The 268618-nt window shown below is 44.3% G+C and overlaps 7 protein-coding genes and 1 pseudogene across 9 annotated transcripts; 4 read left to right on the top strand and 4 right to left on the bottom strand.

The window, feature by feature from the left end:
* Positions 1-8354: 8354 nt before the first annotated feature.
* On the bottom strand, positions 8355-17615 carry LOC129841111 (fibrinogen gamma chain-like). 2 transcript variants are annotated; one of them, XM_055909220.1, is made up of 9 exons: positions 17456-17615; positions 17277-17321; positions 16596-16779; positions 16045-16129; positions 13958-14088; positions 13191-13324; positions 12759-12943; positions 9805-10082; positions 8355-9518 (listed from the first exon to the last, which is right to left on the bottom strand). In XM_055909220.1, the coding sequence occupies exons 1-9, from the start codon at positions 17516-17518 to the stop codon at positions 9337-9339; spliced, it is 1287 nt and encodes a 428-aa protein (XP_055765195.1). In that variant the 5' UTR covers positions 17519-17615; the 3' UTR covers positions 8355-9336. The 2 variants fall into 2 exon arrangements, with proteins under 2 accessions (XP_055765195.1, XP_055765194.1); XM_055909219.1 differs by having other exon boundaries at positions 17277-17324; positions 17456-17612.
* Positions 17616-38368: 20753 nt separating this feature from the next.
* On the top strand, positions 38369-40359 carry LOC129841105 (lecithin retinol acyltransferase-like). Its single transcript, XM_055909212.1, has 2 exons — positions 38369-38969; positions 39585-40359. Exons 1-2 carry the CDS (start codon positions 38418-38420, stop codon positions 39735-39737), a joined length of 705 nt encoding a protein of 234 aa, XP_055765187.1. The 5' UTR covers positions 38369-38417; the 3' UTR covers positions 39738-40359.
* Positions 40360-41021: 662 nt separating this feature from the next.
* LOC129841515 (lecithin retinol acyltransferase-like) lies at positions 41022-44569 on the top strand. Its single transcript, XM_055909815.1, has 2 exons — positions 41022-41537; positions 44399-44569. The coding sequence occupies exons 1-2, from the start codon at positions 41022-41024 to the stop codon at positions 44552-44554; spliced, it is 672 nt and encodes a 223-aa protein (XP_055765790.1). The 3' UTR covers positions 44555-44569.
* Positions 44570-80004: 35435 nt separating this feature from the next.
* Positions 80005-81537, top strand: LOC129841345 (neuropeptide Y receptor type 2-like). Its single transcript, XM_055909577.1, has one exon. The coding sequence runs from the start codon at positions 80026-80028 to the stop codon at positions 81124-81126; it is 1101 nt and encodes a 366-aa protein (XP_055765552.1). The 5' UTR covers positions 80005-80025; the 3' UTR covers positions 81127-81537.
* Positions 81538-91440: 9903 nt separating this feature from the next.
* Positions 91441-94618, bottom strand: LOC129841327 (CAP-Gly domain-containing linker protein 1-like). Its single transcript, XM_055909549.1, has 2 exons — positions 93083-94618; positions 91441-92820 (listed from the first exon to the last, which is right to left on the bottom strand). The coding sequence occupies exons 1-2, from the start codon at positions 94572-94574 to the stop codon at positions 92729-92731; spliced, it is 1584 nt and encodes a 527-aa protein (XP_055765524.1). The 5' UTR covers positions 94575-94618; the 3' UTR covers positions 91441-92728.
* A 3691-nt stretch (positions 94619-98309) lies between these two features.
* LOC129841380 (PDZ and LIM domain protein 3-like) lies at positions 98310-127863 on the bottom strand. Its single transcript, XM_055909629.1, has 7 exons — positions 127237-127863; positions 120756-120907; positions 119790-119874; positions 119379-119566; positions 108545-108672; positions 99981-100092; positions 98310-98721 (listed from the first exon to the last, which is right to left on the bottom strand). The coding sequence occupies exons 1-7, from the start codon at positions 127501-127503 to the stop codon at positions 98532-98534; spliced, it is 1122 nt and encodes a 373-aa protein (XP_055765604.1). The 5' UTR covers positions 127504-127863; the 3' UTR covers positions 98310-98531.
* A 1252-nt stretch (positions 127864-129115) lies between these two features.
* LOC129841379 (sorbin and SH3 domain-containing protein 2-like) lies at positions 129116-214880 on the bottom strand. Of its 2 annotated transcripts, XM_055909628.1 has the most exons (26): positions 214257-214878; positions 198949-199057; positions 173609-173664; positions 171880-171969; positions 166090-166116; positions 165689-165810; positions 164370-164981; positions 162513-162642; positions 161264-161424; positions 160002-160068; positions 157948-158001; positions 157452-157662; positions 157068-157182; positions 150987-151070; positions 149156-149212; positions 147090-147142; positions 145776-145933; positions 142113-143912; positions 140756-140838; positions 140181-140278; positions 139277-139391; positions 138745-138873; positions 138391-138591; positions 134191-134228; positions 133649-133755; positions 129116-132122 (listed from the first exon to the last, which is right to left on the bottom strand). In XM_055909628.1, the coding sequence occupies exons 3-26, from the start codon at positions 173616-173618 to the stop codon at positions 132061-132063; spliced, it is 4584 nt and encodes a 1527-aa protein (XP_055765603.1). In that variant the 5' UTR covers positions 173619-173664; positions 198949-199057; positions 214257-214878; the 3' UTR covers positions 129116-132060. The 2 variants fall into 2 exon arrangements, with proteins under 2 accessions (XP_055765603.1, XP_055765602.1); XM_055909627.1 differs by lacking the exons at positions 129116-132122; positions 133649-133755; positions 134191-134228; positions 164370-164981 and adding an exon at positions 134244-137182 and having other exon boundaries at positions 214257-214880.
* A 45083-nt stretch (positions 214881-259963) lies between these two features.
* LOC129841085 (cytochrome P450 4V2-like) lies at positions 259964-267753 on the top strand (annotated as a pseudogene).
* Positions 267754-268618: the final 865 nt, after the last annotated feature.

The following is a 268618-nucleotide window of genomic DNA, read 5'->3' as shown; positions in this document are numbered from 1 at the left end:
ATGACAACAAGCTCAGTCCAATGATGCTATGACACACCACCCCAGACCATGACGGACCCTCCACCTCCAAATCGATCCCGCTCCAGAGTACAGGCCTCGGTGTAACGCTCATTCCTTTGACGATAAACGCGAATCCGACCATCACCCCTGATGAGACAAAACCGTCTCGTCAGTGAAGAGCATTTTTTGCCAGTCCTGTCTGTTCCAGCGACGGTGGGTTTGTGCCCATAGGTGACGTAGTTGCCGGTGATGTCTTGTGAGGACCTGCCTTACAACAGGCCGACAAGCCCTCAGTCCAGCCTCTCTCAGCCTATTGCGGACAGTCTGAGCACTGATGGAGAGATTGTGCGTTCCTGGTGTAACTCGGGCAGTTGTTGCCATCCTGTACCTGTCCCGCAAGTGTAATGTTCGGATGTACCGATCCTGTGCAAGTGTTGTTACACGTGGTCTGCCACTGCGAGGACGATCAGCTGTCCATCCTGGATTCCTGTAGCGCTGTCTTAGGTGTCTCACAATACAGACATTGCAATTTATTGCCCTGGCCACATCTCAGGTCCTCATGCCTCCTTGCAGAATGCCTAAGGCACGTTCACACAGATGAACAGGGTCCCTGGGCATATTTCTTTTGGTGTTTTTCAGAGTCAGTAGAAAGGCCTCTTTAGTGTCCTAAGTTTTCATAACTGTGACCTTAATTGCCTACCGTCTGTAAGCTGTTAGTGTCTTAACGAACGTTCCACAGGTGCATGTTCATTAATTGTTTATGGTTCATTGAACAAGCATGGGAAACAGTGTTTAAACACTTTATAATGAATATCTGTGAAGTTTTTGGATATTTACGAGTTATCTTTGAAAGACAGGGTCCTGAAAAAGGAAAGTTTATTTTTTTGCTGAGTTCTATATGATGACTTCTGCAGTGTTACTAATAACCATTCAGGCCTTATTTATAGTTAATAATATGCCCGCTTTTTATTCAAGATAGACAAGCTATGATGACTATCCTGGCAAAACTGCTATTTTCAAGATTAATTTAATTTCCCTAATCACATGTAAAGCCTAGGCCTGAGGCTTTTGGACAGTTCAAAGTGTCTATTTGGATTTCATCCTGACTTTATGTCCTGAATACGACAACACTGCGTTTTGAAAACCTTTGAAAGCTACGGCACTAGGACCATGCTTGTCAACTAAAGTACACTGATTAATATTGAACTACTATCAATTCTAAATTAGGGTTAGGGTTACCCCATTCAAGATGCACATCTACATTCTGCAATTTTAAATGAGTATTTCGATCACAATCAAGAACCAAACAAAATCTGTTCATATCTCCTGTAGATTCTAGCCTATTTCTGTTATTTCCCTGCATTTCTAATGCATCTTGGAAAACATGACTAAGCATATTTCCGCAATGAGTATTATCCATTTAGCTAACATATTTGACTCAATATGAGTAACTGCCATACAAATATGGAATGTCCGTCAGGGGACTTCTAATCAATCAACATCAATGCTACCATCCCAAAGTGAGGAATTCAAGTTTTCCCTGATCCTACTTTCTATCTACTGGATTGCAGTAGTACGTTATGAAATACATTAATTTACTCGTTTTGGCTTTTGGTTGACCCCATAAAAACACTGATAGGAAAATGTCGTGTATGTTGGGTAATATTGACATAAAGAGTGGTCACATAGGGGACCTGCACAATGTACAAACAAAGACAAATAATCACTCACACAGAGCATACATACCCGTCAGCGGAAACCCACGCATCAACCCACACAGACACACACGCCCACTCACACATGCAAACGTGCTCACACACAAGGCCTTTCTGAGATCGATTAGACGGGAGAAAGAGAGAGAGAGAGATCGGGAGAGAGAGAGTATTTTTGGTCATAGTGTCATATCTACCGAATGACATCCAAACATGGTTTTGTCCATGTACAGTCTAATAGATAATGTGACAACGATTACAAATGTTGTTTTCAAAACATGTATGGAGAACATTTGTCTTGATAAGGCCATGCACCAATGGGACAACAACAGTATGGGTTCTAATTCCTGTACTGTTGGTATTGTAGGAAATAAAGGATTGGCTGAGTTGTAGTCATGGCAGATAATATTCACATTTTTGGTGACTTTAATATTCACATGGAAAAGTCCACAGACCCACGCTTTCGGAGCCATCATCAGTGGGTTTTGTCCAACATGTCTCCGGACCTACTCACTGCCACAGTCATACTCTGGACATAGTTTTGTCCCGTTGTAACGGCTGTCAATGTCGTTCTCCTCCTCAGACGAGGAGGAGCATGGATCGGACCAAGATGCGGAGGGATAAGTGTTCATTATTTAATGACAAAACAACAAAGCACTTCAACATACAAAACAACAAACGTGACAAACCCGAAACAGTCCTGTGTGGCCCAAACGCTGACACAGGAACAAACACCCACAAAACACCAGTGAAACCCTGGCTGCCTTAGTATGACTCTCAATCAGAGACAAACGATACACACCTGTCTCTAATTGAGAATCATACCAGACCGAACACAAAACCCCACATAGAAATAGAAAACATAGACTGCCCACCCAACACTCACGCCCTGACCAATAAAGACATATAAAACAAGAGAAAACAGGTCAGGAACGTGACATAACCCCCCCCCTTAAGGTGCGAACTCCGGGCGCACCAGCACAAAGTCTAGGGGAGGGTCTGGGTGGGCATCTGACCACGGTGGTGGCTCAGGCTCTGGGCGAGGTCCCCACCCCACCATAGTCACTCCCCGCTTCCGTATCCCCCTCCCAATGACCACCCTCCAACTCAACCCACCTAAATGAAGGGGCAGCATCGGGATAAGGGGCAGCAGCTCCGGGATAAGGGGCGGCAGCTCCGGGATAAGGGGCGGCAGCTCCGGGATAAGGGGCGGCAGCTCCGGGCTGAGGGACTCCGGCAGGTCCGGGCTGAGGGACTCCGGCAGGTCCGGGCTGAGGGACTCCGGCAGGTCCGGGCTGAGGGACTCCGGCAGGTCCGGGCTGAGGGACTCCGGCAGGTCCGGGCTGAGGGACTCCGGCAGGTCCGGGCTGAGGGACTCCGGCAGGTCCGGGCTGAGGGACTCCGGCAGGTCCGGGCTGAGGGACTCCGGCAGGTCCGGGCTGAGGGACTCCGGCAGGTCCGGGCTGAGGGACTCCGGCAGGTCCTGGCTGAGGGACTCCGGCAGGTCCTGGCTGAGGGACTCCGGCAGGTCCTGGCTGAGGGACTCCGGCAGGTCCTGGCTGAGGGACTCCGGCAGGTCCTGGCTGAGGGACTCCGGCAGGTCCTGGCTGAGGGACTCCGGCAGGTCCTGGCTGAGGGACTCCGGCTGGTCCTGGCTGAGGGACTCCGGCTGGTCCTGGCTGGACGGCTCCGGCTGGTCCTGGCTGGACGGCTCCGGCTGGTCCTGGCTGGACGGCTCCGGCTGGTCCTGGCTGGACGGCTCCGGCAGGTCCTGGCTGGACGGCTCCGGCTGGTCCTGGCTGGACGGCTCCGGCTGGTCCTGGCTGGACGGCTCCGGCTGGTCCTGGCTGGACGGCTCTGGCTGGTCCTGACTGGACGGCTCTGAAGGCTCAGGACAGACGGGCAGCGCTGGGCAGGCAGACAGTGCAGGCGGCGTTGGGCAGACGGCCGACTCTGACCTGCTGAGGCGCACAGTAGGCCTGGTGCGTGGTGCCGGAACTGGAGGCCCTGGGCTGGAGACACGCACCTCAGGGCGAGTGCGCGGAGGAGGAACAGGGCTCTGGTGATGCACTGGAATCCTGGTGCGTGGAGTAGGCACTGGTGGTACTGAGCTGGGGTGGGAAGGTGGCGCCGGATATACCGGACCGTGAAGGAGGACACGTGCTCTTGAGCACCGAGCCTCCCCAACCCTACCAGGTTGAATGGTCCCCGTAGCCCTGCCAGTGCGGCGAGGTGGAATAGCCCGCACTGGGCTATGCAGGCGAACCGGGGACACCACCTGTAAGGCTGGTGCCATGTACGCCGGCCCGAGGAGACGTACTGGAGGCCAGATACGTTGGGCCGGCTTCATGACATCCGGCTCGATGCCCAACCTAGCCCTCCCAGTGCGGCAAGGTGGAATAGCCCGCACTGGGCTAAGCACGCGTACTGGGGACACCGTGCGCTTTACCGCATAACACGGTGTCTGACCAGTACGACGCCCTCTCACTCCACGGCAAGCCCGGGGAGTTGGCTCAGGTAACCAACCCGGCTTCGCCACACTCCCCTTTAGCCCCCCCCCCCCCAAGAAATGTTTGGGTGAGCCTCTCGGGCTTCCAGCCTCTCTTACGTGCTGCCTCCTCATACCAGCGCTCCTGGGCTGTGGCTGCCTCCTTCTCCTCCCGAGAGCGGCGATTCTCTCCCACCTTAGCCCAGGGTCCTTCTCCGTTGAATATTTGCTCCCATGTCCATTCCTCTTCTCTCCATTGCTTTTGTTCTTGCCGTCCTTCTCCAATCCGCTTGGTCCTGGTTTGGTGGGTGTTTCTGTAACGGCTGTCAATGTCGTTCTCCTCCTCAGACGAGGAGGAGCATGGATCGGACCAAGATGCGGAGGGATAAGTGTTCATTATTTAATGACAAAACAACAAAGCACTTCAACATACAAAACAACAAACGTGACAAACCCGAAACAGTCCTGTGTGGCCCAAACGCTGACACAGGAACAAACACCCACAAAACACCAGTGAAACCCTGGCTGCCTTAGTATGACTCTCAATCAGAGACAAACGATACACACCTGTCTCTAATTGAGAATCATACCAGACCGAACACAAAACCCCACATAGAAATAGAAAACATAGACTACCCACCCAACACTCACGCCCTGACCAATAAAGACATATAAAACAAGAGAAAACAGGTCAGGAACGTGACACCCGTAGAATAAATATTGTGGATCTTAATGTTTTCCCTCATAATCCTGGACTATCGGACCACCATTCTATTACGCTTGCAATCGCAACAAATAATCTGCTCAGACCCCAACCAAGGATCATCAAAAGCCGTGCTATAAATTCTCGGACAACCCAAAGATTCCTAGATGCCCTTCCAGACTCCCTCCACCTACCCAAGGACATCAGAGTACAAAAATCGGTTAACCACCTAACTGAGGAACTAAATTTAACCTTGCTTTTGCTTAGATGCAGTTGCACCCTCAAAAACAAAAAACATTTGTCATAAGAAACTAGCTCCCTGGTATACAGAAAATACCCGAGCCCTGAGCAAGCTTACAGAAAATTGGAGCGGAAATGGCGCTACACCAAACTAGGAGTCTTCCGACTAGCTTGGAAAGACTGTACCGTGCAGTATCGAAGAGCCCTCACTGCTGCTCGATCATCCTATTTTTCCAACTTAATTGAGGATTAACAACAATCCAAAATTTATTTTTGATACTGTTGCAAATCGAACTAAAAAGCAGCATTCCCCAAGAGAGGATGGGTTTCACTTCAGCAGTGATTAATTCATGAACTTCTTTGACGAAAAGATCATGATCATTAGAAAGCAAATTACGGACTCCTCTTTAAATCTGTGTATTTCTCCAAAGCTCAGTTGTCCTGAGTCGGCACAACACTGCCAGGACCAAAGATTAAGGGAGACACTCACGTTTTTTAATACTATATCTCTCGACACATTGATGAAAATAGTCTTGGCCTCTAAACCTTCAATCTGCATACTGGACACTATCCCAACTAAACTACTGAAAGAGCTGCTTCCTGTGCTTGGCCCTCCTATGTTGAATATAATAAACGGCACCCTATCCACCGGATGTTTACCAAACTCACTAAAAGATGCAGTAATAAAGCCTCTCTTGAAAAAGCCAAACCTTGACCCAGAAAATATAAAAGCTATCGGCCTATATCGAATCTCCCATTCCTCTCAAAATTGTTTAAAAAAGCTGTTGCGCAGCAACTCACTGCCTTTCTGAAGACAAACAATGTATACGAAATGCTTCAGTCTGGTTTTAGACCCCATCATAGCACTGAGACTGCACTTGTGGTAAATTACCTTTTAATGGCGTCAGACCAAGGCTCTGCATCTGTCCTCATGCTCCTAGACCTTAGTGGTGCTTTTGATACCATCGATCACCACATTGTTTTGGAGAGATTGGAAACCCAAATTGGTCTACACGGACACGTTCTGGCCTGCTTTAGATCTTATCTGTCGGAAAAAGATATCAGTTTGTCTCTGTAGATGGTTTGTCTTCTGACAAATCAACTGTACATTTCGGTGTTCCTCAAGGTTCTGTTTTAGGACGACTATTGTTTTCACCATGTATTTACCTCTTGGTGATGTCATTCGGAAACATAATGTTAACTTTCACTGCTAAGTGGACGATACACAGCTGTACATTTCGATGAAACATGGTGAAGCCCCAAAATTGTCCTCCCTGGAAGCCTGTGTTTCAGAAATAAGGAAGTGGATGGTGGTAAATGTTTTACTTTTAAACTCGGACAAAACAGAGATGCTAGTTCTATCTAGGTCCCAAGAAACAAAGAGATCTTCTGTTGGATCTGACAATTAATCTTGATTGTTGTACAGTCATCTCAAATAAAACTGAAGGACCTCGGCGTTACTCTGGACCCTGATCTCTCTTTTGACGAACATATCAAGAAGATTTCAAGGACAGCTTTTTTCCATCTTCATTTCATTGCAAAAATCAGAAGCTTTCTATCAAAAAATGATGCAGAAAAATGAATCCGTGCTTTTGTCACTTCTAGATTAGACTACTGCAATGCTCTACTTTCCGGCTACCCGGGTAAAGCACTAAATAAACTTCAGTTAGTGCTAAACACGGCTGCTAGAATCTTGACTAGAACCCCAAAATTTGATCATATTACTCCAGTGCTAGCCTCTCTACACTGGCTTCCTGTTAAGGCAAGGGCTGATTTCAAGGTTTTACTGCTAACCTACAAAGCATTACATTGGCTTGCTCCTACCTATCTTTCAGATTTGGTCCTGCCGTACATACCTACACGTACGCTACGGTCACAAGACGCAGGCCTCCTTACTGTCCCTAGAATTTCTAAGCAAACAGCTGGAGGCAGGGCTTTCTCCCATAGAGCTCGATTTTCATGGAATGGTCTGCCTATCCATGTGAGAGACGCAGACTCGCTCTCAACCTTTAAGTCTTTATTGAAGACTCATCTCTTCAGTAGGTCCTATGATTGAGTGTAGTCTGACCCAGGAGTCTGAAGGTGAACGGAAAGGCACTGGAGCGACGAATCGCCCTTGCTGTCTCTGCGTGGCCGGTTCCCCTCTCTCCACTGGAATTCTCTGCCTCTAACCCTATTACGGGGGCTGAGTCACTGGCTTACTGGTGCTCTTCCATGCCGTCCCTAGGAGGGGTGCGTCACTTGAGTGGGTTGAGTGACTGACATGATTTCCTGTCCGTGTTGGCGCCCCCCTCGGGTTCGTGCTGTGGGGGAGATCTTCGTGGGCTATACTCGGCCTTGTCTCAGGGTAGTAGGTTGGTGATTGAATATATCCCTCTAGTGGTGTGGGGGCTGTGCTTTGGCAAAGTGAGTGGGGTTATAGCCGGCCTGTTTGGCCCTGTCCGGGCATATCGTTGGACAGGGCAACAGTGTCTCCCGACCCCTTCTGTCTTAGCCTCCAGTATTTATGCTGCAATAGTTTATGTGTCGGGAGGCTAAGGTCAGTCTGTTATATCTGGAGTATTTCTCCTTTCTTATCCATATGCTCTCTCTAATTCTCTCTCTCTTTCTCTCTCTCTCTTTCTCGCTTTCTTCTCTCGGAGGACCTGAGCCCTAGGACAATGCCTCAGGACTACCTGGCCTGATGACTACTTGCTGTGCCCAGTCCACCTGGTCATGCTGCTGCTCCAGTTTCAACTGTTCTGCCTGCGGCTATGGAACCCTGACCTGTTCTCTGGACGTGCTACCTTGTCCTGGACCTGCTGTTTTGGACTCTCTCTCTACCGCACCTGCTGTCTCTACCTCTGAATGATCGGCTATGAAAAGCCAACTGACATTTACTCTTGAAGTGCCGACCTGTTGCACCCTCTTCAATCACTGTGATTATTATTATCTGACCCTGCTGGTCATCTATGAATGTTTGAACATCTTGGCCATGTTCTGTTATAATCTCCACCTGGCACAGCCAGAAGAGGACTGGCCACCCGTCAGAGCCTGGTTACTCTCTAGGTTTCTTCCCAGGTTCCGGCCTTCCTAGGGAGTTTTTCCTAGCCACCGTGCTTCTGCATCGCTTGTTTGGGGTTTTAGGCTGGGTTTCTGTACAGCACTTTGTGACATCGGCTGATGTGTAAAGGGCTTTATAAATACATTTGATTGATTGATTGACTAAGTCTTATGTTCAGGTAGGTATTTATTTTGTAATAGAGCAGCATATAGGACATATCAGACTTTTTGATAGTTACATTCTGTTTCAGAACATTTTCTCCATACTGAACATGAACCTGGCTTTGGTGGGCACTTTGGTCTTAGAGGGGGAAAAAACACACATACCCTCTTTAATACGGTAAATTCCTACTTCACATTCCTACCTAATAGCGTTACTTTCTTTCCCGTTGACATGCTGAGAGGATATTTGAATATTGGTTCAAATAACTTCCAATAGGTGATTTCCAAGACTTCCCAATACAGTGCCTTCTCTTTAAAAGTGTTTCAATGCCGCCACCAACTTGATACCCATATAAATGTGGGTATCATGTATCCTATTTAGCACAATTACAAGCGGTACCAGGAAAAGTACAATAAAGAAATGGGCATGGTCTTTTAAATGCAAGACCCTTGTGTAACCGAGGTGATTCAGTGCCTTGGCCTGAGACTTGAAGACTCGCGTTAGCTCCCGGAGCTATTGCCTAGGCTTTTAGCTCAGAGAGCTTACACAGTCTTATGGCCTTCAGACCACCCAGGTTCAAACCCTGTCTTAGATCATGTAGTCGGAGCAGGGGTATCTATATTTAGAAAAATACAACATTTATTCATTGGTTACACCAACCAGATCTAATAAAACTCCATAGACACTAGATAAAGTTTGTTCTAACAGAAGGTGCTAAGTAGAAGAAGTCAAACCAATCTTCCAAGGTCCAACAACAGCCATTTGATCATAGACAATATCTTAGGCAAGAGGACAAAAAACTACATTGATCGAACCAATAAAACAAAGATACAAGACAGAGGGCCATTTTTCCAGACACATTTTAGGCTGAAGGTTAGTCCTGGACTACATGTTTGATAGAATCTCTTATGTTATTATCTTCTTAGGATTTGGCTTAAACTGTGTCCGGGAAAGTTGTAGCAATATTGCAGTATTTGTTTCAGTAGTGTTACAGGCCTCCAAACTGTTTGACCCCTTCGATCTGCTGTCCGTCCCCCGCCGTGATCCTGTTGGTGGGGATGATCTTCATGGTAGTCTCCTTCATGGAGTACCAGCGGCTGTGCCACGTGGCCCAGATGATGCCATTGTCGTAGCCTGACTCGCCGGCATCCTTCTCCGTGTACTTCCCACCTAGGGATGGAAAGACAGAAGTGTCAATGAAAAGTTTGTTACAATTAAGAAAATCACAGTGTTGGACCGCCTCATAAATGTGGTCTTCTTGGAAAGGTAACAGTAAAAATGTCAGAGAACCCCTAAAACTAGCATTGGTATAGGTTGGTAGTGATTTGCATAAATGTATGACTGTAGTATGGTTCATGTTACTTGGAGAGTAGTATTCTTTAACAGAAAAATGCAAGAATGTGCATGTGTTTGTGTGTGAGAGTGTACACGTGTCTGTGTACGTGTGTGTCCTTACCCTGGTAATATTTCCCGTTGAGGTGGGCGGCGTGGCATCGGTTCATCCACCAACCGGAGCCGTCCTGCATAGCACAGTTACCCTGAAACTTGTCGTTGTCCTTGTCGCTGGTACTAAACTGCATGCCGTTGTGAGACGTGTAGAACTTGTCGCTGGGGTCATCTCCGAAGTCAAAGCCGTCGAACGCATCCCCCGCGTCACCGCCAAAGTAGTAGGCGTAGGTCAGGCGGTACATGTCGACTTCCGAACCCAATTTGAACATGGCGTAGTCGGCATGCCTAAAATAAAGAAAATGCATTTAATTATTAGCTATTTTTTACAGGTGTGGTTTTATTGAATAACTAAGACAGTGAGAAGAAGAAAACAAAGGTAGGAGAGGTGCAGGTCAGAAAGGCATTGGGTCGGATTTTAACCCATGCCTACTGTGGTGCAAATGCCTGTGTCCACGACACTAAGCACTAGACCACACAGGCGACAAGTATTCATATAAAATGGAAACCCAGCCGCAAGCTGCCCAGTGGCGCGAGCTTACTAGACGAGCTAAATGCCTTTTATGCTCGCTTCGATGCAAGTAACACTGAAGCATGCATGAGAGCACCCGCCATTCCGGATGACTGTGTGATCACACTCTCGTTAGCCGATGTGAGCAAGACCTTTAAACAGGTCAACATTCACAAAGTCGCGGGGCCAGATGTATTACCAGGACGTGTACTCAAAGCATGCGCGGACACACTGGCAAGTGTCTTCACTGACATTTTCAACCTCTCCCTGACCGAGTCTGTAATACCTACGTACATGTTTCAAGCAGACCATCATAGTCCCTGTGCCCAAGGAAGTGAAGGTAACCTGCCTAAATGATTACCGCCCCATAGCAATCACGTTGGTAGCCATGAAGTGCTTTGAAAGGCTGGTCATGGCTCACATCAACACCATCATCCCAGAAAGCCAAGACCCACTCCAATTCACATACCGCCCCAACATATCCACAGATGACTCAATCTCACCTATGTGAGTATGCTGTTCATTGACTACAGCTCAGCATTCAACACCATAGTGCCCACAAAGTTCTTCATTAAGCGAAGGAACCTGGGTCTAAACGTCTCCCTCTGCAACTGGATCCTGGACAACTGGACCGCCCCCAGGTGGTAAGGGTAGGCAACAACACATCTGCCACACGGATCCTCAACACTGGGGCCCCTTAGGGGTTCATGCTTAGTCCCCTCCTGTACTCCCTGTTCACCCACAACTGCGTGGCCAAACACGACTCCAACACCATCATTAAGTTTGCTGACGACACAACAGTGGTAGGCCTGATAACCGACAACGATGAGACAGCCTATAGGGAGGAGGTCAGAGACCTGGCAATGTGGTGCCAGGACAACAACCTCTCCCTCAATGTGAGCAAGACAAAGGAGCTGATCGTGGACTACAGGAAAAGGCGAGCCGAACAGGCCCCCATTAACATCAACGGGGCTGTAGTTGAGCGGGTTGAGAGTTTCAAGTTCCTTGGTGTCCGCATCACCAACGAACTATCATGGTCCAAACACACCAAGACAGTCGTGAAGAAGGCATGACAACACCTTTTCCCCCTCAGGAGACTGAAAAGATTTGGCATGGGTCCCCAGATCCTCAAAAAGTTCTACAGCTGCACCATCGAGAGTATCCTGACTGGTTGAATCACCGCCTGGTATGGCAACTGCTCAGCGTCTGACCATAAGGCGCTACAGATGGTAGTGCGTACGGCCCAGAACGTCACTGGGGCCAAGCTTCCTGCCATCCAGGACCTACGTATATAATAGGTGGTGTCAGAGGAAGGCCCAAAAAATTGTCAAAGACTCCAGTCACCCAAGCCATAGACTGTTCTCTTTGCTGCCGCATGGCAAGTGGTACCGGAGCACCAAGTCTAGGACCAAAAGGCTCCTTAACAGCTTCTACCCCCAAGCCATCAGACTGCTGAACAATTCATCAAATGGCCACCCGGACTATTTACATTGACCCCCCCCCCCCCCCCCTTTGTTTTTACACTGCTGCTACTTGCTGTTTATTATCTATGCATAGTCACTTTACCCCTACCTACATGTACAAAATAACTTGACTAACCTGTACCCCCACACATTGATTCGGTACCCCCTGTATATAGCCTCGTTATTGTTATTTTTATTGTGTTACTTTAAATTTAAATTGTACTATTTTTTACTTTAGTTTATTTAGTAAATATTTTCTTAACTCTTTCTTGAACTGCATTGTTGGTTATTAAGGGCTTGTAAGTAAGCATTTCACTTTAAGTTCTACACCTGTTGAAGCATGTGACCAATAAAATGTTATACATTTTGATTTGATGAGTGGAAAAACATACTATTTTGAAGTTAGTCACCTCACCAAGAAAAGGCTTACTGCTCATTTCCACAATTCCTCATAAAAAATGGCACTAAATTCCACTAAATATTTCAGCACTAAATATATTAAAGGGGCGAATCCTAACTTCGCCTTAAGTCAAATTTCAACTTCGTCTCCTATTGACATGAATGACTAAGTGAAAATTTGACTTGCTGAAGTTAAGATTTGCCCCTAAATATTTCATTAATTTTAGTGGAGAGAATTGCGCGAGTAAATGTGTCATATAGGCAAGACCAATGATGCCAAGCCCCCAATAACTTTGAGGGGGAATTGATAATAGCGAAATACAGTATTTATAGCATTTTTAAAGCGTGAAAACTAGACACCACAGAATTGGATTGGTAAGCACCCAGGTGGGTCAAGTTGGTTGCAATGATGTCATTATAACATCCTTACAACGGGTTGGAGTGACATCACTGGAACCAGTTTTACCTGCTGGGATAAGACTTTGAGCTGTTCCCACTACATTTTGAACACCATTTTCTATTCAGGAGGGGGAATGTAGGCCCTAAGCGTGCACTAGCAGTAGCCTTAGTAGAGAATTTAGTAGGACGTACTTCTTGTTGCCCACCCAGTCGGTGAGCTCGATCCTCAGCACGTATGGGATGGAGGACTGGGTGGAGAGCAGGTGCATCTTCTCATTGCCCAGCCAGAACTCGGTGGTGTCATCTGGGCTCAGGTAGCCGAAGCCCTCCTTATACTGGACCCAGTCCTTGTTGAAGTCCACGCTGCCATCACGTCTCTGTGGAGATGTTGGAGATGTTGGACGGTGGTTATGTTATTAATACAGTACGCGGTTACAACCAGGTTTGGGTCAATACCATTTCACTTTTGTCAATACGGAAACTGAAATCCCAATTAGAATGTTTACTTCCTGGAATAGAATTGTCCCCAACCCTGGTTCCAACTTCCAATGGCTCAGTGGGTTGGAGCATGGTGGGGTTGGGGGTTTGAATCCTGCATGAGCCAACCATAATGAACACACGTACCCTCTGCAGGACGGTAAAGCCGCGGCCGAAGCTGTCGATCTCGCAGTACACCAGGAACTGCTCTTTAGCCTTCAGTGGCTTCACGTAGTACAGACCGCTGGTTTTGGCACCCTTGTTGGCAATATCCTGGCAATCTAATACGAGAAAAACAAGATGATCATAATCATGTTGATGTGTGTTAATAACAAAGACTACTGTTCCCATAAGGCAATGCACAACGGTTTTGTAGTGTTTTGATTCTGGTTTTAGTCTGTTCCAGATGGAAATGAGCTCTGGCTCTATTACCTTGCTGATTGTGTTGATTATGTTCTTATGATCTTGCGCGTTGTTGATTATTGTCCCTTGTCCCTGGTAAAGATCCACTCTGTGGTATTTATTAACAGCCGTTTTTTGATCATTTAAATTAAAGCTAGACCTATTTATGGAAGAATCATTTATAAATGCCAATAAATTATAAAAACAAATTAATTGAACTAATCTAAAGTGCATCCGTAAAACTGGATTGATACCCCTTGCTTAAAGAATATCACTTATAAATGGCAACAAATGATATTAACAAATGAATTCATTAACCATTGCTAAAGTACATCCAAATAAATGGATTGGGACAAATCTGCTCAGCCTCTATTGATTGATGCCTTTGATTCGCTTCTGACTAAACACGCAACAAGGACAAATGACTGGTATGTAGAGTGAATTCTCCAGGAGCAGGGTTGAGCAACCTCTGATGAAATGGGGATCGACCTGCAGACTGCTGTTGATTTTACCTTTCCCTGTCGTGGGTTTGATTTCCACAGTATCCTTGCAGGGATCTTGGCATTTCTGATCCAGCTGAATGGACATCTGTTTGAGGTCTAACATCCTCTTCTTGTTGGATTCCAGTATCCCCTGGAGTTGACTGAGAAAGAGGGGAACAGATTGAAAATGTTTCTCAGGTGATTTGGATATAAACTTAGATTGTGGTTTATATTGTAGGTCAGTGGGTGCATGACTTGACTATCAATGTGTTTTAAGTACATAGCATTTGACACCTGTACCCTTAGTCCTGGTATTTCCAGGTAATTCGTCTCCAGCAGGCAAAACTGGTTGAAATGATTGTAATATCATTGACTGGTTTCAACCAGCTTTAGCCGCTGAGAGACATTCGAACATTGGGGTCAATTCCAATTAAATGGCAATCAATTCCAGAAGTCAATTGAGTTTGAGTTTATTTTTACAGTGACAGTGCAAATGAATCAACGTTTCAGTAAAAGTGCCGGTTTTAGCCAGCCGGCTAATTTTCAACCGCAGTCCCTGGGCAGGTTATTAAAAACAATTACAATATAGACAATCATTGAGCAGTGAGCACATGTAGAGCAACATAGGACAAGCAAGACATAGCATACAGACAGAGCAACATAGGACAAGCAAGACGTAGCATACAGACAGAGCAACATATAACAAAAAGCAGCAAGACAAAATTCATAAAAGCAACAAAGTGTTTCCACACCTCACAAGCTACAGACAACAGACAATATGGAAAGCGGCAATACACAGCTAGGGATTATGTTCACAAATCTGATTGACCTTCAGCCATGTCTTCATGCATTTTGTAAAAGTGTGATATGTGGTGCAGTTATGTGTGTCTGATGGCAGTGTATTCCAGACATGGGAAGCTCTCACAGAAAAAGCAGATTTGACTAAAGGTGCTTTTCCTTAAGGGAACTATACAGTCACCTTTCATGGCAGACCTTGTGGATCTTCTACCATATGTTTGGGTTTTCTGTTTAACAAAAATACTGAGTGGAGGGGGAGCCAGGACATTTAGGATCTTGAATACAAGACATGCGTTGGTACAGACAGAAAGCAGATCATTAATGTACATGCTGAACAGGAGGGGTCCCAGTATTGACCCTTGGGGCACGCCCACATCATAGCGTGGGCGACAGCTCATTGCTCACTCTGACACACTGAGTTCTGCTTTCAATTTATGATTTCATCCATCTCAAGGCATCGGGGGAAAAGTTGATATTGGACAATTTTGTGATGAAAATCTCATGGTTAATAGTATCAAAAGCGTTCCTTGGGTCCAGAAACACAGCCCCAACGCCACCTTTGTCCATCTTGGACTTCACATCTTCCAGAAGAAAGCAGTTGGCCGTTTCTGTGGAGTGTTTCGCTCTGAAGTCAAACTGCATGGAGTGTAATGTGAAGGGGCTGTTGTTGAGGTGGGCAATCAGTTGTTCTGCTATACACTTTTCAACAACCTTTGACACCGCAGGTAGTATACTAATGGGCCTGTAGTTACTCACGTCAGCAGGGTCCCCCGATTTAAAGATGGCCGTTATGACCGACTTCCATACCCTTGGAAACACCCCGAGACCAATAGATGTGTTGGTGACCTTAGTAATAGGGCCAATGAGTGACTCTTTGTAGTTTTTAAGAAAGGTAGAGTCCAGCCCAAACACATCTTTGGCTTTAGAGTTCTTTAGTGAGCTAATCACCTTGTTCACCTTTGACTCAGAAACCTCCCTTATGATGAAGACAGTTTGAGTGTCATTCACTAGCACTGAGCCCAAGAAACCAGTAGAGGGGTTCTGTGTCAGTACCCTGACAGAGTCAATAAAGTAAGAATTGAAGGCTATTGCTATTTCGACTGCATCCTGTGTTAGATTGTTATTCACCATGATTTCTAATCTTTTTGCAGTGTTATGGTCTTTCCCTGTTAACTTTTTTAGATTCTCCCAGATCAATTTAGAATGTCCCTTTGCTTCACCAATTGCTCTCCTAAGGAGAAGTTCCAAGTCCAATTCTAAGTGAATTGAGACCAAATTAGATTCTGATGTAAAAAAAGAAAAGAAAAAGTAGGACTTACTATATTTGCTCCTCCTGTGAGACGATGGTCTTCTCAAAGCGCAGGACATCATCCAGTATGCTCGCTGACCTTTTATAGTGGACGTCTGTGGAACAATCACAACACCTGCTTCAGTTACAGTAACCTACATGAATTACCAGAGTCTATACTTCTTTTCCAATTAGCTGAACACCTGGGTGTCTTCAGTAGGGCAAACTGTAGAAAAACATTTTTCAAAGGAAAACAAAAATATGTGTTCTTATTGGACACATGTGTTATATGTGTTCTTATTGGAGTTCAGACAGTATCTCCCGGATTCACTCGGTTTCAAAACGTTTTCTCCCTATTGAACACAACCCTGATAAAGGTTATAGACAAACTGTTTGTGAAGTGAAGTAAAATAAATCACATAGCAGTGAAAAGCGGAGTGTGCCTCATTGATATATTTCTTGAAAGTTTAGACTTTTCTGCTACTGACATCTCCACTTCTTAGCACCACATCTAATAGGGTTTATTTTGTGTTAGCTAGTTTAACACAGTCAAATAACCCAAGATGAAGAAAAGTCAAATACCTCCACCAGACTTCTGATGTTGTGTTGCCGAATCCTTCATATAGGTGACTTTCTCTGTGGCCCCCGTGGTAAGGTTGGTTATTCTATCCAGAATATCCTCCATTTCATCAAGGTCCTTGTCCACCACCGGCTTGTACTTGTTGAGGTAGTCAGCCACGCCACATGTCGTTGGGCAGTACTTGCCCTACAACAGGCACAGAACACACATGCTTACATTTTAACACTATGCGAGAGACGTGTCTGTGTCGCAAATGACACCCTATTCCCTTTATAGTGCACTGCCTTTTGACCAGGGCGCATTGATCTTTGGTCACAAGTAGAGCACTTTATATGGAATAGATTGCCATTTGTGACACATGTTTACAATATATTGTTATATTGTGACTGTGGATGTGTGAGTATTGGGACATTTTCATTGGAGTCAAAGAAACGACAAAATGTTTATTGACGTGTGTTCTTAAAGAGGCACCAACTAAATTGGTCGTAATACCTCAGAATTAACTACATATCATATGCGTGTGAGGACTATAATTTAGCAACAATTCCATCTAAATAACAATGTCAATAAGCATACAGTACAAAGAGGATGAAACAGTAAGATGGGGGATTTCTTCCTGTACACACACCACTTAATGAGTGGAGTAGAGTACATCGGTGCATCCCATCGACGATCATACTTACAAATCCGTCCCTTGGTGTGCAGTCCTCGGAATAGTCTCCCCTCGTCTGCTGTGGAACAGAAGCAAAACAGCGCAGTCTGTTATCTTAGTGGATGCTACTGTATCTCTTGTTTTTGCAGAACACTGTTTATGAGAGAACACATCTTCGTTGAAACAGGTTCTTTGACATTTGACACTTACTGCAGAGGAGAGGGAGAATAGCAAAAGAACGCCTGCGGCTGTGGACAAAAGTGAAGGAGCCATGTTGCTAGCCTTTGGTACACCAGTTGTGGTGTTGTCCAGTTGGAGAATGAAGAGCCTCTGGCCCCTGACGGTGTATTTATCCGATCAAGGTCCTCCTTTCTGCAGCAGATAAGGGGTCCGCGTGTAAACAGAACCGGGTCATCCAACTCATGTCCGAGTAGATGAGTCAATGATGGGACGACGTTGTGACTCAAATGTCCTGCTACTCATCATTTTCCAGATGTGACTGGGATTGATTGACAGGTTCGGTGTGGTTCCTTCCACAGCAGGCTTGTGTGGTGAACTTCGTTGGGGTCAAAACAACACTGGGTCAATCATGCCATGTCATTACCGTGCAAATTCCAATCAAACCAAACATTATCTTGCAAATTCCACTCAAACCAGGATAAAACAAGATACTACATTAGATATTATAGAGAGTGTTTTCTAAGTATAATTAGTGAGTCACTTTAAGGTTATTTTAGGACTGCAATCACTCCTCAAGTTACAGTCCTCTACCATTCGGCTGTTTCTGTGGCAAGAGTGATAAACCATATACACAAAAGTATGTGGACACCCCTTCAAATTAGTGGATTCGGCTATTTCAGACATACCTGTTGCTGACAGTTGAATAAAATCGAATACACAGCTATGCAATCTCCATAGACAAACATTGGCAGTAGAATGGCTTTACTGAAGAGCTCAGTGATTTTCAACGTGGCACTGTCATGGGACGCCACCTTTCCAATAAGTCAGTTCATCAAATTTCTGCCCTGCTGGAGCTGCTCCGGTCAACTGTAAGCATCTGCTTTTGTGAAGTGGAGACGTCTAGGAACAACAACTCGAAGTGGTAGGCCACACAAGCTCACAGAACAGGACCGCCGAGTGCTGATGCGCGTAGTGCGTAAAAATCAATGCCGGGCAATGCCAGACGAATCAGGGTTTGGCGGATGCCAGGAGAACGCTACCTGCCCCAATGCATAGCGCAAACTGTAACGTTTGGTGGATGAGGAATAATGGTCTGGGGCTGTTTTTCATACTTTGGGCTAGGCCCCTTAGTTCAAGTGAAGGGAAATATTAACGCTACAGCATACAATGACATTCTAGATGATTCTGTGCTTCCAACTGCATGACAACGCCCCCGTGCACAAAGCGAGGTCCGTACAGAAATGGTTTGTCGAGATCGATGTGATCGAAGAACTTGACTGGCCCCATCGAACACCTTTGGGATGAATTGGAACGCCGACTGCGAGCCAGGCCTAATCGCCCAACATCAGTGCCCGACCCCACTAATGTTCTTGTGCTGTTAGTTATGTTCCAACATTTAGTGGAAAGCCTCCCCAGAATAGTGGAGGCTGCTTAACAGCAAAGGGGAGGGACCAACTCCATATTAATGTCAATGATTTTGGAATTAGATGTTCGAGAACCAGGCGTCCACATACTTTTGGTTATGTAGTGTATAAGCTTTGTTTGTAAACAATGCGATTGTAAACAAAGGCTGTATAACCTTAAAACATTGTTAAAACTATAATTTGGATACCATGGATGGTCAGCCCTTTCATCCATAGCTCTGTCTATGAATTTGAAAGCGGTAACATTTCTTCATGCCCGTCCCTCGGCTCTTTACCAAAACGGTGACGACGACGGCTTTGTTGTTGTTTAAAGTGCAGATTGCCCCTTTAACCACAAATCCTTCCTTTAAACATTAGGAGAGAGAAAAAAAAGACCTCGCCCTGGATCAGCAGTTAGGAACAACTTGATCCATCCTCCCCCAAATACCAACAGAACTTGTGGACACAAGTTTCCCAAACATCGGAAGTAGTGCCTGACCGTTCCTCTCTTCAAACCTTCCGACAAGATGTGAAAATGAAACAGAAAAACAGCAACTTCATTTGAAGAGAGTTCTACTTATAGTAGTTTCACTAGTACGAGTAAGACAAACTCTGTAACTGCATTGTTACAACCCTCTTCTAACAGTGATTGTCGTAAAAGTGGTGTACATTTCAGACGTGCTCGTTTGTAACAGGCTGAAGTTGTTCTCTAGCGTTATGGAGACTCATTTGTGTTAATATTACTCGCCAAGTATAATCTGATAGGCAATGCTGAGCCAGACAGTTGGAGCAAAGTTGCTGATGCTATTTTGTTTCTTGCTGATGATTGCAGGAGACATTGGTTTGGATCAATGCTCTGGGTTTTGAGAAGGAGGATTATGCAATTGTGATCCTCCCCATGCCATTCAAGGTAGAAATTGCTATTAACCACAGTGTCACACCCTGATCTGTTTCACCTGTCTTTGTGATTGTCTCCAGCACCCTCCAGGTGTCGCCCATCTTCTGTCACGCCCTGGCCTTAGTATTCTTTGTTTTCTTTATTATTTTAGTTAGGTCAGGGTGTGACATGGGGAATGTTTGTGTTTTGTCTCGTTTTTGGTGGTTATATGGAAAAGGGGGTGTTGGGTTTAGTTATGGGGTTGTGTTGAGTGAATGTTTCTAGGTATGTCTATGGTTGAGTGAATGTTCTAGGTATGTCTATGGTTGCCTGAGTGGTTCCCAATTAGAGACAGATGTCTTTCATTTGTCTCTGATTGGGAGCCATATTTTAGGCGGCCATAGGCATTATGTTTTGTCGGGTCATTGTCTAGGTCTGTGTCTAGGTTGCATGTTTGCATTTTGTTCGGTTCTAGCTTCACGGTCGTCTAGTTGTTGTTTTGCTTCGTTCGTTCATCTCCTAAATAAAGAGAAGATGTATTTTTTACACGCTGCGCCTTGGTCCTCTCTCTCTCCCATGGTCGATCGTGACAGAATGACCCGACCACTCAGGACCAAGCAGCATGAAAGGAGGGAGCCAGAGCCCGTTGTGCAGATACTGGCGGTGAGCAATGGGAAGGATACAGAGACTGTTAAGGATTTATTGAGGAGAGTGAAAAGAGGGAGCTGCTGTGTTGGTGCGTGAGGCACAACATCCACCCGACAGAGCGGGTGCGGGATGTGATGTTACCTGAGTCAGCTCTTCATGCTCGTCCTGAGTTGCGTGCTAACCGTCTGGGAATGACAGTCCCACGAACCAGGTCTCCTGTGTGCATTCCTAGTCCTACACCTCCTGTAACACCTTCCCGCCCCAGCCCGGTACCACCAGTTCCGGCACCACGCCCCAGGATTCCAGGGTGTCTCCAGAGCCCTGTTCGCATTGTTGCTTCTCCCCGCACTCGCCCGGAGGTGCGTGTCCTCATCCCGGTACCACCTGTGCCGGTACCACGCACTAGGCCTATAGTGCGCTTTGAGAGCCAAGTGTGTCCTGTTGCTGCTCCCCGCACTAGCCCTGAGATGTGTGTCCCCAGCCCGGTACCACCAGTTCCGGCACCACGCACTAGGCCTAATGTGCGTATCCAGGGTCCAGTATGCCCTGTTCCTTCTCCCCGCACTAGCCTTCAGGTGCGTGTCCCCAGCCCGGTACCACCAGTTCCGGCACCACGCACCAGGCCTATAGTGCGCCTCAGCCGGCCAGAGCTGCCCGTCTACCCAGTGCCATCTGAGTCATCCGTCTACCCAGTGCCATCTGAGTCATCCGTCTACCCAGTGCCATCTGAGTCATCCGTCTACCCAGTGCCATCTGAGTCATCCGTCTACCCAGTGCCATCTGAGTCATCCGTCTACCCAGTGCCATCTGAGTCATCCGTCTACCCAGTGCCATCTGAGTCATCCGTCTACCCAGTGCCATCTGAGTCATCCGTCTACCCAGTGCCATCTGAGTCATCCGTCTACCCAGTGCCATCTGAGTCATCCGTCTACCCAGTGCCATCTGAGTCATCCGTCTACCCAGTGCCATCTGAGTCATCCGTCTACCCAGTGCCATCTGAGTCATCCGTCTACCCAGTGCCATCTGAGTCATCCGTCTACCCAGTGCCATCTGAGTCATCCGTCTACCCAGTGCCATCTGAGTCATCCGTCTACCCAGTGCCATCTGAGTCATCCGTCTACCCAGTGCCATCTGAGTCATCCGTCTACCCAGTGCCATCTGAGTCATCCGTCTACCCAGTGCCATCTGAGTCATCCGTCTACCCAGTGCCATCTGAGTCATCCGTCTACCCAGTGCCATCTGAGTCATCCGTCTACCCAGTGCCATCTGAGTCATCCGTCTACCCAGTGCCATCTGAGTCATCCGTCTACCCAGTGCCATCTGAGTCATCCGTCTACCCAGTGCCATCTGAGTCATCCGTCTACCCAGTGCCATCTGAGTCATCCGTCTACCCAGTGCCATCTGAGTCATCCGTCTACCCAGTGCCATCTGAGTCATCCGTCTACCCAGTGCCATCTGAGTCATCCGTCTACCCAGTGCCATCTGAGTCATCCGTCTACCCAGTGCCATCTGAGTCATCCGTCTACCCAGTGCCATCTGAGTCATCCGTCTACCCAGTGCCATCTGAGTCATCCGTCTACCCAGTGCCATCTGAGTCATCCGTCTACCCAGTGCCATCTGAGTCATCCGTCTACCCAGTGCCATCTGAGTCATCCGTCTACCCAGTGCCATCTGAGTCATCCGTCTACCCAGTGCCATCTGAGTCATCCGTCTACCCAGTGCCATCTGAGTCATCCGTCTACCCAGTGCCATCTGAGTCATCCGTCTACCCAGTGCCATCTGAGTCATCCGTCTACCCAGTGCCATCTGAGTCATCCGTCTACCCAGTGCCATCTGAGTCATCCGTCTACCCAGTGCCATCTGAGTCATCCGTCTACCCAGTGCCATCTGAGTCATCCGTCTACCCAGTGCCATCTGAGTCATCCGTCTACCCAGTGCCATCTGAGTCATCCGTCTACCCAGTGCCATCTGAGTCATCCGTCTACCCAGTGCCATCTGAGTCATCCGTCTACCCAGTGCCATCTGAGTCATCCGTCTACCCAGTGCCATCTGAGTCATCCGTCTACCCAGTGCCATCTGAGTCATCCGTCTACCCAGTGCCATCTGAGTCATCCGTCTACCCAGTGCCATCTGAGTCATCCGTCTACCCAGTGCCATCTGAGTCATCCGTCTACCCAGTGCCATCTGAGTCATCCGTCTACCCAGTGCCATCTGAGTCATCCGTCTACCCAGTGCCATCTGAGTCATCCGTCTACCCAGTGCCATCTGAGTCATCCGTCTACCCAGTGCCATCTGAGTCATCCGTCTACCCAGTGCCATCTGAGTCATCCGTCTACCCAGTGCCATCTGAGTCATCCGTCTACCCAGTGCCATCTGAGTCATCCGTCTACCCAGTGCCATCTGAGTCATCCGTCTACCCAGTGCCATCTGAGTCATCCGTCTACCCAGTGCCATCTGAGTCATCCGTCTACCCAGTGCCATCTGAGTCATCCGTCTACCCAGTGCCATCTGAGTCATCCGTCTACCCAGTGCCATCTGAGTCATCCGTCTACCCAGTGCCATCTGAGTCATCCGTCTACCCAGTGCCATCTGAGTCATCCGTCTACCCAGTGCCATCTGAGTCATCCGTCTACCCAGTGCCATCTGAGTCATCCGTCTACCCAGTGCCATCTGAGTCATCCGTCTACCCAGTGCCATCTGAGTCATCCGTCTACCCAGTGCCATCTGAGTCATCCGTCTACCCAGTGCCATCTGAGTCATCCGTCTACCCAGTGCCATCTGAGTCATCCGTCTACCCAGTGCCATCTGAGTCATCCGTCTACCCAGTGCCATCTGAGTCATCCGTCTACCCAGTGCCATCTGAGTCATCCGTCTACCCAGTGCCATCTGAGTCATCCGTCTACCCAGCCATGACCAGCCCGAGCCTTCCGCCAGACCGGATCGGCCGGAGCCTTCCGCCAGACCGGATCGGCCGGAGCCGTCCGCCAGACCGGATCGGCCGGAGCCGTCCGCCAGCCATGACCGGCCGGAGCCGTCCGCCAGCCATGACCGGCCGGAGCCGTCCGCCAGCCATGACCGGCCGGAGCCGTCCGCCAGCCATGACCGGCCGGAGCCGTCCGCCAGCCATGACCGGCCGGAGCCGTCATCCAGCCATGACCGGCCGGAGCCGTCATCCAGCCATGACCGGCCGGACCCGTCATCCAGCCATGAGCGGCCGGACCCGTCATCCAGCCATGAGCGGCCGGACCCGTCAGCCAACCATGAGTCATCCAGCCAGGATCCGTCCCTCAGTCCGGAGCTGCCGTCCCTCAGTCCGGAGCTGCCGTCCCTCAGTCCGGAGCTGCCGTCCCTCAGTCCGGAGCTGCCGTCCCTCAGTCCGGAGCTGCCGTCCCTCAGTCCGGTGCTGCCCCTCAGTCCGGTGCTGCTAAGGTGGAGGGTGGCCATTGGGAGGAGGCTACGGAGGCGGGTAGTGACTATGGTGGGGTGGGGACCACGACCAGTGCCGGAGCCGCCGCCGTGGACGGACGCCCACCCAGACCCTCCCCTAGACTTTGTGCTGGTGCGCCCGGAGTTCGCACCTTAAGGGGGGGGTTATGTCACGCCCTGGCCTTAGTATTCTTTGTTTTCTTTATTATTTTAGTTAGGTCAGGGTGTGACATGGGGAATGTTTGTGTTTTGTCTCGTTTTTGGTGGTTATATGGAAAAGGGGGTGTTGGGTTTAGTTATGGGGTTGTGTTGAGTGAATGTTTCTAGGTATGTCTATGGTTGAGTGAATGTTCTAGGTATGTCTATGGTTGCCTGAGTGGTTCCCAATTAGAGACAGATGTCTTTCATTTGGCTCTGATTGGGAGCCATATTTTAGGCGGCCATAGGCATCATGTTTTTGTCGGGTCATTGTCTAGGTCTGTGTCTGTGTCTAGGTTGCATGTTTGCATTTTGTTCGGTTCTAGCTTCACGGTCGTCTAGTTGTTGTTTTGCTTCGTTCGTTCATCTCCTAAATAAAGAGAAGATGTATTTTTTACACGCTGCGCCTTGGTCCTCTCTCTCTCCCATGGTCGATCGTGACATCTTCCCCATTATCCCCGGTGTATTTATACCTGTGATCTCTGTTTGTCTGTCGCCAATTCATCTTGTTTGTCAAGTCAACCAGTGTATTTGTGTTTCAGCTCCTGCTTTTCCCAGTCTCTCGTTTTCTCACCCTCCTGGTTATGACTTTGCCTGTCCTGACTCTGAGCCCACCTGCCTGACCACTCTGCCTGCCCTTGCCTGCCAACCTGTACCTTTGCCCCACTTCTGTATTATTGACATCCTACCCCGAGCCTGCCTACCATCCGGTACCGTTGCTCCACCTCTGGTTTACTGACCCCTGCCTGCATTGACCTGTCTATTGCCTGCCCCTGTTGGATTATTAAACATTGGTAATTTCAAAGTCAGACATTTTATTTCTACTTGTGTAAATATTCATTAAAGTAACAGTACTACCTAAGTAGGATATTTCAGCACTCTTTCCACCCCTGGTGAGTGAGTGAAAGAGGGACTTTGTGAGTGAAGGAGTGAAAGAGGGGAGTGAAAATGAGTGAGTGAATGTCAGCCGGTCACATGGACACATAACAAGTAACAGAGGTGAATGAGGGATTGAATGGGTGAAATAATTAGATGTTTATTTTTGAAGTATACTGGCAAATTAATTGTTTATGCACTTTATTTTGTATAGCTTTTTTATTTATCAATACATTTGAATTGCTTTGAATGTTTCAATTATTTTCAAACGTAATAGTATATTTTTGAAAAATCCTTAATCTTTTGCATACAGATGTGCCTGGTTGCAACTCATAAAATAAATCACCTTCGTTCCTGCTGTACATTCCGTTACTCTCTTCCTTTTTCAATTTAATGCATGGAAAATATGTGTAACAATCTTCAGGTAACCTTAACGAAATTAGCTAATTATCACGGTTAATGTTTCTATTTAAATAGTAACTCAATTACGTTTTACTTTTACTTAAGTAGCTTTTTTATAGTAGTAATTTTACTTCTACTTGAGTAAAATGTCATTAAAGTAACAGTACTTCTACTTGAGTAGAATATTTCAGTACTCTTTCCACCCTTTGTCAGTAGTAGGGCGGGCAAATTTGTCCTACTCCACCAATGGCTGCATTTCTTAGGATAACCACCAGTGGGAGTTCAGCTACCATGATCTGAGGAACACTGGAGAGGCCATACAATTCAGGTGTAGGGTGAAGGTCCCCTAGACACTTATCTGGGGGAATTTTAGAATTTTACACACTAATGGTAAAGGTTAGGATTGGGGGAGGCGAAGCAGATCCTAGACCTGTATCGAGGGGAAACTTCACCCAGGAGCTACAATTTAAGACAACTGTGTCTATATTATAACAGCCTCAGTTAGGGTCTCAGCTTCTTACAGACAGTTACAAAAAGAGGGAACATCCCTACAACCCTTCTTTCTACAGACATAGAAAAATAGGAAAAGTTACCACAAACATGCTTCTTACCGACGTTGAAAAATAGGAAACGTTTTCACAACCATTCTCCGCTTCTTACAGACAGTGGAAAATAGGAAACGTTCCCACAACCATTAACAGGCCTGTGAATCACAGCATGACAGAGAAATCTATTTTAACCGCTCCGTCTATCCGAATGAGCGTCGTTAAGCCTATAAAGTGAATCAAACTTAATGAACAAACACAAATAGTGTTTATGGTACTTCTGAAAAGGCTTTTATGTTCTGTTGAGACAGAACAACGCAGGCGAAGACGACCCTGTCGGTGGTGACGCATGTCAACACAATATTCCACGCCAATATCTCACTGTCCTGAAATGATTGTTTACGTGAGGGCCTTGAATTATAATGTGGGCATTAACTGTTAGTTTCGCGTCGGCCTGTTGGGCAAACACGTTTCCATGTGTTGATGTGGCGCAATAAACAAAGCAGCTTTTTTTTTTTTAAAGCGCTTAAAAGCTTTTATTTGTATTCTTGAGACGCTCTCACACCAACAATTAGGCTATTGGGACTTTGTGATTTGAATTGGAGCCTAGCAGAGCCTAGCAGAGCACGTAAGGGATAAATAGTTTAGAGAACAGTTAGAATGGAGGCTACTTTCATTGCTGTACCGCCCCAAAAAGACCTGCCTACGTACATTGCATGCAAATGTCCCCACTCGAAAGTCACAGGGACAATGCAGTATGTTCAAGTGTGCTTTTTTGACGTCAGTGAATTGTAGTTAAAGCATGCCTACTGGTAAGAGAGCGAAATGATGAGGTTTCTTTTGTTTCACAGTTAAGGTGAGCTACAGTCAGGACCAAAATTATTGGCACCCTTGATAAATATGAGCAAAAAGACTGTATAAAATAAATAATACAAATAGAGCTACGTATATCGCATGATCAACATTTTTGGAAAATAAAATTATTTTATACTAATACAATTGCTCAGATAAATATATATTTTTTTAAATAACAAGTAAAACTTTTCTCTCGAAAAAAGATAGGGGTCAAAATGATTGGCACCCCTGTTTTCAATACCTTTCAGTACCTTTTTCTAAAATAGTTAATTGACCACAAAATCAACATTTTTGCAAAGGCCATCTCAGTCTCCGGACATGGACCCCATTGAAAACCTGTGGTTTGAATTGAAGAGGGCAGTCCATTAGTGCACATGAAGGATATCAAGGATCTGGAAATATTCTGTATGGAGGACTGGTCTAAGATTCCCTAAAACATTTGAGAAAAAGGATCAGTGCCGTTATCCTCGGAAGGTGAGGTATTGCAAGATATTGAAAGCAGGAGAGCCAAATTATTTTGACCCCTATCTTTTTGAGACAAAAAATATTACTTGTTTAACAAAATTGTATTAGTTTAAAGGTGAAATCCTTAATGGTGAAAGAGCCATGTCTGTTTGCGATATTACAACACCAAAGAAGTTACTGCTGTCACGACTTCCGCCAAAGTCGGTTCCTCTCCTTGTTCGGGCGGCGCTCGGCGATCGACGTCGCCGGTCTTCTAGCCATCTCCACTTTTCATTTTGTTGTCATTTCTCAATTACTGGTCATGTATTTAACCTTCTTTTCCCCCATGTCTTTGTATGTGATTGTTTGTTGTTCAGGTCGGTACGTTTCCGGCTGTTTTTTTCCGGGTGCTTTGTGGCAACCGTTATTGTTTGCACATTGGTATTGTTACTGTGTGCTATTTCTTAAGTAAAGTTCGTTGTTCACTCATCTCTGCTCTCCTGCGCCTGACTTCATGCACCAGCTACACCCACCGCCTGACAACTGCAAACAACGAACACTGGGTTGTTTCTATCATAGCATGCGGTATAGATCACGAATGTGTTATTTCGTAGTCTTGATGACGTCACTCTTATTCTACAATGTAGAAAATAGTAAAAGAAGAGAAAAGAAAAACCTTTGAATGAGTAGGTGTGTCCAAACTTTTGACTGCTACTGTAGCTCAGTATATTATTTATTTTATACAGTCTTTTTTGCTAATCTTTATAAAGGGCAGGTGAGAATGACTGCCCCCTCTCATTGAAGCCATGGTAGTTCAAGGCCGACCTCGGTACTGCCGGCAATGTTAGCTGAAAACAGGATCCCCCATTTTAGTGAATGGGAAAATGGGAAAAGTCTTCGGGGTCAATCTTCATATAAATAAAGACAATTTTCGAAGTCAATCGTGGTACCAACATTTGTTTCTAATACACCAGATGTATGTCCTTCAACCATTTTTTTTTTTTAAATCGCAGACAGAATAACTCCTTATGGCTGCAGGGGGCGTTATTGAGTAGCCAGCTAAATCGTGCCCATTTCAAACGGCCTCGTACTCAATTCTTGCTCGTACAGTATGCATATTATTATTATTATTGGATAGAAAACACTCTCTAGTTTCTATAGCCGTTGGAATTATGTCTCTGAGTGAAACAGAACTCATTCTACAGCACTTTTCCTGACAGGGAGTGAGATTTCAGAAATCTTGGCCCCTGATCTGGGGTCAGTTTTAAGGTCCCTGTAAATGCTATGAGGATACAAACACTGCCTACGTCTTCTTCTGGATGTCAGTACGTGGTGACGCTTTGAATGGAGTCGATTGCGCAATCAGGGCCTGTATAAAAGAGCACAAGGTGGAAGTAGCTTCCTTTTCTTCCTGCGCCTGACGCACGATGGACGTCGGACTGGCTCTCTTTCCAAGCTGTTGTTTAGCCAGTAATATTTCTCCGGTCATGTTTTTACTCGTTATAGGTGTTAAAAACATCATAAGGTAGTTAATTTAAACCGTTTTATAGCAATTTATATCCGTTTAGTGCGATTTTGAGGCATTCCTTTGTGATGCACTTTGAACCGCTGGGCACGTTTCCAGTACATGCCGAACGTTAGTGGCCATTTCGACAGGGCAAGAGGACATCTTTCGACCAAAAGACGATTAGACCGGAGAAAGGATTCATTGCCCAAGATTCTGATGGAAGATCAGCTCATAGTAAGAACTATTTATGATGATAAATCGTTGTTCTGTAGAAAAATGTTAAACGCATATTCCGCCATTTTTTTTGTTGTAGCTTCACTTGGCGAACCCTGTATTGCACAGTAAGGATAATTTTAGAAATGTAATTCAGCGATTGCATTAAGAACTAATTTGTCTTTCGATTCCTGTCAACCCTGTATTTTTTAGTCAAGTTTATGATTAGTTATCGATTAGACTAGATCACTCTCAAAGATGGCGCCCGACATTTTCAGACCAGTTTGGCTACTATTCTCAATGTATAACCACGATTTTTCTGGCTAAATATGCACATTTTCGAACAAACTCTATATGTATGTTGTAATATGATGGTACAGGAGTGTCATCGGAAGAATTCTGAGAAGGTTAGTGAAAAAATTAATATATTTTGGCGATGATAACGATATCGCTCTCTTTGGCTTGAATCAATGGTCGGGTAACGTTTGCATATGTGGTATGCTAATATAACGATTTATTGTGTTTTCGCTGTAAAACACTTAGAAAATCTGAAATGTTGTCTGAATTCACAAGATCTGTGTCTTTCCATTGCTATGCGCTGTGTATTTTTAAGAAATATTTTATGATGAGTAAATTGGTAATACACGTTGCTCTCTGTAGTAATTCTAGTCGCTTTGGTGAGATTTGTGATGGTGGCTGCAATGGCAAACTATGATTTATACCTGAAATATGCACATTTTTCAAAAAAAAAACCTATGCTATACAATAAATATGTTATCAGACTGTCATCTGATGAGGTTTTTTCTTGGTTAGTGGCTATCAATATCTTTATTTGATCGAATTGGTGATAGCTACTGGTGGAGAGAAAAAATGGTGGACTAAGAAAAATGGTGTCTTTTGCTAACGTGGTTAGCTAATAGATTTACATATTTTGTCTTCCCTGTAAAACATTTTAAAAATCGGACATGTTGGCTTGATTCACAAGATGTGTACCTTTCATATGCTGTATTGGACTTGTTAATGTGTGAAAGTTAAATATTTAAAAAAAATAGATTTTGAATTTCGCGCCCTGCACTTTGAGCTGGATGTTGTCATAAGTGTACCGATGTCGGTACAGCCCGCCTAACAGGATAAGAATGATAATTTTGTTGCTAATCTCAGCCTGCAGTACAAACTGTTCCAACCTGAGACGTTATCTTAGCCGGCTTCATTTGGCTTCATTTGGCTTCATTGCGCTATTGAGTCTTCACATAGGAATGAATGGTGTCACGTGATCGATGGCTTTGTCCAGTCATATATACAGTCATTGATCAAGGGTGCCAATAATTTGGGACTTTACTTTATTTCAATGTATATACCCTACACATTGATTCAATTATAATTCCTTTTGAAAATAGAAAGACTTGTTTGTTGTGGAAAATTGGTAAAGCATTTAGCCCCCTGGATATATTACAAGAGAATATTCAGTATTTATATTCAGGAATATGCATGCATCTCCTGTCCTGTCTAAAAGAATAAGCATCACTGCAGCCAGTTGCTGACCTAAAGTGGCTTTAAACCTCCTGAGAGTTTTTCAGACATACTGACACACCAAGTTTTACTATGAGTCAGGATGTGAAAGCTATGACACATTTCATTGTCCAAAATCAATAATCGGTCTGTAATCAATTACATTAACCACCATTGTAAAAACAACCATTAAAAAATTAGCATTTAGCAGTCCTTTTCATTGTGGTCCTCCTGGGAAGAGAGTTGTTCCTGAGCTACACACATTGTTAGCCCTGAAGCTAACACTGAAGCTACACACATTGTGTGTAGTGTTGAGCTCCAACACTACACACATTATTAGCCACGAAGCCTATGAATAAAAACAAGGCTTCCAATGGGCAACTTTGCGCCTAATTGGCTGCGGTATCTGGTATGTATTCTATTTTTAAGGAACTTTTGGAGGATGGAAACAGATGGCAATTTGTTTCTGGCAGCGAGACTATAAACAACATATCAGTGTCCTCATATGTCCCAAGACTTGGAGAGTCTTGGTTCATTTGAGGCCATGGAAGAGACAATATTTCCTGTTTGTTTATTAAAGGCCTACTACTGAATATGAACCATCAGGGCGTTCTAGGTTATTGTTTTTTCAGTCGCCCGACACAGATGATCAGCCTTTACCCTAGCCTAAACAGCCTGGTCATAATCTCTAGAAGTGTCATTTAGCAGACACTTTTATCTAAAGTGACTTACAGTAGTGCCTCCATACATTTTCGCATGGGTACCCCAGCAGGAACTGAACCCGTGACCCTGGCGTTGCAAAAGATCCGCAAAGGGGCTTTTCACTATCACCGTTCGCTACATTTGGTGTCAGAAGTGGGATGCTGTCTGTGAGGTCATCGGAGAGTTGTGTTCATGTGAAGGACTTGGTATAATGAAGCGCAGTGTCAAGACCCTTGCCTGGGTAGGCTTTCGAACTGGGAGATCAGGGGTTCGAGACCCGCAAGGGACATTGCCCTGTCACTGTTTGTTACAATACGATACAGCAATGTACTGAGATGCCCAACTAAACTTCAATAAAGACGACTAGGAATGCAATCACAATGTTGTGGGGCTCACGTATGACCATGGGCACAAAAAAAAATCCAGAACGAGAGTTTGATTGGATTGAGCTCAGTGTTCTGGTACGTTGGGCATGAGATGTGAGGCATTAGCTTCATATAGGCCTATTAGGCCAGGAGTTCAATCACAGCAAAAATGCCCGACACCCCTCTACGCTGTCGTCCAACGGATTTCAAGCATTCGGGGGGGTTGAGAAATCTGAAGAATTGGGATCTCTGACTGGGCAGTGCCTCTCAATGCATTCAAAAGGTTTAAACGAAAGATAAACTGAGCCTGTGCAACCAAAATACTAATTTCCTGAGGGACAAACGGTCACATTTTTGTTTGTCTCAGACAGTAATGGTCGCTTATATCGTTTCCACAACGGACTGTGTTCAAAGGTTTAAATGAGGAAAAACTGCGCCGGTGCAGTCAAAACACCTCAAACTCATTTCAGATTTCTCTCTGTCTCAGACAGTAATCGGTTGCTTGGAGCATTTCCACGTGGAGCATGCTGGGAGGTAAGCCCGGCCATGCTCCTCTACTTCGTCCCACTTCCATCTACAATACATGGCGTTCTCATGGTATTCCTTTCTAGAAAATTTCAGGGAACTTGGCTATACTGTGGTAGCACTTGCCTGTACTCTAGTACCTACTACAAAACTAGGGCATTATAATATTTGTAGTCTGAAGAGCGCCTTGTAATTGTTTGTTATTTGTACAAATAGGTCTATACATATTCACCCAGGCTCCGGTATTTTCTTATTTCCACCTGGGTCTTCATTGATGGATCAATATATAATATGCTGTAAATGAACCATAACTGACACTTATAATAGCCTACTGTTTTCTTTTGGACACCCATGTATCACCATGCACACCACCATAAACACAATGCTAGTTGTATCTTATTTACTGGTAGCTAGGCGACATTTCTGGCAAGGGTGTCCAACATCTTCTTTCAGTTCTTTTTGGCTTTCCACGCCAAAGCAAACAGTTGGAGGAGTCATAACGATACCTAGTGGCTTATGAAGCTACATCTGTAGCCCCCGCTGTTGACATAGGTGAGAGAGAAAAAAATCACACCTCGGCTACCTCTCAGTAACCCACTTTTACTATGGGAAACAACATGCGAAACCCAGGCACCCAGACAGATAAGGCCTTGCTGACCTGGGAGTGAACTGTCGGGCCCCCAAACCTAAACAACGGTGGAGAGTTTTCGTTGAACTCCCCTCTTCCTCCTCCTTGAGACTGGAGAGAGACGCCAGATGGAAAGTGTTTCCTAATGCTCTCGTACTCGCTCAAGTGCCAGGAAGAAATACTTGGGACCAGCTGATAAGATAGGGCTTGGATGCTCTGTCCTATGTTGGTGTGACTGTCTGCTGAGGGGAATTTGTGTTGGAGAGTTTCCAGTCACGTATGCATTAACATGAGGAAACACCTCTTCTTGTTTATTAGTTAGCTACACTGAGGTAACTGCATGGACATTTGAACCTGCAATCTTCCTTTTTCCCAGTCTTGTATTTAGTCTGCTGCACCCACTGGTGTGTATAAACCGTGAATGACTATCAGGACCGCTGTATTGAAGCTACCACGCTGCCATTTTGGTGGTACGCCTTCACTTAATTTTTTTTGGGGGGGGGAGAAGCTATAAAAATGTATTTATTAACGTCAACGTTTGTTTTTTGCTAATTATATTCTATTACAGACACCTTAATAAATACTTTTAAATGAGATTATATGAACTAAACATCAACATTGAACATATAAAAACACATCCCTTGAAGCATATATTTTTTAGAGAGTACTAATGTTGCTGTCCTCACTACGACTAAGAAATACTTAAATACATGTCATTTTGTCCTGTCAAATTCCCATGATTCCTATGGAGGACTGCTCCTTCTGGGGGACACCAAAATGGCGGCCGACGGCATCAAAGCCTCTCATTGGCCATTACATTGGCTTGAACACTAAGAGATAGCTGTGTTTAATTTTTCATTACATATACAGTGCAGTTAGTTGTTAAGTCAGTTAGTCTCAGTATGGGGAAAATCCTAACTTCAACTTCAGTCAAATGTTTATTTAGTCTCCCATTGACATCAAAGCATGACCAAGTGGAAATTCTGCTTAAAGATAGAATCCGCAGTAGGGGGAAAGAGCATCACTGGCTGCCCCACCACCGTTATAGTTTTTGTTGACGAATTGAGGCGCTTCACGCAGCATATAACAAAAAATGTGCAGTACATATTGCGCTCTTCTATGACAAGTGCAATGTTGTCAGAGGGGATTTGCAGTAACTTCTTTGTTGTTGTATCGCAAACGGACCTGGCAGTTTGACCGTCAAGGATTCCAGCTTTAAGTGGTAGTTAATAAGCTTCACCCGTATTTGCCTTTGCAACCCTAAATGGTTAAATGAGTTATACAGTGTATATCGCAGATAGTTCAGTCAAAAGAAAGCAATATGCATAACGAGCAGTTCTTGTGTTATCCTCAAACTCGTGACTCTCACCTAGCGCCTAGCCAACCTGCTTCTCTCAGTAACAATCTCAAGTTTAGGAAGTCAAGAACAAAGCCGACGCTAACTATTGGTGGCCCTCACGGAATTACCTTTCAGGACCCTTGTTAAAAGTCCCCCAGTTGTGACTGCTATAACTGTGGGGCCATTTGACTGGGCAGTAAATCTCTGAGTTGGGGAGAGGCCAAAGGTTTGTTTGAATGCCACCCAGGAGTTCACGGACTGTAAGCTCATTCAGCTGAACGTGGTGTGACCACCAAAGGTGGAACATGAGAGCGCTGGTTGATATGTCGTTCACCATAATGTACTTCATTTTTAAACCACATTCTGCATATGGTAATTTCTTAAAATATGACATTTGGTTTATATAATACTATATACCCCCATGAATAAAAACAAGTAGGCCTATGTTTCATTTGTAAATCACAAAATGTCATGCACAATCTATGTAAATGGCATAATTTAACGTAAACTTCAAGATTTATGAATCACTCCAACCACGTTTCCATCTACAGTTTATATGCAAGTAAAGTCACACCGTTTTTTTTATGACAGCTGTGATGGAAACAGGAAGTTTCGGTACAATTTTATAAATGCTGACAGAATTTGTTTGTTCGACATGGGATCTTTTTGTGATGGTAAAATGTATTATGCAAGAAATGGTGGTGGAAACAGATATTGATATAACCAACATATCGAAGGAAACTTGGAGTCACGCGATGACATGGTGTGTGGTCCTCCCATTACGACTCGGGGAAACATGTCGTTTATTCGTTTACAGATGAAATAAATGATGATAAACTTCACAGGGTTGTGAGCGTGCACGGTGTTGAGCTTGATGCTCATTTCCAATAAATGAGGGTCTTATTCTGGTGACATGATGATCGATGCTTGACTGCCGTTTGGTAAATAAAAATATTATTGCTCTTATCCATAATAATCTCATCATGTAGGCTATTGTAGACTAACCTACCCACAGAGCCTGCCCGCACAGTGTCTGCAAGCTTTTGGCTAGACCAGATTAGGCAAATTTGCTATTTTATCTGCTATTGTCACATGTACTCCCTCTCCGCACATCGTTACAGCTATCTTAAGGATCTACGGGATCGGTGTCCCTATACCGGGATGTTTGCTGCGAACGTTCACTAATGTGACTAGAATGACATTGTAAGTAACGGCAAACTTTCCAAGACATAGACATGTCTTACATAAGCAGAAAGCTTAAATTCTTGTTAATCTAACTGCACTATCCAATTTACAGCAAGCTATTACAGTGAAAAAAATACCATGCTATTGTTTGAGGAGAGTGCACAACCAAAAACATATGGCAACTGGTGTGATACATTCACCTCTGAATTTAAATGTACTTAGAGTCAGCAATCATGCTCTGATTTGTCGTCCTGAGGGTCACAGAGATAAAATAAAGCATAGTTTTGTTAGATAAAATAAATGTTTATATTAAAATGTAGGAACTGGGTTCTACAGTTTGAACCCCTGCTGTCTTTGCACACACACTGCTGCCATCTGGTGTCCAAAATCTAAATTGCCTCTAAACTCCTATATAATACTATGGCCTTTCTCTTGCATTTCGAAGATGGAAAAAAACACACATATGAAAACTAATGTTTGTTTTTCTTTTTCTTTACCAGGTCTAATGTGTTATTCTCCTACATTAATTTCACATTTCCACACACTTCAAAATGTTTCCTTTCAAATGGTATCAAGAATATGCAGGTCCTGAGCTAAGGCAGTTAGATTTGGGTATGTCATTTTAGGTGAAAATTGAAAAAAAAGGGTCCGGTCCTTAACACAACAGTTTGTGACAAAACTATCAGTAGTTGAAAATGCGATAGAAACACATGGAACATTAGATTTGTATTTGGTCATGAAAACTTATGCGAAAAAGTAAATTGTGTGTAATATGTCATCACGCACTGATTTTCCTCCGCAACAAGTCAGTTTGGTATGCATATTTTCTTTATGCAGATTTTTGAACATTCAACATGAAAATCTGTCGCCAATTGGATGGAAACCTAGCAATTTTGATGTGGATTTCGTTATAAGGGCACAGGGCGAGACCCAGAGGCAGACACGGGAGGCAGATGGTTCGAGTCTCTGATATTTTTTGTAATCCAAGGGGCAGGCAAGAGAATGGTCGTGGACAGGCAAAATATCATAACAAGGTCAGAGTCCAGGATGTACAGAGTGGCAGGCAGGCTCGAGGTCAGGGCAGGCAGTACGGTCAGGCAGGCGGGTTCAGAGTCAAGGCAGGCAAGGGTCAAAACCGGGAGGACTAGCAAAAAAAAACGAGAAAAAGAAAAAGCAGGAGCATGGCGTAACACGCTGGTTGACTTGACTATACAAGACAAACTGGCAACAGACACACAGAGAACACAGGTATAAATACACTGGGGATAATGGGGAAGATGGTTGACACCTGGAGGGGGTGGAGACAAGCACAAGGACAGGTGAAACAGATCAGGATGTGACAGTCGTATGCACAATGTACGATCAAATCTGTTGGCCTCAACATTTTATAAATGAGGCACTTGGACTCTCATTTTTACCGTTACAAAATGTCACATTACTTTCTAACACAATGGGAGCAGGGTGCATTTATACCGGATCTGCGCATATGTTAGGATCGTTAGGCTATCTATCACTTCTCCAGGCACTGTCAAGATCTGATGAGCTGTCCAAATCAAATTAAATCAAATGTATTTATACAGCCCTTCTTACATCAGCTGATATCTCAAAGTGCTGTACAGAAACCCAGCCTAAAACCCCAAACAGCAAGCGATGCAGGTGTAGAAGCACGGACTTAGACCAGCGCTGAACTGCAAATCCTGTTGGATTGGATATCTTAAGACGCCAGTCAGTTAGGGTTGAGGGGAGTTTGATGTCAACAGTCTCTTGACTTGCCCTGGATGTGACCACAACACAACTATTTTCTGACTCCAACAAGACCACTTCACATCTGCAGTCTTGCAAAGGTCAATGACGGTCAGACCTCAACTTTTAACCCCAAATATGTTGGTTGATAAGAGGACGGTTAGAAGTTTGTGCAAGACACTTCGACTCCATCTTTGTTGACTTTTGAATTATACATCGACCCGCTTTGGAGCCTTTCATCTGTCCAGACTTAGAGAAACACAGGCACTGAACTGCAAATCATGTATTTTCTAACACCGACCCACTCTGGAGTCTTTGTTATGGACGCAGAACCTCAAGTTAATGTACAGTTTCAATGATAACATGATAAGCCACTAGTTTTGGGGTTGAGGGGAGTCGTTGGAGTAAGAGTGAAGGCAGACCGAATATGGACTGACAGTGATAACCCCGCTAAGGCAGCCCTACCAAGGCAGCCATCTTAACACTCTGTTAGCCTGTATTTTGAAGGCAATAAAACCCAGTTCTCCTGATGAACTTGGAATTGGAGCCAGTAGGATTTTATCAAGTAATCTGCTGGTCTATGGAATGCCACTTTGTTATCATATGCCAGTGTCAGGTAGCTAAATTGGATCACTGAATACAATATTTATATTCACGCTAAATGATCCTGGATTGGAGATAGTCCTAACAGACCAGCCACTATGAGTCAGCAAAGCAGGCCAAAAGCCTAAATAGCCTAATTAGAGAATCTCACATTTCACAAACCAAGACCAACTACAGTACAAACAAAAGTCAACCATTTGACTCCAGGTCATTGGCAATGAATGGGATGGGATAGGCTAACATTTTTGGGGATACTGTACCGGGAGATACTGTAAATGAGTTAAAAATGGCTTGCTATGGCTCTCGATCTTCGCCTCTCTGGAATCCATATGGGAGCTGCAGTGATGGGGCGGAGAAAATGGGGTACCCCCCCAAAAAGCAAAAAAACAAAGGGCTTGCTCCAAAAGTAACACAATGCTTTGCAGACAAGGTTAGTTTACTTAGAATACAACAACTGTAAAGATCCCTGAGGTAGATTAGATTAAAAGACAGTTTAGGCCTAATAGGCCAGACAAGGTGCTCTTAAAAATGTTGTCTTGATTGTCCCATAGGGCCTTACTGTATGTAATACAATAATTAAGGAAAACAATTTCAAGATTCTGGGCACAAGGTCATATTTTTTTTATTTAATAAATCTGCCTTTTTGATTATAAAATTGTAAATAAAAATATCACATGTATTCGTTCAATATGATTCCAATGAGCCTGTAATTATAATTTCTTTATCCTACAAATGTAATGGTTGTGAATTTAAATTACGCAAATCAACGTACATCTTCGGCATAAACAAATTATTAAAAGTATAGTAAACAATGTGCCAAATTATGTAGACTAAAGATAAAAGACATACGTGCCAAAAATACCATAGGAATGTCTTTTGTGGCCAATCGCGTCTTCGGGGTTTACCTTCGAGCTGCACTGTCCCCTCCTAGTGCACTTACGCATTTAAACCCACTTCTCCCAGACAACTCTCAGAAAACTTTGGACAGGAACTTTCAACATGCTCGACTCGTTGACATTTCTCGTCGAGAAGCTATCCCTTCTCTCCAACTTCAAACTTTTTGAGTTTAAATGGACGGATAGGAAACGCAATGAGGCGGGATGCAAAGGGCGCACGATGCACAGTCACGCGCCGTTGTCTCTCCTGAGAGGGGACCTTTTGGAGGTGCCGAGAACTTTGTTCACGCACTTCGGCATCTACTTGGGTGACAACAAAGTCGCTCACCTGATCCCAGATATCATGCCCGTGCTAACCAATGATAAGATGATCATCAAAACAGTTATCACAAATAAGAGACTCATCATGGGTTGCTTGTACAAGTGTGCCACGGTGCGCGTGGACACTTTGGAGGACTTTGTGTATGACTCAAACATATTGGTGAATCATATGGATAGAAAATGCAAGGCGCAACAACCGTTCCCAAATGAAGAGGTTGCAGAGAGGGCAGAAAAACTCGTCGGCGCCATCCCTTACAGTTTACTATGGAATAACTGTGAACATTTTGTTACATACTGCAGATACGGTTCAGCGAAAAGTCAACAAACGGAAATGGTCATTCATTTTCCTTGCATTATTTTATTTATTTATTTTCAATACAATTACGTTGTGCATAACGTTGTTCTGACCCCTTAACTTTTACGCTACAGGAGATAAATGTCTTCTTAAAATATTTTGCCTATGCATAACCTGTATCACAGTGAGGACTGTTATCTTTAGATTATGGCATAGATAATGTTTTCAGAGTTTCACATTTACATTAATATTATTACAAATGCATCGGATTGAATTGTTGACTTAGGTTAGACCTGGTTGTATTACTTATTGGGAACAGCATCTTCAACCTTTGATATTTACAATCCCATATTTTGTATTTATATTCATGATAATGCATATCAATTTTAAATTATATTATGCCATGGTTAATATAATAGGCAACTATATTCAGAAACATTGTGTTTTATTCAGTGTTACTGAAAATACATTTATTTGAGCTTTGGTTTGATGTTTTGGTGTTATTTCACCCAGGGTCTTCTCTCTTTTCTTCCATAATTCATAAAAGTTTAGATTTAGAACAAAAAGAAATTGAATGTGCCTAAAATGAATTGTTCATAAAAGTCCTATACATACATGTTTATTAATTGCATCATTTATCTAATTTCTTTGCAGTTTTGTGAGGGCCTGAAATCAATCATCCAAGACCAGAGGAGTGTCTTTCTCAGCGTTCTCCTGGGAATGATCTACATCGTCTGCTTTGGCCTTGCTCCTTCAACTACATTACCCACAATCCTCATCTCCTTCACTCTGTGGATGGCCGGCTGAGAGGCCAAAGTTCAAACCTTCAAACACTCCTATGGACATTTCAATAGAAACTATTTAGGATAGTGTCTTGTCATTGGTCCTTGTGATGACATTACTTGGCACCTCCCAACTCATATGCCTTTGATATAGGCCTATAATGGCATATCATATAACAGGCCATTGTTACCTGCAAGAGCTACCATCCATTCACTTTTGATTTGATACTTGCCAGCCAAAAGTAAACAGAGGGCAATGTGGTTGTAGGCCTAGCAATTTACACGTGAGTGTTCATGTCAACACTTACGGTATTGCATGTAGGCCATTAAGGCATTATAAAGGCCATATGATCCCTCTGTGACCAAACTATCATCCCTATTTCCCACAAAAGATTGGCCAAAGCGCATTTTCTACTTTTTAAAAATCTTACTGTGTAAGTCAATGTAGTCTAATCTGTAAATAATGAAATGTCTTCAATAATGATACTCTTGTGTAATATTTATATAGATACATTCAGTTTAAAACTCTAGGAGTACTACGCTGATTAATACAATACTTTTACGAATGTGTTTTCGGAGCAAATAATTTTGTTTTCAATCAAATACATTGTAAATATAAGAAATGTTAATAAAGATATTGGACGTCATCATTTGGTTTGTTTTGGTCTGGTTTCAAGAAAAATGTAAATAATTGCCATTTGAAGCATTTTCCCACACATTTTTCAATACAGTTCGGTACATGCAATCACAGTGCATCTCAATACCACCCACAGCATTTTCAAATGATCATGTTATTGGTGTAATATTGGCCACATCAAATCCCCAATATATCCCCATAGTATTTCCAAACCCAAATATTTAATCATATAAAGTAGATTTACGCAAGAGCCACATTAATAAAATATACACATTCTCTGGATAATATTTCTTAGTAATTACTATGCATTATTATTTTCTTTCTACTGTACCATATTCGCAGTTCCAGACACATCAAGAGTGAGTCAGCATTATACAGCTCAACCTGACTGTTTATTCAGGCTATAAAATATTTATGACCTTTTAAATTGGGGATTTGTTTTTCTGATTTGCCAATGAAAGCCACATAACCGGAACACTTCCCCCGATTAAACCCTCGGTTGTGAAATTAAGCCGCCCTCAAAACCACACGATTAGCAGAAAGCTCCTTTATTTCTGTCAAAATTGCACTGCAAAGTTGCGAAACCTCTAATCCCACGCGCGTGGCTCCTCCCAGACCCTTAGCCTCGATAAAACGGCCAGGGGTCGAACCGTTGGATATAGTTCTGCCACCATGATTACCTTCCTCCAACTCCTCAGCCTCTTCTTCATCGCTTCTAAAGTGGATGAAGAGGACAAGGACAAAGACTCGAAGTATGACCTGTCCTTGTACAAACGTGGCGACCTTTTGGAAGTTCCTAGAACTCTCTTCACTCATTTCGGCATCTACCTGGGCAACAACCGGGTGGCCCACTTCATCCCGGACATCCTTCCGGTATTCACCAAGAACAAGGCTGCCATCGGCAAGATGGTGACCAACAACCGGCTGATTCTAGGGGTGATCGCCAAGTCGGCGAGCGTCAGGGTGGACTCGTTGGTGGATTTTGCGTATGGCTCGGAGATCCTGGTCAACCACATGGACAAGCTGTGCAGCCAGCCCCCCCTGGAAGGGGACGAGGTGGCCAGGAGGGCAGAGAAGCTCATGGGCTCCATGACCTACAGTTTGCTGTGGTACAACTGTGAACACTACGTCATGTACTGCCGCTATGGCATGGCCATCAGCTACCAAACCTACCAGGTGGAGTATGGGGTTCTCCTTTGTCCTTTGTCTCCACTGTTCTTACACGTTTTGGGGGTAGTATGTGATCGGAAAATCGATGGTGATTTCCCAGACGACTAAGATCAGTCACTGCAAACTTCTTAGAGCGAAGCCATCACGTGACCCCCAGGGCACTGTCTTGATATTAAGTAAAGGAGGGGTTCAATTTAGACAATAGGGTTTACCAAACCTCCCCTCAACTGTCAGTCCACTGATTTGACCTATCCCAGTTTTAGCACACCTGATTCACCCTGTCAATCATCAAGCCCTATTATAGTTGTGTGCTGGACTAGTACTGGATTAGATCAGTGGAATGGCTGGGGGTACTGAAGGAGATGTTAAGAAAACAATGCTTTAGTTGAGACTGCAGGAATAACATTGTGAACCATGAGCCAATAGTACACTTGGTGTTACATAATGCTCAGGGCAATGAACCAATTGCGGGAGGATTTAATTATTTTTTTTTTTAACTAGGCAAGTCAAGAGTTATTGCTGGTTCAAATTACGGTCAGACAAAGTTTTGTAATACTATTTATATATTATTGAGTGAAGAAATATTAAAGTGATTCACTGCCGATAAATACGCTGGGGAAGCAAAAACTACATAAACGTATTGTTCAATGACCTGCATTAGTACATAGCTTTGCTGTTAGAGCGTTAGGCTACACACTAAACATTTATTGGAACGAATCAGCTTTAGCTCAGAGCATATAATCTCTCCAACCTTTTGGAAATGCCCCTTTTGGTACATGTGATTGTAGCCACAAAAGTACCTCTATTTATCCAGTCACCTATGTCATAGGATCAAAAGGTCACACGGGAGAGATATTTTCTGAAAGAAAAGAGTTTTAGCACGTGGGTTGCGTGGGAAATACGGCAGATATTTCAATGAATTTGACGGAACAAACACAGATTACGGGATAATAAAGTGTTGTCGTGAAGTTGACCTCGGTCACCTCGCATGCCAAAGTTATTAAGCGGAAACGTACATAAAAGGGAAATGAATAGGATGAAACCTTTCTTCAACCGTCAGATATGATTTGGTCTTCCAAGTAAAAGTGCTGTTTCACGCTGACATCGACTGACTATGTTGAAAACTATGGTGAAATAGCGGCTTAGTTGCTCAATTCCTTTTGTTTTGGGGATGGGATTTACAACGTCTCTTGTATACATCGGCCTACTTTGGAGTAATTTAGAAACTTAGTTCAGATGATGGCAGTTGGCATACACTAGAGGTGGCTAATTTGTTCCAGCCCAGCAGTAAAACGCCTGGTTCAACGGATCATGATTCATGGACATGCTCCTCAAAATCTCTAGAGCATAAAATGAGTGAGCGTCCTCAGGCCCCATATTTATAAAGCGTCTCAGACTAGGAGTTGTACTCTATAATTAGATACCTGCTCTCCATGCATTATAATCTAAAAGTCAAAGCTGGTATTAGATCAGCACACCTAATCACTCGAAGGAATACGTGCCCTGGTCTGAGTTCAGCAGGGCACGGTGTTGTGGAACGCTCAGAAATATATTGGGTAGAACAGACATGCAACCTCTCTGGCATGTAAGTAAGGAATCGGGTAAGCTCTAATCATGGCATTTCTATCTGAACTCGACACAGGTGTGCTGGTACCAACGTCTAGACTAGACATGCTGTGGTCACCCCTAGCAGAGACGATAGCCAATCAATGTGGGAATACTGCACACTGATGCAAAGTACTGTATGATGAGAGCAGTCGAAAGGGTGTACATTTCTCTGAAAAGGTCAGATGATTCTGTGTTGCGGTGGATAGATTGCTTTTAGGCCAATGAAAAGTGAACTACAAAGGCTACATCCTGATTCTCTACCCTTCTCCAAAAGTGTGCATTTGCACACTCCCCGTCACGGATTCAAAAGCATCTGATTGGTGTAAGCAGAGGCGGAGGGAGGGAGTTACTAACCTTGGTTGAATCCATGAGAGAAAGTGTGAAAGTGCACACTTTGGGAGAAGTGTGGAGAATTGGGACAAAATCACAGACTTGTTGAGTTGGACTGTAGTGCGCTGTTGAGCAGCACCATCTAGTGTTAATGCATTAAAGACCCTCCTTTTTTAACCTTTATTTAACTAGGCAAGCCAGTTAAGAACACATTCTTATTTTCAATGACGGCCTAGGAACAGTGGGTTAACTGCCTTGTTCAGGGGAGCAAGGACAGATTTTTATCTTGTCAGCTCGGAGATTTGATCTTGCAACCTTCCGGTTACTAGTCCAACCCTCTAACCTCTAAGCTACCTGCCGCTCGTGCATCGCTGTTTGGCTGCGGCTGTTTACCAAAACAGTGGAGGGGTACCACTGTTGTTTGAATCACAGTTTGCCCCTTTAATGTAGACACAAGAAGTCCTCAATTTAATTAATACATGCATTGTACTATAAATCAGTAGGTTCTAGTACCCCTGGATGGGAACCACTGTTACACAGTACTTTATTAAATAGAGGTACTGTATTTATGGTTGAATCACAATGTTCTGTCAAATTAAGACATGTCATGCTGTTTCATAAATTGCTGTATCTTCTTTGTATTTGCCTTTTGGCCAGAGCTCCTTTAAAAAGAGATTTGCATCTGAATGGTTACAAATGGATATGGATGAATAAATAAATAAAATTGACAATAATGATTAACCATTAGAATATCAGAGGCCCCAATTCAATCAAACAAAGACAACGGCTTTCGAAGATAAAGGCAAGGAGCACTCCTCTTTTTCACGCAACGTTAATAAGATTTTAAGTGTTGAAACACTCACACGCTTTTATTCATCTTGTGGATAAAAAAAAAAATCTGTAAAAGGATGCTTACTCTTGTTTCATCCTCTCTCCTGCAGTTCTGTACGACAGTGAGGAAAATCATCTGCAGCAGGATGAACGCCTACCTCACAGCTCTGTGTGGAACGGGCACCATGTTATACCTGGGCTCCCTAACGCTGCTAAACACAGTACCCACCCTGCTCGTCCCCTTCACCATCTGGATGGCATCGTAAAACGGCCACAGACACACAGAGAGGCTCATTGACATGACTGCGGAATATGGAATGCTTAAATGATGTCCCACTATCACTGTTCATGAAATAAAAAAAGCATTGTGGGAAATGTCACATTTTGTGGCGATAGTCATTTTATTAGACATATTATTATTAAACATATTATATTAGTTTAAAGTTTTTACAGTTTATAGAAGAGTGATCATCTTACACATCTGGTATTTACTGTGTATAACAGTCTATAAATGGACAGCAATATGTACAAAAAACAAGTTCATGATAAAGGCATCGTTTTGACAGTATATAATGGACATCATGGCCTTTATGGTCAAAATTATACAGACAATAATGACATTAGGACAGGATGGACAAGGTGCAATTTAACACTGCTATTGCCATACTCCGACAGGATGAATGTACTGAACTATGGTTTTCAACTAAATTCATATGGCTACTCTTCCTTGTGCAACTTTTCAATTAGCCTATTGTATCTGAATTTTTCTTCATTTAATACTAAATTGTGCAAATCTTCTCCTCCTGTTGTTGCCGTTACCTATACGCCCAGTAGATAACACTGTAAGTAACATTACCACGCTTCTGAATGAAATGATTTCTTTTGGAATACATGGGGAGACAAGTCTACCGCGAAATCCCAGGCTCTGAATATAGAAGTTCCAGAAATATCCTCAATTCTTGGCCATTATTGTTTGTGGTGGTTTCAGCATGGTTCAAGCATGGTTGAAAGTGTCTCTGCTACTGTAGTGATAAGAAGCAGTGTTTTCTCAGTCGGCGATATCCTTTCCATCCATTTCAGTCTCCCACTGGCCTATTGAGAAACAATAACAAACCAGTGCAAAAATGTGATTTCAGAAGTAATCTGATGCCAACAGTGTTGACATTTCTTTTCCTAATATGGCATATTGGATGGCAAATTGAACTAATGACTCCAGTAAACATAACGTACATGTAAACATTCGATTTTAAGGATGATTAAACATTCAATTATGAAAGTATTTGTGGATTCGGAGGAGACCAAAACATTGAGATTGCATTACATGGGTTTGTGGGTAAATTTCTTCTGCTGTTACTGAGGACACTAGACATTCACGTTTAAGCGTGCAAGACATGTGTTGTTAAGACAGTACTGGGACATACCGTGTGCCCAGAAACACTCATTTAAAAGAGCATTTTACAGAAAAAAATATTTATCATATATTAAAATTTTTAAATGCCTTCTATTCAGTTCACCTGAATGTTCTCAAATTATAATAATTTAGCACATACAAGCCCCATAGCTATACTAACAGCGGGCATGTGATTACTTGCTGTCAAAACACACAATTTTGCCTCCCGGGTGGCGCAGTGGTCTAGAGCACTGCATCGCAGTGCTAGCTGCGCCACCAGAGCCTCTGGGTTCGCGCCCAGGCTCTGTCGCAGCTGGCCGCGACCGGGAGGTCCGTGGGGCGACGCACAATTGGCTTAGCGTCGTCCGGGTTAGGGAGGGTTTGGCCGGTAGGGATATCCTTGTCTCATCGCGCTCCAGCGACTCCTGTGGCGGGCTGGGTGCAGTGCGAGCTAACCGAGGGGGGCGGGTGCACGGTGTTTCCTCCGACACATTGGTGCGGCTGGCTTCCGGGTTGGAGGCGCGTTGTGCTTCGGAGGACGCATGGCTTTTGACCTTCGTCTCTCCCGAGCCCGTACGGGAGTTGTAGCGATGAGACAAGATAGTAATTACTAGCGATTGGATACCACGAAAAGGGGATAAAAAAACAAAAAAAAACAACCACAAAAAAACACATAATTTAAATGACCCACCATTAGGTGAGCTCTGCAACAAGTACAGTATGTTCAAAATAATGATGTGTAAGAACATAATAATGGTGAACTAATGAGAAATATCTAGAACATTTGGGAAAAGCACCCTTTTTAAAGATGAAATATAAAGACAATTTTCCGCCTTTCCTGCATGTAAAAAATCTAATAGTTCATTTCAAATTTCAGTTCATGTGACAAATATTGTACCATCCAAACCCCAAAAATATTGTATTTTCAGCTGTTTGAGAAGCTGGTGTAAAAAAACGAAAGTAAAAGACGCAAAAACTAAACTTAAGAACGGGAAGCATAGAAATAGGGCACATAGAATAGAGCTACAGCTTCTTAGACTTGCTTTCAATTAGAATCACATATCTACAACTATAATTTCTATGTGAATTTGGTCAGGTCACCCAAAAAGTTAGATATTGCAGCTTTAAATGTCAGTTAAAAAAAAAGAGTAAAATGCCTCTAACACTTCCTCTCAAAGATACAGTACACCCAGTCTAAAATCACATGAATCATCTAAATCATCAACGAAAAGGTGTCTTTCCATTTACCTCATTAGAAATTGCAATACTGCCTTGCTTTTACAGTGCTCAATCATCGAGGGATAATGAGGAAAAAAATGCCAGTGGGTGGTAGTTGACTCTCGGTGGTAGTTAGGTGGCCACCTCACTAAGTTCTCATATCATTTCTGTGGAAGATTCTGGCCACGTGTAATGGACACAAATCTCTCTCCCTTGCTCTCCTTATCTCTTGCTTTTGTCTTTCACTTTCCCTCCCTCCCTCTCCCTCTCCCTATATTACAACCCAGGCAGATGGCTGACTGCAAAGTAGAAAATTGCAGTTGGAATAATTAACATTCTATCCCGGTGGGTTCTGTGTGGGACCCTCCATAAGGCAAACACTGAGGGGTAATATAGCCTACTGGTAATAGTGCCCAACAGAGTGGTCTCGCGGTTTAATAACCAAGCAGCGGCTCGCCCATTCAATATGTGGATCATTTGGGGAATTTTTCATGACAGCTGGATCCAGAGTTTTGAGTTAGTCTGTTGTTATTTTTTAAACCAAAACACCTACAGGTAACTGCCAAAATATATGAAACACTAACATAAAGTGTCTTAAGAGGGCAATGGGCCATCACGAGCCAGAACAGCTTCAATTCACCTTCGCATAGAGGAGGAATGCCACACCAGCCTTCCTTGAGAAATCCCATCATATGGTGATTTGTTGATGATGGTGGAACACACTGTCTCAGGCACCGCTCCAGAATCTCCCATGGGTTCAATTGGGTTGAGATCTGGTGACAGACGGCCATGGCATATGGTTTACATCATTTTCATGCTCATCAAGCCATTCAGTGACCACTCGTGCCCTGTGGATAGGGGAATTGTCATCCTATGGGGGCATAGCCATGGTAGCCAAAATAATGGCCTGCCCCAGCATTTCCATACATGATGGGATGTTAATTGCTCAATTAACTCAGTAATCACAACTGTGTGGAAGCACCTGCTTTCAATATACTTTGTATCCTTCATTTACTCAAGTGTTTCCCTTATTTTGGCAGTTACCTGTAGCTAAGTCATTAGCAGTCAATTGTAATGCAAGTATTATACGCAACATCGCTCAATTCTCCCTTGGATAAGAGAAGCAAGGCTAATTAAACCTACTTTCTAATTAGTTTGTTGTGAAATCTGTTTCATTCCTTAAAGCTTGACTCCATAGAGGTTCAAACAACAATGATTGCATGTGTGATAGACAGCAGAGTATGTACTAGTATTATTATATTTTTTGGTATAATGCTGGATGCTCATTTTCTCAATACAAAAACAATAACAAATGTGCCTGGGGCGGCCAGTGGCCCTGTTTCACCTATCGCAGATCTCAGCTTTAATTGCATGTGAATATTACAGACAGTCCCAAGGTCTTACCATATAAATCTGAGTTTGTTGAAGGTCTTCAAAGGTAACTTCACTGGAGTGTGAACAAGTGGGATTTTGTTAGATCCTGCTATTTTGATTGGTTGGATTAAGCACGATATCCCCCTAAAATATCTCATACTTTAAGCCGTTACGTTTCAGAACTCTAGGTGCATTTCAAGACACTTTTTGGCAAAGGAAAACCTAGTTATCACGGTGCAAACGCCTGCTATTTACATTTGGCTGCTAGGCCCGTAAAAGTGTATACATGACATTACCGAATCTCCACATCAGCTACAAACCTACAATACATTGTGATTTATAAATTGGTTTAATACCATCTTATTATAAACGTGTCTTCCTCCAATCCTCGCCCTAGGTCCAGAAAATCGAGCAGATGTCAACATTTTCCTACTTCCTGGTCTTATTTACCCTACCAAGCAGACTGTTAAAGAGCACTGATAAAAACGGCCAGATTTATGCCCCCACAGACCCTTGGTGGAGGCAGCCAGGTAGAGAGCATCAATAATAAGATAACATTACCTACCCACGTCAAGGCACGAATCCGGGAGAGAGGCACACATGCTATTGATTTGGTGGTTCTGTGGATCACGCCTACAATTTACTGGAACCATATGGAGGGAGGGCAGTACGGTAAAAACCTCTGCTGAGCTGGAGTGGAAATCCTGGGGCCTTGCCACGAGCACACTTCTTGTTATGTAGCCTAGATGCTGTGTGTCTTCCATTCATTAGAGCCACTGTAGGGAGAGCGGAGGCTGCGGTCTCTTCTGAAATACAAGGCTTTGAAACGGTTGCCTCTTCCTGTTTGTCTTCTTCTTCAATTGTCATTGGGCATGATCTGAGAGTCTTCTGTTTCTCTTATATGACTGCAAACACTATGGCAGCTTCAGGGAAGAAAACTAGGTTTCCTTTAAGAGAGTTGATTCTTGGGAGCTGTCCTCAAGCAGCCTCCTGAACCGTTCCAGACGAACGAGGTGTCAGGCCCCATGCTGTGTAGCCGGGGTGAGGACCGAGGAGAAGGTAATGAAAGGAATCCCATCACGGTATCACTCCCAATTAAATAGACGCTGTTGTGGAAATGTGATTTCTGTTCCGTATCACAGTTGCGTGTTGTGCTATCGACCATATGCCTCTGGTGATCTCAATGCTCTTGGCACATCATTTTAAACCAACGCCAAGGTAAGATCAAGTTTAAAACACACTGACCTGCTTTGAACTATCTATCTGGCCGATGATAATTCGAATAAATGTCTGTCAGAGATGTTGTATTCACCTAATGTCATACACAAGACAATATGGCTTTCATCTAACATGGACGAGTACATGATAAATACCCATCTGGCAAAAATGGAGAGTCAAACACCTGTTTGTAAATGTCAACATTTACAAACAGGAATGTGGTTAAAACATGCAAAGCTGTCCGGTCGCCTTCATTTGGCCTGTGGCTAATGCAAAGCTGCTAGTAATTAAACGTGAATGTGGTAACGTCAATTGATTTGAAGCGCAAACATTTTCTTCGCATTAGGCCAATAATTGAATTCTCCCGTCGACATGTCCCATATAACAAAATACATGTAGATACATAGCTCAAATGTATGTAATGCCTGACAATATTCCTGAAATGCATGGCTATGACATTTAAACTGCAGAATGGTCAATGGTTCCTAATTTGGCTTCTTAAATGACAATGTATGTATTGTTCAATGGAGACCAAGCCAAAGATTTGGCAATGATATAATTTAAATTGTGATGGTGAGTAAAAACCCTATCTTTTAACATTCTGTCATAAAGAGCACATGTTCAACTTGACAAAAAACATGTTTTCCCATCACAAGAAGTTAAAAAACAGTATGACTATAGTAAGTGCCTCTCTTGATCAAGATCGGGCACTAGGATGGTTTTATTATTTATTTATTTTAGTTTGTATCGATTTAAACAAATACTATACATCGTACAACGCTCTGCAATATTTCAAAGTGTAGATCTAGGTCTTGTGCTTCCAATGAGTGGTTAGCGGTGTTATAGTGCGTTCATAACCAAGTGGGAAGTGAAAATGTACCACATCTGAGAAAAATCCACTTGAACGGCCCTTGAACTGTTGACAATAAAATAACTAGGGCTTTACAATGACGGTAAAAACATGGGATTATTTTGGGGGGGTTAGTGGGTTAAAATCTTCCTAGAAGTCACAGAGGGTGCAAGGAGGGTCATTCATATTGTCTTTATTCATATTGAAAATCTGATTTATTGAATTCACCATGTGGTATATATTAAAGGGTACTTCATTACAGCCCATCTATCTACCTACCTCATCCCCATACTGTATTTATTTATCTTGCTCCTTTGTACCCCAGTATCTCTACTTGCACATTCATCTTCTGCACATCTACCATTCCAGTGTGTAATTGCTATATTGTAATTACTTCTCCACCATGGCCTATTTATTGCCTTAACTCCCTTATCTTACCTCATTTGCACTCACTGCAAATAGACTTTTTGTTTTCTTTTGTTCTACTGTATTATTGACTATGTTTTGTTTATTCCATGTGTAACTCTGTGTTGTTGTATGTGTCGAATTGCTATGCTTTATCTTGGCCAGGTCGCAGTTGCAAATGAGAACTTGTTCTCTACTAGCCTACCTGGTTAAATAAAGGTGAAAAAAATAATAATTACATTTAACAGGCTTTTAAAAATGTAAAATTGGTGCACAATTCCTACTTAACATACCAAAGGGATGCAAAAGGCACTAACGGTACAATGAACGGTACACTGACTGAACTAGCCTGATCCTATACTGCTCGTGCTATTAGTGCGTTGTTTTTATAACATTGCATTTTAAATGTGTGTGACTGTCCTTGTCCGTCAGTGTAAAAGTGTTTTGTTGCTTGTCATGTTTTGTGGTTTTTGGTGGACCCCAGGAAGAGTAGCTGCTGCTTCTGTAATGGTGATCCAAATAAATAAAACAAATAAACAAACAGCAGATTGAGGAGGGCCCCTGGCCCCGCGCCAGCCGGCGTGGGATACATCCTGCCGCCCCTCCCTTCCATCCGTACCGCATTCAGGAAATCCATCGCCCCTTTCTGGTTCCCCTCATGACACACGCACACACACACACAGTCTTGTATAACTAACCTTGTGGGGATACACAAGTCAGTGCCATTCAAAATCCTATTTTCCCTCATCCCAAAACCTAACCTTAACCTTAAAACTAACACCATTTCAAATCTTAACCCTAAACCCTTTAGAAATAGCATTTCACCTTGCGGGGGACTAACAAAATGTCCCCAGTTGGTCAGATGTTTGTTCTGGTCCCCACAAGTATAGTTAAACAGGTCCACACACACCTTATTTAAAAATAATCCCAGAACTATCAAATCCACTTCACCTTTCTTGTTTACACTAGAGCATGGGTTCTCACACTGTTTGACTTCGTGACCCACCATAAGGGTTGAGCGGTGAATAAACATACACAGACCAAGGAACAGTTTAACATTCATGAACAATACCATCTTCTTCAAAAATGTTTTTTTAACTGAATGTAGATTTGAGAAATGGACTGTATAGTTATAAAATAATTTGTAACACATTTTTCTGGATAAAAAAAATGGGTTTAGGTGGTGGGTGAGACAGGGGGCATGGCAATGGGCGTGAATCTGTGGTCTGTGTGGCTGAATTCTGTCTGGGTCCTGGGCAAGAACATTTGACACCATCATCTTGGCAGCTGAGAGAAAATGTTGCTAAAAATTCTAAATTCTAACTCCCTCTGTAGTGAAAATTCTTACATTTTTTAGCATAGGCCTATTTATTTCTGCAACAACACACTCACTCATCACAAATTGTAAGCAAGCTAGTGACCGTGTCTCTTAAACCTGTTTGGGCTGCAAGCCCGAAATCGGTACGAAAATGACAACAGCTGCAGGGCGCGAAATTCAAAATCTATTTTTTAAAAATATTTAACTTTTACACATTAACAAGTCCAATACAGCATTTGAAAGATAAACATCTTGTCAATCCAGCCAACATGTCCGATTTTTTAAATGTTTTACAGAGAAAACACCACATATATTTATGTTAGCTCACCACCAAATACAAAAGTGGACAGACACGTATGGATATGATTATTATGTATGAATTATGATTCAAGTAGCATGCACAAGCCAACCGAAATAAACTAAAACCAACCTAAAGAGCCCAGAAAAAACTACCTCAGATGACAGTCATATAACATGTTACACAATAAATCTATGTTTTGTTCATAAAAAGTGCATATTTTAGCTATAAATCAGTTTTACATTGATGCTAACATAAATGCTAACACATAGCTAGAGTCTGAATCCAGACGGGAGTAGCCAGAGAAAATACATACACCAGCGTCGGCTACTAATTACACCTCATAAAACATTTCAGAAAAACATATGGTGGATAGCTAATGAAAGACAGATATCGTGTGAATAAAGCCAACATTTCCGATTTTTGAAGTGTTTTACAGCGAAAACACAATATATCGTTATATTAGCTAACAACATAAGCTAGCATAAGTCAGCACTAGCATTGGTCAAGCGCTAGCCTAGCACAGTTAGCCCAGTTAGCACAGCACAGCTCAACAGATATATGAAAAAGCATCCCAAATTGGGTCTTATCTTTGTTGATATTCCATCAGAATGTTGTAACGGGGTCCAATGTCCAGTAGAGTCTTTAGTTGGGTTCCAGAACGAATTATTTCCCTCTTTGGTTAGCAAGCACAATAGCATTGCGGCGCTACTCAGCGTTTCTTCAAAAAATTCTTCCGTTGTATCACATCTAAAGTCCAGAATAAATTGCAATAATATAATTAAAGTATATTGAAAAAACATACTTTAGGATGATTTTGTGACATGTATCAAATAATATCGTAGTCAGACATCATATTCACCGTTATCTACCTTCTTCCTGAAGCCGAGACCAAATTCTGCTTCGCGCCCGGAATTTTTTTTTAACTGCGCAGGTCTCACAAGAAGGTGTGTTATTCAGTCCATGGACGAGATATTCGACTCCTTTCAATTCTCACTTCCGCATTACAGCCTGACGAATGCGTGTGACGTGTTTCTATGGTCCCAAGTCAAATGGCCTTTTATAGAGAAGGTCTTAAAGAGACACATCGCATTTTGGAAATCTCAATTCGGCTGGGAAAATGGCTGTAAAAATATTTCTGTTCGACTTAGAGAAACAATTCAAACCTTTTTAGAAACTATAGACTGTTATCTATCCAACAGTAGTAAATATATGCATATTGGAAAATAAAAAGTTTCTTAGGAGGCCGTTTGAAAATGTGCACACATTTTCCAGTTTTTTCAATATTCAGCTTGCAGCCCAAACAGGTTAAAAACATTGACATCGGGAAAAGAGGGTAGTCTATCAGCTGATCATTGATAATTTATGTAAAAAAAATCATAATCTTCTAACTCTTGATATATGGCTGGCATGGCTTGTGTGGATATTTCAGTTCAGTGCTTAATTTGTAAATTGGGAGGTGCCGGAACAAAAAGTGAGCGAGAGAGTGGGGTGACCTGGGGAGGTACAGGAACGCACTTCCTGGGTGGCCTTCTACAAACAGCAGAGGGGCCAGACCATACTTTATTAGGGTAAAAAATATATAATTGTACAGTTGAAGTCGGAAGTTTACATACACTTAGGTTGGAGTTATTAAAACCCGTTTTTCAACCACTCCACAAATTTCTTGTTAACAAATTATAGTTTTGGCAAGTCAGTTAGGACATCTACTTTGTGCATGACACAAGTAATTGTTCCAACAATTGTTTACAGACAGATTATTTCACTTATAATTCACTGTATCACAATTCCAGTGGGTCAGACATTTACATACACTAAGTTGACTGTGCCTTTAAACAGCTTGGAAAATTCCAGAAAATTCTGTTTATTTTTTATTTCACCTTTATTTAACCAGGTAGGCTAGTTGAGAACAAGTTCTCATTTGCAACTGCGACCTGGCCAAGATAAAGCATAGCAGTGTGAACAGACAACAACACAGAGTTACACATGGAGTAAACAATAAACAAGTCAATAACATGGTAGAAAAAAAGAGAATCTATATACAATGTGTGCAAAAGGCATGAGGAGGTAGGCAATAAATCGAATAATTACAAATTAGCAGATTAACACTGGAGTGATAAATCATCAGATGATCATGTGCAAGTAGAGATACTGGTGTGCAAAAGAGCAGAAAAGTAAATAAATAAAAGCAGTGTGGGGGGTGAGGTAGGTAAATTGGGTGGGCTATATACCGATGGACTATGTACAGCTGCAGCGATCGGTTAGCTGCTCGGATAGCAGATGTTTAAAGTTGTTGAGGGAGATAAAAGTCTCCAACTTCAGAGATTTTTGCAATTCGTTCCAGTCGCAGGCAGCAGAGAACTGGAAGGAAAGGCGTCCAAATGAGGTTTTGGCTTTAGGGATGATCAGTGAGATACACCTGCTGGAGTGCGTGCTACGGGTGGGTGTAGCCATCGTGACCAGTGAACTGAGATAAGGCGGCACTTTACCTAGCATAGCCTTGTAGATGACCTGGAGCCAGTGGGTCTGACGACGAACATGTAGCGAGGGCCAGCCGACTAGGGCATACAGGTCGCAGTGGTGGGTCGTATAAGGTGCTTTAGTAACAAAACGGATGGCACTGTGATAAACTGCATCCAGTTTGCTGAGTAGAGTATTGGAAGCTATTTTGTAGATGACATCGCCGAAGTCGAGGATCGGTAGGATAGTCAGTTTTACTAGGGTAAGTTTGGCGGCGTGAGTGAAGGAGGCTTTGTTGCGTGTAATGGCTTTAGAAGCTTCTGATAGGCTAATTGACATCATTTGAGTCAATTGGAAGTGTACCTGTGGATGTATTTCAAGGCCTACCTTCAAACTCAGAGCCTCTTTGCTTGACATCATGGGAAAATCCAAAGAAATCAGCCAAGACCTCAGAAAAAAATGTGTAAACCTCCACAGGTCTGGTTCATCCTTGGGAGCAATTTCCAAACACCTGAAGGTACCACGTTCATCTGTACAAACAATAGTACGCAAGTATAAACACGGTGGGACCACGCAGCCGTCATACCCGTCAGGTAGGAGACACGTTCTGTCTCCTAGAGATTAACGCATTGTGAAGATGCTGGAGGAAACAGGTACAAAATGGTCTATATCCACAGTAAAACGAGTCCTGTATCGACATAACCTGAAAGGCTGCTCAGCAAGGAAGAAGCCACTGCTCCAAAACCGCCATAAAAAAGCCAGACTACAGTTTGCAACTGCACATGGGGACAAAGATCGTACATTTTGGAGAAATGTCCTCTGGTCGGATGAAACAAAAATAGAACTGTTTGGCCATAGTTACAATCGTTATGTTTGGAGGAAAAAGGGGGAGGCTTGCAAGCCGAAGAACACCATCCCAACTGTGACGCACGGGGGTGGCAGCATCATGTTGCGGGGGTTCTTTGCTGCAGGACTGGTGCACTTCACAAAATAGATGGCATCATGAGGAATTGAAAATGATGTGGATATATTGAAGCAACATCTCAAGACATCAGTCAGGAAGTTAAAGCTTGGTCGCAAATGAGTCTTCCAAATGGACAATGATCCCAAGCATACTTCCAAAGTTGTGGCAAAATGTCTTAAGGACAACAAAGTCAAGGTATTGGAGTGGCCATCACAAAGACCTGACCTCAAGCCTTTGTGGGCAGAACTGAAAAAATGTGTGCGAGCAAGGAGGCCTACAAACCTGACTCAGTTACACCAGCTCTGTCAGGAGGAATGGGCCAAAATTCACCCAACTTATTGTGGGAAGCTTGTGGAAGGCTACCCGACACGTTTGACCCAAGTTAAACAATTTAAAGGCAATGCTACCAAATACTAATTGAGTGTATGTAAACTTCTGACCCACTGGGAATGTGATGAAATAAATAAAAGCTGAAATAAATCACTCTACTATTATTATGACATTTCACATTCTTAAAATAAAGTGGTGATCTTAACTGACCTAAGACAGGGAATTTTTACTAGGATTAAATATCAGGAATTGTGAAAAACTGAGTTTAAATGTATTTGGCTAAGATGTATGTAAACTTCTGACTTCAACTGTATAAATAAACACTCAGCAAAAACCCAAAGGACATCCAGCAAACTTCACACAACTGTGGGAGGCCATATGAGCCATCATCCCTGTGGAACGCTTTCAACACCTTGTAGAGTCCATGCCTGACGAATGTTTTGTACACTCAGTGCATAAAATAAAGGACACGGCCGGTGGCCCATGAGCCAGTTTTTTTCTCTGTTGTCATAATCATCTATATCAGTGGCTCCCAACCAGGGGTACTTGGCCTATCCACAGGGGGTACTTGAGAAGACTCATAACACCATTGACCTACTGGAAAAAAATGCACTACGGGGTACTTCAGGGCTACTCCGGGCAGAGTAAAATTCAGTTGGTGGTACAGTAACCGAAAAAGGTTGGGAACCACTGGTCTATATTGATCATTTGGCTGACCAGTGGGCAATGGCCGGCACCCCTACCAAGATGGGCAGGCCCAGTTTTCTGATTGGCTGAGCTGAGATGGCTCAAATTCACATTCAAAGTCAAACGTGCATCATCAAAGAGAGTGAGACCAGCTCTGACTGTCAGTCATTCAGTCAAAACAGGGTGGTGCCGAAAAAGAGAGACCAGAAAGGGTTTGAGGCCTAAATGTGTGAAATTAACCAACTTATTTGCTCAAAAATCAGGTTCTGCTGGTCCAAGTGCTGTGTCTGTGGTGCAGTCGAGGTAGGAAGAAAACAAAGAAAGACACACCCAAGCACACTGACACAGATCATGTAGCCTACTACAGCCAGTTAGTAATGGTGTAAAGTACTTCAGAAAATACTTTTAAGTACTACTTAACTATTTTTTGGGGGTATCTGTACTTTACTATTTATATTTTTGAAAACTTTTACATTTACTCCACTACATTCCTAAAGAAAATAATGTACTTTTTACCCCATACATTTCCCATGACACCTAAAAGTACTCGTTACATTTAGAATGCGCAAGCAGGACAGAATTATGGCACCTATCAAATTTATAAAAAATGATCAACTGAAATATCACATTTGCATAAGCATTCAGACCCTTTACTCAGTACTTTTTTGAGCACCTTTGACAGTGATTAAAGCCTCAAGTTTTCTTGGGTATGACGCTACAAGCTTGGAACACCTGTATTTGGGGAGTTTCTCCCATTCTTCTCTACAGATCCTCTCAAGCTCTGTACAGCTATTTTCAGGTCTCTTCCGAGATGTTCGATCAGGTTCAAGTCTGGCTCTGGCTGGGCCTCTCAAGGACATTCATGTCCCGAAGCCACTCCTGCATTGTCTTGGATGTGTGCTTTGGGTTGCTGTCCTGTTGGAAGGTGAACCTTCGCACCAGTCTGAGGTCCTGAGTGCTCTGAAGCAGGTTTTCATCAAGGATCTCTCTGTACTTTGCTCCCACCACCACGCTTCACCGTAGGGATGGTGAGAGATTTCCTCCAGACGTGATGCTTGGTATTCAGGCCAAAGAATCTTGCGGGCTGTCGTCCCTTTTACTGAGGAGTGGCTTCCGTCTGGCCACTCTACCATAAAGGCCTGATTGGTGGAGTGCTGAAGAGATGGTTGTCCTTCTGGAAGGTTCTCCCATCTTCACAGAGGAACTCTAGAGCTCTGTCAGAGTGACCATCGGGTTCTAGGTCACCTCCCTGACCAAGCCCCTTCTTCCCCGATTGCTTAGTTTGGCCGGGTGGCCAGCTCTAGGAAGAGTCTTGGTGGTTCCAAACTTCTTCCATTTAAGAATGATGGAGGCCACTGTGTTCTTGGGGACACTCAATGCTGCAGACATTTTTTGGTACCCTACCCCAGATCTGCGCCTTGACACAATCCTGACTCGGAGCTCTACGAACAATTCCTTCGACCTCATGACTTGTTTTTTCCCCTCACATTCCCTGTCAACTCTGGGACTTTATATAGACAGGTATGTGCCTTTCCAAATCATGTCCAATGAATTGAATTTTCCACAGGTGGACTCCAATCAAGTTGTAGAAACATCTCAAGGATGATCAATGGAAACAGGATACACCTGAGCTCAATTTCGAGTCTCATAGCAAAGGGTCTGAATACTTATGTAATTAAGGTATTCGTGTTTCTTATTTTTAGTACATTTGCAAACATTTCAAAAAAACAGTTTTTGCTTTGCCATTATGGGGTATTGTGTGTAGATTGATGTGATTTTTATTTATTTAATCAATTTTAGAATAAGGTTGTAACGTAACAAAATGTGGAAAAAGGGAAGGGGTCTGAATACATTTCGAATGCAATGGGTAGGTCCAATCTATTTTTGCTAATTTCACAACCACATTTATCAGCGCAGTTGCTGGCGTTGGGGTGAATGGCCTAGGTTTAGATGAATAAACAACTTGTGGGTGTGTGTCGAGGCTTGACCTCACTGGCCAATCAGAATGTGCTCCATGGCTAAATATGTTGTCGCTTCAAGTTGTGTATTTATGGTCTTTTATGTATTGCCTTAGAATCAACTCCAATTCCAATGTTAGTCCGTTAAAATGTAGACCTATCTCATCTTTGCTAAATATGTTAACTTGAAACTGTTTACAGTCCACAATGTTCTAAGTAATTGCATGGCTTCAATGTGGAAATACTGTATATACATAGCATTCACGGCCAACTGTAAAATTCTATTATGGCTGAGCATGGACATGCCAAACTTTGTCTATAATTAAGATTAAATTCACTAAAAAGAGAGCAAATAACTATAATAAAATTCTAAACAGAAAGAAACAACAACTTGTTGTAAATATAATACGTCTAAATACACTTACCGGCATGATAATTGCTTTCTGTGGGAATATAATATTAAAACAACACAAACTATGGAAGGTTTTGCACACGTCCAAACTTTTCACAGTAGCTGGACAAAGATCCGATATAAAGAGAACGGGACAATGTCCACTCACCCTTAAACTGCTCCCAAATATATTGTTCTATGTACATATTGGGTGGGCTATGGAGGGCTCAGATATTAAGAAAGATGAAACGGAAAACAAACAATTGTTACAGGAAAAGAACTTCTAAATACGAGGTTCACCGGTATTCACCGAGGTTCTCATCTCTCCTTTCATGATGGGCATAGACAGGGCGCCTACATCACGGAGGGGGTTTTGCACATCTCCAAAGTATGGCTAAAATAATATAGCCCTGCCTACAATATATAGATAAAAATGGAATGTCAGCTCACGGTTTTGCTCCTATCAAACGTAACATTTTAATAAAGCTTTGGTGATTCCGATTTATTTCCAAGCAATCTCACAAGCCCAAAAACCTTATAGACGGTCTTGACTAGCCTACTTGATTACGTTGGGCAGGACAAAAAGAAAACAGCCTCCATTGAGAGGGGAGTCTATGCTTGGTTTTTAATCGAATGAAACGAAATGGGGAAAAAACATGAGTGTTTTTTATGTTTCTAAGTACAGAAGTATACCCAGCAGCAAATCACATCTTGTTCCATGAGCATACAGTATGGGCAGTGTGCGTCACAGCTGGATAGGCTGCGTTTCCGCTGTCAAAATTCATGCCATAACCAACTACATTTTAAAATTGTGTTCACCATTTATTTATCATTAAATCCCACATGAATAAAACATGTACTAATCCATAGTAAAGTCTTTATGCAGTCCCTAATCAAAAGCGAGGGCTATATATACTTTATAAATGTTTTGAGTGACCTGTGTAATTTCTCACAAAAAGACTGGCATGCCATTGGTAGACATTCCTGCTGTACCTGGTAAAAGAACAAACACACAACACAGGATGTTTAAGGAAATATATATATATATATATATATATATATGTGTGTGTGTGTGTGTGAATAACTAGCTTACTAAAATTTACAAAATGGTGAGTAAAGGGTTTGTAAATGCCTTTAAAATAAAGTGTTACCTTAAGGGGGTTGTTGGGCCCAGCACATGCAGTGTGGTCCCCTGGTCTTCCTGTCCCAGTGGTGCTAGGCTGCTGCAGTCACATGCAGTGTGGTCCCCTGGTCTTCCTGTCCCAGTGGTGCTAGGCTGCTGCAGTCACATGCAGTGTGGTCCCCTGGTCTTCCTGTCCCAGTGGTGCTAGGCTGCTGCAGTCACATGCAGTGTGGTCCCCTGGTCTTCCTGTCCCAGTGGTGCTAGGCTGCTGCAGTCACATGCAGTGTGGTCCCCTGGTCTTCCTGTCCCAGTGGTGCTAGGCTGCTGCAGTCACATGCAGTGTGGTCCCCTGGTCTTCCTGTCCCAGTGGTGCTAGGCTGCTGCAGTCACATGCAGTGTGGTCCCCTGGTCTTCCTGTCCCAGTGGTGCTAGGCTGCTGCAGTCACATGCAGTGTGGTCCCCTGGTCTTCCTGTCCCAGTGGTGCTAGGCTGCTGCAGTCACATGCAGTGTGGTCCCCTGGTCTTCCTGTCCCAGTGGTGCTAGGCTGCTGCAGTCACATGCAGTGTGGTCCCCTGGTCTTCCTGTCCCAGTGGTGCTAGGCTGCTGCAGTCACATGCAGTGTGGTCCCCTGGTCTTCCTGTCCCAGTGGTGCTAGGCTGCTGCAGTCACATGCAGTGTGGTCCCCTGGTCTTCCTGTCCCAGTGGTGCTAGGCTGCTGCAGTCACATGCAGTGTGGTCCCCTGGTCTTCCTGTCCCAGTGGTGCTAGGCTGCTGCAGTCACGTGTAGTGGACGTAGGGAGAACACACAGACACACAGAGAGCGAAAGAGTGATAGAGAGAGACACATGTAATGCCAATTTATTTATATTTTGGCTCTATATTATATATATGTAATACTAATGAACCATTATGTATGACAGCCAGGCACTTATATTTGCAATATAAGGAGCTAGGCTTTCATGCGCCAATGGTCATCTATTAGGTATTCATTCAGTAGTCTATCTTCTTTATATAATAAATGTGTTTATTCATTCGCAACTAGGATATTGCTGGGCCCAGCACAGGCTGTGTGGTCCCCTGGTCTTCTGGTGCCAGTGCTGTGGAAAAGGATGCCAGGCTTAGCAGAGAAAGCTCAGAGGTGAGTGCAGTGGAGGTAGGAAGAAAACAGAGACACAGATCAAATCAAATCAAACTGTATTAGTCACATGCATCGAATACAACAGGTGTAGACCTTACAGTGAAATGCTTACTTACGAGCCCCTAACCCGACAATGCAGTTAAAAAAAATAAGAAATAAAAAAGTAACAAGTAATTGAAGAGCTGCACTAAAATAACAATAGCGAGACTATATACAGGGGGGTACCGGTACTGAGTCAATGTGCAGGGTCACCGGTTAGTTGAGGTAATATGTACATGAAGGTAGAGTTATTAAAGTGACTATGCATAGATGATAACAAGAGAGAGCAGCAGCAGTGTAAAAGAGGGAGAGGGGGGGGGGGGAATGCAAATAGTCTGGGTAACCATTTGATTAGATGCTCTTATGTCTTGGGGGTAGAAGCTGTTTAGAAGCCTCTTGGACCTGGACTTCGCGCTCTGGTACCGCTTGGCGTGCGGTAGCAGAGAACAGTCTATGACTAGGGTGGCTGGAGTCTTTGACAATTTTTAGGGCCTTCCTCTGACACCGCCTGGTATATAGCTCCTGGATGGCAGGAAGTCACTTTAATAACTCTCTGTAGGTAGATAGTGTGGTCTACAGCTTATCATGAGATACTCTCCTTCGGGCGAGTAATTGCTCAAGACTTCCTTAGATATCTTGCACCAGCTGTTATTTAAAAAAATACATAGTCCACCGCCCCTTGTCTTACCAGACGCCGCTGTTCTATCCTGCCGGTGCAGCGTATAACCAGCCAGCTGTATGTTGATAGTGTCGTCGTTCAGCAACGACTCCGTGAAGCATAAGATATTACAGTGTTGAATGTTCTGTTGGTAGTTTAATCTTCCACATAGGTCATCTATTATATTGTCCAAAGATTGCACGTTTGCTAGCAGAATGGAAGGAAGTGGGGGTTTATTCGATCGCCTACGAATTCTCAGAAGGCAGCCCTTCTGCCAGTCTGTGGTGAGTAATCACAGTCCTGATGTCCAGAAGTTATTTTCGGTCATAAGAGACGGTAGCGGCAACATTATTTACAAAATAATTTTTTATATTATTATTATTATTTTTTTTTACAAACAACGCAAAAAAACAAAAACAAAAAACAAAATCGGTTGGGGCGCGTAAAACATCTGCCTTCTTCTCCGGCGCAATTTTGTACTGTCAGTTCCTTAATATATGTTGGCTCTATATGAATGAAGGTTCCCAGGAGCACCCTGAGGGCATTGAGAGCATTTCGGAGTTGGATGTATTTTAATTTTGAACAGCGTGTGCGGTTTAAGATAAGATCTGTATCATTTTTGTAGCCATTGCTTTTGGTATGTGTCAAGTACAATACAAATGTATTTTGACAAAATACATTGTAGCTGCAGCAGCCAATTAGAAGACTTGGAGGCGTGGCTTGTTGGGGGCTTTTTGGCCTCCCATGAGACAGACTGTATTGTGTTGTGTTCTGTGATACGTATTTTAAATAATTCCCCCCCCCCATATGGGTTCTTCGTTTGGTTGATTCGCATTGTTAAGCCTCATTAGGTGAGCTTGTTGAGCTTGTTCAAAGAGCAGGAATCTGCAAGGCTTTGACCAGGTAATACCAGTTAGCGTTGATGGTTTAATCTGAAGAATATCAAGACGCCGTATCCACAAAGCCCTTATCGAAGTGTTTGAAGCTTTGGTTCCCCCACTACAGAGGCTTCTAGTTGTAACTTTACCTCCCTCAACAGCATTGCCTACATTTCACCTTGGCACAGAGAACCAGAAAGTGACACAAAGGGTGAAAAAGTAGTTGTGGCAACCTTAGTTATGATCTAATTCCCGCCTCGTGTTCTCTGCAGTCCTGCATGATGGACTGATCCGACTGCCTGAAATCTTTTGAAATGGAGGCAGTGCAGCTCGCTTTCTGCCGCGGCTTTATTAAAAGCGACGGGTAAACGCTGTGCGGCCGCAGTGGCAGTGATTGCGATACATTTAGTGCCTGAGATAAGATCTGCCAGATAGCACATAGCCCATTAGCCCCGGCCATGAGAAACTATGTGTATGGCAACACTAGGCTAAACTGATTATACACACACTGGAAACACGGTGCAAGTCGCCTAGCGATGGACCCCGTTCGTCATGTTATTAATGCAAATTGGCCAGTTATTTTCCCCTGATGAAGATGATTGAAGTTCTATCGTCGGGATGATTCCATTTAGGTTCACAGAGTAGAGCCTTGGAAATTGGAGGTGAGGCTAGAGATGGAACTAAAGTGGATTAACACGGCGTAACCCTCAAAAACCTTCCTAAGTGTCCACACTGCCGTATGAAAAGACCACACCTTGAGTTTTTCATTACTCTTGAGCTCAGAATCTCTCAATTGATACTGCTTGAGAGGTCTCGGGCCAAAGTTGTCATCAGAACAGCTGTCAAACTGACATGAAGTGTTGGCGGTATCGTGTAAGGTCCTATCATGTTTGCCCCAAGAGCATTAGGTGTACCTGCTGATGTCATAGGCCTCTTGAGCAATCCCTATAAGAAAAACCCAATGTATTGGAAATGCAATGCAAGCAGTCAGAGCAACATGTAACACAACATCCATCTTGAACTGTGGCGACCTTCACCATTCATAGCAGTTAGTCTGACGGATGTAAACAATAGGAATACCGGCCTGCACATCTTACTGTAGTGTTCAGACCGTGTGTCACACCTGTTAATTTAGATACATGGATTCTCAGAAGGCCTACAGTGTAACTGTTTACTGTACATCCCTTGTGCTTACGTCCTGGTCTCTTACAATTGAGCTCATTGATAGCAATCCATTTTATTCCATTCATTTTCTTGGCACAAATTCCAATCTATATCGTCATACTGCCGCCTACGAGGACAAGATAATATAGCACTCCCAGAAGATAACAGGCTAAACAAGGCTGACTTGCAATCTGCAAAAATTGTACCGGCGGTTCTCAGTGAGTCCAGTGGAGTTTTAGCCTGGTCACAGATTTGTTTGTGCCATTGCCAACTCCATCGCTGTCACGTTCCTGACCTATTTATGTTAGTTGTTATGTGTGTTAGTTGGTCAGGACGTGAGGTTGGGTGGGCATTATATGTTTTCTGTTTCTGTGTTGGTTTTGGGTTACCTGGTATGGCTCTTAATTAGAGGCAGGTGTTTGGCGTTCCTCTAATTAAGAGTCATATTTAGGTAGGCGTTGTCACAGTGTTCGTTGTGGGTGATTGTCTTCCGTGTTTGTGTTATGTTTGCACCATACGGAACTGTATACGGTTTGTTCGGTTTATGTAGTCTGTTTCCTATTCGTGCGTTCTTCGTGTCTATGTAAGTTCTCATGTTTAGGTCAGTCTACGTCGTTTGTTATTTTGTATCATTTCAAGTGTAGTTCGTGTTCGTTTTTCGTCTTGTCATTAAATTCATTATGTATTCACAACCTGCTGCGCCTTGGCTCCCTCAATACACCTCCTCTTCTTATGAAGAGAGAGAGGACCGCCGTTACAGAATCACCCACCACGCTAAGACCAAGCGGCAAGGGAAAACTAAACGGAGTAAGGGACAGGAGAGAAAGGAGCAATGGACATGGGATGATGTATTGGACGGAAAGGGTTGCTACACTTGGGAGGAGATCCTGGCTGGTAGGGATCGCCTCCCATGGGAACAGGTGGAGGCACTGAGGAGAGCAGAGGCTACCGGAGAGAGGAACCGGAGCTATGAGGGAACGCGTCTGGCACGGAAGCCAAAAAAGCCCGTAAGTAATTCCCAAACATTTCTTGGGGGGGGGGCTAAGAGGTAGTGGGCCAAGGGCAGGTAGGAGACCTGCGCCCACTTCCCAGGCTTACCGTGGAGAGCGGGAGTACGGGCAGGCGCCGTGTTACGCAGTAGAGCGCACGGTGTCTCCTGTACGAGTGCATAGCCCAGTGCGGGTTATTCCACCTCCCCGCACTGGTAGGGCTAGATTGAGTATTGAGCCAGGTGTCATGAGGCCGGCTCAACGCGTCTGGTCTCCAGTGCGTCTCCTCGGGCCGGCATACATGGCACCTGCCTTACGCATGGTTTCCCCGGTTCGCCTACATAGGCCGGTGCGGGTTATTCCACCTCCCCGCACTGGTCGGGCAACCGGGAGCATTCAACCAGGTAAGGTTGGGCAGGCTCAATGCTCAAGAGAGCCAGTACGCCTCCACGGTCCGGTATTTCCGGCACCACCTCCCCGCCCCAGCCTAGTACCTACAGTGTCTACACTACGCACTAGGCTACCAGTGCGTATCCTGAGCCCTGTTCCTCCTCCACGCACTCTCCCTGTAGTGCGTGTATCTAGCCCGGTGCCTCCAGTTCCGGCCCCACGCACTAAGCTACCAGTGCGTCTCCAGAGCCCTGTACAAACTGTATCTTCTCCCCCTACTAATCCTGATGTGCTTGTCCTCAGCCCGGCGTCACCAGTGCCGGTACCACGCATCAGTTATAGAGTGGGCTTTGAGAATACAGTGTGCCCTGTCCCTGCTCCCCGCACTAGTAGGAAGGTGCTTATCATTAGCACGGTGCCTCCAGTTCCGGCACCACGCACCAGGTCTACAGTGCACCGTATCCGGCCAGAGCCATCCGTCTCCCCAGCGCCATCTGAGCCATCCGTCTCCCCAGCGCCATCTGAGCCATCCGTCTCCCCAGCGCCATCTGAGCCATCCGTCTCCCCAGCGCCATCTGAGCCATCCGTCTCCCCAGCGCCGTCTGAGCCATCCGTCTGCCATGAGCCTGCAAAGCCGCCCGTCTGCCATGAGCCTACAGAGCCATCCGCCAGACAGGAGCCGCTAGAGCCGTCAGCCAGACAGGAGCCGCTAGAGCCGTCAGCCAGACAGGATCTGCCAGAGCCGCCAACCAGACAGGATCTGCCAGAGCCGCCAACCAGACAGGATCTGCCAGAGCCGCCAACCAGACAGGATCTGCCAGAGCCGCCAACCAGACAGGATCTGCCAGAGCCGCCAGCGAGCCATGAGCAGCCAGAGCCGTCAGAGAGCCATGAGCAGCCAGAGCCGTCAGAGAGCCATGAGCAGCCAGAGCCGTCAGAGAGCCATGAGCAGCCAGAGCCGTCAGAGAGCCATGAGCAGCCAGAGCCGTCAGAGAGCCATGAGCAGCCAGAGCCGTCAGCCTGCCATGAGCGTCGAGAGCCGTCAGCCTGCCATGAGCGTCGAGAGCCGTCAGCCTGCCATGAGCGTCGAGAGCCGTCAGCCTGCCATGAGCGTCGAGAGCCGTCAGCCTGCCATGAGCGTCGAGAGCCGTCAGCCTGCCATGAGCGTCGAGAGCCGTCAGCCAGCCATGAGCGTCGAGATTCGTCAGTCAGCCATGAGCTGCCCTTCAGCCTGAAACGGCTAGATACCCAGAACTGCCCATCAGTCCAGAGCTCTGTCTCTGTCCGGAGCTGCCTTTCAGTCCGGAGTTGCCCCTCTATCCTGATCTCCCTCTCTATCTTGATCTACCTCTATATTCTTATCTATCCCTCTGTCTTGATTTATCTCTCTGTCCCGGTGCGTTCCTTATTAGTGATGTTATTAAGAGGATTTTGTGGGAGTAAAAAGAGGGTGGACATTCTTGGAGGGAGGAAGCTAGGATGGATTATGGTGGGGTGGGGACCTCGCCCGGAGCCTGAGCCACCACCGTGGTTAGATGCCCACCCAGACCCTCCCCTAGACTTTGTGCTGGTGCGTCCGGAGTTCGCACCTTGTGGGGGGGGGTAATGTCACGTTCCTGACCTATTTATGTTAGTTGTTATGTGTGTTAGTTGGTCAGGACGTGAGGTTGGGTGGGCATTATATGTTTTCTGTTTCTGTGTTGGTTTTGGGTTACCTGGTATGGCTCTTAATTAGAGGCAGGTGTTTGGCGTTCCTCTAATTAAGAGTCATATTTAGGTAGGCGTTGTCACAGTGTTCGTTGTGGGTGATTGTCTCCTGTGTCAGTATGTATGTTCGTGCCACATGGGACTGTAGCGTTTGTTTGTTTCGTTTCGTTTCGATGTCGTCTGTTTCCTGTACGTGAGTTTATGTTTAGTTATGTAAGTTTATGTTCAGGTTTCGTCAACGTCGTTTTCTTGTTTTGTAGTTTTGAAAGTGTTTTGTTTCGTTTCGTGTTGCCATCGTATTTATAATAAAGATGGCTTATTTCCCAAATGCTGCGTTTTGGTCTGAAGATCCTTCTCTCCTCACCTCATCCGAGGATGAGGAGAGCGACAGCCGTTACAATCGCTGTCCCTGTCATGTTTGGCATGACAATGAGTGACAAGGAGTTGGCATGAAAGCACAAACAAACTGACCCTCAGGCTGGTGTAGTTTGACAGCAAACTGGACAAAGACGGGACCCTACCTTTTCCCCATTCCACTTGTTCACCTGCATTAGAGTGGAGACGATAATTGAAAGCTTCATTAATGACAGAGGGAGGCGGCATTATAAATAACAGTGTAACGTCTGCTTCCAACTCACACTCTCAAACACGTAGATCCCCTGAACGCAGCTCACTTTCCAGCCCACTCTCAAACACATAGATCCCCTGAACGCAGCTCACTCTCCAGATCCCAATCACCTGAATTCTGATCACCTGTTCACACACCTGTATGTCATTATCACACACTATTTAGTTCAGTTCTTTGCACCCCATCATCATTTTGTTGTTGTTTTGACACACCTCTATTTGGAGCGCTGGTGTTCCTGTAATTTAATCTGTCTGTGTATGATATTTATTTTTTCTCGCGCTTTCTTCCCTGCCTGTCATTTAGCCTATCGGATTTCCTGTTATCAACCCATTGCCTGATCTCCTGGACGACGTTACTAGTCTGTTCCCTGCCTGTACTGTTGCCTTGTTGGACCCCCTGTGTATGGCCTTCTGCCTGCCCCTGGACCCAGCTACCTGCCTCCTCCTGTGGTCCTTTACAAATAAACACCTGCTGCGCCCTGCGCTTGAAACCAGCTCTGTCTCCCATCGTGTTCATTACAAACAGTTGATATTGGGGCATTGTGTTATTTAATGGACTAGATTAAGAGCCCCTGACACCAGGGCTACTGCGGTCTGCACTTGGGTCTTACCTTGCTTCCTGATAGACATGGTATATTGCTGATGGATGGCTATACCTCCAAGAAGTCTCACTAAACAGACACTTGAACAAATGATGTTTCACCTGCTTTTCAGACGTATGGCTAACAAACATTGGGCATAGCTAAGTTCTAGAAGTTATTTTTCACAAAATCTACATGACGGAACAGGGTTGGAGAGCTCTGGATTAGTCAAATTGACACAGTTGTGGCTAAATTACAAGGAAACATAGTTAAGTTGTTTGTGTTTTGCATCTGCCTGGCTGGCCTGCCCTGAAGAGTTCTTCTCTCTCCTAGTATAGACTGTGGCCATATCTGAGAGGTGTTTCAGAATACCACTTTATACACTGCTCAAAAAAATAAAGGGAACACTTAAACAACACAATGTAACTCCAAGTCAATCACACTTCTGTGAAATCAAACTGTCCACTTAGGAAGCAACACTGATTGACAATAAATTGCACATGCTGTTGTGCAAATGGAATAGACAAAAGGTGGAAATTATAGGCAATTAGCAAGACACCCCCCAAAACAGGAGTGATTCTGCAGGTGGTGACCACAGACCACTTCTCAGTTCCTATGCTTCCTGGCTGATGTTTTGGTCACTTTTGAATGCTGGCGGTGCTCTCACTCTAGTGGTAGCATGAGACGGAGTCTACAACCCACACAAGTGGCTCAGGTAGTGCAGTTCATCCAGGATGGCACATCAATGCGAACTGTGGCAAAAAGTTTTGCTGTGTCTGTCAGCGTAGTGTCCAGAGCATGCAGGCGCTACCAGGAGACAGGCAGGTACATCAGGAGACGTGGCGGAGGCCGTAGGAGGGCAACAACCCAGCAGCAGGACCGCTACCTCCGCCTTAGTGCAAGGAGGTGCACTGCCAGAGCCCTGCAAAATTACCTCCAGCAGGCCACAAATGTGCATGTGTCAGCATATGGTCTCACAATGGGTCTGAGGATCTCATCTCGGTACCTAATGGCAGTCAGGCTACCTCTGCCGAGCACATGGAGGGCTGTGCGGCCCCACAAAGAAATGCCACCCCACACCATGACTGACCCATTGCCAAACCGGTCATGCTGGAGGATGTTGCAGGCAGCAGAACGTTCTCCATGGCGTCTCCAGACTCTGTCACATGTGCTCATGTGCTCAGTGTGAACCTGCTTTCATCTGTGAAGAGCACAGGGCGCCAGTGGCGAATTTGCCAATCTTGGTGTTCTCTGGCAAATGCCAAACGTCCTGCACGGTGTTGGGCTGTAAGCACAACCCCCACCTGTGGACGTCGGGCCCTCATACCACCCTCATGGAGTCTGTTTCTGACCGTTTGAGCAGACACATGCACATTTGTGGCCTGCTGGAGGTCATTTTGCAGGGCTCTGGCAGTGCACCTCCTTGCACAAAGGCGGAGGTAGCGGTCCTGCTGCTGGGTTGTTGCCCTCCTACGGCCTCCTCCACATCTCCTGATGTACCTGCCTGTCTCCTGGTAGTGCCTGCATGCTCTGGACACTACGCTGACAGACACAGCAAACCTTTTTGCCACAACTCGCATTGATGTGCCATCCTGGATGAACTGCACTACCTGAGCCACTTCTGTGGGTTGTAGACTCCGTCTCATGCTACCACTAGAGTGAGAGGACCGCCAGCATTCAAAAGTGACCAAAACATCAGCCAGGAAGCATAGGAACTGAGAAGTGGTCTGTGGTCACCACCTGCAGAATCACTCCTGTTTTGGGGGGTGTCTTGCTAATTGCCTATAATTTCCACCTTTTGTCTATTCCATTTGCACAACAGCATGTGAAATTTATTGTCAATCAGTGTTGCTTCCTAAGTGGCCAGTTTGATTTCACAGAAGTGTGATTGACTTGGAGTTACATTGTGTTATTTAAGTGTTCCCTTTATTTTTTTGAGCAGTGTATAACAATATCCAGGCTTGTCTTAGCCAAGGCTTCTCCTCTAGCCTGTTTGTTTAGGGGGATTTCATACCCTCTTCTGGCTACGACTTGTAAGCCTTCTGGGATTTCAAAATGAGACAATGGGGCTTCTTGCTCGCGAGTTGACATTCACTTTAAAACACGGTCAACAACCATGTGTACTTGTTTGCGAGCCAGTCAGAGGATTCTGCCAGAGCCTATGGGCTCTAATGCATGTTATAATTGCCTTGAAGTGCTGAAGCTTTCGCCAAAAACAAGTTCTAAGTATGCCCCATGTATTCATCACTTCATGGTTTGTGTCATTATTTAACCATCTGCGTATTAGTACCAAGGGCTTCGGCTATAAGGAGGCTGGCAGACACTAACTTAATTTGAGAGGCCACGTGAGGTCTTGAACCATAATGGTGGCAACGGAATTAGAGGTGCAATTACCTGCGGCACGGCCTGATATGGATCAACTCCATGGTTTCCCTTTGTGAAAGTCTCATTGTCTCCTGATTATTGCATTTCCTGTCAGTAGCCTACGGAGGAACCGTGCAGACTCAGCAGTGGTTTTCACATCAGTACCGGACCATAGAGGCACATTCAGAGCAGAATGGGAAATTATAAAAATGGGTGTTAAATAAAACAGACAATGTTTTATATCATTTTGACTTTGCAAACTTCTATGTTGTAGGCTATTTAGATTACAAACACCTAATGTCAACTTTTAGATTTTGAGGCAGGGCTTGCAAACTATCTCAGATTACATGGGGAAAACAAGCATTTCGGTACACCCGCTGAACACGTGACAAATAAAATTTGATTTGAAACCCAGCCGTGAGCTGCTCAGTGACACGGGCCTACTGGATGTGGCCTGCCACATCTGTGAACAAAAAGTTATACAGCTGCACCTTGACTGGCTACATCACCGCTTGGCATTTGACCAAAAAGCGCTATAGAGGGTAGTGCGTATGACCCAGTACATCACTGGGGCCGAGCTCCCTGCCATCCAGGACCTCTATACCAGGTGGTGTCAGAGGAAGGCCCCTAAAAATTGTCAGACTTCAACCCAAGTCATAGACTGTTCTCTCTGCTACCGCATGGCAAGCGGTACCGATTCACCAAGTCTGGAACCAACAGGACCCTGCAAAGCTTCTACCCCCAAGCCATAAGCCTGCTAAATATTTAGTCCGGGTAGCTATTTAACTATCTGCATTGACTGTTTTTGAAGCATCACATGCGCTTCTGCTACTGTTTACTATCTGTCACTTTATTCCTGGTTACATGTACATATCTACCTCAATAACCTCGTACCCTTGCACATCGACTCGGTACTGGTACCCATTGTATAGAGCCAAGTTATTGTTACTCATTGTGTATCTATTACTTTTCTATTATTTCACCATTTTCTTTCTCTGCATTGTTGGGAAGTAAGCATTTCACTGTTAGTGCACACCTGTTGTTGGCGACGCATATGACGAATACAATATGATTTGATTTAGATGACGGTTGCATCAACGCAGCCCGTAGCTGCTTTAAAACAAAATCTGATTGCATGCTGATAACTTGCAACAGGTAGTTTACCTCAGGCATATCTTCTGGATGATATTAGCCGTGACATTGTCGTACTAAGAGGCTGAGTTTCAATGCGTGTGTTTGTTTGAACGGGAAATGGATGAGAAATAATTCATCGTTAAGGCATAGACTTTCTTCGAGGCAATGAGGGGGGTTTGATTAACCTGGCCCGGGGTACACCTGCTGCTCAGTGCTCAGTGACACGGGCCCGTCGCGTCCTCAGGCGAAAGCAGGGAAAGAGGTGCGTCCTTCTAAAATCAAACAGTAATCTGCCCACACGTCTGGAGAGCTACTGGGTGTGCAGGCTTTTGATCAAACCCTGCTCAAAAACATCAGAGTTCTTCAAGGTCTGGTTAAGCAGCTCATTACTAAAATGTGGTTTGTTAGAGGGGGGCTGGAATAAAAACCTGCACGCCCATTAGCTCTCCTAGAGGAGGGTTTACTACCCTTGATGTAAAACATTGCAATCAAATTAGTTTTATGCTTTTCGAAATAATTTGGCTCATTCAATATATCAAATGGCTATGGTAGACTACAAATATTTTTATTCAGCTGAAGCAAGACCACACATTTTCAGGAAACGTCCCCTTTCTAGTTTAGTCATATTTATCTTAGAAGTGTTTATTTTGCAGGCTGACTAGCATCTATTGACTTGCAATGTCCCATACACTGGATACTCAAATCAACTGGAAGTATCTACAGTGCCTTTGGAAAGTATTCAGACCCCTTGACTTTTTCCACATTTTGTTACGTTACAACTTTATTCTAAAATGTATTAAATAGTTTTTTCCCCTCATCAATCTACACAAAATACCCCATAATAACAAAGCAAAAAACGTTTTACAACTTTATTTATTACAAATAAACTGAAATATCACATTCACGTAAGTATTCAGATCCTTTACTCAGTACGTGCTGAAACACCAATGGCAGCGATTACAGCCTCGAGTCTTCTTGGGTATGACGCTACAAGCGTGGCACACCAGTATTTTGTGAGTTTCTCCCATTCTTCTCTGCAGATCCTCTCAAGTTTTGTCAGGTTGGATGGGGAGCGTTGTCTCTCCTGAGATGTTCAATCGAGTTCAAGTCTGGGCTCTGGCTGGGCCACTCAAGGACATTCAGAGACTTGTCCCGAAGCCATTCCTACGTTGTCTTGGCTGAGTGCTTAGGGTCGCTGTCCTGTTGAAAGGTGAACCTTCTCCCCAGTCTGAGAACCTGCTCCAAAGTGCTCAGGACTTCAAGGATCTCTCTGTACTTTGCTCCGTTCATCTGCCTCATCTGCCTCGAAACATCCCCACAGCATGATGCTGCCACCACCATGCTTCATGGTAGAGATAGTGCCAGGTTTCCTCCAGATGTGACGCTTGGCATTCAGGCCAAAGAGTTCAATCAGACCAGAGAACTTATGTCGAGTCTTTAGGTGCCTTTTGGAAAACTCCAAGCGGGCTATCATGTGCTTTTACTGAGTGGCTTCCGTCTGGCCAGTCTACCATAAAGGCCTGATTGGTGGAGTGCTGCAGAGATGGTTGTCCTTCTGGAAGGTTCACCCATCTCCATAGAGGAACTCTAGAGCTCTGTCAAAGTGACCATCGGGTTCTTGGTCACCTCCCTGACCAAGGCCCTTCTTCCCAGATTGCTTAGTTTGGCCGGGCGGCCAGCTCTAGGTGGTCTTGGTGGTTCCAAACTTCTTCCATTTAAGAATGATGGAGGCCATTGTGTTCTTGTGGACCTTCAATGCTGCAGACATTTTTTGGTACCATTCCCCAGATCTGTGCCTCGACACAATCCTGTCTCAGAGCTCTACGGACAATTTCTTCGACCTCATGGTCGTAAATGTGATCTGTTTTTTATGATTAATATATTTGCAACAATTTCTAAAAACCTGTTTTCACTTTGTCCATATAGGGTATTGTGTGTAGATTGCTGAGGATTTTTTGTTATTTAATACATTTTTAGAATACTGAATACTTTCTGAAGGCACTGTACAAAAAGTTTTGAAGGCCCATATTCAAAAATGTTTTTTTTCCTAAAATTCATGTTCACCGCGATTGAACCGAAACCCAACTAATACAATGGTGAAGTGAATGCTTAGTTTAGTCAAAAATAATTGTTCAAATTAATCATATGAATCGTTCAAAAAAGTAAATCAACTTTTTATGACCTTATTCATGAGTATTGGTAGAAAGTTTTTTGGAACATGATGAAAAGAGAAATACATGCTAATAATAGCTAAACAGTTAACTAGAGGTTACAAGATATGTTTTGAATTGGCTACCTAGTTAATCTGGTCTCTATCATATTTTATAGGCTAGGCCTACCTGCTGCTGCAATGTCCGACTCGCTCGCTCTCCTTGAGCAATTGCCCACTAGTCTGGCACTATGGAGGTGATGTGCTCAAATAGATGCACTAGTGTTATTCTGATCCTGGCTGATATGTTGAATTTTATTTGATTAAATATTTTAAAACTGTGGCTAAATAAAATACATTATAAGAAATTATGAAATTCATTTCCATTACTTTTCAGATACGATAATTTCCCCAAACTCTTCCAGGCCTGGGAAACACCATTTTAAAATGCCATTACTTTTCCAGGATTTTCATGATGCAAGAACCCTGCATCAGACAGAGCTGGGCTCCTGGCTCATGCCTGGAAGGCAGCCCGATTTCAAAACAAATGCAATCAACTTTCAGCCAGTGTGAAACACACCTACATGGGAGCCCAGGCGAGATTAATAGAACACCCTTAACCCTTAATTTATTTCTGTCAGGGTTACACCCCCCTCTCTGTCATTAACGCATTTCATATAATCTCCCCCTCCCTCTCTCTCTTGAAACTGTCCACAGAATATGCGCTCCTTCAAAGGAGTCAACAGCATGCTCTTGTTGCGCCTACCTCTTTGTAATCTCCAATCAGTTAGTTAGCGGCTTGTTGTGTAGCTTCCTAAATATGTCTATGTACAATAAAAATGTGTTGATATCACAGACATGGGGTGATATAAAAATGCTGTAACTTGAAAAGGGGAATTATTAATTAATTAATGTTAAGACTGATGTATTTGGTATTTTATTCGGATCACCATTAGCTGTTGCGAAAGCAGCAGCTACTCTTCCTGGGGTCCACACAAAACATGAAACATAATACAGAATGACATAATACAGAACATCATTAGACAAGAACAGCTCAAGAACAGAACTACTGATACATTGCTGAGAACCATTCCAAATAACTGTATTTGACAAAAACTGGTACAACCAAATTCCCATGTGGTCTAAATTAAAGGGCACTTAATTTAATATCATAATATAAATTCAATATGACTGCACAATGTCTACTTAAAATATTAAAGCAACGCAAAAGGGCCTCATTTCTTGGAATGACCCAGGTAGCTTACCCCTGGGATATCTTTTTGTGTCTTGTTTGTTTGAACTGGAAATGGATCCGAAATAATTTATGGCATAGACTTTCTCCCTCGAGGCAATGTTTATTTCTGTCAGGGTAATACTGTCATTCAGCGCGCTTCATCCTCCCCGCCTCCCTCTCGAAACTGGCCACACATAAGATGCGCTCCTTTCAAGACAGGAGTCCACAGCGTACGCAGTGCTCTTCTCTTGTTGCGCACAATCCTCGTAGAAAAAAAAGCCGTGGAGTTTTGCCAATATATATCACCGTTCAGTTAGTCAGCGGCTTGTCTAGTTTCCTAGATATGTCTACTACTTGACGTGCGATACAATAAAATGTATTGATATCTAGGACATGTGGTGATTAAAAAAAAATGCTGCAACTTGAATATAGGGAATTATTTCATGTTCATTTTCAAATACTAATAAGCTGATGAGAACCTTTCAAAAGAATGTATTGACAAAAAGGGGTACCATCTGAAGTGTAACGAATGCGTCTGTTGCAGATCAAGGTGAGTGGATTATTCTATAGCAGTTACTTGCTGATGGGAAAATATATGTTGAGTTAAGAATTCAATCAAATGTATAGCCTGTATGGTATATATGTTTTGTAGGCTACAACTATAATCTTGATATCACATCTACAGCATCCCCAACATTTCTGAATACCTTTTTGGGGTGGGAAATGTCATATTTTCTAACCTTCTGTAGGTTGTAGACAAATGCAATTGAATTAGGAAAGTCATAACATGCCTATGATGTGAGACATAAATTCCTCATAATAATTTGAAAAAAAATCATATAGAATGCACTATGATGTTGTGAATGATTTCCAAAGTAGACAGTCTATTTCTTGGTGTATCATGCAGGATGCCAGTATACCAACTCTTATCATTACTCTTCATTCTGATTCAGTTGTCATGGGAAGCAATAGGAATTTTTGGTATGAGTTCCAAGTAACGTGTTATTATGAATTGACATGGGAATGGGAACAAGTGACAATTAAATTTGTCAGCCAAGAAGTATTCATGCAGGACTGTTTAAAATCCCAAGTTCACTCCTAAGATTCCTGCCAGTTAGAATACCAGCTAGACATCTACAGCAAAATTTATTTATTGATATTAATGTAACCTTTATTTTAACAGGCAGGTCAGCAGATCCTAAGAATAGGTTATAAGAACAAATTCTTATTTACAGACACCAGGACATGCTGCTCATTAATACCCCTTAGGCCCATTTCCAGAGTGTATGTGGATAGGGCAACATTTTAAATGTTTCTAACAAAATAACTATAAAAAGCTTGTTTATGCATGACCAAAGTAGCAATTGAAAGACAACACGTTGAAGATTATGGCAAAATTATCAGACCAAAAAGGTGAGGTCACAACAGTTCACAAGACTGAATCCAAACATTACACTTTGGAATTTATGTGCATTTGAACTTTACTGTACTTTTCACAGCAGTTGTCAATAGCAAAATCTGAAAGTACTCTGGATACATTCAGTAACATAATAAGAATATGCAGTGCATTTTTGGAGTGCAAGATAAGAAAAAACGCTTACAAGGGTTTGAGTGAGAGGTTTAACTGGTGTCTGTCTGCAAGTGGCCACACACCACTCCAAACTGTGCATAGCTCCTAGTTCATTTCAATGCACTTGACTCAAGGAAAGAGCCTTCAACTATGAGATGCTTTTTTTGAGCTCTCCTAGCTTTGCCACTGAGGAACTGAAGCAAGCACACGTGTCGTTTTTTTGTTTGGAACACAGACCTGTGTCCCCCACCATCAGATGGGCATCATTTGAAAGCTTGCTCTTCACAATACAACAAACATAGGCTCATTCTCTTCAGGCCAATCAGGCCAATCCAGGGTATAACGCATGTCATCCTTGTAACTGTGGATTGAACATAGCCATCATAAAACGTTGATACTGTAAATGACATGAGTTCTCAAATATGGAAATGTGAACTGCACATACGGATTCATGGGTGTGGTTTGCCTGTATGACATCATGGGTATTTATTAGAATCCTCAATGTCTCATCTTTCATAACACATCGACTCCTCTCAATTTACAGCATTTCCCTCTCTCTGAGAACAACAAATGTACAAAAGTAGCCCAATTAGGACGAGGGCATCTTCTTGTCGCACGCTGAAGTTTATAACGGCTGTCAGTCAAAACCCATACAGCACTGCGAAGCGGAAAACCTGAGCTCTGACGTCATGTATAGCATGTTACTGTACAGTCACTGCATTCCAATTTAGACACTTATCAATGATAGGCTACACTACGATTGCCACAAACGAGACATGATCTCGGAACAATAAGAGTGACAAATACTGGAACAGGCTACTGCCCTCGGGTTTTCACTGATATTTGTTTTATGATATTCCATATTTTTCCCATGCAGGCTATGCATAATTTGAGAGGTCCATTTACATCTACACTCAATTACCAAAGGTATGTGGACACCTGCTTGTCGAACATCTCATTCCAAAATCACGGGCATTAATATGGAGTTGATCCCCCCCCTTTGCTGCTATAAGAGCATCCACTCTTCTGGGAAGGCTTTTCACTAGATGCTGAAACATTGCTGCGGGGACTTGCTTCCATTCAGCCACAAGAGCATTAGTGAGGTCGGGCACCGATGTTGGGCGATTAGGCCTGGCTTGCAGTCTGTGTTCCAATTAATCCCAAAGGTGTTCGATGTGGTATAGGTCAGGGCTCTGTGCAGGCCAGTCAAGTTCTTCCACACCGATCTTGACAAACAATTTCTGTATGGACCTCGCTTTGTGCAGGGGGGCATTGTCATGCTGAAACAGGAAAGGACCTTCCCCAAACTGTTGCCACAAAGTTGGAAGCACAGAATCGTCTAGAATGTCATATGCTGTAGCGTTAAGATTTCCCTTCACTGGAACTAAGGGGCCTAGCCCAAAGCATGAAAAACAGCCCCAGACCATTATTCCTCCACCAAACTTTACAGTTGGCACTATGCATTGGGGCAGGTCGTGTTTTCCTGGCATCCACCAAAACAAGATTAGTCCGTCAGACTGCCAGATGGTGAAACGTGATTCATCACTACCGAGAACGCGTTTCCACTGCTCCAGAGTCCAATAGCGGCAAGCTTTACACCACTCCAGCCGACGATTGGCATTGCAAATGCTGATCTTAGGCTTGTGTGCGGCTGCTCGGCCATGGAAACCCATTTCATGAAGCTCCCGACGAACAGTTACTGTGCTGGCGTTGCTTCCAGAGGAAGTTTGGAACTCGGTAGTGAGTGTTGCAACCGAGGACAGATGATTTTTACGCGCTTCAGTACTCGGCAGTCCCGTTCTGTGAGCTTGTGTCGCCTACCACTTTGCGGCTGAGCCGTTGCTGGTCCTAGATGTTTCCACTTTACAATAACAGTACTTACAGTTGACCGGGGCAGCTCTAGCAGGGCAAAAATGTTTGCAAACTGACTTGTTGGAAAGGTATTGTTTGTTGAAATTGTTTGTTGAACGTCACTGAGCTCTTCAGTAAGGCCATTCTACTGCCAATGTTTGTCGATGGAGATTGCAAGCCTGTGTGCTTGATTTTATACACCGGTCAGCAACGGGTGTGGCTGAAATAGCCGAATCCCCTAATTTGTCCACATATTTATATATATATATAGTGTATTTAAACCTATAGCGGTAGGTAAGATGACCCTTGGCTATTTGATCATCAAAGTGCAAACAGTATGATACAGGATGAGCAATCCCCTGCAGCAGTGTAGGTAATCGTATAGCTGATTTACAGCTATATCGCCTACACTCACACGACTGTGTTAAGGCCCGTACAAAGCTGGGCATTTTTTTTTTTTTTTTTTACAGTCCTCATGCCCCTTCTACTTGGAACAAGCTATAAAAGGGCATGAAATTGCAGGAGCTCGTCTCTTTGAATGCATTTAAAGCTTGGGTAAAAACTATGGTTTAAAGTGAAGTGGGGGGGATATCAATGTTTTCACCCCTAGATGCACCACACCTCCCCAAAGCATCTTGCATGCTCAATGTGTAAATGTATGTTTTTAAAATGCAGTGCTTTGTGTGTTATGTGGTAACTGTATCTGACATTTTGTGTATTGCTATGTTATCCAGGTGTCTCTTGTAGAATAGATATTTAATCTTCCCTGGTAAAATAAAGGTAAAATATCAAATCTATAAATATATACAGTATTGAGACAAACTAGGTTTGTCAGGTGATCCGTATTACAATTTGCTGTAAAACAACCGAGTGAGAACACAAGTCATATTTTATTCAGTGGCTTGGGGGTGAGAGAAAAAAATTGAAAAAGGTTGTTGGAACGATTGTTATTTCTATGCTGCGAAATTCAACTAGTTTCCGGCTGCCAAATTCAACTAGTCTCTGGAGTCCGATGAGTCACTGTGATAGGCCCACCTCATGTCTTTGCCCTGCCCTGCCCTCGATGTTGCACTTTGATGATCAAACAGGTACGCCTCACACAAGGCTAGCAGTTGGTACAATGGTCTTTAAACCTCCCAACAATGACATCATTCACTGCAGTCTAAAATATGAGCAGACAAGGAGCTTTAAAAATGTTTTTAAACAAATGTATGTCCTCTGTCAAAATGATCTCCCTCCTCTTGTTGCAGAATTTGAGGCCCGGAGAGGAACGATACCAATGGATACTGAAAGTCAAGTAAACATAACTTCAATGGAGGATTGGGCGAATTCTTCTCGACTTGCTTGTGAATTCTCAAACTGCCGCAACAACTTTCCAGACCTGGAGGACAGCACCAAGCTGGTTGGAGTGCAAGTGATCCTCATCTTGGCTTACAGCACCATCATACTGTTCGGAGTCATCGGAAACTCCCTGGTGATATACGTGGTGTACAAGTTCAAAACTCTGCACACCGTCACCAATTTTTTCATCGTGAACCTGGCTGTGGCGGATCTGCTAGTGAATACTCTATGTCTGCCCTTTACTTTGATCAATACTCTCCATGGGGAGTGGAGGTTTGGCCAGGCATTGTGCTTCATGCTGCCCTTCTCCCAAGGCATGGCCGTGCACGTCTCCACCATCACGCTCAACATTATCGCCCTGGACCGCCACCGGAGCATCGTCTACCACCTGGAGACCAAGATGTCCAAGGAAATGTGCGCCGCTGTCATCATCATGACGTGGGCCATAAGCGCAGTCCTGGCCAGCCCGCTCGCCATCTTCCGGGAGTATGGGACGTTTGACCTTTCGCCCGAGCAGTCCATTCAGGTTTGCACGGAAAAGTGGCCAGGGAGCGGCATGGACGGGACCATCTATAGTATCTCCATGCTCCTGCTCCAGTACTGCCTGCCGCTGGCCATCAACTCCTTTGCCTACATCCGCATCTGGAGTAAGCTGAAGAACCATGTGAGTCCGGCAGGGAGGAACAACCGCCACCAGCGCAAGAGGAAGACCACTAAGATGCTGGTGATCGTGGTGGTGGTGTTTGCAGTGAGCTGGCTGCCTCTCCACGCCTTCCAGCTGGCCATTGACATTGACAACAGTGTCTTGGAAATGAAAGACTTCAAGCTGCTTTTCACCATGTTCCACATCGTGGCCATGTGCTCGACCTTCGTCAACCCCATCCTCTATGGGTGGATGAACAACAACTACCGGACTGCGTTTCTGTCAGTGTGTAAGTGCAGCCAACCTGTCAATTCTGGGTCGAGGAACATCATGAGCAGAAAGACACTGAGGGAAAAAGACATGAGCGATACAGATTTCAAAGCGACTAAAGTCTGAATTCATAATATCAACTCTAATGTCTGTTCTGTGCAACCTACTGTAAGGGTGAATTATGGATAAAACATTCCGCTTTTTTACATCCGTTTGTTGTCAAAAGGTTCAGTGAAGAACCAAGTGTGTTCAAAATGTGTAAATGATCAATTTCATGCAAGTGCCAAATGCATTGCTGAATTGTTCCATGTGATATTTAACTGCTGTTTAAAACTTGCTGTTTTGATATGCTTCTTACAACAAACTATTTTGGCCACATGCAAATGTTGATATTTAAATGCTGATCGTGGGACGAAAATGTTACATTGCCTTTGTGAATGCTACCATAGTAAATTATGTCGATAATTAATGATCAGGTATTCTTCTTTCCAAATGGATTCTGAGGCCTTATTTTGATAGATGTGCTTTAAATCACAAGCTGAGGTATAAAACAACACATTAGTTCAGAAGGCAGGTTGTCATTTATTGACACCTAATAGTTGTAAACTCAGCATGTAATAATATAAACTGACTAATCAATTTAATCAAGCTTTGCGTCAGTGCTGACATTTCCAAATTCAAACCAAATTTTATTTGTCACATGCGCCGAATACAACAGGTATATAGACCTTACCATGAAATGCTTACTTACAAGCCCTTAACCAACAATGCAGTTCAAGAAATAGAGTTAAGAAACTTTTTACTTTAGTTTATTTAGTAAATATTAACACAAAAGTATATAACAATAACGAGGCTATATACAGGGGGTCCCGGTACCGAGTCAATGTGCCGGGGTACAGGTTAGTCGAGGTAGTTTGTACATGTAGGTAGGGGTAAAGTTACTATGCATAGATAATAAACAGCGAGTAGATGCAGTGTAAAAACAAAGGGAGGGGGTCAATGTAAATAGTATGGGTGGCCATTTGATTAATTGTTCAGCAGTCTTACGGCTTGGGGGTTGAAGCTGTTAAGGAGCCTTTTGGACCTGGTGAATCCAGGTGAAAGCTATGATCCCTTATTGATGTCACTTGTTAAATTCACTTCAATCAGTGTAGAAGAAGGGGAGGAGACAGGTTAAAGAAGGATTTTTAAGCCTTGAGACAACTGAGACATGGATTGTGTATGTGTGCCATTCAGAGGTTGAATGGGCAAGACAAAACATTGAAGTGCCTTTGAACGAGTTATGGTAGTAGGTGCCATGCGCACCGGTTTGAGTGTGTCAAGAACTGCAATGCTGCTGGGTGTTTCACACTCAAGTTTCCAGTGTGTATCAAGAATGGTCCACCACCCAAAGAACTTCCAGCCAACTTGACACAACTGTGGGAAGCATTGGAGTCAACATAGGCCAGCATCCCTGTGGAACGCTTTCGACACCTTGTAGAGTCCATGCCCCGACAAATTGAGACTGTTGAAGGAAAAAAGGGGTGCAACTCAATATTAGGAAGTTGGTCCTAATGTTTTGTACACTCAGTGTATATTGCAGCTCTGGCACTAACTAATATATGTACGCTATATTATTAGATAGTCCACGAGAGATCCGGAACCCCTCCCTCGCCTTTGGTTGCAGCAAACTGTCTAATTACCGATAGTGTACGTCCTCACTATATTTCTGGATCCTTTAAGAGGCTGCCCTTTCTTCCTGTTTCTTAGTCCATCACCACTGTTGTATTGCGGGGATCGGTTCAATGCCTCTGTTTTTAGTAACTCATTCATGGGCCATTCAGCACGTAAGCCAATAATGGTTTATCAGGCTGTCGAAAGCTATTGACCTGCGGCTTACAGAGAGCGGACCTGGGGGAGCTACCCCCGTTCTAAATCAAGTCTGAAGGATATGAGCAATGGGGTTTCAGACTTATGTCATGTTCCTTTTGATTCGGTCTGTTCACTATGGAATTACATTAGGATGCAAACAGTGAAGTTGATGACTTACTGCTCGGCTAACATTTTGAAGTCAAAGTTTATGAACCGTGGCCAGAATGGGAGTTATAGGCTAGTATGAGTATTTGTGAAACAGCATCAATATCAAAAAGGCCCATTTAACATTTTCTCATGACAGATAAACATTTCACAAAGTATTTGATGACATCACATGCTGAGTGTAGCATGAAATAACAGTATCAGTGAAAGAATTAATGTCTGAAGGTCAAAAATATGTTTCCAAGACACATCAGAGAAATGAGTATTGATTCTGTCAAACAATGAGGGTTCTTACTTTCTGAAATGACTAAATAGACTATAGTTGGCAGGAGTAGCTAAGTACAAGTGTGCTGACGACAACACCTTACAACTGTCTTTCTGCCAGACAGATGAGTAACGGACAAGAATGAAAGCCTCAACACATTATGAGATGTGAGTCATGAGTCGTACAGTCCCACAAAGCCCTACACTGATTGACATGGCATGGCTAGCAGGGTATACAGAGGGACAATGTGCTCATCCGCCATCTGTGTAACCATAAGGAGTTACTTTACTTGGATAGTATAACGATCTGTAGAGCATCTACAGATGGACTATCAACAAACAATCTACTGATAAGCAACTGCTTGCTAGGGCTACAGTTAGGGTAAGGATTAAGTTTCGGGTTAGGATAAGGGCTAGGGTTAAGTTTAGTAGTTAGTTGACATGTTTCTGATAGTCCATCTGTAGATGCTCTACAGACTATCCAAATAAAGTGTTAACTCAATGGGTGGATTTCCATCAGACTTATTGGGTCTTTGGGTGCAAAATAGCAAACACTATAATGCTAGGCCTGACTATAAACAAGGGAATCAAATGTAAAACCTCACCAACTGGATTGTAATGCCCAGTGCATGCTTATTAGACATGTTAGTATGAATGGTGCATATAGCAGACTACATACTACCAACATGAGCTGTGAGGACCCCTTCAATGTTTGGTTAAACCTTTTTGTTTTTTGAAGTCTAATAGATCCTAATAGAGGTGGCTCAACAACAACTGGATACAACAACTCCCCCTGCTGTTCAAAAATATATTTACCTTCTCCAAATGAAACTACATGGGGCATGTGCTGCACCCCAGCCACAAATAGAGCCGGGATGACACCAGTATCGCAATATTTTTTAGATGGCAAAATTTCAAACATGAGGCAGATCAGTCTCTTTGGTCCTTTGAAAACCTTCTGTATGAATGAATGAAGACATTTTATTTGTGTGTCAAATCGCCAATTGGCAACCCATCCCTTATGGGATTAAGTGACACATAAACAAACATTACAATAAGTCACTTTGGTATTAAAATGATCATTCTTCTTCTAGTGTTCTCTGCATTGGGCATCGCATAAAGAGTGAAAAAATGTAAAGTAAAAATCTATACATAATAGTAAATAAGGTTACCAAACAATAATTATATCTCTAGAGCAGTACAATGTACATACATACACACTGTATATATATACGCATAAATACATACATAACATAGAAACGGAAGGTATTTGAACCCAGTCTGGCACAAAGAGAAGATTCTTATGGGAGACAAGCCTGGCAATATCCCTGATCTTACCTGTTTCAGTACGCAGAGGCAATATCCCTGATCTTACCTGTTTCAATACGCAGAGGCAATATCCCTGCTCCTACCTGTTTCAATACGCAGAGGCAATATCCCTGATCTTACCTGTTTCAGTACGCAGAGGAAATATCCCTGATCTTACCTGTTTCAGTACGCAGAGGCAATATCTCTGATCTTACTTGTTTCAGTACGCAGAGGCAATATCTCTGATCTTACCTGTTTCAGTACGCAGAGGCAATATCCCTGATCTTACCTGTTTCAATACGCAGAGGCAATATCCCTGATCTTACCTGTTTCAATACGCAGAGGCAATATCCCTGCTCCTACCTGTTTCAATACGCAGAGGCAATATCCCTGATCTTACCTGTTTCAGTACGCAGAGGAAATATCCCTGATCTTACCTGTTTCAGTACGCAGAGGCAATATCTCTGATCTTACCTGTTTCAGTACGCAGAGGCAATATCTCTGATCTGACCTGTTTCAATACGCAGAGACAACATCCCTGATCTTACCTGTTTCAGTACGCAGAGGCAATATCCCTGCTCTTACCTGTTTCAATACGCAGAGGCAATATCCCTGATCTTACCTGTTTCAATACGCAGAGGCAATATCCCTGATCTTACCTGTGCACATAGCAATCTCTTGCTTTTAGGTAGGTTATACATAATATATCTCTCACACATAAATTCACCCTTAATCAAACAAAAGGTTATCAATTTGGGTTTATAATTAATCTCCTCCACCCATTTTTTTTATTGCATCATATCTATGTCTCCCTTAATTTGGTTTTCGTCCAGATGTTCACAGTCAGACTGTTGAAAAAGGTCAGACATTTCAGTTGCCCGGGCTTCCCCTATGGATAGATCCCAATGAAAAACGTTACTAGCCATTCTGGCAGTTGGCATATCTAACAGTCTATTCCAAAGTCTCACCATGCATGCCTTCCATCTCACCTCACAGGGTTCCCAGCGCACTTGTGGACACCTAAAAAGTAATGTACAGCTCTGTTATGGACATGTTCATTTATAAAAGACCTCTTAGCACCCCACACTCCTGCTGAATAGTCCAGAACAGGACACGCATGTCTGATACAGTTTGGAATACGTAACATAACCAATATCTTTGAGTGGTTTGTTTTTCCTATAACTCCCCCAAGAGCTCTACTCGCTGAGTCAGCCAGGACAGATGTTCCGTATAGAAAGGTCATATGTTCATCAATAAAAATGCCCAAATATTTATACTTGCTAGTAAACTCAAGAAAAACACTTCTCTTAGTACCTGGTTTCTAAAAGTCATTTTCTGTGTTTTTGTCTGGTTGTCTGGTCTCCATCTTTCACACCAATTGACTGCACATAATAACATGTTCTGCAGGTCTTGTTCAGTTTCTTCCATCAAAATAATATCATCGGCATACGAAAATATACTTAGCACTTCATCATCATATCTCACTCCAATATTTAACTGTTTCATTTCTTTTGCCAAATAATTTATAAACACAGCAAACAAAGTCATTGATAAGGTGTCTCCGTGTTTTACACCCGAGGGTGTGTGGAGAAACCAATCTGTACGATATTCATTAACATGCACACAGGGCAATTGGTACTTTGTAAAGAGACTGGATTGCGTGATCAAACTTCCCATCAACCCCGGTCTTTAACCAACTATAGGCTGAAATATCCCTATTTACAAAATCAAAAGCTTTCTGGAAATCAATGGAACATGCAAAAGTAGGCTTCTCTTCGTGTAATCTATTTCTGATTACTGTACAGACTGAGAAGATACAGGCTCTGGATTTACAAAAAAAACATTTTGTTCTTCCACCAGAATGTTCTGATCCTCCAAAACGTCACTAGCCTATTGTTGAGGATGGATGAATATCATTTATAAACCGTACTTAATAAACTTATGCCTCTATAGTTCAGTGGCACTCTCGGGTCATTTTTTGAAGATTTGGGAATGGGATTCAATATAGACTTATGCAAAGTCGATGGCATTATTATGTACTCAAAACAAATTTGGAGCAAATCATGAAGGATGTCAATTCATTTAGGGGATTTTAAAACTTCATTAGGCAGTTCATCAATGCCAAACGCTTTCCCATTTCTTGCAGAGTCAATAACCTTCTTAACTTCTGCCACAGACAGCTCCACATTTAAGTATGGGTTACATACAGTAGCAGTCAAAAGTTTGGACAAACCTACTCATTCAAGGGTTTTTCTTTATTTTTACTATTTTCTATATTGTAGAACAAAAGTGAAGACATCAAAACTATGTAATACCACATATGGAATCATATAAACTCAGTAACAACAAAAAAAAAGTCCCCTTTTCAGGACCCTGTCTTTCAAAGATAATTAAGGTCACAGTTATGAAAACTTAGGACACTAAAGAGGCCTTCCTACTGACTCAGAAAAACACCATAAGAAAGATGCCTTCCTACTGACTCAGAAAAACACCATAAGAAAGATGCCGAGCGTCCCTGCTCAACTGCGTGAATGTGCCTTAGGCATGCTGCAAGAAGGTATGAGGACTGCAGATGTGGCCAGGGCAATAAATTGCAATGTCCGTACTGTGAGACGCCTAAGGCAGCACTACAGGGAGACAGGATGGACAGCTGATCGTCCTTGCAGTGGTAGACTACGTGTAACAACACCTGCACAGGGTCGGTACATCCGGCCATCACACCTGCGGGCCAGGTACAGGATGGCAACAACAATTGCCCGAGTTACACCAGAAACGCACAATCCCTCCATCAGTGCTCAGACTGTCCGCAATAGGCTGAGGGAGGCTGGACTGAGGGCTTGTAGGCCTGTTGTAAGGCAGGTCCTCACCAGACATCACCGGCAACAACGTCGCCTATGGGCATAAACCCACCGTCGCTTGCCAGACAGGACTGGCACAAAGTGCTCTTCACTGACGAGTCGCGGTTGTGTCTCACCAGGGGTGATGGTCGGATTCGCGTTTATCGTCGAAGGAATGAGCCTTACACCGAGGCCTGTACTCTGGAGCGGGATCGATTTGGAGGTAGAGGGTTCGTCATGGTCTGGGGCGGTGTGTCACAGCATCATCGGACTGAGCTTGTTGTCATTGCAGGCAATCTCAACGCTGTGCGTTACATGGAAGACATCCTCATCCCTCATGTGGTACCCTTCCTGCTGGCTCATTCTGACATGACCCTCCAGCATGACAATGCCACCAACCATACTGCTCGTTCTGTGCATGATTTCCTGCAAGACAGGAATGTCAGTGTTCTGCCATGGCCAGCGAAGAGCCCGGATCTCAATCCCATTGAGCAAGTTTGGGATCTGTTGGATCGGAGGGTGAGGGCTAGGGCCATTCCCCCCAGAAATGTCCGGAAACTTGCAGGTGCCTTGGTGGAAGAGTGTGGTAACATCTCACAGCAAGAACAGGCAAATCTGGTGCTGTCCATGAGTAGGAGATGCACTGCAGTACTTAATGCAACTGGTGGCCACACCAGATACTGACTGTTACTTTTGATTTTGACCCCCCTTTGTTCAGGGACACATTATTCCATTTCTGTTAGTCAGATATCTGTGGATCTTGTTCAGTTAATGTCTCAGTTGTTGAATCTTGTTATGTTCATACAAATATTTACACATGTTAACTTTGCTGAAAATAAACTTAGTTGACATTGAGAGAACATTTCTTTTTTTTGCTGAGTTTAGTAAGCAAAAAAGTGTTAAACAAATCAAAATATGTTTTTTATTTTTGAGATTCTTCAAAGTAGCCACCCTTTATCTTGATGACAGCTTCGCACATTCTCTCAACCAGCTTCATGAGGTAGTCACCTGGAATGCATTTCAATGAACTGGTGTGCCCTGTTAAAAGTTCATTTGTGGAATTTCTTTAATTATTGATGCATTTGAGACAATCAGTGATGTGTTGTGATAAGGTAGGGGTGGTATACAGAAGATAGCCCTATTTGGTAAAAGTCCAAGTCCATATTATGGCAAGAACAGCTCAAATAAGCAAAGAGAAACGACAGTGCATCATTACTTTAAGACATGAAGGTCCGTCAATGCGGAAAATTTCAGTCGCAAAAACTATCAAGTGCTATGATGAAACTGGCTCTTATGAGGACCGACACAGGAAAGGAAGACCCAGAGTTACCTCTGCTGCAGAGGATAAGTTCATTAGAGTTACCAGCCTCAGAAATTGCAGCCCAAATACATGCTTCACAGAGTTCAAGTAACAGACCCATCTCAACATCAACTGTTCCGAGGAGACTGTGTGAATCAGACCTTCATGGTCAATTTGCTGCAAAGAAACCACTACTAAAGGACATCAATAATAAGAAGAGACTTGCTTGGGCCAAGAAACACGAGCAATGGACATTAGACCGGTGGAAATCAGTCCTTTGGTCTAATGAGTCCAAATTTGAGATTTTTGGTTCTAACCGTCGTATCTTTGTGAGACGCAGAGTAGGTGAATGGAGGTTCTCCGCATTTGTGGTTCCCACTGTGAAGCATGGAGGAGGAGGTGTTATGGTGTGGGAGTGCTTTTCTGGTGACACTGTCCGTGATTTATTTAGAATTCAAGGCACACTTAACCAGCATGGCTACCACAGCATTCTGCAGCAATACGCTTTCCCATCTGGTTTGCGCCTAGTGGGACTATCATTTGTTTTCAACAGGACAATGACAAACAGTGGGGCAAAAAAGTATTTAGTCAGCCACCAATTGTGCAAGTTCTCCCACTTAAAAAGACGAGAGAGGCCTGTAATTTTCATCATTGATACACTTCAACTATGACAGAGAAAATGAGAATTTTTCCCCCCAGAAAATCACATTGTAGGATTTTTAATGATTTTATTTGCAAATGATGGTGGAAAATAAGTATTTGGTCAATAACAAAAGTTTATCTCAATACTTTGTTATATACCCTTTGTTGGCAATGACAGAGGTCAAACGTTTTCTGTAAGTCTTCACAAGGTTTTCACACACTGTTGCTGGTATTTTGGCCCATTCCTCCATGCAGATCTCCTCTAGAGCAGTGATGTTTTGGGGCTGTTGCTGGGCAACACGGACTTTCAACTCCCTCCAAAGATTTTCTATGGGGTTGAAATCTGGAGACTGGCTAGGCCACTCCAGGACCTTGAAATGCTTCTTACGAAGCCACTCCTTCGTTGCCCGGGCGGTGTGTTTGGGATCATTGTCATGCTGAAAGACCCAGCCACGTTTCATTTTCAATGCCCTTGCTGATGGAAGGAGGTTTCACTCAAAATCTCACGATACATGGCCCCATTCATTCTTTCCTTTACACGGATCAGTCGTCCTGGTCCCTTTGCAGAAAAACAGCCCCAAAGCATGATGTTTCCACCCCCATGCTTCACAGTAGGTATGGTGTTCTTTGGATGCAACTCATCATTCTTTGTCCTCCAAACACGATGAGTTGAGTTTTTACCAAAAAGTTCTATTTTGGTTTCATCTGACCATATGACATTCTCCCAATCTTCTTCTGGATCATCCAAATGCTCTCTAGCAAAATTCAGACGGGCCTGGACATGTACTGGCTTAAGCGGGGGACACGTCTCGCACTGCAGGATTTGAGTCCCTAGCGGCGTAGTGTGTTACAGATGGTAGGCTTTGTTACTTTGGTCCCAGCTCTCTGCAGGTCATTCACTAGGTCCCCCCGTGTGGTTCTGGGATTTTTGCTCACCGTTCTTGTGATCATTTTGACACCACGGGGTGAGATCTTGCGTGGAGCCCCAGATCGAGGGAGATTATCAGTGGTCTTGTATGTCTTACATTTCCTAATAATTGCTCCCACAGTTGATTTCTTCAAACCAAGCTGCTTACCTATTGCAGATTCAGTCTTCCCAGCCTGGTGCAGGTCTACAATTTTGTTTCTGGTGTCCTTTGACAGCTCTTTGGTCTTGGCCATAGTGGAGTTTGGAGTGTGACTGTTTGAGGTTGTGGACAAGTGTCTTTTATACTGATAACAAGTTCAAACAGGTGCCATTAATACAGGTAACGAGTGGAGGACAGAGGAGCCTCTTATAGAAGAAGTTACAGGTCTGTGAGAGCCAGAAATCTTGCTTGTTTGTAGGTGACCAAATACTTATTTTCCACCTAAATTTGCAAATAAAATCATAAAAAATCCTACAATGTGATTTTCTGGATTTTTTTTTCTCTTTTTGTCTGTCATAGTTGAAGTGTACCTATGATGAAAATTACAGGCCTCTCTCGTCTTTTTAAGTGGGAGAACTTGCCCAATTGGTGGCTGACTAAATACTTTTTTGCCCCACTGTACCTCCAGGCTGTGTAATGGCTATTTGACCAAGGAGAGTGATGGAGTGGTGCATCAGATGTGGGAACTCCTTCAAGACCGTTGGAAAAGCATTCCAGGTAAAGCTGGATGAGAGAATGCCAAGAGTGTGCAAAGCTGTCATCAATGCAAAGGGTGGCTACTTTGAAGAATCTCAAATATAAAATATATTTAGACTTGTTTCACACTTTTTTGGTTATTGCATGATTCCATATGTGTTATTTCATAGTGTTGATGTCTTCACTATTATTCTACAATGTAGAAAATAGTCAAAATAAAGAAAAATTTGTAGGTTTGTCCAAACTTTTGACTGGTACTGTATATAAGAGGTTTCTAACATTGTATTTTCCATTTTAGTTCTTAGGGAACATATGTCTTCATATAATTCTTCCTCAAAATATGCCCCATTTTCATTACCTGAGAACAAACTAGCAAACCCCTTCCTTAAGTGCCTGTGTAGTATCAGAGTTCAACCCCCCCCCCCCCCCGCTCTTCCATTGGAATATTCTTATGTCGTTATGTTTATTTGGCTCCAAAACTGTTGAGGATTTCTTGTCTGTATCACCTCAAGGTGTAATAAATGCCCTCTCTGATATCTCCGTTTGAATAAGTGCAAAACTTTTAAACACATTCCTAAAATGTTCTCTTGTAATTCCTATCTTTACACTGTAAAAATAAGTACTCAGCCTTGCGCATTACTGACAATAGATCCCTTAACTCATCATTCCGATAAGGCTTGTTCGGCTTGTAAACTTTCCTGGGCTTGGGGCTGTATTCTTTTTTTGCATCAGAATATATATCACAAAATGTTTCATACCACACAGCTAAATCAAATGGTGTTTCTTGGCATCTTTGCAGAGTTTTGATGACTTCCACCAGAACTCTACATGCCATTTTAGAACAGAAAATAATTTGGCACATTTCTTTTCTTACATTTAGGCCTATGTGGGGTATGTATCTTTTGCCCCAGGTGATGCACAGTAATACCTGGTTGAGAAACAGAAAATATCATAAATAAAAGAGAATGATCAGGAAGTCTACTTTTTTCTTCAATTAAGTCAAAACATCCACATTCTACAACCATCTGTGGGGGTAACACCTTAAATTCCAAACAAGTTTGTAGACAGTTGTGGAGGGTAACTATATAGTCCACCACAGGTTTTTATTTGCTAGATATGGATGTAAAGTTAACGCTTAAGGGGAATATCCTTCCATTAATGATATACATTTTAGAGTCTCGAAGGAATTCTAATAGGGTTTCCCCATGATGATTAACAAAGTCATCCAAAGCAACACGCAATGGAATATCATTAATATAATTTATATAGTCATCTAACCTCCCAATTCCACTGTTACAACTGTTAAGATCCCCACATATGTAAAATATTGTGTGCTTTAGCTTTAAAAAAAAAATTGTGACTCTGGATAATGATGTTTGTTTCCAACATTAGGGCTGTTTTCCTAAAGAAGTTAAATCCGCTTCGTGTTTTGTTTTCTTGCCACATTACTAACGAGTATCGTAATACTTGTATCGTCCCGGCCCTAGCCACAAAATGCCTTGATATGCCATTTATCTAAAAACTATTATAAATGATAAATAACACTGACAAAATATTTTGAAAAGCATAATATAATCAGGGAATTAAAATCTGTACAGTGCATATGGTACATGACCTTGTGAAGGGCATATTGTTGGTAAAGTGATGCAAAGAGCTCTACAGTAGGCTACAGGATGCTTCACCTCTCTTGACCCCTCGTGGTATGGGAGGTAGAGGTCAACATCCAGTCTGCCTGGCCCACTAATCCAGCTTCAGCCTCATTCATTCTGATTGATGATGTTTTTGTACCTCTGGCCTCTCTGCTCCTCCTCCTCGAAACGCTTCCTTATACGAACAATTGCCTCTCCGCCTACACAGTCCAAAGAAGAAGAAAGAAGAAGAGTCTTTCAAGACAGGTATGAGATCCAGGACGACTAGTGGTGATGTCTCTACTTTTAACATTTTTCATCTTCTGTCAGCTAAATACATTTAATAATCGTATACAATCGACACAGTATCTAATGTTCAAACATTCTTTTGCATTCTGAATGACCTTGAATGAAAATGAATAACCTATTCAATAAACCTGAATTAAATGACAAACTGTTAAAATGCACTCTTTTTAACCTTACCTACAGGGCCATCCAGCATTTCTCTGGTAATAGGGCTGCTGTTCAGAGGCTGCCTTGGACTCTCTTGCTGCCTGGCTCCACTATCACTACCATCAGTCACCACATGTGACCCTGCTAATATCCTGGTACTGGCGATGGGGCTCCTCTCTCTCAGCTGCAGCGAGATGCTACTGCTGAGCTCGATGTACTCCTGGTGGAGCTGCCGCACCTCCAGCTGAAGCAGGTCTTTCTCCTTCTGCACCGTGAGCAGGCAGCTTTCCAATATGGCCTGCTCTTGCCTCAGCTGCTTGGCTCCGCCCTCTGCCTCCTCGCCCCTCTTGACGCTCTGTTTGAGGTTCTCTCGTAGTGTCTTGTTCTCCTCTTTGAGATGGGCCACGGCGCCCGACATGGCCTTGTGCTCTTTCCCCACTCTGTCCAGGATGCGTTCGGCTGGGAGTTCGTTCGTGCCCGACGAGGCCGGAAGGCTGCCGTCCCTAGTTGTGATCCCCTCAAGGGAGCTTCTCCTTCTGGCCCCCAGCCGATGGAGCTCGGCCCAACTCATATCCAGCTCATTCGTGAGATGGCTGACCTCCCTTGCCAGCGAGGCTATCCGGTCCTCCAGCTGCCCCTTCTCCTGGGTGAGCTGGGTGCAGAGATCGTTGGCCCTCTCCAGTTGAAGCCGCACCCTGTTGTCACTACCACCTTCTTTAGGCTCCTGAGCCAGGCTGTGATCCCTGGATCTCTCCCCTGCCTGGCTCCCGGCCTCAAGAGCGTCGACGAGTCTATGGTTCTCTGCGGCCTGCTGCTTGTTGAGCTTATCCAGGGTTTTATTCGAGGCTTTGAGGTCCTCATACTTTGGGAGGATCCTCTTGAGCTCGCGGACGCACTCCTTGCAGTAGTCCTCCGTCTTCCGCAACTTCCTCTGCAAGTCCTGTTTCTCTTTCTCCAAGTAAACACACCTGTCCTCCAAGGATAGGCTCTCCATTTTGAGCATATCTCCAATCCTAGGCTCCCCTATCTTGGATGGTGTATCTTGCCTTTGACTTTCTGGGTATGTTTTGGCCATGTTGAAAGTGACAGGGTGTGTATTGAGCTTGGAGGTGGGACTGTGAGTGAGACCACCAGCCATTTTCTGTGAATTGTTGCCACTTGTTGAGCCTGAGACATTGTGATTGGTCAAAAATGGGCGGTCTTCTGCCTTGTTTTCTCTTATCTTCTTGTTGAGGCTGAGGTTGTCCTCCTCCAGTGATACCAGAGCGTTTTTCAGTCTGTCCACCGTATTCTCCAAATCGACTATCATCTCATATTTGTAGTCTGTCCCGAGAGCTCGGTCTCCTGAGCCACTACGTATTGGGGAGCAGTCAGGGTCAAAAGCCCTCGGTGAATGCCTGTAGGATGCTCTAAGCGTCTCCGATTCATTTGTTTCTTTCATCAATGAAACATTGTTAAACTTTTCTGAAGATATCCCTGATTTGCTGTTACAATTATGAAGAGGAGGCTGTGTTTTCTTCATGTGCTGTGAAACTGGTGTGGTCCACTCAACCTGAAATGAGTACAAGGAATGAGTGAGAGCCGTGTTGCATTCATTTAACCATGACCCATATAGTCAATAATAGAATATTCTTGTGGGTTTAACACAGATTTGTACATACAGATGAAGTCGGAAGTTTACATACACCTTAACCAAATACATTTAAACTCAGTTTTTCACTATTCCTGACATTTAATCCTAGTAAAAATTCCCTGTCTTAGGTCAGTTAGTACCCCTATTTATTTTAAGAATGTGAAATGTCAGAATAATAGTAGAGTGATTTATTTCAGCTTTTATTTCTTTCATCACATTCCGAGTGGGTCAGAAGTTTACATACACTAAATTAGTATTTGGTAGCATTGCCTTTAAATTGTTTAACTTGGGTCAAACGTGTCGGGTAGCCTTCCACAAGCTTCCCACAATAAGCTGGTGTAACTGAGTCAGGTTTGTAGGCCTCCTTGCTTTTCAGTTCTGCTCACAAATGTTCTATAGGATTGAGGTCAGGGCTTTGTGATGGCCACTCCAATACCTTGACTTTCTTGTCCTTAAGCCATTTTGCCACAACTTTGGAAGTATGCTTGGAGTCATTGTCCATTTGGAAGACCCATTTGCGACCAAGCTTTAACTTCCTGACTGATGTCTTGAGATTTTGCTTCAATATATCCACATAATTTTCCTTCGTCATGATGCCATCTATTTTGTGAAGTGCACCAGTCCCTCCTGCAGCAAAGCACCCCCACAACATGATGCTGCCACCCCCGTGCTTCACGGTTGGGATGGTGTTCTTCGGCTTGCAAGGCTCCCCCTTTTTCCTCCAAACATAACGATGGTCATTATGGCCAAACAGTTCTATTTTTGTTTCATCAGACCAGAGGACATTTCTCCAAAATGTACGATCTTTGTCCCCATGTGCAGTTGCAAACCGTAGTCTGTCTTTTTTATGGCGGTTTTGGAGAAGTGACTTCTTCCTTGCTGAGCGGCCTTTCAGGTTATGTCGATATAGGACATGTATTACTGTGGATATAGATACTTTTGTACCTGTTTCCTCCAGCATCTTCACAAGGTCCTTTGCTATTGTTCTGGGATTGATTTGCACTTTTCGCAACAAAGTAAATTCATCTCTAGGAGACAGAACGCATCTCCTTCCTGAGCGGTATGACGGCTGCGAGGCCATGGTGTTTATACTTGCGTACTATTGTTTGTACAGATGAATGTGGTACCTTCAGGCGTTTGGAAATTGCTCCCAAAGATGAACCAGACCTGTGGAGGTCTATTTCTTTTGATTTTCCCATGATGTTAAGCAAAGTTTGAAGGTAGGCCTTGAAATACATCCACAAGTACACCTCCAATTGACTCAAGTTATGTCAACTAGCCTATCAGAAGCTTCTAAAGCCATGACATAATTTTCTGGAATTTTCAAAGCTGTTTAAAAGGCACAGTCAACTTAGTGTATGTACACTTCTGACCCACTGGAATTGTGATACAGTGAATTATAAGTGAAATAATCTGTCTGTAAACAATTGTTGGAAAAATAATAATTTGTGTCATGCACAAAGTAGATGTCCTAACCGACTTGCCAAAACTATAGTTTGTTAATTAGAAATTTGTGGAGTGGTTGAAAAACGAGTTTTAATGACTCCAACCTAAGTGTATGTGAACTTTCGACTTCAACTGTACATATTCAGCAGCCATTCTTTATTAGCCTACTCTCCAACAAGTAGGCCTAGCATGAGGTACAGTAATTCTTTCATCATGACAGCCTATGCTATATTCTTAATAACAATCCTCGAACAATGTCTTTACATAAAAATGCCTAATTCAAATGCAGAACATGATATGTCCTCATTATTAACATTCAACCTGGTTGCCTTCTCTTGGAGACAGAGGGGCCTCAGGTGTGTAGGAGCTTTGTCTTCTCATGCTGATCTCTGGGGTGATGGCTGGATGGCAGCACGTTTGAACCCTGAACCCGAAATGGGCCTGAAATTACATTCACTGACAGGAACCTAAAACATTAATGAGCAGGGCTTAAATGGCATTTCATTTAGGATAGTTTAGATATTGTTCCAGCTATCAAGGCTATCAACATTTCTGCTAACGTAGCTAAAGTTGGCTAACTAAATAACTCGCTAGCTAGCAGGCGTTGCTGGCTAGCTAATTAGCTAACGTTACAGTAAAACATGGTCAATAGGTAAATAAATCATAACTTACCCTCTGCAGGAACTCCGTTTGCTTGTAGCTACATGACACGTTCAAAATGCGAATTCATAATCGTAGCTCATTTGTTTCAAGATTTGCTAAACTTCGTTCTCTCTAATAAATCAGCGCGTGAGGTTACCATGGTAACCGGAATTCTGAGGTCCCTCAAATTTGAGCTAAACTCTGATTGGATGTAGTCATCAACAGTTCTTTCACACCATTTTTACACACTTTTCAATTTTGGGGGGTTTGTGAGCCTTTTGCCACTTTAATTAACAAGTCATGTCTTATCTATAAATATACTTAGTATCTTTTTCAGAAATAGACAAAAACTATTATATATATATATGCTTCAACTTAAATATTGTTCTATAGTAGGCCTATTTACAACGTTTCATGGACAACTGGGCTGTTGTATCGTGTGCCAACACTCACCCTTATTCCATGTTGTAATACAGACTCTTGCCAAGGTACCCTTTTCCTATTACAGTTATAGCCAACGGGATCAACTTACCTGTGATCTCACCCTGTCAAATGTCTATGATGTTTTTCCCCACTGAGGAAACTGGCATTATCTAGAAAAAGAGGGACGTGACACTTGATCCCACCTAAAAGTGTGGAAACTGAAAAGTTACCTACAAAAGTCACACAAGATGCAGTATTCAGAGAAAGAAAATGTATCATAGTCTGATTCACTGGGCTGAGGGTATTTAGCTGGGGTCTTTGGGGTGCTAAATGGAGCCAGACCCTGTTTTAAAGGCCTCTCACAACTGGTGGAGGGATTTAGGCTACATCACTGTCAACTAACCTCCTAACATAACACCTCTCTGAGTTAACTTTTTTGAAAAGAGCACGCAAAACAAAATGTCATTGCCTGTTATTGTGGCTAAATTGACACATCCAGGACCAACATGTCTTTTCAGACTACTACTTCACATCCATTCATTTCTTCACCCACACAGCTGTTGGGATGGCCATTGAACACCCGGGGAAAGTGTAGCCTCCTCGGGATAGAGGTTCAAATAATGTAGGCGAGCGACATGGATCAGGTTCCCTTCACTTCAGCAGTATGACTCCTCACAATCTCATAATGATCCGCTCGTGCACATAGTAGTTATATGACAAGCTCAACTGTTAGAAGACATGTAAACATCTTTTATCATCTCACTAGTTTTTGTCTAATCACAGTTGTCCTTCCTCGCGTTCATCCCTTTCCGTTGTCACCCAAACACTTGCTGACCTTACAACTCATTCACTGACGCTCGCCGTCTGGCTGGACGCCAAAACCCAGGTCGTAAACAGACAGTACCCTTTATGCCCACCGTGACACCCTGTGAGGAATAACAGCTGACACGGGGAAGGTGACACATTCACAGCTCCTCGTCGTCGTCCCCCTTGAGAGACTCTCAGTGCCCTCTGTGACACTGTGACGAGCCAGCACTTCATCTGCTGCGTCTGCCTATCAAATCAGTCAGCCAGCCAGCTCAGGAAAGGGATGAAGAGTAAGACAATATGAGGCATTTCCACAACATGGAGTCAAAACCCCTTTATTTGAAGTAAGAGAATAGTATACATGTAAGTGTATTCACAAACAAATGCACTGTCAGGATGTGCAAAAAAGAGCAAACAGACAATAGAACACAGGAGAACACAGATACAAACAGTTACAATCAATGGTGCCTCACTGGCAGACAGAATTTTTAGGATGGTGCGTGTGTGCGTGTTTGTGTGAGGAGGGTCCTATGCCGAGGGGAAAGCAGTGACAAGGTCATGGCCCTCCGGGGGTCTTGTCCGGGCTCGAGCGTGGGTCTCGCAGTACAGTTGGCCCTCCACGAAGAAGTAGCCCTTCTGTTTAAGGTTGACGTCACAGTCGGTGCACACGAAGCAGCTAGGGTGGCGGAACTTGTCTCTCGCTTTCACCACTGTGCCCCTATAGAAGAACAACAGAAGTAAAAACAGGAGTAGGCTGAAGTTACCGCTGACGCTGATCTTGGGTCAGTTTAGCATTTCCCCCACTAATGGTTTATGGTTAAGATTGGGGGAGGGGAAGCTGGAGCAGGGTTGCCAGATTACAAAAGTACATCAATGATTTGGGAGGGTGCTGCCTACCTTATCTAACCACTCAAAGTACACTAAGTATACCAAACATTATGGACACCTTCCTAATATTGAGTTGCGCGTACAAACTCAAATTCCAACTTTCCCTTTCAAAGCCCAGTGCAGTATTTTACAACATTAACAATGTCTCCACTGTATTTCTGATCAATTTGATGTTATTTTAAATGAACAAAAAAAATGCTTTTCTTTCAAAAACAAGGACATTTCTAAGTGACCCCAAACTTTTGAACGGAAGTGTACATTTCTACACTATGAGGTTGGACTAATACTGTCAAATTGTGAGAATTATGATAATGCCCTTTTAGTGTAAGAGCTATTTAAAAAGACGGCCTGAAATTTCAGCCTGTTTCAGTGTGATGGAGTTTTGGCCTGGTTTTTGCCTGGTGACATCACCAATAACAGAGTTCCAAACCTCTCTGCCAATAACAGCTAGTTTTCCCCTCCCCACGCAAACCACTCCCAGAAAGTCCACAAAAATATTTTTCTTGAGAAATTGCTCTTTGCTTAGAGTTTATTTGGACTATTTTAATTGAAAACAATCAAAGTAAGGTATTTAATTGTTGCCCAGAAATGATTTGATAATGATAAAAAGGGTCAACTAGTTTTTGGCAGAACTTTTTAGGTGTAACTCTTCAGGCTAGGGTACCAGTTTGTTTCTGTTATCATTATACTCCTTGCCACTCCTTGTCTGACCAAACACTTTTGATCAACACAACTAAGCAAACTCTCTGTAGAAGAAAGATACTGTTCGGCAACACAGGAGGTTGGTGGTACCTTAATTGGGGAGGACTGGCTCATGGTAACGGCTGGAATGGTATCAAAGACATCAAACGTGTTTAATGCTATTCCATTCGCTACATTCCGACCATTATTATGAGCCGTCCTCCCCTCAGCAGCCGCCTGTGTTTGGAATGACACAAAATAAAAGGAGTGGAATGTCATCTCAAAACAGGTTCTGGATTCCAGGCTATAACTCTTCTTATTATAATAAGTATTGAAAGAAATGGGTGCAACTCAGTACCAACTTTTCATATGACATTCTCAGAGCAGCTTTGTCTTCGAAGTACTCACACAATGCCGTTTCCACACTTGTCACACAGGGGCAGTTTCTGCAGGTTTCCTGTGGGCGGTGGTGGCTTAGTCATTGGCGCTCTCACTGTCCTCGTCACCATGGGGCGAGTGCCTGGACAACACATGGGACACGCACTATTGGTACCCTAATCCCTATATAGTGCTCTACTTCGAGCTGGTCAATACAGTACATAGAGAATAGGTTACCATTTGTGACACAGAACACAAGTCACAAGCAAATTATTAAAATTAGGAGCATACCGTAGTTGAAGGATATTAAATAATTTTTATATTGAAATACAAAAGGGAGCAGAGCGTTAGAGACATATACTGTATGATGTCACAGATATGTCACCATAGCACAGTATATTGATGACACCATAGCACAGTATATTTATGACACCATAGCACAGTATATTGATGACACCATAGCAGAGTATATTGATGATGACACCTTAGCACAGTATATTGCATGCACGGATACATGATCTCAAATCTATTGCACACTTCCTGTATATTCACCAGCATTGAACCCCCCAAACAATGCAGTGCAATAGACAGTGGCGGCCTGTCGTTCAGGGTAGGTGGGACAGAGTACCACCACCTGTTTTGAGCCCCACATTTTTAGCAAAATAAATAAATAAATAAATATATATACATACACAAAGAAATAAAATGTTTTGGGCTTGCCTGTTTTGAATGTCATTTTTGGCATTAATACGTGTCACATATCCGTTTGTAAACAATGAAGAAAAAAAAGAAAGAAAAAAAAGATATATCATTGAGTTAATAAATCCGCATACAAACATGGTCTCTTTTTTGTTTTCTTGAGTGAGGCAGCTCCAAAATGCAGATGTTTCAGCCTAGCTCAGTGCTTTCTGCGGTGGTGGTGCAAGCCAGCAGAAAATAGGAGCATTGCGCCGTGATTGGCTCAGTGTTCTGTCACTCATGGGGACACTACGTCATCACCAAGTTTAAGTCCTGAGTAAGCATAGACATCCAGAATGTCAGCCCTTTGAGTCCTGCCATAGAGTTCTATTACAAGTACCCTTCCAAGAAGGCTCAAGGTCATTGGCCACAGATAACTTACGTAAAATCACGTTATATGTACAGTAGCTTTGATTGGACTGATCATGTCAACATTTTAGTTTCAAAGTCTTAGCTATCAGTCATCATGAATCAAGTCGACAATCTACTGACAAATCCTTTTTAATCCTTGTCATATGAAGAGAAAATATGAAGAGAAATTAAATAAAACCTATCGGTGCTCATCGGCCATTGGACATAAAGAGTACACAACAAGTTGGAAATCGCAAATTCAACAATGAGTAGTTTGTAAGGATTCAGTGGCTAACTGCGAGCATTGCAAAGCAACCACTAGCCTGCTATTCAATGGAGTGTCTGTGTGTTTTTTTACCCCCTCAGAGTTCCCACCATAAATCCAGAGAATGCCAGACTTTGATGACAAAGTTTGATAACAAAATTTGCCCTCACAAGACCACCGCGCCACCTTCAGAAGCTGAGTCCAAAAATGTATTGTATGCTGCTGCATAAATTATGTAACATGCCAGGGAGATATGTCTACTGTAGCTAAGAAAGTAAGCTGTTAGCAGCCCATGTGCCTCACCCTAATAATTTGGTCTATTTTCACAAACGTGGTATTGTAAACACATCGTTCGTGGCCGATGTGTTTTTCAAACCTTTTTTGTACAGCACACACAACATTCTATAATAGGGAAAAGGGGATACCTAGTCAGTTGTACAACTGAATGCATTCAACTGAAATGTGTCTTCTGCATTTAACCCAACCCCTCTGAATCAGAGAGGTGCAGCGGGGCTGCCATAATCGACATCCACGTCTTTGGCGCCCAAGGAACAGTAGGGTAACTGCCTTGCTCAGGGGCAGAACAACAGATTTTTACCTTGTCAGCGTTGGGATTCAATCCAGTAACCGAAAGGTTACTGGCCAACGCTCTGACCACTAGGCTACCTGCCGCCCCTAGAATTGTGTTATTTGATGTGTCAAATTAAAAGCTTCTTTAACACGTCAAATGTGTTATGACGTGTATCTTTTTTGACACGCAAAGACCCAAACGGCGTTCAATGTGCCTCGCCCTAATAATTTGGTCTATTTTCACCTCTTAATTTCGCCTACTGTTCTAACTTGGTGGTGCACATAACCTGTAGCCTATAACCTGTTTTAGAGAATTGTAATCATTGAATATTGTAAGAGTTTTCATTGTCTGTTTATATGCCCCTTTTATTTATCCTATGGTTCTGACTTGTACAGGGAGTACACTGTAAGAACAGCCCATGTTCTGAATTCTGTCGCTGTACATTTCAAAAGTGCTGAACAAATAGTTATATTGACTATGTCCGTCGTCGTTAGCTCATTAATGTCTTAATCGAAATTACGAATGGCCTCTTATCCGCTTGTCGTCCCCTTATGCCATAGTTTGTACATCTCAATTGTCAGTAGAAACCACACTTGTTTAAGCAAGTCAGCCATATCAGCTGTTTTTTTTAATTTAAAGGCGGTAAATTAGGCTGAATAAACTGTTTCGCTGCCAGACAAGGCTCCGCTGATAGCCAGGTGTAGCAGTGGCAAGGTGTTGGGACTGCTGTACTGTATGTAGGCCCTAAAAGTTTGTGGGCACCATTTGTCACCGTTATAGTGCAACTAATGTCTTGTTTAGTGTTGTGTTGTGTAGTGGATTTACTGGCATGCATACCACTTTTTTTTCCTTTGCCCCACAAAGATTTACATGCTAAAATCACCACTGGCAATACCACAAATTCAGTTATTGTGTAATGTCTTTTGCAGAATCTCTTTTCAGAAACACACTTTTTTGACCATGTTATTTTTTATGTTTGACTAATGTGTAACTAATACATGCTGCTATTTTGGCCTATTGGGAAAACGGATGTGCCTAAAAAAGTGAAAAGGATTAAACCATTTATGGACTATATTTACATGGCTGTTCTGACATATTGAGATATTCTGCTCTACAGTCGTATGCGTGACAAGTAAGACATTAGATGCAGATAGAGAAAAGTCCAGTTTTATTCAGTACAGATTCACATGAGTGACTTCTTAAAAGGGCCAATCTGCAGATGCTACGTCCATAGCTGCGGAAGGTAGAGGTGCTGAGGGTTCTGCAGCACCCCCTGGAAAATCTGAATTCAAAATCTTTGTAGATGTAATTTTTTTCCCAGCACAGCCCCATCTGTAGCACGGCTCCAAATTCTCCAGCCCTATATCCCTCAGCTTTTTTACTGAAACAGGGGCAGGGAGGACGCATTGTTATTGTTTCAATAGCTGATTTCCACTTTAAAATTATATAACCTATCATCTTCTTATGGTTTGGGGGCAGTATTTTGACGTCTGGATAAGAAGCGTGCCCAAAGTAAACTGCATGTTACTCAGGCCCAGAAGCTAGGATATGCATATAATTGGTAGATTTGGATAGAAAACACTAAAATAATGTTTGAGTATAACAGAACTGATATGGCAGGCAAAAACCTGAGGAAAATCTATCCAGGAAGTGGGATTTTTTTGATGTGGGTAGTTTTCAATTTAATGCCTATAGAGTATCAAATGGGTTAGGACCCAGAATGCAGTTCCTATGGCTTCCATTAGATGTCAACAGTCCTTAGACAATGTTTCAGGCTTGTTTTCGGGAAAATGAAGAAGAATGAGACCTTTCTGTCAGTGGACTGTAGAATCATGCAGCGCTGGTTTGCGCGCATGACCGAGTGTGCGCCCTTCGTTGTTTTTCCTTTCTATCGAATATGCTATTGTCCAGTTGAAATATTATTGAATATTTAAACAATTGACAACCTAAGGATCAATTATAAACATCGTTTGACATGTTTCAACGAACTTTACCGGTACTATTATGTATTCGTCTGCATGTTTTGACCGCCTTTGAGCCAGTGGTTTACTAAACAAAATGCGCCCCTCCCCAAAAAGAAGAGTTTTTGGGATATAAAAAGAGGGACTTTATCGAACAAAACAAACATTCATTGTGTAGCTGGGACTCTTGTGACTGCAAGATCTTCAAAAGGTAAGTGATTCATTTTATCGCTATTTCTGACGTTTGTAATTCCTTTACTTGGTTGTAAAATGTTTGTATGCTTTTGTAAGCGGGGCGCTGTCCTCAGATAATCACATGGTATGCTTTCGCTGTAAAGCCTTTTTGAAATCTGACAAAGTGGCTGGATTAACAAGAAGTTAATCTTTAAACCGATGTATAACACTTGTATTTTTTATGAATGTATATTTTGACTATTTCTGTATTTTGAATTTGGCGCTCTGCAATTTCACTGGATGTTGTCGAGGTGGGTCGCTAGTGGAACGCCTGAGCCAGTTAAAGTCACTGTCTCCAAATGTGCATTATATAAAACTAGATTAAAACCACATTAAACTATACATATATTCCAGTGGTGGCTGGATAAAACGGGCTCATTCCATTCTGGAAATTACGATGAGCCCGACCTCCTATATCTCAGCCCACCATCCTCCTCTGATGTGTTCAAATCAAGAGCTAATGGAAAATGTCTCAACCCAAAAACTTATTGTAGAGGTCATGGACAATACAATATCTCTTATCTTTTGCCATGTGTTAACAGGCACAACAGATGGGTTGATTGAACTCTTCATAGCGTTTCACCAGGTGGGAAATGGCCTTGAGGTACCGCCTCCACATGAAGTAGCTCATGTACGCATCAACGTTCTTGTCCAATTGGAGGAGGAAGTCTGCCAGTGCCTTTGCATCCGGGAAGTCATTGATATGAATAAAGGAATCCGCAGGAAGAAAGTCTTCGTGGTTCTGTCTAGACGGGCCCAATACTATTGGTACAGTTCCTGCCACGAGTGGTCCATTCACCTTTTCCGTGATGTAGTCTCTGTAGATTGAATTCTCAGACGAGAGGTAGAACTTGCAGCTGTCGATGGTTGAGTAATACTCTGTGCTTTTCAAACGACGGCCCGTAAAAGCAGTGCCGAAATGGGTTACTGCTCCTGATAATATTTTTCTCGGACTGACGTCCCTGTGTAAGGGTTATTATTGCTCACAATCCAGCAGACTAATTTATCTTTCTTGGGCAGCACAAAATCTGTCTCAGTCGTCATGGTTGTTAGTTCGTTTTTCGCACTACACTGACCCCAAACCGGCTGCGCGCGTGCGCCATCGTGCATAAATGCATTTTGTCCCCCCACACCAAACGCGATCACGACACGCAGGTTAAAATATCAAGACAAACTCTGAACCAATTGTATTAATTTGGGGACAGGTCGAATTGCATTAAACATTTATGGGAACTTAGCTAGCTAGCTAGCTTCCACTTGCTAGCTAATTTGTCATATTAGCTAGCTTGTTGTTGCTAGCTAATTTGTCCTGGGATATAAACATTGAGTTGTTATTTTACCTGAAATACACAAGGTCCTCTACTCCACCAATTAATCCACACATAAAAAACGGCCAACCGAATCGTTTCTAGTCATCTCTCCTCCTTTCAGGCTTTTTCTTCTCTTGAATTTATATTGCGATTGGCAACTTTCATAAATTACGTTCATTACCGCCACCGACCTATTTCGTCCTTCAGTCACCCACGTGGGTATAACCAATGAGGAGATGGGAGAGGCAGGAATTGCAGCGCGATCTGCATCAGAAATAGAACTGCCTTCTATGTTAGCCCTTGGCAACGCAGACACTCGTTGGCGCGCGCGAGCAGTGTGGGTGCAATAATTGAATAATATTGACTTCTAAATTTATTTTGCAACGCTTGTGCACGCGACGCGAGCGGTGTAGTCAGCCTGTTAGGTTGAAGAGGTTTTCCAGACCTGGTATTTTTTTGTTATTTGTTGGTAATTTCATGTGATACCAGATCATTTTCTGAAAACCTGGACGAGGAGACCAGGGCAAGTCGGTCTGGTGCTTTTGTGAAAGAAAATGACAGCGTCCACTTTGTCGTAAAGGGATCTGTCGTCTGTCAGGACGCAGCTATTGATGTTGAACAGGGTACACACCAATTGGCCAGAGCCACACCAAGACAATAGGCTTTTCAGTTGTTGTTTTTTTTAAATAGAGAAACTATTTTCAGTTCCAAGGATGGCGATTTTCCTAATCTGGATGGACAGACAATAGATGGTGGTTCAAAGTAAATTACACATAATATCACTAGGCCACAAGCCCTAGAGCAGCGATCAACGTTTTGTTGGAAGCTGCTGTTCTCGATTCTGATTACATTTTTTGCCCTGTAAAAAGGAAGAATTGTTTTTAATTATAATTGATAACCTAAATGATGTTAAATCTTTATATCATACCATAGGTACACATCACATTTAATTCACAGATACGTTCAGGGATAGCCTTGTGTCACGTTCCTGACCTATTTCTGTTAGTTTGTTATATGTGTTAGTTGGTCAGGACGTGAGGTTGGGTGGGCATTCTATGTTTTCTGTTTCTATGTTGGTTTATGGGTTGCCTGGTATGGCTCTTAATTAGAGGCAGGTGTTTGGCGTTCCTCTAATTAAGAGTCATATTTAGGTAGGTGTTTTCACAGTGTTCGTTGTGGGTGATTGTCTCCTGTGTTTGTGTATGTCGTTGCGCCACACGGGACTGTTTCGGTTTGTTTGTTCAGTGTTTTTTATGTGTAGGCTTTTTTCCCTGTTCGTGCGTTCTCGTGTGTTATGTGAGTCCGTCGTTCAGATCTGTCTACACCGTTTATTTGTTTTGTTAGTTTATTAGTCGAGTTCGTGTTTTTCTTGAATAAATCATGTCGACAAACTCCGCTGCCCATTGGTTCAATCCCTGCTCCTCCTCCTCTGATGAAGAGGAGGAGGAAAGCCGTCACACCTTGCAGCTGTCCATACGGGTTATTTTAGTTATTACAGTACAAGCATTAATAAGAAGCTGTCAGTCAGTGCCATGTAAATCGGTATCATTGATGTAAGTCATTGTCTTATCGTATCTTATCTTAAACACTATAGGTTGTTCAGAGCAGGTTGCCTCAAGCAACTCAGTTCAACATTCAGGTTTATGTTTACATTGGTCTTTTACAATGGTGGACTTTAGAACGGAACATGTTTTGTTCGCAGTCAGTCTCTATTTTGTAGAGTCACAATATGAGTTTGTGTGGTTAAATGAGGTTTGAGAGAGAAAATAATACATTGCTTACCACTGAAGATTGGTTTAGAGTTGGAAATCCACATGCATAGTTGACTAAATCAGACACTAACGAGCAAATAAACCACCTTGCACCTGGGAGGAAGTAAAAATAGACAACACTAGTCGGTCACAGGTCTGACTGGACAAATACGTTTTGCGTAAGCAAATCTGAGGACTGAGAATTCTTGCCTAAAGTTAGATTTTTTGTGACAAGGCAACAGACTGGGTATATAATATACACCGAACAAAAATATAAACGCAACATACAACAATTTCATAGATTTTATTGAGTTACAGTTCATATGAGGAAATTAGTCAAGTGAAATGAATTAATTAGGACCTAATCTATGGATTTCACATGACTGGGAATACAGATTTGCATCTGTTGATCAGACTCCTTAAAAAAAATGAGCCTTGCAATGGGCCTCAGAATCTTGTCACAGTATTTGTGCATTCAAATTGCCATCAATAAATTGCAAATGTGTTCATTGTCCTTAGTTTATGCCTGCCCATTCCATAACCCCACCATCACCATCAGCAAACCGCTCGCCCACATGACGCCATACATGTGGTCTGCGGTTGTGAGGCCGATTGGACGTACTGCCAAATTCTCTAAAACGACTTGAGGCGGCTTATGGTAGAAAATTTAACATTAAATTCTCTGGCAACAGCTCTGGTGGACAGTCGGCATGCCAATTGACTCTACCTCAAAACTTGAGACATCTGTGGCATTGTGTTGTATGACAAAACTGCACATTTTAGAGTGGCCTTTTACTGTCCCCAGCACAAGGTGCATCTGTGTAATGATCATGCTATTTAATCAGCTTCTTGATATGCCACATTTTTGTTCATAGGCCTTATCTAGCACATCAGTACCACCCAAAGGGACCGTGTTAGCCTGCTGAACCAAAGCCTAGACATGTAATCTGTTCACTACTAATTCATTTGTATATAGAGTTTACTCCTTGTGTACCCACTTTTCAAGATCAGAACAATGTGAATTCTGAATTATCTCCCTCTACTTTGTCTTATAAAATGAATGGCCAACAAAATACTAATTTCAAGTGATATCTTCATTTTGATTGTGGCTCTTTCCAATAGTTTTTTCTTGGGGTCAAAATGTATGCAATATTGATAGCTAGAGGTTTTTATTAAACTATAGGTCTTGAAGTGAGTGAGTGGTAGAGAGCTAACCCACATTGACGACGACTTGAACACCAACAGGCTTGTCCTTGATATGTCTCATTGAGAAAGAATACATTATTATATGCAATCATGAAGCTCTTCTTGAGAGTGGGACTGCAGCATTATAGCCTGGAATCCACACTGAATGATGATATCATTACCCACCCATATCATAATGAAAGGGAAGTTACTTAGTGGAGAACTGACCGTCACTGTCGACAAAGTCCTGCAGGGCCTTGAAGGAACCTGATTGCCGGGGCTCCTGGGGCTCCTCCTGGTCTTTCAGGAGCATGCGGTACACATCAGACTCCTCGATGGAGGTCAGCGTCTTGCTACTGCAGAGAGGGAGACACACACACATACACACATAGAGATGAGCAAAAATATACAGACACACAGAGGTGAGCATTAACAGATGCAGCACACACAAACACACAGAAAAATATCTCACATTTTGTGGAGATGAATTAAAAAAGGGAAAGGGTCAGTTGTACAACTGGATGCATTCAACTGAAATGTGTGTTCCCCTCTGAATCAGAGATGTGCCAGGGGCTGCTTTAATCGACATCGGCTGCACCTGTTCCATCCGAGATCGGCGGCTACCGTTGAAAGCACTGTTCATCTACCCCAGCAGACACCAGTGTAGTCATAACAACACTATCCTCCATATCAAATTTAACATCAGAGTCGTATTGAGCCCTGGGGGTCCAGAACTCCCCAGCTCCAGGTTTAGGGACGGGCTGTAAGTCATGGGGAGAAATGATGCCTGCCAGCTGGGGCACTCTCAATCCAGGGCCCTGAGGCTTTTGGTTATCATAGGCTGCATCAGGTCAAAGGAGGCCCGCCAGACATTACAGAGACCAGACCTGGGGTCAAATACTATTTGAAATAATTTCCAAATACTTTTTCAGTGCTTTATTTAAGCTTTCCTGGCTTAATGGACCAATAAAATAGTCCCACAATGGCAAACCCCACCCATGTGGTACTCTAGGCAGGCTAGAGCAAGCGCTCAAAGTATTTGAAAGATATCAAATAGTATTTGAACTCAGGTCTGACAGAGACAAACACAGGCATCAGCAGACATCCATAAAAGGAAGTGAAGAGAGGGATACACAGAGAGGAAGAATGGATGGGAGGAGAATGGAGAGAGGAGGTTAGAGATGACATGGGGTGAAGAAGCATGAGTGTGAAGACGCCTTTCGGATACACAGCTCTTTTTTATAGCCACCACCCATAGCCAGAACACCAAGTAATCTAACCAGAATTTGCTGAAAGAGATCTACAGGCCAATAATACTACACATGGATTGAATATGCTACATATTGTAATGAAACAGGCAGGGAGCAGGTCTCGAACCCTCGACCTCCTAGCCCGAGGTCCGGCGCGCTATCGACTGTGCCCGCAAAAGCATGCTCAAGCGGCAGAGTCGATTTCCGTGCTTATAAACCCAGGGTCGTTACACTACTCCCTCCTTTCAAAGAGCGCGTCCTCGCGCTAGCTTGCGACTTTACGTCTTACAGGAACGCGCTCACCGGCCAAGCACACGCACTGTCGTGGATGCGAGGTCCGATCACTTCTGACACCAGTGTAATGACCCGGCTGGGTCATTAAAGAGAAAAGAGACGGACTCTAGGTGTACAGGTTAGAACACAGGTTTATTCCTAAACTGGGCTATTGTTCAGGCCACAGCCCAAGCCGCTAAATGCCGAACGTACACAATTATACATGTCGAGTTAAGGTCACTCTCATAGGAACAGATCAAGGCCCGAACAGAAGAGAGCGATATGAGACACTCATCCCTCTTTATGCATTTCCAAATCCCGCGGGATTACCCATCATACCCCCCCAACCTTTCCATCTGTCCTGACATATTTAACCCCTGCTAGTAGCCATGAGAACCATAACACACCCACAAACACAGAACACAATACCGGGTCGTTACAATATGTATATATACACTGAGTGTACAAGACATTAGGAACACCTTCCTAATATTGAGTTGCACCCCTTTTTGCCCTCAGAACAGCCTCAATTCATCGGGCGTGGACTCTACAAGGCGTCGAAAGCGTTGCACAGGGATGCTGGGCCATGTTGACTCCAATGCTTCTCACAGTTGTGTCAAGTTGGCTAGATGTCCTTTGGGTGGTGGACCATTCATTTTTTATATACACTACCATTCAAAAGTTTGGGGTCACGTAGAAATGTCCTTGTTCTTGAAAGAAAAGCACATATTTTGTCCATTAAAATAACATCAAATTGATCAGAAATACAGTGGAGACATTGTTAATGTTGCAAATGACTATTGTAGCAGGAAATGGCTGATTTTTAATGGAACATCTACATACAGTTGAAGTCGGAAGTTTACATACACTTAGGTTGGAGTCATTAAAACTTGTTTTTCAACCACTCCACAAATTTCCTGTTAGTAAACTATAGTTTTGGCAAGTCGGTTAGGACATCTGCTTTGTGCATGACAAGTAATTTTTCCAAAAATTGTTTACAGATTTTTTCACGTATAATTCACTGTATCGCAATTCCAGTGGGTCAATACACTAAGTTGACTGCCTTTAAACAGCTTAGAAAATTCCAGAAAATGATGTCTTGGCTTTAGAAGATTCTGATAGGCTAATTGACCTCATTTGAGTAAATTGGAGGTGTACCTGTGAATGTATTTCAAGGCCCACCTTCAAACTCAGTGCCTCTTTGCTTGACATCATGGGAAAATCAAAAGAAATCAGCCAAGACCTCAGAAAAAAATTGTGGGCCTCCACAAGTCTGGTTCATCCTTGGGAGCAATTTCCAAATGCCTGAAGGTACCACGTTCATATGTACAAGCAATAGTACGCAAGTATAAACACCAGAGAACCACACAGCTGTCATACAGCTCAGGAAGAAGACACGTTCTCTGTCTCCTAGATATGAACGTACTTTGGTGCGAAAAGTGCAAATCAATCCCAGAACAACAGCAAAGGACCTTGTGAAGATGCTGGAGGAAATAGATACAAAAGTATCTGTATCCACAGTAAAACGAGTCCTATATCGACATAACCTGAAAGGCTGCACAGCAAGGAAGAAGCCAATACTCCAAAACTGCCATAAAAAAAGCCAGACTACGGTTTGCAACTGCACATGGGGACAAAGATCGTACATTTTGGAGAAATATCCGCTGGTCTGATGAAACAAAAATAGAACTGTTTGGCCATGGGGGACGCTTGCAAGCTGAAGAACACCATCACAACAGCGAAGCACGGGGTGGCAGCATCATGTTGTGGGGGTGCTTTGGTGCAGGGGGGACTGGTGCACTTCACAAAATAGATGGCATCATGAGGATGTCTTGAGATGTTGCTTCAATATATCCACATAATTGTCTTATGTGGATATATTGAAGAAACATCTCAAGACATCAGTCAGGAAGTTAAGGCTTGGTCGCAAATGGGTCTCCCAAATGGACAATGACCCGAAGCATACTTAGAAAGTTGTGGAAAAATGGCTTAAGGACAACAAAGTCAAGGTATTGGAGTGGCCATCACAAAGCCCTAACCTCAATCCCATAGAATATTTGTGGGCAGAACTGAATAAGCATGTGCGTGCAAGGAGGCCTACAAACCTGACTCAGTTACACCAGCTCTGTCAGGAGGAATGGGCCAAATTTCACCGAACTAATTGTTGTAAGCTTATGGAAGGCTACCCAAAACGTTTGACCCAAGTTAAGCAATTTAACCTGTTGAGGCTGGGGGCGCTGTTGTCACTATTTATGCTAATCGTGTAATTTTTGAAACGGCTTCCCACAAAATTCTTGATCGTACAATATGCATATTATTATTATTATTGGATAGAAAACAGTCTATAGTTTCTATAGGAGTTGAAATTTTGTCTCTAAGTGGAACAGAACCCATTCTACAGCAATTTCCCTGACATGGAGTCAGATTTCAGAAATGTTGGCCCCTGATCTGGAGTCAGTTAAAAGGCCACAGTTATTGCTATGAGTATACGGACACTGCTTACGTCTTCCCCTGGATGCCTTTACGTGATGACGATTTGAATGGGGTCGATTGCGCGTTCACAGGCACTACAAATTAAAAAACCCTGTAGCTAGGAACTCTTTTCTTGCTGCGTCATGCGCCTGGAGGACATCGACCCGCACTTGTTCCAAGCATTAGTGGAGGGAGTAATATTACTCTGGTCATGTTTCTACTCGTTATAGGAGTTAAAAACATCATAAAGTAGTTAATTTAAAGCGTTTTATAGCAATTTATATCCGTTTAGTGCGATTTTGGGGCATTTATTTCTGAAACGCTGTGAATTGCTGGGCACGCTTCCAGTTCATCCCGAACGCAGTTGGCATTTCCACATGGCAAGAGGACAGCTTTCCACCAAAAGACGATTAGACCCAAGAAAGGATCCTTTGCCCAAGATACTGATGGAAGAACAGCTCAAAGTAGGACATTTTTTTTATGATAAATCGTGTTTCTGTCGAAAAATGTTAGTGGCTTAGGACGCCATGTTTTTTGACGTAGCTTCGCTTGGCGCAAACTGTATTGAAAAGTAAGGATAAATTAAAAAATGTAATTCCGCGATTGTATTAAGAATTAAATTGTCTATCAATCCCTGTCCACCCTATATTTTTTAGTCACGTTTATGAGTATTTATGTATAAGAGTAGATCACTGTCTAATATGGCGCACGGACATTTTCTCACCAGCTGGGCTACATTTCACATTGTCTAACCATGATTTTGGTGGCTAAATATGCACATTTTCGATCAAACTCTATATGGATTGTGTAATATGATGTTACAGGAGTGTCATCTGAAGAATTCTGAGAAGGTTAGTGAACAAAATTTATATATTTTGGCGATGTTGACGTTATCGCTCACTTTGGCTAGAATCAATGCTGGGCTGCTATGTGCTATGTGCTATGCTAATATAACGATTTATTGTGTTTTCGCTGTAAGACACTTAGAAAATCTGAAATATTGTCTGTATTCACAGGATCTGTGTCTTTCGATTAGTGTATGCTGTGTATTTTTACGAAATGTTTGATGATTAGTAAGTAGGTAAACACGTTGCTCAATGTAGTTATTCTAGTCCATTTGTGACGGTGGGTGCAATTGTAACCTATGCCATCTACCTGAAATATGCACATTTTTCTAACAAAACCTATCCCATACCATAAATATGTTATCAGACTGTCATCTGATGAGTTTTTTTCTTGGTTAGGGGCTATAAATATCTTAGTTTAGCCGAATTGGTGATAGCTACTGGTGTTGGTGGACAAATAAAAGATGGTGGATTATGCTAATGTGTTTTTAGGTAATAGATGTACATCTTTACATAGTGTCTTCCCTGTAAAACATTTTAAAAATCGGACATGTTGGCTGGATTCACAAGATCTGTTTCTTTCATTAGCTGTATTGGACTTTAATGTGTGAAAGTTAAATATTTAAAAAAAATATTTTTTTTGAATTTCGCGGCTCTGCCTTTTCAGTGGGGGTGGGGGGGGAGTGCCGCTAGCGGCACCCTCATCCTAGACAGGTTAACATATAAGGAGAAACTCCAGGCCTTAGGGGGCAAAAATTGCTCCACTGCTCTGGGCCCTATGGTGCCACCTTTCTGCTTGCAGCTGTCAGTTATCGTCAGGTATGTGGATGATCAGGGCTTTATTCAGGAACGTTTCTTGGGTTACATGATGTCTCATGTGCCCGCTCATCCACTGGCACATTGCATTTTCCCCTTCCAAGCACTGTGAGTACCCCTATCAATTTTCTCTCATTAATGTATGTAGAGTCAATCACATATACGATCGCATTAACACAAAGATTTTACTCCTTGCTTGGACATTCTTAGCTCTTTTGTTTAACTGTGTAGTGTCTTGTGTTGTTGTTTTCTGTCTTCCCAGTAAAATCCTGTCCTGCACTGGTCAAGCCTCTGAACACCTCAACTCATGCGTCATACCCTAATTCATTCACTGCTGTGGTCCCTTTCCAACACTGTAAGTAGCCTTCTCATTCCCCATTATATTGTACTATAAATGTCTTTATTAAATGCTTTAGGTTAAAATAATTTGTCTTTGATGATTTTTTAAACACACTTTGTGGTCTCCGTGCGCTCCATGCCTATACCGGGGGTCTCCCATCCTCCTCAATTTTCCAAGTCACCAGCCTCCCCTGATATATTCTTTTTTTACATTCAATATAAAACATACAATCTATTTGCAGTGAATCAGCTCAACATCTCCTCCTCATTCGGTCATCTAACAGACTCCCATCCAGAGCGACCCACAGAAGCAACCAGCGCCAACGCCCTGCTCAAGGGCACATTGACTGATCTCCCACAAGGTCAAAAACGGGGACCAGAACCAGTGACCTATCAGCCACCGGCCAACCTCCCAATCGCCAGTCCACCAGCCCCCCAAGATACCCCCCACAGTTCCCCAAGAGCTGCCCCTCAACCATCCAAGACCCCCCCACCCCCCAAAAAAATAATAATACATTATTACATTCCCCACCCCCAAGTCCCCCCCCCCAAAGCCCCCCCACCAAAGCACGAACAAACGGAAAACACAAAAAACAGAAGACATCAAGGACAACAAAATATGCCAACTGAATATGTTTGAGTACATGTATGGCACTATTTACATGTGTGTGTGTGTGTCTGTGTATGTGCACGTGTGTGTATTTCAATGAGAGAGTGTGTATATGCATGTGCACAAACACCTGCGCGGCATCAGCCTCAGGCAAACATGCATTAGCTGTAAGAACACTGCCCCTCGGTGTCATTCAAACTTACTTTTTGTTTTGTTTGATTTTGACTATTGTTTTACATTTGACCGTCATTCTATCCCCCACCCAGCAACTCCACTCCTACTTGTCTCCAATTCCACATCCCAACCCTCAGCTTCCCTCAGCCCATCCCACCTATCTCTGCTGGCCACCCTCTTCTGATTTCTACGCACCATATATCGTTCAACTATGCTGTGATATTTAACATACAATTTGAATCTATCTAATCGAATAGAATCCACAGATTGCGAGTTGAAGATAAATACTTTTACTGAGATATTAGTAATTGACTGACCCAGTCTCCCAACAATACTATTTCTAGAAAAAAAATTTGATCAATGTTACACACTTTCAAACATTCCTTAACCTGAGACCAGAAACACGCAAAAACAAAAACAAAACAAATGGTCTATTGATTCTGTATCCTCACAACAAAATCTGCAGAGCTACGATGATTGTATGTCCCAAATATTCAACATTTTGTTGGTGGCAAGAATTCTATATAATAATTTTAGCTGAAAAGCACGAAGTCTTGAATCTTGCGTCCTTTTATATATCAACTCATACACCCTGTACCATGGAATCCATACATCAAAAATCTCTTCCCAACTATTTTCCAATCTGTATGGCACAGCTGTCAACATCCTGGTCCTCAAATGAAACTAGTATACTTTCCTATTTATGCTATTTTTATTCCTCCACCAGTTTTGATCCTTTATATTGGGCAGACAGACCAGTTCCCTACCTCCTCTCGCTGCCACCTGCCTCCTCCATTTCTGGGGTAATGCTGTAATCATTTGGTTGTAATCTTGGATTGAGCAGACCTTCCCATATAATTATGATAACTCTACCACTCCAATTTACAATATAATTTAAAAACAAAATCCCCTTTTCAAACATCTTTTCCATAAATACAGGTATTTTATCAACCAGTACATCTGAGTTCAGCCATAATATTTGTTCTATCTTTTCATGGGGATGACATTGAAATTGTAGCCAGCTTTGCAATGCTTGTTTGGGGGGGAAAATAAGAATTTTTGATTAAACAAAAATGAGACATGGCAATCTGCACAAAGGCCAAAAGGTCATTTTTAAACAATGGATGAGCTTTTCTTAGTAATCTACTTAAACCATTTAGGGTTAAAGTTAAACTTTTGGATAAGTAAAGCTTTTAGAGAGAGGTTTAGTGCTTTTATATTTAATCATCTCAAACCTGCCAGTTCATACTCATTTTATAGATAGGCACGCTTCATCTTGTCTGGTTTAGCATCCCAGAAAAAGCTAAATACTATTTGCTCATATGTTTTGAAAAATGAATCATCATGAGTAGGCAGCGCCATAAGTAAACTAGTAAACTGAGATAAGACTAAGGAGTTAATCAGTGTATTTTTCCCATAAATAGACAGTTATTTCCCTCTCCATGGTTGCAGTTTTCTATTGAAATTCATTGTGGAGATCTCATTTATATATTTTGTGATATGAATACCAAGTATGTCTACTTGACTGTCAGCCCATTTTATAGGTAAACTGCAGGGTCATGTAAAAGTTGTATTTATTTAAAGATCCAATACGTAAAATTGTACACTTATCGTAATTAGATTTTAGTCCAGAGAGCCCGTAAAAGTTATCTAGATCTTCAATGAAACACTGCAGGGATCTAGCTTGCGGACTTAATATAAAACTTGAGTCATCGGCATACATGGACACCTTCGTTTTTAAGCCTTGGATTTCTAACCCTCTAATGTTATTTGATCTGATTTTAATAGCTAGCATTTCGATGACCATAACGAATAGATATAGTGAAAGCGGACACCCTTGTTTAACTCCTCTTGACAATTCAAAACTCTGAGAAGTAGTCGCTATTTACTATTTTTCACCTGGGGTTGCTATACATTACTTTTACCCATTTCATAAGAGAATCACCAAACTTGAAAAAAATCCAGGCATTTATAAATAAGTCTTTCCTTATCAAAAGCCTTTTCAAAAACTGCTATAAATACCAGGCCTGGCTTCTTAGATGTTTTCTAGTAGTTGTCATGTATTATCTCCAAGTGTGGACCATTCTTGATACATATGGGTAGAAACGTAGAAACAACGTTGATTCAACCAGTTTGTGCTCACAGGACCTCACTATTACAAGCACTCAAAAGTTTCTACTGAAACTTATCCTTTCTAGTTTCTACTGCACTACTTGATCAAAATAGGAAAAGTGAAGAGCCGCTGTACTGAACTGTACATTGTAGGCTGATGTGAACCTCAGCTAGCATGATTTATGTCTCTCAGAAACAGCTCCTGCTAAAGCCAGGGAAAAAGTCATTCCTGTGTGCTTGGGTAATACATGCACCGCGGTGACACCCCATATATCTGCTAGCTAGGCTAATGAGATCCACATGACTTCCTGGGAACTGAAAAACGTGGACACAAGACTCCCTATATCCTCCTCTGATTTCCATACTGTCTCAATAAAGTGTAAAATATACATATATTTATTTTTTTACACTTTATTATTTATATATTACTGCATTCTGAAAGAATTCAGACCGCTTGACTTTTTCCACATTTTGTTACATTACAGCCTTATTCTAAAATGTATCAAATACATTTTCCCCACATCAATCTACACACAATGACAAATACATAATGACAAAGTGAAAACAGGTTTTTAGATTTTTTTGCAAATGTATTAAAAATAAAAATAGAAATACCTTACTTACATAAGTATTCAGACCCTTTGCTATGACACTCGAAATTGAGCTCAGGTGCATCCTGTTTCCATTGATCATCCTTGATGTTTCTACAACTAGATTGGACTCCACCTGTGGTAAACTCAATTGATTGGACAAGATTTGGAAAGGCACACACGTCTATATAAGGTCCCAAAGTTGACATTGCATGTCAGAGCAAAATCCAAGCCATGAGGTTGAAGGAATTGTTCATAGAGCTCCGGGACAGGATTGTGTCGAGGCACAGATCTGGGGAAGGGTACCAAAGCAATTCTGCAGCATTGAAGGTCCCCAAGAACACAGTGGCCTCCATTCTTAAATGGAAGAAGTTTGGAACCACTAAGACTCTTCGTAGAGCTGGCTGCCCAGCCAAACTGAGCAATTTGTTGAGAAGGAACTTTGTCAGGGAGGTGCCCAAGAACCCGATGGTCACTCTGACAGAGCTCCAGAGTTCCTCTGTGGAGATTGGATAACCTTCTAGAAGGACAACCATCTCTGCAGCCCTCCACCAATCAGGCCTTTATGGTAGAGTGGCACCTATAGGACTCCTAGACCATGAGAAACAAGATTCTCTGGTCTGATGAAACCAAGATTCAACTCTTTGACCTGAATGCCAAGTGTCACGTCTGGAGGAAACCTGGCACCATCCCTACGGTGAAGCATGGTGGTGGCAGCATCATGCTGTGGGGATGTTTTTCAGCGGCAGCGACTGGGAGACTAGTCAGGATCGAGGGAAAGATGTACGGAGCAAAGTACAGAGAGATCCTTGATGAAAACCTGCTCCAGAGTGCTCAGCACCTCAGACTGTGGCGAAGGTTCACCTTCCAACAGGACAATGACCCCAAGCACACAACCAAGACAACGCAGGGGTGGCTTCGGGACAAGTCTCTGAATGTCCTTGAGTGGCCCAGTCAGAGCTCGGACTTGAACCCAATCGAACATCTCTGGAGAGACCTGAAAATAGCTGTGCAGTGACGCTCCCCATTCAACCTGACAGAGCTAGAGAGGAACTACACAAAAGAATGGGAGAAACTCCCCAAGCACAGGTGTGCCAAGCTTGTAGCGTCATACCCAAAAAGACTCGAGGCTGTCAAGGTGCTTCAACAAAGTACTGAGTAAAGGGTCTGAATACTTATGTAAATGAGATATTTCCGTTTTTTATTTGTAAACATTTCTATAAACCTGTTTTTGCTTTGTCATTATGGGGTAGTGTGTGTAGATTGATGAGGGAAAAAAAATAATGAAATCCATTTTAGAATATGGCTGGAACGTAACAAAATGTGGAAAAAGTCAAGGGGTCTGAATACTTTCCGAATGCACTGTATATATTTAAAGTACCTTGACTTGACATTTAACATGTGTTTTAGAACAGCGTTAGCTACAATAGCCAAACTCTGGCAGAAACAAATGAACAGAAGCTATCAGAGAAGAAGACAGTGGAAGCTAATTTAGCAATACTGGTGTCACCATGACGACAGATAGAAATCAGACAGACACTCACCCACCCAACAACTCACCAACCCAGCCAGCCAACTCACCCCTCTGGCTTGTCCTGGACCAGGCCCCTCATCTGTCCGTGCATGGCGTCCTGGATGTTGCCTGAGGAGTAGAGGCCTATGGGGGTGTTGTAGGCTGTGCTGACCACCTGACGATGGTCGTCGATGTTAGCTGCAGCTATAAAGGGCTGGGCCTTGCGGTTGTGACCTGTACCAATGGGTTTGAACTCCTGAATGGAGAGAGAGAGAGAGAGAGAGAAAGACAAGGAGGCCTTATGTGATGTTCTCTGACGCATACAAACACCAACAGGTGTAGACACAAAAATATGTTGACAACTAAAACAAACAAATACACACACATACAAGCTATGCAGGGACACACACAGATAAACACGCACACACAGTCTCCCCTCCCCCCTAATGAGATCCACAAGATATCTCTCTCTCTCTCACCTGCTGCTCAGCCTCCAAGTTGATTTTGAACGGGTTGGCTTTCCCGTCTTCCGTGACTTGAGGCGACCATAGTCTGGTTTCTGGTCTGGGAACAAAAAAAACAGGTCATGATCAAACAGAGTTCACTGTCAACTCCCTCGACCGTGGGTGAAACGATTATGCCCACAGACCAAACATCGGTTTTACATGGCAGCTGGGCCACAGTACACTGAGCACTCATAAATCAAACGCAACTTCATTGACTTCCTTTGGTGTGTGTGTGTGAACAGTATAAAAGTGTGTGTGTGTGTATGAAAGAGTATTTGTGTGAGTATGTGCGTGGGCATGTAGAAGTGTGTCTGTATTAGAGAGTGTGGGTGTGTGTAGCTCCTTTCTTGGAGTTCTTGGGTATGAACTCGTCGTTTGCCAGCTCTGGAACGTTCTACGTAAGATAGAACGTTCTATGTGGTATTAAAGAGATCTTGGGATTCATCAAGTACAGTAAGTTCTGGAGTTAGTCAAACATGAACGTGTGTTTGACTAGCTATGTGTGTCATAGGATACACCCAAACAGTGACAGTTCGTTTCACATCATTGGTAGTCACTTGTGTCACTGATGTTTGTACACACGTCTCTATTGTAATGGTGTGTGCTTATGTGAGAGGCGTGTGTGTATTTGTGTATGTGTGTTTGTGAGAGTATTACTGTGTGTGCACGTGAGTATTAGTGTGTGTGCGTTTATGTGCGATGTTTGTGTATTAAATTGTGCGTGTAAGTGTGTGCATGTCAGTGTGTGTGTTTACGTGAGGGGACTGTATGTGGGGTGGGCATCAATGTGTGCATGTCAGTGTATGTGTGTGTGTGTATGTTAATGTGCGTGCGGGTGTGTGTGTGTATGTCTCCAGTGTGTTTGTACGTATCAGGTGAGTGTGTACGCGTATGCATGTCTGTATCTGTATGCGAGTGTCCCACAGAGTGACCTCCGACCTCTGGACGGTGAGGATGAGCTGGTAGATGGCATCTTTGATCTTGTTCTGGGCCTCACAGTGCATCATGTCCTCCGCCGGGACGCCCTCGATGGCCAGGATGACATCACCAGGACACAGGTTGGCCACCGCCGCCTTACTGCCCGGAGTGATCTGCCCAGAGAGAGAGAGAGAAAGAGAGGGGTGGACACATGAGATTAATCATTATTAATTCCATTGTCACAAATTATTCTAATAATGGTTGCTGTTATTAGTGTTGTCTTCGTTTACTTTGAAGTAAGCAAACGTCTTCACTTTTCAAACTTAGAAAGTGAACTGAACTGAGAGTGAGGGAGATGGAAAGAGATAGAGCTTGAAGTGAGAACCCGCTGCCAAGGTATATTTTTACGATTCTCTCCCATATACAACTCAGTACGACTTATAAAACCCGATCATTCAGAGAGAGAGAGAGAGAGACAGAGAGAGAGAGACGGAGACAGAGAGAGGAGTCGGAGACAGAGAGAGACAGAGAGAGACGGAGACAGAGAGAGAGAGACGGAGACAGAGAGAGGAGTCGGAGACAGAGAGAGACAGAGAGAGACGGAGACAGAGAGAGAGAGACGGAGACAGAGAGAGGAGTCGGAGACAGAGAGAGGAGTCGGAGACAGAGAGAGACAGAGAGAGACGGAGACAGAGAGAGAGAGACGGAGACAGAGAGAGAGAGACGGAGACAGAGAGAGACAGAGAGAGACGGAGACAGAGAGAGAGAGACGGAGACAGAGAGAGAGAGACGGAGACAGAGAGAGACAGAGAGAGACGGAGACAGAGAGAGGAGTCGGAGACAGAGAGAGACAGAGAGAGAGAGACGGAGACAGAGAGAGGAGTCGGAGACAGAGAGAGACAGAGACAGAGAGACGGAGACAGAGAGACGGAGACAGAGAGACGGAGATAGAGAGAGGAGTCGGAGACAGAGAGAGACAGAGAGACGGAGACAGAGAGAGAGAGACGGAGACAGAGAGAGAGAGACGGAGACAGAGAGAGAGAGACGGAGACAGAGAGAGACAGAGAGAGACGGAGACAGAGAGACGGAGACAGAGAGAGACAGAGAGAGACGGAGACAGAGAGAGACAGAGAGAGACGGAGACAGAGAGAGGAGTCGGAGACAGAGAGAGACAGAGAGAGAGAGACGGAGACAGAGAGAGGAGTCGGAGACAGAGAGAGACAGAGACAGAGAGACGGAGACAGAGAGACGGAGACAGAGAGACGGAGACAGAGAGACGGAGACAGAGAGAGGAGTCGGAGACAGAGAGAGACAGAGAGACGGAGACAGAGAGAGGAGTCGGAGACAGAGAGAGACAGAGAGACGGAGACAGAGAGAGAGAGACAGAGAGAGAGAGACGGAGAGAGAGAGACGGAGACAGAGAGAGAGAGACAGAGAGAGACAGAGAGAGACAGAGACGGAGAGAGAGAGACGGAGACAGAGAGAGAGAGACGGAGACAGAGAGAGACAGAGAGAGAGAGACGGAGACAGAGAGAGACAGAGAGAGAGAGACGGAGACAGAGAGAGACAGAGAGAGAGAGACAGAGAGAGACAGAGAGAGACAGAGAGAGACAGAGAGACAGAGAGAGACGGAGACAGAGAGAGACAGAGAGAGAGAGACAGAGAGAGACAGAGAGAGACAGAGAGAGACAGAGAGAGACAGAGAGAGACGGAGACAGAGAGAGACAGAGAGAGAGAGACAGAGAGAGACAGAGAGAGACAGAGAGAGACAGAGAGAGACAGAGAGAGACGGAGACAGAGAGAGACAGAGAGAGAGAGACAGAGAGAGACAGAGAGAGACAGAGAGAGACAGAGAGAGACGGAGACAGAGAGAGACAGAGAGAGAGAGACAGAGAGAGACAGAGAGAGACAGAGACAGAGAGAGACAGAGAGAGACGGAGACAGAGAGAGACAGAGAGAGACGGAGACAGAGAGAGGAGTCGGAGACAGAGAGAGAGAGAGAGAGAGACGGAGACAGAGAGAGGAGTCGGAGACAGAGAGAGACAGAGACAGAGAGACGGAGACAGAGAGACGGAGACATAGAGACGGAGACAGAGAGAGGAGTCGGAGACAGAGAGAGACAGAGAGACGGAGACAGAGAGAGAGAGACAGAGAGAGACAGAGAGAGACAGAGACGGAGAGAGAGAGACAGAGAGAGAGAGACGGAGAGAGAGAGACGGAGACAGAGAGAGAGAGACAGAGAGAGACAGAGAGAGACAGAGACGGAGAGAGAGAGACGGAGACAGAGAGAGAGAGACGGAGACAGAGAGAGACAGAGAGAGAGAGACGGAGACAGAGAGAGACAGAGAGAGAGAGACGGAGACAGAGAGAGACAGAGAGAGAGAGACAGAGAGAGACAGAGAGAGAGAGACAGAGAGAGACAGAGAGAGACAGAGAGAGACAGAGAGAGACAGAGAGAGACAGAGAGAGACAGAGAGAGACAGAGAGAGACAGAGAGAGACAGAGAGAGACAGAGAGAGACAGAGAGAGACGGAGACAGAGAGAGACAGAGAGAGAGAGACAGAGAGAGACAGAGAGAGACAGAGAGAGACAGAGAGAGACAGAGAGAGACAGAGAGAGACGGAGACAGAGAGAGACAGAGAGAGAGAGACAGAGAGAGACAGAGAGAGACAGAGAGAGACAGAGAGAGACGGAGACAGAGAGAGACAGAGAGAGAGAGACAGAGAGAGACAGAGAGAGACAGAGAGAGACAGAGAGAGACGGAGACAGAGAGAGACAGAGAGAGAGAGACAGAGAGAGACAGAGAGAGACAGAGAGAGACGGAGACAGAGAGAGACAGAGAGAGAGAGACAGAGAGAGACAGAGAGAGACAGAGAGAGACAGAGAGAGACAGAGAGAGACAGAGAGAGAGAGACAGAGAGAGACGGAGACAGAGAGAGACAGAGAGAGAGAGACAGAGAGAGACAGAGAGAGAGACAGAGAGAGACGGAGACAGAGAGAGATCAGTAAGAATCGGGTGCATGCTGCTGTTAGTAATCTACTATTAGCCAGGCAGAAATGTGTGCCATTTTTGTGTGGTTTCGTAGTCACACAAACATGGCCTGCTCTATATCAGCGCCACCTCATCATCTATCTGACTGATTGTAGTTGAACAAACCTCTTTGGGCCTAATTGATACGTTTGGTTAACTGTAGGCCCACTTCTAGTGAAGTAGACCACCTTTAAGCACTTCTGGTCTATAGAACCTCTAATAAAAGCATTGATTCTATTTCCTCCTAACACTTCGTTGCCACAACGTTGCATATAGATTTGGGAGAAGGTTGTCCATGAAATTACCCTATGGCAACATGTTGATAGGGTTGCTGAATTTTGTGCACAACAACCCAACTATATGCTATTTGTGTTCATACAAATTAAGAAGCAATACCAAAACGCCAACTCAAAAGTAGATTTTGTTGCAGAATTTGAAATATACATTTGCTGGGAGTTTGCAGTTTGTTTTAGTAGCCCGTCTACTTGACAGTGTCCTGGCCTCCAGAGTACATGGTTGAAAGCGCTCTGTGTATAAAGTCAGGAGGTAAACCTCTCTCTCTGCTATAAAGTCATTTGCCCTCGCTGGTATTTGAGCTCGTGCAAACCGTTTATTTCGGACGAAGTAAACACGTGTTTCGTTCTGCCGATTGACAGTATACAGATGGAATACGGACACTAGCCGGGCGGAAATGATTGGGTTTTATAAGTTGTAACGAGTAACATACGGGAGAGAATCGTAAAAGTAGAGAGAGAGAAAGAGAGAGAAAGAGAGCGAGAGAGCAATTGAAGTTTAAACCTCAAAAGTAGCCAGGGTTTTATCTTCAAATACTCTCCCTATTTTTCGGCCATTTACTTCAAATGCTCTCTTTTCTGTGTGTCTCCCTCTCTCTCTCACCCCTTGCAATATTTCTCTCTCTCATTCGCTCTCTCTCTCTCTGATGGGTTTTCCTCTCCGGTGGAAGAGAACCATATTGCGTTTAAGGCTCCACAGATGCAACGTTGTAGCCCTCACAGGGGAGACGTTACATCGAAGCTTGGATCACGGGCCTATAAATAACCCAGGATGAGAGAGTCATGGGATGTGGAGGGAACATGAGTGATTTACACGATTGAAAAACTTTGGCATTTTCCTTGACAACCATCTGCCCTTGACAACCCTGTGGCGTGCATCATTTTTACTACTCTCCTAACCATTCCAACAGTCAGTCCCAAATCGCTCCCTAACCCTTCATTTGGCCTTTTAAATGTTTGCAGATCTGTAAGGTGAAATCAATATGGTGGAAGCTCCTCCACTACACTGGAACCTATCCAGACTCTTCAGATCTGGGCCAAAAGGAGGGCTAGGAGGCGAATTGGGAGCGGCTCCAAAAGTCTCCTGCATGGATGGACCCCTGGGTTGTGTTCAGCAGGGAGAAAGCAATGGTTTGAAACAGGGAGCTACTACCACAACTTGTCCAATAAGAAGCCCTCATTTTCATTTTGCTATGCGGTACACACACACTACTGAAAACAAACCCTAGTTTCTTCCCTACTCAGCTTCCAGTCCCAGCCAAACATGCACGACCGCAGCTAATTTAAACATCACTCGTCATACGTCCTGGTGTCCCTCGTTTACTGGAACCGGGCAATGGACGTCAATTAATAATGTTTAGTTTACGCTTTCACTTGGAAACAAAAACCAACCGTAGAAGGGGATGTTTTTTTTTTTTTTAAACAAAAAATGGCCTGGGAAGACATGGCTGAGACAAGGTCGAGGTCGGGGTTCAAGCTCTGCGAGCGAGAGGAATGTGCCAGTGGCTAAATCTCATTACAAGTGAACAGCCCCTTGAACGAGAGCTAATAAGACCACGTAGAGAGGATTTAAGAAGCTTTCGATCAACGACTGCTTTGTGAGAGGTTAGGAGTAAAGTGATGAGAGCTTGTCTAGTGGGTGGATGGTGAAGGGATACGTGAACACACAAAGGCACACACGGACAGGGTCGAGGGTACATGAGGAGATTTAAATCAATCAAGGACAAATATTGAAACACAACGAATGGAGTCAGATTGTACTTCATCCCCATGATGGTTAAGGTTAGGCTTGGGGATAGGGTAATCTGACCCTAGATCTGTGGTTAGGGGCATCAGCTACCTGCGGTGCCTTTGAAAAGGTGTTTAATAATAAACACTTGTCTGATATCATGGGCGAGACCCCGGTTTTTGCCCCTCTCTCTCGCCAGCCTCCCTCCCCTTCATCAGCTTGCGGGTTCTCTGCTCACACAACAGGTGTGTAGTCTCCATTAGGGGCCGATGATTCACAGATCTCACCGGTAACTCTTTTAGCTCCCGGCCCTGGTGCCAGGCCTAAACTTAGATACACGACAGGGATTACTGATACTCCTATGGTTACACACACACCACACACACACACACACACACACACACACACACACACAACCTTGCCAACGTTAAAATACAAAACTCCAACATATACACACACTCACAGACAGACAAACAAACACACAATGTTAACACAAACAACATGACGATCTCTCCCACACACATAGAGTTTAATGACTTAACTTGAGCTAAATGGGCATTCTCTGAATAACTCCACCTAGATGCCTACCCAGGAGACTGCACTTTGGTCACCAGCTATTAACCCATTCCCAGCAGCCTGCGTTCATTCAGCTGCTGTGTGTGTGTGTGTGTGTCCTAGTAGATGATGCAAACAGCTATTTCAAACTAAGCTGCAGATATTTACTGGAACACAGGTGTGTGTGTGTGTGTGTGTGTGTTCCCCCAGCCGCGCAGCCTTCCACCATATAGAAAAACCCCTGATGTATCACGGTTTATCACAACCCAAAACACACATTCCCAATCCAGTAGTCTTTCACTGTAAGTATCTGGGCTGTTAGGGAATGGCTGAGACTGTGCGTGTCCAAATGGCCTCCTATTCCCTTTATGGTGAACTGCTTTTGATGAGATTTCTATGGGCCCGGGTCAAAAGTAGTGCGTACTGTATGTTGCCATTTGGGACGCAGACTTTAGGCAGTATTACTCTTATGGTCAGTCTGGTCGAATACACAGAGCTCTTCCCTGCTGTTTCTCATCCTAGCACAGCTATTTAACTGAGACAAGAGGTTAAAGGGAAGGTGAGCCAAGTATGCCGGCAGTAAGAGAGAGAAGGGGGGGATGGGGGGGTGAGAGACACACGCACACCATAGGCTAAGACAGAGCGGATCAACATAATCCCCTACACACAGAATACAATGGTGGAACGGTTGAGTATATCTGACCATTTGTGTTCTGTGTAGGAAGACACACACACACCTCCCTACTACTGCCTCCTCCTCACCCACACAAACACCTGGCACCAGGCCCACTCAAAGATGCTCGGACATACATCACACATGCAAAACATACTGTAAACACACCATCACCCAACCATTGTCAGTCTTTTCAGTCTAAAAGTATCAGGTACTCTTACCCTGGAGATGGTGAGGGGCTGGTTGAAGTCCTTGCCGCCGGTCAGTCGGAACCCCCACGGGGCCGGGCCCTTTAGGACAATGTCCAGTGGCATGTCCCCCTCTTTGTCCCTTGTCTCTGTTCCTGTAGCTGGAAGTACACTGGTGTGTGTCCCAAACACAGCCGGGTTCTCAGAAACAGAGCAGCGGGACGACTTACTCATGTACCCTTTTAAACTAGCGGAGGGGTGGTGGTGGGGGGGGGGACCCCACCCCCTGAGTGAAGTCATTGGCCCCGACTCAGGACCAGAGGCAGTTCTCCCTCTCACTCTTTTTCCTGGCGACACTTACTCCCGTGTTCCTTTACTTCTGTTTGGTCTCGCGCTCTATCACTTTCTCTCTCCCCCTCCTTCTCGGACGTAGCAGCTCTTTCGCTCTTTCTGAACATGATACTGTACCTGTTACGCTTGAACTCAGCCAACTCATGTAGCGTCATCCTTCTCCAGCATTGTCTCGCTCTCTTGCTCCACCTGTGAACATCCAGGGGAAGAGTGGAGGTAGGCCAGTGTCTGAGCGTGCAGCCCACTCGTCTCTCCTCGTCCCCGGGTTGCCTCGGAGCCTGACTGGGGCCCCACTCCGCACTCAGGCTGACACTCTTGTCCGGCTGCTCCTGCCCTTATTTGGTCTGCAGGCGCAGCTCCTCACGCAGGCCCTGGGGGCCCCCCAGGCGCAGCAGCATTCCAGGGCCTATTGATCTTTAGCGAGCCCAGAGCTCTCCTCCCGCCTCTCTTTCGCGCTCTTCATTTAATTTGAGATCTCTCGTTATTTTTTCTGTTTGTGTGATTTGGACACGAACCAATCTCCATTCAGTTCTTAACGTTTCACTCACACACACTCGGCTCTCGTGAGTGTTTAACAGAAACGAGGTCAGAGGTGTTTGCATAACCATTAGTGGAGGCAATTTTTCTTCATCTCTCGCACTCCTCACAGAAAGTTACAAAAATATCTAATGCAATTAAGTCATCCGTCAAAACACAAGCAGTTCTTATGTGTATATATGCATGACAACAATGTAAACGCACAGTAAGCATTGAAGCAAGACAAGCTACCCTATTATCAAGTTGTCAGCCCTCCCTCTGTGCATGAAGTCTGTTTCCATAATGTGTATGGGGAGGAAGAAAGCCAATCAAAACAATGGATGGCCATTTTTTTTTTTTTTAAATAAGCCCAATTATGATGACATTAAAGTCGTTCATTCTCCCTTCGGTGTCGATCTCCTGAAACGGCTAACATACCTTCCTCAAGACGTATCAGTCCGGGTTTGTTTGTACAGTTGCCATGGGGGCAGGTTTTAGGAAGGAGCTGACTCCTACACAAATAAAGGATGTCTGGGATGGTGTGTGTCTGTAGAAGGAGTGTACACACACACGTCTCCAGATACGTACCTACCTCACATAGAATACTTGAGATTGTCTTGGTCCAACAATACAGTCCAAAACATATTGGAGCAGCGTGAACTTTAACCTTTCCTGGAATATACACACAGTTTACCAATAGTAAACAGGCATACCCAAACGCGCTACAGCCCAGCTTAAACAAAAGGCTCCGATGGAGACGATTTATGCCGAAACATAAGCCCTATTGTTTGTTTTTCCCGTCAATAAATCCATCAGATTTACCCAGCAACAGAGGGCTCCTTTGTCTTTATCCTCCCTGCTAGTCACCAGTTGAAGTATCCTGGGGCAAATGTTTTTTTTTTGGGATACATACAGCTTAATTGCATACAGTCATTCCTACGTGGACCACACCAGAACTTAACTACTGTATAACCATGTTGTCACACCAGTGAGAAAAGGAGTCCGTCAGTTATCAGACTTTCCAAAGAGAGAAAAATACAGAAAGTATCAGGCAGAATTTATTAGGAATATAGTACGAAACAAAATTGTAAATGAAAGCAGAAAGACTTGTAGAAAGACTTGTTATAAGAATGTCATTGCAATGTCATCCACTTGAGTTCACATTTGGACAAAGCTAAGAATCTGCACTTGTAGCCCCCCATTTCTGATTCAATATACACAACTCCAATCTGAGACGGGGATCCTCCAAAAGTCCACGTCGTCAGTCCAAAACTTTTAAAGTCCCCGAAAGTGGTAGCAAAGGCAGACTAGAAATATTTAAAACATTACATTCTATCCTTATTCAATTATGGGTAACGTACATTCCCTTATACTCCATTTTGTTCTCCAGAGCGGGTATCCCTGGTAACACTACAAGGTACCACTTTGCACTAAGGTACCCTTCATAAAGAGCACCTTAAAGTAGTGTAACCCACTATAAATGTTTTCTTTCTGGTTTTTTTTTGCATACTGTATGGCTGTTTGGGGTGATTGAGGTGGATGTAGGAAAAGGTGGTGTGAAAAAGTGAGAAGAGAAAAGGCAACCCAAACAGATGGTGGGTGAGAAAATAAGAGTTTATAAAGCAAGTGGATCATGTCATCGATTTACAGCTCCATACAAAAGACGTACAAAAAACAGCACCAACAGACACGCAGTGCTCTCACATGCCAGGGTCGTGTTCATTAGGGATAGCAACGGGAAACGTTTGCAACAGAACACGAACATTTGCATTTTTTATTGGACATGTCCAGGTAGTCAGTTTTCTTCTGTTTGGTCCCTAATGAACACGACCCAGGGAAGTGTGAATGAAAAGGGGATGGTGAGAAAAATAAACGAGAACAAAACCAACCAAAGACAGAAACCAAAAATAAAGTAATTACATATTAAGGTGCTTAAACAATTGTTCTGCGGTCAGTGTCCTTCCTATGTGAATAGATACTTCTTTACACACGAAAAAAAGAAAGGCAAAATAAATTCTTAAAATCACATTCATTTAACACAAAAAGTATGCCTAACAAATGTTATTCAAATACATTGTTACAAGCTATTGCATTGACACTACTCGTTTCATTCATTCCGGACAGTAAAAAGGTCACCGTCAGAATTATCTAGAGAGAAAAAAAATACTCCAGGAAGATAACTGTATAATTCAATTACGCCGCTTATCTGATTATATTAATTTAGAGTATAGTAAAACATCCCATTTGGACAAAGGCAATGAATGTGGCGACAACATTAGCTATGTAATTCCTAATACAGTATTCAACAGCGATCTTAATAAGAAAACCTCGTCATAGAATAAAATAACACCATTTCAAAAAGGAGGGTTGTATTATTGTCGACACCTGAAGGTTTGTTGTATATTGACAAAAGTAAATGTCAGACTTGACTGGGAACAAATTTAGGCTATTGTCTCGTTATCTTAAACATGACACGGGGATTTGCTGTGGTTGAAATTAGCCAAAAGCACACTTTACCTTAGGCCACTTCCACTAGACGAAAGAACACAAAGTAAGCTGAGAAACTTATGTTGCTCTATCCAGAGTTATATTTATGGACGGAGACATCTAAATGACGTCCTCTCAATATTCAATACTTTTCCCATTATAAATATCTTTACATACAAGAAAAGTGGGAAAACGTGTTGCTTTTGCATTTGTTTTTCCAACGGTATCAAACTCCTAAAGCCCTGTCGACAATCCAATGTAGCTCTCACTTGTAAAATCCGTAGCGTACTCGGATAAAACGCCAAGTCCACCGATCAATAAAATCCCAAATCTATAAATATTATTTCCCATCTAAAGTACAAAATGTACTGTAATTGTTCAAACAGAAGGGCTAAATAAAATATTGCCACTTCCACATATGAAATAACTCGTATAAGAGTTCGCAAACACTATAATGAGAAACTGGAATTGACTGTAGGCCCATAGAAGGCAGATATCCAGAGCCTTCCGGTGCAAATAGAAGGCTCTGCAAATATATTTATACGCTTTCAATATCAATGCATTTGCCTCCAAACATTTCTTACCCTATCCCGTGGTTCCCAGCAACCCTTTGGGCATCATGCATTAGACAGCGTCATCATTTTCACTGGGGGAAATAGGTGAGTGTTCCTGTGTTGGTGTATAACATTTATGAAGAAGATTTTTTACTAATAACGCTGTGGTTGCTTCATGTTGCTTATTGAAAGTTGCTGTGGATAAGAGCATTTGCCAAAGGATTAAACATTGAAATGTGTTGCAATGTCCTATGACAATATACTGCTCTGAAAATACCAACCTGCCCCCCTATTACAGATAATACACTTAAGGGGGGGGGGGGTTCTGTATTGATTTAACACTGAGGAAAAAGGGGGAAAAAAACATGTCCAAAACCAAGATGGCTGACATGATGACGTCAAGGCAATCCTGAGTGGCAGTTTACTTGGCATCTTTAACTCTTATCTTTACCATATTTGACCTTTCTGAATGTTACACAATCAACTTATCAATGGGTTAAAATATATCTAATAAATCAAATAAGAGCAGATGTCAACACTTAAAGCTGGCCATCTTGTTTGGCTACCATTCCTTCAGTATCTGAGGTGACAGGAATTCAAAAGTATGGATCTCTTCTACCGCTTCTCGATCATTTATAAAATAATTGTTTAATTGGTGGAATAGTCTCCTTTAGAGTTGGCTAGTTAGAGCTAAAACAAAATATTTGTTGTGACGTTGTCACACATGCTTGGGCAAGGCTTCTTGGATGACCCGACGTAGTGGGGTCATCCTAGGGTCAGCTCCACCTCCCCCAAATCTTAACCTTAACCATCGGTGGGGAAAGTGCAAAACTGACCCAAATCAGTGTCTGGGGGCAACTTTACTCCGGGTTGGTTGTGTCCAATATGAGTTGTGCTAGAGATGGAAGGGTCCAAGTAAGGAGGGTGTGGGGGTGGACCGGATTCATCATTATAGCTTCTTGACGTAGTTTCCTGGAAAGGTTCCAAACTGCTTGCTCCGTCGGGAAGTCCCTTTGCAAAAACACAAAAACAGAGATGCCAATTTTCCACTATGTAGACACCCACGGTGACGTTAAAACATCCTTATAGGTCGTAATTGTAAAATAGAATGTGTTTAATAAAGGCTAATAATAATCAACAATGAAATGTGTCCATTTACATACTGTAGCCCACTCGAAGTGATTGATTCTAGAATTTCAGTGGTTCTTCTACGCAGAGGGAACTATCCAAAGAATTGCTGTTTTAAATAGTGTATTCAAATATTGCAAAAAACACAAATGATTCCCTGCTCCGTTAAAATAAACCCAAGACTACATTCAAACCAAAGTTTATTTTTCAGAAGCTGTCTGTCATTCCTACCAGACTGCAATGTAATCAGGAAATGAAAGATCTCGTCGAGCTAATTGGCAAGATTTCACAGAGGCCCCTTGAAAATCTCATTGCAACATGGCTGGACTTTGAGGAAGGAAGGAAATACAAGGACCTAGAAGTGAGGGGTCAAATTAATTCTCAGTGCAACCAGTCTTTAGTGGTAATATCACCATTTGGTATCATGCTGAGTGGTCAAAATGGATTAAGTGGACATTTCAGAGTGGGAGAGGAAGGCCCTGTTCTGAAACAACTCTTACTCCCTAGGCACTTCCCCTAGCCCCGAGTCACTTCCCCTAGCCCCTAAACCCTAGGCACCTCCCCTAGCCCCTTCCCCTAGCTCCTAGTCACTTCCCCTAGCCCCTAGACTCTTCCGCTAGCTCCGAGTCACTTCCCCTAGCCCCTAAACCCTAGCCCTTTCCCCAAGCCCCTTCCCCTAGTCACTTCCCCTAGCCCCTTCCCCTAGCCCCTTCCCCTAGACACTTCCCCTAGACCCTACTCCCTAGGCACTTCCCCATAGCTCCTAGGCATTTGTAAATCTGAGAGGACTGCATAGATCTAAGTAATGTGGCAGAAATTCCTGCTTGTCTGTCAGACTATTACCACATTTCTTATCCTTATCAAAGTCTTTGAGATGTACGCCCTAAGTGCCTATAGGATAGCGGTTGTTTCAGGATGGAGCTGCCGTGTGTTGTACTCGGGGCACAGGCAGTAGATCACACAAGGAACTCGAGCACCACCTACTGGTGAGAGTGGGATACGAGTTGAACATAAATGCGATTCAGTATCCACTGCTGCAAATCTACTAACTGCAGGGCTCTCCAACTCTGTTCCTGCAGAGCTACAGTCCTCTAGGTTCACTCCAATCCTAATCTAGCACACCTGATTCTAATAATTAGCTGGTTGATGAGATGAATCAGGTTAGTCACAACTGAGGTTGGAGCAAAAAACCTACAGGAGGGTAGCTCTCTAGGAACAGGGTTGAAGAACCCTCTACTACAGCCTACCAGAGCGTTGGTCTCCAAAAATGCACCCTTCGATCCTCCTTAACCGTGAAACTGTTTCCGATCTTCTGTCATGACTGGATAGATAACAACAGCTTTGCTTTTCAACAATCAAGTACTGCGATCCTGTGAGGAAAAGGTGAAGTTCTTATTCTCCTCTCTTACCGACAAACCAGCCGTCGTCGCACTTCTCCATGACGTCCACGACGTCCCCCTCCTTCAGCTCCAGCTCGTCCTCGTTACGGGGCAGATAGTTGTACAGGGCCTGGAACCTGGGGGGACACAACCAGGGCTGTGTGAGAAACGTGGCCCACACCGCTATAGCTTTGTGATAAGATCAATGTTGATGTAGGCAGGTAGCCTAGCGGTTAATTGGACCCGTAAACGAAAGGTCGCTGGTTCGAATCCCAGAGACGACTCGGTGAAAAATGTGCCCTTGAGAAAGGCACTTAACTCGAATTGCTCTGAATAAGAGTGTCAGGTAAAATGTATGTTGATGATAATGCTGATTTGTACAAGTGATAAGGGGGCTATGCTCAAATGAAATAAATGTAACATAGAACATCTGAGATGATGTTGCTGAAGATATTGATGATTACAAGAACGACCGATGGGGCCACAACCATGGAAATATAACCCACATTGCTACAGTCCTATGATAAGAATATTATTGTTGTGTCAATGATCGAGATTCTACTGTTACTTACAGGTCTCCTCCACCATGGAGCGAATCCTGCACAAACCTCTGAGACAGAGAGACAGAGAGAGAGAGAGAGAGAAATAAGTACAGCGTGACAAACAGTTGATGGTGTTGATATAAATCCACTGCTTTGAGAGGCACACTTATCATTTGGCTCCATTCCCCTTTCAGATGAGAACAGAATCAAATAAACCCCCAAATCCACAAAAAAACACACCCAATCTCAATGTTCAATCCCCCACAACGAAACAAATGCACTACAATGTGGTCAAACAATATCATGCACTGAAATCCAGGGGTAACCAACAGGGTATTATTAGAGAACAAAGACTACATTCCCCACAATGCACAGCTGCTAGTGTCACGCCCCTACCCTTCGACCTCTAACAGGTGACAGACAGGACCTTCGGGTCGCGACGGGGCTACGGGGGGGTTTACCGTCGACCGCGAGGAGGTCGTGCTTAAAAGGAGGCTGAAAGAACCAGAAATGCGACAACAACAACAACAAGACAGACGGCCGTCAGCCTCCATTTTCAGAAAGAACAAGAGCAGCCATTTTGACCACAGAGAATCACTGGTATTGTCCCAAAGGACACCCTGTTCCCTATATAATGCGCCATTTTGTGTTGCAAAGGTAAAGGTTAGAGCATTATATAGGGAATACGTTGTCATTTGACACAAAGACAATTTGGTTGCAAACTACTGAGCACTCATGCTGTAGCCAAGGGCTGTCTTCCCATGCATACAAAGGCATACACCGTTTATACAGTAGAGGTGATTTATACACCTCTTATAGGCTACACACAATACATCTAAAAGAAGCTCACCTAGGTACACAGTGGCACTCTCTCATATTAACACGGAGCATATGGGCATCTGCCACCAGATGTCCAACATGCTGCTAATTACGCAGCGTTATCACACAGCCGCACACACACTTCACTGGTCCAACAGGTGATTCATAAAAATTTATTAGGGCACAACACACACACACAGTCCGTCAGGGTTCATTTGAGTTAGCGTTTCTTATAAGTTGTTGTAGCACAATATGAGCACCTGCAGTGTCTTTTACCTTGATCTTAGGAGACCTAGGCTCTGGAAAAGGTACGAGCGGAGGGGAGGGAGAGGAAGGGAGAGGAGGAGGAGGTGGAGAAGAGGGGGGAGGGGAGGAAGGGAGCGCCTGTTGTGCGTCAGGGATGGGGGAGGTCGGAGGAGAGGGATGGGGGGGAGCAGGGGAGACCAGGGGTGGGATGGGCTGATGTGAGGCCAAAAGGGAGGAAGAGAGAGGGGTGGGAGAAGTGGGGGGAGGAGGAGTAGAGGATGGGTGGGAGGTAGGGAGGGGTGAGGTGGTGGGAGGCGGAGAGGTGAGAAGTGCAGAGGAGGGTGAAGGAGAGGAGAGGTGAGAGGTAGAGATGAGGGAAGTGGGGGGAGGAGAGCAGGGTGGCACAATCTGTGGCGAGGAGGAGAGGGGGATTGGGGGAGGGGGAGAAAGACGGGACAGTGTAGGAGAGGAAGAAGAGATAGCCAGGGCTTCAGCTGGTTGTGAGGCAGAGTAAAAAGCGGGGGATGGTGAGGAGGGAGGAGAGACGGGGGGAGGGAGGAGGGTGATGGGATCTAACTGTGCCGGGTTGCACAGAGTGCTGTGACAGCGGGAAGGATAGACATCAGCCTGGGAAGGGAAGGAAAATGTGACACCAATCACACCCAGCGTCAAACCTCGAGCTGAATCACCATTCCAAAATGGAGGTTCATTATTGAAGCATTATTCTGCATAATCAAGTAAACATGAGCCAGAAAAGGCAAGATGTGAAACTACAGGGGTTTAGGGTCAATTCCATTTCAATTCATGACTGAAAAGCCTCCATATATCCAAGCCCTGGTTAACCAGGTCTTTTTAATCATAATAAGTACATCTTAAATGTATTATCAAACTGTGTAAAACTGCTTGGAACTGGCTCGGGTTAGGTGTTAGCAAGCATGTGCGTATGCTTCAACGGACTCTGAAACCTGGTCCACACTTCATGCGCTACCTTTGTTTTCAGTCCCTCTCTGTGGACAGTTATAGTACCACAGTCTTCTTCTTCTTCCTCCTCCTCTTCTTCCCCTCCTATAGCTTCCTCCCCTTCCTCAATGTACAATGTCATCGGCCTCTGAGAACCCGCCGTCCTCCTATTCACCCTTTTTGATTGGCTGTCCTGCGTGATGGACATGGGCTGTGTAGTCACGGGCCTATGAAACTCCGTCTCGAGCCTAACCCTGCTCTGTGATTTGTTGGTCAGTGCCACGTGCGGGGGTTCCACGGCCGGCCTGAGAACCTCCCCCCCGTCTTCGTCACACATGGGCTGATCCAGGATCATAGACAACAACTGATCATAGGGATCTTCCACTTGCTCCTGAAGAGACGGGGGTTCTGTTTCTAGTTCTAGGGATACTGGCTGAGCACTTGACCTGTACCATGGCAACAAATCTGCGTGCGTGTCCGCCGGCTCGGGTTCAGCGCAGAAGAACCCCCCTCTGCCTGCTAGGGACAGTGGTTTGTTCTCTTCACTGTCTCTTAGGCCCCTCTCTTTGAGGCATCCCAGGAAGGTGTCGGGCACGGGGGAGGCGGAGGGAGAGGAGGAGTCAGGAGGAGGGGGCGGAGAGAAAGGAGGGGCTGAGGGGGGGGAGTCTAAGTCAAACAGCCACTGCTTGACAGCCGGGATGGAGGCAGCGAGACGACTGGATGCGTTTCGGGGCGGAGGGGTGAGCCCTCGTTTTGGCGGCGCGGGAGGGCTGGCCCTCTGTTCTTGAGCTTCCAGGAAAGGGAGGCGGCTCGGGGGGATGGGGTACGGCGTGGGTGGTACGGGGCTATTGGAGGAGGGGGGGCCGAGGGCAAGCCAATCGCCGGTGACGGCCTGCAGAAGCTGGGTCTTCACAGGAGGGGTGTGGGGTGAGGGGGGCGTGGAGCGAGGAGGGTGGTGGTGATGGAGGGAAGGGGGGGTGGTAGAGCTGTCGAATGGCTCCGGAGGGAGGGAGAGAAAGAGAGAGAGAAGGGGTATAAAAGAGGAAACTTACACACCAGGAGTGGAGAAGGTGTGAGGGACTGAGGGAAAGAGGAGATGCACACAAACTCGTCCACACTGCTAGTCCCTCTGCCATCCAAACCCAACAGTACCCTCTCTCCATCTCATTTCATTCTCTAGCACATACACATATTTCACCAGGCTCAACATGTTCTACATGCGTCTGGGTCCACTTGTGTGAAAGCCTCTCCGTTAAAGGGAGAGTACGGAGATTTGACATATTTAGGTATTTGTTTCCTTACCGTGAAAGCAGTCTGTGGACAAGGAGGAACTGTAATCCACACTCAATATCCCAATTAGCATTGTGATGCTATCCCTTTTGGGTGGACATGACTTCACCTTTAAGCCACAGCATGTCGACAGCTACTTGAGATGGCATGGTACATATGTAGCTTTCTTAAATGGGAGGTAGTAGGATCCCTAACACATTTACAGCGCTTAGGAAAAGACTTGACAAGACTTGCTTGCTCTTTGGGGTTTTAGGCTGGGTATCTTTAATGCACTGTGACAACTGCTGATGGAAAAAGAGCTTATTATAGTATATATATTTTTGGGGGTTGAGTGATTCAGACTTAAAAGGTGGCTTCAGCGATATGACATCATCATACACAGCGGGGCAACTTGTTGCTCACGGACATAAAAAAAAAAACAGAATTCAAATCTGCCAAAACACACGGTCACAATTGGCTTACTCCAGTTTGGGACACGCCTCCCCTGACTGAATAGTGTTTGGAAGTGTATAACACTAGTTACAGATCTAGGATCAGCTTCCCCTCCCCCAATCCTAACCTTAGTCATTAGTGGGAGAAATGCTAAACTGACCCAAGATCAGCGTCTAAAGGGCAACTTCACCCTGCACCAGATAACACGTGGCTGGAGTAACTTTGAAAATCAGAGGACGGGCTCATTGTAATAGGTAGAACAGAACCCTATCAAACACCTGTTCCAGCCATTACCATGAGCCATCCTCCCTTTCACCAGCCTCCACTGGTGACTAAATACTGTAACAAGTGACCTGCTCATTGGGCGCTGCACTGTGCCTCCCCTCTGCTTCAGCCTAATGTGTGTATTGTATACTGGAGCAGAAGACAACATTTCCAGTCTTTTCTGGACTAATAAAATCATTCTTCTTCTTCTGTCCCTACCTTGGCGGGCGTGGAGCCCTGTGTCCTGTTGCTGGGGTAGCCGTGTGGGTCTGGTTGGTGGGAGGGGGCGGGGCTCTTGGATGGCGAGCGTTTGACTATGTCTATGTAGGCCACGGGGAAAATGCCCTGCTTGGTGGTGTCTGGGATCTTCCCCTCGTACCAGTTCTGGTCCACCTGTCTCAGCAAGACTACCCGCTCACCCTGCAGATTGTATACGCAGGTGAACACACACGGACAGACGCACAAATATATGTGCATATCAACGCACACAAACACGGGAATTTGAGACACTTCAGTGAACAGACATGCGCATTGAATCATGCACCAACATGCACACACACACACACTCCTCACCTTGCGGAGGGACAGCTCCACGTTAGTGTCAGCGTTGAAATTGTACCGGGCCACCCCCTCCCCGATCTCTCTGACGTGTGCTGGTGGAGGAGGCCTGATCGGCTGCTGCTTCTCTGGCAACGCCATCTTCTGTGTGTGTGTGTGTGTGTGTGTGTGTGTGTGTTTGGAGAAAGCGCGGGGAAAGCATAGGTCAGAGAAGTAATCAATTAAACTGCAAACTGGGTGATACACACACACACACACACACACAACACAATCATTATCATCTGAAACACACACACAGAGGTGGGCGACAGGTAGCCCAGCTGTTAAAGAGAGTTGGGCCAGTAACCGAAAGGTCACTGGTTCAAATCCCCAAAGACGGCAAGGTGGAAAAATCTGCCTTGAGCAAGGCTGTTAACCCCCCAACAACAACAACTCAGCTGATTCAGAGGGGTAGGGTTAAATGCGGAAGACATTTCGGGTTGAACGCATTCAGTTGACTAGGTATCCCCACTTCCCTTTCACCCCACACACACTCAATGTGCTCTACCTCTATGTAGGAGATGGGGAAGATGCCCAGTCGTCCGCGGTGCTCTCCCTCGTACCAGTTGCTGTCGATCTGTCTGATGATGTTGACCGCGTCGCCCTTCTTGAACGTCAGCTCTCTGAAACAACCCGTCACAAGATGCTTCTTAAACCCCCAAACACCTGTCTCTATGGGCCGGTTTCCCAGATGAAGCATAGTCCTGAACCAAAAGGATCTCGATTGAAATTGCTTTTCAGTCCAGGACTGGGCTACCAATGACATGTATTAATTATATGTGGCCCACGCAGGAATGAAGCCCAAAACCCAGGTGACGGCAGCACTGTGTTATAAGGGTACACGCATTGAGTCATATGGAATCGTCAATGTGACATTGTTAACCAGCCAGGAAGTAGTCTCGAGCCCCAACTCTAGGCGTATTAAGCCGGAACATTGTGGGAGGCAAGCTGGATGTCTAAGAGACAAGCACCATTTTAGTATGAAGAGCAATGGCAGCGACACTCGTCCATGCATGCCTTTAAAGGTCGGGATATGATTAAGCAGGCGGATGTGAAGGTAAGCAAGTCACTGCTTTTTAACCTAAAATGAATTACCCACTGCACCGTACCAGTGTCTATAGTACAGTATGTGAACAAAGCAATTTTCCACGTTACATAGTAAAAAAATATGAGGTAGAGTCCTAGAAAAACAATTTATCTTTTTGATTAAAAATAAATACAAAATTCACTTGTAGACACTGGAATGGGCTGGAGATAACGATTATGAGGTTATTGCCCATAACTGGCCCCCTCAAAGAAAAGCGGACTGTCTGTTTCAAGCGCCGCGCGTGCCCAGCCTACATGTGTCCAAACCAGTGCAGCACACGCCAAGGTCCCTGTATCTCCTCATTGCGTTCAGCCGCTCTACTCACTTAGCAGTCTGTGCCTTAAAGTCATATATAGCTCTGGCAGGCTGTTTCTGATGGAGGAGAGAGAAGAGAATGAGTTGGGTCATCTGCTTATGGGAGACCTATGCAGATGGAGATGAGAGAGAGGGAGAGAGGTACATAGAGAAAGGGGAGAGAGCAGTCTTGTGTTACCAGATATGATACAATTATGTTGACGTGTAAAGCTTATCAGGACAGTGAAACAATTCTTCTTGAATCAATCAACAACTAGGTAGAGGTGAAAACCACTCCTTTGGGCCAGTGGTGTAATAGCATGTTAAAAATACAATACATCTTCTAAATAGGAGTACCAGTGTTTCCCCTAGAACTGAATAGACGGGGGGTGTCTAGCTCTTTGGACCCCACCTAAAAGAATGTGGCTTCAATTGAAAATGTTGCAGATTTAATGTGCCCTGCCAGGAAAATAAAGAATCCATGGGAAACACTGGGATGTACTGGTTTAGCTAGTCTCGCGATGCTATACTTCCAAGTCTCATTCATCACTCGGCTATTGGGGCCTCAAAGTTAGTCTGGAAAAATCAAAGTTCTGGTTTGGCTACCTCTCTGTCCGGGGTGGCTCGTCTGGTCTGCCCCCTTCCCCCGTCGCTGGTGGTTGTGTTGTACCCCCTGGAGGCATCCTGCTCTGTGAGGGGGAACAGCACAGGGGTCAGGGGTTATCGGCAGGGTCAACAAAACAGTGTTACCATGGCGATGGGACGACACATGCACAGCGACGCCAGGAGGCACGTTCAGAAGGGCGAAACCGCTACAGCATGCTCAGATAGAAATGTATTGTGCAGAAACTGACATGATGGTCTTTTACGCAGAATATCATGTTGGCTCTATTCGTCACATTTCCCATGGGAGGATTCAGAAGGGTGAAATGCGCAGGTGGACATGCAACACTATAGAGCTGACACAAGTATCTATTCTCCACGATTACAAGAGGAATGTCCGTTCTATTCAATATATTCTGTGTCTTAGCGTTCTGTAGCGTTGCGGCCTCCCCGAGTAAACCACGTTGGTATACGTAATGGTATCATTCAGGGTAGTGACGTCATCCAGGAAATGAGTGTCGGGCAGGAAATGACTAAATCAAATAATGAATGAATTAAAATGCATTTTATTTCCATTTCGGGGTAAACACATGGTTTGGATAGTGTAGCACAGTATGATTGAAAGGAAAAGCATGCACGTGACAAAACCGGAACAGTACATTTGAACAGAATAGAACAGAAGGATAAGTCATTTATACCAGCAGGCACATACAGGGAGCTCCAGAAGTATTGGGACAGTGACAATTTTGTTCATTTGTCACTGTCCCAATACTTAGAAATCACTGGACATTCCAAAAATATAATTATCCAATTGATAAATCGTCCATATCGGGATGTCTCATGGTCTGACAAACAGCAAAAATGGTGCCACTGTCCCAATACTTTGAGCTCACTGTACATTTCAAAAATATTTCAATCCAATTGATAAACCATCCATAACAAAATCATAAATACAAGTGGTTCAACGTAACAAGGCACGTAACAAAGGGGAGGGAAACAATACAGCAAAAAGAGATACACGCCAACAATAACACAACCAAACCTAGCCATGGATGGGCCGATACATCTCTAAATAATAGGGAACCAAATACAGTCAACAACAAAATCATTTAACCATATAAGGGAATGAAGAGGAAGCATGCGGTCCCTGGGTGTCTTGAGGATGAGCCAATAGGAACAGGGCTTCTTTAACCTCAGCTCTGTTCATTGGCCCATTGCTGGAGCACAGTGACTGGTAGGAGGGAGGTGGTCGCAGGCAGGCAGTACTGGGGGAGTTGAGGAGGGAGAGGGACTTAGGGCTGGTGTGTGTACTGTGTGTGTGTGTACTGTGTGTGTATGTATGTGTGTGTGTATTCTCCACCTGCATTGCCGTTGCCTGGCTCCTCTCCATAGTTGTCATTATTGGAGGCGTCGGTATGACGACTGTAACAGGCACTTAGCGGCGACTGTAGCCACGGCGACGAGCCGTACACGTTCGGACTCCCGTCGGGGTACGAGGCGTTCGAGGGACCCCCCTTGCGACTCCCCCTCTGCCCCCGTAACGAGGAGCTCCTCTCGGGCACATCCGGGAGGATCTCAGCCAGTAGCCTCCGAAGGATGCCATCGTCTGGTAGCCTAGCGCCGCTCCGGCCTCGCTCCGCTTGGATGTGTTCGTAGATATCCCTCAAGGCCGCATCCAAAGCTTTATAGACGGCTTCTTTAGACTTGGGCCTGGTACTTCGACCTCCACTACTTCTTCTCGAAGTGGGTGGAGAATCACCCTTTTTCCTCCGGAAAGGCACGGGACTGACGAGGAAGGCCAGCTTGGACATCCCCTGCTGGGTTTGGGCTGCTTGTGACGAGGGGGGTAGAGCATGGTGGTCCCCGCCCCTTCCCCCGTGTCTGGTTTGCTGTGTCTGGGGGGGTTTCTGCCGGAGATCCTGGCGGGCCCGCTCCCGCTCGTGGCGCAGCATGGTGGTGAAGCGGGTGTTGGAGGCCGGGCAGCGTCCTTTACACGAGCTGATGAGGTGACGGTGCTGGTAGCCCTGACCCTGACCGAGAGACTGATGACTGGGGTTGTGGTGGCTGTGGTGGTGGCGAAGGTGGTGGTGGGAGGAGGGGCCGTAGAAGCTCTCGACTGACGAGGTGAGCGAGCAGTGGTCGAAGTCACTCTCGCTGCAGAAGGAGGATCCTTCGACTTGGACAAAGTCACTGAGGTCTGAGGCGGCTGCATCTTGCTCAGACTCAGAGTACTCAGCCCCCGGGACAGCGGCCCGTCGATAAACGAGGGGGTCGGGGAAATCGTGGGGGTCCAGGGCGAGGCGGGGCTGACCCTCGGGCGGGCTCCTTGCCCCCTGGTGAGCGTGATGGGACGTCCCGTTCCCATTCCCGTTGTTAATGTCCTCTTCTAGCAGAGACTCAATGGAGAAACGGCGTTTGGGGTACCCGGGTGTCTCCCTGCCCCCGCCGCCTCCTCCCCCACTACTACTGGCGCGGGACGATGACCCGCCGGGCGTGGTTGTGCCAGACGGGACCTCGCTATCTCCCAAGTCGGGCATGGACTTGGACTTCTGGATGAGTTGCTCGTATGTGGAGATGCGCGTTGGCACCGTATCGCGAGGGACCTCCAGGCCCCACGACGGCCCCCAGGGGGAGAGTTTTCGGGGGAAGAGGTGCGGCTGGCGCTCCAGCTCCAGGATGCGGGCACGGACCGAGCGGATGACGTCAGAGGGCAGCAGCTGGGCGCGGTCGATGTGGTGCATCTTGCGGTAGAGCTTCAGGAAGCCTGGCGCGTCGTGGGCACGTCGCCGGTGCGGGCGAGGCAAGGAGCGGGTAGAGGACGATGCGGTTTGCCCCAATGGGTTGTCGAATACCAGTGACCCGGCGCTCTCCGAACGGGTAGCCTTGTGCCCGCCCGGGGGCCCGTCGTTGAGCAGGTTGTCACAGCTACGCGACCTCAGCTTTGCGGGCGAGGGCGGCGCGTCTTCGGCGCTGCTCCATGTCTCGGCGTCCTGCCGCCGCGTCTGCCAGCCATTCTTGAAGCAGGCGACGCGCTCGAGGGGCGCGGAGGCGGCCCCCGGGTTGGCGAGGTTGGAGGGCACGGGGGAGAGAGGGGAGCGGAGGTACGGGCCCGGGGAAGAGCTCAAACGGGGGGAGCAGGTCATGCCGCACGCGCCCCCACCTTTCAGACGATCCCATAAACCAGAGCAGCGTGGTAGAGGGGAAAAGAGGAGAGGATATTAACCGCGAAGAGAGCGAGAGGAATAGAGAGAAAGAAATAGAGAGGGAGAAATAGACGCTATAACAGAGCACTTGAACATTCTGTAGCCTTCATCATGCAATGGTGGAGAGAGGGTGAGAACGAGAGAGAGGCTAAAACAGAGCACTTGAACATCAGTTCCATTGTGCCAATCACAGAGCACAATGGTGGAGAGAGAGACGGGGGGGATTTACAATACACATCTCACATCCTTTTCACGATATACTGTACACAAAACATTAAGAACACCTGCTCTTTCTATAACTGATCCAGGTGAATCCAGGTGAAAGCTATGAACCCTTATTGACGTCACTTGTTAAATCCACTTCAATCAGTGTAGATGAAGAGGAGGAGACAGGTTAAAGAAGGATTTTCAAGCTTTGAGACATGGATTGTGTATGTGTGCCATGCAGAGGGTGAATGGGCAAGACACTGCAACGCTGCTGGGTTTTTCACATTCAACAGTTTCCCGTGTGTGTCAAGAATGGTCCACCACCCAGAGGACATGCAGACAACTTGACAACTGTGGGAACCATTGGAGTCAACACGGGCCAGCATCCCTGTGGAACGCTTTCGACACCTTGTAGAGTCCATTCCCCCGACGAACTGAGGCTTTTCTGAGGACAAAAGGGGGCTGCAACTCAATATTAGCAAGGTGTTCTTAATGTTTTGTCAGTGTACATGCAACAGTAATCTTTTCTGTTGCTGCCACACTATGAGACAAAACCTGTGAACATAATGAACGGAATTAGATGCCACACAACAGGCTTTATTTCCCAATCCATTCCTGGGGGGGGGGGGGTCACATTTTTGCTCCAGCTCCGTATTCACACACCTGATTCGACTAATCAACGGCGTGGTTATATGTTGACTTGTCGATTTGTTTGGGACATGTGTTAGCGTTAGCCTGTAATCCTAGCAGATTTCTTCCATTGGCTATGTTTAATGTTAATTTTTTTTATTTCACCTTTATTTAACCAGGTAGGCTAGTTGAGAACAAGTTCTCATTTACAATTGCGACCTGACCAAGATAAACCAAAGCAGTTCGACACATACAACAACACAGAGTTACACATGGAATAAAACAAACATACAGTCAATAATACAATAGATCTATAAACAGCATGTGAAAACGAGGTAGGATAAGAGAGGTAAGGCAATAAATAGGCCATGGTGGCGAAGTAATTACAATACAGCAATTTAACAGTGGAATGTTAGCGCTGGGCTAGGACAAAAATGTGCACCCCCTGAATTGGACTGAGAAACACTGAGTTAGAACGTTCCCATTAGCTCGTGGAACATGGTCGTTTGTTTACAGCGGCAACACAAGGCTATTTAGACTGGGCTGGATGCTCCTTGACCTGGAAGAGGCCCTCAGCATAGCGTGAGAAGAGGAGATTTGTCTCTCAGTGGGCTTGTGTACGGTCTGATTGCTGTCGGGCATAGAGTGAGTGAGCACAGAGAATGTGTGTGTGTGTGTGTGCGCAAGCGTGTGTGAATGCTTGTACATCTGCAAGGGAGAGGTTGTTAAGATTGAGTTTGTGTGTTTTTGTGTGTGTGTGCGTTTGAGAGTGCTTATACATCGGAAGAGAGGGAGGTTGATTGTATTGAGTGTGTGCAATAGATCTATAAACAGCATGTGAAAACGAGGTAGGATAAGAGAGGTTTCCTCAGTGTGCTGCCTTTGTAGGGGTCCAGTGTTTGTGAATCTATGTACCAGTATGTATGTATGTACCAGTATGTATGTATGTACCAGTATGTATATATATATATCTGTGTGTGTACCTTTGGCTCTGGAGGGGGAGGAGGGGGAGGAGCGTGTGGCTGGTTTCCTCAGTGTGCTGCTGCCTCTGTAAGAGTCCAGTTGTTTTGGGGAGACCTGGTTCTTGCCCTGGTCACCCGACGGCTCCGACTTCCTCCTCTTCCTGTAGTCACTGGCAGCACTGGAACAAAAAGTGATAGAACACACGGGTTTAAAGCCACATTCCACAGTCTGTCACCTGTTCAGCCATTATTTCTAAATCTGTCATTACTTCAAGGCAGGAAGTAAGTTCCCAAATAATTCGAACGGGGCCTGTGTTTCAGCCCAACGACGGCTTTGTTTGGGACAAAACAAGATACGATGGGACATGTTTGCCAACTACTCTCACACTTCAATTACTATTTCAATTCAAGGAAATATTACAGATTGTTCCTTTGACCCAGTTCATATAATATCCTGGGTTATAATTCCCTCAGGTATAATAGCGTTCATCGCCCTTTTGTGGTTCAACAAAGAGACCCTTAGCAAGGAACAAAAGAAAATAGACCTTTAAAAGAACAAAGCTAAGTTGTTGAACTTGACTAATTCATGTAAACGTCATCGCCGTCGATTCAATTCACATTAGGATGATGGAGCACGACTGCTATTGGTCCTTAAAAAACGCCCTAGACCTGCGGCGACTCCGGACTACACATGCCCCCTGGCGACGAGAGAGTCGAGTCCGGGTTCGGCCGACTGGCTGTAAACCTCTCCCAATCTAACTCTCAACTGCCCTGTCAATAAATTTTTTAAAAAGCCTTCAGATCAAGACTTCTAGTGTGGGTTAAACAGGCTACTAGTTCTTTCAACAACACCGAATTACAATCCCAGTCAGTCTTCCATGAATAACATCCTCTTTTCAACCATCTCGGAGCAAATCGAACTGATTAAGCCTAGCATCGGTGAAAGGGAATGGGAGGCGGAGGGGGACAGGGTTGAAGCACAGAATCAATAGGCTGAGTGGATAATGTATGCAGGGTTGGGGAGTGTGTGTGTGTGTGTGTGTGTGTGTGTGTCTGTGTGTGTGGAGAGTCAGCCGCCACACACACACATTGACACAAACCCACCCCGACGTATGTTCAATCAACAGAGCTACAAAACACTGAGTGTCCTTGTGAAGGTGATAATATGAGAGACAGAGAGAGTTTGGGACGCCGTGCCGCGAGAGGGAGAAGGGGGAGAGAGCGATGCAGAGAATAAGAGAGAGAGGGAGGAGGGGGAGAGAGCGATGCAGAGAATAAGAGAGAGAGAGAGAGAGAGAGAGAGAGAGAGAGAGAGAGAGGGAATTGAAGACTCACCTCGCCGGCCTCTCTGGAACCCGGTCAGCAGTCGGAGTGAAGTACAGCGCCGTCTGAAAGAGGGCAGACAACAAAAGGGAGGGAGAGGAAGAGTGAGAGCCGCACGAACAAAGACTGGTGGAGGAGGTGGTGGCGGTGGTACACACAATGCTCAGCTCGCACGCCGCCACTACCGCCGCGGCGCCACGCTCAAAACGCTCCCCCGGCTGACGGCATGACGGAGGTAGGTTCCACATGGCGTGTGTATGGAAGCTCGGATGGGCCTACCGGTGGAGCTGAGAGCAGTGACCGCTGATTCTGTTGAACTCTGACCTTGGTCTGTTTGAGGGGTTCTTTCAGGAGGGAGAAAGGACACGAGTGAAGTGAAGCACTAAAGGGGAGAGCGAGAGAGGAGCTCTTTCACGCTTTGAGATTAAGACGCGACCCTGGAAGACCCGAAATGGACTCTTTGGATCATTGGATTAGCTCCATGTGGTAACAAAGTATAAAACATAGCGGTTTCTACCCTATGCTACAGACCTGAGCCCTGTGTTGATCTAGGATCAGGTCCTCTCTGTCCATATCATCTTATTCGTTTTGATTCCAACAGGAAAACTGACCCTAGATCAGCAGATACATATTGAATCCCAAAGCTGACCTATTCAAATATGAGCTTTACATGTGACATGATATACATGGGCTGACAGCAACCTTTACAATTTATACAGTCTTGAGATTCACATCAATAATACGCTGTCAACAGATCAATTAGATAGCGATATAGCGAGAGAGAGATAGATAAATTGAGACATAATTGATAGACAAGAGAGAGATCATGATTAGAGAAAGTTTTTCACGAGTATATTGGAAATATATAAGTGCAGTACTGTTTATGCTGTTATATTTAAGCAATAAGGCACGAGGGGGTGTGGTATATGGCCAGTATACCACGGCTAAGTGCTGTTCTTGAGCACAACACATCACAGAGTGCCTGGACAAGACCCTTAGCCGTGGTATATTGGCCATATACCACAACCCCCCGAGGTGCCTTATTGCTATTATAAACTGGTTACCAATGTAATTAAAGCAGTAAAAATAAATGTTTTGTCATATCCGTGGTATACAGTCTGATATACCACGGTTGTCAGCCAATCAGCATTCAGGGCTCAAACCACCCAGTTTATAATGAAGACATAAGGCCAGAGGAGGTGTGCTATATGGCCAACATACCACGGCTAGGGGCTGTTCTTAGGCAAGACACAACGTGGAGTGTCTGGACAGAGCCCATTGCCGTGGTATATTGGCCATATAACACAAACACCTGCTATTATAAACTGGTTACAAATGTAATTAGAACTGCCAATCACCATTCAGGACTCGAACCAGCCGGTTTGTACCTAGTAATAACACACTGAAATGAGTCACTAGCAGAGCGGCCATTGTAAATACAGGCAGACGCAATAAAGAGATGACTATGACCGATAAATGACATATGACTGATATGGATGCTGAAAGATGAAAATGTCCTGCTATGGTGTACTATACACGGTGACAACTGCCCCCATCAGTCCTCTAGTGACATAGGGACAGTGTAATTACAATGGAGGTACATGTTGTGCCTGTGTCGACGTAAGGTAGCCTAATAAAATGTATAGCCACAGTAAGCATGGTAGCTTTCATCCAAATCACACAACATGTAGGTGATCAGTAGTAAAGCAATTTAAGACTACAGTTGATTAGCAAGGTTTGCGTTAAACTCAGCTTGTAATCTCTTGCCAACTCCTTATGGAATTGCCGTGCCTAGGGTTGCAAAATTACAGTCTCTTTCCCCAAATTCCCTCGTTTTCCAGAAACCCTGGTTAGAGGATTCCCGGATTTCCTGCTTCTTCCCTCGACATTCCAGGAATCTTCCATCCAGGGTTTCTGGAAAACTGGGAATATTGGGAAAGTTACTAGGATTTTGCAGCCTTAGTCATGCCTAACGAGTTTGGCGTGACAAGGAGTTGGCAAAACAGCACAGAATTATCTAGAACCAGACTATTCAACTCCCTCCCATTCCCACAATGCTGATGAATGCCAATGTTTACCTCGGTGAGTCGGCCAGGGCAGATGTCTGGATTATAATCCAGACGTTTTTTAGGAGGCTTGAGCCCCAAGCAGCGGTGAGGAGGAAGAGGAGGAGGTGAAGATGGAGTGGTGGAGGAGAGGCAGTGGCGTCATGGGGGGAGAGAAAACGAGGCGGAGAAAAGTGACATCCATTAGAGCACAGAGGAACTGAAGACTGACGAGTTTCAGACACGCTGCACACACACACACACACACACACACGCAAATGCATATTATGCACACAAACACACATTGCAGTTATGATTAAGCCAATTTGAACACATCTAGTACATTATGTGAGCTCCAACACACACTCACTACTGCTAGGCACATCTACAAACCCATAACCATAAAGCAACACACACATGCAGATTGTGAGAGCAAGAGGCAGAAAGCAGAGTGAAAGGGCATATATGCACTACAGTGCAGTGATTCGGTTGTGAAGACAGACTAGCTAAAACATGACGTTTGTGGAACCATCCCTCTCAAAACTAACCTCCAGCCATGCGCATTAAGGAACCTATTCTATGTTCTCTAGGGTTTATTCAGTGGTGTGGTCCGAGTGCAACATAAAGAATATTACAGCTAGAAATGTGGTATAGAAATCTGATCGCTCCTTATTCTGCGTGACATCAGAGTCGTGTCTTTTCTAGACTGCATATTTCTAGCTGAACATTCCGAATAAAGTCAGTTTCCTCGACCTAACAACAGACCAACTTAGAACAAACAGGGTGTTTCTCGCCGTTCTCCCCAAAAGTGTGCACTTGTACACTTCCTCTCATGGATTTCCAAAGGAATGGGACTGGTGCAAGGAACATGGTGGAACACGGGAACTCAATCCAGCCCAAGTTTAAACCAATCCACTACCTTTAAACCCTTAAATCGCCTCAAGTTTAGGAGGAGTAAACGAGTTGACACTTTGGGAGAAAGGGTAGGAACCAAAATGTCTAAACTAGCAAACAGAAAGAAACCACACAAGCTGCAACAAACAAGAGCAGCATGAAGAACGGTGCAGAACGATGCTCTGACCAGATGCTGCCGATTCAATTGTCGATTTTAGCATGTCATTTCGATTGATCTCGGTTCTGCTCAGTTCTACCAGCTGCTCCACTAGCTTATCAACAACGGTAAGCACACACTGCAAAAGAACCTGCATTTTGTTTCTGAAAAATAGGAAATTATACCAAAAAAAGAGGTCCCCCTTTGTAGGAGGATTTTGTGATTAAAAAAAAAGACCAATCCATATGAATTTGGGACTTCCGTTTTGTTTTGCAGTGGTTTCGAGCTTTCAACGTGTCGCAGGGCCAGCTGATAACGAGACAGCCACACCACGCAAAACCAACTGACCAAGACGCAGAGACACAAGCAGACCAGCCACAAGGAGCTACACACAACAGGCGACCACCACAGCACCCAGCACCCAACAGCATACCGAAGCAACTACAACAGGAAGGACACCCAGACTCCGCTCCTGGAGATCTACTGGCGTGCAGGCCTTTGTTCCAACTCAGCACTAACACACCTGATTCGGGCCAGTCTCTGTCCAGACTGAAGACCGATTATGCTCTAGTGCTACGTTGCAAAATAAAACAAACAGCCTTTCATGTGAATCAGGTGTGTTACTGCTGGGCTGGAACAAAAGCCTGCATAGCCAACTAGCTCTCCAGTCCGAGAGTTGGACGACTCCTGGACTACATTATTCCCACCCAGCTACAGTGGGGTTAAGACTAAACGGGTAGAGGGGAGTGGGGGAAGAGAGGGGTATACCTAAGGCGTGGGGTGCCGAGGTGGGAGTTACGGACCCTCACTTACCGGACGGCCGAACTCCAGCTCGGAAAAGAACTTATACCAAGGCTCGTTCTCTAAATCTATGTCATCTGGGTTTAGCTTATAGGTCTGGAGAGAGCGGAGGGTGACAGAGAAAGAGGGAGGGAGAGAGAGGAGGAACAGAAAGCACAGAGAGAAACATGGATCTCGTGGTTAGGATAGGGTGTGCAGCGCAAAGCTGCAGGGGTTGATGGGTAAAGAAGGGTGGGTCCAGATGGAGAGTTTAACACCAGGGTAAAGAGACAAAAACAGTGTTGCTAACCAGGGCACACACCATTACACCCCCAAAAAATTTTTTTGGGGGGGGCGAACTATGACGCTTGTCAAATAGAAAGTATTGACGTGCAATTAATTTTACTCTAATAAAATAAAAGTTGAATGGGTTGAAGGAGAATGGTCAATTAAATTGAGCGCTGAAAGACATAACATTGGCTCATAAAGTGTCCTGAGGCTAAGAAGCTGAACAGTCCTGTATGAAAAGTGTCTTTGCTGCCTTTAGTGTGTGACAACACACATGCTCTCTTCACCAGTCACTCACTATAAAGCACCAAACCAGAGCAGAAAAAAGTGTTGTAATGTTTAAACTATTCCAGCAGAGGGCAATATCTTCTTGTCATAAAGCCTTTTACAACTCTGGTTCATTTCAGCACACCTGCGCCACGTTCAGTGGCCGAACGTGATCGAACGTTTCAGATAGAAATCCCAATGAATAGAGCCAACGTGATTCCTTATTCTACATGTCAGAGAGTCACGTTTGTTCTACAAAGCATACTTCTATCTGAACATTCCAAAACGCTACGTTCTGTTGAACGCGCCCCTCATTTGAGCGCAATACGTTGCGTGCGCCGTTCTTCAACCGTCTTCGAGGTTCGTTTGCTCTCGTTTGGTCGGTGTGGCGGCGTGTGACCTGATCAACATGGTTATGACAATTCTGAACTCCAAACTTGTGCAGCACACATCATACAAAATCACCCTCTTGGAAAGGACAATCACACCGTTCAACTGATTGTTCGGGAACAGCAGCATATCCATTGAATTAAACGTTGCACACAACTTCATCCTGCTGAACGTGGCCCTGAGTAAGTCAGCTAAAAAAGTAACGTTGGTTTAACTGTTAATACATTATTTGGCTGGATTCTTTCTAAGTCTCATTTAAACCTTCACCATGTACTCTGCCCAATACACTGTACTCTGTGCTTAATATTAAAGTTCACTTTTATACCTGCAGCAAAACTCACCTTAACTGAACATACAGAAACTCTCGCTCTCCCACCTCCTCTCCTGAAGGACTACAGCTAGAACGACTCCTACACACCAGTCCTGGGGCTTATTCCTCAGTCACTTTCAATGGAGGTTTACCTTGGAGCAGAGGGGTGATTCACTGCAGTGCCTAGCACACTGCAGGCTTTCTGTGACATTTACCACCCCCAGTGTCTACTGGGAAATGTAGTTTATGAGCTGCTGGGGGAAAAGGCTGCCCACTTCTATTGGAGATCTTGGAAGTGCTTTTTGTATTGGACTTGCAAAACAGCTCCTTTAGCTCAGGAAGAGGTGAATTGCACTGTGGAGTGGAGTGTAGTCTCACTGATGTCTAATTAGAGTATATCTGACCTCCTTAGGCGGTCCATAAAATGAATAGGAAGGAGCTGAACGGGAGGCGGCTCAATGTGGGCCGTGCCCAGAAGAAAGTAGAGCACCAGACGGCTACAGAGGTCAACCAGCCGCCCCCCTCTGGCTACTTCATGCCACAAGGCCAGAACACTGGTGCCTTTTACCAGCTGGCTCAGCTGAGCCCCAGCCCTTGCTGGGTGACCCACGTCTAGGAGCTATTTAAAGGGATACTTTGGGATTTTGGCAATGAGTCACACATTTTTATGTCTCTGTGTCCAGTACGATGGACGTTGGAGGTAGTTTTGCGAGTCAACGTTAACGAGCGTTAGCACAATGCCTGGAAGTCTATGGATACAGTATCTGCTAGCATGCTAGTAGCTACCCACAGACTTCCAGTCTTCGCGCTCACTGGCAGTGATCAGACTCCGCAATCCAAGAAGTGGACCACGAGATGTTAATAACCGCCTTCTTTGTGGAAGGCCGTATCCAGACAGAGGTGTGGATGTGTGTGATCTAGTTTCAGCAGCGGAGAGACCCGCACCACGACCAGAAACACACGAAGGTGATGTGACGAAGGCTAGAAACATGGTTTCTTGTGGCTTTCTTAGAGAGAAGCAGGGAAAGAGACAGCATAGTTGGGAGCCTATAGTTCACCCAGACTTCCCTGACTCAGTGATATTCCCCCACGCCTGCTCCTCTCCTCTCCCTGCGCTCTACTTGGATTAATTCCCACATTAGTGTGTGTGCCAAATGGCTCCCTGTTCCCTACACTATAGGGCAGATGACCCAGACTTTGAATAACACTGCTATAGGGAATTGGGTGCCCGGCAGGAAGCAATGTAGTTCTGGAGAACCTGTCTAAAGAGATTAAAAGGGACAATACAACCATTTTTATCTCAATATCAAATCATTTCTGGGTAACAATTAAGTACCAAACTGTGATCGTTTTCAATTAAAATGTTCAAAAAGAAACAAAAAATAGCTTCTTAGCTCAAATCCATTTCTCAGGCAAGAAATTAGCTAGCTGTCTGGGAGTGGTCTGAGTGGGAAGGGGAAAACTGAAAACAAACTGTTATTGGCAGAGGTTTGGAACTCTCTTTCTTATTGGTCTATTAACTAATTTACCACCTGGTGATGTCACCAGGCAGGCCAAAACTCCATCCCACCAAAACAGGCAGAAATTTCAGGCAGCCTTTTCAAACAGCTCTTATACTAAAAGGGCATTATCATAATTTCTACAATTTCACAGTTTTATTCCAACCTCAGTGTGGAAATATATATAAAACACAGGAAAATCATGTTTATGATTGCAGAAACTAAAGACGTTTTTGACTGCTTTAAGCTAAACAACATCCTTAACTTCAGAAGAGTTCCCCCTTTCATCCCCCTCCTCCTTTACCTCTTTCTCCTAACCGATCACCCTCAAGTCCATAGAGCAGACAGACTAGCACGTGGGTGGCCGACCCTCCTCCTGGAGAGCTACCCTCCTGCAAGACGTCGCTCCAAACCGAATCAGGAGGGTTTACAACAGGGTTGGAGCAAAACCCTACATAGCGACAGGATCTCCAGGAGGAGGGATGGCCAGTCCAATACAGCTCATACAATACACAACTATCCCTCACTTCACCTCTTGCCCTCAATTTCATGTAGCAAATAGCCCCAGCCTCACCAATACAATGGGTAACAGACAGACAGGGAGTGAAAAGAAGATTCCTTTGTGATCCATTTGCCTTTGTGATCCATTTCATTTTTTTTTTTTTTAAAGGTCACAAATGCTTTATGAGGAAACCCTAGAGAAACTAAATAATATAAAAACTATATTCTACAACGGGTTGGTCAAAACAAGCATTGTGATTGGTTGAGATGCGTACTAAATAAGACATACTAAATAAACAGTTCGGCACAGGTAAGCCTTTGACGCCAAAAAAGGCATCTTGTTTTCATTTCCATCTGAGAAATCCCTGCGCATCCACTGTACCATCAGCCCAGCCAGCCAATCCATTAACTTGATCTCCACTGTAAAAAGCATCTCGACATTATTTCCCCTTGCTCCTAGCCTAGCCACAATTGCTTTATTTGGGCTCCGCTTTAGTTTGACCGCATCAGGAAGGTGATTGCGTGAAACGGAAACCATTTAAAAAGGAGTGAACACTGTCTGTTGAATAAATGAAAATGGGTACACTTTATGAAAATATAAATATAAGCTTGCTTCTAGGCCTACAGTGCGCCTTCAGAAAGCATTCAGACCCCTTGACTTTTTCCACATTTTGTTACGTTACAGCCTTATTCGATAGTGAATTAAATTGTTAGTTTTTTACTAATCAATCTACACACAATACCCCATAATGACAAAGCAATAGTTTTGGCAAATTTATAATACAAATAAATACATTGAAATTTTAAATTTACATAACTATTCAGACCCTTTACCCAGTACTTTGTTGAAGCACCTTGACAGCCTCGAGTCTTCTTGGGTATGACACCTGTATTTGGGGAGTTTCTCCCATTCTTCTCTGCAAATCCTCTCAAGCTCTGTCAGGTTGGATGCGGAGCGTTGCTGCACAGCTATTTTCAGGTCTCTCCAGAAACGTTCGATCGGGTTCAAGTCCGGGCTCTGGCTGGACCACTCAAGGACATTCAGAGACTTGTCCCGAAGTCACTCCTGCGTTGTCTTGGCTGTGTGCTTAGGGTCGCTGTCCTGTTGGAAGATGAACCTTCACCCCAGTCTGAGGTCCTCAGCGCTCTGGAGCAGGTTTTCATCAAGGATCTCTGTACTTTGCTCATTTCATCTTTCCCTCGATCCTAGTGTCCCAGTCCCTGCCACTGAAAAACACCCCGACAGCATGATGCTGCCATCACCATGCTTCACCATAGGGATGGTGCCAGGTTTCCTCCAGACGTGACGCTTGGCATTCAGGCCAAAGAGTTTAATCTTGGTTTCATCAAACCAGAGAATGTTATTTCTCATGGTCTGAGATTCCTTCAGGTGCCTTTTGGCAAACTCCAAGCGGGCTGTCATGTGCCTTTTACTGAGGAGCTGCTTCCGTCTGGCCACTCTACCATAAAGGCCTGATTGGTGGAGTGCCCAGAGATGGTTGTTCTTCTGGAAGGTTCTCCCATCTCCACAGAGGAACTCTGGAGCTCAGTCAGAGTTACCATCGGGTTCTTGGTCACCTCCCTGACCAAGGCCCTTCACCTCCGATTGCTTAGTTTGGAAGCTTTAGGAAGAGTCTTGGTGGTTCCAAACGTATTCTATCTCAGAATGATGGAGGCCACTGTGTTCTTGGGGACATTCAATGCTGCAGAAATGTTTTGGTACTCTTTCCCAGATCTGTGCCTCGACACAATCCTGTCTCGGAGCTCTACGGACAATTCCTTCAACCTCATGGCTTGGTTTTTGCTCTGACACGCACTGTCAACTGTGAGACCTCATATAGACAGGTGTGTACCTTTCCAAATCATGTCCAATCAATTGAATTTACCACAGGTGGACTCCAATCAAGTTGTAGAAACATCTCAAGGATGATCAATCGAAACAGGATGCACCCAGGCTCAATTTCGAGTTTCAAACTTGTTTTCGCTTTGTCATTATGGGGTACAGTATTCTGTGTAAATCGTTGAGGGAAAAAGGTCATTTAAACCATTTTAAAATAAGGCTGTAACAAAATTTGAAAAAGTTCCCTAAAAAAGCATCTATATCATTCATATTTAAAGGCCACTACCTTTCTAAAAATACCTCTTTTGAGGATGCATCCCCCCTCGAGCTTAAAAATAACACTTATATAATTGCTTTCCTACTCAACCTTAACAAGCATATCCGCCCAAATTAGCAGTAAGTTAGACCACTTCAGAACACGTAATAGAAATGTGTTTATCCCTCTAATGGTTCAGGTACAGTACCTCTAAAGGCTTCTTCCTAGAGCGTAGGTCAGGGGTCTCTGACTGTCCCTGTAGACAAAGCCTTTGTGTGTAGAGGGTTTTGTTCCAACCCAGCTCTAAACACATCTCTGACACGCTCTGGACCTTAATATCTGGAATCGGGTGTATTCATGCTGGGCAGGAACAAAATCCTACACATCCATTTAGCTCTCCAAGACCGAGAGTTGGAGATCACTCACTTATTAGGAACCAATGATGCTGCAGAGGGTGATTATGGGTAATGGAGTTTTAAATGGCTTGGATAATGACAATGTAGGCCAGGGGTGTCAAACTCAATTCCTGGAGGGCCGAGCGTCAGCGGGTTTTCGTTCCTCCCTTGTAGTTGATTGATTAGTTAGGAACTCCCCTCACCTGGTTGTCGGATGAATTTATTTATTTCCGGCAGTCTAATTGGACACCAATTGAATGGGAATAATAAAAAAACAGCAAACACATGGCGCTCCAGGAAATGAGTTTGACACCCTGATGTAAGCTAATAAAAATAAAAAAGTGACAGACGTGCTTTTGGACACTCACCGGCCTGTCCTGCTCCAGAACGGATGATTTCCCGGGCTCGTACTCAAAGATACTCCGGGGTTCAGCGCGGTACTTTCTAGTGTCCACTTTCCTATCGGGAGGACCCCACTGATTCCTGGTCAAAATAAATAAATAAAGACATCAGTGTGATCTTGGACCTAGTTTAAGATGTCAAAGGCACACCACTAGCCTAGGTATAGGCTCTAGGTCTAAGGTAACCCCTAAGGTGAGGGTCTCAAGGGACTAGGTAAGGACTAGCCTAGGTCCAAGGCCCATGTCTAGGCCTACATTGCAGACTAGCCTAAGTCTAAGCCTAAGATGCAGACTAACTAGCCATTGGTCTAGGACCAAGCGAAAGAAAAACCAGACTGCGGTGTGTCTTACATGGTGTCGGGCGAGTCTCGCTCCCGGTCGCTGTCTCTGGACCTCAGCTGGAGGAGGGAGGGCATGGGCGGGGGTGGCGGAGGCACGGGGGAGGGCTCCCTAAAGGTCCCGGGGCTTCCGCTGCCCGACGGGCTCTTGGCCAGGGGCCGGTACGTTTGTGTCCTAGGGGGAGGGTACGCCATGGTGGGGTTGGAGGACTGACCATATGTGTCTAGGGGGGGAAGGGAAGAGAGACAACAGAGAAAGGACGGGGACGGAAAATAGAGAGAAAAAGGGGGAGGAAGAAGAGAATGAGAGAGCGAGAGCGAAAGGATGCAGGAGAGAGAGACCGAGGAAGGAGAGAGAGAAAGGATGGGGAGGGGAAAATAGAAAGAGAGAGAAGGGGGGGGGGGGTCGCAAATTATTCTTGCAAGTCAGGTGTTTGAACACAGGACAACGTGACAAACCAGTAGCATACGTTTGAATCTTCAAAAAAAGAGATCTTCGAGATTCTTACCGCTGTCACCGATGACAGTGTATGTGGCGTTGCGCGTGTCGGCATAGTCGTCGTCTGTAGAAACACGGAAGGTGAGCAGAACAACACACACACACACATCCTGCTGAGAGTACCCTTTTCCCTGCATCCATTTGTGCGCACACATACAGATTCCCTACTTTCATCACTGCAGAAATATTCTGCCCGTCTCAGGGAAAACCTCAGTGGGCAAACTAAGGCTCCCTAGGTAGCTTATCAGCAAGGTGAATACTGAATATCAAGTATAAGGACCCATGAGAACGAAGGGCTGACTATTGAAGTTATCCGTTGAGAACTGTGTGTGTGTGTGTGTGTGTGTGTGTGTGCATTGTTAAGAACAAATATGCCTTGTATTGACTATTTGATTTGGTGAAGCCCACACAACGGAGCAGAGATCGCGGCAGTGCATCTGTAGGTTCGATTAGACACCGCTTCTCCAACTCAATTCCTCTCTCTCTCTTCTTCCTCTTTCTATTGCTCTCCTTCCTCTCTATTGCTCTCGTTGTATTCGTCTCGGTCTCTCCCCTTCCACACTCTCTCTCTCTAATGAGTTCTGGCTCTGTGGAGCTGTAGTGTTCTGGCTCAACAAGGGCACACAGAGAGAAACCCACACACACAAACACAATACATGCATGTCCATCCACACACACACTACATGACCAAAAGTATGTGGACACCTGCTCGTCGAACATCTCATTCCAAAATCATGGGCATTAATATGGAGCTGCTATAACTGCCTCCACTCTTCTGGGAAGGCTTTCCACTAGATGCTGAAACATTGCTGTGGGGACTTGCTTCCATTCAGCCACAAGAGCATTAGTGAAGTCGGGCACCGATGTTGGGCGACTAGGCCTGGCTCCCAGTCCGCGTTCCAATTAATCCCAACAATGTTCGATGGAGTAGAGCTCAAGGCCAGTCAACTTCTTCCACAACGATCTCAACAAACCATTTCTGTATGGACCTCGATTTGTGCAGGAGGGCATTGTCATGCTGAAACAGGAAAGGGCCTTGCCACAAAGTTGGAAGTAGAGAACCGTCTAGAATGTCATTGTATGCTGTAGCGTTAAGATTTCCCTTCACTGGAACTAAGGGGCCCGAACCATGAAGAAACAGCCCCAGACCGTTATTCCTCCCCCACCAAACTTTACAGTTGGCACTATGCATTGGGGCAGGTAGCTTTATCCTGGCATCCGCCAAACCAAGATTCGTCCGTCGGACTGCCAGCTGGTAAAGCGTGATTCATCACTCCACAGAACGTGTTTCCACTGCTCCAGAGTCCAATGGCGGCGAGCTTTACACCAATCCGGCCGATGCTTGGCATTGCGCATGGTGATCTTAGGCTTGTGTGCGGCTGCTCGGCCATGGAAGCCCATTTCATCGAGCTCCCGACGAACAGTTCTTGTGATGACGTTGCTTTCAAGGGCAGTTTGGAACTCGTTAGTGAGTGCTGCAACCGAGGACAGACTGTTTTAACGCGCTTCAGCACTCGGCGGTCCCGTTCTGTGAGCTTGTGTGGACTACCACTTTGCGGCTGAGACGTTGTTGCTCCTAGACGATTCCACTTCACAATAACAGCACTTACAGTTGCCTGGGGCAGCTCTAGCAGGGCAGAAATTTGACAAACTGACTTGTTGGAAAGGTGGCATCTCATGACAGTGCCATGTTGAAAGTCACTGAGCTCTTCAGTAAGGCCATTCTACTGCCAATGTTTGTCTATGGAGATTGCATGGCCATGTGCTCAATTTTATACACCTGTCAGCAACAGGTACGGCTGAAATAGCCGAATTTGAAGGGGTGTCCACATACATTTGTATATATAATGTACACACATGATGCATGCATACACACACATCCACAGCCCAGGTGTTTGACCAATCTTGGTGAACAGCAAGGAAAGACAGACCGTAAAGTAAGCATTTCACGGTAAGGGCTACACCCTTGTATTAGGCGCATGGGATAAATAAGGCGGGATTTGATCGTACATACTGCAATGACACACTGTACTGTCTCCTCCAGTCTACTGCACTTCTCCCCACCTGCTTTGTGAACCGTGTGGATCTGCTTGAACATGGTCTTGTACCAGTCCTTCGGCCTATCCACCGTCTGTGGGGAGAGGGAAAACAATCACAAATCAATGGAGGCTACGGACAGACGGACACGTCGGCAGACATATGGGCGGACAGACGGATCAATAGATGGATAGATGGACAGGACAAGGAAAAGTCTGTGTCCATAGCCACGTGTTTTTGTTTGTCCCACACTCAGTCATGTGTCATCGGCTGACAGGGGAAGTTCATCTCTTGGCAAGTCGATAACATTGACCACCACCGCGACATGACTAGGCAGAAAAGTGTTTATTTCCAGTCCAGAGTGTGTGCGTGTGTTTGACCAGACGTACCCAGAAGACCCGAGCTTGGCCACACCTCCGCTAATACCATGGTTACCAGCGAGGGGCCAGAAATATTTGCCACACAGCACAGTGCATCTGTCTCTCTCTCTGACTATCTGTTTTGGTCTCTCTCCCCCTCCTTCTCCTTCTCTCCCAGTATCCATGCTCCTCACAGCCTCTCAATAGAGTGTTGACTAGTGTCTGAAGTACTCTTATACACGGCTGAGATACACACACACACACACACACACACACACACACACACACACACACACACACACACACACACACACACACACACACACACACACACACACACACACACACACACAGAGAGAGAGAGAGAAAGGCTGCTCATTGCCCTGTAGTACAATAGCGCGGACTTTGACTAAGTCCCTAATTACAGCTAGCGTACATAGAGAGAGAGAGAGAGAGAGCTGAGAGAGAGAGAGAGAGAAAGGGCTCTGAAGAAGAGGTCTAAAACTGCTGACATCTCAAAAGCATTCCTCCCACTTGGTCCTGCTCACATATCAGACAGCAGACAAGGCTAGTCAAGGCCAGAGGTACTCCACACACCGGTGAGTCATGAAACTCCACAACACACATTGTGTGCATCCCAAATGGCACCCTATTCCCTATACAGTGCACTACTTTTGGCCAGGCTACATAGGGTTCTAGTCAAAAGTGGTGCACTATAAAGGGAATAGGGTGCCGTGTGGGACAGAGCCACTGTCAACAACCACAAGATATGAAATATAGGTTTACTTCTCTGTGGCGAAAATCATCCCAACTAAAATGAAACAGAACTTTTAAGCCTTCTCAAAATGTGCTCTTAAAGTACGTGTCCAGAGAGTTTTTTCCCCCACTTGTCTTGTCGTGTGTATGACTGCATGTGTGTCCACGCCTCACCGTGCGAATGGCGATGGGGATGCCCGTGTCATCCACGGGGCCGATGCCCTCGTAGTGGGGCGCCTTGATGACCGACACCCTCTTCTCCTCCTCTGAAAAGCGGGCGATGGGCACCGTGCTGCTCATGCTGGTGTGGCCCGACATCACCGACTCTGAACCTTCTGCATGGTGTGTGCGTGTAGTGCAGTGTGTGCAGGGGGAGAGAGGAGGAGAAAAAAGGGATGAATAGAGGGATGGAGGAAGGAAGAGAGGACAGTAAACTGATGGACAGGATTTGGATGGGCTGGCCCAGAAAACACACAAATATGCATACTCTCCATTTCACACACACACACACACGCACCCATCCTCATCTACAATGTTGGATAAGCACTTCACAGTAGCGGGGAACCAGTTTACTAGAGATATCCACTGAGTATGCCTAACATTATGAACACCTTCCTAATATCGAGTTGCGCGTGCACCCCCCCCCCCCCCCCCCATGGATTGTGTATGTATGGCACACATACACAATCCATGTCTCAATTGTCTCAAGGCTTAAAAACCCTTCTTTAACTTGTCTCTTCCCCTTTGTCGACACTGATTGAAGTGGATTTAACAAGTGACATCAAGAAGGGATCATGGCTTTCACCTGGTCAATCTGTGTCATGGAAAGAGAAGGCGGTTCCTAACATTTTGTACACTCAGTGTGTATACAGTACATCGTAGTAAATGTAGGGATGTGCGACGCCGATGTGAGTTATGCCCCGATAAGCATATTCCCACTGCCAGGTCCACTTTGTCAGCAATTCATTTCCCATTGTGTTCCCCTATCGAGTAGTTCCCTTCTGCCTCTAATGGGTGTAAATACATCATATCCTGCAAACAACATTAGTCCCCAATACATCAACTAACTAGACAAGTGCATTAAAGGGCCATTATTTCTGGGCGGTAGTAAGAGTGAGGGGATCACTATCAGAACAAAGTGAAAGTATGAGTTGAGGTAAATCACCACAGTAGCCTGATGACGTGTAAATTCATAGAAAGTTATCAATTGGCTTAGTTTGTGTGGAGGCGTACATCGTGGTTCAGGATCGTTCTTAGCGTAAGAGTGCTTGGTTATGCAGTGGTTGTCAAGCCTTATTCTGTGCTCATTATTTTGTTAAAAGGTAAGACTCGGTAATATGGCATTGTGGTTCACAGCACGGCAGCTGCCTGCTTACACAAGTCAACAACCCAAAAATCAAAAAATCAGGATCCCCACTCTCACCTGCGTTCCGACTCCGCACGCGAACCCCCCCTGGGCTGAACGAGGCGGGGAGAGGGGGGTAGGCCGGGGGTGAGGACGGTCTCTGGGGGTGGGGCGCACCTCCATTCATTGCCACTTGAATAGCTTGGCCCTGGAGGAGAGAGATGCGAGAGAAAAAGAGAGAGTGAGGGGAGGGGTGGGGAGACAGACAGAGGGTGGGTGGGGGGGCATCAGAACCAGGAGGGTAAAAACAGTGCACTCCCATTTGCAAGAAACAACATTTATAGTGGTCAAAACTGATGGGACAGACACCCACATAATGTTATCAGCTGGTTAAGACTCAAAGACTCTGTACTGAGAATTGATTCGTCTGTAATAACAATAGGTTTACCAGTAAGACTAAAATGGTTATACGAGTAGATTGTGATGCAGGTCAAAAAGTGATTGTTACGAGAGGAGTGCAACAGACAGTATTGGAAAATCGTGCTGCATCAGAGAACACACAACGGGTTAGTTAAAAAGAAGTAGATGAGTAGTCGGAAGTCAACAAACATGGGCTTACGTCAAAAATCAGGCGTTTCATTATTGGTTAGAGACGACACGTAAAAGACCGTGTCAAATCCTTGTCAGATTGAAAAGACCCACAATCAAAACACCCACGACGAAATAAAAGACTTAACAGGCATAGGAAAGAAGATGTTGTACCTAAAAGTGAATGACAGTTGGACAAATCCTCACATTGTTGGTATGTGAGAAACACACACAAAAGACACGCTACATAGGTGGGATCACGGTGCACAAAGACGACGTTAGACTAAAACCATCAGAAGAAGCAAAGGGAGATGTTATGACAGTGGGACAAGGGGGTAGGGCTTTCAAGAGCGCCTCACTCAACGGGTGAGTGGATTAGTTGGAGGAGCTTGTAAACACTATATTGTTTGGGTGTGGAACAGCTTGAGGTTGGGGGGGGGACTCAAGCTTCCTTGGTGTAGCCGGTAGTTAGCGACGTTGTGGGGGGGGGATAGTTACGTTAGTGGCAGCAGCGGCGGAGGTTAGCGGCGGCGCCTCGTCGGTGCCCGTGGTGGACGCGGAGGTCGACATGTGGCTGAGGGTGGGCGAGGGTGTGGGAGACATGCCGGGAGAGTCCAGGCTGCAGATCTGGAGCTCCTCCAGGAGGCCCGCCGTGGAGGACGAGTACTGGCTGAGCGCTGACACTGTCACGGGGGAGAGCGAGTGTGACATGCCCCCCATACCTCCACCAGCACCAACCATGCTAATGCTAACCCCGCCGACTACGGCAATTTTGTCCATTCGGTCCCGCCCGCCGCGCTCCAAGGTGGCGTATGGGGACGGGGCGTACGGGGTGGGCGACAGGGCTTTGAGGCTCGCCAGGTAGTCCAGTGAGTCGGCGCTGTGGCGGTTGTAAGGGGAGCGGCGGGCGCTGTGGTCGGGGGAGCAGGGGTGAGGAGGCGAGCCCTGGTAGGATGGAAGGGGGTTATGTAGGAGGAAGAAAGGGAGGGGGAGAGAGTTTAATGATGCAGCTGTGCATGGTCGGGTGGTCCAAACAGGGCAGGAAGTGACACTGTGTGACATAAAATGATGTGCTGTTTTGTCACACTGCATTATAGTGTGCAGACTGTTGTTACCTTCACTGTGGGGTAAGAGATTGGATTAGTGCAATCACAGTGTTTGAAGATATTGGACACTGAACAAAAACACACTGTGCTCTAAAATCTGGCCAACCCTCTGACAAACGCACAAACACACGCACAATGCCTGGTTAGTCTGGTTGATTGGTTGTGCCTGACAAACCACTGTGGTGCTGTTGAAGAAGAACTGACAGAGGTTGATTAGAAAACTGGGACTCAGTTATAGTACCAGCACATTCGCTTCGGCAGGTCGAGGTGGAACTGGAGGAGGGCCCTTCACCTTCTTGCCCTCCCCAGGGTCAGAAGCTGGGGCCTTGGAGCCCGGTGGTTTGGGCCTCCGCGGGGCCATCTGGACGGAGAGAGAGGCTGTGTGATGGCTTTGGGGGCCGATGGAGGGGTCTCTACGGGGGGGAAGGTTAGGGGGAGGAGGGGAGGTGGTGAGAGTCTCAGGCTGGGGGACGGGTTGGTGGGAGGGGGGATCAGGGATGGTGACAGGGGTGAGTCTGAGGGAGGACACCTTGCGCTCTGCAGCCTGAAGCTGGGTGGTGGTGGAGGAAATAGCAGTGGAGGCTTTGACATTGCTGGTGTCATTGGGGATGGGGTTGGGTTCTGGTTCAGATTGGGGTACAGAAGTGGCGGTAGTGCTCCGGTGGTGCGAGTAAGAAGACATGCTCTTGACTGTGTAAGACTCTTTGAGGACGGCCTTCTCGTTGGAGAGGGCTAGCATCCCGGGTCCGAGGGTCTCGGCTAGGAGGGAGCTGTAGGAGGGGGGGATAGCGCCTGTGGCGGGGGAGGGGTAACTCTCTCTCCTAGGGGGCGGGAGGGGGACCTGATAGACAGCCTGTGCAGCCAATGAGAATCAGAGAAGGAAAACAGCAACAAATATTGTTTATCAACGGAATGATTGAAATAAAGATATGAGACGGACAAAATCCCGTCCCAAGTATAATACAAGACCAATACACCCTTGACTGCAATATATTCACGTTTTTCTTCTTCTCTACGTTGTAAACATTTTATGAGGTTGTGGTGCGATTTATTTGCCACTTCAAAAGCCGACGTCATAAAAATGTGGCCTGGAATCAAACAGAGATCGTTTTAGAAGATTGAAGAGATGTGTGGAGCAGACTGCTTCCTTACTGCGTTTATTATCCCCAAATGACACACACACACACACACACACACACACACACACACACACACACCCCCCCCCCCCCCCCTCTGGGGGAAGAAAGGAATCTTTGATTAGTCTCTTCATAGCCGCAGGAAAACAACATAAACATATCAACTTGAATCAACAGAAAAACTTGACAGGGGAAATTCTCTGGAGGCACTGGTGGTGAAGGAATGAAGGAATAACACTGCACGATTTATTCACATTATAAACTCCCTGACAAAGAATGATTCACACTGCTTCAACACTACGCATTCAACAATGATAGCTTTGCCACTGAACTCAATCAGTGTGGTGTGAACACTCTGGTTAAACCGATGAAACACGTTAAAATGCTGTATAGGAATTCAACAATGCACCGTGTGTGTATTCACCTGTGTGGTGGACCTCTTGTCTTGCAGGTTGGGCCTGACGCTGCGGAAGCCCTTGGCGGCCAAGGAGGAAGTGATGTCGTCGCCGTTCCTTAGGCCATCGGTGCTGCGTGACCTCCAAGCATCTGGAACACACACACACACACACACACACACACACACACACACACACACACACACACACACACACACACACACACACACACACACACACACACACACACACACACACACACACACACAATTACAGGTCACAGTCACCCATCTCATAATACAATTATACGTGACAACTAGACCCCTTGACGCCAACCCATGATGTATCCCTTTTCACTGCTTAGAGTGCAAGATAAATTGGATGTGAGCATCGCGTCAAGATAAGACACACCACATTGAATTGCAGTTACCTGAATCTGACGAGTGAGACTCACTCCCTGTGAGGAGAAAAGAAAACACACATTAACATTACTTTTGGTGTGCATGTCTAGATGCAGGGTCCTCATCAATATGCAGCAAGAGAGACATTTGAATGGTGGGTTCAGTAGTTTGAATACATATCCAGATTAATGAGACAGACTTCTGAAAGAGAGGGAGAAGAACATTTAGGGAAGGAAAAAGGGATAATTCAATGACACATAGAAGGGATACGGTTAATATGGAGTGCTGTCAGAGGTCTATTCTACACCATCGATTTCTAGCAGAACGTTCCCCAATGTTGTGTTCGCCACAATCTATTCTCATCTGAACGTTGTGCCCTTCTGAACGCAGCCCTTACAAAAGCCAATAGAGCCGAGACAAAGCCAGGACATTATGACAAGAGAGATAGACACCAGGGTCATGTTCTTTCAGCACCAAACGGAACAAATAAGAGTGAAACGGGGAGGTACCATCTGATCATTTCCAATAACAAATGCTTGTTTTCCCATTGCAAAACATTTTGCCACGCTGTGCCCTATTGAACATGACCCTGTGTTACCGTCCACATATCCCAACTGCTATTAACTCGAGTGTCAAACAGAATATAAATTATGAACCTATTATTAGAGGTAAGAAGACATACAGCATCTAACCAGCTAGATACACTCAACGGGGCCCAAAACAAAGTAATACGGGCGAACTAACGAACAAATATTTATAGTTACCAAATAAATAACTGCAATCGCTCAATGTACTTTATCAGAGAACACCATATTGACTATATAGATATAGCCAAGCTGCACACAGACATGTGATGGTGTATGATATGTTTTTATCTTCTAGCACAGCGGACTAAACTAATTACCACAGCAGCTGTATCAGGTGTGGTACTGGAATAGATCAAATAAGTGGAACTGGGGGTACTCAATGAAAGGTTTAGGAAACACTACTGTAGAAGATGGGAGAGGTTGCTGTTATTGGGGGGAACCTACTGAACACTGATGTACAGTACATCAGCCTAACTAATGCACCTATTTCATAGGTGTGCCTATGGTTGGCTTTGGAGAGCGCAGCAGAGTGGGAAACTGATGACAGAGAAGACAACACAAAGCCAGAAAAGAAAGGAATCTCCCGACCAGTCAGAATAAAAACTCTTTATAGAGGCTTGGCTAAGTTAGTGGTCTCCTACTTCATAAACTGCTATCAGAACTACATTGAAAGAGGGATGAGACAGTCGGGGTCGGGGAGATGAAGTGTGTGTGTGTGTGCATGCCTGTGTGTGTGTTGCAAGAGAGTGTTTATCTGTGCATGCGTGTTTGTGTGTGCACGCTCCTGTGTGTGTGTGTGCCTGCATGTGTGTGTAGCCGGAACGAGCGATGGAAATTTCACGAGGCGCGGAGGGTGTTTTTCTATCCCTGGCAGGGCTTAATAGCTCTCGCCCGCTGCCTGCCATCGCCCAGGGAATTCTGGGTATCCGGAGATATTCGGCGTTGACAGGATATGTTGTTAATAGCTGAAGCCGTCGCTGCCTTGAATTTTCGGGGGAGATGTCTTTCACTACGTTACCCATGAGCAACAGGGGGGGGGGGGGGGGGGGGCTATTACTTTTCACGGCAGGGAAATTAAAATGCTAAAGTGTCCTGGCATGTGGTTTCCACCCCCCATTGAGCGCTAGCTGGGTCCCTAAAATGAACAGCCTGAGGCAGACCGCACTTGAATCTGTCAACTTGTTCTATACAGCAGATTTGAGGTACAAGTTGTGCTTAACCACAGATCTAAACTCAGATTATCGTACCTTTCAATCCTGGCTTTAGTCATTGGGGATGGCATAATATCTGACCATGTATCAGTGATTAAGGCCAACTTTGATGCTAGTTCACCACACCCTTTAGACCAGGGATTGTCAAATAGGTTTGACAATTTTTTTTCTGAGCTAATAGTAGGTGGGACAGAACATAATTAGCATATAATATTAGCATATATATTGGCCTACATTACAAATTGAACAACATTTTTAACACATCTGATAGTACATAATAAATTCAGTGACTAACAATGATTTCGATCTGATTACGCTCCTAGGTTCAGGGAAGAACGTACACTTCATCTCATCGTTCCCCAAAGCCAAGCCAGCGTGTCTTATTTGCAATGAAAATGTTGCTGTTTGCAAAGAATTCAAACCTCAGATGTCATTATGAATCTACGCATGGAACTTTCAACGTGGCCTTCCCGCCCTAGACAGAGGCCCGACGCAGAAACATCGAAGCGTTAACTGCAAGCTACACCACACAGCTTTATGGGCTGACATTGTCACTTAAAACGGGTTAAATCTGCAGTTACAAGGAAGAGGAAAAACAGTCATGGACATGGTGGGAAAACGCGCGGCGTCCAGGGGGATAATTATACTCTCTTGCTAAGAAAACGATACCCTCGCTGGATGAGGCCGCAATTCAAACTGAGCTGATTGAATTCCAGACATCGAGCCAAATCAAGGATGCGCTCAGGAGTGCTGAGTTTTGAGCGTCATGCTCAGAGGAATACAGCACAATAAAGAACCTTGCATTTTATGTGCCAACAATGCTTGGGTCGCCTGACACCTGCGAGTCCTCATTTTCCTCCACGAACGCAATATAGACCATCTCACCCCGGCATCCACTAGATCGTGTCCGAGGGGGAAATGCAACTTTTCCCATTGAGTAAGTAACTTAGACGCCTGTAAATACTAACATTATTGTGAGTGCTTACCCTCGAGATATCTAGATCTCAAGCTGACTGTATTTTATGTTTGATCTGTCCTTAAAAGGAGCAGGCTATCCCGATACAGACATTCAGACATCGCCTTTTTTTATTTTTTTTATTATTGTTTTATGTAGGGTGCTACATTTTTTGGTGAGTTAAAATTGTAAATAGGCCTAATTAAAAAATAAATAAAAAACTTATATTAGGCCATATATTTGGTTCTTGTGAAAGACGCTGTTAAGCCTCGTAGCCTACCTCAGCCACTTAAGTTATTTTATATGGGTCTAGGCTTGGAAGAAATAGACTCCAATTATGCCCTCGTTGTTTGTAAATTAAAATTAAGATTATTGTTGAATTACTCGACGGGTGTAGTTTTTCTCCATCTGCTACTGTGCAACACTTGCATAACAAGTTAGCTATATTTTCAGCACCTGGCGCTGTTCACCTATTGATTGCGCTGCGGTTGCAGCTTTACGTTTCAGCACCCCAAAACGGTCCGCTACCTGCTTTATTAGCTGACTGTCTTCTGCATTCTCTTGCCTCGTGAAGGAAGTTAAAATGTAACTATAGCATTATTTAGGTAGCGTAACTTTAATCTTTAATGAAAAAAAAAATCATAATTAATTTGGGGGGGCATAATAACATTTCTGGCAGGCAAGACTTGGCCCGCTTTAGACTATGCAATACCCTCACAAGCAATATTTGTGTCTGATGTCAGTCCATGAAGATTAAAGTCAAAGACAAACACACAACATCCCTGTCCGTTTCCCACTAGATCCAAGCCCAGAGCCAAAAGAGGGGTAAGAGTGAGTCGGGGTTGCCATGGTTTCGAGCCACCACAGTACCATTTCTAAATTGGTCACGCCCAACCGTGTACAGTGCACACATCCGCTGCAAAGCACGTTGGGAATTCCCTCGACTCGAACAGAGCCCAGTCTTACCCAATCACAGCAAAGCTCGGAGAAACTGACACAAACCATCTAGTTTCTCAGAGGAATGAAAAGAAGAACAAAGGGGGGAAGAAAAGAGAGTGATATTGAGTGATAGCAGAGGATAAAGGTTGAGGAAACGGAGTGGCGGATGGTGAGAAGGACGCTGGTCCCAGAGGATGACAAACGACGGTTGTCACAGGGAGTAAGACAAATGAAGCAACAGGAAGTGAATGATGTCAGGGCGGTGGAAGGGATGAGGTGGAAGAAAAAACAACATTTAAACAAAGGGGACATTTTATGTCTTGATAGAACATGAAACCCCACGAAGGAATCTATGAAATAGAATGGTATGGGGTATTAACAAAAATGAACAACTGTTACAGTGCATTCGGAAAGTATTCAGACACCAACTTGTTCCACACCGTTACGTTACAGCCTTATTCTAAAATTGATTTAAATGTTTTTTTTCTTTCAATCTACACACAATACCCCATAATGACAAAGCAAAAGCAGGTTTAGAATTTTTTTCAAATGTAATAAAAAAATTATAATCACATTTACATAAGTATTCAGAGCCTTTACTCAGTACTTTGTTGAAGCACCTTTGGCAGCAATTACAGCCAAGAGTCTTCTTGGGTATGATGCTACAAGCTTGGCACACCTGTACTTGGGGAGTTTCTCCTATTCTTCTGTGCAGATCCTCTCAAGCTCTGTCAGGTTGGATGGGGAGCGTTGCTGTAAAGCTATTTTAAGCCCGGGTTCTGGCTGGGCCACTCAAGGACATTCAGAGACTTTTCCCGAAGCCACTCCTACGTTGTCTTGGCTGTGTGCTTAGGGTCGCTGTCCTGTTGGAAGATAAACCTTCACCTCAGTCTGAGATCCTGAGCGCTCTGGAGCAGGTTTTCATCAAGGATCTCTCTGTACTTTGGTCCGCTCATCTTTCCCTCGATCCTGACTAGTCTCCCAGTCCCTGCCGCTGAAAAACATCCCCACAGGATGATGATGCCACCACCACCATGCTTCAGCATAGGGAAGGTTCCAGGTTTCCTTCAAATGTGACATTTGGCATCAAGGCCAAAGAGTTCAATCTTGGTTTCATCAGACCAGAGAATCTGGTTTCCCATAGTCCTTTAGGTGCATTTTGGCAAACTCCAAGCCATCTGTTTATGTGCCATTTACTTAGGAATGGCTTCCTTCTGGCCACTTTACCATAAAGGCCTGATTGGTTCCCCAATTACCACAGAGGAACTCTGGAGCTCTGTCAGAGTGACCATTGGGTTCTTGGTTACCTCCCTGACCAAGGCCATTCTCCACCGATTGCTCAGTTGTCTGGCGGCCAGCTCTATCAAGATTCTTGGTGGTTCCAAACTTTTTTTATTTAAGAATGGTGGCCACTGTTCTTGGGGACATTCAATGCTGCAGAAATGTTTTGGTAGCCTTCCCCAGATCTGTGCCTCGACACAATTCTGTCTCAGAGCTCTACAGACAATTCCTTTGACCTCATGACTTGTTTTTTTTCTCTGACATGCACTGTCAACTGTGGGACCTTATACAGACAGGTGTGAGCCTTTCCAAATCATGTCCAATCAATTGAATTTACCACAGGTGGACTCCAATCAAGTTGTAGAAACATCAAGGACGATCAATGGAAACAGGATGCACCTGAGCTCAATTTCGAGTCTCATATTTTTAATACATTTGCAAAAATAATACATTCTAACAACCTGTTTTCGCTTTGTCATTATGGGGTATTGTGTGTAGATTGATGAGAATTATATATTTTTGTAATCAATTTTAGAATAAGTCTGTAACGTAACAAAAATGTGGAAAGAGTCAAGTGGTCTGAATCCTTCCCGAATGCACTGCATGGCTTATTTGCGCAAAGTCAAAAGTTGCACATGCTTTGTTAGCATGGCCTTCACTTACCCCCTCCAACATCAGTGTGACTCAATGATCGCCTGTACAGGCCTGCGTATGTGTGTTAGGCATAAGGGTTGTGTTTTGTTGGTGTGTGTGTGTGTGTGTGTGTGTGTGTGTGTGTGTGTGTGTGTGTGTGTGTGTGTGTGTGTGTGTGTGTTAGTGGTGTGTATTAGGTGTGTGTGTTAGTACCTGTAGCCAGATTCGGGACACTCTGGACCCGCTTCATGTGGGAGCGGGTGACTAGCAAGGCGGCGCTTTTGCGCGTGCGTCCTCCGCTATCTGAGAAAGCACAGCCAGCAGCCACGGCAGCAGAAAGCAGCACACACACACACACACACACACGCACAAGCCAAAAGGCCCCCCAGGAAAGAGAAGGCAAAGCACATGCATTACAACGGCTCCATTCTCATAAGCAAAATGGGAACGGGAGGAGGATGACGGCTCATGTCAAGATGGATGGAGGGAATCGTCTGAACTGACATACGTCATAGTATCCTATAGTTACACAGCAATGTGGACTCGGCAATATGATGCCATTATACACAGTGTTGTTGTTTCTGGCAGCAGGAAGTTGCCCACTGTGATGTCATATCGCTGACTGATTGTCTATGTGTCTACTCTCTTAGGTTGTCAATACTGAATAGAACTAAAAACTATAAACGAGATTCTATAACAATCATCACCAAATCTGAACCGATTTTGTGTTCGTTTACGTTCTGGTCGATTCAGGCATGCAGTAAAACACACAGTAATTAAACGTCCTACTTCATATGAACTGTGACCTCAGCGCAGATTAACGTTCATGCTTGCTTGGTCATCGACGTGGGAGTAATGACATGCTGTTCATTTCTCCGAGAGGGCACAGAATCACTCCGCATGCAGAACGTTTCAGCACACCCCGCCATTTCGAAGGCAGCGTTCTGTAGGCAAACACTGTGGGATGTTCAGTGACTCAATAACTCGTGATGTAAACATTTACCAAAGCTGGTGCAAAACTCTGATTGCAATGTCATGGAAACTTAACGAGGGGATATGCCTGGCGGACTTGATAAGAGTATTCTAGATTGTGCGGAGGCTATTGGCACCTCGATACGTCTTGTGCTGGAAACAATTACCATAGCAGGAACAAATCCAGACTTTCATTGGCAGAGTAACAGAGGGCGTGGGAGTGTAATAACACTAAGTGAAGGATTTGTCATCATAGCTACTGTAATGAAATACTCTATACATTTTGGGATGCGGGCCAAGTTTAAGATGGAGATTTAGAGGCCGATTTATGAATTAGAGGCCGATTTATGAATGAGAGTAATTACGTGGATGTATAAGTAGACCATAAAGCAATGGAATATGTGTAATGCCTCTATGCATCTACATTATAGAGCAGGGGTGGCCGTCACCCCTCCTGGAGAGCTATTGAATGGGGGGGGGGAGCTTTTGCTTCAACCCTGTTGTAACACACGGTCCTATGAGCAGCTGATTGGTAGGGTTGGGTTTGTTAGAGCAGGGTTGGAGTGAAACCCTGCAGGAGAGTAGCTCTCCAGGAGGAAGGTTGGCTACCCTTGCTCTATACGCTTAATTGATCAAAGCTGGAATCGGCCGTTCTTCATTCAAAACCTTTCTGAATGCTAGGCTAATGCTAGCAAGATGTCGATACTCTAACAGCTCTAAAAGTCTTCAAACAGATCATTTATTATAAAAAAAATTAAAAAAGAGATCTGTTGCGAACTTGCTTCAATCTGAATCTTCAAATCAAATGAGTTGGTTGGAGAAAAAAAAAAAAAACGATGACACAGCTAAGCAACTCCGGCAGCAAGCAGTACTCAACAGCTGGCAAATGTCAACAAACATGGATATGCGCAATGCCTTGAGTTGTGTGTGCATGTGTTGCGTGGCGTTTAAAAATAGGCCTATCACATACCTGTATTCATGTCGAAGAGGTCTCCTAACAGTTCTACCGTCGCTGGGTACACTTTCCTGGAATAAAAGGAATCAGCGATAGAGGTTGGATTATTACCCACCGTAAAGCCCTCAGAGAAACAGAAATCCTACTTCTCTTTCAGAGTACCTGACGCAATTCAGCTTGACATGCCATGTGAACCGCCAATGTGCATTCGTGAAATGGACATTGTGAATAATACATACACTGTACCTCAAAAGTTTTCCCATCAGAAATAACTTGAGATTCTGACTCAAAAACTAAAGTCTCTTAAAGGGGGACGTTTTGATTACAAAAAGTAGTGCGGTTGTACAAACAGACCTCATTTCCTCAAATAGCTCCAACATGCATTCCTCCCATTGGTGTGAAGGGCAGCAGAATTAACATTGCCCCAGTTTTGTGCCAGGCTCAACACGACTTGTAGCCTAAAATGAACATTCATTCTTGTTTGTTTGTCGTTTTCTTGACTTCTGAATCAGGTGGATTACTGCTCGGCTGTACAACAGTCCTAACAGTCATACAGTAGCCAGGGTAGCTGTATCTCTACAGAGTAGCTCCTGGATTTGAGTATCACAAAAGCATGTAGTCGTGGAATGTGAAACATTTTCATCTTCCTTCCTTTAATCTATATTGTATGAGGAAACCCCCTTGAGTTGTGCAGCTCATTTCCCAGGGGGACATAACAAGATATCTTATTTATTTTTTTACATCTAATTTATTGGAGGTAATAAAATAAATATCATGAATTTTAGCAACTATGTGGACGATAAGATAAATTCAACTTGAAGCACTGAAAATATATTATACATGGAAAACTGAATTTATAAATCAACAAATCTATAAATATTGTATATTATTATAGGCTACACATAGACCATCGCACAAAAGGCCATACAAAGAAAACCTACTTCCTGCTTCACTGAGCACAAGGGCTCTGTCACAAGTAACATCTACAGATACATAACTCGTTATGACAGAGCGCCAAACAGAGGGACGGGCAGAATCAAACTGCTTCACTTGTGGAGCGATGAGCTCGCGGCTGACGGGCGAATCAAAATCAATTAGTGTACCTCAGATCTGGCACGCCTTTATGCATCCTCCCTGCCTCACTGTCGACTGGAAACAAAGCTAACCTTACTTTTAAATGAGGCCATTTCCAACTTACAACAATAGGGTAGGTATCTTCCTCCGAAAATCCCTGGCAGAACGGAGCAAAATATCACCTTTGTATGAGATATTCCCTTTGAGTGTCTGCTATGTTTTTTTTTTTTATGTCACTCAATGTCCACGCTGTCACACTGGCATAACATCATGATAAGGGACTGATAAATGCTACAGGCCAACAATACAGCTACTTAACTGTACCGTATGTACCCGTACCAAACGTACACCAAATGTAATTCCTTAATGCTGTACACGATGGGTGATGAATCAGCTCGGAAAATACTCTTGTCCATGATTGATATGGAAAGGCGAGAGTTGGTGTGTGTGTGTGTGCACGTACGAGTATGTTTGTGTATGTGTGTACACGTTTTTTTATGCGTGTGTGTGTATAAGTACGGTGTCTTCGGAAAGTATTCACACACCTTTACTCTAATCCATAATGTCAAAGTGGAAATCTGTTTGTAGAACATTTTAGAAATGTATAAAAAATGAAAAGCTGACATGTCTTCAGTGAATAAGTATTCAACCCCTTTGTTATGGCAAGCCTAAATAAGTCCAGGAGTAAAAATGTGCTTCAATTGCATAATAAGTTGCATGGACTCAGTGTTCAATAATAGTGGTTAACATGATTTTTGAATGACTACCCCATCTCTGTACCCCACATACAATTATCTATAAGGTGCCTCAAATCGAGTAGTGAATTTCAAAACACAGATTCATCCAAAGACCGACAAGGTTTTCAATCCCTTGCAAAGACGGGCACCGATTGGTAGATGTAAATATTACATCTTTTTTTTAATAAGACGCTGAATATCCCTTTGAGCATGGTGAAGTTCTTCATTACGGATGGTGTGTCAATGCACCCAGTCACTACAAATATGCAGGCCTTCTTCCTAACTCAGCTGCCGGAGAGGAAACGACATTGAATGTTCCTGTGCTTGAAATTCACTAGTTACAATTTTGATTTAAAAATCGGCTTGAAAATCTAAAGTCAAGACTTGTAAATGGTTGTCTAGCAATAATCAACAAATCAACTTGACAGAGCTTGAAGTATTTTCAAAAATAACAAAATGGACTAATATTGTACAATCCAGGCATGCAAAGCTCTTAGAGACTTACCCAGAAAGACTCACAGCTGCAATCGCTGCCAAATGTGCTTCTACAAAGTATTGACTTAGTGGTGTGAATACTTATGTAAATGAGATTTCTGTAATACATTTAATAAATTTGAGGGGAAAAAAATATATATATATATTTTGTTCATATGGAAATAATGATAGGCCTGTATACCAATTGATTCTGGAAGAAAATAATTTGTAAATGACTTATGACAAACACATAATTCAGCTACTTAACTATTCACCCAGACCCTCTATTAGTTTAAATGAGAACGTGTTAGTGCTGGGTTAGAACAAAAATGTGCGACGTCAAGGGTACCCCTAAACCGGAGTTGAAAAGTACTACTGTAAAACACCATCACACCATTATTTATAGCAAACCATTTACAATAAAACATGGTCACAAAGAAGCTAAAAAGGCAACGCACAGTAATGCATTAAGTTACAAGCCTTGTAAACGTTTTGTTTACAAATGCACAAGCTAGCAGTTGTGACACAGATGATTAGGTTAGCCACAGAGAGATGTTACGAGGCGGAGGGCACATCATTGTCACGAGGACAGCTGCCACAGAACCATTTAGTGCTCTCAAAGTTTTCCAATCAAAACAAAGTGTTTCCCCCCCGAGCTAAATTACAGAGAAAAGTCAGTGATGGAACCTTTAAATGTATCCAATCCCAGAGTAAACAAGAATCCATAAATCCTATTTGTCAAAGGAAATACATCTACAGAGAAATCACAAAAACAAACTTTTTTTGCCATGCTACTGTAACTAGGGCTACTGTACAAACTGAGCTGCAATGCTGTAATGGGGAAAGTCAATCAAACTCTTGTCGGGCTAGTATTCGGACAATGTGAGTATATGCTGCCAGACCTGGGGTGAAACACTATTTGAAATCATTTCAAATCTGTGCTTGATTGAGCTTCACTTTATGGACCAATAGAATATACCCAAAATGGCAAACCTCACCCATTTGGCACTCCAGTCAGGCTAGAGCAAATGCTCAAACTCAAAGTATTTGAAAGATTTCCCATACTATTTTAACCTAGGTCTGCATGCTGGTCCTTTTCATCAGTATGACCGTATTGTAACCTAGGTCTGCATGCTGGTCCTTTTCATCAGTATGACCGTATTGTAACCTAGTTCTGCATGCTGGTCCTTTTCATCAGTATGACTGTATTGTAACCTAGGTCTGTATGCTGGTCCTTTTCATCAGTATGACCGTATTGTAACCTAGTTCTGCATGCTGGTCCTTTTCATCAGTATGACTGTATTGTAACCTAGGTCTGTATGCTGGTCCTTTTCATCAGTATGACCGTATTGTAACCTAGGTCTGCATGCTGGTCCTTTTCATCAGTATGACTGTATTGTAACCTAGGTCTGCATGCTGGTCCTTTTCATCAGTATGACCGTATTGTAACCTATGTCTGCATGCTGGTCCTTTTCATCAGTATGACTGTATTGTAACCTAGGTCTGCATGCTGGTCCTTTTCATCAGTATGACATATTGTAACCTAGGTCTGCATGCTGGTCCTGTCCATCAGTATGACTGTATTGTAACCTAGGTCTGCATGCTGGTCCTTTTCATCAGTATGACTGTATTGTAACCTAGGTCTGTATGCTGGTCCTTTTCATCAGTATGACCGTATTGTAACCTAGGTCTGCATGCTGGTCCTTTTCATCAGTATGACCGTATTGTAACCTAGGTCTGCATGCTGGTCCTTTTCATCAGTATGACCGTATTGTAACCTAGGTCTGCATGCTGGTCCTTTTCATCAGTATGACCGTATTGTAACCTAGTTCTGCATGCTGGTCCTTTTCATCAGTATGACTGTATTGTAACCTAGGCCTGCATGCTGGTCCTTTTCATCAGTATGACTGTATTGTAACCTAGGCCTGCATGCTGGTCCTTTTCATCAGTATGACTGTATTGTAACCTAGGTCTGCATCGTGGTCCTTTCCATCAGTATGACTGTATTGTAACCTAGGTCTGCATGCTAGTCCTTTTCATCAGTATGACCGTATTGTAACCTAGTTCTGCATGCTGGTCCTTTTCATCAGTATGACATATTGTAACCTAGGTCTGCATGCTGGTCCTTTTCATCAGTATGACCGTATTGTAACCTAGGTCTGCATGCTGGTCCTTTTCATCAGTATGACATATTGTAACCTAGGTCTGCATGCTGGTCCTTTTCATCAGTATGACCGTATTGTAACCTACTGTAGGTCTGCATGCTGGACCTTTTCATCAGTATGCAAGCTGAGAGGCCCAGTAAAGGTTTCCCCCTTTACTGCTGATAATTACCCTCTTTTATTAGCATGCTTATATAGGGATACGTTGAAAACAAACTCCTTTTGAAGTAAATGGGGATATTGCCTTGTGTGTTGACTTGAGTAATGGTTGGTGTCAAACGCACACTCTTCTCCATGCTGGCAGCTTTACAGCAATGCCTCAGACGGCTGTCTACACCGAGATCCTCACCACTACAGCGGTGCTTCTTGCATCTGTAATCGGTTTGATTAGAATGTGAGCCATAGAGGAATATATTTGAGGCTGTAAAACAGCTAAATCTGGTAGATCACTATTTGAAACGGTTTACTTAAGCTTGGGCCACACAGACTAGTCCAGTTGAGATGGATTATCTCAGATGGTCTGTGTGGCCCTATAAAAGGTACTCTAACTAGTCCTTGCTCTCTGAACATGTCGAACCATACAAACAATGGTGGTTTACTTCCGATACAGGAAAATACATTTGCAGGGGATTGCCTTTCAAGTGGTAGCCGAAATTCAAACATTAGGGCAATTCCACGGTAACGGAATTACGTTTTGACCAATTTCTTTTTACATTTAAATGTATGCCAAACTGTATTTTGGTTATTGGACTACAGTAGGGGAAGAGGATTTACATCTGGTAATGGAATTACACTACCGGTCAAAAGTTTTAGAACACCTACTCATTCAAAGGTTATTCTTGATTTTTACTACTTTCTACATTGTATAATAGTGAAGACATCAAAACTATGAAATAACACATATTGAATCATGTAGTAACCAAAAAAAAGTGTTAAACAAATCAAAATATATTTTATATTTGAGATTCTTCAAATAGCCACCCTTTTCCTAGATGACAGCTTTGCACACTCTAAAGGACACCATTGCTCGTGTTTCTTGGCCCAAGCAAGTCTCTTCTTATTCGTGTCCTTCTATAGTAGTTTCTTTGCAGCAATTCGACAGTGAAGGTCTGATTCAAGCAGTCTCCTCTGAACAGTTGATGTTGAGATGTCTGTTACTTGAACTCTGTGAAGATATTATTTGGGCTGCAATTTCTTGTTGGTAACTCTAATGAACTCTGGGTATTCCATTCCTGTGGCAGTCCTCATGAGAGACAGTTTCATCATAGCGCTTAATGGTTTTTGCGACTGCATTTGAAGAAACGTCCAAAGTTTTTGAAATTTTCCAGATTGACTGACTTTATGTCTTAAAAGTAATGATGGTCTGTCGTTTTTCTTTGCTTATTTGAGCTGTTCTTGCCAAAATTTGGACTTGGTCTTTTACCAAATAGGGCTATCTTCTGCACACCCCCCCCCCCCCCCCCCCCCCCTACCACAACACAACGGATTAGCTTAAATGCAATAAGGAAAGAATTTCCACAAATTAACTTATCATGCATTTTCCATCCTCATGATGCCATCTATTTTGTGAAGTGTACCAGTCCCTCCTGCAGCAAAGCACCCCTACAACATGATGCTGCCACCCCGTGCTTCACGGTTCTTCGGCTTGCAAACCTCACTCTTTTTCCTCCATAACGATGGTCATTATGGCCAAACATTTCTATTATTGTTTAATCAGACCAGAGGACATTTCTCCAAAAAGTACAATCTTTGTCCCCATGTGCAGTTGCAAACCGTAGTCTGGCTTTTTTTTTATGGAGGATTTGGAGCGGTGGCTTCTTCCTTGCTGAGCAGCCTTTCAGGTTATGTCGATATAGGACTCGTTTTACTGTGGATATAGATACTGTTGTACCTCCAGCATTTTCACAAGGTACTTCGCTGTTGTTCTGGGATTGATTTGCACTTTTTGCACCAAAGTACGTTCATATCTAGGAGAGAACGCGTCTCCTTCCTGAGCGGTATGACGGCTGCGTGGTCCCATGGTGTTTATACTTGCGTACTATTGTTTGTACAGATGGTACCTTCAGGCGTTTGGAAATTGCTCCCAAGAATGATCCAGACTAATTGGCTTGGCTAATTGTTTTTGATATTCCCATGATGTCAAGTAAAGAGGCACTGAGTTTGAAGGTAGGCCTTGAAATACATCCACAGGTACACCTCCATTTGACTCAAATTATGTCATTTAGCCTATCAGAAGCTTCTAAAGCCATGACATCAATTTCTGGAATTTTCCAAGCTGTTTAAAGGCACAGTCAACTCAGTGTATGTAAACTTCTGACCCACTGGAATTGTGATACAGTGAATTATAAGTGAAATAATCTGTCTGTGGGCACATGGGGACAATTGTCTGTAAACAATTGTTGTAAAAATTACTTGTGTCATGCACAAATTAGATGTCCTAACCGACTTGCTAAAACTATAGTTTATTAACTTCAACTGTATGTATTGTTGAAGTCAGAAGTTTACATACGTTTTAATGACTCCAACCTAAGTGTATGTACACTTCCGACTTCAACTATATGTATGTATGTATGTATGTACACACACAGTATATGCCTTAATTTTGACTCTTAGCTTTCATTTGACATATTGGTGCTCATGGGTCCTTTTAGATGGAAATGCCCATTACTAGTGGTGCAACGGATCACAAAACTCACGGTTCGGATCACGGTTGAGTCACAGATCGGATAATTTTTCGGATCAGCATAAAACAAAAAAAGGGAGACAAATATAACTTTTCTTTCCTTTTATTACTTAAAGAAAACAAAGCAAGGAACTTTTCAATGTTTAAATAAAATCTTAAAATAAAAAATTCAATACTCAATTGTTAAATTAAAGTGCAATATGAGGCATTTGAACAATAGTGAATGAAAAAAGTGCCTGTCTCCCCATGATTAAAAAAAAAGTTAAAAAAAGAAAGCAAAGCAAACCTGAGCTTATAACTTCAAATTATATTTTTAAAAATTGACGATGTCTACATTGTCTGGGGAGAGGGTAGACCTCTTTGCAGTCACTATGTAAGGTAGCATCTTGCCATCATGGCAATGTGAGGGTATTTACACATTGCTTTTCCACCATGCCAGTGGATCACCATCCACGGGAATGCCGCTTGCTGCCTTGTAGGATGCCTCCTCCTCTTTGATGGTGTTGGCAAAAGTCTTGCCTGTGTCCTTGCTCACAAAGGTCTCCCCGAAAAGCTCCTTCATGGCTAAATTATTTTGTGGACGAGATGCCTTGGGAGTCTGCTCCTGTCGGCTCGGTGGCTTGACCCTGCAGAAAGAAATTACTTGATCTAACTAACTATTTATGATCATAGAACTATAATTGTGGCAATAACATTTAATAAAAATACATTATTACAAATCAAAAATGGATGATTCTAATAGCAATAGCATAGACTAAGATTAGACTGCAGTATATTATTTAAGTAATTCACTCTTACTTTACCTCTTCAGTGGCCAGATGTCCTCCGGTGTAGGGCAGGGTCTAGGTGAGACAGGGACTTGAACCTTGGATCCAGTGCAGTAGATCTATGAAGGTAGTCCTGTACATTAGGGGGTTATCTGGCGTTCAGGTCCTCTCTAATGGTAGCCTTGACATCTCTAGTGATGGTGCCGTCTTCCTCACTTGGGGCCATGGACTGCAGAATCCTTGTTTTCAGAGGTAGGATCCTTGTTTTCAGAGGTAGGATCCTTGTTTTCAGAGGTAGGATCCTTGTTTTCAGAGGTAGGATCCTTGTTTTCAGAGGTAGGATCCTTGTTTTCAGAGGTAGGATCCTTGTTTTCAGAGGTAGGATCCTTGTTTTCAGAGGTAGGATCCTTGTTTTCAGAGGTAGGATCCTTGTTTTCAGAGGTAGGATCATGGACACAGACGGTGCAGGTTCAGTGCTCTATAGGGTTGTAACCATTCTGAGGGGTTTGAGCACCTGGAAACGGTGCTGCTCAAGATAGCTCTCCAACAAGTGGAGTTCCATCTTGTTGTGACATCGTGTATGAGCTTGTGGGTCGGTAGCTGTAACATTTCTTGCTTGGTCTTAAGCACATGAGTGGCTGTTGTGCTTCGGTGGAAAAAGAAAAACATCTTCCTGATCCTCCCAAAGAGGCGGTCCGGTCCATCTGGTCCACTGAGATTCCCCTTTGGGATGCTAAATTGATCACATGTGCAAAGCAAGCTATCTGTGGCCCCAGTCCAGCTTCCATCACTGCATTTACTTGGTTCTTGGCATTATCTGTGGTGGTTGGGATATTGCTATTGGGCCTCTAGCTTCCATTCTGCTACTGCTCCTAGCAGTACCTGCACCAGGTTTGTGCCTGTGTGACTCTCATAGAGGGGGCGTGTCTGTATCGCTGGACTTCGCATCTCCCACTCCTCTGTGGTGTAGTGAGCAGTCACAGTCACGTAGCTTTCCGTTGCCCTGGAGGTCCACCCGTCTGTGGTAAGGGCAACAGAGGATGCCTGGGATAGTTCAGCGACAATTTATGATCTTTTCCTGTTCATAAAGATCTGGCATGATCTCCATACTGAAGTGGGTGCGCGAGGGGATTCCGTAGCGTGGCTCAAGCACTTTCAACCATATTTTGAAACCCTTTTGTTTTCCACAACAGAGTACGGCCTCATGTCTGCAGCGATAAACATCCCAATAGATTTGGTGATGGCTTCAGCCCGGTCTGATTCTGCAGCAAAGGGCTTAAATGTCGCGGTGAGAAGTTGTCTCTTGGCTGAGTTGGCTCCCGTCACTGACACACCAGGGTGATGACGATTTCAAAATGTGTGGCCACGCTCCATGTATTTCCATGATCACACGGCTTTCTTGTGGCACAATGCCTACACACCATAATGGTGTTGTTCACCGCCCTTCTTCCGTCATCATATTTGACAGGGGAGCCAAAATGCTCCCGTACATGAGACTTAAATGAAGCGGGAGGCTTTTCCAGTTCTTCAGCTCCTCCGCCGGCAATGGCTGTCACTGCTTTTTTCCTTCTTTGCAACGCAAGCATCCAGGAATGAATCATTGGGATTCAACTGCTTTAAAAAAACACTTTTTTTTTAAAAAATCAACCTTCAGAGTAAAACACAGCATGCATCTGTCTGGTCTTTACCTTTTCACTGCAACTCTGCGTCGAGATTTAGGGAATTATTACTTTTAAAAAGTAACAGCGGCAGTAAAACTATTTCACACTATGACGGTTCAACTTTGCAAGTGATCTGCGGTTCACACGCGTGCCGAACCGTGTGGGGGGTGATCCGCACGGATCAACTACGGTCCGTTACACCACTACCCACAATCCTTTCCTGGCAGCCAGTACATGGCAAACCACTTAGTCTCCTACGCAGCATTGAAAATAGGCAAAGGTGGATAAATATACAGCGGGTGAAAATGGAACCGGGAGGTTGAGAACATAGTGCAGCAGGAAGCCGAGGACTATGTTGCATTCTGGTTACGGCAGGAGCCAGGAAGCGGGAGCCAGGAAGCAGAAGCCAGGAAGCAGAAGCCAGGAAGCAGGAGCCAGGAAGCAGGAGCCAGGAAGCAGGAGCCAGGAGGACATGGGTTGCATCTCAATACACCAAAAAATGGTCTCCATATCTGCACTGGCATTAAAGAACTGGACAGGTGAAAGCAACTTACTATAGCAGGCATCCGCCACATTGCCTTCACCTATCCTGTGTTTTCAGAACGTCGCAGAGGGTGAGGAGATGTCACTTTAGATAAAAGGTTATGTCCACGCACCGCTTGTCTGCTGCTCCCACAAGTGACGTTTCACTAAAAGCTACAGAAACAGCGTCTCCTCTGACGTGGTTGTCATCAGGTAACCAAACCCACATGACACACAGGATGAAGCCATTTTTAGACACGTCTACAGCTTAGTGGATACGCCAGGTCTGCCATCGAGGCGGACGGGAATGGAAACAGAACGATCTTAAACATTCATCCCCAAATGCACCATCATGGATGGATTAAAACATAAAAGGGTAGACTCAATCATTTAATGGCTAAAAACAAAACCGATCGATTTTGGGTCCTTTTAGAAGGCTAACAAATAACCAAGCTCACAGACAGCCGATAAAAGCCCATCCAACAACCGGGGCCACCTCTAATTGGACGGCAAACTGGACAATTCATCTCTCCATTTTAAAGAATGTGCGAGAGAAGCACTTAGGACTCTATTGACTTTTAAAAAACACAAGTCGTATGTCTTGCCAACACAGCCAGTGTTGGTGGTGTTAGTCAAGGGGCCAACATTGATGGGTTTCTATAGAGCCCCAATGATAGATGCTAAACTCTGCTATACAATGGCTAGTTGTCTGTCCATTTAGAAGTCTCACACAGCTACACACATTGGGGTAAATCACGGCGTCATGGCTTGTCGCCATCCAAACCAGGGCCAGAAAGGATCATGTTTCCGGGGGACAGACCAGCGGCGACACAGCTGCTGTGGCCACCATGGCCCACGGGGGAAGTGTTATGGTGGGACACTGGATCCTCTCTCTCAGTAATATTCAAACTTTCTCAGCAAAAACTAAATAAAACTTCAGAAACTTGTATCCGATATTATTTCACAAAGCAAGTTGACTGAGAGAACAATTATAATTCAGAACTTGTGTCCAATTGGAATCTGGGAATACGCAGGTATACTTAAAATGTCTTTCCACACCGAGCCCCATCTCCAACTGCAATTCCACCGAGTCCCTCTAGGGGGGGGGGGCAATGTCACACACTTTTCCTGGCCTACATCTGACCCAGAGAATCAGCATGGAGCCATTCGAATGTCTGAAGCTGTAATGCCTATAAAACAAGTCGCAGTCCTCGTATCAGACGGTCATGGGGACGGTTGTGACAGCGGCTGTAAATATTGAAGCCTGGCGCGTACTGCTGTGATTTTAAAAAATAAAAATAAAATCGGCAAGTGCGGCGGCGCTATGTTTGCGAGGCATTAGATGCCAGCACCTGATGAATCCCCAGACAAGCCAGTTGCCGCATATCAACGAAATAAGCATTTATAGAACAGGAAACGAGGAAGGCGGGTGGGAGGATAAAAAGAGGGTCGGGAAAGGGAGGTCGGATAAGGGAGAATACAATTGAAGAGAGCGAATGGCCGATCACTGCTTGATGCTCTCACCAGAGCTCCTTATTGCATGTGTGAATACATACAATGTCGGAACTATTACATTCATATCATGAGACTACCATGGTTGAATTGTGCAATTCTATGCCACTGCAATGGCCACTTAACTTTGAATCAATGCAGTGAAAAGTTATGCTCAGCCTCAGTGTTACATTTTTGCTGGGTCATCACTATACAAGCTCTTCACTTCGCGTCGTCGAGCACCCACGCAGTTCTCCTGTGCACTTCTCTCACACACACACACACACGCACGCACGCACGTGAACAAGTTGTAGCACAGGATTAGCCGTAGTGTTAGGTATCGGTGTGTCTGGGCTATAGCTGGGATGAGTTTAGAGTGAGGACGAGAGGTCTATTTGAGATGTCTCTAGAGACGTATCTAGACACGTCATTCTGACACCACTCGCAACATTACTGAGAGATAAACAAAAACATCCCAATGAAACACGGTGACATTCAAAAAAAGACGGCGTGAAGGGAGAACATCCTAGCCCTCTCAGTTTGGCCTCCTGAGAGTGGTGGGGGATTTCATTACACAAGATGTCTTCGTCCCGGGTGATGCGTGTTTGACTACGTACGCTAGTAGGTCTTGACAAACGCACACCTTTTGCAGTTTCCTACCCAATTTCAAATGGACCCTTTACCCAGAACTCTGAACGTTTTGGTCCGGTTTCCCGAGACACAGATTAAGCCTAGTCCTGGACAACAAAAAATACAACATTCTAAATGGAATTTCCAGGACTAGACTTAATCTGTGCCTGTGAAACCGACCCCAACGGTCTAGTTTTTTTGTCCGAGCACTACACAGCTGTTTCAAATATCCAACTCATCCAACTTTGACTATTTGAATCAGCTGCGTAGTGCTAGGGCATCGAAATTCCATCAATAATGTTTTGTTGTTGTTGTCGTCCTGGACGAGGCTTAATCTGTGCCTGCTGAGCGCAAACTTGAACGTTGTGAAAATCCTGCGCAACTTTCAGTGTGCGTTTACTTGCGAACACTGAGGCTGTACCCGCTTTGTCAAGTACGCTACCGTGGATGAACATAATGTAGGCTTACCAGAGTGGCCTACCATCAAAAACAAATGGAGAAAATGCATCCCATAACATGTAAAGAGCTGATCATTCAGCCTACAGTAGCAAACAATGTGTGGTGTTCAACGAAAAAAAAACATGCAGGGCTTGAAATTAACCTGTTTATCCTCTTATCCTTCAGACAAGGAGGTGACCGAAAATGTTTTCTTGTTTGATGCAAGAAACCACTTTACAAAATAAAATGCATTATTATTCCCATACCATTATTACAGAGAATCAGACAAATGCCACCCTTTGCCTATTGGCTACTTAGCTTATTCAAGCCTGTCTCAAAATACAACACTGCCCCTTTAAGACAAAAAAAAAAAAGCTCTTTAGCTGACTCGCTTTTCAAAGATGTCTAGAAATGTACACGTTTTGTGCTCTTGTAAGAAGCAATCACTCCCCCATTATGGACTACAAATGATATATTACTGGGCTAATAACTCACAAAGGATATGCACAAATGACCACACATGGCTACACGCAGTTCTTGCTCTGATCTCAAAACAAGCACATCTACTCACAACCGCTCATGCTGTAAACACAGTCCAGTTCAAAGTGAATGGCACAGATGCGTTATGGCAATGGTCTATTTGCATATAGGCCTACTGCAGCTCTGATTGGTTATGGCGCACTGGTCTGTGTAGAGTACGGGCCTGAGTGGTGCCTGTCAATGCAATAGAATCCTACTCTGATGCAGTCTGCCTACAACAAAATCTCTTGCATAGTTAGTTTTGCATACTAAGAAGTCTTGCATGCCTCCCGAGTGGTGCAGCAGTCTGCGTCACTGCAGACCCGGGTTCAATTCTGGACTGCGTTGCAGCCGGCCGCGACCACGAGATCCATGAAGCGGTGCACAATTGGCCCAGCGTCATTCGGGTTAAAGGAGGGTTTGGCCGGTCTGGAAGTCCTTACCCCATCGCGCTCTAGCGACTCCTGTGGCGGGCCGGGCGCATGCACGCTGACAAGGTCGCCAGTTGTTCAGTGTTTCCTTTGACACATTGGTGTGGCTGGCTTCCAGGTTAAGCGAGCAGTGTGTCAAAAAGCAGTGCGGCTTGGCAGGGTCGTGTTTCAGAGGACGTACAGCTCTCTACCTCTGCCTCTCCCGAGTCCTACGGGAGTTGCAGCGACGGGACAATTGGAAATCACAAAATTGGGAAGAAATTGTCTCGCCTAGTTTGTTTGGTTTCTGTATGTTGCATTGAAAGAGGCTAATATTGCATCTATTCTATCACAATTCCCACAGTCAAGGGAAATGTTGATAGTGTTAACTAAATGGGGGAAACTCTAGAAAGTAGAATTTCGTGCTTATCTGTGCGGGCTGATATTTCTTCTGCTTCGTCAGTCCCAGGGGAGCTGCGCAGCTTAGAGGGGACATTGCTTAGAAGGCGTTTCACACTTACAAAAGTGGATGTGAAACGATCCATTAGAGATCGTAATTAGGCATTGTGATTATGAAACCATTGTGAATCACCCTGGATTAGGAAGACCCTCAGAGCAGGTGGATTATTTCAGTCGGATAACCATCAGACTCTTACAGATCTAGATAAAGTCCATAAGGAATCAGTCCATCTGGGGGGGTAATACACTAAACTATGATCTGATAAGAAATAATGCCTTTTCCATGATGTAATTTGATTAATGGTATTAAAAACGGTGGATTAGTCATGAGTTTATTGTTTGAGTCAGAGTCTAGAGTGGCACATTATCAGCTGATTGACACTGCACAGTTTTCACTTAAAGTGGGGACTTTTAAATTTTAAAATTTGAGTCACCTTTTGTAGCCTTAAGAAAATAGATGCTCTGAATCAAGATGGGGGTTTAAGTTATGGTTTGGCTTATGATTTCCTGAAGTTTATGGCAGAATGTTACATTTCTATAAAGTTTCACAGCACCAGTCCTAGGGACACTTCAGTAGATCAATAAAATCAGTTAAACCTCATATCAAGGGACCTGCTGTGCACAACGAGCCGCTATCAAAATGTTGACAACTAAAATAATGTCCATAATAACTTCCAATTGTGCTCTGGGGCAAGCAATGGGACTGTAGTTCCTTCCCAAAGTTCAGACATAAAATGCCAGACTCCAGCTCGCATAAATAGTAGTAGATTTTTTTTAATTTCTCTGGTTATTTTGTTGGCTTGTTCTTGAGGGAAAACTCATAACTCTCAGAAGTCTATTGATATAGCAGCACTATGCGCAACTCCCATACCCCCGTGCCCTTAGAGGACAGAGTAAAATCTCATTTCGACTAAAACGTCTGGGGTAGGCCTACGAATCATATCCAGCTGACACTTCTGGTACCGCCGAGTATGTTATGAGCGTCACTCTTTCTATACCACAGATGTTTTGAATGATATAAAAAGGCGATTCAATCTGAGCCTAATGTAGAAGCTCTGTACGGATAAATTATGCATTTCCTTTAAACTCCATGTGGGAAAATACTTTTTCATACTTGAATTTATTCAGTTCTCGGCTTTGCAATTGATTGAATTATTAAAATAAACTGAGCTAACGGCAGAATCTGTGGGTAATACCGAACAGAAAGCATGGAGAGGAGGAACTCCAAATCTCAAAGAAGTAGTATTCCCTTCTTCCTCTCCATTTTCAAGCCCTAAAAACATATGTTGAGATTGCATAGAGCTGTTATATTTTATTGGGTCACAGTGGTTTATCCGTAGATTGTAATTTAGGTGTTGGTGGAGACCTCTGGAAAATTGTGTATATAATTACTGAATATATACTGAACAAAAATAAATTAAAAATTCCAACGATTTTACTGGAGTAACAGCTCATATAAGGAAATCAGTCAACTGAAAAACTCATTAGGCATAATCTATGGATTTCACATGACTGGGCAGGGGCGCAGCAATGGGTGGGCCTGTGAGGGCATAGGCCCAACCACTGGTGAGCCAGGCCCAGCCAATCAGAATGAGTTTCTCCCCCAAAAACAGGGTGGCTCCTCAGTTTCATCAGCTGTCCAGATGGCTGGTCTCAGACAATCCTACGGGTAAAGAAGCCAAATGTGGAGTTCCTGGGCTGGCATGGTTACACGTGGTCTGCGCTTGTGAGGCCGGTTTGACGTACTGCCAAATTCTCTAAAACGTCGCTGGATGTGGCTTATGGTAGAAAAATTAACATTAAATTATCTGGCAAGAGCTTGGTGGACATTCCTGCAGTCAACATACCAATTGCACACTCCCTCACAACTTGAGACATCTGTGGCATTGTGTTGTGTGACAAAATTGTACATTTCAGAGTGGCAATTTATTGTCCCCAGCACAAGGTGTACCTGTGTAATGACCATGCTGTTTAAATCAGCTTCTTGATATGACACACCTGTCAGGTGGATGGATTATCTTGGCAAAGGAGAAATGTTCACTAACAGGGATGTAAACAAATTTGTGCACAAAATTTGAGAGAAATATTTTTTTCTCCAGTCAAGTTCTATCAGTGAATCGAACCACTCCCGATGCGCAGTGGTGTTAAATGTAAAATGCACTCCAGAGATTAGATAGTGACTTGTGTGAAGAGCGTCCTCCCACCATTCTCCACTTTAGAGAGTCCTCGTCGGTGTGTGCTGATAACCTGGGAGAGAGACGAGGTGACTATTAAAGCGTTCTCTGTGGCCATTTGTGGGTTTCCCTCTCCCCCTCCTCCCCCGATGACTTGGCACTTTTCCAACCCGTCGGAGCTAGTGCTATAATAATGATGACCTCAACAAAACTTAAGTGGCCACAATTTATTTGAGTAAGAGAGAGCGGTCGCAGATGCTTTAGACGGGCCATCTGAAATGCATTTAAGCGAGCGGAATGCAGTTTTTAAAATGGCTGACTTTAATGGAAATCAAGACAGGCCCTCGTCACAGTTAATATGACTGAGTGGGATATAATGGACTTGGCTGCAGCCCTGAGGAGAAAAAAAAACCCAGCAGAAAATGACACTAAGCGCCATCCGCTAGCATCACTCAGTGACAGTAAATATAAGGGAAGTACATTGGAAACAGACTTAGGGTATGTCCCAAATACCGCCCATTGGCCCTGGTCAAAAGTACTGCACTAACAGCAACTAGGGTGCCATTTGGAACGCACTCTTATACGTCAAGGAAGATCGGGGAAAAGTCTCCAATTTCTCCCTCTCCAAATACAGATTTTTCAAATTGAAAATCTAATCATATTAGAGGCTATGGTTATATCTCAAAGGAGCTGGTTGGTGTATTTTAGTGGAAAGGCCTGATTAAATAATGGATGCAAAAGAGACATGCTATATGCTGTTTGACAACAGTGACCGAGGTAATAACAGTGCAGTTACGCTCAGTGAAATGTTCATGTAAAAAGTCAAAACAGGGAGGCAGAATGTTTGCCATTGAAAAATACCAGGCGCAGATGGTGGTTTCGATCTCTGTGTTCCTTGATACACACGCAGTCACACGCATGCACACAGCGTTTCAAAAGAGGATTGTGTGTCTGTTTATGTTCTCAGGTTGGTTAGTGTACATGGAAGGTTCCTGTTTGTGTGTGTGTGTGTCAGTTCAGGTTAGTTGGTGAACATGGCCAGACTGTTTGAATTCGTACAGTATGCGCGAGTGTCTATGTGTTTGTGTGTACGCAGACACATGAGCGACTCGGACAGCCGCTGTTAGATAAGCTGACTATGTTCTTGTCTACAAGGGGTCACGACCCCACAGTGCCCACTCAGACTCAGGCGCTAGCAAGATGTCAGCAAGTCCTAAGGGGGCGGGGGAAGGGCTATTTAAAGACGCACGCCAAAAATGCAGCCGATAGCATTTTTTTGGTTTGGTCTATTTTTAAGCACGCAATAAAGAATTACTTAAACTGTCTGTGAAAAATGTTTGGACAATAATGGAGGTTGACTAAGAGCAATATCCTGAGGTAAATGTGAAATTAGTTCATTTTAATATTACAGGCAAAAGAGCCCTAGAGATTCAAAGTTTCAAAGTCCCAGTTCATTTTCTGTGGAGTTGAGAATAAACCATAGCCTGGCAATTTGGTGAGGATCTCTACGACAGAGAATGAGCGATGAAGACCAGAAATGTAAAAGCAAAGGAATGTCTGTCAAGTCCAGAGTAAATCTCAGTCAAGACATGGTGAGTCTGAGACTACCCTTAAATCGACCGATGCCGAAGGGACACCTCAACTCCAAGGCAAAAAAAGGATAGAATCCACAATTACGCTCTCCCACAATTAACAGAATTGGGGCCAAGTTATTTTTGTGGGAAATATGTGGGGAGCTCGGGCCGGTGGCACAGGAAAAGAGACGCCTGGGAAACAAAATAAGAGCTTGAGAAGACTGGTATGCTATTGGTGGATACGGTCCATTTTATGGGTTGCTCGGGGTTTTAGCTGTGGGTATTTAGGTGCGTTACTTCAAAGCAGTGTTGTCAGAGCAAAAGCATGATTTGCATTCAACTTTGAAATGAAATCCAATAAACCCAAAACAATGAACAAAACAAAATACAAGAATTTTAAAAGCTCTAATTGTGGTTTTAGATGTGGGTATTTTGGTCCGGCACTTCTAGGCGGTATTGTCCGAGCAAAAGCATGATTCCCATTAAGCTTTGAAATGAAATCAGATAAACCCAAAACAATAAACAAAGCAACACAAAAGCTCCACTGCTGTACAGAACAACTCCTGAGAAGGAAATGGATGAAAATGTGGGTCGTAATCTGGGATTATAACAGTTTCTTATTAACTGATCCTAGGTCAGTAAAACCCACTGTTGGCCACACATTGAACACGTTCTCGAAGAGCAACATCTGATCTAGGACCAGTGACCGTAACAGGACAAAGCAGTCGCGCAATTTGTAAATTAAAATGTGCCCATCAACTAAAGCCTGTCATTCAAACGGCTACCAGTGGATTTCCTTCATATATGTCAGATACAGTGCATTCGGAAAGTATTCAGACCCCTTGACTTTTCCATATTTTGTTACATTACAGCCTTAATTTAAAATTGATTATATTGTTTTTTTGACAAAGCAAAAACAGGTGGACATTTTTTTACTACAGAAATATCACATTTATATAAGTATTCAGAGCCTTTAAATCAGTACTTTGTTGAAGCACCTTTGGCAGTGATTACAGCCAAGAGTCTTCTTGGGTATGACGCTACAAGCTTGGCACCCCTGTATTTGGGTAGTTTCTCCCATTCTTCTCTGCAGATCCTCTCAAGCTCTGTCAGGTTGGATGGGGAGTTTTGCTGCACAGCTATTTCAGGTCTCTCCACAGATGTTCGATCAGGTTCATGTCCGGGCTCTGGCTGAGCCACCCAAGGACATTCAGAGACTTGTCCCGAAGTCACTCCTGCGTTGTCTTGGCTGTGTGCTTAGGGTCGTTGTCCTGTTGGAAGGTGAACCTTCGCCCCAGTCGGAGGTCCTGAGCGCTCTAGAGCAGGTTCATCTTTCCCTCGATCCCGACTAGTCTCCCAGCCCCTGCCGCTGAAAAACATACCCACAATATGATGCTGCCACCACACTGCACCATAGGGACGGTGCCAGATTTCAACCAGACGCTTGGCATTCAGGATAAAAATAGTTCAATCGTTTCATCAGACCAGAGAATCTTGTTTTTTTTTATGGTCTGATAGTCCTTTATGTGCCTTTTGGCAAACTCCAAGAGGGCACTCATGTGCCTTTTACTGAGGAGTGGCTTCCGTCTGGCCGATCTACCATAAAGACCTGATTGGTGGAGTGCTGCAGAGATGGTTGTTCTTCTGGAAGGTTCTCCCATTTCCACAGAGGAACTCTGCAGCTCTGTCAGTGACCATTGGGTTCTTGGTCACCTCCCTGACCAAGGCCACTCTTCCCCAATTGCTCAGTTTGCCCGGGCAGCCAGCTCTAGGAAGAGTCTTGGTGGTTCCAAACTTCTTCCATTTAAGAATGATGGAGGCACCTGTATTCTTGGGGACCTTCAATGCTGCAGACATTTTTTGGTACCCTTCCCCATCTGTGCCTCAACGCAATCCTGTCCCAGAGCTCTATGGCAATTCCTTCAACCTCATGGCTTGGTTTTTGCTCTGACATGCAATGTGGGACCTTTCCAAATCATGTCCAATCGATTGAATTGAAGAGTACTTTTGGGTGTCAGGGAAAATGTATGGAGTAAAAAGTACATACTTTTTCTTCAAGAATGTAGTGAAGTAAAAGTTGTCAAAAATATAAAAAGTAAAGTACAGATACCCCAGTATTTTTACTGCATAGTACATTGATGATAATTTGGTTAAAGTCCTCATACTATTTAGAAGGCTTTTAGTACTGAGGTACAGCACTAAAGTAGTATTCAGTAAACAGTATGTAGTATAACAATCCCGTCACAGCCCCGGCCAAATAGACAGCTAGTGTAGAACACCTTTATCTCATTTTAGTAAAGCGGTGTGGGCTAAAGGCTGCTATGGTATAGTAAATTTGAGCAAGACACTTCCCCCTAATTGATCCTGTAAGTCACTCTGGATAAGAGCGTCTGCTAAATGATGCTTAGACCCCATATCACATTTGATCCCCAACAGGCCCTCCACTGGACTTAACAGTTTTAAATAGAATAATATCTCCCTGTTACCTGGCATCTGTTTCTTCAACCTCTCCACACATTAGCGAACCCCCCTCTGTGTGAACAAATTATCCCGGGAGGGGGGGGACAATACGCTGACCCCCTCGTGCCCACTACCCATACTGGGTCCGAGGCAACAACAGAGCCCTGCATCAGATCATCGAGCAGTAGCCACTGCCCTGAGAGTGCTAATGTAAGCTAACACAAGGCCCTGCTCTGTGCGTTGTGGCTGGGGGGGAAAGCAATAGGATGTGACAACCTGCCATGTTGCTTCTGTCCAGTGTGGGTCACTGTGCTACTGTTATAGAGCAGCAGTAGAAACCTGTGGAGGAGCAGGATGAGGATTCGAAGAGTGAGGAGGGAGACAGAGTGAGGCGGGAAAGGGGGAGAGGCGGGAAAGGGGGAGAGGCGGGAAAGGGGGAGAGGCGGGAAAGGGGGAGAGGCGGGAAAGGGGGAGAGGCGGGAAAGGGGGAGAGGCGGGAAAGGGGGAGAGGCGGGAAAGGGGGAGAGGCGGGAAAGGGGGAGAGGCGGGAAAGGGGGAGAGGCGGGAAAGGGGGAGAGGCGGGAAAGGGGGAGAGGCGGGAAAGGGGGAGAGCGAAAAAGAAAGAACGAGAGATGGAAATAGAGACAGGGAGGAGAATAGGACTCGTTCACGTCACCACTCCTTCCCGTCAGGCAGAAACAGAGAAAGGGCATTAGCGTTAGCGGGGGTATTAGCGCTAGCTACGATTAGCATGGTAGAGTTACGGCCGCTGTCTCCTCTACCCCACTGGGACACGGCCATAGCGATTAACAGTCAGCGCTAATGGGAAGTAATTGCAGTATAGAGATGGATCGCTATCCAAAACAAGATAGAACTGGTTCATCAGAAAAGTAGATATTTATCATGAGCAATTTGCCTGAATTCAAAATGCGATTCTCTACCAATGTGTGGGGATGTGGATAGCGATAAACAAGTCAAGGTAGCCTGGAGAGAAAGGACTGCCTATAAATCTTGCTCAATTTGGCACTCTTTCTGTTGTTCTGTCTGCCCATCTCTGTCATTATGTCTATCTGTGGTCCTGTCAGTTCCTAGGTCAGTCCCTCTATCTCTGTAGATCTACAAAGTCTGCAGTCTGGCAGGACTGTGTGTGTGTGTGTGTGTGTGCGTGTGTTGGTGCTTGCATGTCTGTGTGGCCACGGTGGATTTCAGCACACATCTTTATTCTACTGAGGGACTGTCTGTCCACAGGCCATCATGTCCATATTGCATACCCTGATGAATAGACCTGGCAGACGTTGGCACCATGTGACATCACAAAAAAAAAAGAGTGGAGTCAGTAGACAGAGTATGACAGAGCTCCAATGTAGACCGCTGTCTCGCGATCATATTTCACGTTTCACGTGCCATGCTCACTCAGTCCTATGGAGTCTCGTGGAATCGTCTACTGGAATGCTGCAGACGTGGCAAAACGGTTTATTTCAGATACAATAGTCAACAAATATTCAAAACCCTACTTTTCATTTTCAAGCCATCTTGGAATGTGACAGGGCCTTCGATCCCTCTGTGCGACACAGTGCATGGGCTGACTAACTGTTAAAGCAGTTTTGTTATCTGCCCTGCCAGACAGTCTCTTTATGGAGACTTTCTCTGTAAAACAGCAGGCATTACTGACAGGCCAAGGTTGGTAAGTCAAATCAGTGAAAACAAGTCACTGCTAATCATCTGAGAAGGGTCCTAAAACGGGCCACTGCTAAGAAGGGCACTAGCTTCTAAAGTCCTAGGAGGGCATAGGACACAGAGCTTTTCAACTCCATGCTTGGAGGGCTGAGCCCCAAACACGGTGTTCCCTCTCTACGATTCTAATCGTGACATGAATCAATCCATTGGCGAGCAACTAGGTAGAAAAGAAAACAGCACTACTTCAGCTCTGCAGGCCTGCAATTAAAAAGCCTTGGTGAGGGCCTCTATACCGTCTTTCAATCTCTGTGAATCCGACCTGACATCCATTTAATAGGCTTGACCTTTCCTATTCGCGGCTAGGCGGTGAGGAGGAGACAGACGTTGCGGGGGAGTTGGGAGCAAGAGCACCGTCTGTTAATTGGGTGTTTAGCCTTGGAAAGAAGACCTTTCGTGACGTGCGAAGAGCTGAAAAGCCCCACAGGGGACTTGCGGAGTCTTTGGACAGCAGGCTAGAGAACCTCATTTTTCTAAAACACTCCTATGCTAATGCTAACACTAACTGCTAATGAGTTTGAAGGTGAAGGGAATGTGTTAGTAAGAGTGAAGCAGCTAGCCTAGTGCTGAAGGAAATGCCCTTTCAGTGTAGAGAGGATTATTATTCAGGCAGGCTTAATGCTAATGCTACATCGCTAATGATAATAGCTAAATGCTAATGCAGGAAAGTGTAATGAGGGGTGAAGCAGCTAGCGCAAAGAGAATTGCCCTTCCAGTGCAGAGAATGCTAATGCTACGTCGCTAATGCTAATGGTTTTGAAGGTGAATGCGGCTATCTGCAGGAACGAACCAGGAGGGGTGATGTCATGCTAAGGTGGATATAACATTGATATTGACATAGCCTACCATCAGGCTACTAGACAGGCACGATTAAAAAGAGAAGTAGATGACAACAGACCATTATTTAATTCTTCAATTAGCTGTAGCTAAGAATGCTATTAACTCCCCATAGATATACTGAATTACACAGGTGCAGGGTGAACTACGGGTAGTAGGATGATAAGGTGGTCTTTATACAAGAGCGAGTGGGTTATACTTTCATCCCTTAGACCGGTCCTTTGCCCTCCGGAAGGGGTCTGGAGCAGGGAGAGAACTCTATTTGCGTTTACATTCTAGTCAGTTAGTAAATGCTCTTCCCGGAGCAATTAGGCAACTTCCTCCCACTTCAGAATTTCACCGTGAGGTCGTAGGGCACGTGGATCAAAAACGTCACCGGTGCAAACAAAGTTTATAGACTCAGAGGTTAAAGTATCTGGGAAAGGTGACAAAGTCAAAAGGTTTGAAATGTAAAGAATGTCAAAGACAAACTCTTGGTGTGTCGAGTTGGATTGGGGAGCCCTTGTTTTGGTACCAGTCTCAATCTTTTGATTCTGTGTACCAGAATAATACTTTAAGTACCCTCCTGGTGATTTGGGCTCTTGTTACAGACGATCATACGTCTATTTTCATCGCCGTCATCAAATAGCAACAGGCCTAAAGAGTTTAGCTGCGACACAACCCTGACACACCACTCTCCCAGCTAACGGGTAAGCAATAGCAGACATTACATAGTCCTGAAAATGTGTGTGTTATTGTGTGTGCATGTCTGTGGGTGCTGTGGGTGTTTTTGCTGACCTCCGTGTGCGTGTGTGTGAGCGTACATGTGTTTGTATGCGTGTAGTTCGGTATGCACGCATAAGTGTGGGTGTATCTGTGCATACGTGTTTGCCGAGTTCCACATTCTTACACGGCATTGTAACTCAAGAGGCTTGTTTTTCACTGCTCGCTGCAAAGCAATCTTTGGAAGATCTTTTGTCCTTGCGTACGACAGGGCCTTTTAACAAATTACCCTAAACTGGATGGTATGAGGAAGATGAAAAAAAGAAACATGAGTTGCCAAACCAGACACATTTATCTTCAACATTTTTCAACCTAACTGAAATCTAACTAATGATACATCTGCAAATACTTCAACTGAGCCCTCTCAACTATTTGTCAGTCAAGCCCTCTTCTTCCTGAACTAAAGTGAAATCCTTTGCCTCTAAATAAAACTGAACCACATTCCATCCATTAACGACCTATCGATTGATCACTGTGCGTACACAACCCTGCAGGGGTAAACATGTCTCTGTCCCATTCGCCAATGGGCATGCAACAAAGTGTCCCTGTGTGTGTGTGAGGTCAGGGGGAACGAGGGCCAAGCGAGCTGCATGCTCTCTCTCCGCATGTGTGTGTGGTGGGGGTGTGGTGGTGTGGTGGGGGGGAGGGGGGGGGGGGGGGGGTCAAGGTGGCATTCCTCAACACCTCAGAGACTAGCCTAATGGACAGATCATTGTAGAGGGGGGGAAATAAAATAATCTGGTGTTGATGCACTCTGTGAAAGTGAAAAGGGTAGAATGAAGTAGGAGAGGGAGAGAAAAGGCAGGGGAGGGTTTGGGGAATTGGTTGGTTTTGGTTCTCTTTCAATATGGGTTCAAATCGGAGAGTTATGGAAGTCTTCCTGCTACTTGACAAAATTCAATCCATCGCACTCCCTCCATCTTCCCCCCGTTTTCCCTCTCTTTCAATATTATAGCCATGTTGTATTTGCAATATGATGACACATCAGTGTTCAAGACAGCCAAGAGGCACAGGATCAGTGAGGCTGTGTAAACATGACGAGCATTGACAAGATTGCAGAGGCGAAAGCACTAAAAGGCCATACACCATTTGGACAGGCAGCCAAGATGTTAGAAGTGAAAATGCAAGCAACATATTGTTTTTGTGTCTGTATTGTAGGTTATTTGAAGAGCCTGGTTTGGGATTGACGTTTCTGTGTTCCAAATGAAAGCGGAATACTGTTTTGAGGTTAGGGAAGAAAAACCTCGGGTTTTCATTGCAACCATTTTTGTCCTGTCCACTGTTGGGTTTGGCTATAGTGCAGTGCTGCAATGTAGTGGTACTGTTCTGTTCCAACAGACAAATAGTAGCCAATCTAATCATATCACAATTTTTTTTTTTTTTTTTTTTAAGTTACATTTTTCACAATCAAAAACAATAAATTACCTAAATCAAATACTATAATGCAATACTAAACAAAGCAAATAAACTTTAAAAAAAAAGTAAAATAAATACTTGTTTATCACTCCTTAATGAATTATTCATACTTTGAGTGCAAATACTTACTGCTGGACTATTCCATTCACATTTGCCCCTCATTGTTGATTTGATGACAACTTATGAATTGTTATCAACATCATACATCCAGTCCACTAATACGCAAGTGGTTGACAGCCTATGGTTTGTGAGGCATGTCCATTCAAACAAAGCCTACTATGACTGACATTACACCTGCAAACACAGCAAAAACCATTACCTTTCATTTACAGACAGCAAGTGCAAGAGTGCCCCAAAAAAACAAATCTTACCGTCATAAAAATCAAAAGCAGGGAGACTTATTTGGGAGAGACGGACATCGGCGATCTCAATTCCACACTCCACCTCAGGCTTTAAATCCAGAGTGTAGTTTGTCCGTTCCTGGGAAGCACACAGATGCAACAGAGAGAAGAGAAAACAGAGTTAAAGAGAGTTAAAAAGAGAGAGAGAGAGTTCCCTGTTTTAGGTGAAGCAGTGATGAGATAGCATGTCTGCGTCTCAAAATAGGGCTGCAACTACAGGACTGGAAAGTTACCCCTAGAGTAGGGGGGTCAGAGTGTGTGGGAATGTGTATGGGGGGGTGGATAAAGTGACAGGACCTGCTTCTGAATATACATACATACATACACACGTACAGCCATCACACACTTCCCCATCCCAGGCATGATACCAGCAGTGCAGTAGCTCAGTAGCAGACAGGCATTCCTCTGGCCAGATCAGCAGCACAGTAAAAATAAATGATGGATAGGAGAAGGGGGACGAAATGGGTCGACTTGGTGGAGTGAGGTGTCAGAGGTAGTGCACAACCATCTCTCCCCAGCGTCGCTATTTGAACGGCTATGTCCGTGCCACTAACTTATTGAGGGCCATGGAAAGTAGAGTTTCTGTACAGAAACGAAGCTGAGCAACAAGCCACATTTGATATAGCCCATGCAGTCTCCGAATGGTTTATGGAACATGCCGTACACAATCTTTCGCTCTCTGCTGTTGACAGTTTGATCATCTGTCAGAAACGTTGGCCAGGCTCAGTGTGATGATCCGGCGCACATAAACATTAAGCACACACACACAGACACACCCTCCCTTCCAACCTATCCCGACCAGCTATTCGCAGGCAAGTGATGTAACCAGAGCTATATTCACCTTGCATTTAGAGGCTGGTCATCGCATGCCGTAACACAGCTACTGGACAACTTCCACCTCTCTAAACGCAGCAGTAAACCAAACAGACACAAATAGATGCAGCAAGGGGGGGACACACACACAACATAACATAAGCTTCATCCACCTGGTCCCTGAGATGTTCATTAAGTTCCTTTAATGAAGCCTTTGGATGAGTCCAATTAAAAACTCACTGGTGGTCACTGATGAGGTAACCAATACTGATCAATGATTCAACACATTTAAGAAAAGGAGTTAGCTATCGTGGACGAGCCTCAATTCATTACCGCAATTTCTCCCGTGAACTTCACCGGCTCACACTCAAGTGCTCTCTCATGGGCTTCGTCCCAATATAATACATTCATTTCCTACTTTCCAATCAAAACAGATGGATGACAAGACTGGATAGGTTTTCATTTAATTGTTTTCGTCAAGATGAGTAATTTAAAATCAGTGGCCATGAAGGAAATGAGGAAGCGTTCAAGGAAATAGCCGAATGGAGAGATGTTTAACTTGTTTCCAGTGGTTTCCACAGGCAGAGGCTTCCATAACATACATGCCTACAGAAACTGCTGTGGACAACCCCTCCCTTTTCTTGTGGATTTTGGGTAACTCCTACAATTGCCAACCACAAGAGCTACTTTGGCCATTTGGGGTGCAGCGTTTTCCTGTTGTGAGGCCTGCTGTTTACAGAAAGGCACATTGACGTACAGCACAGTGCCTATTACGTGGTTCCCACTGTGGACGTGCTAAGAGAAATGGAGATTTTCATGTTGTTGGAGAGAGGACAATGCTTTCATTTTCTGTGATGTGAGAGAAAAAAATTAGTTGTGCTCCATCCACTGCTATAAGTTTATTTTGCGTTAAAAATGGTGCCAATGGTCTGTATAGATAACTTCAGAACTTTACTTAACATCATGTATTCGTGAGCTATAAATATGATGACTCGCATGTGAAGGTACCGTACAAAACATAGACTAACTTCATTTCACAAAAAGTATATTTGCATAATTATAAAGGTCATGCAACCTGAATTGCAAGTCTTTTGATCATCCACATGCTTTGAGAGACAGAACTCACTGTCAATCGAATAGGTGTTTAAATGATTCTGATGCTAACTAATACCAGTTTCTAAACCCAGTAGCGCAACATCGCAAAACTTCCGGGAACATTTGTCAAGCAAACCAAGCAGACTGGGTTTGTGGTTTGAAAATTCTTAAGTTGTTCATTTTCTCAAAATCTAAAAAGGCACAACCCTAGATTGGAGCCAATGTCTTCAAGTAGTTGAACGTGTTATTACTCCAAATTTATGAAAGTGACAAACTGACACGTTTTTTATTTTAGTCCAAAACAACTCTATATCAAAGGAGTGCCTTTGATTTGATGGCATGAACAAGCGCAGTTCGGCACGAGACGACCGTTAGACACGACGACGTGTTTCTGCACATGAGCTTAGCTAGCCAATGTCACGAGAAGCAGTTTCTGCCTGTCTTCATACTGTGCCATCTTTGCTAATACTTTCAACTAGTTAGCTTGACGCTAATGGATACTAAACAACAAGCTAACTCCTTGCGATAGAGCTAGCAACAAGTCAACCGCAAACTGTGCTAACAACAAACTAAGTCCTTGCAATAGAGCTAGCAACAGTTGAACCGCTAGCACAGTGATAACAAGAAGGCCCGGAGAAACTATCATCCGCCTGCATGTCCAGAAACTATGCAGTGTGACAAAATGGTAAATGGAGCATCGATTCAGCCAGCTGCCCGTCCCGGATCAGCACAGTCTGAGTCCCCCTGTCACCCTGCCAATGATGGAGTGGTAACGCTCAAATCCCCTCTAAAAAGGTACCGACGGCCACCATGGAAACAAGCAGCGCTGACGACATAACATGTCTCCTGCCACTGAGGTAGTCCCCTTCTAAGCCTGAGACCTTGAGGACCACAGCGATTGGGGCGTCAGCTGTCATGATTAAGTGGCAACTGGTAGCGCTAAAAAACGCCGATCGAACACGTGCCGGGGATAGCTGCGGTATCTCGGCGCGCTGAGAATTGACATGTGCTAATGATGTAACATTGGGGGGGATATTCAGGTCGATCATGGACCTAAAAGGAGCGGTCTGTCATTCTGTCTGTTATTTTGAGGGCCAGAAGGAGAGCAATTTCCAGTCTGTTCCATTTCAATTCTAGTCATGAAGAGAGATGCTGGTACTGACTAGTCTTACGGCATTTAAACACAAATTGGGCATTTTCGTGAATGCTGTTCAGGTAGAAACTTCAGTAATACAGATATAAAAAAATGATTAACCAAATATGGGGCACATACAGCTCTGAAATTATCTCATTAAAGTACCAGAGACCAGAAAAGCTGGCGCACGCGCACACACACGAGCCAATCAGGACTAGACGGGGCACGTCAACATCGTCTCACTGGCCTGATTTCAACACTCAATCCATTATCAGCACCAATATGGGTCCAGCCATTCCCAGCTAAGGAAGTGACAAGTTATAAAAAGCAGAGGAGCAGGGTAAACACAAATTACAGTGACACTGTGTGTACCAAATGACACTATTCCCTATAGAGTGTACTTCCTCTAGGGCTCTGGTCAAAGTAATGCATTCTCCCTGGAATAGAGTGCCATTTGGGGCACATCCAACCTCAGTTTAGGGATGGACCAAAAATATAAAAAACGGCCTATATTTATATTTAGGCCTATATTTCACCCCACTAGCAAACATCCCAGAAAATAACCTTAAGCCAGTGACATTTTTATTTATGGGTGGTTGGCTTCATACAAATATAATTACTCTATGGTTGGCTTAATATATATGTCACCTATGGATAACAAGGAACACTGTCCTGGTATGCTGATTATATAAAACCTGTCATAATAGCCTGTTTATAAGTTGCCGTGGTTAACGCAACATAAACTAGGCCTAAGTTAAATCATATAGAGAGCTACAGTATACAGTAGTCGGCTATGTGACCTTTGCCATGTAAAGGTTAGATACAGCACTATAAGATTAATGGCAAAATGGCCCCGAATAGAATTCAACATAGGCTATGGCTAAAGTTGACATACCCTTCACATATAAAATAAACTGCATCCCACTGTTGAGCCTGAACCTTACAAGTGTTGGGAGATCGATGTCATAAGTGGGAACATTATTCTCCTATGATAGGAGTGCTGTAAGAACATTATGGACATTATGACACGAGTCATCCATCAATCCTGCTCAACCTCTCCCAGACTCCCTCACACCTCTGCCCTGGGACCCACCGACGGGCCCATTTCCTGCCGCCTCGCCCGGCAGCCAATCAGGCACCCACGCTCACTACTTCCCTCGCATTCTGCCCGGTAACAGGATCCAAACTGTTGGCGGGGGCGCTCTGGCATTTTGGCTGAGGACGTGTCAATCCCGGGATTTACACATACTTGACTGGTGCAGGGTTTAGAGACGGGAGGCTTTCTTTAGCGCCACACCTCTTTCATCAAACCGGGAGAGACAGGAGCAAGGAAGGGAAAGAGGGAAAGCCAGAGAGAGGGAGAGTGGCATGGCATTTAGGATGGGTGTGGCACGGGTGGTGTGTGTGTGTAGCACGTACTTCCTCTACATACCCAAATGCCAGTTCCGCTATACCGGCACCTATTGCAGAGGCGTTGGCGCAAACTACTCTCGCAGCTGGTACACCGTCCAGTAGCGTGTGTCATCGCGGAAATAGAATACACAGAGAGGAGAGAAAGAGAAAGAGAGAAAAAGAGCGAAACGGATGTCGGATTGTCATTAATACTTTCCTCCCCCGTAATCTTTACGGCTCACTTTCGCCGCCTACCCCGGGCCCACAGAAAGGTCACAGAGGAACAAGCATTGGGCCAGGGCCAGAGGGGCACCACCACTGTGCCTTTTCAGAGAGCGCTTGACCTTTGACCCCCATGAATCACTGCACTTTTCCCCCGCATGCAACAAACAGGACGTAAACAAACGAGACCTGGGAAGGGAGTAGCTGGTTTGACACTTTGAAAGCGGTCTTATAAAGAAACTTAGGCCTCATACATTCAATAACCTCAGAAAGAACTCCTACAATCGAAACACTGCAGGCTTAAGCTTTCAGTACTTTGTGTTGATATCTAGAATATTCTACAGCGCCCTAAAGCGTTAGAGGATTAGCTTGACTCAGCAATAGCTGTTGCTAGACTAGCACCCACTGTAGCACTTCAGAAAAGTACAATAGTCCTGCTACATGTAGAGAGAAAAAGCTATTGTGTGCCCTCTTTCACAAAGAGAAGATCTGGTTGGTGTTCTGGTGACATCGACCCCCTTGAAGCTGTGAAAATAGTGCCCGGCTCCCAAAGGAAACCCTAACCCCTATATAGTGCACTACTTTCGACCATTGCCCTATGAATAGGGTGCCATTTGGGACACACACACAACGTGTCATATCCAGCTGCCTGAGGGTAAAGGTCAATTGGGTCCTTTGTCACAAGAAACTCAGCCGTGGGACTTCCTTATCCAGGCCACGTCCATGTAAAAGGACCCATGAGCACCAACTTGAAGTTCATAGGAGCAAGTTCATAGGAGTATATCAAATTGGGTACCGAATGAAAGCTAAGAGTCTATATAAAAATTTAAAAAATGAAGGCATATACACAGAGGCACATTGACTGACCAGGTGAAAGCTATAACCCCTTATTGGTGTCACCTGTTTAATCCACTTCAAATCAGTGTAGATGAAGTGGAGGAGACGGGTGAAAAGAAGGATTTTTAAGCCTTGAGACAATTGAGCCATGGATTGTGTGTGTGCCATTCAGAGGGTGAATGGGGAAAACAAAAGATTTAAGTGCCTTTAAACAGGGTATGGTAGTAGGTGCCAGGCACACCAGTTTGAGTGTGTCAAGAACTGCAACGCTGCTGGGTTTTTCACTCACAACAGTTTCCCGTTTGTATCAAGAATGGTCCAGCACCCAAAGGACATCCAGCCAACTTGACAGAACTGTGGGAAGCATTGTAGTCAACATGGGCCAACATCCTTGTGGAATGCTTTCAACACCTTGTAGAGTCCATGCCCCAACGAAGTGAGGCTGTTCTGAGGTCAAAAGGTGGTGCAACGCAATATTAGGAAGGAGTTCCTAATGTTTTGTACACTCAGTTATAAAAAGTATACACACACACTATTGTTTACAGGCTTCCTGGGCCGTATACAGCGTTCCTCACAGAGTTCCCAGAATTTTCAAATCGGACCTTGTAGTCATGGCAGATATTGTAATTTTTGGTGACTTTAATATTCACATGGAAAAGTCCACAGACCCACTCCAAAAGGATGTTGGCGCTATCATCAACTCAGTAGGTTTTGTCCAACATGTCTCCAGACCGCATCATTTCCAGACATACCCTGGATCTAGTTTTGTCCCGTGGAAAAAATATTCTGGATCTAAATGTTTATCCTCATAATCCTGGCCTATCAGACCATCATTTTATTACGCTTGCAATCGTAAACAAATAATCTGCTCAGACCCCAATCAAGGATCATCAATTCTCGGACAAACCAAAGATTCCAAGATGCCCTTCCAGACTCCCTCCACCTACCCAAGGACGTCAGAGTACAAAACTCATTTAACCAACTAATTGAAGATCATAATTTAACCTTGCGTAATACCCAAGATGCAGTTGCACCCTTAAAAACAAAGACATTTGGTCCCTGGTATACAGAAAATACCCGAGCCCTGAAGCGAACTTCCAGGAAATTGGAAGGGAAATGGCGCCACACCAAACTGGAAGTCTTCCTACTAGTTTGGAAAGACAGTACAGTCTGCACAGTCAGTCTGGTTTTAGACCCCATCATAGCACAGACTGCACTTGTGAAGGTGGAAATGACCTTTTAATGGTGTCAGACCAAGGCTCTGCATCTGTCCTCGTGCTCCTAGACCTTAGTGCTGCTTTTGACACCATTGATCACCAAATTCTTTTGGAGATATTAGAAACCCGAATTGGTCGACACAGACAAGTTCTTGCCTGGTTTAGATCTTATCTGTCAGAAAGATATTGGTTTGTCTCTGTGGATGGTTTGTCCACTGACAAATCAATTGTAAACTTGTGTTCCTCAAGGTTCCGTTTTAGGACCACTATATATTCTAGTTCTTGGGGATGTCATTCAGAAACACAATGTCAACTTTCACTGCTTTGCAGACAACAGCTTAAGCCTACCCTGGACACCTGTGTTTCAGACATAAGTAAGTGGATGGCGGCAAATGTTTTACTTTTAAACTCGGACAAAGAGATGCTAGTTCTAGGTCGCAAGAATCAAAGAGATCTGCTGTTGGATCTGACAATTAATGGTTGTACAGTCGTCTCAAATAAAACTACTCTGCACCCTCTTTTGACAAACATATCAAGACTATTCTAAGGACAGATTTTTCCATTTTTAGGAACATCACAATAATCCAAAACTTTTTGCCTAAAAATTATGCAGAAAACCTAATCCATGCTTGTCACTTCTAGATTAGACTACTGCAATGCTCTAATCTCTGGCTACCTGGATAAAGCACAAAAAAAAACTTCAATTAGTGCTAAACACGGCTGCTAGAATCCTGACTAGAACCAAAATATTTGAGTAGAAACAAATATTTGTGTGCTAGCCTCTACATTGGCTTCCTGTTAAGGCTAGGGCTGATTTCAAGGTTTTATTGCTAAACTACAAAGCATTACATGGGCTTGCTCCTACCCATCTCTCCGATGATTTGGTCCTGCCGTACATACCTACACATATGCCACGGTCAAAAGACACAGGCCTCCTTATGGTCCTTAGAATTTATAAGCAAACAGCTGGAGGCAGGGCAGGATTTCTCCGATAGAACTACATTTTTACGGAATGATCTGCCTATCCATGGGAGAGACACAGACTCTGTCTCGACCTTTAAATCTTTACTGAAAACTCATCTCTTCAGTAGATCCGATGAGTGAGTGTAATCTGGCCCAGGGGTGAGAAGGTGAACAGCGACGAACCGCCCTTGCGGTCTCTGTCTGGCCGGCTCCCCTCTCCCCACTGGGATTCTCTGCCTCTGACCCTATTACAGGGGCTGAGTCACTGGCTTTCTAGTGCTCTTTCATGCTGTCCCTCGGAGGGATGCGTCACTTGAGTGGGTTGAGTCACAGACGTGATCTTCCGGTCCAGGTTTGCACCCCTCTCAGGCTCGTGCGGTGGATGAGATCTTTGTGGGTATACTCAGCCTGGTCTCAGTGTAGTACGTTGGTGGTCGGTTGATATCCTTCTAGTGGTGTGGGGGCTGTGCCTTGGCAAAGTGGGTGGGGTTACATCCTGCCTGGTTGGCCCTGTACGGGGGTATCGTTGGACAGGGCCACAGTGTCCCCCGACCCACCCCTGTCTCCAGTATCTATGCTGCAATAGTCTGTGTCGGGGGGCTAGGTCAGTCTTATATCTGGTGTAACTATCATGTCTTATATGGTGTCCTGTGTGAATTCAATCTAATTTTCTCTGTCTCCCCCTCCTCTCCGGGAGAATCTGAGCCCAAGAATCATGTCTCAGGACTACCTGGCCTGATGACTCCTGGTTGTACCCAGCCCACCTGGTCGTGCTGTTGCTTCAGTTTCAACTGTTCTACCTGCGGCTAGGGAAGCCTGACCTGTTCACCAGACGTGCTACCTTGTCCCGGACCTGTTGTTTTCGACTCCCTCTCTCTACCGCATCTGCTATCTCGACCTCTGAATGCTTGGCTATGAAAAGCCACCTGACATTTACTCCTGAGGTTCTGACCCGTTTCACCCTCTACAACCACTGTGACTATTATTTGACCCTGCTGGTCATCTATGAACATCTTGAAGAACAATCTGGCCTTAATAGCCATGTACACTTATAATCTCTACCTTGCACAGCCAGAAGAGGACTGGCCACCCGTCAGAGCCTGGTTCCGCTCTAGGTTTCTTCCTAGGTTCCTGTCTTTCTAGAGAATTTTTCCTAGTCACTGTGCTTCTACTGTACATCTGCATTGCTTGCTGTTTGGGGTTTTAGGCTGGGTTTCTGTGTAGCACTTTGTGACATCTGCTAACGTAAAAAGGGCATTATAAATACATTTGATTGATTGAACAGTTGAAGTCGGAAGTTTATATACACCTTAGCCAAATGCATTTAAACTCAGTTTCACAATTCCTGACATGTAATACTCGTAAAAATTCTGTGTCTTAGGTCAGTTAGGATCACCACTTTATTTTAAGAATGTGAAATATCAGAATAATAGAGATAATTATTTATTTCAGCTTTAATTTATTTTATCACATTCCCAGTGGGTCAGAGGTTTACATGCATTTGGTAGCATTGCATTTAAATTGTTTAACTTGGGTCAAATGTTTTGGGTAGTCTTCCACAAGCTTCCCAAAATAAGTTGGGGGAATTTTGTCCCATTCCTCCTGACAAAGCTGGTGTAACTGAGTCAGGTTTGTAGGCCTCCTTGCTCGCACACGCTTTTTCAGTTCTACCCACAAAACTTCTATAGGATTGAGGTCAGGGCTTTGTGATGGCCACTGCAATACCTTGACTTTGTTCTCCTTAAGCCATTTTGCTACAACTTTGGAAGTATGCTTGGGGTCATGGTCCATTTAGAAGACCCATTTGCGACCAAGCTTCCTGACTGAGGTCTTGAGATGTTGCTTCAATATATCCACATAATTTTCCTGCCTCATGATGCCATCTATTTTGTGAAGTGCACCAGTCCCTCCTGCAGCAAAGCACCCCCACAACATAATGCTGCCACCACCGTGCTTCACAGTTGGGATGGTGTTCTTCGACTTGCAAGCATACCCCTTTATCCTCCAAACATTACGATGGTCATTATGGCCAAACAGTTCTATTTTTGTTTCATCAGACCAGAGGATATTTCTCCAAAAAGGTCCTTTGCTGTTGTTCTGGGATTGATTTGCACTTTTCGCACCTAAGTACGTAACCTCAAGGAGACAGAACGCGTCTCCTTTCTGAGCGGTATGACGGCTGCATGGTCCCATTGTGTTTATTCTACAATGCAGAAATAGTAAAAATAAAGAAAAACCTTGGAATTAGTAGGTGTGTCAACTTTTGACTGGTACTGTACATAGTGTTGTTTTGCTCTAGGACACGCACAGGCCGTCGTAGAAGGCCCACCCGGTACCAGCTGAAAAAAGTGAATGGAAGATTATATGGAGACTATTTAGTGCCAAAAATAGGGGGTTAAATACATGCCAAAAAAAATATGTTTTCTGAACAAACTTCCTTAAAATAATTGTTTTTGGGGGGGACCATCTGTTGTTCCATGTAGTGAATCTGTTATTCAAAGCATTTCTATGGGCTATTAGCAGTAAGGCCATATTGCTTAGTAGAACCCCCCCCCCCCCAACCTTGACATATCGTTGTGCAACATCATGGGTAAACTCTGTCCATCGTCTTTCAGCTCGTAAAAGTGGACTTCTACTGCTGAGGGCGATTTAGATACGTGTTACTTCTGTGAACTTTCAGTAAAAAAGTTAGACATGGCAATTAGCGTTTTTACCGATATCAATTTTGTTTATGAGTTATTAAGTGATCAAAACTCAATTCTCAGAAAAAAATCATAAATTTAATTTTTGCAATTCAATTTTCTACAATGGGAAATCTTATTAGTCACAATTCACAGTTGGGTTCACAAGTTTGGACAGCAGAGTACAGTGCTGTAGAATAGAGCACAGTACAAAAAAGTACAGTACAGTTAAGTACACAGTAGAACACACTCGAGTCGAGTACACTAATGTACTGTACTTACTACTGTACTTATGTCCAAACGATGTTCGTTTCAGATTTGGTCTGACCCGGACCAATCAAAGTTGGTCTTGTTTAGGGGCAGGGCTCATTAAAATAATAGCGAGTGTGTAGAATAATACCCAAATATGAAAAGGAGGATATTGCATATTTATACATTTGTGCAACCATTTAGGATACATCACCATGAAGAGAATGACACATACATAATTATGCATTTCTGTGTAGCACAGATCAGGGACCCATGATGTAATTCCGTTACCATAATTCTGTTACCGGCTGTAAATCCACTTCACGTTCAATAATCAAAAGAGATTTTTTCAAAGTCAAGGTGTCATAACTGACACCGCATTCTTTCTGCAGACATCTTTTAATCAGGGAAGATATTTCGTAACGTTTTTGGGAAAACGTGGACGAATAAAACAGAATTTATGAAATTCTTTGCACAGTCCTTCAAGTAAATGTGTTTTTATCAAAATTTCTGTGGAAATTGTTAAAAGTGCATTGAGTTGTATGGTTTCTTAAACTTTGACATTAATGGTTTCGTTTGGCATAGATTTTAAGCAAAAAAAAAAAATCTATTTCCATGGAATTGCCCTACATTGGATCCACACTGCAGATGTCTACAGCTGATTGGACGGATCCCTTCTTCCTGCTTCCTCTGTCACACTATAGGCTCTCAAATCCTTGCATCCCATCTCCATTTGGAACAGAATGCAGCCCGTTATGATTCCTATTTGGATTCCCATTAGCTGTTGAGGAAGCAGCAGCCATTCATACAAGGGTCCACACCAAAAACACAGAACATTAAATGGACAACAGCAACACAAATGTAAACTAAGAACACTATGACTATTTAAAAACCAGACAAGAGACCATTCTCCACTGATCTAGCCTTGTGTGACTATGTAATCCCACTATAGCTAATCAGGCTAAGGGCAAAAGGGCAACTCTGAGCTGCTTACTCTGAGGGAAGCCCTAAAGTCCACAGCATGCAACCTTCAACTTCACTTCATCAATTTGAAGAATTCGCAATTACCGTGACATGTAGTCGTTTTACATACTTTAGTGAATTTAACTGACTAAATCATTGTAAGTAAGAGCGTGCTCAGAATGACTGAAATGTAAACTGATGGCAAACACATAAGATAGTTGGAAGGGTTTTACTAAGACGAACGTTTCTGTGGAAAACTGGCATGGGAAAACTACAGTACATCTGAATAAAAGGTCATCGAGTTGCTGTATTGGAGATCAGTAAGTATGCTCCACGGCCCTTTTATCAAAAGGGTTCTGAGAAACAGTCCAGGCAAGCTTTTCAAAGACAGACCACTTGAGCCACGCCATCAGCTCTTCTTCTACAGCAGGAAAGAGCGAGACAGAGACAAAGGAAGAGTGAATGGGCAAGCGAGGGAAATAGAAAAAGGAGGAGCGCTGGAGAGAAGAGGGAATAAAACAGAGCGAGAGAGAATGTGCGGCCCGTTTTGTCCTGTCGACAGAAACCGTATGGCATTCTCCAAATCCCAGATAGCCCGCCTAGATCCTGCACCACTCCCCTCTGCTCTCACTCAGTAACTCAAACGAGCAGGTAGCAGGTGCAGCCACATAGCTGTAGCGGTGGGTGACCGGAACACCATCCCTCCCTGGGCCATCAATCAAGTGAAAATGCGATGATTGTCCCATTAATGTATGGTTCTATTTAAGCCGTCCCTCCGGACTGTTTATTGGCTAGCTCGTCTTAGTGACATCCATTCAAACGCCAAGTTGCCAACTGTTGATTCCCATTATGAGTTTCATTGGACAAGGTTGGATTTCTCTCTTGTTCATACACAAACACACGTTACAAAGTAGTTTCCAAATACACACAACTACATCCAGAATTACACACAAACCCTCCTGCAAACACACACACCCCAGACTCGCTCTCAGGTACACTCATAGACACGGTATGCGGTTCCCGTAGTGATAGCATTAGGAAAGGAAAGGAGGGTTACCTAGTCAGTTGTACAACTGACTGCCCTAAACTGAAATGTGTCTTCCGCATTTAACCCAACCCCTCTGAATCGGAGAGGTGCGGGGGGCTGCCTTAATCGACATCCACATTGTCGGCGCTCGGGGGAACAGCCTTGATCAAGTGCAGAACGTCAGATTTTTACCTTGTCTGCTCGGGGATTCGATCCAGCAACCTTTCGGTTACTGGCCCAATGCTCTAACCACTAGGCTACCTCCGGCCAAACATTACACACTATTCATAAAAAAAAAAAAAATTGAGCAGGAAGAGAGGGAGAAATTGAAATGAGTGTGTGTGTGTGTGCTTGTACGTGCGTGTCTAACTAAATGACTAGACCGACAACAGGAAGTTACCACCGACCTTTCACTTTTCCTCATTACATCATCCCTTTATTTGTGGGTTGGGGCCGAGTTACAGTAAAAAAAGGGATTCAAGCCTCTTGAACATTTCCTGTCAGATCTGGGATGTCGACTCTGGGCATGAGCGAGCTCACTGAGCTACCGTATGTCTGAGACACAGCGGCTGTGAAAAGAGACTACAGTATTATGGCTGACTTAAATAGCCTACATGACAGTCCAGCTGTTCTATGTGACAGCACTCATTTCTCCAACTGAATATGCCATGATAAGCCATCAACTTACTTAAAAATAAAATTCAAACGTAAAACAAGTCATTTATTTTGTGCTACCGCATAACTTATCAACTAATTTCATACAAAACATAAACCAACACCCTATGATCACCTTTAGGCAAATAATTATTACAATTTTATGACAATAATTGCCTACTATGGCATATGTTAAGACTGATTGCCATTGTTGAAGGGCATAGCAGTGAGTGGAGGAAGTGAAACCCCAGTAATGCTGCAACAATTGGCCAGTAATCTTCTTAGTGTGCACTAAGCCTTTGATGCCCATGCAGTGGGGACGGTGTAATGACACAAGACCATTCTGCTAGAGCCCAGTGAGTGAAGGGTGGTTAATGAGCATTTGAATCCAAAGAAAGTAATTTTGTTCATCAGTGAAAGTGAGTGGGTGACAACAATTTCAAATCAATTTTATCACTATGGTTTTAAAATGTTCAATGAAAGAGGGAAGAAGGGGGCATTATTTGGAGGTATGAAAAACTGGAGAAAATATAACTGGTTTTCCAAGTAGGCTATAGTCGTTTCATTCAATATCTCTTATACAACTTAGAAAGTAAACATGGATGGGGTTGATTGCTGGCTTGGCAAATGGTCACACAGTCCAGGGTTTCCCAAACTCAGGCCTGGGCCCTCCTGCCCGCTGGGAGCATGGGTTGGTTTTTCCGTAGCACTAACACAGCCCATTCAAATAACCATCACGCTTTGATTATTTGAATCAGCTGTGTAGTGCTTGTGCAAAAACGAAAATGTACACCCATGGGCAACCTGGTCTCAAAGCATTTCGTATTATTCTGTACGTAAATCCTTGACACTCCATTTAATGAAAGGGAAAGGGGGATTCCTAGTCAGTTGTAACACTGAATTCCTTCAACTGAAATGTGTGTTCCACATTTAACCCAACCCCTCTGAATCAGAGAAGTGCAGGGGTCTGCCTTAAATCAACATTCCACGTCTTTAATCAACCGTATGATATGTTACGTTTCGTACAGTATGCATTACTTTGTGGATGTTCATCTCCCATTTTGTATGATATGTTACGAATTACAATTTGTAATATATGTTACGAATTTGAAGATTTTATTTTACGAATTCTAGCTAGGTGGCTAACGTTAGCTAGCTGACTAACATTAGCTAGGCTAGGGTTTGGGTTAAGATATATGCCCACCCACCATACTTTCGTTTTTGCCTTAAGTAACCATCTGTTTTATGTAACCATAACAAAAGTAACATATTATACTAATTTGAGTGTGCCGGATTTATATGTACTATGTTACATCTAATCTATGAGACCAGGCTGCCAGCGGGGGCCCCAGGACCGAGTTCGGGAAACACAAAAGCAAAAGCAGTGCAACAATGTCATTATTGTATTCAACAAGACATCCCCTTTTCTCCTCACAACCCCCGGGCCGGTCTCCACTAATGACAGTTTAATGATGGTCCTTGCCTAATTGTTATGTTAATTAAGGTGGCCAAATATTGGCGCATCAACTCGAGTGCATCCTTTCTCGCTCAAGAAGGTCACGCTAGATTGGGTTACCGTAATCCTTCTTTCTCATTGCCAAGAACTGGCAACACCGGTCCATTGGAATGTGATCAAATCGAATTGAAGTCGAGTTATCTAGAAGTTGACAAGGAGAAACTCACCATAATAAAAGATCAAATGTGTTGTTCAAATTATGGTGAGTATTTTTTAGGCTACAGTATAGCAAATTAATTGGGCAAACTACCAACCATTCCGCTATGGCAGAGGACATTTAGGCTCAGCATCAACACTGTTGTTTTCGTGAATGCATTCCCAAATAAGCAAACCGCAAAACACGATGTTCCATTGTTGCATTCCTTTCAACATTGGCAACATTGTCGACTCTGCTCAGGATATTGGATAATAATGCTTTATCTTTGATATGAAACTCAGTTATACTAGCTACAATATTATCAGTTGTGCGCTAATTGCCGTAGCGGCAGCTTGCAGTGGCTGTTACATTGCTTACCTCAATGCGAACGCGGAGACATCTGAAGAAATTCGCTCTGCAACAAAATACTGTATCAACCTAGTCGCCAGGAGCCTGCTTGACCGGAATTAAAGTCCATACAAATCTGATATGAGACGAGAAAATGGACAGCGTATACCCTTTTGTCAAGAACAATTCCGAATGACACCGCACACCTGCCTCGACGTCCTCAATTGGCTCGGTCCGATTTCAAATAAACAAACGCGCATGGACGTTGCTAGTTCACGGTGCGGCCAGGCAAAAGCAAGGCACCACCCTTTCTCCCGGGTAACTTGCTCTCACTCGGAGCTATGGAGAAAGCATCGCAGTGAAACTGTCCCTTTACTCCTGGCAAAACGCCGTCCCACCACGACAACACCTCTTGACTGAAGAGGGGCTGGCTGAAGAGGAGGAGGAGACGAGCGCTCACATTTTTCCCGCATGCTCTGTGCGTCGTGGGTGGGTGCCCCCAATCTGACAGCCCAGGAACAGCTCGCGTTTATCAGATATCCAATAGCTCAAGCCTGCCTCATTGTTTCCCAGGGAAAGGGCGGTTGTACGCGAGGATGATGATGCTATATGCTGTGAGCCCCTCCATGTGCAAAAATGGCCTCGTGCAGTAGGTTACCGGGCAGCCGCGAGCAGCTCATTGGTCCCTCCCGTAGTCATGACAACGGCGGTGGCTCAATTATGTGCTCTTCTGGGAGGATGGGATAGAGATGAGAGATGTGCAGGTCACCTGTAATAGGGCAAAATGCATTCCCCTACCTCTGAATATAGTTTGCAAAATACCTTCATGTGCTTTCATTGCAGTGGCCTATATTGAAGCCTTTATCCCATACAGCCGGATTCTCTGCACTACTGGTTAGGATGCACAAACTGAGCCTGCAGTGTATGATCCATAGTTAGACTAATAGAATACCTGAAGATAAAATGCACACCTTGATAGATAACTGCGCATTGCAAATACGCACACACACACACACATTGTATTACCATGGCTATGAACGTATACCAACAATATTCCGGCACTTGTACATACAGTGAGTATTGAAAGTATGATGTAGCCTAACACACACACACACACACACACACACACCACTGAATTATTCAGATGAAGTGTAAAGTGGTTGCCCATGACCCATATAGTGGATGTCCTATGAGGTTTCTGGTCATGGCAGGGGAAAGCACATTGCTTTGAGAGCAGGTTTGACACATGCTGCATCCACACAGTGGACGCTTCATACTCACTACCATAACCTTGGTCACTGTCCAAATGGCTTTTGAAAGCTATATGCTCTGAATGAAATTAGATATGAATCTCCTTGTGAAACATAGGGCATCATTTGTGTGTAGTGTTTCACAAAATGCCTCCTTGTACATTGTACATTTGAGATTTTTTATTTTTTTGAGACGAGTGTCCAACCAGCTATCGAAACCCAAGCAGCTCTGCCAGCCTTCGATACATCACTCTGGGCCTTTCAAGTGATAGAGATGACCTCAACTCCACAGTGATTATTATTTGACAATGCTGGTCATCTATGAACATTGGAACATCTTGAAGAACGATCTGTCCGTAATGGCCACGTGCTCTATAATCTCCACCCGGCACAGCCAGAAAAGGACTGGTCACCCCTCAGAGCCTGGTTCCACTCTAGGTTTCTTCCTGCCTTTCTATTGAGGTTTTCCTAGCCACAGTGCTTCTTCATCTGCATTGCATGCTGTTTGGGGTTTTAGGCTGAGTTTCTGTATGAGCACTTTGTGACAACTGCTGATGTAAAAAGGACTTTATAAATACATTTGATTGATTGATTCAACCGATAAGGAATAATTTAGCCCGAGTGTCCAGGCCTATTCTTTACATTATCTGCTACATTACCAGTCCTTATAGCAGACGCTAGACCGCTAGTGTTTTGCTACACCTGCCCAGACGGTTGTAAACCCTTAACGGGTGTCGTAGTGGAGGAACATGATTAAGAACAAATAGATTTTACCTGGAGTACTAATGCATCGTAACAGCACTGGGACAGAAGTTAATGAGACTAGCGGAAAGGGGGCACGCACACACGACCAGAGGAACCCATATCGCTTATGAATTCTTCAAATGTTTTTCCAGCGTAGGTCGCTATGAACAGTCTAGTGGGCATATCAGTGGGGGACGACTTCATAAGGAAGTGAAGACATAAGAAATGCCCCTGAAAGAAAAACGATAGTTGAAAGAGAGGAGAGTGGCCTTGTATTTCCAGCCGAGGCACTTCTCCTACTGTACATCTCTCTCAGCTGTAGTCATGTTGATTGATTGGTTGATGGAATTTATTTGATCATGAGAAGTAGCAGGCTGCTCCAGCCGGAGACAACATTACATACATTAAACATGATCTAGGATAAAACCACAACAAAGCTTGAAGGCTTATTTGCATTGTGGTCCTCCGAATGGATTTGGTAGAAGTTGGCCATACCACTGATCTAGGGTCAGATGTTATCATCCCCCTGATGGTTAAGGATTGGGGTTCAGGGTAACTGATCCTAGATCTGTGGTTAATGGCACATTGTATATGAAGCGTCCATCCAGTTTGGTGTCCCTAGCCCCTCCCTCTACACAAGATCAAAGATGGCCAAATATAACCATTCGTTGATATGACCTTTGAGGGGTGCCAACAACATCAAAGAGTGTGTGTGTACGTGCAGGCGCGTGTGTGTCCAAATATGTGTGTGTGGTCTGTTTAGTTTCTGCTAGCATCTTGAAAAAATATACTCATACTGCAAAATCCAAAAGCATCCCACTGTTGTCAAGTGGAGCCCTTATTTTAGGAGGGTGTTATCCGCGGGGCATAGTGGACCCTTAAATAGCACCCTTATCCAGTCCCCTCGACTCCAGGGGGACAGACATGGGACAGGCCCCTCGCTGGGTCTGGAGAGAGAGGGTGACGCTGCGGTGGCGTCAAGTATGCAGAGACCCGCCGGTGACAGGCAGATATACTTAGGGGTGGCGGCTGGGGCCATTCCAATACACTGGTGGTTCATGTAAAATGCAAGCTAGTTTGCTGGAGGTCAGGCTTGTCTGCTGGATCTCTTGGCTTGATTTGCTTTTAACTCATACCCAGTCAGGATTGGAACTAGGCCTCACTGAACCAAGGATTTAGAAACTAAAATGCATCCTTTTCTTTCATGGAAATAATCACTAATAAGACATGACAAGTCAATACTTCCTATCTGACCCCAGCACTTAGCCCAGTACACACTTCAATGCGGGGTGGAAAGAAGGAAATACGTTTTTTCAAAGTATTGGAACATGGCCTGAGAGTCTAAGAATTAAATGTTTAGAATCAAGCCCTTGGTCCTTGGGCAGTGAGGCCTAGTTCCGATGCTTTGAAAATACATACTTCCTGTCTTGAAGGTGTCTGTGAATGTCGGAGCTAATAGCTGAAGGTCGATTCATGAACACAAAGGGTTCAGCACAGCAGTCAGTCTGACATAACAAAGGTGTGACATCATTCGATACCGCCCGTCCCACCTCTCAAGTAGACGCCATCACGACCAACCACAGTGAAAAGGGGGGCTCCCTGCCCCCCCTCGTCTCTCTTTAATTATCTCACGTCCAAGGGTTAAACATAGCGCCATGCCTCATGTGTGGTCGTTCACACAGCCTACAATTAAAGGGCTAGAAAGGTCAACTCGACACTCCATAGGACAAAATAACTTCTTTATCTGAGATTTTCCTCTCACATGGCTGTTCCCATCTGTTGGCCTCCAGAGGGGTACACATTCCAAAATCCGATATTGTCTTTATCAGTGGCCTGGTGAGCGTTAAGGGCACCGCCGTGTGGTGCTGAATGGATGGTTGGCAGGTATGTGGAGAGGGCACAGGCAGGGACATTGTTGGGGCACTACAGTATGTTGCCACTTCCACTGTAAATTCCAGACAGACTTGTCTTTGATGATATTGCTTTGAGGGCTGGCCACATCAAGTGCCTGACCGGAAATGTGATAGACCAATGCTGCTGACGCAGGTCCTTTTAGGGTTATGTAGTACAAATAATTACACTGAAAATAATTAACATTTGTGCCTTTTGATCAGAGGTATTTTACTAAAGTGGTGAATTTAAATATACAGCACAACAAATTCCATTCTGTCTTTAGACCATTTTAATGTTAATCTCATAATGTACATTTTTATGTTAATCTCAACCGATTTAGTATGACTCACTTGGAACACAGTTGATCGGGTCGAGGCAAATCTAATATCTCCTGAATCGCGTTGGAGTTGGTTAACTGTGCTACGTTTTACCTTTAAATCCAGGACCTGTATTATACATTGTCCCTGTCATCTTCACCCTTTTATTTTCCTGTCAGACCCTAACCTCCCTCCTATACTGTCACGACTTCCGCCGAAGTCGGTCCCTCTCCTTGTTCGGTCGACGTCGCCGGTCTTCTAGCCACCGCCGATCCGCTTTTCATTTTCCATTAGTTTTGTCTGTGTCTTACACACCTGGTTTCACTCACCCAATTACCTGTTTATTATTTAACCCTCTGTTCCCCACATTTGGTTGTGAGTGATTGTTTGTTGTATTGTGGACCGTATTTGTGGGCTTGGTAATTCTCTTGCATTTTAATGACTTTGAGTAAAGTTACCTTTATTTCCTCATCTCTGCTGTCCTGCGCCTGACTCCTCTGCACCAGCTACACATAGACCCTTACACATACGCTGCATTACCTGGTCCTCATCAGACCTCCATCACTGTCATCGAATTTCCACCTCGCTCCGGTGGAGTGGAGGGGCTAGAGATGCTGATTTTGTCACCCACCCAACTCCCTTGACCAGCCTAGTACAGATTATGCCCGCTATGCCTTTTCCCCAAGCTCTACCCCCCCTGCCTGCATTAATCCATACAGCGGGCACTGCCAGCTGAAAGTGGCCATCTTATTCATGGCACTTCATTTCACATTAGGCCAGCTGGCGTTCTGCTGTTATTTGATGTACGTCAGTGGGGGACAGACAGAGAGAAATTATGGAGACAGAGACAGACAGACATTGAGGGAAAGAGAGCGAGAGAAAGAGAGAGAGGTGTACTGTGTGAGAGAGAGAATGAGACAGAGAGAGAAAGAAAGAGGGAGAGAGAGAGAGAGACAGAGAGTGAACAAGGTGGATGGATGCCTTCGGATAACAGTGAGGATTTTGAAATGTGTCGTAAACCACCACTTGTCAGCCATGGAGGGACATGCTTGTCAAGCCAAAAAAGACCTGACATCAGCATTGTCCAAAGTCTCTGATGCCAACGGCAACATCCTTTTCTCAAAAATAATTAGATTTTTTTAAATAAATGCATTTATGCATCAACTGCATGACATCCACTGCAGTTGTTGACTAAAGTTTACTAAAGCATTTATGAAATGCTTATGTACTTGTTATGAACAAAAGCCGTCACCCCGCCTCCATTTTGGTAAAAAGCTAAAGGAATGGGCCTGGAGAAATGTAACCACTCTCAAATTCATAGACAGAGCAATGGATGCAAGGACTGACCATCCATGATATCAAAATTGTTGTTTTAACCATGTTTTCAGCAACCAGATCTCACAGTCTCATGTCAGAATTAGACGTTCATCCATGTTTCTCAAACGTCAAATTTCAAAGTGTTTAAGATTAAGTTCAGGCATTAACTCCAAATTCTTAAGGTTAGGCATTAACTCAGAATGGTTAAGGTAATGGTTAAGGTTTGGGATATGCTTAAAACAAAATATCAAAAACAACTTTCTATTGATGGATTTGAACTTGCAACCTTCGGAATCGGAGAAAGATGCTTACATTTGATGCCCTAGCAAAACCAAAATCAAAACCTGTTACCTACCCCTAGTGGCCGGTATCCACGTCATCTCCAGACGTCCTCAGACATAGATGGACGTTGATACTGACTTGTATCATGGGTGACCTGGCTGGTTTTCAGGCTATACGGTGTTTGTTTACAATTGCATTCATTACAAACATCGGAGTAAAACAAGCTCATATTTTGGGTCCTGATGCGGTATGACAGTTGAACTAAGCTCATGAGGCATTTATAAGTTATATTCTTCAAGAATCTATGGGTATACCATTCATTTATAAGTCCAAAAATGGATGTAGCAACTATATTACACACTGTATAATATCTATGATATGAAGAACTGAATGAAGTGAAGAACTGACTAACTTATCCTTCCTCACATCTCTCAACACCAGCTCCAATGATAGCAGCCACACAACCACAGGCTGTCCAGGCATCAAAGTCGGTTTATATAAAATTCAGTGACTTCATCAAGCTTCCAGCCACTGTGAAAAGGCTTGTCCAAGCAGTTCTCAGAACAGCCTTATCAGTAATACTGGGATGTGCTGAGAGCGCTAGTACCAGAGACGAGGGAAGGACCTGTGTAACCAGACATCACACCAACTGTTAAGGCTGTAATACACAAAAAGAGATGCGCTCACACAATCACAAAAGTGCCTGTGAGCACATACAGGTGTACGATCTTAATTTGAAGATCCTACATCTGTACACAAAGGAGTACATGAACAAATGTGCACCAGCCTGCGCGTGCACACAAATGCCCAAAGGCAGGCAGGCAGACCTCTCACACCTCTGCTCAGACACAGATGGATGGCTCAGTGTCTGTGTGAGCGAGAGTTTTAGAGAGGGGCGAGAGAGAGAGGGGGAGAAAAGTAGAGAGAGGGAAAGAGAGAGCTTGTGTGTGTGTGTGTGTGTGTGTGTGTGTGTGTGTGTGTGTGTGTGTGTGTGTGTGTGTGTGTGTGTGTGTGTGTGTGTGTGTATCTGTGTGTGTGTGTGTGTCTGTGTGAGTGTGTGTGTGTGTATCTGTGTGTGTGTGTGCGCTCAGACGGGGGACGGGGGACGGGGGACGGGGTCAATAAGCATCGCACATCACAACCAGTACGCTTCCACGTCTGTATCAACCTCTCTGTCTTTCTCTGTCTGGACCTTTTTCTCTCCATCTCTTCCTGTCTCTGATGGGAGATGGCATTTTGTCTGACAGCTGTGCCAGCAACCTGCCAGTCACTGCCCAGCAAAACAACGAAAGAATAAGTTGACCTGTCTGGTTGCGAAATTGCGACGCAACCGAAAATGCCAGAGGCAAACTTTTGACTACTGATTATATATTAGATTCATAGCTCACATTGTCTCCGTCCCTGGTGATGCCATTCATACCGTACCCCCCTACCTCACCACAGGAAATATCTAACTGTAAACTGCTATCTCCATTAACATACCACTCATCAGTAGCGTAGAGAAGTTTCGCAGGGCCCCCCGCAAGGTTCCAGCAAGGGCCCCCCACCAAAGATGGATACTTCAAGAAACTACACTAGGTCATGTTTTCAGTTAATATCCATTATTGCCAGAATCTTTTTATTTTAAGGACTTTTTTGGAGAGTTACACATTGGGATCCTTTTTCTCCGGACAAGGACTTTTCCGACATGGAAATGAATAATATTGAAAGTATTTTGAGGGGGTATGTGCTATGCCAGTGCCACTCATACTTAACAAGTTCACAACCACCCTAATACCTCTCGTCTTTTCCTTAGGAGCGTACGTTACACTTTATTACGTAACATCCTCCTTCACATTTTCCCATGTGTTTTATTCAGCTTCACCAAAAGGTCCTGTTCATTCGGCGCGGAACGGAAGAAAACGGAAGAAAAAAAACTGAAACAGGGAGGGACTACCTGGACTTTTTGTCTTCTGTTGCAAAATGTTTTATGAAATATTTGCCATAATGAACACGACCCAGGACTTCACACCAACACCCCCTGTCAGATGGTGCACTGTAGTGTAGTTTAGTCACACGTCTAATTTTACCGCCCTCTCCACCCACCTCTCCCCTCCACACCTTGCTCTCTGGGAGACTTGTGCGCACACACACACACACACACACACACACACACACACACACACACACACACACCTTACCTTTTTCTCTGGGAGAGAACGGAGAGCCAGGTCTGATTGCTGACTGGCTCAATAAGTGGAGGTCGGGCTGAGAGGATAGGGCATACAGTGCCTTCGAAAAATATTCAGACCCCTTGACTTTTTCCACATTTGTTAGGTTACAGCCTTATTCAGAAATAAACTGCTCAAAAAAATAAAGGGAACACTTAAACAACACAATGTAACTCCAAGTCAATCACACTTCTGTGAAATCAAACTGTCCACTTAGGAAGCAACACTGATTGACAATAAATTTCACATGCTGTTGGGCAAATGGAATAGGCAAAAGGTGGAAATTATAGGCAATTAGCAAGACAACCCCAAAAAAGGAGTGATTCTGCAGGTGGTGACCACAGACCACTTCTCAGTTCCTGCTTCCTGGCTGATGTTTTGGTCACTTTTGAATGCTGGCGGTGCTCTCACTCTATTGGTAGCATGAGACAGAGTCTACAACCCACACAAGTGGCTCAGGTAGTGCAGTTCATCCAGGATGGCACATCAATGCGAGCTGTGGCAAAAAGGTTTGCTGTGTCTGTCAGCATAGTGTCCAAGGCATGGAGGCGCTACCAGGAGACGGGCCAGTACATCAGGAGACGTGGAGAAGGCCGTAGGAGGGCAACAACCCAGCAGCAGGACCGCTACCTCCGCCTTTGTGCAAGGAGGTGCACTGCCAGCGCCCAAGCCTCCCCATTTCTCCTTCACCCGATTCCAGATAGCTGATGTTCTGAAAAAGCTGCAAATCAGCTGGGCTAGACAATCTGGACCATCTCTTTCTAAAATTATCCACCAAAATTGTTGCAACCCCTATTACTAGCCTGTTCAACCTCTCTTTCGTATCATCTGAGATCCCCAAAGATTGGAAAGCTGCCCGGTCATCTCCCTCTTCAAAGGGGGAGACACTCTAGACCCAAACTGCTACAGACCTATATCTATCCTACCATGCCCTTCTAAGGTCTTCGAAAGGCAAGTTAACAAACAGATCACCGACCATTTCAAATCCCACCGTACCTTCTCCGCTATGCAATCTGGTTTCCGAGCTGGTCATGGGTGCACCTCAGCCACGCTCAAGTTCCTAAACGATATCATAACCTACATTGATAAAAGACAATACTGTGCAGCCGTATTCGTCAACCTGGCCAAGGCTTTCGACTCTGTCAATCACCACATTCTTATAAGCAGACTCAACAGCCTTGGTTTCTCAAATGACTGCCTCGCCTGGTTCACCAACTACTTCTCAGACAGAGTTCAGTCTGTCAAATCGGAGGGCCTGTTGTCCGACCTCTGGCAGTCTCTATGGGGGTGCCACAGGGTTCAATTCTTTGGCCAACTGTTGTCTCTGTTTACATCAATGATTTTGCTCTTGCTGCTGGTGATTCTCTGATCCACCTCTATGCAGATGACACCATTCTGTATACTTCTGGTCCTTCTTTGGACACTTTGTTAGCTAACCTCCAGACAAGCTTCAATGCCATACAACTCTCCTTCCATGGCCTCCAACTGCTCTTAAATGCAAGTAAAACTAAATGCATGCTCTTCAACCGATCGCTGCCCGCACCTGCCCGCCCGTCCAGCATCACTACTCTGGACGGTTCTGACTTAGAATATGTGGACAACTACAAATACCTAGGTGTTTGGTTAGACTGTGAACTTCCAGACTCATATTAAACATCTCCAATCCAAAATGAAATCTAGAATCGGCTTCCTATTTCGCAACAAAGCATCCTTCACCCATGCTGCCAAACATACCCTCATACAACTGACTATCCTACCGATTCTTGACTTCGGCAATATCATTTACAAAATAGCCCCCAACACTCTACTCAGAAAATTGGATGCAGTCTATCACAGTGCCATCCATTTTATCACCAATGCCCCATATACTACCCACCACTGCGACCTGTATGCTCTCGTTGGCTGGCCCTCGCTTCATATTCGTCGCCAAACCCACTGGCTCCAGATCATCTATAAGTCTTTGCTAGGTTAAGCCCCGCCTTATCTCAGCTCACTGGTCACCATAGCAGCACCCACACGTAGCAGGCGCTCCAGCAGGTATATTTCACTGGTCACCCACAAAGCCAATTCCTCCTTTGGCCGCCTTTCCTTCCAGTTCTCTGCTGCCAATGACTGGAACGAATTGCAATTTAAAAATAAAAAAAATCACTGAAGCTGTGGACTCATATCTCCCTCACTAAATTTAAGCATCAGCTGTCATAGCAGCTCACAGGTCATTGCACATGTGCATAGCCCATCTTTAAGTAGCCCATCCAACTACCTCATCCACATATTGATATTTATTTTTTTGCTCCTTTGCACCCCAGTATCTCGACTTGCACATTCATCTTCTGCACACCTATCACTCCAGTGATAATTGCTAAATTGTAATTACTTCGCCACTACGGCCTATTTATTGCTTTACCTCCCTAATCTTACCTCATTTGCACACACTGTATATAGATTATTTCTATTGCGTTATTGACTGTACGTTTGTTTATTCCATGTGTAACTCTGTGTTGTTGTTTGTGTCGCACTGCTTTGCTTTATCTTGTCCAGGTCGCAGGTATAATTGAGAACTTGTGCTCAACTGGCCTACCTGGTTAAATAAAGGTGAAATAAAAAAATAAAAAAATTGTAGTTTATTGAATCCAGTTTGATCCTAAGTGATTATTAGATCGACGACGCTCTGTTGACCAGACTGTCTGAATTCATATTTTATTTGACTTGGCAGGTCAGTAAAAAAAAAAAAATCTTATTTACAATGACGGCCTACACCTGTAAAGGCAGTCATTGTTGTTCTCCTCCTCAAACGAGGAGGAGCATGGATAGGACCAAGATGCGGATTGAGGGAAATAAGCCATCTTTTAATGAACACAGCAAAACAAGACACTACAAAAACTACAAAACAACAAACGTGACTAACCTTCAACTGTCCTGTGTGGACACAGGAACAAACACCCACAAAACACCAGTGAAACCCTGGCTGCCTTTGTATGACTCTCAATTAGAGACAAACAATACACACCTGTCTCTAATTGAGAATCATACCAGGCCGAACACAAAACCCCACATAGAAATACAAACATAGACAAACCCACCCAACTCACGCCCTGACCAACTAAAATGAATACAAAACAAAGGAAAACAGGTCAGGAACGTGACAGAACCCCCCCCTTAAGGTGCGAACTCCGGGCGCACCAGCACAAAGTCTAGGGGAGGGTCTGGGTGGGCGTCTGTCCACGGTGGCGGCTCTGGCGCTGGTCGTGGTCCCCACCCCACCATAATCAATCCCCGCTTCTTTATCCCCCTCCCAATGACCACCCTCCCACTAACACCACCTAAATGAGCGACCAGCACCGGGACAAGGGGCAGCACCGGGACAAGGGGCAGCACCGGGACAAGGGGCAGCACCGGGACAAGGGGCAGCACCGGGACAAGGGGCAGCACCGGGACAAGGGGCAGCACCGGGATAAGGGGCGGCAGGTCCTGGCTGAGGGACTCCGGCAGGTCCTGGCTGAGGGACTCCGGCAGGTCCTGGCTGAGGGACTCCGGCAGGTCCTGGCTGAGGGACTCCGGCAGGTCCGGGCTGAGTGGCAGCTCCGGACTGTAGGGCAGCTCCGGACTGTAGGGCAGCTCCGGACTGTAGGGCAGCTCCGGACTGTAGGGCAGTTCCTGACTGGCGGGCGTCTCTGGCAGCTCCTGACTGGCGGGCGTCTCTGGCAGCTCCTGACTGGCGGGCGTCTCTGGCAGCTCCTGACTGGCGGGCGTCTCTGGCAGCTCCTGACTGGCGGGCGTCTCTGGCAGCTCCTGACTGGCGGGCGTCTCTGGCAGCTCCTGACTGGCGGGCGTCTCTGGCAGCTCCTGACTGGCGGGCGTCTCTGGCGGCTCCTGACTGGCGGGCGTCTCTGGCGGCTCCTGACTGGCGGGCGTCTCTGGCGGCTCCTGACTGGCGGGCGTCTCTGGCGGCTCCTGACTGACGGACGGCTCTAGCGGCTCCTGACTGACGGACGGCTCTAATGGCTCGTGGCAGACGGCTGACTCAGATGGCGCTGGGCAGACAGATGGCTCAGACGGCGCTGGGCAGACAGATGGCTCAGACGGCGCTGGGCAGACAGATGGCTCAGACGGCGCTGGGCAGACAGATGGCTCAGACGGCGCTGGGCAGACAGATGGCTCAGACGGCGCTGGGCAGACAGATGGCTCAGACGGCGCTGGGCAGACAGATGGCTCAGACGGCGCTGGGCAGACAGATGGCTCAGACGGCGCTGGGCAGACAGATGGCTCAGACGGCGCTGGGCAGACAGATGGCTCAGACGGAGCTGGGCAGACAGATGGCTCAGACGGAGCTGGGCAGACAGATGGCTCAGACGGAGCTGGGCAGACGGGCCGTTCAGGCACCGCTGGGCAGACGGCAGACTCTGGCCGGCTGAGACGCACTATAGGCCTGGTGCGTGGTACCGGAACTGGAGGTACCGGGCTGAGGGCACGCACCTCAGGGCGAGTGCGGGGAACAGGAACAGGGCTCTGGAGATGGACTGGAAGCCTGGTGCGTGGTGTAGGCACTGGTGGTACTGAGCTGGGGTGGGAAGGTGGCGCCGGATATACCGGACCGTGAAGGAGGACACGTGCTCTTGAGCACCGAGCCTCCCCAACCCTACCAGGTTGAATGATCCCCGTAGCCCTGCCAGTGCGGCGAGGTGGAATAGCCCGCACTGGGCTATGCAGGCGAACCGGGGACACCACCTGTAAGGCTGGTGCCATGTACGCCGGCCCGAGGAGACGTACTGGAGGCCAGATACGTTGGGCCGGCTTCATGGCATCCGGCTCGATGCCCAACCTAGCCCTCCCAGTGCGGCAAGGTGGAATAGCCCGCACTGGGCTAAGCACGCGTACTGGGGACACCGTGCGCTTCACCGCATAACACGGTGTCTGACCAGTACGACGCCCTCTTACTCCACGGCAAGCCCGGGGAGTTGGCTCAGGTATCCAACCCGGCTTCGCCACACTCCCCTTTAGCCCCCCCCCCAAGAAATTTTTGGGTGAGCCTCTCGGGTTTCCAGCCACTCTGCCTTGCAAGCGCCTCATAATGCCGCCTCTCCGCTTTCGCTGCCTCCAGCTCCGCTTTGGGGCGGCGACACTCCACTGGCTGTGCCCAGGGTCCTTCTCCGTCCAGAATCTCCTCCCAAGTCCATTCCTCTTTTCCCCATTGCTGTAGTTCCTTTTCTCTCTCCTCAATCCGCTTGGTCCTGTTGTGGTGGGTGTTTCTGTAAAGGCAGTCATTGTTGTTCTCCTCCTCAAACGAGGAGGAGCATGGATAGGACCAAGATGCGGATTGAGGGAAATAAGCCATCTTTTAATGAACACAGCAAAACAAGACACTACAAAAACTACAAAACAACAAACGTGACTAACCTTCAACTGTCCTGTGTGGACACAGGAACAAACACCCACAAAACACCAGTGAAACCCTGGCTGCCTTTGTATGACTCTCAATTAGAGACAAACAATACACACCTGTCTCTAATTGAGAATCATACCAGGCCGAACACAAAACCCCACATAGAAATACAAACATAGACAAACCCACCCAACTCACGCCCTGACCAACTAAAATGAATACAAAACAAAGGAAAACAGGTCAGGAACGTGACAACACCAGCCAAACCCGGACAACGCTGGCCTAATTGTGCGCCACCCTATGGGACTCCCAATCACTGCCGGTCCTGGTACAGCCTGGATTCGAACCAGGGCATCTGTAGTGACGCCTCAAGCAGTGAGATGCAGGGCCGTAGACCGCTGTGCCACTCCGGAGCCCAAAAGGATGTGATGTTAAAGGAATAAATATTATACTCCCTCCCTCTCTCTCATTACCGGCTGTTGTAGAATGCTAAAGCTGATTTTCCATATAAATGCAATCGGCTTGATTTTCCTCTGGTCTGTAATTAAGTAATGGCTCAGTTAATCCTCTCAAGCCAAGGCTGCCAGGGAGAGAGCAGCTCTATTCAGCTAGAGCCAGAGGTACACTAGGGAACAAGACTGCCAGGGAGAGAGAGAGCAGCTCTATTCAGCTGGAGCCAGAGCAACGCTAGGGAACAAGGCTGCCAGGGAGAGAGCAGCTCTATTCAGCTAGAGCTACGCTAGGGAACAAGGCTGCCAGGTAGAGAGCAGCTCTATTCAGCTAGAGCCAGAGGTACACTAGGGAACAAGACTGCCAGGGAGAGAGAGAGCAGCTCTATTCAGCTAGAGCCAGAGGTACACTAGGGAACAAGACTGCCAGGGAGAGAGAGAGAGCAGCTCTATTCAGCTAGAGCCAGAGGTACACTAGGGAACAAGACTGCCAGGGAGAGAGCAGCTCTATTCAGCTAGAGCCAGAGGTACACTAGTGAATAAGACTGCCAGGGAGAGAGAGAGCAGCTCTATTCAGCTGGAGCCAGAGCAACGCTAGGGAACAAGGCTGCCAGGGAGAGAGCAGCTCTATTCAGCTAGAGCTACGCTAGGGAACAAGGCTGCCAGGTAGAGAGCAGCTCTATTCAGCTAGAGCCAGAGGTACACTAGGGAACAAGGCTGCCAGGGAGACAGCAGCTCTATTCAGCTAGAGCTACGCTAGGGAACAAGGCTGCCAGGGAGAGAGCAGCTCTATTCAGCTAGAGCCAGAGCTACGCTAGTGTTGGTACCAGGTAGAATTCTACATGGTCAATTTATTTTAAGGTATTTTGACAGAATGGAAATCAGAATGGGGATGGATACAGGCAGGTTGGAGAAACAGTGGGAAGGGTGGACGCTGGGATTTACCCACGTCTCTGCTGGGAAGCAGTATGTGTCGGGCCAGAAGTGTTACAACAGCTCTGCACGGCAAGGTCATTTTAAACTGCCCTCTACCACGGTCTATGCAGCTTTGTAGATGGCTGCAGGTGATGAACAATGCAATTTAGTTTGTACTAAAGCACCTTAGGTCTTAATGCCTGGCTTTGGGGAATTAAAATGTACTCTAATAACCGACACGCGTTAAATAATTTAAAATGACCCAGCGGCTCAAGCTTATGTCAACTGGAAAAGGGGGATGGGGAGCAGAGAGGGAGGGTGGAGAGAGAGAAGAAAGAAAGACACTGGGTTAAGGGAGGAAAAGAGAGAGCGAGAGAGGAAGATAAAAAATATATGTGAGAAGAGACCGAGGTGGTCAAAAGGTAAACGAGGGAGAGAGACAAATACAAGTATGATAGACAGAAGAGGAGAGACGAAGAGCTATGAAATAAAATAAAACTAGATAAAATACCCTCGACAAACCCACCACAATCAATGTCTTCTGTGCGATTTTTGGGGACAGTTGAGTCTTACAGCATACATTTTTAGGATGGGAGTTCAAACATTCCTTTCTCCTCTCCTTTTCTCCTTCTTTGGTATCAACATTCCCTCAGTTAAAAAGAGATCTAAATCTGGTCACACCATGACCAAAAAGGGATGGATTCCCTGAAGCGGAATTAAAAGGAGGAAAAATGCTATGAATGATGGATTTCTTCTCAGAACAAGCTTTCGCATTCCAAACGGAATGAGCTCGGAATCTGTTGGGAGGAACCCATTTGACTGTTATGTAAATTACAGCACCTCCGTTAAAAGGTTTAATAAGACATTTAAACAAAGGCAACTGTTCTGAAACCACAGAGTGATAAAAGAGAATAAATATCACTCCTCTTTCGCCCCCTCCTCCTCATTTCAGACAGTTTCTAGCCAACAGGCTTTGATAGAGCTTAATAATTGCGTTAAATCCCAGAGCTAATGCCTAGACTTTAGCTCAGCAGGGTAACACTGAGTGGTAACTAAACACGGTGGTATGCAGGAGACCTGGGTTTGAACCCACACTCTTAGAACAGTTGTTTTAAAAACAACAGATGTTGTGCTATTTTTGAACATATCCGTGTGTCTGGTTAGGGACGATGGATGTTGTGTTATTTTTAACACAATAACCTGTGTTGGCACATTTAACACATTATGTTTTCATGTTAAAAGTAACACAGCATGCGTTGGCCCTAACTAGACACCGCCCACAGACGTCAGTTCAACGTTTAGTTTTGATTTACATTTGGTTGAATTTAACATGAAATCAACTAAAAAGGTCACCATGTCACTGAATTTAGGTTAACATTTGGGTGAAAAAAGGACAAAGACTTTTTTAGTTTTTTAAAATGTATTTAACTAGGCAAGTCAGTTAACCTGTCTAGGATCAGCGTGCCGCTAGCGGCACTCCCCCCCCCCCCCCCACTGAAAAACCAGTGCCGCGAAATTCAAAAAAAATATTTTTTTAAAATATTTAACTTTCACACATTAAAGTCCAATACAGCTAATGAAAGACACAGATCTTATGAATCCAGTCAACATTTCCGATTTTTAAAATGTTTTACAGGGAAGACACAATATGTAAAGATGTACATCTATTACCTAAAAACACATTAGCATATTCCACCATCTTTTATTTGTCCACCAACACCAGTAGCCATCACCAATTCGGCTAAACTAAGATATTTATAGCCCCTAACCAACAAAAAAACTCATTAGATGACAGTCTGATAACATATTTATGGTATGGGATAGGTTTTGTTAGAAAAAAGTGCATATTTCAGGTAGATGGCATAGTTTACAATTGCACCCACCATCACAAATGGACTAGAATAATTACAATGAGCAACGTGTTTACCTAACTACTAATCATCAAACATTTCGTAAAAATACACAGCATACACGAATCGAAAGACACAGATCCTGTGAATACAGACAATATTTCAGATTTTCTAAGTGTCTTACAGCGAAAACACAATAAATCGTTATATTAGCTTAGCACATAGCAATTAGCAGCCCAGCATTGATTCTAGCCAAAGTGAGCGATAAAAGTCAACATCGCCAAAAGATATTAATTTTTTCACTAACCTTCTCAGAATTCTTCCGATGACACTCCTGTAACATCACATTACAACATGCATATACAGTTTGATCGAAAATGTTTATATTTAGCCACCAAAATCATGGTTAGACAATGTGAAATGTAGACAAGCTGGTAAAGAAAACGTCCTTGCGCCACTTAGACAGTGATCTACTCTTATACATAAATACTCATAAACGTGACTAAAAAATATAGGGTGGACAGGGATTGATAGACAATTTAATTCTTAATACAATTGCGTTATTACATTTTTTAATTTATCCTTACTTTTCAATACAGTTTGCGCCAAGCGAAGCTACGTCAAAAAACATGGCGTCCTAAGCCACTAAAATGTTTCGACAGAAACACGATTTATCATAATAAAAATGTCCTACCTTGAGCTGTTCTTCCATCAGTATCTTGGGCAAAGGATCCTTTCTTGGGAGAAATCGTCTTTTGGTGGAAAGCTGTCCTCTTGCCATGTGGAAATGTCAACTACGTTCGGGATGAACTGAAAAGCGTGACCAACTTTTCACATCGTTGCAAAAATAAATGTCCCAAAATCGCACTAAACGGATATAAATTGCTATAAAACGCTTTAAATTAACTACTTTGTGATGTTTGTAACTCCTATAACGAGTGAAAAGATGACCGGAGAAATATAACAGGCTAAACTAATGCTTGGAACAGGAGAGGGTCGGTGTCTTCCACGCGCGTTACGCAGCAAGAAAAGACTTGCTAGCTAAAGGTTTTTTTCATTTGTAGGGCCTGTGAACGAGCAATCGAGCCCGTTGGAATCGTCATCACGTAAAGGCATCCAGGGGAAGACGTAAGAAGTGTCCGTATAGTCATAGCAACGACAGTGCCCGTTTAAATGACTTCAGAAAAGTGGCCAACGTTTCTCAAATCTGACTCCATGTCAGGGAAATTGCTGTAGAATGGGCTCTGTTCCACTTAGAGACAAAATTTCAACTCCTATAGAAACTATAGACTGTTTTCTATCCAATAATAATAATAATATGCATATTGTACGATCAAGGATTTTGTGGGAAGCCGTTTAAAAAATTAGCCACATTAGCATAAATAGTCTAAACAGCGCCCCCATCCCCAACAGGTTAAGAACAAAATCTTATTTACAGTGACAGCCTACTCCGACCAAACCCCGACGACGCTGGGCCAATTATGCACCGCCCTATGGGACTCCCTGTCATAAATCTACCAAGGCGCAGCGTGCATGTAGTTCCACATCTTTTCATAAAAGTGAAACCGAAACAACCAAAAAACAAACAGGTAAACAGCAAAGAACGTGAAGCAACCGAGGTGCACACAAACACACACGGAAAATAATTACCCACAAAACACAGGTGGGAAAAGGCTACCTAAGTAAGTGTAACGATTCTCGTCCTCTTCGTCTGAGGAGGAGTAGCAAGGATCGGACCATTGTGCAGCGTGGTAAGTGTCCATAATGAGAATATTTAATAAATCCACAGAACACTGAACAAAATAACAAAAGTACAAACAAACAACCGAAACAGTCCCATATGGTACTAACACAGGAAACAACCACCCACAAAACACAATAGAAAACAGGCTACCTAAATACGACTCCCAATCAGAGACAACGACTGACACCTGCCTCTGATTGAGAACCATACTAGGCCAAACACATAGAAATATAACAGAACAAAACATAGAAAAACAACATAGAATGCCCACCCCAACTCACTCCCTGACCAACTAAAATAAAGACATAAAAAAGGAACTAAGGTCAGAACGGGACAGTATGGTTCTCAATCAGAGACAACGATAGACAGCTGCCTCTGATTGAGAACCACACCCGGCCAAACACATAGAAATAGTAAATCATAGAACATAGACTGCCCACCCAAATCACACCCTGACCAAACCAAAATAGAGACATAAAACACTCTCTACGGTTAGGGCGTGACACTCCCAATCACGGCCGGATATGATACAGCCTTGATTATTTTTTAGCAAATCCAATCAGTTTTCAACGTTGATTCAACGATATCACATAGATTTTTCGGGTTGAAATAACACGGAAACAACGTTGATTCAAGTAGTTTTTGCCCAATGGGAGGGTGTGTGTCAAAATATGTGTTGTTGTTGTTTCTTTACACATATTGTGTTATATTCCACTGTGTAGAAAAATGATAGCCATTTATTCAATTAACGATAGACTCAGTGAAATGACTTTGCCACGATCAGCATCGCAGATATTGAGATAAGCTAGATGCAAGAGTTCACTCTCACACAGTATCGGCCCATGTGCACGAGATTGCTTCACGCTGTTCACCGCGTGGTAGCCAGGGCACTAAAACAGTGGAGAAGTTGAGCCTTGCGCTTCAATGCTAGCCAGTCAGATATGCAGTCCAGAGAAACCAACTCAGACACTTTTGTACCTGAGATACGGGAGAATGGACTGAAGTTGGATAGGGTATGATAAGTTGCAAACCCAGTACAGCTTGAAGAGTTTGTCAATAGTGCAGGTTCTCATCCTCCAGGGGGATGGTGACATTGTCTTCAGTCTTGCCAATTTAGCAACTTTGTCACTATATTTAGCGAGTTTTCAGACCCCTCCAGTGACTTTTATTGGTAAAAGAGGCTAGCGACAAATTCAGCTACTTTTCAGGCTGCCTTTGGGGAGTTTGCCACCGAGGTTTTGAAAGCATTTTGCAACTTTTCCCACTCAATTCTGCCACAAACGAGAGTGGGAGAAGCTTTATGTGCAGCAGAAGTCACAGCAACTGCGCACACACAGGCAGAGAAGCACAAGGGGGGGGGGGGTGCAGTGGGAGAGGGGGCAAAACGCTACGTCGAGGACTGCAGCTGTGCCGCAGCAAAGCAAATTGCAAGGCAATGGCAAAACGTAATCTAACAACTTCTAGCGACAAACCAAGGGGCCAATAGCGATTCTCACTGAAGAATTGTTGGCAACACTGATTGTCGTCCCTTGCAACGTTCACACATTGGCAGGCTGCTCCGTTCGGAAGGCCAAAGCACACTGTACAGAGAAGGGATGCTAGTTCCGGGCTGAAAAACAAACAAGCACAAAATGTATTCAAAATAATACATGAGGAAAATGAGTTGCCCACTCATTTACTTCGGTAAACATTTCATTAAATAAATAAATAGAATGAACACGTACCACGCTGCGCTTTGGTCCACTTCTTCCCATGACGACCGAGACACACACACACGCACGTGTCAGCCTCACATTTCTGAGAGTATATCAGTGTTGGTCGAACAGTCCAACCAAGCTACCTAGCTATCTAACTTGGCTAACCTAGCAGTAAGTGCAGGAGGAAACAGGATCAAACCCGTCTTCCACACCTAATATTTTTGTAAATCAGGGCTAAAACGTTAACAATTAAAGTTAGCCGTATGTTCACCTCATTGAGATAAAGATAACTTTTACCTTGTTTCGTATTCCTCCTGCTGGTTGGCTCTCTCTAGGCTGTCAGTTGGACTTCTCATAATGTGCTGCTTGTAGGCCACGGTGTGGGGGCGTGGCATATATGCACACTGAAGTCAGATTTGGAATGTGATTGGTCAATTCATCTAACACATTTAGGGTGTGTTGTATGGTTTTCAGCTTTTAACACATGCATATCTTAATAGTAGGAACGGACACAAAATGTGTCTGAGAAATGAAATTGTGCTGTTCAACGACATATCTAAGAGTGCAGGCAGTCACAAGTGCACCTGGCAGATCTTCACGACGGAAGGCCAGGTTCACAATGGCCAGGTCAGTGGAACAACCTGTCAGGGTTTGGCCATGTCTGCAGAAACACACTCAGGAAGACAACCATGCACTCATGATTTCCGAATAGGCAACTGCATGCCATTATTCTTCTGGTGAGTGACGAAGTCCACAGTGCGTGAACCCAGAGAGCAAGAGGACATGTACTCCGTGCCAACCGTGAGTCAGAAGTGTTGTTCTGCATAACAACTCATATATAACCTCACAGAGGAAGTCAGTGTGTTGACAACGGTTCCACTGCCAGCAAACTCAACAGAAACGTCTCCTGGTTGACCAGCCCAAAGGACATCGAGACAAATAGGAAAAGAGAGAGGAAATCAAATGCCATTTCTAAACTTCACTCAATAACGACAGAGGCATATCGTTTTCCCCTGTGCATCGCTTTATTATCAAAATCTCAGATCAGTGCAGATAAAGGAAAGGAGGCGAGGAAAGGACGCCACTCTCCACTATTGAGACGCAGCCATTAATGTCACCAGGTTGACTGGGGCTGATGGAAAGCTTCCTTCCCCTCGCTGCATCCCTAACAGCTGACTGCACATGTCAAGTCATGACTTCCCCGGTGCTCAAATGACACATGGCAGCTTTTACCCACAGGGGCCATAGCAAAGGTCACCCTCGAGTCACTCTGTGTTGATTGAGAGTGTGGGTGTGTGTGTGTGTGTGTGTGTGTGGGGGGGGGGGGGTGGTTAGTGTGTCTGTTGATCAGTTTTATATAACATGTGTTCTGTTGGACATGTTGTTTACGACTCTAGACAGACATCTGTCTGTGCAGTCTGAAAACACACGGCTCAGCCTTACAAATGAACCAAGAAGTTAATCTTGACATCTAGCCACTTAGCTAGCAAGTTAGCAAACCAAATGCCCAGCTAGAGCCCTGAGCTGGAGATAATTTCATTGACACATCTTAGATAGTTAACTTATATAGCTAACAAGGTTTTGGGTACCCCCGTGTTTTGTTGTTGATGGTATTAAAAAACAAGCTATCTGTATTTCAAAATACCCCGGTGTACGGTACAGTATATACGGTATACCGCCCAAGCCTAGCTTGGGACACTGTCACGCCCTGACCTTAGTTCCTTGTTTATGTCTCTATTTTGGTTTGGTCAGGGCGTGAGTTCTATGTTTTGTTCTATGTTTTGTATTTCTAGGTGTTTGGCCTGGTGTGGTTCTCAATCAGAGGCAGCTGTCTATCGTTGTCTCTGATTGAGAACCATACTTAGGTAGCCTCATTCCCACCTGTGCTTGGTGGGTAGTTGTTTTCTGTTTTGTGTATTGCACCTTGCAGAACTGTTCGTTTGTCGTTTTGTTGTTTTTGTTCAAGTGTTCGTATTTATTAAAAGTATTATGAATACTTACCACGCTGCACCTTGGTCCTCTTCTCCTTCTCCCGACGACGTTCGTTACAGACACACAGATTGTCAAAACCATAGTAAACTGAAGCTTTGTAGCTTCCATTTCCAATTGCCTCCTCTATTTGACTTGGGAAAACAAACTATTTCAGCAGTATATATTTTTATTTTATTTATTTCACCTTTATTTTACTTTATTTAATATGCATCATCATTTTATATATTAACTGTAAAATGTGTTGTGTTTCAACTTAAAACAAATTGTTTCTTTGTCACTGACATAAAATATTAAGTTATGTCAACTCAGGGAAGCAAGTTGAGTTTGACAGAGCTCGGTGACAACATATGTGTTACATTGTGGTGTACATGTTCGTACAACTGAAACAGATCTCGTTTTACAGCAAAATAATGTTGCAGTATAGTCAGTCAAAGAGTACTAGACTATTATCTCTGCTATCATGGCCATTTTATCTACAGGGTTAACGGGCCAGAAGTTCATGTTTAACAACAGTCCCTGTCCATGATAACAGTATTTGCATAATCAAATTCAAACACCAAAATGCAAATGGACACGGCTGCTCTCATGACTCATCTCAGTACCTGACAGATAAGAGAGGCAGAACATATTCTTCCTTGATATTTACAAACCCCACTATTCCTCTCCTATATAGCCCAGTAGAAGAGCATGGTGCTTCTCACGTCAGGATAGTGGGTTCAATTCCAGCTGGGGCTACCCGTACCAAAACGTATGCACGCACCACTTTGGATGTGTCTGCTAAATGGCATGTTATTACAAAAAATCTGTACAGGTCGGGATATTCTCATGTAACCCTGTCAATGCACAGTATAACCAATAAGCAAATCAACTGCATCACACGTACAATCATTAATGGTGGTTTTGTCCAGGGGTTCCTCTTTTTGGCAGAGCAGAGTCGTCCAATAATAAAACACTACAAAGGTAATGTACAATGTAGGGTATAGGGTGCCATTTGACTTACACATGACATTGATACACATATTCAGTATATTTGACCCATGAAGCAATGAAACCCACATCCCTGGTGTTACCACTCTCCAACACCATGTTTTAACTACCATCTGCCTACTCCAATGAGATTTCCAGGCATCAAGCCCCAACCCAGCTGGTGGATAGACTCTGCCAGGCAGGCAGGCAAGCTAAGGGCACTAAGAATTAAGATCTCCTTGGCCTCGGTGCACTAAAGCTGGGGTTGTCTGAGTGTAATCGTCTCCTGATAAAGCCACTTGCACCAAAGCTAGTTGCTTGGTGCTAATGCCCAGTACTCACTATCACCACCACCACTCACTATCACCACCACCACTCACTATCACCACCACCACTCACTATCACCACCAACACCACTCACTATCACCACCACCAGTCACTATAACCACTCACTATCACCACCACCACTACTCACTATCACCACCACCACCACCACTCACTATCACCACCACCAGTCACTATCACCATCACTATCACCACCACCACCACTCGCTATCACCACCACCAGTCACTATCACAACTCACTATCACAACTCACTATCACCAACACCACTCATTATTACCACCACCAGTCACTATCACCAGCACCAGTCACTATCACCACCACCACCACTCATTATCACCACCACCAGTCACTATCACCACCACCAGTCACTATCACCACCACCACCACCACTCATTATCACCACCACCGGTCACTATCACCACCACCAGTCACTATCACCACCACCAGTCACCATCACCACCACCAATCACCATCACCACCACCACCACTCATTATTACCACCACCAGTCACAATCACCACCACCAGTCACTATCACCACCACCACCACCACCACCACTCATTATCACCACCACCAGTCACTATCACCACCACCAGTCACTATCACCACCACCACCAGTCACTATCACCACCACCACCACCAGTCACTATCACCACCACTAGTCACTATCACCACCACCACCACCACTCATTATTACCACCACCAGTCACTATCACCACCACGACTCACTATCACCACCACCAGTCACCATCGCCACCACGACTCACTATCACCACCACCACCAGTCACTATCACCACCACGACTCACTATCACCACCACCAGTCACTATCACCCCCACCAGTCACCATCACCACCACCAGTCACCATCACCACCACCACCACTCATTATTACCACCACCAGTCACAATCACAACCACCAGTCACTATCACCACCACCACCACCACCAGTCACTATCACCACCACTAGTCACTATCACCACCACCACCACCACCACTCATTATTACCACCACCAGTCACTATCACCACCACGACTCACTATCACCACCACCACCACCAGTCACTATCGCCACCACGACTCACTATCACCACCACCACCAGTCACTATCACCACCACGACTCACTATCACCACCACCACCACCAGTCACTATCACCACCACGACTCACTATCACCACCACCAGTCACTATCACCACCACGACTCACTATCACCACCACCACCACCACCAGTCACTATCACCACCACGACTCACTATCACCACCACCACCACCCAGTCACTATCACCACCACCACCACCAGTCACTATCACCACCACTAGTCACTATCACCACCACCACCACCACCACTCATTATTACCACCACAAGTCACTATCACCACCACCACTCACTATCACCACCACCACCACCACCACCACCACTCACTATCACCACCACCACCACCACCACCACCACCACCACTCACTATCACCACCACCACTCACTATCACCACCACCACCAGTCACTATCACCACCCCCACCAGTCACTATCACCACCACCACTTACTATCACCACCACCACCACCACCACTCATTATTACCACCACAAGTCACTATCACCACCACCACTCACTATCACCACCACCACCACCACCACCACCACTCACTATCACCACCACCACCACCACCACCACCACCACTCACTATCACCACCACCACTCACTATCACCACCACCACCACTCACTATCACCACCCCCACCAGTCACTATCACCACCACCACTTACTATCACCACCACCACTCACTATCACGCCCACCACTCACTATCACCACCACCACCAGTCACTATCACCACTATCACCACCACCACCACGTACTATCACCACCACCACTCACTATCACGCCCACCACTCACTATCACCACCCCCACCAGTCACTATCACCACCACCACTTACTATCACCACCACCACTCACTATCACGCCCACCACTCACTATCACCACCACCACCAGTCACTATCACCACTATCACCACCACCACCACGTACTATCACCACCACCACTCACTATCACGCCCACCACTCACTATCACCACCACCACCAGTCACTATCACCACCACCACCACCACCACCACTTACTATCACCACCACCACTCACTATCACGCCCACCACTCACTATCACCACCACCACCAGTCACTATCACCACCACCACTTACTATCACCACCACCACTCACTATCACCCCCACCACTCACTATCACCACCACCACTCTATCGGCCCAACAGATGCAGCCAATGGAACCTAGAATATGCAATGTGTGTGTGAGGTGTGTGTGAGGAAATACAGAAACATGCATACACAATCACATGCACTTACTGACAAACACACACGCACACACACATCTGTCAGAGCTCAGGATCGGGGGGGCCTGTGAGAGTGTGGAAAGGAGATTTTTGCTGAGGGTTTGCACATTTTGACTCAGAGAGTGTTTTCCTTAGTCACACGTACACCTACACACACATATGCACCCTGCCCACTGTGCATGTGATTGAGAACAATGATTAATCAAATCAACTAGCCTTTTATCATTTGATTTGCACATGCATCAAACTGACATTTAAAAGGCCCTGCACACTGACTGACATTGCAGTTGTCTGCACTTGGGCCTAACAGATCCACACTACTGATCCCAGTTCAGTATTAATGTCATTACATTACAGTACAGAGAAGAGGATAATGCTGTAGATCTATGGTACTGATCCCAGTTCAGTATTAATGTCATTACATTACAGTACAGAGAAGAGGATAGTGCTGTAGATCTATGGTACTGATCCCAGTTCAGTATTAATGTCATTACATTACAGTACAGAGAAGAGGATAGTGCTGTAGATCCATGGTACTGATCCCAGTTCAGTATTAATGTCATTACATTACAGTACAGAGAAGAGGATAGTGCTGTAGATCCATGGTACTGATCCCAGTTCAGTATTAATGTCATTACATTACAGTACAGAGAAGAGGATAGTGCTGTAGATCCATGGTACTGATCCCAGTTCAGTATTAATGTCATTACATTACAGTACAGAGAAGAGGATAGTGCTGTAGATCCATGGTACTGATCCCAGTTCAGTATTAATGTCATTACATTACAGTACAGAGAAGAGGATAGTGCTGTAGATCCATGGTACTGATCCCAGTTCAGTAATGATGTCATGTAGCACCGATAACAGATTGATTTGTCAGCCAGGGTGGGACTGAGCTCTCAAATTATTATATTATTACTTGCAGTACAGTACAGAGGGGAGATCCTAGTACTGTAGAGCTACACTGCTGATCCCAGTTCAGTATTGATGTAATCTTATTACATTACATTACAGCGCAGTGCAGAGGGGATAGCCTAGTGGAGCCACGCTGCTGATCCCAATTCAGTTGATGTTCTGTCAGCCTCCAGGGCTTTAGAGTGAGAAGAGACCTGACTCAGCACCTGGGCAGAGATGGACTGGCCATAGGGAAATTCTGGCAAATGCCAGATGGGCTGGTCCACATATAGCCCAGTAGGTCTTTCTAAGTTTGGGTTTTCACACAGAAATAACATTATTCGGCTAATAGTGCCGAATAATAAGGGAACAAGAAATGGTTAAGAGTGGGGCCCCCGGGGACAAATATTGGGCCAGTGTGTTAGAAATGCCAGGGTCTATTTCTGGTCCCAGTCTGTCCTTGTCTACGAGCCAATAGTGAGAAACACACACCATCAGCCATTGTTCAAAAGCACTACGCCACTGACTTCGTTGATTATAACAGTGCCTGCTGGCTACTGTATATGCAGTAGGAGCTCTTTGATTAGAGTTGATAACGGATAGGAAGGAAACGATAAAGAAGATGCAATACTTTGACCTAAAATGTAAGATGTATACGATGTAATATTGATGTATTTAAAAATATATATATAATTAGTCACAACTACACAGTATAAGAAATGGATGAACATGATTTCAGATTTTTTAATATTTAAAGTCACTATATAGCATAAAAAGTTTCAATATTTGTATATGGCTATAATCAATTTTCCAGCATGTAATGCCCTTTTTGAGCCCTTGTCACTATGACTAATGGCTGTGTCATGCAGTATGGTTCTGGTCATGACCATGTGTTTGGATGATTCCAAAACGGCCGCATACTTCCTATATAGTGCACTAATTTTGAACAGGGCCCATAGTGCACTGGGGTGTCATTTGGGACGCAAAGGGTGTCCTTGACTTTCTGATCCAGTACTACCCAGACGGTGTCCCATAACGGCACCCTGTTCCCTACATAGTGCACTACTTTTGGCCAGGGCTCGTATGTAGGGAATGGGGTGCAATTGGGGACGTATATCCCAGTGTGTTCTGGATCCCACCGCTGCCACCTGCCTGTGTCTGACCTCTAAACATCATCTGTCAGCAAATGAGGAGGGGGAGATGTACTGCAGTGATTTTCCTTTTCTTTTCTTTTTTTACAAAGAGAGATAATATAGTACTGCTGCCTTCTCCCTCCCCCTATCCCACTCACTCTGTCTCTGTTCCCATCTGTCTCTATATCTTTCTCTGTTTCTTTCGCTAGCCCTCTTTCTTTTCCTCTCCTCTCCTGGGTCACCTTTCCCTCGCTCCTTCTTCTCTCCTTCCCCTTTCTATCCTCTCTTGCTCTCCCACTCCCTCTTTCTCTCGCGCTATGCTCTCCCCTCTTTCCCCCTCTCTCTTCCTCTCTCTGTCTCTAAACTCTCCACACCCCTCTGTCTCTATCTTCCGCTCTCTATTTCTCACACTACTACCCTCTCTCTTTCCTCTCCTCTCTTGCTTGCTCTCTCTCGCCTTCCTCTTCCCTTACACTCTCTACCCTCCTCCTCGACCCACACTTTGTGCATTCACTCTCTCTTTCCTCTGCTGCTTCTCTTCTGTTATCCCACCTCCCCTTTTCTCTCCTCTCCTCCCTCTCTCTCTCCCTGTTTCCTGTGACTGGTCTAACTAACCTCTCTCCCAGTATCCAGAACATGTTATGCCTGTCAGTAAGTAGTACGATTGGGCGTACTCCTTTTCCCTCAAGTCCCTGCTCACTGGCTCCAGTGCAAGTCGTCTCACTCCTGTGGGGATTTCAGATCTGCATTGGAATCCTGTCAGTTTCCCTCTCTCTCTGTTACCCTCTCTACTCTTCTTTCTCCCACTGTCAGTGTCTCTATGTGTCTCTGTCTCCTTTTCTGCTTCCCTCTCCTCTCTCCGTCTCCCTGTCTATCTTTCTAGGTATCTGCCTCCCTCTCTCCTCTTTGTCTCCCTTTCAGTATCTCTCTCTCTCTCTCGCTCTGTCTCCCTATCCACCTCTAAATCCTCACTCTCTTTTCTTCCCATCTCTCTATCCCTGGAACTATCTTGCACAGTTAAAGAAACCTGTCTCAGGAGGGATAATATTATAACAGCCAACCTCAGTTTTCGAGAGCTGAGCCTCACTACTGCAACATGGCTACATGGTACTGTCCTGTATCCATAGGGTATGAGACGCCATGGCTGCAAGGTACTGTCCTGTATCCACAGGGTATGAGATGCCATGGCTGCAAGGTACTGTCCTGTATCCACAGGGTATGAGACGCCATGGCTGCAAGGTACTGTCCTGTATCCACAGGGTATGAGACGCCATGGCTGCAAGCTACTGTCCTGTATCCACAGGGTATGAGGCGCCATGGCTACAAGGTACTGTCCTGTATCCACAGGGTATGAGACGCAATGGCTGCAAGGTACTGTCCTGTATCCACAGGGTATGAGACGCCATGGCTGCAAGGTACTGTCCTGTATCCACAGGGTATGAGACGCCATGGCTGCAAGGTACTGTCCTGTATCCACAGGGTATGAGACGCCATGGCTGCAAGCTACTGTCCTGTATCCACAGGGTATGAGGCGCCATGGCTACAAGGTACTGTCCTGTATCCACAGGGTATGAGGCGCCATGGCTACAAGGTACTGTCCTGTATCCACAGGGTATGAGACGCAATGGCTGCAAGGTACTGTCCTGTATCCACAGGGTATGAGACGCCATGGCTGCAAGGTACTGTCCTGTATCCACAGGGTGTGAGACGCCATGGCTGCAAGGTACTGTCCTGTATCCACAGGGTATGAGACGCCATGGGCCCTGGTCAAAAGTAGTGCACTATATAGGGAACAGGGTATCATTTTGAATGCAACCATAGAGCGGCTCAATAGACGGGCAATCCATCTTATTACGGCAGTGGAGGCTGCTGATGTAACGGCTGTTGGAAGGAGAGGACCAAGGTGCAGCGTGGTACGTGTCCATATTTATTAAATGAACACAGAAATAACAAAAATAACAAAGATAACGACCGAAACAGTTCTGGCTGGTGCAGACACACAACAGAAAACATAGAACAAAACATAGAATGCCCACCCCAACTCACGCCCTGACCAAACCAAAATAGAGAGAAAAACAAGGAACTAAGGTCAGGGCGTGACAGCTGAGGGGAGGACGGCTCATAATAGTGGCTGGAATGGAGTATTAGGACTGGAATGGAGTATTGGGACTGGAATGGCGTATTGGGACTGGAATGGAGTGAATAGAATGGTGTCAAACACATAAAAACCAGGTGTTTGATACCATTCCATTTGCCCCGTTCCAGCCATTGCTATGAGCCGTCCTCCCCTCAGCAGCCTCCACTGTAATGCTGATAGTGTAAGTGAGAGTGTTTGATGCGACACGCATTGGAGTGTGTAATTAAACAGAATTGCATGAATTTGTCCAACACATGTTGCTGTAATAACATTTTATTCACTTTACACATCAGGGAGTCAAATGTTAATTTATACCGGAATCCTAGAAGGGGTGACCATGGCTCTTAATAACCTTGAACCAATAAAATAAAGTATTTACCCCAAGACCTGAAAATGTTCAGCATGTGAAACACCTGCATTGACCTATGGACCGATTGTGCGCCGCTTTTCAGCAACTCACAGCAGGGTTAATTCCATTTCAACTCAGCCTCGGCAAGACGTACTGCAGCAAGAATTGAAATAAAAAGAAATGATTCTACGGGAATGAGAATTCACTTCCTGAATGAATGGATTGAAATAGAATTGAGCCAAACACTGGTAGACTACACACCAGTACAGGCTACTACTTCAAGACCTCCAAGACATGTCCATCAGGTTGGACATAACGGCTTCAAATCACACAAAACAAATCCCTAAATGAACCAATAGTGTGCTTGTGTTAATGCTTTCCTGGTAGCCTGTACACCGACACAGTTAGGTAGTTTGATTAGATTTATGCTTCTCCTTCACAGTAACATGACTCAAAGGTTCCTGAAAGAGAGCGAGAGAGTGTTTTGCCAAAAGATCACGGTAGGGTCACAGCTCTGAGTGAAAGGTCTCGTGGGAGATATAGATTGCAAGAGGAATGAAGGGGGGGGGGGGGGGGGGGCTCATAAAGAGAGAGGGAACACTAGCAGGTTCAGCTCTCCTGAGACAGACGGGGGCAGATTATGTTATCCGCTTAATAATGTAGCAGATATACAAGTGCTGCTGTACACATGAATAAGTGAGGGGACTCAGAGGCTGTTCCGGGAGGCACTTGAAGGGAGGTGTTCCTCTCATAGACATTTCTAAAGGAATCATTTGTACAATAAATGATGTAGAAATGTTTTTCATCTCAATAGCATTTCTCAAACTCAAATGAAATAAAATAGTGATTATAATATTATACTGTTGTTGGTTGTGTGGAATGTAATGCAATGCATTTCAATATAAAACCTTTTTTGAATGAAGAACAAAACTCCAACTAAATGCCTTGTTTATGTTCAACAAGTAAGAAGGATTACAGTAGTGTTACAGTAGTGTAATTACAGTAGCATGCTAATAAGTAAGGTGGATAACACTAGTGTTCTTGGTTTCAGCATGCACACTAATAACAGACGTACTGGAGGCCAAAGTTGAGCTATACACAACTACTAAGTCAAGCAAGCACTGACTGTGAATTAACAGGGATTTATGAATCCCACTGCAATACCGTTCAACTTTATAAAACGCTCACAAACAAGCTACTGCTCGGCCTTGCAAGAATTGGTACCTTGCCAGAATCAAATAGCCACATTGCAATCAATAAATAAGTGCAATCCCAGGACGTGGTGCTAACTTCACTTTTGCTTACAACAGCATTAACCTGTTGGGGATGGGGGCGCTGTTTAGACTATTTATGCTAATTTGGCTAATTTTTGAAACGGCTTCCCACAAAATCCTTGATCGTACAATATGCATATTATTATTATTATTGGATAGAAAACAGTCTATAGTTTCTATAGGAGTTGAAATTTTGTCTCTAAGTGGAACAGAGCCCATTCTACAGCAATTTCCCTGACATGGATTCAGATTTCAGAAATGTTGGCCACTGTTCTGAAGTCAGTTAAAACGGCACTGATATTGCTATGACTATACGGACACTTCTTACGTCTTCCCCTGGATGCCTTTACGTGATGACGATTCCAATGGGGTCGATTGCGCGTTCACAGGCCCTATAAATCAAAAAACCCTGTAGCTAGCAAGTCTTTCCTTGCTGCGTAACGCGCGTGCTGGACACCGACCCGCTCCTGTTCCAAGCGTTAGTTTAGCCTGTTATATTTCTCCAGTCATCTTTTCACTCGTTATAGGAGTTAAAAACATCATAAGGTAGTTAATTTAAAGCGTTTTATAGCAATTTATATCCGTTTAGTGCGATTTTGGGACATTTATTTCTTTAACGCTGTGAATAGGTGGGCACGCTTTCAGTTCATCCCGAACGCAGTTGGCATTTTCACATGGCAAGAGGACAGCTTTCCACCAAAAGACGATTCCTCCCAAGAAAGGATCCTTTGCCCAAGATACTGATGGAAGAACAGCTCAAGGTAGGACATTTTTATTATGATAAATCGTGTTTCTGTCGAAACATTTTAGTGGCTTAGGACGCCATGTTTTTTGACGTAGCTTCGCTTGGCGCAAACTGTATTGAAAAGTAAGGATAAATTAAAAAATGTAATAACGCAATTGTATTAAGAATTAAATTGTCTATCAATCCCTGTCCACCCTATATTTTTTAGTCACGTTTATGAGTATTTATGTATAAGAGTAGATCACTGTCTAAGTGGCGCAAGGACTTTTTCTTTACCAGCTTGTCTACATTTCACATTGTCTAACCATGATTTTGGTGGCTAAATATAAACATTTTCGATCAAACTGTATATGCATGTTGTAATGTGATGTTACAGGAGTGTCATCGGAAGAATTCTGAGAAGGTTAGTGAAAAAATTAATATCTTTTGGCGATGTTGACTTTTATCGCTCACTTTGGCTAGAATCAATGCTGGGCTGCTAATTGCTATGTGCTAAGCTAATATAACGATTTATTGTGTTTTCGCTGTAAGACACTTAGAAAATCTGAAATATTGTCTGTATTCACAGGATCTGTGTCTTTCGATTCGTGTATGCTGTGTATTTTTACGAAATGTTTGATGATTAGTAAGTAGGTAAACACGTTGCTCTAAGTAGTTTTTCTATTCCATTTGTGACGGTGGGTGCAATTGTAACCTATGCCATCTACCTGAAATATGCACTTTTTTCTAACAAAACCTATCCCATACCATAAATATGTTATCAGACTGTCATCTGATGAGTTTTTTTGTTGGTTAGGGGCTATAAATATCTTAGTTTAGTCGAATTGGTGATGGCTACTGGTGTTGGTGGACAAATAAAAGATGGTGGATTATGCTAATGTGTTTTTAGGTAATAGATGTACATCTTTACATATTGTGTCTTCCCTGTAAAACATTTTAAAAATCGGACAAGTTGACTGGATTCACAAGATCTGTGTCTTTCATTAGCTGTATTGGACTTTAATGTGTGAAAGTTAAATATTTAAAAAAAATATTTTTTTTGAATTTCACGGCACTGGTTTTTCAGTGGGGGGGGGGGGGGTGTGCCGCTAGCGCCACGCTGATCCTAGACAGGCTAACTTCCAAAATGCTTCAAAATTACAACCCTCAGGTCTACATGATAATAACAAAGGTTCATTTTGTGTTAAGATTAGCATTGACAGAGAATGACTATGTGGTTTTCGTAATTTACAGATGATGCAATCTCTATCGCACTCCACACTGCTCATTCCCACCTGGACAAAAGGAACACCTATGTGAGAATGCTATTCATTGACTAAAGCTCAGCGTTCAACACCATAGTACCCTCAAAGCTCATCACTACGCTAAGGAACCTGGGACTAAACACCTCCCTTTGCAACTGGATCCTGGACTTCCTGACGGGCCGCCCCCAGGTGTTGAGGGTAGGTAGCAACACATCTGCCACGCTGATCCTCAACACTGGAGCTCCCCAGGGGTGCGTGCTCAGTCCCCTCCTGTACTCTCTGTTCACCCACAACTGGATGGCCAGGCACGACTCCAACACCATCATTAAGTTTGCAGATGACACAAAAGTGGTAGGCTTGATCACCGACAATGACGAGACAGCCTATAGGGAGAAGGTCAGAGACCTGGCCGGGTGGTGCCAGAATAACAACCTATTCCTCAACGTAATCAAGACTAAGAAAATGATTGTGGACTACAAGAAAAGGAGGACCAGGCACGCCCCCATTCTCATCAACGGGGCTGTAGTGGAGCATGTTGAGAGCTTCAAGTTTCTTGGTGTCCACATCACCAACGAACTAGAATGGTCCAAACACACCAAGACAGTCGCGAAGAGGGCACGACAAAACAGATCTTCAAAAGGTTCTACAGCTGCAACATCGAGAGCATCCTGACTGGTTGCATTACTGTCTAGTATGGAAAGTGCTCGGCCTTCGACCGCAAGGCACTACAGAGGGTAGTGTGTACAGCCCAGTACATCACTGGTGTCACGAACGTCGTCAGTGTGGAAATGACCGGACCAAGGTGCAGCGTGGTGAGCGTACATTTCTCTTTATTTTGAATGTCGCCAACAAAACAAAAAACAACAGAAACGAACGTGAAGCTGACTTGGGCTATACAGGCCACTAACACAGACAACTACCCACAACTGAGGTGGAAAAACAGGCTGCCTAAGTATGATTCCCAATCAAAGACAACGATAGACAGCTGTCCCTGATTGAGAACCATACCCGGCCAAACATAGAAACAGAAAACATAGAAATAAAGAAACTAGAATGCCCACCCTAGTCACACCCTGGCCTAACCAAATTAGACAATAAAAGCCTCTCTATGGCTAGGGCGTGACAACTGGGGCTAAGCTGCCTGCCATCCAGGACCTCTACACCAGGCGGTGTCAGAGGAAGGCCCTAAAAATGGTCAAAGACCCCAGCCACCCTAGTCATAGACTGTTCTCTCTGCTACCACATAGCAAGCGATACCGGAGCGCCAAGTCTAGGACCAAAAGGCTTCTCAACAGCTTTTACCCCCCAAGCCATAAGTCTTCTGAAAAGATAATCAAATGGCTACCCGGACTATTTGCATTGGGTCCCGCAACCCCCTCTTTTACGCTGCTGCTACTCTCTGTTTATCATCTATACATAGTCACTTTAACTATATCTGCATGTACCAATTACCTCAATTAGCCCAACTAACCGGTGCCCCCGCACATTGACTCTGTACCGGTACCACCTGTATATAGCCTCGCTACTGTTATTTTCACTGTCATTTTACTTTTTTAAATGTTTATTTCTTTACTTCTCTATTGTTTACCTAATACTTATTTTTTTACTTAAAAATTGCACTATTGGTTGGAGCTTGTAAGTAAGCATTTCACTGTAAGGTCTATTGTTACCTGTTGTATTCGGTGCGCATGTGACAAAATAACTTTGATTTGATTTGGTTTGATTTACACAGCTCTCTAAGCTTCATAGGGACCCCTTGTCTTGATATAGAGAACTAATTCAATTTAATCTATTTAAAATACATTTTTAGTCTGGCAAAAACTTGAGTTATTTTGTTCCATACCTTATCCTACAATGTTTTATGGTAAGTTTATGGTAAAACCAACATAAACATCATGTAAATTGCCAATCATATTTAGCAAATATCAAACGATGTATAAAAAGTGTATTATGTGAACTGTAAGTCTTAAATTGTTAATTTCTATCTTTCCACACACTTGGGATACGTCTCCCTTACAATCTAGGATGCTTTTAATCTCAATGGCATCAGTCATCCTATTATATCAATGAGGACTATGGTGCTAATAGCAGTTCACACAGTGTGTCCGAAGCTGTGAGCTAGTCACATAATATGTTATGTGTTTCCCCACCGGAGACCAGGGTTCAATCCCCACGTCTACCCTTTATCTCCCTTCCTACACTTCTAACCTGTCTCAATACAGTATAAAAAATACAATACAGTATAAAAATACAATAAAATATAATATACAAATATACAGGAAAGTGGAATTCTTGTCTTACATGCACTATAGTGCCAGGCTAGCATATTGATCATCCTGTCACTCTGTCACTCGGTATTACAGAAATGCATTAGACTGGTGAGCTTTATACGGCCGAGGGATTGATCAGTGATCGGCCCTGCAGAAGAGCTGGAGTGGAAAGACTGCAGACTGACAACACAGTTGGTGCCGCCCCCCCCTGTCATTTACTCCCAGCAGCCACTGAGATCAATAGAGAGAGACAGAGAGAGAGATAGAGATGGTTGGGGATGAGAGAGGGGCAGACAGAGGGGGAGGAGAGAGGTGTGTGTATCCAGACTGTATCACAACCAGCCGTGCTTGGGAGTCCCATAGGGCAGCGCACAATTTGCCCATCGTCGCCCGGGTTTGGCCGTCACTGTAAATAAGAATTTGTTCTTAACTGACTTGCCTAGTTAAATAAAGGTTAAATGTGTGTGTGTGTGTGTGTGTGTGTATGTGGAGAGAGAGAGCTCAGGGGGAAAAGGGAGGAGTAAAGAGAGAGGAGGGAGGAGGAAGAGAGAGAGAGAGAGAGAGAGAGAGAGAGAGAGAGAGAGAGAGAGAGAGAGAGAGAGAGAGAGAGAGAGAGAGAGAGAGAGAGAGAGAGAGAGAAAAATAAGGCCATAAGACTTTCTTAGGAAATGATACTCATAGACACAATCAGAGCATGTAATTGTGTAACTGATACCTTCACCTTCCCAATCATTCCCATGATCAACTCATTCTCCAATTACCAAAGACAAGATTCAAAGCGAGTTATAATGAACTTCATCCTCATCCTTACAGACTTCATATTCCGAATATCAATAAAGGAAAGTGATAATCAGTTCAAGTTTGAGCAAATAGAGTCCCAGAGCTTCCTCCTCCTCTTACGTATTCTCAGGAACTGTAAAGCGCGCTCTGTCAATTAGCTATCTTCGCACACAGGTCCTGTCAGCGCAGCCCTCTTCCTGCTGTTGTTGCCAGGTAACGACACAACGGCGAATCACAGGGCTGTAATTTCACACGGGAAGCTCCCAGACAGCTCTGCAATTAACACGCTTCAAAGTCATTCGGTGCCAGACTGGAGCTGTTCCGATATGCACACTTAAAGGGGAAATCTGCATTTCATACAATAACAAAGTGCCAACACTGAGGGATGAGCAGGAGAAATGTAAGTACTCTCATACACAAAGCTGTGGACACAAGGACTGATCATCCAATTATACTTTGAACCATGTTTTTTAAGCTTTACAGTTGTATTGTTTACAAGCAGTACAGTTAAACAGGCTTACATTTTGGGTTCTAATGCGGTACAGCAGTTTAACGAAGACCACGAGACATTTGTAAGTTATGTTCCTCAAGAATCAACGGGTATATATCCAAAAGTTGATGCATCAATCACAGACACATATACAAGTTATCATATCGTATGTACAGTACTTTGGAACACATGGGTTCCTTTCCCTATTTGGCTCGTTTCTGAAGCAACGATGCGATGAGTAAATAAGTGAATCAATACAGTCTAGAATCTATAGATCTACATCTCTTATGGCCTCTGTGGCAATGGTCGTCCTATGCGTCCTACCTGACAGGTCGCTCCTACCAGGTGGCGTGGCGAGAATCTGTCTCCGCACCATGTGCTCTCACCACTGGTGTCCCCCAGGGCTCTGTTCTAGGCCCTCTCCTATTCTCGCTATACACCAAGTCACTTGGCTCTGTCATATCCTCACATGGTCTCTCCTATCATTGCTATGCAGACGACACACAATTAATCTTCTCCTTTCCCCCCTCTGATAACCAGGTGGTGAATCGCATCTCTGCATGTCTGGCAGACATATCAGTGTGGATGACGGATCCCCACCTCAAGCTGAACCTCGGCAAGACGGAGCTGCTCTTCCTCCCGGGGAAGGACTGCCCGTTCCATGATCTCGCCATCACGGTTGACAACTCCATTGTGTCCTCCTCCCAGAGTGCTAAGAACCTTGGCGTGATCCTGGACAACACCCTGTCGTTCTCAACTAACATCAAGGCGGTGACCCGTTCCTGTAGGTTCATGCTCTACAACATTCGCAGAGTACGACCCTGCCTCACGCAGGAAGCGGCGCAGGTCCTAATCCAGGCACTTGTCATCTCCCGTCTGGATTACTGCAACTCGCTGTTGGCTGGGCTCCCTGCCTGTGCCATTAAACCCCTACAACTCATCCAGAACGCTGCAGCCCGTCTGGTGTTCAACTTTCCCAAGTTCTCTCACGTCACCCCGCTCCTCCGCTCTCTCCACTGGCTTCCAGTTGAAGCTCGCATCCGCTACAAGACCATGGTGCTTGCCTACGGAGCTGTGAGGGGAACGGCACCTCCGTACCTTCAGGCTCTGATCAGGCCCTACACCCAAACAAGGGCACTGCGTTCATCCACCTCTGGCCTGCTCGCCTCCCTACCTCTGAGGAAGTACAGTTCCCGCTCAGCCCAGTCAAAACTGTTCGCTGCTCTGGCACCCCAATGGTGGAACAAACTCCCTCACGACGCCAGGTCAGCGGAGTCAATCACCACCTTCCGGAGACACCTGAAACCCCACCTCTTTAAGGAATACCTAGGATAGGATAAAGTAATCCTTCTAACCCCCCCCCCCCCCCCCCCTTAAAAGAGTTAGATGCACTATTGTAAAGTGGTTGTTCCACTGGATATCATAAGGTGAATGCACCAATTTGTAAGTCGCTCTGGATAAGAGCGTCTGCTAAATGACTTAAATGTAATGTAATGTAAATGTCGTCAACAGGACGTCCACATTTTTGTTCCAGACTAGTCGATTTAGACATATTTGTTTGAAAGACAGGACATACAGAGCTCCATGTATGTGTGTGTAAATATATGAAATATGTATGTGATTAAATGTTAGGTACGTACCGTTATAATTTATATTTACCTGATTGAGATATATTCCATTGGTATTAGTGTACCTTAGTTTTTGACTCCCATTCTTGCTCATTCATTGTACTGTGGTTAGTGTGTTCATGACAGGATAAAGGCAGGAAGTTGGGTTTTCGGGGGCGGAGGGAGTCCTAGCTAGACCCGGGAGCGGTACAGTCTTTTGACCGTCCATCCATCCATCCATCCATCCACCCATCCATCCACCCATCCACCCATCCATCCATCCATCCATCCATCCATCCATCCATCCATCCATCCATCCATCCACCCATCCACCCATCCATCCATCCATCCATCCATCCATCCATACATACATACATACAGTACATACGTACATACATACAAATAAATAAACCATATTATTTTTCATTTCAAGTAATCTATTCTTTAAGTGATTGGATAATTTTTTGTTGTTGTTGATATAACAAAGAATTCCCTTTATTTGTCTTTTTCTTTGGCACCGTATCCCTGGATCTCATTTAATGTTTTTGCCGTTTAGCTTTTGGGAACTTCGAATATGGACTGTATGTGTCCGAAACTGCCCCGCTTCAGGCTTGGTCAGTGGCTTTGGTCAATTGGTAAGGGAGCCACTACAAATACTAACCCTTCTAACGTACCTGATTCAAAAAGTCAGGGGCTTGATGTTTAGTTGAACCATGTGTGTTTGTGCTGGACTATAACAAAATGTCCCTATTTGAATGTCATGTTCCAGAATGGATGGGGCTGAAAACCAGTTGCCTATAGAATCTTGGTGATTACAGCTCTAAGACAGGGCAAAGTGGAGGCTCCTTTCGTCAGTTGAGTAAGAGAAGTGGATAACGTAGTTGACTCTCCTATAAATCACAAGATTTGGACTCAATCCTGTGGGATTTCCTAGAGGCGGGGAAATGGATTAGCTCGAGGAGTGAGGTTGTATTGCTTCTTGTCGACACAATGCCTCTGATCCAGATGGCAATAAAGAAACTTGGGTTCTGTAAATTCACTGTGGTCTACTTTCACTTCCTGGTCAGCAATATAGAAAGAAATACAGAACGGTTGGTAGCCAAACAAACCCCTCAAATGTCATCATTTGGAGTATATTCAACTGAAATAACATTTATATTAGTCCGTGTGAAGGCGGATGTAAAAGTACCACAGAAAAGTTAGAAATCTCAGAAAACTTTTATAAATCTCAAACTATGACAAACCACAAAGGAGAAATGAGTTATGTGTGTGTACCAAACCATTTTTTACTACTTAGATTCAGATGAATTCATAGCCACGCTGATTTTGGAATAAATTGTGGAATTTTGTCTTACTCTTTGTCTTACTCTACACCTCAAAGGGATAAACTGCTATTTTAGGGACTAAGGGTGGAATCCTGATACAAAAGGAATGAACTAACATTAAATTGACATAGGGAAATGGCAGACTGTAGTAATGGAACAGTTTATCTTGTTTACATAATTAATTTGAGGTTCACTATTTAAGTAGTTTTCTTTTGGTATCTGTACTTTACTATTTATAATTTTGACAACTTTTACTTCACTACGTTCTTAAATAACGTACTTTTTACTCCATACATTTTCCCTTACACCCAAAAGTACATTTTGAATGCTTAGCAGGACAGGAAAATCCCTTATCAAGAGAACATCGCTGGTCCTCCCTACTGCTCTGATCTGGGGGACTCACTAAACACACATACTTCATTTGCAAATGATGTCTGAGTGTTGGAGTGTGCCTCCTGTAAATTCAAATAACAAGAAAAGGGTGGCGTCTTGTTTGCTTGATATAAGGAATTTGAAATTATTTTTTACTTTTGATACTTAAATATATTTACAACCAAATACATTCCGACTTTTACTCATAGTATTTTACTGGGTGACTTTGACTTTGACTTGACTCATTTTCTATTACACATCCTACTTATTTTATTCATTTATTTACACATTTTCCAATGAGGAACTTATTGCTTGATCACTATCGCCATCTCCTGGACAAAAGCCAGTATGTTTAGAAGTGGTCTGTTTAGTGAGATTCCCAGTTATCACAAGTCTGAACAAGTCATTGACATTAAGTTCATAAAAATAATAAAACTGCCAGTCTGCAATTGGTCCATTTTTGGACTTAGATTTGATAATAGCCATTATATTTTGGGTTCAGTTGAACTCAGGTCACGTGCATACCACTGCTGGCTTGCTTCTGAAGCTAAGCAGGGTTGGTCCTGATCAGTCCCTGGATGGGAGACCAGATGCTGCTGGAAGTGGTGTTGGAGGGCCAGTAGGAGGCACTCTTTCCTCTGGTCTAAAAAATATCCCAATGCCCCTGTGCAGTGATTGGGGACACTGCCCTGTGTAGGGTGCCGTCTTTCGGATGGGACGTTAAACGGGTGTCCTGACTCTCTGAGTTTATTAAAGATCCCATGGCACTTATCGTAAGAGTAGGGGTGTTAACCCCGGTGTCCTGGCTAAATTCCCAATCTGGCCCTCAAACCATCATGGTCACCTAATAATCCCCAGTTTACAATTGGCTCATTCATCCCCATCCTCTCCCATGTAACTATTCCCCAGGTCGTTGCTGCAAATGAGAATGTGTTCTCAGTCAACTTACCTGGTAAAATAAAAATAAATAAATAAAATAAATTTACATATTCTTCAAGAATTAATATATCTTGGACCATCTTTTATGATATTTTCAGTGGTATTGTTAACAAACACTCCCCCATAAAGAAAATGAGAATTAAAACAATTTCGACGTGATCTTGCAGAGTTACTCCACCTCAAGAATTGCATTTGGTGAAAGGCTCAGCACACGCATACTCAGGCTGACTGGCTCTCGTCAAGGCAAATGAGAAATAAGTGCACTCAGGCTATCCAGAAAGCCAAAGTAAGTTACTTTAAGGAGCAGTTCTCTCTCTGTGGGTCTAACCCCAAGAAGTTCTGGAAAACTGTTAAAGACCTGGAGAATAAACCCTACAGCTGCCCATGTCCCTTAAAGTTGATGATGTGGCTGTTACTGACAATAAGCACATGGCTGAGCTCTTTAATCACCACTTCCTTAAGTCAGGATTCCTATTTGACTCAGCCATGCCTCCTTGCCCGTCTAACATTTCCTCATCTTTTTCCCCTGCTCCACTACAAAGTTTCTCCCTGCAGGCGGTCACTGAGTCCGAGGTGCTAAAGGAGCTTCTTAAACTTGACCCCCAAAAAACATCTGGGTCAGATGGTTTAGACCCTTTAAGGTTGCTGCCCCTATCATCGCTAAGACTGTCTCCAACCTTTTGAACCTGTCTCTTCTTTCTGGGGAAGTTCCCATTGCTTGGAAGGCAGCCACGGTTTGTCCTTTATTTAAAGGGGGAGATCAAGCTGTTCCTAACTGTTACATGCCTATTTCTATTTTGCCCTGTTTATCAAACATGTTGGAAAAACTTGTCAATAATCAATTGACTGGCTTTATTGATGTATATAGTATTCTCTTGGGTATGCAGTCTGGTTTCCACTTAGGTTATAGATGTGTCACTGCAACCTTAAATGTCCTCAATGATGTCACCATTGCCCTTGATTCTAAGCAATGTTGTGCTGCTATTTTTATTGACTTGGCCAAAGCTTTTGATGCGATAGACCATTCCATTCTTGTGGGCTGGCAAAGGAGTATTTGTGTCTCTGAGGGGTCTTTGGCCTGGTTTGCAAACTACCTCTCTCAGAGTGCAGTGTATAAAGTCAGAACATATGCCTGTCACCAAGGGAGTACCCCAAGGCTCGATCCTAGGCCCCACGCTCTTCTCAATTTACATCAAAAACATAGCTCAGGCAATAGGAAGCTCTCATCTATTTATATGCAGATGATACAGTCTTATACTCAGCTGTCCTGCTCCGGATTTTGTGTTAAATGCTCTACAACAAAGCTTTCTTAGTGTCCAACAAGCTTTCTCTATCCTTAACCTTGTTCAGAACACCTCCAAAACAAAGGTCATGTGGTTTGCTAAGAAGAATGCCCCTCTCCCCACAAGTGTGATTACTACCTCTGAGGGTTTAGAGCTTGAGGTAGTCGCCTCATACAAATACTTGGGAGTATTTTGAAAACAAAGTGTAGCGTGCTTTTCAGGTCAAGCGCCTCTATCAAACAGTACACTTCCCTCTACCCTCGTTCTGAACAGTGCTACTTCTTCATTTCTCAAAGGAAAAACCTCAACCAATTTCAAAAGACTGTTGACATCCAGTGGAAGCGATAGGAACTCCAAGAAGGTCCCTTAGAAATCTGGATTCCCAATGAAAACTAATTGAAAAGAGAGTGACTTCCAAACCCCAAAAAATAAATCTGAATGGTTTGTCCTCAGGTTTTCGCCAGCCAAATAAGTTCTGTTATACACACAGATATGATTCAAACAGTTTTAGAAACTTCAGAGTGTTTTCTATCCAAATATACTAATAGTATGCATATCTTAGCTTCTGGGCCTGAGTAGCAGGCAGTTTACTTTGGACACGCTTTTCACCCGGATGTGAAAATACTGCCTCCTATCCCAAAGAAGTTTTAAACAAACCTTCATGTTTTTATTTTTTTAAATACTTTTTCGTACTATGTACTACATGTGCGTGCATGACAGTACAAAATACTATCCCTTGATGAACATCCATGTTTACCTCTTTCCCCCTCCCTACTGGTTAATCATTCATAACTAGAGGCCGGGATATGAGGGAAAATTGGCGAACAGGTAAGGATTAAATTCCACCTGATATGAGGTGAAGCCAGCAGGTCTCAGACATTCATTTGGAGGTTGTTTAAGCCACATACTACCCAGAGATGGTGATGAGAGGAGAGGCTGTGAGAAAAAGCAGGAGGCGAGAAGGGAATTTTGATGAGGGGGTCCTTTAATCAGTTTAACATTTGGGTTCTAACCATGATGACTTAAATTATGCCATCCTTTCCACAACTTTAAGAAATACTTAACATTTAAAGAAAATAAATCAATTTATTCAAAAGATTTGTGAATCAGATATCCTGTTTGAATGGTGAATCGTTTTAATCTGTCCTAGTAATGGGACTGTTGTCATTAACACAGTATATTGCCTGCATTGTTGCTTCACTGAGATTCGTGTAAATGTGACATAGTCTTCACAATCCATGCGCCGCATCACAACAAGAATGATCATGCTACACATTAGCACCTTCTGTGGTTTATCTACTGCCGTTCCTGATACCGCACGGCAAAGCAATTCACAAGGCCCCAAAAAATGGTCAAAGACTCCAGCCACCCTAGTCATAGACTGTTCTCTCTGCTACCGCACGGCAAGCGATACCGGAGCACCAAGTCTAGGCCCAAGAGGCTTCTCAACAGCTTGTACCCCCAAGCCATAAGACTCCTGAACATCTAATCAAATGGCCACCCAGACTATTTGCATTAACCCCCCCCCCCTCCCTCTTTGCATTGCTGCTACTCTCTGTTGTTATCATCTATGCATATTCACTTTAATAACTCTACTTACATGTACATATTACTTCAACTAACCGGTGCTCCTGCACATTGACTCTGTACCGGTACCCCCTGTTTATAGGCTCGCTATTGTTTTTACTGCTGCTCTTCTCTTTTATTCTTATTTGTATTTTTTTTACTGCTTTCTTGGTTAGGGGCTTGTAAGTAAGCATTTCACTGTAAGGTTGTATTTGGCACATGTGACTAATACAATTTGATTTGAAGTTGGAAAAACTCCAATGCATGCAAGCCAGGCAATCCATCCTAGTCTGGCAGATGAGTCACAGCTGTGCGAATTTGCCTCCTGTTGGAAAGAATGAACTTCTGCCAGAACACACACAGTTTGGCACAACCAGTGTGCACGAGGCTTTACGCCTCATTCACATTACATCTGAGCAGTCCATTGCGTTGCGCCGGATGTCATTCATTTCAATGGGGACCGTCCGCAACGGAGTGGTATCACAGCAGCAACAGAGTGCTGTCTCAGCACCCCCTTGCCTCGAAGGCTCTGTTGCGAAACGGATTCCGCATACCATAGATGTGTCATTTTTAGCGCAGCCAGAGTCGTCAATAGAACAGAAAATTACAAAACCACAGAAGAAGATGAAAATATGTGGTTTTTGGTGATGGCTTTATGGGATAGCTAGCAACTTGTAAACAATTACCCATTCCTATAAGTGGGTACTATTTTAATAGTAATGTTAAATAATACACAGTGGCTGTTAAGCCAATTATATTACATGACTGTTGCCTCCCGTTTAAGTTTATTGTGATGGTAATGCTGTTTGTTTTTGATGATAATTATTAGGTGGAGATTGCTAGCTACAGTATCAACTTAGCCTTGCTTTTAGCTAGCTAGCTAGCTGATCTGCATGCTAGCGAGACTTGCTAGAAGTTAGAGAAACAAGTTGAGAAAAAGGAACTTGACGAAACATGTTTTATTATCACCCGGAACAATATGTTTATCCCGTCTTGAATGAAAAGGTCACACTTTACAATCTCCCAAAAATAAATGCGATCTCTGACGAGAGACTAGCCTCCATCTTGTCTTGCGTTGTGAAACCCCTATGCTCTCCGTCCAGTAACGGAACGGAGATTGCGTGATAAGGAAGTATGGAGTAATGAATGTACGTCACAATGTGTACGGGGCATTAGACCTTATGATTGTGAAGTACTTTAGAGGGCCCCACTTTTTGGGCAAGGAATGGGCGACCAACTATTAAAGCGATGGTATGATATGTTTTTTCTTCTATAACTTCATGAAGAGGAAGCATCGATCTAGATTCTAGAGAATTATAAATGTGCAGGGCAGCATTATAAGTAACATCAAAATTGCTTCTCTCCAAGTGAAACATCACAAATGTATTCGATATTTGTCGGTACATGCACACGTGTATTTCTGTGTGTGCGTGACAAAAAATAGTATACCTTAAAAAACAATAAACAACCATGTTTACCCCCCCCTCGCTATTGGTTAATCATTCATCAGAACTAGCTGCCGGAATGACAGGAACATTTGGGGAACAGGTCAGGATTAACGTCCGCCTGACATTATGTGAAGCCAGCAGGTCTCCGACATCCTGTTTGAGGTTGTTTAGGCCACGTACTACCCAGAGATGGTGATCGTTTTGGGGCTGCTGGGGGTGAGCCTCTTCTTTGCAATGCTGACCTGCGCCACCTACCAGCTACTCAGCAGTTACCTGTGTAAATGGAGGGAGATGAAGTCCATACCGGAGATTGAAAGCCAACTCCGGAATTGAGCAAGGAGAGGAGATGTGAGGAGAAGGGAAGAGAGAGGAGAGGACAGTAGTTTAGGGAGGAGAGCTTCGAACATTCATTGATTCACTCATTCATTAAGTCTACAAGGTCTAATGCCCTGTCAATCTACAGATAATCAGAAGCTTGGAACTAGTGATTGACTTCAGAGTTCTCTTTCTTTGGTTTCAGATTTCTTCCGTCAAGTCATTGGCTACACAGAGCAGTTCAGGGACTCCCCACTGTTGAAGATTTGGATCGGACCAGTACCCTTCCTCGCTTTGTTTCATGCAGAAACCATTGAGATAGGCTTATTAATCGAAGAATTGACTTGAATCAACTTGATGCATAACACCTGTATGTTTGGCAAAGTGTTTAAATATGCTAATACATACAAGTTGGTGTCACACTTGTTTAGAAACCTCAACACTACATCGGTTCACTCCAGAGATGGAAATCTACTCTCCATAAATAAGGTAGTAATTACACCACATACTGGTACCCTGACAATCAATATATAGTTACTGCTATCAAAACCCATTCTGGCCTGTTGCTTTGGGTGCAAGCGTGCCGAAGCAAACCCGACTGTATTGAATACTAGTGGAAGAGTCAAATTTTCTACTAAAACAAAAAGAATTCACTTTGCTTCAACAATTTTTTTTATGTAGTTGCTGTTAACTGTCTGTTTTCTGATGATGATGCCATGCCAATGACCAACGTTCCGTCTGAGAAAAGAATTAAACTATATTTTATTTTCTATTCTATTGTCTATTTGATTCTATTTATTCGATTCTATCGACAGTTCTGAACATCTCTGTTCATATGGACCGGGCCTATGCTTACAAGTTCCTACACCCTTGGCTCGGCACTGGTCTACTAACCAGGTGGGTGTTTCAAAACAGATCACATTCGATAAAGATCAAACGTATGTGCATTTGAGACAACATAAAATATGTATTATAACGCAGGATAGGAACATGGAATTCTTAGATAAGCCTTCGATAATTATTAGGAAAACACGTCCTTTTTTTTATGACAAAGAACAATACATTCTGAGAAACGTCAATACTTTCCCTCCATATTTTCTGAACTTTTGTCGATCTCTCACAGTCTCTCTCTGTGTCACTTGTTCTGCATCTCCCTCTCTCGGATTCCCTTCCCTTTCTTTTTCTGTCTGTCTCACTCCCTTTCTTTGTCTGTCTGTCTCACTCTCTTTCTTTGTCACCCTCCCCCTCTCTCTCTCTGTCCTCCTCACCCCTCTGTCTCTCTCTTCCTCTGTTTCTCCCCACCTCCCTCGCTCCTCACCTCCCTCTCCCCAGCACGGGGGACAAGTGACGTCGGCGGCGGAAGTTGCTCACCCCCACCTTCCACTTCTCCACCCTGACGGAGTTCCTGGAGGTGATAAACGAGCAGGCCGAGGTGCTGGTGGAGAAGCTGGACAAGGAGGCAGGCAAGGGACCATTGTTTCAACCACGTCACCCTCTGTGCCCTCGACATCATCTGTGGTGGGTCCGGATCTGGGTCTGGGTTCGGGTCTGGATGTGGGGTGGTTCTAGCGGGTCCAAAGGCTCAGTGGGTTAAAAAGATGTCCTATTCTTGTGGCCATTTCAAGTCAACTAAAAGAAATTATAAAAAATTCCAACCAAACTTACAATAAATAATATAAATGATAATCTTATTTTTACAAGGAAATAATTTCAGATAGTGTGAAGGAATAAAAACAATACAATTATAATTCAAACGCCTCATTTTTATAACAAAAACATTTTTTAAAATGTTATTAATAGTTGCCTATTGTTCCGGCAACAAATACTAAAATAAAACTTTAAAAAAGATTAACAAGGATATAATGTGAAGTGAATAAAAAAATCCCAGAAATTGCTTATTTCTCTCAAATTCTATGCACAAATTTGTTTACATCCTTGTATTTCTCCTTTGCCAACCTAATCCATCCACCTGACAGTTGTGGCATATCAAGAAGCTGATTAAACAGCATGTTCATTACACAGGTGCACCTTGTGCTGGGAACAATAAAAGGCCACTCTAAAATGTTGAGTTTTGTCACACAACACAATACCACAGATGCCTCAAGTTTTGAGGGAGTGTATATTCAGCATGCTGAGTACAGGAATGCTCATCAGAGCTGTTGGCAGATAATTTAATGGTACGTACAAACGGCCTAACAACCACATGCAACGTGTATGACGTTGTGTGGGCGAGCGGTTTGCTGACATGAACGTTGTGAACAGAGTGCCCCATGGTGGGGTTATGGTATGGGCAGGCATAAGCTACGGACAATGAACACAATTGCATTTTCTCGATGGCAGTTTGAATGCACAGAGATACCGTGACGAGATCCCGAGGCCCATTGCCCTGCCATTCATCCACCGCCATTACCTCATGTTTCAGAATGATAATGCACAGCCCCATGTCACAAGAAACTGTACACAATTCCTGGAACCTGAAAATGTCCCTTTCCATGGCCTGCATACTCACCCGATTGAGCACGTTTGGGATGCGCTGGATCGACATGTACGACAGCGTGTGAGACAACATACACCTGTCTGAGAGGAGTGGGACAACATTCCACAGACCACAATCAACAGCCTGATAAACTCTTTGTGAAGGAGATGTGTCGCCCTGCATCATGCAAATGGTGGTCATACCAGCTCTAGGAAGGGTCTAAGTGGTTCCAAACTTTTTTTCATTTAAGAATGATGGAGGCCACTGTGTTCTGACTTGTCTAGTAAAATAAAAATGCTGCAGACATTTTTTGGTAGCCTTCCCCAGATCTGTGCCTCGACACAATAATGTCTCGGAGCTCTACGGACAATTCCATCAACCTCACGGCTTGATTTTTGCTCTGACATGCACTGTGAATTGTGGGAACGTATACAGACAGGTATGTGCCCTTCCAAATCATGTCCAATCAAATGAATTCATCACAGGTGGAATCCAATCAAGTTGTAGAAACATCTCAAGGACGATCAATGGAAACAGGAACCACCTGAGCTCAATTTCGAGTCGCATAGCAAAAGGTCTGAATATTTATGAAATAAGGTATTTCTTGTTTCATTTTTAATACATTTGCCAACATTTCTAAAAACCTATTTTTGCGTTGTCATTATGGGGTAAAGTATGCCTTGATGACAAAGCTGTCGTCAAGGCAAGGGGTGGCTACTTTGAAGAATCTCAAATATAAAATATATTTAGATTGTTTGACAATTTTTTGGTTACTACATGATTCCATATGTTTTATTACATAGTTTTGATATCTTCAGTATTAATCTACAATGTAAAACACATTACAAAGAAAACCCATATATATTTTTTAGCAAGCTAGCTTCATAATTTTGTCTGACATTCCGAAAATGCAGCCGTGTTGATTCACTATGACACCTGACTACAGTTTGCGATGAAATGTGGATCATAACAAACCCCACAAGTGATCAAAGTTGTTCACTCGCGCACCGAAGCTAAATCAAGGGCTGAGGGGGCAACGTTAGTGAATTCCACTTAAGATGGCAATCAAACTACATCCGGTTGCGATGTCGATTCCCCAAGGGAAAGTGGCGAGGGCTGAGAGTCAAAATAACGTGTTTGACTGGTACTATATACTAATATATATATACAGTTGAAGTCAGAAGTTTACATACACTTAAGTTGGAGTCATTAAAACTCGTTTTTCAACCACTCCACAAATTAGGTTAGGACATCTACTTTGTGCATGACACAAGTAATTTTTTCAACAATTGTTGATTAAGATGATTTCACTTATAATTCACTGTATCACAATTCCAGTGGGTCAGAAGTGTACATACACTAAGTTGACTGTGCCTTTAAATAACTTTGAAAATTCCAAAAAATTATGTCATGGCTTTAGAATCTTTTGATAGGCTAATAGACATAATTTGAGTCAGTTGGAGGTGTACCTGTGGATGTACACTGCTCAAAAAAATAAAGGGAACACTTAAATAACACAATGTAACTCCAAGTCAATCACACTTCTGTGAAATCAAACTGTCCACTTAGGAAGCAACACTGATTGACAATAAATTTCACATGCTGTTGTGCAAATGGAATAGACAAAAGGTGGAAATTATAGGCAATTAGCAAGACACCCCCAATAAAGGAATGGTTCTGCAGGTGGTGACCACAGACCACTTCTCAGTTCCTATGCTTCCTGGCTGATGTTTTGGTCAATTTTGAATGCTGCCGGTGCTTTCACTCTAGTGGTAGCATGAGACGGAGTCTACAACCCACACAAGTGGCTCAGGTAGTGCAGTTCATCCAGGATGGCACATCAATGCTAGCTGTGGCAAGAAGGTTTGCTGTGTCTGTCAGCGTAGTGTCCAGAGCATGGAGGCGCTACCAGGAGACAGGCCAGTACATCAGGAGACGTGGAGGAGGCCGTAGGAGGGCAAGAACTCAGCAGCAGGACCGCTACCTCCGCCTTTGTGCAAGGAGGTGCACTGCCAGAGCCCTGCAAAATGACCTCCAGCAGGCCATAATGACCATCATTATGTTTGGAGGAAAAAGGGGGAGGCTTGCAAGCCGAAGAACCCCATCCCAACCGTGAAGCACGGGGGTGGCAGCATCATGTTGTGGGGGTGCTTTGCTACAGGAGGGACTGGTGCACTTCACAAAATAAATGGCATCATGAGGTAGGAAAAGTATGTAGATATATTGAAGCAACATCTCAAGACATCAGTCAGGAAGTTGAAGCTTAGTCGCAAATGGGTCTTCCAAATGGACAATGACCCCAAGCATACTTCCAAAGTTGTGGCACAATGGCTTAAGGACAACAAAGTCAAGGTATTGGAGTGGCCATCACAAAGCCCTGACCTCATTCCCATAGAAAGATTGTGGGCAGAGCTGAAAAAGCGTGTGCGAGCAAGGAGGCCTACACACCTGACTCAGTTACACCAGCTCTGTCAGGAGGAATGGGCCAAATTTCACCCAACTTGTTGTGGGAAGCTTGTGGAAGGCTATCCAAAACGTTTGACCCAAGTTAAACAATTTAAAGCCAATGCTAACCAATACAAATTGAGTGTATGTAAACTTCTGACCCACTGGGAATGTGATGAAAGAAATAAAAGCTGAAATAAATCATTCTCTCTATTACTCTGACATTTCACATTCTTAAAATAGAGTTGCGATCCTAACTGACCTAAGACACGGATTTTTTACTCAGATTAATTGTCAGGAATTGTGAAAAACTGAGTTTAAATGTATTTGGCTAAGGTGTATGTAAACTTCCTACTTCAACTGTATATGTAGAGAGAGAGATTTTACATGTGTTTATTTAGGGCCATTTTACTTTAGAAAAACAGATATATATATATTTTTTTGCATGGTTCATTCATAATGCATGCAGTAGAGGGTTAAAATATATATTTTTTGCAGTTGATTTAGACAGTGATGAAAGAGAGCAGAGAGCAGAGACAGGTAATTGGGATTTAGAGGAGCTCTGTTTAGAAATTTTACAAATTACTGCTAGACAATGGGCTCTGCAGGAGGCATTTGGTAATTATAACCCTCTCGTGTACCGTCGCTATTTCTGCTTCTATCTTGTTTTCTCTGCCCGGAGCCTTTTGGTTCTCGTCAATGCTGACTCTCGTTCAAATCCTTCTCTCACGGGTCAGACTGAGTTCAAACACAGTCACACCGAAGTGGTTCTGTGGCATATCAAAATGGTGTGCTGTATATGAGGCAGTGGTTCCCAAACTTTGGGGCACATGCTGGGTAAATTCTGCTTGACGTTAAAATAATTTTCTTCTCCCTCTATTGCAAAAACATTCTAAATAGGTTAGAGTTCAAGTGGTTCTTTGTGGTTCGGCAAAAAAAGGAAAGGAGGGGTGCTCAACAACAACGAAAAAAATAATGAGAATGGCTGACCAAAAAAAATTCCAAAATGACTAATTCGAGGTAAAAAGGAGTTGGAGCACTCACCAAAAAAAGGCAGAATGATTCATTTTTGCTCACTATAATCCATTGTACATGTGACTGATGTTTAGGCATCAAGCTAACATCTTCCTCAAATTAGTCCTTTTGGAAGTTTTTCTTGGTAAGCCATTGTAACGGTTGTTCTCCTCCTCGTCTGAGGAGGAGCAGGGATCGGACCCAAAACGCAGATTTTGTGGAGTACATAATGAATTTATTTAAACAAGACGAACACGAAGCACACTTGATAAATTACAAAAACGACGTAGACCGACCTGGACATGAGAACTTACATAACACGAAGAACACACAAACAGGAACAGACTAAACAAACGAAACAGTCCCGTGTGGTACAGACACAGAAGACAATCACCCACAAACAAACGGTGTGAACAGCCTACCTTTATATGATTCTCAATCAGAGGAAACGTCAAACACCTGTCCCTGATTGAGAACCATATAAGGCTAATTACCAATGAACCTAAACATAGAAACACATAACATAGACTGCCCACCCAGCTCAAGTCCTGACCAACTAAACAAAGCTAAACAAAGGAAAATAAGGTCAGGAACGTGACAGCCATCCACATGCTAAATAGGTTCTCGGGAGGTTTTTGCCAACACACACAAAGAATGTTCCTGTAGCTAACGGCAAAATGGACACTCAAACATCAGGGAAACATAACAGGTAACACTACAAAAATGTTCTATCTCCCTAGAATTGTTAGCTGGTTTGTGCCATATAGAAGATGAACCTACAACAATGGTGTGTCCAGCGACCTTTCCAGTTCAGTCATCTCGTTTTGCTATTCTTTGTTTGTTATTTGTGTTCATTAGTTCATTTATCCACTTATACCTTTTTGTGGACCTAATAGCCTAGCTTGTGTTTCACTGTTGTGCCTGTAGACCGGGTTCAAGGTTCCCAAAGGTGCCAATGCCATCATCATGCCCTACTCCCTCCACCGTGACTCGCGCCACATCCCCTAACCAGAGGAGTTCCGCCCGGGGAGCGCTTCCTGCCGGGAAACTGAGTCAGGAGACAACCGTACGCCTTCGTTCCCTTCTCCGCTGGACTCCCGCAATTACCTTGGTAGGAATAGGAGACATTTAATACATTCAATTAAAGTAGCATTCAATTCAAGTAGCACTTAAAGTAGTACAACATTTTTGAAAATTGGTAAATCAACATCATTCCATTTGAGATTAATGACACAAGATTGGTCACCTTTGGCAGCAATTTTCAACTTGAAGCCAAAATAAAAGATTTAAAATAAAACAAGGATTGTGTTGTACAATATCGCAGGTATTGATCAATGTTTTATCAGCTTGAAAGTGGACTGTCCACTACCGGGGGCCTGTCCAACGAAGATGCGTACAAGCTATCACTACCTTAATGATAGTGACAAACTAAAGTTTATCTTCCGACAACAACAAAAAACAAGACATAATTAAAACAAAATGGAGGATTCAAAGTGTGTGTCCTCACATGCTCTCGTTACACCCCTGCCCCCAGGTCAGCGCTTTGCCGTGATGGAGGAGAAGGTGATCCTGGCATCCATCTTGCGCTACTTCAACGTGGAGGCGTGTCAGAAGTGGGAAGACCTCCGTAGGGGAGCTCATCCTTCGCCCCGAGAATGGCATCTGGATCAAACTGGATTAGAGGAATCAGCATTAGCACTCATAGGCTGCGTCTCAATAATATCTAATTTCTCCTGAAGGGCACTTTACTACTTCCTATGAATCTAAAAGCATTGGATTAATGGAGACGGTGGCTAGAGGGGAGTTTCTACCATGTTTCTTACACCAGTCATTTCCTTTTCAATAAGTGAAGGAAAGTGAACAAGTGCACACTTTGAGAGGAAGGAGAGATAATTGGGACAGAGCCATATACATGTACTAGAGAGCTCATATCTTTGCATATCTACCTCAATTTGAAAGTCATACACTTCTTCTTCTTCAACCTTAACAAGTGTATTGGCAACAAATGTTCAGCAAAAGTGCCCAAATCATATGTGCAGAACTTCAGCCTCTTCCAGGCTAATCAGTTTCCTATGGGGGCTCTAGATCTTCCTTTGGTGACAAATTGGTTATTAGTGACTCGTTGGGTTACCCGTAAAGCATGGTGGTGAGCCAATCTGAAAATGCATGCGGGGTGAAGTTGCCCCCTGATCTATGGTCAGTTTAGCATTTCCCCCCACTAGATCCTAGATCTAGAAAAAGCCTTGCAATGAAGACCTCTCACAGTGATAGGGTTAAAAATGTATATGCTCTGAAGATTGTGATGAAATAAAATGACAACATCTCAGCAGCATCAAATGACGTGCGCGTCCTGACGTATTCGTGTCCAACAACACAAGTGTCCTTGTTGGGACTCTCAGTTACTGGAAGCTATTATCGTTTCCGAGAAGACGGCATGTTCAGTATATTATTATCTGAGAACATAGTGAAATAGTACTGATAATGGAGGCCGTGGTTGTCAGGTTCATTGTTGCATGTGATGTGGTGAAAAGGGACCTACTGTTTATCCTCCACAAGGGGGTGATAGTGGTCCTCTTTTCCCTCCTGCTGTTGAC

The sequence above is a fragment of the Salvelinus fontinalis genome, chromosome 42, assembly GCF_029448725.1.
Source record: "Salvelinus fontinalis isolate EN_2023a chromosome 42, ASM2944872v1, whole genome shotgun sequence".
Classification (NCBI taxonomy): Eukaryota; Metazoa; Chordata; class Actinopteri; order Salmoniformes; family Salmonidae; genus Salvelinus; species Salvelinus fontinalis.
Note: the sequence above shows the minus strand (reverse complement) of the source record. Positions and strands in the feature narration are given on the sequence as shown.

What these genes read in the sequence shown, in the direction of transcription:
- LOC129841345 (XM_055909577.1), top strand. Translation starts at nt 80,026, where the DNA reads ATGGATACTGAAAGTCAAGTAAACATAACTTCAATGGAGGATTGGGCG.
- LOC129841105 (XM_055909212.1), top strand. Translation starts at nt 38,418, where the DNA reads ATGCTCGACTCGTTGACATTTCTCGTCGAGAAGCTATCCCTTCTCTCC. An exon ending in AAAGTCAACAAACGGAAATG is followed by an intron (nt 38,970 to 39,584) that starts GTCATTCATTTT and finishes ATTTCTTTGCAG; the next exon opens with TTTTGTGAGGGCCTGAAATC.
- LOC129841515 (XM_055909815.1), top strand. Translation starts at nt 41,022, where the DNA reads ATGATTACCTTCCTCCAACTCCTCAGCCTCTTCTTCATCGCTTCTAAA. An exon ending in CCTACCAGGTGGAGTATGGG is followed by an intron (nt 41,538 to 44,398) that starts GTTCTCCTTTGT and finishes TCTCTCCTGCAG; the next exon opens with TTCTGTACGACAGTGAGGAA.
- LOC129841380 (XM_055909629.1), bottom strand. Translation starts at nt 127,503, where the DNA reads ATGACTTCACTCAGGGGGTGGGGTCCCCCCCCCCACCACCACCCCTCC. An exon ending in CTCATCCTCACCGTCCAGAG is followed by an intron (nt 119,875 to 120,755) that starts GTCGGAGGTCAC and finishes TTTTGTTCCCAG; the next exon opens with ACCAGAAACCAGACTATGGT. An exon ending in AAGTGTGGAAACGGCATTGT is followed by an intron (nt 98,722 to 99,980) that starts GTGAGTACTTCG and finishes GTTCTTCTATAG; the next exon opens with GGGCACAGTGGTGAAAGCGA.
- LOC129841327 (XM_055909549.1), bottom strand. Translation starts at nt 94,574, where the DNA reads ATGAAGAAAACACAGCCTCCTCTTCATAATTGTAACAGCAAATCAGGG. An exon ending in AATGCTGGATGGCCCTGTAG is followed by an intron (nt 92,821 to 93,082) that starts GTAAGGTTAAAA and finishes TGGACTGTGTAG; the next exon opens with GCGGAGAGGCAATTGTTCGT.
- LOC129841379 (XM_055909627.1), bottom strand. An exon ending in TTCTGGAGCAGGACAGGCCG is followed by an intron (nt 151,071 to 157,067) that starts GTGAGTGTCCAA and finishes CGCTCTCTCCAG; the next exon opens with ACCTATAAGCTAAACCCAGA. An exon ending in CTCCCCCTCCAGAGCCAAAG is followed by an intron (nt 143,913 to 145,775) that starts GTACACACACAG and finishes ATCGTCTGAAAG; the next exon opens with GTGGGGGCGCGTGCGGCATG.
- LOC129841111 (XM_055909219.1), bottom strand. Translation starts at nt 17,518, where the DNA reads ATGGCTCCTTCACTTTTGTCCACAGCCGCAGGCGTTCTTTTGCTATTC. An exon ending in GCACACCAAGGGACGGATTT is followed by an intron (nt 16,780 to 17,276) that starts GTAAGTATGATC and finishes TGCCTGTTGTAG; the next exon opens with GGCAAGTACTGCCCAACGAC. An exon ending in CAACGGGAAATATTACCAGG is followed by an intron (nt 9,519 to 9,804) that starts GTAAGGACACAC and finishes TTCCATCCCTAG; the next exon opens with GTGGGAAGTACACGGAGAAG.